Below are 288,358 nucleotides of genomic sequence, written 5' to 3' on the forward strand. Positions count from 1 at the left end.
AGAGTTCCAACCCCAAGCAGCTGACTGGGAACTGGAGCAAGGCGGCGAGGAAGATGAGTGTCCAGATGAGGCTGAGGAAGGCAGGATGGAGAGTGGAGAAACTGCAGGGGCTGAGCGAGAGGCGTCATTTGATGAAGTAGACGAGATGGATTTTGAGCAGCGGTCAACTCCCCATAAGAAGGTATCCCTTCCGACAAAGAAACCCACCCAAGTTACTCACATTTAACACGTTAGGCCAAGCATCAGTCCGAGTTACAGAGCCCGCATAAGTAGCGGAGTAGCACTTGAGATATCATCTGGCCCGTGAGGCTGGTTGCTGACACATGACATAAAGAGGGAGATGCATGTCATGTCAGAGACTGTACAGAGAGTATCTTGAAAGACTGACTCCTTTATAATCTACCACTATAACTCACCAGTTGAAGACATGAGTGTCCTGGGAGATCTATCATGTTGGGACGACATTCATTTTGAAGGGGAGAGTTTGGGACCTATAGTTATGTGAGGCATATTAATGGACAGTGGATACCCCCCTGATTTTCTTATATGATGGTTATATTCCTTTTATTGCTTTGGTTTGTTATTTTGTTTATTACAATTTGATTAATGTTCAGTTGCACTAACAATGGTAATATTTTAGTAGGTTAATTGAGGGTCACGAGGAGCAAAGCTTATACAGACACCTGGGGGCAGCTGAGGGGTCTTGGGGGATGGCAATGCGCATGTTTGGTAAACCGATGTGCTTGTGTTCCGGTATTTCCAGGAAGGTAAATAAAGATGTTATTTTAAACTTCTGCACGCCTGGAAGTCCCTTTTGTGTTCAAGTGTGCAACATTACAGCAGCAAAAACTCTTGGAAATTTCTGTAGATGTACAATGGAGTGCAGTCTGACTGGTTACATCACTGCCTGGTATGGAGCCTCCAATGCAGTTTTCAATTGTAAGAGGCTGCAGAGGTTGTAGATTTGGTCAGCTCCATTAAAGGCACAACTCGCCGACCATCAAGGACATCTTCAAGAGATGGTGGCTCGAGAAGTTGACTTTCATTATTAAAGCCTTTTTACCATCATCAGGGACGATGCTGCAGGAGACTGACCTATACTCAAAGACTTAGGAAGAGCTACTTTCCGTCCATGACCAGACTTCTGAATGGTTCATGAACCCATGAACACTACCTCATTATTTTTAATTGTGTACTATATATTTATGTTGTAATTTATAGCAATTTCTTGTCTTTACCCTGTATGCAAAAGAAAACATTTCACATCATATAAGACAGTGATAATAAAGCTGATTCTAATTTTGATCCTGAACTGTTCTTAGCAGAATGTAATGTAGAAATGTATTCCTTTTCTCTCAAAAAGCGCCTGGAGTCCTGCTGAAGGGTCTTGGCCTGAAATGTTGACTCTACTCTTTCCCATAGATGCTGCCTGGCCTGCTGAGTTCCTCCAGCATTTTGTGTGAATTACACAGATTTCCAGCATCTGCAGATTTTCCCTTGTTTCAAGCACCTGGAGTTCTCTTTTTTTTCCACTGAATGATTTTTCAAAGATTGCTAATGTTGACTTTCTCAGAGCACCTGCACCAAATGGGATTGTGAAATACAAATACACAAAACTGATTGCTGTTTAAAAAAGCAGCTGTTGGAAACATTTGCCTGGATATAAATATGAGGAATAGGTGCCTCGTACAAGTGCCACCCTTTGAACAGAAACAATGAAGTCACTCGGTCTTTTTCTTCTTCTGATCATTGCTGGTGTCCATGGAGAGCATCCAGGTACAGCAAAAGCTTGGTTATCTCGCACCACACTAATCCAACACACTCAGTAGGGAGTAGTCACCAGCATCAAGGGGGAAGCTAAGACATCAGACTAATTGAACTTTAAATGAAAGGAAGATGTTTTACTACCCTATTGTTCTGGCCAACATTAGTTAATGTTGAATTACTGTTAGATCTATGATTTTTGATTGGCAGCAGGCTAGTTGTTCATTAGAACTAGATTGAGACTTCCCGAGTTAACTCGCATGGGATATTTAAAGACAATTCAGAAGACTATGACATTGATACGGGTCTTCCATTACTCCAGCTTCAACGGTTTGCATTTAATGTATTGTTTCATACGTAACACTTATAATCCAATCGTCCAATCTCACCAATGCTGTTTTTATGCATGAGTCAATGAACTTTAATACAGAGAGAAAATAATTATGCTGTTCCATAATTTAGAATTGAATACTTGTTTTATCTTTGGAGGACAAAAATCTGTAAGTTAATTGGTCATGCAGCTAAGTCTTGCATTGTACTTAAAGCAAAGTCATTTTTAGGCATAGAAGCTGAACCTTTTAAGATTCAGAATTTTCACAAGTTTTCCAAGTTGCAGTTGACTCCATCTCCCATATCAAATGATGTTAAAATAAAACTAAACTAAAACTAAAAAACTAAAATCAGTAACGTTTTCTTTTTCAGCAGAAACATCTGATGATTTTAAGTTTCCTGGTAAGTCACTAGAAATCTTCTGTATGACATCAAGTAAAATATGAATCTTGCACCTGAGTAAACAAACAAGGCAATGCACCATTATTGAATATCAAAGAAACTTCAGGGAATTTGGAAATAAAAGCAGAAAATACTAGAAACACTTAGCAACCCAGCTCTCTGATGAAGTGTCTTTAACCAGAATCAATAACTCTATTTCTCTGCCTGATCTGCTGAATGTTTTCAGGATTTTCTCTTTTTAATACCCCATTATTAACCAGGTGTTACATTGTGCTATTATTTTTCATGAACTGATAAAGATTTTCAATCAGTACATTTAATGTCAGAGAAATGTATAATGAATCCCAAGAAAATCCAGACTTGTCATCTCCCAATATTTCCATGTGCACATTCCAGGAGCCAGTGACAGTGATCTGGAATCATGATGTTGAATTCAGTTTTTTCTCCCTAAACCATAGATGCTGTGCTCATTGGTAGTTTCCTCATGTTTCAGTATTGTTTCACACAGATGCTTTAATTCTCAGAACACTGGACATTCCAGAGTTGTTTTTAGGAGTTATAAACTATATGAATGTAGAGATTGTTGCATATACTTTAATATGTGTAATGGTTATACACTCAGGAAAGTTAGTTTTGTCTTGTATGAATTGGGAACATGGAAAATCTTTGAGTCAGTCGAGTTAGTATCAGTACACCAAGGGTAATGTAAACACCAGGTACACTGCAGATGCTGCGGTCAAATCAACACGGGCAAACAAGCTGGAGGAACTCAGCAGGTCGGGCAGCATCCGTGGAAACGAGCAGTCAATGTTTCGGGCCGAGACTTGACAAAGGGTCTCGGCCCGAAATGTTGACTGCTTGTTTCCACGAGTGCTGCCCGACCTGCTGAGTTCCTCCAGCTTGTTTGTAAGGGTAATGTAACTAAGTTTGTTGAAAATTGAAAGATTCAAGATCATTTAATGTATTTTTCCAGTATATAAAAGTAAAGGGGAACAAACTAATTATAACTCTGGATCCTATTCAGCACAAAAAAATACAATAATAAAAAACACAATAAATATAAATACATATGGTAGTTCATATAAGATTATTTGCATGTCCATAAAGTAGGGCTAAGCACAGGAGTGTCTGGACATAAGGTGACTCTGATAGGAAATAATAAATTAGTGGTGATGAGGGTCACTGTTTCCTCTAACTACACAGTCCTGTGGCTGCACAGTAACTGAAACGCTCTCGTGCATACAGCCTTTGGTGCCACACAGATGGAATTTTCTTTTATATTATGTTAATATATTTTTGAATTGTTAATATAATTGTGAAATACTCTATAATTATGTGTTAATGAATATAATCCATCAATTTTCTAAATAACAAACATACCACAACCTTTACTTTGAAATATTTCAGAGCTTCAGCATATTTACATTGTTGGTGTTTCAAGTTACAACACTGTTACAAATTGTAACAATAAACACAGATCGGAAGTCAGTAGCTCTTTGTTAATAAACCACTGGCCGCAGAAAGCCGACACAGTCTAGTCAAAGCATTTTACTTCTGCCATTGTGCCTGTCTGTTTTGCCTTTCTGATGTAATTTACTTCTGTTGTGAATTGTGGTTTGTGTTTGTTTGATGTTTATATTTAAAAAAAACTTGTAAAATGCCATGGTTTTCAGGCCCTGTAAAAGTTTTTGGTTCTGAGCAATGGTTGCTCCATGCAGCTTTAAAAAGATTAGCGGGAACGTTGGTGGAAGAGAGTGTGGGGTGGGTTAGTGGGTGGGGGGTTTGATCAGCCTTACTGCTTGAGAAAGTAACTTTCTGAGTCTGGTGGACTTGGCATGGATGTTATGTAGCCTCCTCCCTGACGGGAATAGGGCAATCAGTCCATAAGCAAGGAGGGTAAAATGTTTCATGATATTGCTGGTCTTTTTCCAACACTTTTCTGTAAACACAGTACTTTGCAAAAGTCTTAGGCACATATATATAGCTAGGGTGCCTATGACTTTTGCACAGTACTGTAATAATTTTATGTATTGCACTGTAATGTTGCTGCTGCAAAAAAAAACAAGTTTCATGACATACATGAGTGACAATAGACCTGATTGTGGACTGAGAGTTGGAAGGGGGAAGGGGGCAGGGAGAGGGGAATCATGGTTGGGAAAAGGGGAAGAGTGGGAAGCACCAAGAGACACTCTGTAACGATCAATAAACCAATTGTTTGGAATCAAACGTCCGTCTCTCATGTCTTAGCGCTGTGTGCGTCTGCCCTCACCCATGGCATTCCTTCTCTGCCCCCGTCCCATGTCCCTCCTGTGGCACTCCACTCTCGCTATTCTCAACGTCCTTTGCTCATCAGATTTACACTCGCTCTCCACTCCACATTGATAAATACAGTACTGTGCAAAAGTCTTAAGCACCCTAGCTGTATATATATGTGCCCGAGACTTCTGCACAGCTCTGTATGTCCTTGATGGCAGGTAGGTTGGTGCCAATGATGCTTTGGGCAGTTTTGACTACCCATTGTAGAGCCCTCCAGTCTGCTGCAGTGCAGATTCTGTACCATGCAGTGATTCAGTGTGTTAGAATGCTCTCTACTGCACATACGTAGAAAGTCGTGAGTACTGACATGCATAGTCCAGCCCTCTCTAATCTCCTCAGAAAGTAGAGGTGTGTAGGATATGTTCTGGGACCAAGAAAGATGGTGCAAGATGTGCACCTCCAGGTGCTTGAAAGTGTTTGCAGCTTCCACTGCTGTGCCGCCAAGGTGAAGAGCACGGCAAGTGGTCAAAGTTCTCCTTACCATCTCCTTCGTCTTGTACTTGCCTGGCACCAGGCCTTGAGCTCTTCCATCTCCTATCTGTAGGTCACCTCATTGTTATTTGTGATGAGCCCCACCATGGTTGTGTCATCAGCAAACTAGACAGTCTGTTTAAGCTCGAGCTCTTCCACTTCCAAGACGGGAGCAAGATGAAAACACAAGTTGTGCAGAGAATGCAAAGCAAAAGGGTTTGCAAAATTTGTCAAAAGGAGTATAAGTTGTGGTTATCCACTTTGGTTGGATGCATAGCAAAAATGTAATATTGCTGAGATGGAAAAGGATGTTGCAGAGATCCGGATGTATTCATACATAAAATTAGAAAGCCAGCACACCAGAGCAGCAAAGCATCTCAAAGTAAGTGAAAGGTTTGCAAGGAAGATTGAATACAGACCTTTCATGAGACCATACGTGGATATTGTGTGCATTTTTGTTTTCATATTTAAGTGGGGATATAGTTATATTGGGGACAGTTAAGAGGAAGTTCCTTTGGTTGATTTCTGAGAACAAGAGGCTGTCTTTGGAGGTTATGAACACATGTTTCTTACATCCTATTTCCACTTCTCTGAGTTCTGGGCTACCCATCCACTACGTCCTGCCACTCTCTGTCCTTAACTTCAAATTGCAATATAAAATTAGGTTCACTTCTGCAGGTGTGAGGAGAGCTCAGCCTGATGGAAAATACCCTTTTCCCTATCCCCTTTCATTCCTCTTTCCCTTTCTCTCCTCACATTCTCCTGTTCATACCTTCCCCTGCCGCTGTAGAGGATTCAGATCATTTAATGAATATCTCTTAAAGTAAATCACACTACAAAAACACAGCTGTTAAGAATTCAGTTCCTTTCAGTAAACTATAAAGGGTGGCATTTATACAGGAGTTAAATAAATCAATCGCTTGAATGAGAACCCCTTTGGTGATTCCATTTTCAGATAATGACGCAGATTTTAAACCACATTAGGTAGTGTTTGATATCATAGTTCAGTTGGTTCCAAACAGATATTTTGCATTGAAACTTGGCAGATTAAATATTTCCTCCTTTACAAGTTTCTGAACCTGTCACTAATTGTAAATTTCTTTAAAAAAACAGCTTCAACTGTACTTGTATCACGTTTTATGTCTGGTGAGTTAGAAATGACTGTGCTCCATTTCAGAAAATCGCTGGGTGAATGACTACGATGACAAACTGCTTTTTACTTGCCCCACATCTGAAACAATTGATACAATTGTCAGGTAAGTGATTAAAAGTTTCTGCATGGTAATTTGGTGGCAGACTTAAATTCTATAATGGTGGGATTGGTTTTAGTACAAACACTCAGAGGCCACTTTATTAGGTACACCTGCTCATTAATGCAAATATTTAATCAGCCAATTATGTGGCGGCAACTCAATGCACAAAAGCCTGCAGACTTGGTCAAGAGATTCAGCTGTTGTTCAGCACAAACATCAGAATAGGGAAGAGATGTGATCTAAGTGACCTTGACAGGGAAATGATTGTTAGTGACTTGAGTATCTCAGAATCTGCTGATCTCCTGGAATTTTGACACACAAGAATCTTTGGAGTTTACAGAGAATGATGTAAAAAAACAAAAAATAAATCCAGTGAGTGGCTCTTCTGTGGGCAAAGCAGCAGAAGATCACACCGGGTTACCGGGTTCCACTCCTGTACCTATTACAGAGGCTACTGAGTGCATAAGATCTGAATTTCTTTTTTCAGCCACCTTGTTACAACACCTCCAGGCCAGGGGAATATTCACATCACCCTCACTAATTTCGTTACCAGTCTTGTTTTGGTGTATGAGTGACATCCTTTGGGCTGTGGAATAATGAACATTGGTTCCATGCTCTCTCCACACATTTCAGATGATTATTTTCAGAGTAAAGGAAGAGACTTCCTTCAGCCGGTTTAACAGAATACACATTCTTACGGATTTCCAGACCTAGGTATTCTAAAAACTGCAATTTTCCTGAAAATGCCCCGTACTTTCTGTTCTAGTCAGCATGACAATCACCATGAGGATCGTCTATGGGATTTCCAATGTCGGAAGTCATTCAGCCAGCAGCCTTCTTGTGCGTGGAGCCGCTACGTGAATAACTTTGATGAAGAACTCATCTTCACCTGCCCATTTAACTCCATTATTAGTGGTGTAGAAGCCTACCACCAGAACCATGAAGAGGATAGGAGGTACTTTGTAAACTATTTGCTTCATTCTCAATAGCCTTTGGATTCTGTCTATTTTAAGACAATTGAGTGTAATTTCTTCCATTTGCAAAATCAACAAAAAATGATAGTGTTAACTGATTTGGCATTGTCTCCATTTTTAACTTCATGTCTGACAGACCTTCTCTACCAACAATGAGTGGCTTGGCTTTCCGTGTGTGTGTGTGTGTGTGTGTGTGTGTGTGTGTGTGTGTGTGTGTGTGTGTGTGTGTGTGTGTGTGTGTGTGTGTGTGTGTGTGTGTGTGTGTGTGTGTGTGTTTCTTCTTTACCCTCTCTCTTTCTGTTTCTCTCCCTAAACTCCCTTTTACTGAAACAATATCCTTCTCAATTTGGCTCCTCCTCAACAAAACATTCTTCTTTGAAGGCAGTTAGCTCACAACAGTGACTGGAACAATAATGAATCTAAAATCATACCACATAATATGCACAGTTCCTAAAGGAACTCTCACATTAAACACTCAAAGTACAAACAGATCCAATGTCTGTGGAAGAGGCATTTCAGGCTCTTAATGGAAGAGGGTGGGGAAATAACAAAGGTTCTGATCTCTCTGACTATAGGCACAGACTAGGTAATTGCTAACTTGGTACCACAGTTTAAAAAGGGAGAAAGAGACAAGCCAATTACAAGACAATTAGACTAGCTCCTGCACTGGGCAAATTGTTACAAAAATGTTGAGGGACTATGTAAATCAACCTTATCAAATATTCAATTCAGCTGGGGGTAGACTACTTCTGACCTTTTCCTATTCTTTCAATTACAGATTGGTCATTGCCACAAAATGTTGAGGAGTTAACAGGGGAGGGAGATGCCACTCGATGTAATCACATTGATTTTGGCAAATGTTTGACCCTTATAGTAGACTAATCAGAATACTGAGAGTTCACAGGATTAGAGAGGAGCTGAGAAGGGAAATATTTTTTCATTTTAGGGAGTTCAACTCGCAGGCAAATGTGAAAAGACATAGCACACTGGATGGTAATTTTCAGTGCCAAAACCTAAAAAAACTATTACCCCATCATTTTCCTTTTTAAAGCAAAAGTTGTCTATAATGTGAAAAGAGTGTGACAGTCACATATTTGATCACCTCTATGATGATGTGCTGGTGTGTACAAAGGAGAACTTTGAGTAAACCAAGCACACTGTTAAGAGTTCTCTGACATTCCTCTCTAATTTTCTATGCACTCTCTACATGTTACTCTGTTGTGAACCTCTAGTGAGGAAGGATCAGAAAAGAAGTGAAACTGGCTGACATGACGAAGTTGACCAAAGCATTAAGTGTCATTAAATTTCCTGTTGTACAGTAAATCATGGTGACTTAAGAGAAGACTAGAAGCAAAGGGGCTCAAATTTAGATCTGAACACAAGAAAACTATAAATTACTATTTGGGGTTGTTGGCCTTCATCTTGCAACTGCTAAAGTGGAAAAGTCACAAAATAGCAGCATAGATAATCCAATTATATCAGAAACTCTGACTCCTATGGGTAAGATCAGAAGTTCTTAAGTGGAAAGAAACAGGATGTCTTTTGGGATAAACAATATGGTTGGAATTGAGTGTAAGGGCAATGGCGCCTTGCTCAAAGTGAAGCCACTAAGTTAGGTTTGGATTGGTCTGGATTCATAAGTCAACAGCACATAATACATTTGCATTCAATGCAAAAAAAAAGATAAGCTGATTATAGAGATATTTTGCAAACCACTTTAATTAAATACCTTTGAGAATCTTAGAAATTTATAGGATCCATATGATGAATTGGGATGCACCAGATCTGTGCAAATGTGCAGTGCAACACATGACAAAAAAGGCCAATAATGCTGAAGAAAAATCTTTGTAATTCTCTTTATTACACATTACTGCACTAGCAACCCTCCAAAGGGATAGACCTTCATTTCCAGCTTAGTGCTACTGAGATAGTGGTTCAGAGACAAGGCAATCCAAGCTCCCTGTGACCACACCACTATTTTCGTTACTCCCCCCTCCCCCCTTTGGTATGTACCGTACATGCAATTCCAAATGTCCTTAAATGGTCCTATTTTATCCATATTCTCTTTTATTAGCAGCTTAAAGGCTCTTTTATGTTCCAAGTTCGAAGTACATTTATTACTGAAGTATGCATACAAAATGCAACTCTGAGTTCCGTCCTCCCGCAGGTAGCCACGAAACAAAGAAACACTGTGGAACCCCTTCAAAAAAAATCATACACTCAATGTGCAAAAAAAAACACTAATTGTTCAAATGGCAGATAAGGAGTGAACATCAAATTTCAAACATCAAACCAGTAGTATGAACTCAGCGCCGTCCCGCTAGCCAATGCAGACCACAGGGCCATTCTTCACTGAACCGCACCAGTCCACGTACATGGCCCTGATCGAACCCTTTATTGTGTTTAAAAATTGTCTTAGTGATCGGGTTATTGCTTTATCTATGTCAGATGGAAATTTTACTGCTGCCGTGTTGAAAATTTCTGCAACAAAAACTGTGTCTGGACAGACTACCAGAATCTTTTCGACGAGTACTTCAGCTGGCAAGTTCCAGAATCCAGCTACCTTGTGAGCGTTTCCAGCTACCACAATAACCATCACGAGTGAGTAAATCGCTGCTTGTTATCTTCCACTTTGGTTCTCTTTTTGGGTAATATGTTGTATTCAGATATTGTCAAGACACCTCTGAGACTGGATTTATTGCGTAGGTTATAAAGGCACTTTCAGAAATGGTATAGTGGCAGCAACAGAGGTAATTTAGTATGTTTGTAAATGGGAAATCCATAGTGAAGTAATTATGTTTATTGTAGACTATTGATTTCCATGTGAATTTGAAATTGTTTCTATTAGTAAAATCAAGTTTCTCCTCTATACATTTTCAACCAAGTTATTTTATATTAATCTGCTGTCCTCATTTTCTTATTGACAGGGACCGTCGATGGAAGTACCAATACTGTGAGCGAGAGGCATGCTAATTTAATGAGAGCTGATTGGCAAAATGTTCACCAATGTTTAGATGATTTTCTCAGAGATATTCAATGGACTTTGAAAGTGTAAAAAATAAAGTTTTAGCTGCAGAAATATTAGATTTCTCAAATTAATACCATTTCAAAGCAGTATGTTGGTCAAATATGATGGATTGGAAGTAGGAAATGGAACATATTTCCATGTTTTATGGATAGTATTGGAACCGTCAGCTTGGCGAACCATAAGAGCAAAAGATCCCACAATGGACCTCTGAAAGGGTGATTGTGTCTGAAGTGCAGCAAAAAAAAATTCTGTTTGGTCTGTGTGGGTTGTTACGTATCCCGTAACTGGATAACTTACCAGCAAAGATAGAGAGGTCTGTTGAAGTCTGATGTCACTATTTTCAAACGTTTTTATTTATAAAGGGACACAAAATAAGGTTAATACAAACATTCAGATAAGGCACATCGTCAACACTCAATCTAAAGCGCGGGTATAGTAATAATCATCATTAAGAAGTGAGCTCTACTGTTGTCTAGGGGTTAATAGATTGTCCGATGGAAATATAAAAGTCACTCAGAAGTCTGCAGACTTTAGCCTTTTGGGGAATCGCTGGGTTTCATGTGTTTTAGAGGGATCGGTGAAAAACGGAAAAAAAACTTGCCCGGGTCTTTGTGAAGCCACTCCGTAAAATTAGGGGAATGTTGTTTCCCCGTTGTTAGTTCGAAGTCCTTCTCGGTATTATCAGCCACCCGCTCCCCAGGCAAAGGAGTTAGGAGCGCACATGGCGTTGAGTGGCTTCCAGCCACGGGAGCATTGAGCGAGGGTCTCCTTCTGGTGCGTCGCTGGGGTACTGCCTCCTGCAGTCCCCTTTTATCTTGACTTGCAGAGTTGTAGATGTCCATCAAAGTAGGGTGATGCAATTCCCACCCCCATATTGCCCGAGGGTGTCCAAATGCATGGTAGCTGTCACGTAGCAGGGACATGCACGTCACACAGGTGCCTCTAAGAACAATGGCCAAAACCATTGCATTGTCTCTCACTTCCTGGATCCGAGACCCGAATTAATAGCCATCTTGTGATTCTCCGGAAGGAGGGGGCTGCTCCCGCCCCTTCGGCCCCTCAGAGCTGTGGTACATTCATAACAGTGTTATTTCAGTTTTCCATGCTAATCAATCTTCTCCTTTCTCTGAAATGGGAATGACAACTTAGCTTCGGTGGGATACAGGTCAAACACGGTCAAATGTGACTAGTTTTGGTGGGCAACCAGAGCAGTACAGATAACTTGGACTTAGTAGTTCTTCAAAGCCATAACCCTATCTGTTAGGGGTTGCTTTATGGTATCCAATTATACAAGGAGTGATCTGCGTCAGCCCAAGAGAATAGTGTGAGGTTGTAAATATTTATAGCAATTCATTTCACACCTTATCTTGGTTTTGTGAATTTAAAATTGCAACAATTGTTTGGGCTTGAGGATGTCTTAAAACTGGCTATCTAGCATTTTTGGCCACATTATAAATCATTCAAATCATTATACATCGTTTCTTACCTTTGAAAGTCACTCCGTCTTTCTTATTCAGAATTGCCTTTCTTAAACAGGGAAACATAAACTTTGTGAAATTCAAGACAAAATAACCCATCACCAAGCACAGTGCAATTCTGTTTTCATCTCAAATCAGAGTTTAGTTTACATTATGTAGTATAATCTATATACTTCTGTAATTCACAGTTTTTTCCTCTCTATTATTACGTATTGCATTGTACCGGTGCCTCAAAGTTAACAAAATCCACAATATATGCTGATGATATTAAACTTGATTCTGATTCACTGTAACAGAATTGAATGAACTAAACTGCTCAGAAAAGCTTATGTAGCACAAGAGAACTGTGCACTGTAGCCAAATCAGTGTTGATTTTAGAGTGCAGACAACATGACAAGATCTAAGTACATCACCCAGACACAATACTGAGGTGGTTGGTAAAATGGGACTTGTGTGACAAACAACTAGTCAGTTTTATTTGCATGTCTCGTTAGATTATGCTGATGGTCATCAGCTGGTGTGAGGATGGGTTGTGGAAATGTGGCATGATGGCAGCGGGTCATTTCAGTTCCAGTTTGTGGTTCCTTTACAGAAAGTGAAGGAGTCTTGTCACAGGGAGGTAATGGAACAGGAGAGGCAAAGATAATTATGAAGTCTCTACTGCTTCGAAACTTCCATTTTCCACTCCTGTTATGAAGTTTTATTCATTCTTCCGCTCACCTATTTGACATCCATTGCAATATTGCAACTCAACAAACTGCAGTAGAAAACTGCAGAATATAACACTTAACTTCAATTGTTATCTCCTTGTAAACACTGTAAAATTTGACCTACTGTTCCTCAGTGTATCCAAAAGAGTATAGTGTAACTGTCATTAATTGGCATATATTTATGAAGGAGAAAACACTTACAGAACATTAATAACACAAAGTTCAGATGAACAGCTTTAAGAACTACAATGCATCAATGAATGAAGAGGGTTAAAATTACTTGTACAAGGACATTGGAACTTGTGCATCCAGCACATGTTGGGTCATTCAATGCTCTATAACACCATCTAGGTCAAAAATAGGGAGAATCAAGGTCAGAAATTGTATCCCTGACCTCATTACCATTGTGGCTCTAGGCTTGCAGATGTTTCAGATACAGACCAAATATAACTTTGATATTTGATAGATGGACAGTTGAAAACAGATCTTTTGTTTATGACTACCGGGTGTAGGAAGATCCAGTGAATAAGCAGGTACTCATGTAATCATTTTGGGCTCGTGGAGGAGAAGACCCAAACCGATGCCTTGAGTATTTAAATGGTGGAAAAGGGGAGAACGTAAACATGAGAAAATCTGCAGATGCTGGAAATCCAAGCAACACACACAAGACTTCTCATCTTTCCTTCCAGTCCCAATGAAGGGTCTTGGCCTGAAACATAGACTGTTCACTCTTTTCCATCAATGCTGCCTGGCCTGCTGAGTTCCTTTGGCATTTTCTGTGTGTTGAAAAGGTGATAAGCTGCTTCACATTTTACAAGTACATTATGTGGGCATTTAATATTTTCATAGCCCAATATACACACTCTCACTGGCTGAGGTATCTCAAGTGTGTGCATGCAGATTGGCCCTTGAGTCACAGTCGATCGTTTTGTGCAGTGCCAATGCAGACAGAAAGCTGCATTTGGGTGAAGTGATCCTCAGTGAGGTTGACTCTGGGAAATGTGGCACTAGGAATGCCAATGCCAGAGATACATATTAGTTTTACAAGAAGTCTCTGTCTGCTGTATACTGTACCATAAATAGTCATCATATCAACAAGTAAGCCTTTACCACCACCTAACACAACTAGTGCAGAGGAGATGGTATACAGTGCCCTGGTACTTGTGTTCCTAAATGCTGTTTCTCTATCTATAACATATTGCTGCCATTTAACCCTTTCTTCACTTTTTAAGGGGTTACAAAGTGGCGACAGCGTCATAAGAACTTATGATAAAACTTTCATTTCACTTGAATAATGAATGGCAACATCAAACTGGAATGCCAGCCTATTCTTGGACTTAATGACTTGTCATCCTTTCAGAAAATGCCAATCAAACTACATTTCAACCTTGTGTACTCAGTACTCTGAGAGTACCTTTACCAGAGCAATGTAGCTGTGTAAAAACTCAGCTCATTACAATCAAACTGACCTTGTTAATGATCTCCCAAACTAACAAATATCCCAGAACTTCAGGAACTTTCTTGTATTGCCCTTGTCATGGTGGATGGGCTCCTGTCAGAGGTTGTGACTGCACCAGCACTCAAAGTGTGGTTCTGCACAGCAGTGTGTTCCTGTTCTTGGAGCTCGCCGATTGTTTTCGCTACCTCCAGGTGCAGCCTGAAGTTAGGCACTTTTGGCTGTGGCTTTGTACGGCCCTGTGGACAGGAATTCTTGCCGGGTGTCATGAACTGAAGTGTTATGGAGAGCTGGAACATCAGGACAGCGAGAGCGGCTGTCAAAACGTAGACGTCTCTGCACTCGGGCGTTTGCTCTCCCTCTCTCTCGATGGTGGATGAGAGTTTGCTGCTGATTTTCGAAATACAAAGTGACACTGCAGACTGTGAATGTGACACTGGAACAGTGGCTGATTGTCCCCCCTGTCTCTCTCTTGTTAATGAGAGAGTGGCTCTGTGGGATTTGAAATGTTGGAGTGAACAGTTAGTTTCTGATGTACTGTAGACCATGGTCTCCCTTTGGGGGGCTTTACTGCTCCTTGCATGGTGGGTGGTGGGAATGTTGATGCTTTACGCTAGAATCAGTGGAGGGAGGGGTAGAGTTGATGCTGCTTGTGCATGGGAGGGGGCACAAGGCTTTGGGCTTCTTTTATTTCTCTATCATTCATTGGCGTTTTTCATCTGTTTCAAGGATGTCTGTGGAGAGTAAGAATTTCAGGCTGTATATTGTACACATTCTCTGATATTTAATGGAACCATTGAACCATTGTTTGCATATTGCCTTCTGGTAGTCTTTGTAAATTGTGGCAGGGAACATAATCAGAGACAAGAAAGAATTCTAATCCAGTGTAAGATCAAAGAAAGTCCACACCTTTCTTCATCTCTTCTCTCCTTGTATTCCCTAAATACCCAAATGTTGTCATTGTGTCCTAAGATCTATGTTGTAACCTTCACAAAGCCAGGTGATCTGACCTCAAAAGATTATGAAGGAGGATAATGAGTTCAATTCACCAATTCTGCTCATCTTCATCAGCTGCAGACATACAACAGTGATTTTAAAATGGACCAGGGATACCATTTCCTGCAGTTTGCAGTTTAAAGAAGATGAATTATCAACAATTGCCTGCACTGTCTAAAATAATTTACAATTAGTACAGAGGCTTAGGCCAATTAACCCGACCAAGAATTGTGAAATACAAAGTACAAACATTTGCCTCAGGTGTAGATTATTATTCTGGTAGGCTCACACATTCTAACAAATAAGACTATCATAACATTGGGATTTTCTTTAGAAAATTGTTTACTGTGTGAGCACTATTTATTGATTATATGCACAGTCTTGCTTCCATCTCAGTCATTTTTAAAGATATGTTTATGTGAACTATCAACATATCCTTTGTGTCAAAATGGTCAAAACAAGTGACAACATGAATAACATATTTGCATGAATAATACATCTGTATTTTCAGAGTCAATTGTAATATAATATAAATTTACAAAAGTGCACGTGCTGCAACATTTGCATTGTTTTGATGCTACAGGAACATCCCTGTAGACACCTTTCATATACTTAGACATTTCATGTCTCCGATTTTTCACTGCTCCGATGAAGACGGTACTTTCATTTGTGGTTATAAATTGTCTCGGAATGAAGATCAATTTCATCTAGTGTGCTTGTTCAATTCTAAAAGTTAGTGATAATAAGCTCAAACCTGATTCATCAAGACCTTGGCTTGCATCCAACAACATCAGTTTATTGTACTTCTGCGGTAATTGTATGCTTGCCATTCCATTCATGCTAGAACATCAGAAGAAATAAAAGACAACTTTAAAGAGAGAGTAGGAGCCAAGTGTTCAAATACATTATTCACTAAATTACTCAGCTGACAATAGGACCTTTAACAGTTAATGTAAATTGAAATGAATAGACAGGAACCACTACAAGCATTTTGCCTTCCATTTTCCACCTCCTTCACTAAGGTTTATTTGGCTGTCAAGGAAGCATCTAATTTATTCTTCAAAGGGTTACATCCTCCTGCTCCTAACTTGGTTGTAGCCTGCTGCTTTTGCTGGTTAGTATTTTGTTGAATTTCTGCAAGTTGCATACATTTTCAGATAAACCTGATATAGTCTTCTGCATATTCCTCATTATATATCTGACATATATAGACTAGGCTACGTGGTTCTGGAATGCAGTCCTACATTTGCAGGTGTGCGAACATGGCTCACCAATTCTCAGTTTTAAGTATTAGCCACCAGGGAGTTAACTCCTATTTTTATGGGCATACTTACTTGAGACAAGGACAATGAAGAGCATAAAGTTAAGGGAGTGGTGGAACAACAGCAAAACCAATATCATTATAAATAAGGCAAATACTATGTTAAGGAGAACTTCAAAGTATATTTGCAGTAATTTAAGAGAAAGATTTCTAGGTGAGGGTTTGGATGGCAGGGGGATGTAGTCGCTGAGGTACATGGAGATGATTGAAGACTCCCCTGAAGATTTATGGGTAGTGATAAATCTGATTTCTCAAAACAAGTTTGTATCTATACTGAAACATTCCACTGGGTGGCAGCACAGACTAAAACTAATCAGATAGATACTTTATTGATCCCAAAGGAGAGTGCAGTATCACAGTAGCATTACAAATGCACAGATATACAAATGTTAGAAGAGAAATAAGAAAGAACAAAAAATAAATTATTTCAAAGGATCTAACAGAAGGGGGCCATTGATTCCCCTGGCTATAGGTTGTCTCATTATGGCCAAGGGTAAGAATGACCTACTCTTTGGAGCAGTGCAGGTGTCTTAGTCTATTACTAAAAGCACTCCTCTGTTTGGCCAAGGTGGCATACAGAGGGTGAGAAACATTGTCCAGAATTGCCAGGATTTTCCATAGGGTCCTTTATTCTATCATAGCCAAGTTTCTTCACTTCTCTTGCAGGTGACCTCAGGATATGAAGTTAGCAACCAAAATCTCAGACCTCTTTGTCTTTAATAATGTAAAGGATGATTAAAAAAATAAGCTTTAAAGACTTAAGTCAAGGGTAGTAATATCTGGATTGCTGTCTTTGCCACGGACTAGTGAGGGTAAGAATATGGCAGATGAACATGTGGCTGAAGAACAGGTTTCAGATTTTTTGGATCACTGGGATCATTTCTGGAGAAGGTTTGACCTGTGCATAAGTGACGGGTTATGCCTGAGGGGGACCAAAGTCCTTGCAGGCATGTTTACTAGAGCTGCTGGGAAGGCTGGCAAGGGGGTGGGGACCAGAGGGAGAGATCAAAGGGTGGAGCAGTTGGTGTAAGGTAGATGCAACGTGTAGAAAACTGTGAGAAATGATAGGCAGTGGATAGGGCAGACATTGCAGTCAGCCTGATTGGTTGATATGTGTCTAATTTAATGTGAGAAGTATCTGGAACCAGGGTGATAAACTTAGAAGATGGATAGATCAGTACATGGAATTACGACATCGTAGCCTTTACAGAGACTTGGCTGTCACAAGAACAAGAATAGCTGCTGGATGTTTCTGAGTTTAGAGATGTCTCAAGGGAAAGGAGGGAGGTAAGAGAGGCAGGGAGTGACATTGCTAACCAGGGATATTATCACAGCTGCAGTAGGGAGGGATGTACTGGAGCTGGTGGTGGTATGGCAGACACTTTAGGGACATTTAAGAGGTTCTTAGACACATGAATTATAGAAAGATAGAGGGCAATATGGGAGGGAAGTGTTAGTTTGATCTTAGAGTAGCTTAACAGGTTGTCACAACATCAGAGAAGATTTACTAGAATGTTACCTGGGTTTCAGCACCTAAGTTACAGGGAAAGGCTGGACAAGTTAGGTCTTTATTCTTTGGACCGTAGAAGGTTGAGGGGGGACTTGATAGAGGTATTTAAAATAATGAGGGGGATAGATCGAGTTGACGTGGATCAGTTTTTTCCATTGAGAGTAGGGGAGATTCAAACAAGAGGACATGAGTTGAGAGTTAGGGGGCAAAAGTTTAAGGGTAATACGAGGGGGAATTTCTTTACTCAGAGAGTGGTAGCTGTGTGGAATGAGCTTCCAGCAGAAGTGGTAGAGGCAGGTTCGGTATTGTCATTTAAAGTAAAATTGGATAGGTATATGGACAGGAAAGGAGGGTTATAGGCTGAGTGCGGGCCAGTGGGATTAGGTGAGAGTTCAGCATGGACTAGAAGGGCCGAGATGGCCTGTTTCCGTGCTGTAATTGGTTATATATGAGGCCAAATGGCAATACTGTTCTGTGTGACTTTCCAACATTTCACACTTTGAATTCTAATTCAAACATTTACAAACCTCTAAATTATAGTTATATTTTCAATCCAGCAATAATTTGCTTTCTTTTCACCCTAATGGAGAAGGCGCAAAGCGGTAACACAGAAAGGGTAACCATCCAGGAAGAGATTCTACTTACACTAAATGAACAAAACATGCTCCCAAGTAACATCCTGAATATTACATAGCTCTAGCCTTTTAGCAAGTCTCTTGGACTTTGCTTTCAAACATAGTTAACAAAATCAATCAAGGTAGACCAACTGTAATTCTGCCCAAACGATAAGCTGCCATGCAGAGATGTACTGGATGTCTCTATTCATATCACTTAATTGTGAGAATGGCCAAAATAAGAAAAACTGAAACTTTCGACTAAAGAATTAAAGCTTAAAAATGCACAAAATCGTGGGGCAATTTAATAACCTTTGTGTGATTTACCGAAATACTGGTCATCATTTCACTTGGTCCGAGCATATACTCAGTAGCCTATTGGTCTCATCCGAACTTGCACCCCGTATCAAATACTTAAGATCTGGCAGATGGGCTTGCAGCTGCATGGCTAAGTACCAGCAGTAAACAAATAGTTAAATATCAGACATGCCCGCTCTTTCCAAAACAGCATTGCATTGCAGGAGGAATCCCGTCAACATCTTAAAGCTATTTAGAACAGCATCAGAGACACATGCATTGACTTCCAAACACAATGCAGTCATCAAGCCGCACATATATTTAGGATGGAATGGAAATTTTTTTTTTACTACCAGCAGGGGAAGTTTGACAGGACACTTTAATGGCAGAGAGATTACAACTGGATTTTCTCTTGGAGGCCAAATCATTGGTTATACTTAAAGGTGAGGTTGAAAGGTTCTTAATTAGTAAGGGTGGCAAAGGTTACAGGGAGAAGGCAGGAGACTGGAGTTAAGAGGGGTAATAAATCAGCCACGATGGAAGGCAGAGCAGACTTCATGCACCAAATGGCCTAATTCCACTCCTATGTCTTTTCATCCTATATATAAAAAATAATCTGTGGTTTTACAGTGACACGACCCACTACCATAAGTAATGTATATATTTGAAAAAGTTTCAGAATGAAATATTTTATTCGACTCGGGTAATATGTATATATGCCTACATACAATTGTAGTTTAAAATTTATTAGGGAAATGCATACTTTTGTGAATTCTAGCATGCTTTCCTTTTACTCAAGTCTTGCCTGTGGACCATGTAACATTATAATGCTGGAGTTGCATTCATAGTCATGTTTGTTGATTGCAGCAATGACAGTGTCAAGTATAAAATACTGCTATGTGACAACATTCTTTAGATGCTACCCATGTTTATTTTCACTAGTTTTATTTGCAATGAGCACACATTGCTTTTTAGAATGTGGTGCCTGGCCCACCATTTCGGTAAGGCCATAAGAGATTCCTCACTGAAACATTGCTGTACTGGTGTAACACAATGCATTGCTCTCTGAGTACGGGCAACCAGAAACACAAGGGCAGAAATTCAAGCTTATAATGCAGTGGCAAGGCCCTTTGTGCAGAGTGAGACATTAGTTGTAAGATGCTATGCTGTAGTTTGGATCTATGAATGCTACTGAAAGTGGAAAGTGTGTGCTCTGAGCTCTGCACAAACTCTTGCACACAATTGAAAATCGACTCCTCCATTTTCTTCAACACTGGATGTAAGCTTTCTGTTGCACCTCTGTGCATATCCACCTGACTTCTCATGCAGTTCCCTAATTAACTACAGATACTGTGGTATACACAGGTCGGATGATCTTTTACATGAAAGCACAGAAGTTTAACAAGCAGATGCTGTAAAGCAAGTGACTAGGAAGTCAGATGGCATATTAGACTTTATTGTAAGAAAGATGGAATACAGAAATAAGGAAGACTTGTTCGAGAAAAATCATATCTAGAATATTGTGAACAATTTATTTGCATTATTTATGAACATCAAGCGTGCTTAGAACAATACAGCACAGCACAGGTCCTTTGCAGATGACGTTGTACTTACCTTTTAACCTAGTCAAGTCAAGTCATGTCAAGTCAAGTCAACTTTTATTGTCACTTCGACCATAACTGCTGGTACAGCGCATAGTAAAAATGAGACAACGTTTTTCAGGACCATGGTTTACATGACACAGTACAAAAACTAGATTGAACTACATAATAAAAAAACAACACAGAGAAAGCTACACTAGACTACAGACCTACACTGGACTGCATAAAGTGCACAAAAACATTTCAGGCATTACAATAAATAATAAACAGGACAGTAGGGCAAGGTGTCAGTCCAGGATCTGGGTATTGAGGAGTCTGATAGCTTGGGGGAAGAAACTGTTATATAGTTATATAGTCTGGTCGTAAGAGCCCGAATGCTTCGGAGCCTTTTCCCAGATGGCAGGAGGGAGAAGAGATTGTATGAGGGGTGCATGGGGTCCTTCATAACGCTGTTTCCTTTGTGGATCCAGCATGTAGTGTAAATGTCCGTGATGGCGGGAAGAGAGACCCCGATGATCTTCTCAGCTGACCTCACTATCCGCTGCAGGGTCTTGCGATCCCAGATGGTCCAATTTCCGAACCAGGCAGTGATGCAGTTGCTCAGGACGCTCTCAATACTCACTTAGAAGTCATTAAGTTACAGCTAATTAAATAAAGTATGATGCAGGATCAGGTGATGTGCTGTAGCTCCATGATGTGGGAGCTGGTGGGCTCCATTGTAGTTCCTGGTGACCACGTCTGCAGCAGGTGTCGGCTGCTCGAGGAACTCGGGCTCAAAGTTGCCTACCTGGAATCTGAGCTTCAAACACTGCGGCACATGGTGGGGGGACGGGGGAGAGTTACCTGGATTCTCTGCTTCAGGAGGTAGTTACACCCATTAGATTAGCTGCCTCAAATTCGGTCTGTGGTCAGAGTCAAGAGGGTGTGACTGCGACTGAGGTGGGTAGTGGGATCCAAGGGACAGTGCTGGAGGAGCCCCAGCCCTTAAGCTTGTCCAACAGGTCTGAGATTCTTGCTCCCTGTGTGGATGAAAGTGGGGGCTGTAGGAAGGATGAGCAACCTAACTGTGGCACTGTAGTTCAGGGAGCCATTCAAGAGGGGGGAGAAGGAGAGAAATGTAGTGGTAATTGGGGACAGTAGAGTCGGGGAATAGACAGAGTCTCTGTCGCAAGGATAGAGCATCCCGAAGGCTGTGTTGCCTGCCTGATGCTTAGGTTTGGGACATCTTATCTGATCTGCAGAGGAATTTGCAGTGGGAGGGGAAAGATCCAGTTGTTGCAGTCCACGTGGGTACCAATGACATAGGTAGAATGAGGAAAGAGGTTCTGCTGAGGGAACTTGAGCAGCTAGGGACTGAATTAAAAAGCAGACTCAAAAAGGTAATAATCTCTGGATTACTACCTGAGCCATGTGCAAATTGGCATAGGGTCAAGAAGGTTAGAGAATTAACTGCGTGGCTCAAGGATTGGTGTGGGAGAAGTGGGTATGAATCCATGGGAAATTGGCACCAGTATCGGGGAAGGAGGGAGCGGTATCAATGGGATGGGCTCCACCTGAACCGTGATGGGACCTGGGCCCTAGCCAATTGCATAACCAAGGCTGTTGATAGGCCTTTAAACTAAATAGTAGGGGGGTGGATTCAACAGATTGGAGAAGTATGGATAAAGCAAAAAAAAAAGAAAAGCGTGGATAAAGATAAAGATAAAGAAAGTATGAGTGGAGTGAAGAAAAGTCAAGTGCAAAAGAGTAAAAGATTAAACATTTTATAAGCACAATGAATGCTTATATGCACTTATAATGAATGCTTATAAGCACAATGAATAAGCACAATAAGCCCATAGTTTTCGAAACAAAGTCAGTGAATTTGTGGCACTAATCAGTACAAAGGGGATGATTTAGTGGCCATTGCAGAGACGTGGTCGCAGGGTGGAGAGGACTGGGAATTAAATATCCAAGGATATCAGGTAATATGGAAGGATAGGTAGGACAGTATGGGAAGTGGGTAGTGCTCTTAATTAAAGATGAGATCAGGGTGATAGTAAGAGACAATACAAGATCTAAGGAGCAGAATGTTGATTCCATCTGGGTAGAGATTAGGGTAGTGTAGGGAAAAAAAATCACAGGTGGGAGTTGTCTATTGGCTACCAAATAATAACTTTACAGTGGCACAGGCAATAAACAGAGAAATATCTGAGGCATGTAAGAATGGAACAGCTGTTACCATGAGGGACTTTAACTTGCACATGGATTGGGTGAATAAGTTTGGTTGAGGCAGTCTTGAGAAGGACTTCAAAGGATGCATCCGTGATGGCTTTCTTGAACAGCATGTTAGTGAACCTACAAGGGAACGTGTTATCTTAGATCTGGTCTTGTGCAATGAGACAGGTAAAATTAGTGATCATGCAGTTAGGGATCCTCTTGGAAAGAGTGATTACAGTAAGACTGAGTTTCTCATAGAAATGGAGGGTGCAATAGGTCAATCTAAAACCAGTGTATTATGCCTAAACAATGGAGGCTACAATGGGATGAGGGAGGATTTGGTTTGTGTAGACTGGGAACACGGGCTATATCATGAGATGGTTGAGGAACAGTGGAAGACTTTCAAAAAGACTTTGCATGATTCTCAACAAAAGTATACTCCAGTTAAAAGCAAGGACAGGAAGGGTGGGGAGAGCCAGCCTTGGATAACTAAAGAAATAAAAGAAGGCATCAAACTAAAAGCTCGTGCAAACAAAGTCGGCAAGAGTAGTGGGAAACAGGAAGATTGGGAAAACTTTAAAAAGTAACAAAGTACCACTAAGCGAGCAATGAAGGAAGGGAAGCTAGATTATGAAAATAAACTAGCACAAAATATAAAAATGGATAGTAAAAGTTTTTATAATTATGTAAAGCGGAAAAGGGTGGCTAAAATGAATGTAGGTCCCTTGAAGGATGAGAAGTGGGAGTTGATATTGGGTAACGAGGAAATGGCAAAGGCTTTGAATGACTATTTTGTGTTGGTCTTCATGGTGGAGGACATGTCTAACGTGCCAAAGAGAGATGTTATGGATGTGATGCGAAGCAAGGACCTCAATATAATAGCTCTCACTGAAGAGGTAGTGCTGAGCAAACTTGTAGGCCTGAAGATAGAAAAGTTTGCTGGTCCTGATGGAATTTAATGGAATGCAATTCCCAGGGTACTGAAGGAAATGGCAGAAGTTATAATAGAGGTTTTGGTGATAATTTACCAAAATTCTCTGGTCTCTGGGCAGATCCCAGCGGATTGGAAGATGACAAATATCACGCCACTGTTCAAAAACTGATGTAGGCAAAAGGCAGGTAACTACAGACCAGTTAGTTTAACATCTGTAGGTCGGGAAAATGCTTGAAGCTATTGTTGTAAAAGAAATAGTGAGGCATTTGGAAAGGAATGGATCCATCAGGTAGATGCAACATGGATTCAGCAAAGGCAGGTCCTGTTTGACAACTTACTGGAGTTCTTTGAGAATATAACGAGCATAGTGGATAGAGGGGGACAGATAGACATTACTTATTTGGATTTCCAGAAGGCATTTGATAAGGTGCCACATAAAAGACTTATCTTACGATAAGCATAGAGTTGGGGGTGATGTATTAACATGGATAGAGGATTAGTTAGCTAATAGAAAGCAGAGAGTTGGGATACATGGGTGTTACTCTGGTTGGCAATCAATTGTAAGCGGTGAGGCATAGGGATTGGTGGGTCCACAGCTGTTCATGATATACATTAACAATCTGGAAGAGGGGACCAAGTGTAGTGTATCTAAGTTTGCTGATGACACTAAATTGAGTGGAAAAGCAAATTGTACAGAAGATACAGAGAGTCTGCAGAGAGATATAGATAAGTTAAGTGAGTGGGCAAGTGTCTGGGAGATGGAGTCCAATGTTGGTAAATGCGAGGTCATCCACTTAGGAGTGAAAACTAGAAGAGCAGATTATTATTTAAATGGTTAAATATTACAGCATGCTACTGTGCAGAGGGACTTGGCAGTGCTTGTGCATGAATCACAAAAGGTTGGTTTGCAGGTGCAGCGGGCTATCAAGAAGGCAAATGGAATGTTGGCCTTCATTGCCAGAGGGATCGAATTTAAGAGCAGGGAGATTATACTGGAGCTGTACTGGGTACTGGTGAGGCTGTACCTGGAGTACTGTGTGCAGTTCTGGTCTCCTTACTTAGGAAAGAATATACTGGCTTTGGAGGCTGTACAGAGGATGTTCACCAGGTTGATCCTAGAGATGAGGTGTTCAGACTATAAGAAGAGATTGAGTTGCCTGGGACTGTACTCGCTGGAATTCAGAAGAATGAGTAGAGATCTTATAGAAACATATAAAATTATGAAAGGAATAGACAAGACAGAGGCAAGAAAGTTGTTTCCAGTGGTAGGTGAGACTAGAACTAGGGGACATCGCCTCAAGTTTGGGGGACATAGATTTAGGACGGAGATGAGGAGGATCTGCTTTTCCCAGAGACTGGTGAATCTGTGGAATTCTCTGCCCAATGAAGCAGTGGAGGATACCTCAGTAAATATATTTAAGACAAGGATGAATAGATTTTTGCATAGTAGGGGAATTAAGGGTTATGGGGAAAAAGCAGGTAGGTGGAGATGAGTCCGTGGCCAGATCAACCATGATCTTATTGAATGGCAGAGCAGGGTCAACAGGCCAGATTGCCGACTCCAGCTCCTATTTCTTAGACTCTTATGTGCTCCAAGATCAATCTAATGCTTCCATCCTATATAGCCCTTCATTTTTCTACCATAGATGTGACTAATAGTGTCTTAAATGCCCCTAATGTACAGTATATGGCTCTACCACCATGCCTGACAGCATGTTTCAAGCACCCACTGTTCTCTGTGTAAAAGACTTACAAGTACAATTTTATTAACATTCGATCATATACAGGTATACTGCACAACACAGTACATATAATTCACACACAACACATAAAGTAATATTTCAGAATGGTTGGCTAGATATCTTCAGGAAGTGGAGATACAGCTGTGTTTTCTTGATTAAAGAGGTGGTGTTGAAAGGTGGCTACATCTGACATCCCCTTATACATTCTTCCAATCATTTTAAAATTATGCCCCCTTGTATACACCATTTCTGCCCTGGGAAAAAGTCTGGCTATCCACTTGATCTATGCCTGTCATCTTATAGACCTCTATCAAATCACCTCTTTTTCTCCTTCTCTCCAAAGAGAAAAGTCTTAGCTTGCTCAGCTTATGTTCATAAGTCATGCTCTCCAATCCAGGCAGCATTCTGGTAAATCTCCTCTGCACATCCATCCAGAGGTGACCAGAACTGACACAACATTCCAAGTGTGGTCTAACCAGAGGTTTTATAGAGCTGTAATATTACCTTGTGGCTACAAGCCTATCAACTTGCGCAGCAATTTTGAGGGATCCTTCGACGTGGATTGCAAGAATCTTCTGTACCTCCATGTTGCTAGCAATCCTGCCATTAACCTTGAATTCTGTCTTCAAATTCAACCTTCTAAAGTCAATCACTTCACACTTTTCCAGTTGAACTCTATCTCAGCCTAGCTCTGCATCTTATCAGTGACCCTTTGTAAACCTAAACAATCTTCTACCCTTTTCACAACACCACCAGTCTTTGTGTCATCTGGAAACTTACTAACCCACCCTTCGACTTCCTCATCCAAGGGAATTAATAAACTCACAGGGAGCTGTTCATCAGATCCCCGACGAACAGCAGTTATCACTAATCTCTTGGCAGAAAATACTACCTCTTTCCTCTATGGACCAGCCACATGGCCAAGTTTCCCAAGATCCCATGCCTCCTGACTTTCTGGGATATCCTACTATCTTATCAAACTCCTCATTAAAATCCATATGCACCACATCCACCGTTCCATCTTCATCAATGTGTTTTGTCATATCCTCAAAGAATTCAATCAGAATTGTGATCATGACCTTCCCCTCACAGAACCAGGCTGACTACCCTTAATCAGACTATGCATCTCTAAATGCTCATAAATTCTGTCTGTAAGAATTTTCTCCAATAATTCTCAAAGAATTGTTGGAGAAGATTCTTAGAGACAGGGTTTATGAGCATCTGGAGAAGCATACTGTAGTCTGATTAGACTCATTGGTCTATAATCCCCAGGGTTATCCCTACTCTCTTTCTTGAACACAATGAATAACATTTGCCACCCTCCAATTATTTGGTTCTACTCCTGTTGCTAGTAATGATGCAAAACTCATCACCAAAGGTGTAACAATCTCTTCCCTCCCTTAACAGGGCATCCTGATGTATATCCCGTCCGGCCCCAGGGACTTAACTGTTTTTTCCAAAAGTTCCATCACATCCTCTTTCTTCAAGACAAAATGTTCCAGCACATCAGCTTGTTTTATGCTATCCTCACAAGCATCAAGGTCCCTCTCGCTGCCGAATACTAAAGGAAAGTATTCATGAATGACTTCCAGATACATGTTTCCTCTACTGACTCTGATTGGTCTGACCCTCACTCCAGTCATCCTCTCGGTCAAAGTTCAAAGTAAATTTATTATCGAAGTACGCATATGTCAGAATATACTGCCTTGAGATTCATTTTTCTTGCAGGCATTTACAGGAAATAAAGAAAAACAATTGAATTTTTGAAAAACTACTCTCAACAAACTGCACGAACATCTAATCTGCGAAAGAGGAAAAACTGTGCAAATAATAAATTAAAAATGTAAATAAATAATACTGAGCTGTAGAGTCCTTGAAAGTAAGTCTAAAGGTTGTGGAGTCAGTACAGCATCTTATGTGCAGAATGCATTGGGGTTTTACCAACGTTACAGGCTGAACTTTGTAATATATTGTCCCAGGCCTCAGCTTGGGGTATGATTCCTATTGACTGTGTAAGCCACTCTTCCCCTTGACTGTCCCAGGCTTCCACCTGATGGTGGCTGACCATGTCACTTTTCCAAACTGCTGTACCCTCGGTGGCTGAGAGGTTTTCACGGAAAGATGTGAAATTGCAACTCTCCCTTTAAGAGTGAATGTTGCACAACCCATTCCCATCTAGACTTAGCAAAAAGGCTCTTTCCCCTCACCTGTCTGCATATTACATCAGCAATTTGATAATATTTTAAATGTTATTAAGTCATAATTTCTGAATTGCATTCCCGAGGTCAAAAGTAATTTCAAGTTACACCGGGTTATACTTCGCATAAATAACATAAATGAGAAAACATAGTTAAAAGTTTAAGATATTCTCAGAGGTACTTACCACAGGGTAGTTATCCGTATTAACTGTAGATATTTCAGAGGCACAAATATAAATATTGGGATTACTTTCATTAGTTCCAATCAAAATCCTTCTGCATTGTTTCATTCAAAATACACATCAGTAACTAGAATATATTATGTTGCTACCAGCTAGATGTTTAAAGATGAATAATGTCACTTTCAGAATTTACTGAAGCGATTGGCCATTCTTCCTAGGTGATTGATGCTTGTTTGTGTTTCACACAAGTATCCTCCCATTTTACTTCATTTAACCCTATCTGCTGTATTATCTAGCTTTCTGTTTTGTGTGTTTACCCACAATCAGACCTCTAAAAGCAAGTTACACAATTGCATTGAGAAACTCAAGTCCCATCACTTGGAGTACAAATACGATCAGTAGAAATGTTAGAAGTGCAACTTCTACCAAACCTCACACTTCTCCAGAATATCAAGCATTTCCTGTTCTGTCTGTGTTGAGCTTGATCAACCAGATGAGAACCCACAGAAATGCATGTGAAGCAAGTCATCTTCCTGAGGTATTGTCTATGAAGAAAGAAGAAGAAAAAAGAAACACAACAAGTGATCTTTTTTTAAAAAAACATGTAACTGCAATAAATGTAACCGGTCATTTTAAAGTAACTAAATGAAATGTAGGATACTGATAATTGTACGGATAGTATGATTCTTTGCTGTTTTTCTTTTAAAGATATCTTTGACATTCAAAATTATGTTTTTTATTAGAATTGAATATTCTCAATTTTCCCACAGTTTCAGATGAAGCTTCACTAATTGTACGTCAGTAAGATTAACCACATACATCTCTCACCTAATACAACACATCAGCTATGAGATCTGGTGAAAAGAATGATGCCTATTGCTAGGATAGTATATAAACCACAATTCAAGCAAAATCTCTTTGGATAATTTTTAGCTATAGATTGACTAATTTGCTTTCATACAATTTTCAAATATGTTTTCCAATATTTAATTTTGATTCAGCACAGCAGACACATATTGCATTAGTAGGTCTCGGCCCAAAACGTTGACTGCTTGTTTCCACTGATGCTGCCCGACCTGCTGAGTTCCTCCAGCGTGTTGTACGTGTTGCTTTGACCCCAGCATCTGCAGTGCACTTTGTGTTTGCATTAGAAGTTTTTTTTCACCTCTTAGAAGTTCTATTTGTATTTTCTACAACAACAACCTTTGAAGTAAAAAAAATGTCCCGAAGCATAATAACAAAGGACATTTCTTACTGAGGACTTTGGGTCAGGTGAAGTAGGTTTCGAGGGACATTTTAAGTGAGGAAAAAGGTTTGTGAGATTTCAGAATGGAGATGTAAAGTTTAGAGCACCTATCACCTGAAGGTAAGGCTATCTCTGGCAGAGTAGAGAACATCAAGTATGTGCATATGGCAAGAAATGGAACAGGGAGGTCAAAGAGAGGTGAAGGGCTGAATTTCAGAACTGAGAATAAAGAAGCAGTGTCAATATTGTGTATCTGAAGTTAGGAAAGTGAATTTTAAAGCCCAATCATTGACAGACAAGGGCATAAGGTCAGTCTAAACTAGTTTATATATTCCAGGTTCTTGTTGGGTTTCCTAGTTTACATAACAAATACATTAGAAAGAGTTTGGAGTGATCAGATTGCAGTACAATGGAAAAGAACAAGTAGTTTTGCTCCGAATAGCAGATTTGTTTCTGAAATAACAACATCAAATGCACATATTCCATGGAGGAAAATGACACAAAAATGTCAATTCCATTAATTTATATAAAGAAAGCTTTCATGAAATAGGAATGAAGAGCTCAAAACCAGAAACAAATTCAGGTTTATTATCACTAACTTAAGTCGTGAAATTTGTTTTGTGTCAGCATTACATTGCAAGACGTGTACGTTAGAATGGCCGAGAGGCCTGTGCCTGTGATGAAATTGGATGAGTCTATGACCCTCTGCAGCTCTTACAATCCTGAATATTGCAGCCTCTATACCAGGTGGTGATGTGACCCGTCATACAAACCAGTATCGTCACTGCTTCTTTATTCTGAGTTTTGAAATTCAGCCCTTCAACTCTCTTTGATCTCCCTGTTCCACTTCTCCTCCTCATGTAAAAATTTGCTAGTTTCTTTGGTGATGTACCAATTCTCTCTAAACTCCTAAATGTATAGCCACTGGCATACTTTTTTTTTGCGATTGCATCAATGAATTGAGCCCAAGATCGATCCCCTGAGATACTGATGCCCAGCCAACCTTTTTCCACTGTGACCCTCAATGAGGATTGGTGTGTGTTCGCCTGACTTTCCTTTCCCAAAATCCACAATCAGTTCCTTAGTTTCACTCTGTCTTGCTCCTGTATGCTTCCTCATCACTATCTGAGATCCTGTCATCGGTGATCTTAGAGGTAGCATTTGAGCTGTGCTGAGCCATACAGTCATAAGTGTAGAGAGAGTACAGCAATGGGCTAATCATTATGAACAAGTTGTACTTATGTAGCACTGTTAACAGAACATGTTGATGCTTCATAGCAGTGATTATCAAATAAAATAGCCACATATCAAGATATTCAGACAATTGACCCTAAACACATTTACACAACGCTTGTGGATCAGTTTGGTTCATTGAAGAACACAGGTATTTGAAGAGAAAGTCCACAGTCACATGCTGGAACTGTAAGATGCGCAACAGAACAGCCGCTAGAAATCTGCACTGAAACAACTACACAGAAAGTCAGGCAGCATCCATGGAAATGAAGTTAATGTTACAGGAGCGTGGCTTTATATCGGAACCAGCCCGCTGTAGCACAAACTCATGACCTGAAATTGTTGAATTCGATAATGAGTCCTAAGGGGTGTAGTGTGCTGAGGTGGAAAAAAGATGCTGTTTCTCAAAACTTCATTCAGTTTTATTGGAACAGCGTCGGAGTCCAAAGAACGAGAAGTCAGAATGTGACAAGGTTGAGTTCTTAAAATGACAGGTAGATTGGAAGCCCAGGATTATTCTTGCAGGTTGATTGGAGGTCATCCAAATTGTTTGGCTTCTCAAGCAGAAGCGCCACATCTTGTGCACCAAATGCAGTACACTAGATTGGAAGAAGGACACGTGAATTACTGCTCTACCGGGAAGGGCTATTTGGGACCCGACCTGGGGAAAAAAGACAGTTTACATCACTTTTAGTTGCAAGGAAAGTTTCAGGAGAGGCTAAGGCAGAATCCATAAGGGTTTTTTTTTGTTTTCAGGTGGTTCAAGGAGATATGATCTTCCCTTGATCATGCAACTTTCCTCCAGGTGCCTCCAGACTCCCACCACATGCTTCAGTAACAGTCATTGCAACGTCTCTACTTTTTGCGAAGGCTGAGGAAAGTCCATCTCCCACCCCCCATCCCATTCTACAGGGGTTGTATTGAGAGCATCCTGAGCAGCTGCATCACTGCCTGGTTTGGAAATTGCACCATCTCGGATCGCAAGACCCTGCAGCGGATAGTGAGGTCAGCTGAGAAGATAATCGGGGTCTTTCTTCCCACCATCACGGACATTTACACTACACGCTGCATCCACAAAGCAAACAGCATTATGAAGGACCCCGTGCACCCCTCATACAATCTCTTCTCCCTCCTGCTGTCTGGGAAAAGACTCCGAAGCATTCGGGCTCTCACGACCAGACTATGTAACAGTTTCTTCCCCCAAGCTATCAGACTCCTCAATACCCAGATCCTGGACTGACACCTTGCCCTACTATCCTGTTTATTATTTATTGTAATGCCTGCACTGTTTTTGTGCACTTTACGCAGTCCTGTGTAGGTCAGTAGTCTAGTGTAGCTTTCTCTGTTTTTATTACGTAGTTCAGTCTAGTTTTTGTACTGTGTCATGTAACACCATGGTCCTGAAAGACATTGTCTCATTTTTACTATGCACTGTACCAGCAGTTATGGTCGAAATGACAATAAAAGTTGACTTGACTTGACTTGACTTGACCTGACTCTTGAACCAAAGGGGATAACTCGACTCAACTTCACTTGTCCCATCATTGAAATGTTCTTACAACCTATCGATTCACTTTCAAGGATTCTTCATCTCATGAACTCGATAATTATTACTCATTTATTTATCATTATTATTTCTTTCTTTTTGTATTGCACAATTTTGTATTTACAGTATGTGCTTATATACCATATGCATATATATATAGTTAAATGACAATAAACTTGACTTGAGTTTGTTGTCTTTTGCACAACAGTTGAACATCCAAATTGGTGCGGTCTTTCATTGATGAGCCAACCTAGAGCCGGGGAAGTGATGACCCCCTCCTGTTAAGACTGTTTCTGGTAACTTATTTTTATTCTTTCTTACTGCTCTTCTACTTTTTATATATCTGTGCACTTACAATGCTACTGTGATACTGTAATTTCCTTTCCAATCAATAAAGCATCTATCTATCTATTACTGCCCAAGTGTAAAAGGTTACTTGAGAGCCCTCGTTTCACACCTTGCATCGGCACAGTGTGTATTTCTGGTTTTTAAGCACTGGAGTGAAGACAAATCCCAAGGATCAGAATACACAGTCAAAATGTGGCCTTTATTGTCTATGGAACTCATAAAACGATACTCAGGTGCATTAAAGATATTCAAAAGATTAACTTAGAATATTGCAGGAGCAGGAATAGGGGAGAAAGATTCAAATGAATAAAAAGACATTTTCAGATTAGGAAGAAGCTATTTTTCAGACACGGGGAAGAGAGATGAATAAAATTTAATTGATAGTGGTGAAACAGAAGGCCACAGAAAATTGGAAAGACTCTAGCTCAGACCTGTTGAGAGGGAAGATAGGTTTTGGAAAGAGTGGGAAGTGAAGATAAATAATCAGTGGAGGACAATTACAACAGCCTGGGAGAGAACAGACAGTTTAAAACTCACTTCTGAACACCAACTTGTTTCAACCTTTCACCATTGAAAAAAAAAGCTTTTCTATTTTTGTGCAATGGAAGTGCACAACTTCACACTGTATTCCAGTGATCAGAACGCACCCACTCTGCATGTTGGCATGGTAAGTAGTAAAAGCCTCGTCTGTAGCCCCGACACAAAAATGTCAGATGTGGAGGCACTGGAGCATCACATCAGCAAGAACATTAAACAAGCCAAAGAGGGGGCTATTTACCAAATTATCAAAATGGCATGATGGATAAAGCTGACCTGTGCTCTCTGAATAAGTTTAAAACAAACTAAAATTATTAACACGAGAAAGTCTGCAGATGCTGGAAATCGAAAGCGAGACACACCCAAAGCTGGAGGAACTCAGCAGGTCAGGCAGTATCTACGGAAATGAATAAACAGTCGACGTTTCGGGCCGCGTTTCTTCAGGAGTAACATTATTATTCATGCTGAACGTCAAAAGCATTAACAATAATTGTACTTAAAATAATTTTGGCCCATTGCAGCTGAAAAGTTATGTCAACATTCTGAATAATTTAACAAGGATAATAGAAATAGATTATCATAAATTAATAATTATCCATCCAGAAGTTTACAGTAACTTAATGCACTGTAACTGCTGAGTTAGAAAGACTGCTAAATCGACAAAATGAAACTTGGATACCATGATGTTAAAGACAACTTTAAGCAACAGAGTGAGCATCAGAAATAATTGTTTCAGCCCTGATTGAATGCGTTACCCTGCGGAAAGGTTAAGGGGAAAGGTGACACTTTATTTTTTTTCCCTCTCTTTCCCCACCTTCTGGTGGCACTGAGTATGTAGAGCTTTGCGAACGCCGTATCGTTAGATCCTTCCCGTATCCCCCCTGAGTGAATGGGCAGCGAAACCGGCATGTAGAGATTGGTACGTCGGATGGGTGTGTTCCCTCCGCCCGCCCACCCAGTTGAGGACGGTCACTTTTTTAAATGAGTTAGTAGCCGCGCTGGAGCTCGCGTTGAACGTCGCCGGCGGGGACACGAGAGCGTGGATTGTTTTCCACGCATTTTGTACACATGAGGATAATGCTCCTCTTCCCCCTTAAAAAGATTCGGAAACACTTTAAGGTGCTGGTGTTCGTGGTGATTCTCGGGCTGGGAGTTTGGACTGCTTACCTGGAGTTCGTAGCTTCGAGCGAGTGGAGCAGGAGCGGCGCCTTCAATCCTTATCGCGGTAAGGAAGCAAAATAAACCGAGCATCGGCCTTAACTATGGCCCAGAAATGCGTGGTGTAAAGAAACAGTTGTGTGTGGCTGGGGAAAAAAAATATCTTTACCATCGACAATTCGGTGTGGAAAATGGCGTTTGCATGTAGTCTCTCACTTGTAATCACTGTATTTGCAAGTGTCTGGTTGTACTCTGGTAAAATGGGCTCCACTCGCTTAGGATCGGAGTCGGTTGTAAATCAGAGTTTGAGGGTCCATGCTTGTGCCGGACCCACACAATGGGACAATGCTGGCGCGGCGTTTCCCCGGTGCGTGCGGAGTTGAACGCGGCTCCGCGCGAAGACTGCGCTCCATTCTTAATCGGCTCGCCTAGTCTTACTGAACATTTCCAGGCAGATTTATCTCGTCACAGAACGATCCCTGCAGAAACAAAACGCGTCTGGCAGGCAAGAGTGTGTGATTTGTGGAGGCTCACTAACTCGTTTGCATTGGAGGAGAAAACATTTCAATTAATTCAACTTAGTTTCTCGAGTAAAAACGCGTTCTCTTGGAAATACAGCTTTTCCTTTGTAAAACAGAAATTTCGATGATGGATTACCCGTTATCTTTCGCGGAAAGTTGATCCACACAGTAAAATCTTCTGGCAGCCTTTATTTGGAGTCGTTAAAAAGTTGCCATGCAAATAGTTTAGAGTTGCGTTGCACTGGGCACTTTTAACGGCAAATGTCCAGTGCCCGCAGATTCAGCCGAAACTGTGCAACTTGATTAATCTTTTCTTATTTTTGAGCTACCAGCCAGTAGTTGTAGTTTAAATAACTACGAGAAAACGCAGCTGCCGTCTATGATCTGAATTCTGATCCAGTGTCCCTGACAACTGTCATACAGAACAGAGTAGTTTACCAACTCATTGTCATATTTGACAACAGAGATGATCTTTGGGCAATATATTCCCATCTGACTCTACCTTAGCTCAACATCATTTGAAGAAGCCCTCGTGCGTTTGTAACCTTGCAACATATTTATTTGGGAGTGTCTCATTGAACCCTATTGAATAGAGGAAGGCAGAAATGGAGTGGAAGTGGAGAGGCTTTTACCTATAGTGGGAGAGTCTAAGACCAAAGAGCCTCAGACTAGAAGGACATCCTTATAGAACAGAGCTAAGGAGAAATTTATTTAACCATATAACAATGACAGCACGGAAACAGGCCACCTGGGCCCTCCTAGTCCGTGCTGAACACTTACTCTCACCTAGTCCCACCTCCCTGCACTTTGCCCATAACTCTCCATTCCTTTCCTGTCCATATACTTATGCAATTTTTTAAAAATGACAAAATCGAACCTGCCTGTACCACTTCTACTGGAAGCTCGTTCCACACAGCTACCACTCTCTGAGTAAGGAAGTTCCCCCTCATGTTACACCTAAACTTTTGCCCCTTAACTCTCAACTCATGTCCTCTTGTTTGAATCTCCCCTACTCTCAATGGAAAAAGCCTATCCATGTCAACTCTATCTATCCCCCTCATAACTTTAAATACCTCTATCAAGTCCCCCCTCAACCTTCTACGCTCCAAAGAATAAAGACCTAACTTGTTCAACCTTTCTCTGTAACTTAGGTGCTGGAACCCAGGTAACATTCTAGTAAATCTCCTCTGTACTCTCTCATTTAGCCATGGGGGAAATTAGTCTGTTGAATTCTTTGTCACAGATGGTTGTAGAGGCCAAGTCATTGAGTATATTTAAAGCGGAGGTTGATGGGTTCTTGATTAGTAATGGTATTAAAGGTTATGGGGAGAATGTAGAATAGGTTGTGAGGGGTAGTAATTCAGCCATGATGGACGGGTGAAGCAGACTTGGGGCTAAATTGCCTAATTCTGCTCCACTGTCTTATGGTCTTATAAACACACTTCTTCCTCATTGCCTCTCGAATGTCCTTGGTGTCCTACAGAATTCTCTTGGTGTCTCTTCACTTATATTCTGTTCACCCATTAATGCTGTGATTTTTTTTTGGCTTTTTATTGGCTCCTTATTAGGCAGTGTGTTGGTTTTTAAATTTTCAGTCCTTTCATGTGCTTGATCTAACCTGACTCTTAATTTCTTATAACTCCGAAATAACTAGAGCTCTTCATTTTTATCTCTAGCTTATCCCTATTTAATCACTCCATGTTTGTTCTTTGACTTTTCAGTTGGCAAAGTCCAAAGCTTTAGTGACACAATAGATTACAGATGCTGGAATCTGGAGCAAACCATAGGCTGCTGAAGGAACTCAGTGGCTCATGCAGCATTTATAGAGGAAAAAGGGCCGACAACATTTTTGGTTGAGATCTTTTCTCTGGAATCCATTGGGCTCTTTCTCTCCAGTCTGGATGAAGGGTCTCAACCCAAATTGCCAACTGTTCATCTTCCTCCTGCTTAGATGATTCCTAACCTGCTGAGATCCTCCAACATCTCTTGTATTGCTCTAATGTTGTTCAATCCCAAAGCCACTGCTCTTTCTCTCCTTTGTGTCAGTCTTTACATGTTCCTTTCAACAAATATTTTGGAATTCTGCTCCTATATCTTCTTGAGCGGCTGAAGTCAAATATTGATTACTCATTTACTAAAAATATACTCATTTTAGAATATTTTACTATTTAACAAATGCACAATGAATACTTGTGTTGGTCACAAGGAAATCAATCTATCCTTTTCTATCACATTCATACTCTTAACACACTGAATTGTGTTAATTTGGTCAGATTTTTATTGTATTTAGGCAATTGTTTCCTGTTCAAGGATATCTTGAAGTTGTTGCAGCTTTATAAAATTCTAGTTAGACCTCGTCTGGAGTATTACATTCAGCTCTAGTCATCCTACTGGACTCATTAGGATGTTGAGGCTTTGGAGAGAGGGCAGAAGAGGTTTACCACGATGCTGTGTGGATTAGAGGGGATGTCCTATAAGGAGAAGTTGGATAAATTTGTGTTACTTTCTCTGGAGCTATAGAGGTTGAGGGGAGATGTGATAAAAGTTTATAAAATTATGCAAGGTATTGATACAATATACGGCCCTTAACTTTTCCCCAAAGTTGAGATGTCTAATACTAGATGGAATGCATTTAAGGTGATTGGGGGTAAGTTCAAAAGAGATGCATAGGGTGATTTTTTTTTGCACAGAAAGTAGAACATGCCTGGAATGTACTGCCAGGGGTGGTGGTGGAGGAGGCAAAAGTGGTGGAGGTGTTTAAATGGCTCTTACATGTATGTGCCAATAATTTTGGGATATGGATATTGTACAGGCAGGAGGGAATGGTTGAGTTAGGTATTCACTTAATTTGGCACAACATTGTAGGTTGAAGGGCTTCTTCCTGTGCGGTACAATTCAACATTCTAATCATTGAATAATGAGTGTAGATGATAAACAACTTTTGGGCACATGAAATAGTAGACCAGTTTTAGAGCAGTGATTTATAGTTATCTTCAGTTAGATGGTAAACTCTGGATCACCAATGAATTGTGAACTGCCCATTCAAATTGGCTAGCATTGAGTTGATTGTTAACTCAGGTCTGACAGTTGCTGTAATGAACTCTGTGAACTGTGGCTAATGCTCTGAGTACAACATCCAATTAGATAACACAACGATTTCTATGTTGTGGTAGCTCCAAGAGCCAAAAGGCTCTGCACTGCCTCCAGTCCTGGTTCCGGACCTTGATCTAACAGCAGATATTGTCACCACCAGTCTGAGAGTTCTTGTGGTGCCACTGGGTCCTAATGCTCCAAAACTCCCTACCTACTCACATTTCTTGCACGTCCCCCTAACCCTTGTAACCCCTTCAGTCCTCCGAGCCACCCTCTTCCTGTGATCTCATTTTGCCTGACCTCTTTAACCTTCCACCCTCCTCTGATTGCTCCAACCTGCTACACAGCCCTGACCCCAGCTTCAACCTTTGCAATGTCTCCAACTTTCTGTGCCCTCCAACCTGCCCCTTTCTGAGGCAGAATGTTCTACTTCAGCAGGGTACTCGCCTTTGAGCCGTACACCAACATCTCAAGAAGTTCTGTGCCTACCAGGACACTCAGCTGTTCTTCCATTGCCTCTATCTCTGGGCCTATTTCTTTGGTAAGATTTCCTCATTCCCCCACCAATAACTCCTCCTGCCTTAAAAGCGCCGACTCTTGGACATCTTGTTCTGGTCTTTGCCCGCTTTGAATCTTTTCATCTCTAATTACTGATGGGACATTAACTGTCTTGACTTTACTAGTTCCCTCACCTATTCCAACCTCAACTCTTCTGAATGCACTTTCCCTCCACTCTCTCCATACTCATCCAAGCTTCAGCATCAAACCTGCAGACAAAGGATGTTCTGCTGAGTTCTGATGGACATTGTCTCCCACACTATTACTGACTTCATTCCCTCCAGATATTTCCCCTCCACGTCCTCCAGCCTAACTGCCCTGGTAAGCTCGCTCATGCCCTACAGAACTTGTACTCTTATCTCAAATCCATTTTGTCCCCTTTGGTTTATACCTGCCCGACCTACAGCCGTTACACTTAACATGCTGTCCACCAGGTCAGCAACTTTTCATTTCCTTGGCCCTAACTACCTCGTTTTCATTATTGACATCCATCCCCCATCAGGAAGGTCTCGAGGCTCTCTACTTCTTTCTTGACAACAAACCAAACAGTTCTGGTCCTCCATCTGGCAGTACTGGAATTCATCCTTCACATCTTTCTGCTTTTCTCTCGTCAGATCACAGGGTACTTGCATGGTCGTCAGCCAGACTGCCTTTTCATTGGCCAAGTGGAACAGTCCACTTTCCAATCCTACACTGGAAGCACTCCTTGACTCTTTCTCTTCTACAATGACGACTGCATTGATTCTGCTTCCTGCACCCATGCAGAGCTCATCATTTTCATCATCTTTAGCACCAACATCCGCCGTGTCTGCAAATTCACTTAGTCTGTCTCTGATAACTCTCTCCCCTCTCTCAGTCTCTCTGACTCCATCTCTGAAGACAGGTTTATCTTCTGACATCTTTTGCAAACCCGCTGTCTTCCATATTGACCTTGACAACCTGCTACTTGCAAGGAAGCTAATCCCTTCTTAGTTGTTCAGTCACTGCTGCATCCATTCTTTGGACGAGGCTTTCTATTCCACAACATATAAAATATCTGCTTTTCTTTTCTAGCAGACAAAGCTTCCCCTCCACTTCTAACAGTGCAGCTCTCGCCCCAACACCTTCCCTCCCCAAGATAACAAGGATAGACTTCCACTTGTCCTCCCCTACACCCCAGGAGCCTCCACATCTAACATATCATTCTCCCCAACCTTTGCCACCTCCAATAGGATCCCACCACCAGGCACATATTCCCTTTAGCTCTCCTGTGTGCTTTGCAGGGACTACTTTTTCTCTGTCTCCCTTTTCCACTTGTCTTCCCCCACCAATTCCCCTCCATGTACTTCCCATTGCAACCATCTCAAATGCTACACCTGGCCATCCACTTCCTCCCTCACCACCATTCAGGCCCGTCAACAGTCCTTTGAGTTGTGGTAGCACTTCACATGTGAATCTGTCAGTGGTACTTATTGCATCTGGTGCTCCTGGTATGGCAGCTTCTCATCGGTGAGACACAATGCAGATTGGGAACCATTTCATCAAGCAACACAACATCGACTTCTCTAACTTTTGGTAACTATTTCCCTCTGTACATTGCTCCTCCTTGTGCCCTTTGTTTTTCTTATCCCGCTGGCTGCCTTTCCCTTTTTACTTCTCCTTGTCCCCACTCATGACCTGCCCATCACCCACATGTTCCTTCTCTAGATTCCACCTCCTTCCCTTTATTCCATGGCCCATTGACTAATCAGATTCCATCTTCTTCAGCCCTTTGCCTCTACCACCTATTACCTCCCAGCTTCTCACATCATTTACCTATCTTTCCCCTTGCACCTGAATTCACCTGTCACCTGCTAGTTCGTGCTCCTCCCTCTCCCCCCACCCTTTCATTCTATCTCTCTTTCTTTCCTGATGCAATGTCTTGCCTCAATTCCTTCTGTAGGTGTTGCCAGATTTGCTGAATTCCTCCAGCATTTTCTGCATTGTTCCAGATTTCCAGCATCTGCAGTCATCCTTGTACCTCTAAAGATTATTTATTGCCATCTTTTAATGTTGCTCATCATACCCATGAGAAATTATGTAAGTTTAGTATGCATAGAACTTTGGTTCAATATTCAGCAAATGAACAACGATTGCTTCTTCTAAGTACATTTAAAAGAGGTGAAATTTTATTGCTGCACTCCTTCCTCCTCAGGAGCCAAATGCACTAAAATACAGTAAATACATACTCAAATCAATTTCTAGTTCAGCAACAAAGGGTAAATGACAAACACGAGAAAGCAACACACACAAAATGCTGGAAGAACACAGCAGGCCAGGCAGCATCTATGGAAAAGAGTAAACAGTCAATGTTTGGGCTGAGACCCTTATTCGGAACATAATAGGATAAGTAAAATTCAGGACGTCAAGGGTAAATGATCAACACGGCAACACGCTGGAGGAACTCAGCAGGTGGGGCAGCATCCGTGGAAGTGAGCAGTCAACATTTCGGGCCGAGACCCTTTGCTGAGTTCCTCCAGCATGTTGTCTGTGTTGATTTGACCACAGCATCTGCAGTGTACTTTGTGTTTACTAAGGGTAAATGATCACCTTTTGTGTAGTTGGGGACAGGGATCAATTCCACAACCAGAACTTTTATGAAATTGTGCTGATTTATGCTGATTAATCAACCTTTTATTCTAGGATGAAACTATTTTGTACATTTGCTCAATTTGTATACCTGGGGAATTAATGAGCATTTGACATGCAAATTCAGAGTCAATGTACTGTGTGGTCTTTATATTTGAATAGTTCAGTAGCCTTTTACAATTCATGAACTTGAACTTTGCAAAATTAATTTGCATCTAACCTTAAACTGCAGAGCTTGAGTTAACTGTCATAATTTTTGGAGCGACGTTTAGCTTTTCAGTTGGTTTATTTATTTCAAGATACTGCATGGGTAACAGGCCCTTCTGGCTCAGTGAGCCCATGCTACCCAATTAACCTACCAGCTTGTACGTCTTTGGAACTTGAGGAAGCCCATTGTGTCACAGGAAGAATGTACAATCTCCTTACAGACTGTGGCAGAATTGAACCTAGGTCGCAGACGTTATAATAAGATTACGTAATCTGCTATGTTATTGTGCCACCCCTATTTACCAAAGTCCTGATTTTTAAAATACTATTTTTCTTTCTAATCCCTGATTGGTCTCTTTTCTACAGTTCCACAGCCCTTCAACAGCTCAGTGTTCCATCAAGCTTGACTTCTTATGCGATCCCAGTACTTGCAATGCCATTCGCCAAGGTGCTTTCAGTTGTGCTGACACTGAGCTCCGGAGTTCCTTTTAACTGCTCTCCCACTCTTTTGGAGACCTTTCCTATAACCATTTGAGCAAAATATTATCTTCAAAGGCATTATATAAGTTGTTAACTTTGTAGTTCATCCCAGTGCTAGATTCCACATGGAGTTCAGCAGTGGAGCCCAGTTTTGGTAATGTTTCCTGGCAATACACTGGAGAATTTTCTATCAGATCCTGCACCAAATTAGACTTGTTACAGTGTCTAAAACTTGTTGATTTTTCTTGGGGTCTGTAGAGATTTGGATAAGGAGGCAAAGGAAAAACTGGATTACTTAGAAATTGCGATGAGGTGCTGGGGTGTGGGGGTGGTGTTTGGAGAAACAGTAGCAGAAAGATTTGGCTCATTGCAACGTTCCAAGTTCCACCTTCAATTTTAGAATGTCTTTCTCTTGTGTTTGTGGTTTGATTTTGGCATTATTTTGCAATTTCCCTTCCTTACCTCCATCCCTAACCATTAGTGGAACATTTTATTTTCTATGCTTGGAATTTGTACATTTTCTTTGTACTTGTTTCTTTATTCTAAAGTCTCCTCTTTTTTTCCCAACATGCATGGAGATCCATCTTGAGTTGGCTCCTGTTAGTTTTGAAGGAAACAAAATAACTTAAAACAAATGTAACTGCAGAAGCATGAAACAGACTCTTGTACACTGACCAATTCCAGACAGACAGACATACTTTATTGATCCCGAGGGAAATTGGGTTTTGTTACAGTCGCACCAACCAAGAATAGTGTAGAAATACAGCAATATAAAACCATAAATAATTAAATAATAATAGGTAAATTATTCCAAGTGGAAATAAGTTCAGGACCAGCCTATTGGCTCAGGGTGTTTGACACTCAGAGGGAGGAGTTGTAAAGTTTGATGGCCACAGGCAGGAATGACTTCCTATGATGTTCAGTGGAATGAGTCTCTGGCTGAACGTACTCCTGTGCCTAACCAGTACATTATGGAGTGGATGGGAGACATTGTTCAAGATGGCGTGCAACTTGGACAGCATCCTCTTTTCAGACACCACCGTCAGAGAGTCCAGTTCCACCCCCACAACATCACTGGCCTTGTGAATGACTTTGTTAATTCTGTTGGTGTCTGCTACCCTAGCCTGCTGCTCCAGCACACAACCGCAAACATGATAGCACTGGCCACCACAGACTCGTAGAACATCGTCAGCATCATCTGGTAGATGTTAAAGGACCTCAATCTCCTCAGGAAATAGAGACAGCTCTGAACCTTCTTGTAGACAGCCTCAGTGTTCTTTGACCGGTCCAGTTTATTATCAATTCTTATCCCCAGGTATATGTAATCCTCCACCATGTCCACACTGAACCCTTGGATGGAAACAGGGGTCACCGGTGCCTTAGCCCTCCTCAGGTCCACCACCAGCTCCTTAGTTTTTTTTCACATTAAGCTGCAGATGATTCTGCTCACACCATGTGACAAAGTTTCCCACCGTAGCCCTGTACTCCGCCTCATCTCCCTTGCTGATGCATCCAACTATGGCAGAGTCATCAGAGAACTTCTGAAGATGGCAAGACTCTGTGCAGTAGTTGAAGTCCCTATCATTCTTATTTGCTCTGTCACAACCTGAGCAATCCCTCAAATCTGATCCACCTACTAATTATCTATTCTGTCCAAAATACTGTTTTTGTTTCAAATACATGGTCCTTTGAATATTTCATCCTCTACTTCATTCTCTCTCTTTCTTATTTCAGCTCCCAATTTATCTGTTTGAAATATCAGGCTTTGTTAGCATGCTCTGTTGCATTTAATGTATTTGTTCTGCTAGTTAACTGTGTGCTTCCAACGTAACATGAAATTAATGCTCTGAACTTAAGTTTTAAATTTAATTCTGTTTCAGCATATTCTTTGCAATTGGCAATGCTTTTTGATTTTCTTCTATTTGCTTCTTGACGTTATGCCATGTTAATATGTGTCGTGTTGACTTTTCCAGTATTTACAACACTTTTTCATTATAGCAATGACATTATAACACTGACAAACATTTCAGAAAACATTTTTGCATTTTACTTAATGTTACTTTCTTTAATGAAATACAAAAAAATCTCTAATATTAGTTTTTGGAAAATGATTGGAAATCTGAAATTGTTCTTTTCTACTGACACACTATTGAAGACAAAATATAATCATCTAAAGCAGAATTTATATGTAAAATCTAGGATGCCTAAGACTTTTGTGAAGTATTTTATATGCATCTTTAAATCTCTCTTTGTAGCTATAAAGAATATTATTGCCTAGTTTGGATTTTCAGCAGGAAAATACACTTCATTTTATGTGCCAGGTGTCCACAGAATTTGAATGAATGCAAAATGGTGTCCAAAGATCATTTAAATGCTACAGGGAGTAAGAAATTATATGCAGATTTAATCCTAAAATGATTAGCTAATAGATTAAAAACTAAAAGGATATTTAGTTATCATTTTTAATTTCTGACTATTCTGTCTGAATTGGTTAGCTATGTTTTGCATTTCCTGGTGCACTTGAAATCGCTCTGTGTCCTGAGATAAAGTAGATCGATTTCACTCCATATCCTGATCCCAGATAACTTTTCCCTTAGCATCTAGCATCCACAGCCAATATGAATGTGTTGCTAGTGCTGAATTGTGCACCTGATGTTTTTAATCCTGCACTTTTTTGTAAACAGTTGTGGTTGAGGTGTGACTGCATGAAAGTAGATGTGTTCCTGCCATTGGACCCTGTGCCTGTGGGTCAAGATCAGAAGCATTAATAGGTATTCTACAGGGGGATTGAGGGTGCTGGTATAGCACAACAGTGACCACTCCTGTGCTTGCCAGCAGTTTTTTAAAGGCCTCTTCTAAATCTAAGGGGATTCCAGTGTGAAGGAACAAACTCTTGTAGAGATGAAATATTTATTTTTGCCACTATCAGTGAGAAATCTGGTTCAAAGTAAGATACAAGTTCAAGAGACTTTTTTTTTGTTTGAAAAATACAATGAGTGGCTCAACTTCGGCTATGTAGTGAATCACTTGGCCATCCAGGGAGAGTTAATTTATAAGCAGAAAACTTTCTGGATTGTTTAGTGTCTTGCCCTCATGAATTCATATGAAAAAGAACGCTGTATTGAATTTATTGGCGTTATTTATCTTTGTTAGCATTTGTATAAAGGCAGTTTATTTGTGTGCTGATTTCAGTCTGAAGCATTCCGATCGGGTAGATAAGTTACCATGACTATCATAAAACTAATGATGCAGCCTCTTCTGGACTTTGATTGAGGCTGGCAAATTTTCTGCATGAGTGGATATTATTTCTACTAATACACTGATGCACTTTTATGTTTTTAAAAATATTACGTGATAAAGTGTTAAATTTTCCAGTGAGTTTGAAGTTTCCTTGAAATTAACTAAGAGATACAGTCCCTTTCAGCCCAACGAGCCCATGCTGCATAATTACAGCTATGTGGCTAATTAACCTACTAACCTGTAGGTTAGTAGGAATGTGGGAGGAAACTGGAGCCCCCAGAGGACACCTACATGGTCATGGGGAGAATGTACAAACTCTGTACAGACAATCGATTTTGGGTCACTGGCAGCTGCAAGGAGTTTGTATGTTCTCTGTGTGACCATGGTCCAGACTTGGCAGGCTGAATCTGCTCCTACGTCTTATGGTTGTTGTCCATCTGTAGCGGTGTGCTACACGCAGCGCTAAAATTACGACACGGAGTCGGTAACTGCAGTCGAAGGAAAAACTTTATTCGAAATCCTCAGCCTCACTTTTAAGCCTCTCTCGACCTGCCCCCGTGGCGCAGAGGCTCCAAAGCTCTGTGCTCACAAACCCCTGTAGGCTATCTAATTGTGAGCCGGTTCGGATGTGCCAGGAAATGGGTCGCCACATAACCCCCCCCCCCCCCCCCCCCAGAACCGGCGATACACCCCCCAATGTCCACAGTCTGGGCTAGAACCTGCTTGGGAGGTCGGCCTCTGTGCCGAGGTGCCGGAAACTCGGCCGGTTGCACCAGGTCCACATGGGCCGGTTTGAGGCGGTCCACCGTGAAAACCTCCTCTTTCCCCCCAATGTCCAGCACGAACATGGACCCGTTGTTCCGGAGCACCATAAACGGCCCCTCGTATGGCCGCTGCAGCGGTGGCCGATGCCCGCCCCTTCGTACAAACAAAAACTTACAGTTCTGTAGGTCTTTGGGTACGCAGGTCGGGTGCCGCCCGTGCTGTGAAGTGGGTATGGGGGCCAGGTTACCGAGCTTCTCGCGTAGTTTGCCCAGGACTGCTGTGGGATCTTCCTCTTGCCCCCGTGGGGCTGGTAGGAACTCCCCGGGGACGACCAGGGGCGCGCCGTATACAACTCGGCCGACGAGGCGTGGAGGTCGTCCTTGGGCGCAGTGCAGATGCCGAGTAGGACCCAGGGAAGCTCGTCCGCCCAGTTGGCTCCTCGCAGGCGGGCCATGAGGGCCGACTTCAGGTGACGGTGGAAACGCTCCACTAGCCCGTTCGACTGTGGGTGGTAGGCAGTGGTGTGGTGCAGCTGAGTCCCCAAAAGGCTGGCCATAGCTGACCACAGGCTGGAGGTGAACTGGGCGCCTCTGTCGGAAGTAATGTGGGCTGGTACACCAAAGCGAGATATCCAGGTGGCGATCAGGGCTCGGGCGCAAGATGCGGAGGTGGTGTCGGTGAGCGGGACCGCCTCTGACCATCTCGTGAACCGGTCCACGATAGTCAGGAGGTGCTGCGCTCCGCGCGACACTGGCAGGGGGCCCACGATATCCACATGAATGTGGTTGAAACACCGGTGGGCGGGATGGAATTGCTGCGGTGGGGCTTTGGTGTGCCGCTGCACCTTGGCCGTCAGGCAGTGCATGCACGTTTTGGCCCATTCACTGACCTGTTTGCGGAATCCGTGCCAAACGAACCTGCTGGAAACCATCCGGACAGTTGTCCGGAAGGAGGGATGCGCCAAGTTATGAATGGAGTCGAAAACACGGCGCCGCCAGGCTGTCGGGACGATGGGACGGGGCTGGCCGGTGGCGACGTCACAGAGTAGGGTCCTCTCACCCGGGCCCACGGGGAGGTCCTGGAGCTGCAAACCGGAGAATGCGGTTCGGTAACTCGGAATCTCCTCATCCGCCTGCTGCGCCTCTGCCAGTGCCTCAAAGTCTACCCCTTGGGAAAGGGCATGAACGGTAGGGCGAGAGAGCGCATCCGCCACGACATTGTCCTTACCCGAGACGTGCCGGACATCCGTCGTGTATTCAGAGATGTAGGACAGGTGGCGTTGCTGGCGGGATGACCAGGGGTCGGATGCTTTCGTAAACGCAAAGGTAAGCGGTTTGTGGTCCGTGAACGCGGTGAAGGGCCGACCTTCTAGGAAGTACCTGAAATGCCGGATTGCCAGGTAGAGCGCCAACAGTTCCCGGTCGAAAGCACTGTACTTGAGCTCAGGTGGCCGCAGGTGTTTGCTGAAAAACGCCAGGGGTTGCCAGCGACCTGCGATGAGTTGCTCCAGCACCCCACCGACTGCCGTGTTAGATGCGTCCACTGTGAGGGCGGTAGGGACGTCCATTCTGGGATGTACTAGCATCGCGGCGTTCGCCAAAGCTTCCTTCATTTGAACGAAAGCGCCGGCGGACTCCTCGTCCCAGGTAATGTCCTTGCTCGGACCCGACATCAGGGCGAACAGGGGGCGCATGATCCGGGCAGCGGAAGGGAGGAAGCGGCGGTAGAAATTGACCATACCTACGAATTCCTGAAGACCTTTGATCGTGGTGGGTCGAGGAAAGTGGCGGACCGCATCTACCTTAGCGGGCAGAGGGGTTGCCCCGTCTTTAGTAATCCTGTGGCCCAGGAAGTCAATGGTATCGAGTCCGAACTGGCATTTGGCGGGGTTGATTGTAAGACCGTACTCACTCAGTCAGGCGCAGAGTTGACGGAGGTGGGACAGATGCTCCTGACGACTGCTGCTGGCTATGAGGATGTCATCCAAATAGATGAATGCGAAGTCCAGGTCCCGTCCCACCGCGTCCATTAACCGCAGGAACGTCTGTGCGGCATTCTTCAGGCCGAACGGCATGCGGAGGAACTCGAAAAGGCCAAACGGGGTGATGAGAGCCGTTTTGGGGACGTCGTCAGGATGCATTGGGATTTGATGGTACGCTCGGACGAGGTCTACCTTGGAGAAGATCCGTGCGCCGTGCAGGTTTGCTGCAAAGTCCTGAATGTGCGGCACAGGGTAGCGGTCCGGTGTGGTAGCCTCGTTCAGCCTGCGGTAGTCGCCGCACGGTCTCCAGCCACCTTGTGCAGGGGGGAAGCCCATGTGCTGTCGGACCGCCGGATGATCCCCAATTCCTCCATCCTCTGGAACTACTCCTTCGCCAGTCGGAGCTTGTCCGGGGGAAGCCGCCGAGCGCGGGCGTGGAGGGGTGGTCCCTGGGTCGGGATGTGGTGCTGTACGCCGTGCCTGGGCATGGCCGCTGTGAACTGCGGTGCCAGAATCGATGGGAAATCCGCCAGGACCCTGGTGAAGTCATTGTCGGGCAGCGTGATGGAGCCGAGGTGAGGGGCTGGCAACTGGGCTGCACCCAGGGAGAATGTCTGAAAGGTCTCGGCGTGTACCAGTCTCTTCCTGGGCAGGTCGACCAGTAGGCTGTGAGCTCGCAAAGAATCCGCTCCCAGGAGCGGTTGGGCTACGGCGGCCAGTGTGAAGTTCCACGTGAACTGGCTGGAGCTGAACTGTAGCTGCACCTGACGGGTGCCATAGGTCCTTACTGTGCTGCCATTCACGGCCCTCAGGGGGGGACCCGGTGCCCTGCTGCGGGTGTCGTAACTCGTCGGAGGTAAAACGCTGATCTCAGCCCCAGTATCGACCAAAAACCGGCGTCCCGACCTTCTATCCCACACATACAGGAGGCTATCCCGATGGCCAGCCACCGTAGCCATCAGCGGCAGCTGGCCCTGACGTTTCCCGGGAACTTGCAGGGCGGGCGACAACGGCGGACTTCCGCGCCCCACCGCTGGTGGTAGAAGCACCAGTGTTCATTGGGCCGGGGGTTGGCGGGCTCTGCGGCCGGGCCTGGACTGGTTTGCTGCTGGGGGCGTGGCTGGGAGATCTGTGCGATGGACGCCCCGCTCACCTTTTTGGCGTTCCACAGCAAGGCTGCCACCTTCCGGGGGTCACTGAAATCCGCGTCGGACAGCAGCAGGCGTATGTCCTCGGGCAGCTGCTCTAGGAATGCCTGCTCAAACATGAGGCAGGATGTGTGTCCGTCGGCGAGAGACAACATCTCATTCATTAAAGCTGATGGAGGTCTGTCGCCCAAGCCTTCCAGGTGCAGTAAACGGGCAGCCCGCTTGCGCCGTGAGAGTCCGAAAGTCCTGAGGAGCAGAGCTTTGAATTCCGTGTACTTGCTGTCTGCCGGGTGCGACTGTACAAACTCCGCGACCTGGGCCGCTGTGTCCTGGTCGAGGGAGCTCACCACGTAGTAGTAGCGGGTGTCTTCTGAGGTGATCTGGCGTACGTGGAATTGGGCTTCGGCTTGCTGGAACCATAGGTTCGGGCGCTGTGTCCAGAAACCCGGCAGTTTCAACGAAACCGCATGAACAGAGGTGGCGTCGGTCATTTCTGGTCCAAAAATCGTTTGGACCATCGGGGTCACCAATTGTAGCGGTGTGCTACACGCAGCGCTAAAATTACGACACGGAGTCGGTAACTGCAGTCGAAGGAAAAACTTTATTCGAAATCCTCAGCCTCACTTTTAAGCCTCTCTCGACCTGCCCCCCGTGGCGCAGAGGCTCCAAAGTGTGCTCGCAAACCCCCGTAGGCTATCTAATTGTGAGCCGGTTCGGATGTGCCAGGAAATGGGTCGCCACACATCCCTGTTTATCTGAGAGGGAGTGGTAGTCATAGAGCACAGCAGTGTGGAAATGGGTCCTTCATACTGACCTGATTATTTTTTTTTTGCTTAGTCCCACCTAAGCGCACACCCAAAGGCCAAAGCCTTCTGTACCCCGCTCATCCATCTTCCAATTGAACCTGTATCCAACGCTTCTGTTGTAAGCTCGATCCACATTCACATCACCCTCTGGGTGAAAAGAATTTCCCTCTCAAATTCTCCTTAAATGTTAAACCTTTTGACCAAAAGTTCTAATCTCACACAATTTCAGGAGAGAAGCCTGAATGTATTGCCCTACCTGTACCCCTCATAAATTTTGTATACCTCTTTACTCATTCTCTCACAAACTTTTAATGTATTCAACCTGTTGGAAAAAAGAAAGAGAGAGATACCGCTTCTACCTCCTCCAACTATTCTGAGTCAGGCACAGAGAGATCTGTATTTACTGACAATTACCTTTATTGTTCAAACTTACAAGTATGTGAATTCATACACTAAATGCCTTGTGCACACACCTGCTAAGTATCCCTGACTCTCCTGGATAGTCAAAGAATAGCAAAGGTATTACCCGGGCGGAGGAATTTATGCTGGTCAGGCGCTCCTTGTTCCTTGTGGTCCCGATTCACTCTCCACGTGCTTCACGCAGGGTTCTTCTCACTTGTATCTGCGGTGGTTATTCTTTGAAGATACCGCCACCAGCACCCACAAAGCAGCCACTTTTATATCCATTTCTTATCAATTCAAATGTCGCATTCCCGTGTCATTGGCCGCAGGTCATGTGTCTGGCCTTTAACACCTGATCATTGGCTCTGGTCCAAGCCAGCATCCATCTATTGTCCTCTTCCCATCAAGGGACAGTTGCTGACTCATGGCTCTTTGTTCTCAGTCAGTAATGAGCTCGAATGGCCTCAGGCATTCACAATCCTGCATGTTGTAGCCAACCAAAGAACACCTCACAAATAACTCCTTATTTGGAAATGACCTCCATTCCAGCAGATTACCTGAAGGGTATTTGTGCCTTCTTTCTTTTAAAACACTAATCAAACACAGCATGTCAAGCTCACAAAATGGAGAATCGAGTGTCTTCCCAAAATGGCAGCCTCCATCCCCCAAGCACACGGCAAGAACAAAGACCGCTTCCACTGACCTAGATTCATTTGAATTCACTGATTTGAAGATTGTCATTCTTTCTGGCCAACAAACCTTTCCCTTGTCTCAGATCCCCAAGTCCTGGCAACATTCTTGTAAATATTCTGAGAACTCTATCAAGTTTATTGATATCAATCCTGTAAAAAAAAGTGATCAGAACTGCCTACAATACTCCAAGTTCAGCTTCATGAACCTCTTGTGCAACCTGAACATAACATCCCAACTCTTGTACTCCATTCTCTAATTCATGCAGGTTAATGTGCCAAAAGCTCTCTTTGTGATCCTGTCTACCTGTGATGCCACTTTCAAGGAATTATGACTCTTTATTCCCAGATACAGTTCACTTTATTGCCCTATCATTTGCTTTGTAAATACTATGCTGTCAAGTGCAACACCTTATTTTGTCTGCATTAAGTTCTATCTGCTGTTTCTATCTGCTGTTTCTCAGCCCTTGTTTTCCCAGCTGTTGCAAATTCTTCTGCAAGGTTTGATATCCCTTCTCGCCGAGCACTATGCCCCCAATTTTGGTGTGTTACGAAATTCCCGTAACTGGATCACTTACCAGCAAAGGTAGAGAGCTCCGTTGAAGTCTGATGGTACTATTTTTAAAAGTCTTTATTTATAAAGGGGCACAAAAATAAGATTGATACAGACATTCAGATAATATATGTCATCAATACTCAATCTAAAAATGCGGGTATAATAATAATCATCAATTAATCAATAGCTCTATCGTTTGTCTAGGGGATATTGTATTGTCCGATGGAAAGATAAAAGTCACTGTCCTTTCAAGCTGCAGCTCTTTGGGTTTAAGAGAGACGGTTTTAAACTTGCCCGGGTCTTTTATGAGGCCAATCCGTTGCCTCGGGGGAGTTGGTTCCCCGTTGTTAGTTCCAAGTCGTTTTCCGTGGAAACAGCCACCAGCCCCCAGGCAAGGGAACCGAACGCACGTGGCTTCCTTCAAATGGCTTCCCGCTATTACGGGATCGCTGGCGTTTCTTCTGGTGTGTCTGAGGGGCTGTCCCTACAGAACCCCCCTTTTATCTTAACTCGCTGGGTAGTAGATGTCAATCAGGTTGGGGTGATGCAATCTCTCTCTCAACCAGCCCACTTTGCCCGAGGGCTTGCACGTAGCATAGTCCCCAATCCACAAACGTTGTCTCCAGGAGACAATGGCCATGTCTCTCTCTCATTTCCTGGGTCCTCTGACCCAACCCAATAATGCTCTTGCGATTCTCACAAAGGAGGGGGCTACCCCGCACCCTTCAGCCCCTCAGAGCTGTGGTACATTCATAACAGGTGTTATCCACAAATTTGCTGATCTGATTTACCACATTATCATCTAAATCTTTAGTATAGATGATAAACAACAACAAGCCCAGCACCGGTCCCTGCAGTACACTACAAATCTCAGATCTCCAGTCAGAGAGACACCAATCTACTATCATTGTCCATCTTCTCCCGCTAAGCTAATGTTGAATCCATTTTACTACTTCACTCTGAATATGAAGTGATTAAGCCTTCTGGACCAAACTCCCATGCAGGGCTTTGTCGAAGGCCTTGCAAAGGTCCCATGTAGACAATGTTCACCTCCTTCCTTCACCAACTTTCTTGGTAACGTCCTCGCAAATCTCCACAAAAATTGGTTAGGTATGACCTGCCTTGTACAAAGCCCCATTAACTATCCCTAATCGAACCCTGTCTATCCAAATATTTATATATCTTGTCCCTTATAAAGCCCTCATATCTTGTAATAACTTTGTGACTTTTGCATTTTGGTAAGAAAAATGAGAAGAGGCAATATAAATTAGAAGGGAAAATTTGAAAAAAGAGTATAAGAATAGTCCTGATGAAGGGTCTCGACCCAAAATGTTGACTGTTAACTCTTTTCCATTGATGCTGCCTGGCCTGCTGAGTTCCTCCAGCATTTTGTGTGAGTTGCTATAAGAATAGAGATTTGGCAGTTAGTTCATTGGAAATAGTATCACAGTTTTGCAAAGTTTTGCAGGTACTTGGCTTTTTAAAGATGTGTAGAATCAAATACAATGACATTGTGATGAGTTGTAGTTACAACTGTGTTTTTGCGGTTTTGCAGAGGGTTAAAAAAAGATTTGCCAAAAGAGTAGATTGGTTGTCCAATCTGATGGAACTGTGTTCTGCTGTATTTAGTCACCAGCAATTGAATTTATTTGAATTTAGCAGGCCTCCTTTACACACCGGCTGTTGTAATTGTCCTCAGTGGAGGGAAGTTCACCTCCACAAATGCACTGGGCTGTCCGTACCACTCTCTGCAGTGCCCAGTGATCGAGGTTGGTGTAGTTCCTGTACTAGACCGTAATACAGCCAGTTAGGATACTCTCATTGGTGCCCCTGTGGAAGGTCTTGAGGATTTGGGGGCTCATGCCCAACTTCTTCAGTTGCTTGAGGTGAAAGAGACGCTGTTGTGCTTTTTTTTTGGCCGCGCAGCCAGTGTGTCCAGTTCAGGTGAGATCACCGGTGATGTGCATTCCGAGGAACTTGAAACTACTCACCCTCTCAACTGTAGTCCCATTGATGTTGATCAGGGAGAGCGTGTCTCTGTTCCTCCTGTAACCCACAATCAGCTCTTTTGTTTTTTGGACACTGAAGGGGAAGCTGTTATCTTGGCTCCACTGCATCAGGGTGTTAACCTCTCCTCTGTAGGCTGTCTTGTCGCTGCTAGAAATAAGGCCAATCAGAGTTGTGTCATCTGCAGATTTGCTCAGCAGATTGGAGCTGTGTGTGACAGCACAGTTGTGGGTGTAAAGAGAGTAGAGAAGGGGACTCAGAACACAACCCTGGGGGGTACCTGTGTAAAGGGGCAGAGGAAAGGGAGCCCATCCTTACCATCTGTTGGCGATCCAATAGGAAGTCTAGCATCCAGCTGCACAAGGTGGGGTGCGGGCTGAGGTCTATGAGCTTCCTGTCAAGGTCTGGAGGAAATTACGGTATTGAATGCTGAATCCAGAAACAGCATTCCAATGTATACATCCCTCTTCTCCAAGTGATTGAGGATGTTGTGTAGTACTGTGGCGATGGCCACAGGTACCATCGGTAGACCAGTTCCGTCGGCAGGCAAATTGTAGGAGGGTCCAGTGTGTGAGGTGGCATGCTGTGGACCTAGTCTTTAACTAGCCTCTCAAAGCATTTGTTTATAATTGAGGTGAGTACTTCAGGATGCCAAACTTTCAGGCACACTACCTTGTTTTTCTTAGGTACAGGCTGGCAGAGGGAGAGCTTAAAAATGTCCGTAAACTTAGCAGCCAGCTGTTCAACACACACTTTGAGGACCCGCCCGCGATGCAGTCTGGTCCCGCTGCCTTGCTGTTGTTGACACATTGTCATGACTTGTAAGCAATAGATGTGACAAAACCAGAATTTACTCTTGATGAAGGGTCTGGACCTGAAATGTCAAATTTTTTTTCTTCTTTTCCATAGATGTTACCTGACATGCTGAGTTCCTCCAATGTTTTTTTGTATACATGTTATTCTGCTCTGACCTTGTGTAATCCCTGGATTAAATCCCTTCAGGAGAAAATGTCAGATTTGAAGGAAACAAACCTCTGAACAGATGAGATTGACAAAGAAGAAGGAAGAAAAGCTAATTTCCCCCCTAATTTTCCCAAAAATGAAACAACAGCTGTTCACTATTCTGCCCAGAATGAGGCGATTAGTTCTCCTGGCTCCTGCAGTTGTGTCTGCTGAACCCGGCTGTGGTCAGTATTTCCACTAAACAGTGTATTAAGGTGACATGTCTAGTTTGATGATGTTTTATTATTTTTAAAAAGATATTTTAAAATATTGTGGAGGGAAATGTTTAATATTCTAAGTGCTGAATTTCCATTGGAGTTAAGCACACTAATCTATCGCTTTAGTGGGATGGCAGCAACTCGTGTTCAAATCCTCTCCGTTGTCTGTAACGTGTTTGTACATTCTCCCAATGATCATGTGGGTTTCCTCTAGGTGCTGTGGTTTCTTTCTACATTAAATCGTTAAGTTAATAGGTAAATCGGTCGCACTAGTATAATTGTGTAGCACAAGGTTGTAGGGCCAGAGGGCTTGTTACAGTGCTGTTCCCTGAACGAGTAAACAATCTGTTCTCTCCACTACCCAGCTGAGTATTTGCCATTATTTTCCCCCTTTGTATTTCTGCTCTAAAAATATCAACATGGTACATGGAGCTTAGAAAAATTAGAAAAATAAAGGGCTATAGGTAATCTTAGGTAATTTCTAAAGTAAGTACATGTTCAGCACAGCTCTGCCGAAGGGCCTGTATTGTGCTGTAGGTTTTCTATGTTTCTATCTAGCTTCAGCTGTACTGTGAGTTTGGATTAAATCATAAAAGTCGCAGTACTGTAGTCTCCAATGTATTAACTAGAAAATCATGGAAATTAGAAGATGCTTCATAAATTAAAAGTGTTGGAGTTCATTGTGAGTTGAGAGTTGTGTACATGTCGCATATCCTTCCCGGCCAACAGTGTGATTCTTTCTGGCCACAAGTTCTTCTGTAACTGACTTGCATTTCTTATTGTCACTGTGGTTGATGAGCTGTTGAATGTGTGAGGGAAGTTGAAGACATTTTGCATTGCATCCATTTGCAAATGATTTAAAATATGATCATTCAGTAGCCTTGGGATAATAAGAGATTTGTGTTTTTCAATGAGCCGCAAGTATCTTGAATGAAGATTTAAATATCAGGGGATGCAGTAAACTTGAACAGCATGCAGTATTCCTCCCCCCCCCCCCAGAAAAATAGCTTTAAATTCTCTAAATTCTCCTATGCAGTTCATTTTTGCCCCTTGAAGGTAGAACATCAAGCAGAGATATGATTCAGTGACTATTTGCAGATTTATTTTCAATTATTTGTTTTCAGAATTGGGTTTAAAATCACTGGCATATGTCATGAAGTTTGTTGTTTCTTTCTGTAGCAAGATCAGCATTCATTGTCCATTCCTAATTGCCCTTGAGGGTGCTGGTGAGCTGGTGCCATGGAGGACTACATCAGGCAAAGTTGCTGTTACATAAGGAGCTCCAGGATTTCCACCCTGCAACGACTGATAGATTCATCCATCTGTAAATGCGATACGTCTGGTATTAGGCAGGTCAGGTCAGGTCAGGTCACTTTTTATTGTTATTTCGACCACAAACTGCTGGCACAGTACACAGTAAAAACGAAACAACATTCCTCCAGGAAATCTATATAGATAAATATGGAAGGAAAACAAGCATCAATTTTGATTTCTAGATCAAATAACAGCTAGGTATCTTGCTTCCAGTTAGAAAACGTGTTTCCTAATTTTTTGGGTAGGACATTGATTCTTTCTTAGTTATTAATATTTGCTCACGACATCAAAAATAGTACAAAGTGGAAGCATCATTTGCAGTAAAAACACCAAAAAAACCCCACGATTTTCCCTCACAGTTCATCAGATTTTACTCAAACAACAATCTCGGGGGGGGGGTGGGGGAATTATTTTACTTTCCTTTCAGACAACAGGAATAGACAGAAGTTGGCACAACATCGTACAGACATACACAGTCTGTTCCTTGGCAATTCTTGCCTCGAGTGCCTGGCTGCTGCCCAGGAAGATCACAAAACACATGCCTTCAATTTAATCCAGACCCTAGAAGCACTCTCCTGCACACATTCCATTACTGCCTCAATAGCAACAGTACCCAGTGAGAAGAATATTTTATACTATCTGTGATACAGCCCTTTAACTGGTATTGTCATTTAAAGTAAAATTAGATAGGTATATGGATAGGAAAGGAATGGAGGGTTATGGGCTGAGTGCGGGCCAGTGGGACTAGGTGAGTGTAAGTGTTGGCACGGACTAGAAGGGCGAAGATGGCCTGTTTCCGTGCTGTAATTGTTATATGGTTATATATCTAATATGCAAATTACTAATTGGATGAAGCTTCTGTTTGGAAAACCACTTGATGGGTGAGTCACGCTTTACACTGGTAGTACCAGTTAGTTTGATATTATTTTTATGTTCCTAACCTACTCTTGCAATCCTCTTTTGCATCATGAGCCGCAGGTTGAGAAGAATATTGCTCAAAGGCATTTTGAATCATTTCCCATATTGATGCTTTCTATTAGCAGCCACGGCAACCTTTGCTTATGGACCAGTTGCAAATGTTGTCGTGGCTTTTACAAGTCGGTATGTTACTCTTCACAGCAGTCTGTGGAGGCTTTTCTTAGTCATCAGTGGCTTAGAAAGTTTGCCATGATTTGTCTTGTTACTGGGAGATTTCTTCCCTGAAACCATGTGGAAAACAGATTGTCTGTGGCTGATTCATGTACTTTTGTCACCTCATACTCTGCTGGGTGCCATTGATTTTTCAATCTTAAAGGATAGTGGCAACTACTTTTTTATGGAGGTTTGTTAACAGAGATGTGAAGCTGGTAACAATGGTGCCTTTCAAATGGGGCTGTTATCATTGCAGTCCTCTTTAATCAAAAGTTATATCCCATTATTAGTACACTCAAATAAAATATAACATTCAAGAAAATCTCAAGTTACCTGGGAATATTAAAAAAACTATTGGTTATGTCTTTCCAGCCATTATTATTTAATTTGTCTGGCTGTATTGTAACCCTGTTATCCACTTTGTAATGCAGTTGCCACGTTCATAATTATTCCAAGCTGAGATTATAGAAACATACAAAAACTACAGCACAATACAGGCTCTTCGGCCCCCATTACTGTGCCGAAAATATGCTTTAGAAATTACCTAGAGTTACCCATAGCCTCTTTTTTTTTTAAGCTCTGTGTACCTATCTCTTAAAAGACCCTATCGTATCTGCCTCCTGCACTGTCGCTGGCGGCCCATTCCACGCACTCACCGCTCTCTGCATAAAAAAAAAGCTTACCCTTGACATCTCTGTACCTACTTACAAGCACCTTAAAACTTCGCCCTCTCGTGTTAGCCATTTCAGCCATATTTATTATTTTGCCAAATATGTTTATATATCATGAGAATCTTATTTCATATTTGCTGTGATTATTCAATAAGTTAGCTGTTAAGATGACATTGGAGTCAAATAATTTTCTCCAAAAAGAACATGTATGAAGGAAGGTTATAAGACATTGAGCTGCAGCTTGGTTGCCAGAATTAATTGTGGTTGTCATCCGAGCCAGCAGTCTAATCAATCACTAGTTGGTAAATCGGACATCCGCAAAATTGTGAGATAGCAAAATTAAATTTGCCTCAAAGTAGATGGAGCCATTTGATGGTGACCCACATGCTTTCAATGGTGATCCCTGCTGCCCACTGTTGGGTAAGGAACAGGGGATGACAAACTTTGCTTGAAGCCTGTTTGAGTATTTTCATTTCTTCTAGAGATAGTGAACTTTTTTGTGCTCTTTCCTGTCTAACAGGTTCTAATTTCCAACACTGGAATATTTAACATTGTGAACAACCCGGGACATTGCTGGACACTGATGGTTAGAAGATCTATTTTGTTGAATTGGAAAGAAATTAATCCCCCTACCATATTTCATTGGTTTTCTCAAACTATGTTATGTCTAAATTTGGAAAAAATTAGAAGTGTCATATATGACCCTTCTATTAAATTTGAAAAGACTAACTATATTGTACTTATTGCTTGTGTATCCTTTTATGTTCATTTTAATTTTGTAAATTTTATTAATAAAAAGATTGAAAAAGAAAGAATGAAATGGCAAATAAGATGCACCTTCGAAGTAAAACTGGGGAGAAAGATAGCGAAGCCTCAAGCAAGGAAGCTGATGTTACAGTTATGGCGCCGTTGCACGATGCTGGACCTGTGCTACTGAATGACCTGGAGAGGCTTCGTTTAGTACTTCTTACTGACAGGGTGCAAGTGGTGCATTCTGCCCTAAAAAGAGAACTTGAAGATGCTTTGACACTAGTGAATGCTACCATGGAACAAATTACAGTCGGCCCTCTTTATCTGTGAGGGATTGGTTCCAGGTCCCCTCACGGATACCAAAATTCGCGGATGCTCAAGTCCCTTGTTCAACCTGTTTCAATGTGGTGGACCTTAGGACCCAGCAGAACCCCAGAACTTATTTAACCTGTCTTAGTGCGGTGGACATTAGGACCCAGCGGTAGAGCTCTGAATCCTCAGTGTTTCTGTTCACGAAAATAATCATGATCATGATTGAAAATAAAGTGGGAATAATAAAGCGATCAGAAAGAGGTGAAATGTCATTGGTCATTGGAAAAGTGTTAGGCTATGTCGGTCAACGATCAGAGCAATTTTAAAGGATAAAGTGAGAAAGGCCCTGCCCCGATGGAAGCTACAATTATTACTAAGCTACACAGTGTTTTAATTATTGGGTTTTGGGGTTTTGGGTTTTTGATCCTCCACATCAACCCGGCACGGTGGAGAGCACACTCGGGAGTCGTCTGTCCCGAGCCTGTCGCTGAAACATACGTTCTTAAGTGTTTTATATGTACAGAAAGGTAAAATATATACTATATACTAAGACAAAGGTTTGACTAACTGATGCTAAATAATACCAGATGTACCTGTTCTGACTTAGTAAGAGAACTTCCTATTTTTTCCGATTCCGATCCACAATAACCTGCGCACATCCTCCTGTATACTTTAAATCATCTCTAGATTACTTATAATAGCTAATACAATGTAAATGCTATATAAAATACAATTTAAATGCTCTGGTCACTGAATTATAGGAAAGATGTCAACAAAATAGGGAGAGTACAGAGGAGATTTACTAGAATGTTACCTGTGTTTCAGCACCTAGGTTACACAGAAAGGTTGAACAAGTTAGGTCTTTATTCTTTGGAGCGCAGAAGATTGAGGGGGGACTTGATAGAGGTATTTAAAATTTTGAGGGGGATAGATAGAGTTGATGTGGATAGGCTTTTTCCATTGAGAATAGGGGAGATTCAAACAGGACATGAGTTGAGAGTTAAGGGGTAAAAGTTTAGGTGTAACACGAGGGGGAACTTCTTTACTCAGAGAGTGGTGGCTGTGTGGAACGAGCTTCCAGTAGAAGTGATCGAGGCAGGTTCGATTTTGTCATTTAAAAAAAAAAATTGGATAGGTATATGGACAGGAAAGGAATGGAGGGTTATGGGCTGAGTGCAGGTACGTAGGACTAGGTGAGAGTAAGCGTTCGGCACGGACTAGAAGGGCTGAGGTGGCCTTTTTCCGTGCTGTAATTGTTATATGTTATAAAATAGTTGTTATACTGCATTGTTTAGGGAATAATGACGGAAGAAAGTCTGTACATGCTTGAACAACAAGTGCTGGAAGAGCACTTCTGGGTTTTCGTGATTCATGGTTAGTTGAATTCGCGCATGCGGAATTTGCAGATAAGGAGGGCTGACTGTGTCTTATTACGAGTCGTACGATGAACGCATTCGTGAGGTTGAAGATGGCCTGAATGATTATAGTAACTGACTGGCGAGCACCGACGCCGCCATTGCAGAGCGAAAATGCATTTCTGAAGGGGAAATCTAGATGACCTTGAAAATCGATTGCGGAGATCCAATTTGAGAGTGGTCGGCATTCCTGAAAATTTGGAAGGTTGGGACCCTGTTAAGTTTATGACTGAGTTTTTTGACGAAGTGCTGGAGACAAATTTCTTCCCAAGGCCACTCGTGCTTTTGCATGCTCACCGAGTCAGGCCTAAACTATCTGGCCTCCCTGAGGCCAAGCAAATGAGACCAAGGACATTCCTGGTTCTCTTTCACTTCTTTCAAGATGAGCAACACATCATCAGTAGATGGAAACAGGACCTGTATTTTTGTGGACATCGCGTGTTTCTTCGTGAAGATTTTAGTGCAGAGCTGGGGAAAAAACGAGCAGCTTTCAAGGAGGTGAAATCCCTGTTTTATGGGAAAGGGGTCAGTTTCGGCCTCTTGTATCCTGCCTGGCTCCAGGTCATGCATGAAGGTAAAAAGTATAATTTCGATACACCAGAGGTGGTCAAAGAGTTTTACCGTTCGCGCTGGGGAGAGAAAGAACGAGAAGAACAATGTAACACACACACAATGCTGGTGGAACGCAGCAGGTCAGGCAGCATCTATAGGGAGAAGCGCTGTCGACGTTTTGAGCCGAGACCCTTTGTCAGGACACTGACAATGAGAAGAACAATGTCTTCTTTTTTAGGTTATTCATGCAGCATTGAAGGGGCCTCCCGCCAAGGTAAACTTAATTTTCGCGATTCACTTCTTTGTTCATTTTTTTCCAGTTTAATTTGTGAAACGCGATCGAGTCGAACTGCTATGCTGCGGAATCGGATTAATAAAATCTTTCAACCGGCAAAATGTAAATATTTGGGACTTGCATCTCTGGCGTTTAGTTTCCTGGTTTTTTTTTGTTTTTAATGCTTTGCTTGACCTGTGTTATCTTTAGCCTATATATTAAAGGTAGAATAAGTGATGGTATAAATTTTAAGGAGGGGAGCCACTGTAGATTAGATTGAAGGTTTGGTTGTATGGGGAATGCTTTGGAAGTTTTTTGTTTGGTAATGCCTGTGACCATCCTCAGTTGGGGAGGTAGATCTGGGTTTTGGGGGTTAATTTTTTTTTTGTTTGTGGAAGGGGGTTGGGGGAGTGTCTTGGGGATCACTATGGCAGCTTATTCTTTTGTGTGTTACGGATTGGTCAGACTTTCTTTTCGTTGTGCTTTATTGTGTGCAGCTTGTGCCCTCGCGCTGTTTTGGATTGTGGGCCCTGTGTGTCTTGATTTGGTTAACATGAGTGCTGCTGATGGAGGCCACCCTGTGAGATTTATTTCTTGGAGTGTAAAGGGGCTCAATGGTCCTGTTAAAAGAGCTAAAGTTTTCTCTCGTCTTAAACAATTAAAAGCAGATATACTATTTCTACAAGAGACACATTTAAGAGTGGAAGACTATAATAAACACCGTAAAGCATGGATTAGGCAGGTTTTTCATTCCAGATGGTCCAGGGGGTGGCAATATTAATCACCAAAAGAATGCAGTTCACACTATTTGATGTAATCAGTGACCCTAATGGTCACCTTATTATAGTCACTAGGTCTCTTTTTCAGATACCTGTCAATTTGGTAAATGTTTATGTCCCTAATTGGAATGACGTCCACTTTGCAAATAAGGTTTTGTCATTAATACCTAACCTGAATACACACCAGCTAATCTCTTCAGGAGATTTGAACTGTGCTATTGACCCACTGCTTGATAGATCTAGCTCTAGGGGAACATCTTCTGGTATGGCAAAGGCCTTCTCGATGTTTATGCAACAAAATGGCTATATGGATCCTTGGAGAGTTTTGAATCCATCAGTTAAGCAATTCTCTTTCTTTTCTCTTGTTCACCACTCCTATTCCAGGCTAGACTATTTCTTTATAGATAGCTCCTTTATACCAATGATTAGACTAGTAGAGTACACTGCTATAGTTATATCTGAACACTCACCTGTGAAACTGGACCTATGTTTTCCTTTAAGCATTAGAGAACGGCCTCTGTGGAGACTTAACCCCCTTTTGTTTTCCAGTGAGAAATTTTGTAGTTGTATATCGGCTAACATTGACACATTCCTTGAGACTAACAAAACTGAGTCGGTATCGTACTCTTTACTTTGGGAATCTTTAAAAGCTTACTTGAGGGGTCAAATAATATCTTCACATGCCAATAAAGAGCATAGGAAGGAAATGCAAGTGTTATTGCAATCTATTTTCTAGCTGGACAGGCAATATTCTGAGGCACCCACTGCGGAATTATATAAAAGCCGGGCTGATTTGCAAGCGAAGTTTAATCTTCTATCTACAAGCCTATCAGAACAATTAATTCTTAAGACACGTGGCCTCTATTATGAATATGGTGACAAGGCAAGCCGGCTTATGGCTCATCAGTTGAAGCGTCAAGCTGCACCACGACTTATTCCCCAGATAAGAGACACGCACCGAAACTTAACAAGCAATCCAAAAGACATTAATAACATCTTTGCAACTTTTTATTGTATACCTCAGAGTTTCCCCCAGATATAACAAATATGGAATGTTTTTTAGATAATTTGGAAATACTAACTCTTGAACCAGAGGAGGTGAAGAATTTAGATTGGACTTTGAGCAGGAAAAGATTAATAATGCCATTGCAGCTATGCAGAGTGGTAAGTCCCCAGGTCCTGATGGTTATCCGATAGAAATTTAAGGTTAAGCTCATACCGGTCCTTCTAGAAGTGTTTCGGGAATCTTTGGAGAATGGTTCCTTACCCCCCCCACTCTTTCACAGACATCTAGTTCACTTCTTCTGAAAAAGGACAAGGACCCGACTCAATGTGGATCATATCGCCCCATCTCACTTTTGAATGTGGATGTGAAAATTTTGGCTAAAGTGCTTGCGTGCCATTTAGAACGCCCCCTTCCCAAGATAATCTCAGATGATCAAACAGGTTTTATTAAAAATCGCCATTTTTTTAAATATCCATCGACTGTCTGATGCGGTTTATTCAACCAGTGATTCTCCGAGTCCGGAGGTTGTTACCTCCTTGGATGCGGAGAAGGCGTTTGATAGAGTGGAGTGGGTATACTTGTTTAGTGTTTTGGAGAGATTTTGATTTGGAAGAATATTTGTAGCCTGGATTAAGCTATTATATCACTCGCCTTTAGCGTGTATACAGACAAATTATTTTCGACCTGACTATTTCCCATTAAAACGTGGCACTCGCCAAGGCTGCCCATTGTCCCCTCTTCTTTTTGCAATTGAGCCTCTTTCTATTGCACTTAAGTCAACTGCATTATTTCAGGGCTTTAGGAGAGGGGACATGGAACACAGTGTATCCCTATATGCTGACGACCTCTTATTTATGTTAGCAACCCTATAGGTACCAGTCCTGCTATTGTGTCATTATTAGGTCAATTTGGAGCCTTCTCTGGCTACAAACTGAACCTTCAAAAAAGCAAATGCTTTCCCATTAATAACTTGGCCTTACGGATCTGACAGGAATCTTTGCCTTTTCCTTTATCTCAAGATGGTTTTGTATATCTAGGAATCCATGTTACTCTCTCTTTTAATCTCTGTTTGAAGCTAACTGCAGGCCTCGGGTTAGCCAAATGAATGCTAATTTTGAGCGATGGTGCAGTTTACCCCTTAAGCTGGTGCCTGCTTGAGACACAGTCATGCCATTCCTTGTCTCTCCAAGCTTTAGTGTATTCTTCCTTGCCATTGAAATCCTCTCGGTTCACATCTAACCCGGTCGTGTTCTCCACCCTCAAAATTTTTAATCAATTTTGCTGCAACTATAAGTTCACGTCAGCTTCAGCTTTTAGGCAATGGAGTTTGAACGGTCTTGGTTGCATTATGGATTTGTACACTGATAATATATTTGATAATCTGTGCAGTAAATATGGCCTTCTGCATAATCATTTTTTAAAATACTTGCAGATTCGCCACTTTGTCAAGGAAAAATTTCCCTCTTTTCCTGATCTACCACCTGCTGTGTTGTGGGAAAAATTCACTCTTAGCTTTAATAATAAAGGGCTGATCTCTGTTCTATACTCCCAGCTGATGTATTTGGGAGTTCAAGATCTAAACAAAACTAAGACTAGGTGGGAGGATGACCTTGGTATGGATCTGGCTGGAATATTGGGCAAAAGCATTGAATACGGTTCATTCCTCGTCATCATGTGCTTTAATACAGGGTACATTTAAGTAAAGCCAGGTTTGCTACATATATCCCGAGACAGATGTTGGCTGTGACAGGTGTTCCTTCTCTCCAGCTGGTTTAGTGCATGTAATTTGGTTTTGCCCTTGGCTTTATGGCTATTGGGCACTGGTTTTTAAAATTATCAGTGAGGTTTTGGGGGTGACACTGAGACCTTGCCTGCTTATAGCTGTATTTGTTGTGGCAGATGATGTTTTGGGTTTAAATGCAAACCAGTCAGATATCATTGCATTTACATTGCTTTTGACCTGTAGGAGGATCTTGCTGGTCTGGAAATCTGCCACTCCCCCATCTGCTTGCTGCTTGGTTAGAGGACGTAATGTTTTATTTGAACTTAGAAAAGATTAAATTCACTTTGAGGGGGTCTGTGAAAAAGTTCTATTCGAAATGGGGACCTTTCTTGTCATATTTTGGGAGCCTTAAGGAATTACCTACTAGCTGTGGGCATTTGATTGTACTTGGGAAGTTGCCTCCCTTTTAGCATGCATATTGTTTACCTCACAGGGTGGTCGATGAATTGTAACGTGAGTGTATTTTGGATCATGAGACATGTAGATAGGTGTGGGCTTTCGTCTTGAAGTAATGTGGAGGTATGGCTGTGAAATGTCAGTACTTGTATTTACATCACAACATTTCACAAATGCATCAGCTGCCATGGTATGTTCAGGGAGGGTGGGTGAGGGGAGTAAGATATAAAAGCAAAATGGAGGAAAATGTAATCCATTCTGTATTGTGTCAATTCTGTATTCCTTCAATAAAAATAAATATTAAAAAAGATGATCAGGTTTTCCATGGGTGTTAAATTTTTAATTTTTAATTTGGAAGTGCAGACTGCTTTGTTTGAAGGTCTTGGGATATGTCAGATTGATGAATAGATACATATAAAATTAGGAACGAAAGGGCTTAGAAAAAGATGGACAATTTACCTTTAAACTTGAGTAAAGAGAGCATTGGAGAAAGGAGTGGATAGAGACTGAAAAGGAATCGGGAAAAGTAAACCACTTACTTTTCACACTTTTATACTAAAGAAATGAGACTTGTTCAGAAAATGAACTAGGGGGTAAAATTGGCAGTAATTAAAAACAAACCTTTTTATTAATGAGTTTAAGGACAATGTGTACATTCATATCAACACACGAAATGCTGGGGAAACTCAGCAGGTCGGGCAGCATCTATAGAAAAGAGTACAGTTGATGTTTCGTACAGGACTGCAAAAGGGTCTCTGCCCGAAACAACGACTACTGTTTTCCACATTTGCTGCCTGGCCTGCTGAGTTCCTCCAGCATTTTGTGCGTGTTGCGTGAGATTTAAGGTGATTGGAGGAAAGTAAAGGGGGATGTCAGAGGTAAGTATTTTACACGGAGTGGCAGGTGGGTGGCCAGGGATGGTAGTTTTGGCAGATACATTTGGGGAATTTAAGAAACTCTTAGACAAGTGCATGGATGATAGAAAAATGGATGTACAAGGAAAATATTATTGATTTTACAGTAGCTTAAAAGGGCCTGTACTATACTGTTCTATGACTATTCACTAGTGTCTGTTCCAAAAGTACAAGCTTTTGGAGCTTGTACTTATTATCCCTCTTTCCATCGATAAAACTCTGCAGACCAAACTCACGAAGTCTTTTTTACCCATTGTGTCTGTTCATGTTGACTGGCCTTTGCACCCAGTCAAGCAGCATTTCACTTTAAAATTTACTTTTAGCTCTCACTATTATCTCGCCCCGCTAGTGTCTGCTGTTTCCTCTGGTTGTGTTTCTGTGCTCTTTGAATTGCCTCACCATTGTTGTGTGTTCTGTTCCTAAACTGTAATGCTTCACAAAGCCTCTCCTCTACCTCCTTTCCTTAATTTAAGATGTTTCTTTAGAAACATTTGTTGCTTAACCAATTCTTATTATTTGTCTGCTCTGCGGATCAGTTCCATTTTTTTTTCTCTTGGAACTCTCCTGCAGATCTATCTTTAACGTTCTTGCCATGTTGTGTTGGTGTTATTATTTAGAGATACAGCACAGAACAGGCACTTCCTGCCTTTCGAGCTGTAGCACCCCACAGCCCCTAATTTCACCCTAACCTAATTTACATTGAACTGATTTGACTCTTTATTTGTGAATAATAAAGAGGCGGCCTACAGGGAAGAAGTCATCACCCTGACACAGTGGTGTCAAGAAAACAACCTCTCCCTCAATGTCACAAAAACAAGGCAGCTGGTTGTGGACTACAGGAGGAATGGAGGCAGGCTAACTAACCCCTATAGACGTCAGTGGATCTGGGGTTGAGATGGTGAACCGCTTCAAGTTCTTCAGCATAAGTGTCACCAAGGCGCTCATGTGGTCTGTACATACCGGCTGTGTGGTGGGAAAAAAAGCTCAACAGCGCCTCTTTCACCTCAGATGATTGAGTAAGTTCAGCATGAGTTCCCCTTATTCTAAGGACTTTCTACAGGGGCACAACTGAGAGCATCCTGACTGTCTGGTGTGGGAGCTGTACCTCCCTCAATCGCAGGACTCTGCGGAGAGAGGTGTGGACAGCCCAGCCCAGTGAACTTCCCACTATTCAGGACATTTACAAAGACAGGTGTGTAAAAAGGGCCTGAGGGATCATTGGAGACCTGAGTCACCCCAACCACAAACTGTTCCACCTGCTACCATCTGGGAAATGGCACTGCAGCATAAAAGCCAGGACCAACAGGCTTTGGGATAGTTTCTTCCACCAGGCCATCAGACTGATTAACTCACGCTGACCCAATTGTATTTCTGTGCTATATTGACTGTCCTGTTGTACTTACTATTACAAATTACTTTAAATTGTAGGTTGCACATTCAGACGGAGACCTAACATAAAGATTTTACTCATGTATGTGAAGGATGTATAAGAAATAAAGTCAATTCAATTCAATGACCCATTAACCTACCTGGTAGGTGTTCAGAGTGTGGGAGGAAACCGGAGCAGCTGGAGAAAACCTACGCATTCCATGGGGAGGATGTACGGACTCCTTAAAGAGGATGCTGGAATTGAATTCTGAACTCTAAAGTCCCAACCTGTAATAGGGACGTACTAACTGTTATGTGACAGAGGCAGCACCTCTTTTCTAAGTTGAATATGATTGAAGACATCAATTTTCTTCTTTGAACTTCCTAGCTTCCACATCCTTCATGGTAAATACAGATGAGGAATATTAATTGAAGATTTCTGTGACTCCAGATATAATTGACCACATTATTCCTTAAGGCACCTATTATCTCATTGGTTACTCTTTTATCTAATCTGCCAAAGCTTACTTTCTGTCTTCTGTTTACCCTTTTGATTTCCTCATTAAGTGTATTCAAACAGGGGATTTGCTTGTGTCCAGCTGATTTATGCCTCCTTTATCCTGACCAGAGCCTCCATATCCTTCATCAATCCTTCCAGCTTTGTCTTTCTGACAGGAAGGCACTGGCACTGAACTCACTATCTCACTTTTAAAACCTTTCTGGTTCTTCCACTTGCCAGGCATCTTTTAACTCACAATCAACCTTTCCAAGTTCCAATCCTAAATCCTCAAACTTAACTCTTGAAGTCTTAATTTGGGGATTAACTCTTATCTTTTTCCAATTAAAACCAATACAGTTAATGTTCACTCCCCCGAGTGTTAACCGGTCTGCTGTCAGCTTGTTTTCTGTGGGATTTACTCAAGCTGGGACTGACTGATCAAACTGGGACTGGCTGATCAAACTGGAATTGGCTCCCTTGAAGTTGTTGCCAGCGGATCCGCTTAAAGGAAATTAAACTGATTTTGTTGGCTTAGTGGGCGCATGAGCTGCAGTTCACTTCGTAGGAATCCTGGGCTATAATTAACAATGTCAGATACATCAGAGCATTTATAACTTGATGTTTTTCTGAATGTAAAAGCACTGCATCCTTGGTTTTTAGTGTTTTAAAACTTTTTAAAGAAGTGGCCTTCTTGTAGTGTTGTTTGTAAGGGTCAAATAAAGGAGAGCCATAATGACAAGGTAATTGGAACATCCTTATATAACACAATACCGAAACTGGGATTATAACATTCTGTCATGTCTTCCCTCAGCTGTCATCGTATAACTCACTGGGTATATTCTTTCAAAGTGCAGTTAAAGGGCTGTATCACAGATAGTATAAAATATTCTTCTCACTGGGTACTGTTGCTATTGAAGCAGTAATGGAATGTGTGCAGGAGAGTGCTTCTAGGGTCTGGATTAAATTGAAGGCATGTGTTTTGCGATCTTCCTGGGCAGCAGCCAGGCACTCGAGGCAAGAATTGCCAAGGAGCAGACTGTATATGTCTGTACGATGTTGTGCCAACTTCTGTCTATTCCTGTCGTCTGAAAGGAAAGTAAAATAATTCCCCCCCCCCCCCGAGATTGTTGTTTGAGTAAGATCTGATGAACTGTGAGGGAAAATCGTTTTTTTTTGTTGTTTTTGCTGCAAATGATGCTTACACTTTGTACTATTTTTTGATGTCGTGGGCAAATATTAATAACTAAGAAAGAATCAATGTCCTACCCAAAAAATTAGGAAACACGTTTTCTAACTGACAGCAAGATGCCTAGGTGTTATTTGATCTAGAAATCAAAATTGATGCTTGTTTTCCTTCCCTATTTATCTATATAGATTTCCTGGAGGAATGTTGTTTCGTTTTTACTGTGTACTGTGCCAGCAGTTTGTGGTCGAAATAACAATAAAAAGCGACCTGACCTGACCTGACCTGTCTAATACCAGATGTATCGCATTTACAGATGGATGAATCTATCAGTTTATTGTCACATGCACTGAAATATAGTGAAAAGCTTTTGTTTGCGTGCGTAGTTCCCCTGAAAAAAGGGATATGACATGGAACAAGTATGGCTTGTATTATCCCTCCCCAGTCATATTGGCAGGCTTGAGCAATCAATTGCGTGCTGGAGATTGAATGTCAGCCCTTACAAGTCAATGGCAGATTCAGTGTTCGATACTATAAAAGAATACTTTGCATACAGATTCTCCGAATTTTCAGCTAAACACATTTGCAAGTAATATCCCTTTCCTTTTCTCAACATGAAGTGATGTTCACATGAAATAAACTATCTTATCTCTTTATTAAAAATCATTTATAACTAAATTGAACAGATTTCAACCTTTTGAGATTGGGAGATCCAGCATTTTATCTTTTAGTGTCCTTGAACCTGATGGTACATGCTTTCTTTTGCTCAGTGGGAGAGGGGCAAAGAGAGAATCCTTGATTCCGTTGCTGCTTTCCCGAGTTTGCAGAAGTGTAGACGGGGTCCACGGTGGGCAGCTTGGCGATCTGATGAACTGAGCTGCAGTCATCTCTTTGCTGTTTCTTGTAGCTTTGGGAAGAGCAGTTCCAATTCAGATCTGTGATGTATCTGGATAGGATGCTATCCATGGTGCATCAGTAAAAATGTTTTGAGAGTTTTTTGTGGACATGTCAAATTTCCTCCTCTTTCTGAGGAAGTAAAGAGGTTCAGAGTAATGTTAGTTACAATGTAGAAATTCGACATTGAAAAAGCAGTACTGTCATTTACCCTTTCCCTGATGGTCGGAACATCATGACTACTTACTTTACTGCCAGCCAGTGCCTTCTTGCCATCGGGAAAGGACAAAAATCCCTTCACAGTTACTTTTTATTAACTCTTACTGGCAATGATAACATTTTAACTAGATGATGTCTTGTTTTCAGGATAAAGAATAAATAACTGAAGAAGGTTTTCTTTATAATTGATTTTAAAATTTGTATGTTGATTATATGGTTTTATTGTGACTAATCACTTGCAGCGCAGTACTGCATAAAGCAGACAATACTCATGCCTTCACATGATGCCATTCTAAACACGCTGTGTTCAGTAATCAGTAAAATCTCCTTTAAAAGTCACTTGTATCGGGCATCCATTTAGACAGTGATTTTCCAGATCACTGCTGGTTTGTTTTATAAACATGTTTTTCTGGTTGCTTTTACCAGTTGCCTGTAAAGGATGTAAATATGGAACTTGTCTCCCATCTTTTTAAAAAGTACCAATATTCATTTCTTATAATATGTAAGGTATAGTTGTTTATGTAGTGTATTTCCATGTTGTAAGAATTTGCAAAAACAGGACAATAGGAAGGTTTTATGTGCAGATTGTTCATGCAGTAGTTAAAAATTTTGAACAGCGAATCCTTCACTGTATTGGGAATGGGTAATTGAAACCAGTTCAAGTTTTTCAGATCAAGCAGGATTTATAAGGGATATAGTGGAAGACTATGGAAGGAGGAAGAGGAGAGAAGGCAGGTATAAGGATCATTAGTGAAGGGTCATCATATAGTTTAAATCCCAATATTTAACTTTGCATTAAATGGACAATTTGATTAGCTTGTGGGCAAATAAAAGTATTGAATCTTGCAAATACCATGTATTCTGGTTAATTGGCCCAATTAAGTGGCTGCCCCAATTAGCTGAAGTAGTAATAAAGGTATAAAAACGACACACTACTGTTTAACTGAGTAGCAAATTATGTATTTAAGTGAAACACAGAACAAATGAAAACACTACCAGCACTACTATAAATCTGTTCCTCATAATTATCGATGGAAGAATTCAATCAGTGTATTGCTGCTGTGCTCTTCTGAGAGTCTGAAAGTTAACAAAAGCAGCACAGACATCAAGTGTAGATCATAGACTTCTTTCGTACGATGATTTTATTGATTGCATCTGCCAAATCTTAATTTTCATTGTAACAGTCAAGATGATTGTGTCGATACTTTCAAATGCTTTATAGTTTCTAACTTGTTGAAGAGGTGAAATTGTTTAATTTTCACTCCTGACCATTTCTGGCATCTCCAAGCCTGAATTCTTGAAACCACATTGAGCAAAACAGTTCTGAGTTGTTTCACTACAGATTTCTCAACAACTATCTGTGACAAATATCACTGATTTTCGAACACAAATGCACGCAACTGACACTATTTTAAAAACTGTTGGCAAATATGTAGGTTTCCGGTGGGGGGGGGGGGATAGTGGTGAATGTAGTGGTGAAGGATATTGTTGAACGGTAGTCTTTTCTGTTATTAGAAGTCCAATAGACACACTTGGTTATTACATTGATATTTATTTTTATTTTTGCCATGTCTCGTCTTAGCCACAGAAGCGTACGTGACTGACGCTAGTTAGAAACTGTTCAGCAACACTAACCTGTCCCAATTAAGTGGCTTAGTGTCCCAAATAAACTAGGGGAATCCTGGCGGTTTTCTCGATTAGTTTTTGTCTTTAAATGTTGTCCCAAATAGATGGCTGACGGATTAACTGGAATCCACGGTATTGGTCTGACTGCATGCTGTGTTGTTGAAACAGATAACAGGAGGGGAGAAAGGGAGAGATGAGTGAAGTTGTCCCCTCTGGTTGAGGGGTAATAACTGTTCCTGAAACTGGTGATGTGAGTCCTGAGGCTCCTGTACCACCTTCCCGATGGCAGCAGCGAGACGAGAGCATGACCTGGGTGGTGGGGGTCCTTGATGATGGACGTTGCTTTCCAGCGACAATGCTCTGTGGAGGTTGTACGTGATGGGGAGGGCTTTACCTGTGATGGACTGGGACATATCCACTGCTTATTGTAGGCTTTTCCATTTTCACGATTCCTTACCAGGCCATGATGCAATCAACTATTATACATCTTTTCTACTCAGTACTTGAGGAGTGGTCTAACTGGTTTTGGAAAGACCGTAAGATTTAGGAGCAGAATTAAGCCATTCAGTCGTGGCTGATTTATTATCACTCAGTGCCATTCTCTTCGCCTTCTCTTGTAGCCTTTGGTGCTCTTACTAATCAAGCACCTAACAATCTTTGCTTTAAATATATCCTGTGACTTGGCCTCCATAGCTGCCTGTGGCAGCATGTTCCATAGATTCACCACCAAGTTCTGCTGCTATGTCGTATGGTCTTAAGGAGGTTCATGAAAATGGTTCCAGGATTGAATGGCTTGTCATATGAGGAGTGTTTGATGACTCTGGGGCTGTACTAACTTGAATTCAGAAGAATGAGGGGTGACCACGTGGAAACCTATAGAATAGTGAAGGGCCTTGATAGGGTGGACGTGGAGAGGATGTTTCCTACGGTGGGAGAGTCTAAGACCAGAGGGTTTAAGCCTCAGAATATAGGGATGTCCTTTTAGAATGGAAATGTGGAGGAATTTCTTTAGCCAGATGGTGGTGAATCTATAAAATTCTTTCGCACAGGCTGCTGTGGAGGCCAAGCCTTTATGTATATGTATGGCAGAGGTTGATAGATTCTTGATCATTCAGGGCATGAAGGGATGTGAGAAGGCAGGAGATTGGAACTGGGAGGAAAATTGGATCAGCCATGATGAAATAGAGGAACAGAATCAATAGGCCAAATGGCCTAATTCTGCTCCTATATCTTTTGGTCTTGTATCTATTTTCTAAAGAGGGAGAAAAGTAAAACAATCCGACATGCAGAGACTTGAGTCCTTGTGCAGGATTACCTAAAAGTTACCTTGCAGCTTTAGTCAGTGGCCAGGAAGGCAAATGTAGTGTTAACATTCATTTCAAGAGAACTAGAATATAAGAACAAGGGTGTAATGTTGAGGCTTTATTAGGCATTGATGAAGCCTCAGTCAGAGTATTGTGAGGCCATAATTGTCTACTGTAAATTATTCTGGGTGTAATTAAGTGAAGGAAAGAATTAAAACCCCTTATCCAAGAACAGATGTGTCGGCCTTGCAGATGGCCCATGGAGATTCATGAGAACGGTTCCAGGAATTAAATGGTTAATGTATGAGGAGCATTTGATGGCTCTGGGGCTATACTCATTGGAATTTAGAAGAATGATGGGGATCTGATTGAACCCTGTCCAGTGTTCAAAGGTCTTGATAGAGTGGATGTGGAGAGGATGTTTTCTATGGAGGGGCAGTCTGGGACCAGAGGACACAACCTCAGAATAGAGGGATGTCCATTTAGATTGTAGATCAGGAGAAGTTCAGCCAGAGGGTAGTGGATCTATGGAATTCATTTTCCCAAGTGGCAGTGGAGGCCAGGACACTGAGTGTATTTAAGTTGGAGACTCCTGATCAGTCAGGGGAGAAGGCAGGAGAATGTGGTTGGGGGTGGATGGATTGGCCATGGTGAGGTGGCAGAGTGGACTCGATGAGCAGAATGGCCTAATTCTGCTCCTATGACTTGTGCCCCCCCCCCCTTTCGTTTTGGGTTTACACATTGTCTTTTGCTCATTGATTGGAGGTGGTTAATCTGTGATTCTGCTGCCTCTCTCAAATTTACTGTGAATGCCCACAAGAAAATGAATCTCAGGGTTGTAAAAGGTGATGTATATGTATCTTGATAATACATTTACTTTGAACATGGAAGAGAGGAAGGGATGCTGCATTTAAGAAGTATTTTATAGCTGGATAATCTTTAAAGCATATAATAACATTGAATTAACGGGAATAGATTATATAAAATTTCTGTACTATTTAAATGTTTTATCTAATAATGCTTATCGTTTCTGTATTTAGTCATTACAATTCCATAAATCCTTAGATTAGAATGAACTGGTACAAGGATGCAAAACCTGTGGTTTGAGCTATGTGGTAAGCAGTATATTATAATTTTATGACTCACCGGTCCTTGTAGAGGGGTTAGAAGTGGAAAGGGTGAGCAGTTTTAAGTTCCTGAGTGTCAACATCTGAGCATCTAACTTGGTCCCAGCATAATGATGTAGTGACAAAGAAGGCATGGCAGCAGCTATATTTCATGAGTAGTTTGAGGAGATTTGGTATGTCACCAAAGACTGTCACAAATTACTACAGATGTACCGTGGAGAGCATTCTGACTGGCTGCACCACCGTCTGGTTTGGGGGTGAGGGTCGAAATAAGCTGCAGAAAATTGTGAAGTCAGCTCCATCATGGGCACTTCTCAGCATGCAGGATGTCTTCAAGGAATGATTACTAAAGAAGGCAGTATCCATCATTAAGGACCCCCCCCGCCACCCAGGACGTGCCCTCTCCTCATTGCTACCATCAGCGAGGAGGTGCAGGAGCCTTATTACTTATTTGCTTATTGAGATAAAATGTGGAACAAACCCTTCAGGTCCTTTGAGCCACGCCACCCAGCAGTTCCCCCAATTTAATCTGAGCCTCATCATGGGGACAATTTTACAATGACCAGTTAACTTGCCAACCAGTACATCTTTGGACTGTGGGAGGAAGCCGGAGCACCAGAGGTAACCCACCCGGTCACAGGGAGAAAGTACAAACTCCTGACAAGCAGTGGTGGGAATTGAACCTGGGTCACCTGTGCTGTAAAGCATTGTGTTAATCACCGCACTACCGTGCTGCCTGAAGGCACATACTTAATGATTCAGATTTCCAAATGGACATTGAACCCATAAACATTACCTCACTACATTTTTGTACGCAAATTGAAAAAAGTCACGATGGCCAATGTTGCATTTCAATTGGACAGGAATATGGAGATGGCTGATTTGACTTTGACAAGATTCACATCATTTCCTTGCAATTGAAGATGTATTTCATTAATCTTTGCAAATAATTCTGACAAATGAGCAATGCCATTCATAATATTATTGAGTTGGCTACTGAATGAAGCACATGAATCTTCACAGTTTCAAAAAGCGCATGAAAGGATTTCAGAGTTTCCTTTTGAGAGACAGCTGACCTCTGTGTGCAACAGCAAGTGTTTAGACTGTTCTTCATTCTCAATACAAACCTCTTGGAGTAGTTGAGAATTGGGATCATGGGATGATTTTATTTACCGCTGTGGTAACAGTATTTAATAATTGTGCAGCTAGTTTTTTTGCAACAAAATGTGTCTGAATTACAGAGTGAGGGGTAAGTATGTAAGGTACAGCTTTTACAAGAAAGTAATAATCTCATGGTGGTGTCTTGTAATTGATGGTGCCCATTCTGTTGCCCAAGCAAGAATGTTGGTGAGCAGAATGTCCCTCACTTTGAAAAATTGCTCAACAGCCCAAAATATTGACTTCCCCTTTGTCCCTTTGCTAATAAAAACTCTTGAACCATGCTTTCATCTTCTAAGAAGTGAACATAACCAGTAAGAAAAGGTTTGTTGCCTGGCAAAGTTAACTCATCCGACTGCAGAACAGATTCTGTTGTCCTTAGTATGTTGCACAATTGCGCCTTCTACATTCTCAAACATTTTGACGACTTGTCTTTGAACAGAGTTTGTCGCTGAGTGGAATCACTTTAATTATTTGGTCTGGTGACTCATACAAAATCATATTTAGAATCTTTCTTACTGCTGGCAGAATTCGTTCCCTTCCTATGTTATGTGAAACTCGCAAATCATTGTTTTTTTGTCAAATGCTGGCAAACATGTTTTGAAGTTTTCAAGGAGCTGGGGTGATTTATTTGCCACATTTGAATTAACTTTTTCATACAAAAGACACATTTGTTGTTTGCACAGTGCTGGTATAAATACATATTTCAGATATTCAGAATCAGGTTTATTATCACCGCCATGTGATGTGAAATTTGTTAACTTAGCAGCAGCAGTTCAATGCAATATATAATCTAGCAGAGAGAAAAAAATAAATATAAAAAAACAAGTAAATGAATTAACATATATTGAATAGATTTTAAAAACTTGCAAAAACAGAAATACTATATTTAAAAAAAAAGAGTGAGTTAGTGTCCAAAGATTCAATGTCCATTTAGGAATTGGATGGCAGAGGGGAAGAAGCTGTTCCTGAATTGCTGAGTGTGTGCTTTCAGGCTTTTGCACCTCTTACCTGATAGTAACAGTGAGAAAAGGGCATTCCCTGGGTGCTGGAGGTCTTTAATAATGGACGCTGCCTTTCTGAGACACCACTCCCTAAAGATGTCCTGGGTACTTTGTAGGCTAGAACCCAAGATGGAGCTGACTAGATTTACAACCTTCTGCAGCTTCTTTCGGTCCTGTGCAGTAGCCCCTCCATACCAGGCAGTGATGCAGCCTGTCAGAATGCTCTCCATGGTACAACTATAGAAGTTTTTGATTGTATTTGTTGACATGCCAAATAGCTTCAAACTCCTAATACAGTATAGCTGTTGTCTTGCCTTCTTTATGACTACATTGATATGTAGATAGGTTAGATTCTCAGAGATCTTGACATCTAGGAACTTGAAGCTGCTTATTCTCTCCACTTCTGATCCCTCTGTGAGGATTGGTATGTGTTCCTTTGTCTTATACTTCCTGAAGTTCACAATCAGCTCTTTCGTTTTACTGACGTTGAGTGCCAGGTTGTTGCTACGGCACCACTCCACTAGTTGGCATATCTCACTCCTGTATGCCATCTATACTGCACACTATACTGTCTAAATGTCTTTGTTTGATGTACTTCAGCCATTTTCATTATGGATTAATGATCATGGTCAATCGCCTACAAGTCCAACCTTAAGTGTTGAGATCAATAACCTGACTCTCTGCCTGAAGGTACATAAAGTGGGGCAACAATATCTTGGTTGGGCCGTGGGCTTGAAAAATATGGTCAAGACCATTCAAAAGGATAGATTCTGACCCTTAATCATGCAGGCACGCAAGTCCTTTGAGGTAGAGTAGGCCAGTCAATGGTTTAGAAGTCTTGGAATTGTACTAGTTAAAATTGTACTACAGCAGTGAATAGCAATAATGTGCTTACATGGCACTCTCTTAACAAGTCTTTATTGACTACTCCTGATAATCTGTACCTTTCTTAATGGAAGTTTGTACTGCCCCTCGAATGGATTCCAAGAAAAACCTACTGGCTTTTCATTTCTTGATTTACCTCTTCATACATTTTAAACAACAATACAACATTGGCAACCTCTAGTTTTATAAATCCTGTTGTCAGAGGAATCATTGATTGTAACCAGTGGAGCCACAACAGACTCAATCTCAGTGCAGCCTGGTGCCTAGCAAGGCTGTGCCATGGCCTGTCCTTGATCTCGTCCCAGTTCTGAACCTATCCTCCAACCAGCTTCCTGCTGCAGACAATTTGATTTATAAAAAAAACAAAACATTGCAGCTGCTGGAAAAATGAAATAAAAACCGGGAATGCTGGAAGTACTCAGCAGATCAGGCAACATCTACAGAAGTAGATCCAAAGTTGATGCTTAATGTGGGGAGGGATGGGTGGAACAAAGGATGTATCTCTGATAGGGTGATACCAAGTGGTCTGAGCTGGCCGTTAAAACCCAATGACTGTGTCTGAATTATGGGTGATCCTAGCAATGCTGTGAGACGTGTGTAGAAAATCAGGTTGTACTAAAGGGGAGAAAAAATGGAGCCAAAATTACAGATTAATGACTGGTTCTGATGAAGGTGGGCATAAAGATTGAGTTACCTAAAGCTGGAGAACTGCAACATAACCAGATGAAGGACGGACTACTTTTCAGTGGACATTATTCTAACAGTGCATGGATCAGGTAGGGAGTGGGATGGTGAATTATACTGGCAAGCATTAGGGAATTGAGGTTCGCCCTCAGTGTGGACTGAGCATAAAATCAGTAATTTATTTTGGTTTCTCCTATGTAGTGGGGACCACATTTAAACACCAAATTCATTAAATGAGATTGAGAGAGGTGCAAATGAGACGCTGCTTCACTGGGAAAGACTGGGTAGCAGGATGTGTAGAGGGAAGAGGTGGGTGTAGATGCATGGGAGTGCGACAGTCACAAAGGAAGTAATCCCTACAAATGCTGAAAGGGAAGAGGAGGGAAAATGTACCTGGTGGCCGAATGTTAGAACTGGTGAAAATTGCAAAGGAGCAATTAAAAACAAATTGCTGTCCCTTGCCATTGCATCATCATTTAGAAAAATACATCTACTTCGCCACCATCTGACTTGACCCTTCTGCTCATTTTGACTTGTTGAGCTGCTCTATCAAAATTTCCTCCTGCCCATCAGGCAGCCACCTTGCCATTTCTTTAGCGTTTCTCTGTTTTACGAGGCCGAATTGCTAGCTTGCCGCTCAACACAGCATGGATGGAAAGCGTGCAAGGAGCTGGCCGGATTCGAACCTGGGGCCTCTCACCTCGAAGTTCGGCGTAGATACCAGTACACACCCAGCTGACTAATAGTAGTTCTGCTGCTCTCAAAACCATTGTCTTTGGTCTGTATCCCAAATTCTTTTACCTAGCTGATGACCCATTGCTCTTCCAACCTATTATGTAAATAGGATCTAGCAGACTGTTTAAAAGCTTAATGTCATATTTGGCCTGAGATTAAGACCGTGCATCAATGTCATCTGTCAGATCTCATAATTACATATCTGTAAAGTCACTTTGATTGCCCCACCTTGGTCAGCTGCTGCAAAAATGCTCATTGATCATTGTGTCATTGTTCTCCTCTTGATAAGGCTGATGCATTCATGTGCATCTGCAGAGGAGAAACACCATTGAAATAAATGACTATAAGATCGCAGTCCTGAGGATAAATATGTGCCAAGAGAGCAGAACATGTCCCAAGTTCCTCTTGGTAGAGTGCCATGAGGTATTCTACGTTCATCCAAAAGACCATTCCCATTTTGATTTGATATCACTTTGGAAAGATGACACTTCCAACAGTGTAACAACCTACTCTCAGCATAGCAATGATTTGGCAGCCATATCTGCTTAAATCTCTTGAGAATACCAGTAAGCCAAGACTAGCAACTCTAGCAGAGAAAAGTTTCAGTCAAACAAATTCAAAACCAATGTTTTTGAGCTTGTCTTAAGTAACTAGTTAATACTTTAATCCAAACTGCAAGATCAGAAATATGAATAGATAAATCTAGCCCCTAGGACTGTTATGAAGTTTGAACAAAAACTAAGATAAGAGTAGCTATAAATGAAGTATCATTCATCAACGCCAGATAACTATTTGCAGATTTAAATTTGGCTTTTTTTTCCACTCAGTGTTGAGTAGCTGTGAGATTTTTGTTCTCCCTGTCCTCTACAAAAAGCCGGCATAAAACTGCCCTGACACAGCATGAAGTATCACAGGTCACAGAATAGTGCAAAAGTCTTATTGATACATCATTTGTGAGCAACTGCGGAGGGATGAATTAAAAAAAAAATTGTTTTTGTATGTAATAGAAGATTCTTGTTCTGTTCATGCCAAATCAAAACAAGAACTTTGCAACAACTGAGAAAGGAAGTACTAGATTGTAACCAGATGCAATTTGAACTTCAAGAATTTTTGAGCGAGTAATGGAGAAGATAATCCTCAGGAGGGAACTCCAAATACTCTAGCCCAATAACCAACTTCAGTTATGGCCAAAATCTGCACACAAGAGTCGAAAGATGGTGACATCATCAAATTTTCTTCTCTGGTTATTAAGAATCATCAGTTCTTCAGTACTAAACTATTTATCCAGCTATCTACTCTTTACAAAAAAAATAAGACAGATCTTGTCCACTTATTCTGCACTCGTTAACGTGGTGGAAGTTGTGATGACTACTATCATCAAATGGCAGTGCATTGATGCCTTGTTTGGCCTTCACCAAGATATCTCAGCTCTCAATCTCTTCACAGGTCCAAATAGAAGAGGGAAAAATAGGTTTTCTACATTTTGGATGTCAGCCTTTTTTCCATCTTAATTTTTTTGTGTATTCTGTGTTCTTTAACCCTATCCTTCCCATTTTTATTGTGCAGGGGAGGGGGATTTAGGATGTTGATGGGCCTGTCCATTTTTGTTCGTTCAATATTGCGGGGGGGAGAGATTTGGGAGTTTGATGATCATGTTACCATTCTTTTCTTTCTTGGCTTTGTGGCTATCTGGAGAAGAAGAATTGTATACTTTGGTAATAAATGAACCTTTGAACCTTAATGTTAGCTCGGCAGTTGTATCTAAGAGCTCCACTTGAGTGGACGGCAAGGGAGAACAGCTGGAGCCATGCTTATGCACAGGTCAACAATGATCCATGCCTTTCTGTAGGCATCAGAAATGAGGACAACACTCTGTAGGATCTTCAGAGTGCTGGAGAAGTGGCACTAGTATGGCCTCTGCAAAATCCTCCGTATCCACTATTGGATGGGTAATGTCAGTGTCTCTTTTCCATGAGAACGTCCTCTGATCATGTTCACCTAACTTCAGAGTATATGATGGCAGATTCCCAATGCAATCATCTTACTCTGAGCTGTATCATGGCGAGCTTGGTTCCATGTGGACAATGAAAATGTTTCACCTTCAAAAAATGTTGCATGGGGAATCGCAGATTCACAACTGTTTATAAAGTTATGGGGAAGCATGTCAGAAGGCATTGGGCATTTTGAATCTCTCAGAAGTACACGAAGGTCAAAGCTAACATCAAGAAATTTAGAAGAATCCACTCAATCCCTGTCAGCTGCACATCCTTCCTGAGACAGGAGACTCCGGCTGGGACTTACTGCTGTCCTCAGATCTCAGAGAAATGTAATGGAAACAAAACCTCTTGACTCTGAGGTATTAGCAAAGAAGAGAAACTAAACACAGATTTGCTGCTGGATTTCTTGCATTGCAGTGATACCCAAGTGTAATTGCAGCCTAGTTTACTGGCAGTCAAGATTAGCAACCTGAAACGGGTGGAAGTGGAACTGGCAGATGATTGCATTCCCTGTGTTCCCTGATCCTTGACCCCTGTGTTTCTTTGTTATTACTGCTGTTGCATTGGTCGCACACAAGCTGAACTTTCTGTGTTGGCATAGGGTGTTTGATAGTGACCTAACCCATGGAACATTCCACTCTGCATAGAAAGTCTCACTGCTTTCTGGTGTGGCTCCAGAGCTGTGCATCCTGAATTTCTGAAATTCTGTATGGAACTATCACCTGCCAGGACACATTATGTTAAGCAAACTTTGACCGCTCCAACATATAGCACCAGTGATGTTGACTTCAAATTAGTAATTAAATAGGATAATTCTGCTGTACTATAATTTGATCTAACAAATCACAAATGTTTGGCACTTTTGGATGTCTCTTATGCCTACACATAAATGGAAGAATCCATCCACCCTGCTTCCTATAAGGATTCCATTTCATTCTCACATTTCTGCTTCTGTGGCAGTAACTCTGAAACTTTCCATACAGGTGTTTCTGAGATGTCATCCTTTTCCCTGAACTGTAGCTATAACAGATCCCTTTACCATATCCATCACAAGATACACCTTCCTCTCATGGACCATTTTTTATGACTCCCTTTCCACCTCCACTAACTTCTGGTAATTTGCCATTTAAGTGCAGGAGATGCAGCGTGTGTTCTGCTTTGCCCATTCCTCTCTTCATCCGGCGGTCAAAATGGCCATTCACGTGTAACAGATCTAAATGCACTCCTTACCAAGTTAGTTATTGTATTTAGTGTCTATAACATTGTCTGCCTGATACTGGAGAATTGAAATGCTGTCATTTATTAGAAAGGGTGACCCTGACTGTGTTGTTTTAATTCTTTATTACTCTTCCACTCTGCACTGGTGTAAGTATATTTGATGTGCAGCATTTCATCTTCAGTCTGGGAAACCACAGTCTTCAGAACTTGTATTATCTTTTGAGATAACTAACCTCAACCTGCTGTAATTATATCTGTCTCAAGTATCTCTTTCTACACTCTCCCCACCTCCTTTGCCCTCTCCCTCCCTCTCCCGCTCCCCCGTCCTCTCCCGCTCCCCTGCTCTCTCTCCCTCACCCTCTCTCTTCCCAATCATACTTCTTCCAAGCTCTCTGGAATTTAAGACTAATATGTTTTTTTAACCACTCTTGTCTGGTATTTGATGTCTTTTTGATCTTCCTCTGATCTGAAATATAGTAACTAACTATTACAGTATTATAGTATATAACTATAAAATAGTAACAAACATTGCAAACTCCCGTGTAGCCTAACATTTCCTTTTGTCTGGATACTGCTTAAGCAGGATTTTCTGTCTTAATATTTTTTCTCTTCTCCTACTTCAGATACAACACTGAGTCACGTCATCTGAGGAAATTCTTGGATGACCCAGCATTAGTTGGGTCTATAAAGGGAGGTCGGGAGGATGAATACAGGGTCCTGGTAGAGGATATTGTCAAATGGTGTAAGTTGAATCATCCACGGTTCAACATCAGTAAGACAAAGGAGATGGTGATGAACTTTAGGAAGACTAAACCAGCACTGCTCCCTGTTACTATTGATGGTGAGGATGTGGATGTGGTGAGGACCTACAAATACCTGGGGGTGCTCGTGGATGACGGACTTGAGTGGAACAGCAACACAGAGGCAGTGTACAAGAAGGGCCAGAGTTGCCTGAACTTTCTGAGGAGACTGATGTCCTTTGGATTATGCAGGCCTCTCCTTCTCATGACCTACCAGTACAATTTTCTATGTGGTAGTGTGCTGGGGCAATGTCATCAACACAGGTGATGCCAACAAGCTCAGTAAACTGGTTAGGAAGGCTGGCTCAGTTATAGGAGTAAAACTGGAGGCTGTGTTAGAACAAAGGACCCTATGGAAAATCCTGGCAATTCTGAACAATGTTTCTCACTCTCTGCATGCTGCCTTGGTTGAGCAGAGGAGCACTTTCAGTAATAGACTAAGACAACTGTGCTGCTCCAAAGAGTGCTGTATGAGGTCATTCTTAGCCTCGGCCATTAGTCTCTATAATGAGTCAACCTCTAGCCAAGGAAGTGATGACCCCCTCCTGTTAGACTGTTTGAGGCAACTTATTTTTTATTCTTTCTTTCTTCTCTTCTAATAATTTGTATGTCTGCACACTTGTAATGCTGCTCTGACTCAATTTCCTTTGAGATCAATATCAATCACATCTATCATCATTATCATCTGCCCTCTCTTTATAAACCTCTTTCAGGAGATTGAGAGGCTGAGATAGAGAGAGATGATATGTGAAGGTCATACCATGTGATAGGAAAGACAGATTATCTAACAGATCTATTATGGTATATTTTGAGGGGTGCTGGAAGAAATGTAGATGTTCTAAAACAGGTTGAAAATTAAATTAGAAAATCCAGTAGCATGGAAGAAAGTGCACGAGGCTAAACATCCTGTTAGTAATGTGAGAAATCAAAAAATGGATAGAATTGATAAGTACCAAGGCATTTATTTTTCAGAAATATTATTCTCTTTATTAATATCTTGCAGTTTTAGTGCATGATTATTATCACAGGATCATTGGGACTAGTACACTATGGGGATATTTATCTGATGATTTGTGTTGAGGGTCTGTAAGAGTGCTTGTTTTAGTATGGTTGAATTCAAGGGCATTATACTTTATGAAAGCAATTCTTAAAATAACATCTGGAAAGACTTTTGAAGTCCCCAGTCTCTTAAAATAGTAAGTAGCTGTGGACAAGTTGCTGAAGTATAAATATAGGAAAGCATTTCAGCAATACCAACCTGTGGAATGTGTTGAGAGGATTGTTAAAGCAGCCATGCTTAATTTCAATCTCAAGTATAATTAGCTGTAAGCAGCCAAAGTTGTTGAAGGCAAGTGACAGTGCAGTACAGGATTTAGAAAACTATTCAATTAGTTGATTGATTAACTCTGCATGATGAACGTTGTGCATATATGGAATAAATGGAATTAGCAGAGGAAATTGATGGTGTGCACGTCAGTTGCAATGTACAAGTTCTGGTGAAGCAATAAAAGAAAGGCTGTAATAAAACAACATAAATAAGCCAGGCAGCCCTTATTTACTCCACCATACAATTGAACGATGGCTGATTAGTCAAGGGCATCCACTTGAAGGAGAACTTAAAATACCCCCTTAACAATTCTCTCCTCAAACCGAAGCATCATACAGCAGCCCATTCAGTTGAGCCTCATCACCAATTCTGACTGACAAGAAGATAAAAAGAGAACATGCCCGATAAAACAAAAGGCCCTGGGAACAAATGGGATTCCTGGTTAAGTTATAAAACTTGATGGTGGTGAAAAATCCACAACCACATTGATATCTGGTCAGAGGAAGATCTTAAGACCATAAGAGAAGAATTAGGCCACTCAGCCCCTCGAGTCTGAATCATGGATGATTTATTGTCCCTCTTATCTTCATTTTCCTGCCTTCCCCCTGTAATCTTTGGCACGCTGACTACCAAAGAATCTATCAACCTCTGTTTTAAATATGCTCAGTGACTTGGTCTCCATAGCTGTCGGTGGCACTGAACTCCACAGATTCACCACCCTCTGCCTAAATAAATTCCTTCTCATCTTTGTTCTAGATGAATGTTCCTCTATTCTGAGGCTGTGTACTCTGATCCCAAACTCGCCCACTATCGGACACATCCTCTCTGCATCCACTCTATCCAGGACTTCAAATATTTGATGGGTTTCAATGAGATCCTCCTGATACTTCTAAGCTCTGAGTACAGGCTCAGAGCTGTCAAACGCTTCTCAACCTGCAAGTTAGCCTTTGGGAAATCCAGCACAATGACACCAAGTCCCTTTGCACCTCTGATTTTTGAATTTTCTCCCCATTTAGGAAATAGTTTTTGCCTTTATTCCTTCTATCAAAGTGCAGGACCGTACACTTCCCTACACAATATTCCATCTGCCACTTCTTTGCCCATTCTCCTAATCTGTCCAAGTCCTTCTGCAGACACCCTGCTTCCTCAACACCACTTGACTCTCCACCTATCTTTGTATCATCTGTAAACTTGGTCAGAAAACCATCAATTCCGTTATCCAAATCATTGACAAATAACCACAAGAAAATGGAGTCCCAGTACTGACATCTGCACACATCATTTGTCACTGGCAGCCAACCAGAATAAGTCTCCTTAATTCCAACTCTTTGCCTCCTGCCAATTAGCTAATCTTCTATCCATGCTGGTATTTTTCCTGTAATACCATGGGCTCTTATCTGGGTAAGCAGCCTCATGTGTGGCACCTTGTCAAAGGCCTTACTTAAATCCAAGTAAACAACATCCACTGATTCTCCTTTGTCTGTTCTGCTTGTTATTCCCTCAAAGAATACCAACAGGATTGTCAGGTAAGATTCCCCCCCAGTGAAACCTTGCTAACTCTGACCTATAGTCTTTTGTGCTTCCAAGTACCCCAAAACCTCATCCTCAACAATTGACTCCAACATCTTTCCAACTACTGAAATCAGGATAACTGGCCTATAATTTCCTTTCTTCTGCCTTCTTCCCTTCTTAGAGTGGAGTGACATTTGCAATATTCCAGTCCTCTGGAACCATTCCACAATATGGATACTTGCTTTCACAGTGAAGACTGATGCAAACTACATACTAAGTTTGTCTGCCATTTCTTTACCCCCCATTACTTCTGCTCCATTGTCACTTTCCAGCGATCCAATATCCACACTTGCCTAGCTGGTACTGATAAATCTTGATATCTGATAAATCTGGTGTCGTCTTTGGTATCTTAATGTATCATCTTTATTCTCCTTAAGGTTTTTTTTAGTTGTCACTTATTCGTTTTTAAAAGCTTCCCAATTCTCCAGCTTCCCACTCGTTTTTACTATATTATATGCCTTCTCTTTTGATTTTATGCTGCCTTTGACTTCCCTTGTCACCCACAGTTGCTTCATTCTCCCTTTAGAATACTTTTTATCTTTAGGGTGTATCTTTCCTGCGGGTATTTCCCCTAGAAACACCAGCCATTGCTGTTCTGCCATTATCCCTGCAAGTGTCCTCTTCTAATCAACTTTGGCCAGCTCCTCTTCCATAACCTCTGAAATTTCCTTCTCTCTCTGTAGTACTGATACTGTACATCAGATTTTAGCTTCACATTCGCAAAATTGCTCGGTGAATTCTAAAATATGATCACTGGCTCCTGAGGGTTCCTTTACCTTAAACTCATCTTAAACTACCTTGAATCTGGACCTTTACAAAACACCAAGTTCAAACTTGCCGTTCCTCTAGCAGAAAAACTGCTCCTAAAAGCCATCTGGTAGGTATTCTACAGATTCTCACTTTTAGGATCCAGCGCCAACCTGATTTTCGCAATCTACTTGCATATTGAAATCTCCTATGACTATCACAATGTTGCCATTTTTATATGCTGTTTCTATCTCCCATTCTAACTTGTAGCCCACGTGAAGTTGGAGTATGTAAGTGAACTGAAATTGAAATGAATTTTCACCCGATATATCTTTAGTGAATGATTTCGACTCTGCACTACAGTTTTCTTAGCCTAATATATTTTCAGAGTCTAATATTTTCCCAATCTACCTGAATATTGAAATCCCCCGTGACTATCATAACATTGCCCTTATCAAATGCCTTTTCCTTCTCCTGTTGAAGTTTGTATCTAGTGTTAGGGGTCTGTATATAACTTAATGAGAAATTGAGCAATATAATTATGATCATCTTCAAAAACAGAAATGTGATTCTGGTAACTAAAGAGAGGTTTTTTCTGCTGCCTGCCGCAGAAAATATAATCACCAGCATCATCCTCTACAATGGTGAATCACAACACGGGCAGTACTGCTCCCCAAGGAGGTGGTTACATGTCCTGGAGTCAGCTGGAGACGCTCATGGAGTGAGTACCGTTTTGGATTCGCTCCGTAACTTTTACTTTTTTTAACCTTTGATCACCCTTATTCAGCGTATTTTTACCTATACCGAAAGTTTCTTTATTCTTTTTTTTGGATTTACTGCTAAGCGTTTGTTGTGAACTTTTGAAGATATGCAAACAGAAATGTCTCTCAGGTCTAAGGGACGGGATCCCGGACGTAATCCGAACGGTAACGGAAAAAAGCAGGCTCCGACACAACAAACACCATTAACTTTTGAATTGTTTATGGAGGTTTTGAATCAAAAATTTGCTGAACTACAACAATTTTTTAAAGAAGATATAAAGGCTTTTCAAGAGTACATGGTTAAGACGGACTTAGTAATTAAACAGCAACAAACTCTTATTGCGTCTCTGCAAGAAGAAGCTCGGAAGCGAGATTTGACTATTGGAAAACTGCAACAGGATTTAATTTCGACCATTAAGCTGATGGAAGCCCTTAAAGCCAAGAGTGACGATTTTGAGAATCGCTCCAGAAGACAGAACGTACGTATACTTGGTCTTCCAGACGGCATAGAAAAAGATGACCCTTCGAAATATTTTGCTCAACTTTTAAAAGAAGCGTTTCCGACAATTTTCCCGAATAACCCTCCTTTATTGGATCGGGCACATAGAATTCGGCGTCGATCACCGAGTGCTACAGATAAACCTTCGGTGATAATTGTCCGGTTCCATTATGTACATGACAAAGAACAAGTTATAAGAGTAGCTCGTCGACTAGGAATGATTAAAATCAAAGATTTTTCCTTCCGTCTGATCGAAGATTTTAGTTCAGATCTTTTAAAAAGAAGGCTTCTTTTTAAACCGTTGATGGCTGAATGTTATGAGAAAAATCTGAAACCTGCGCTTCTATACCCTGCGAAGCTTCGAATTTCTCCGTCGAATGCTTCACGACAAATTTTCCTTTCAACTTCAGAAGCGAGAAAATATCTGGAGGAGAACTTCCCTACTGTTACAGACACCAGTCTTTAATAAATGAATGATTCTGATCATATAAGATGGTTCTCGATCTCTTAAACCAGAATTATAATCTGGTTACTGGTGTAGGTTCATCCTACACTTTATGCTCAAGTTAAAGTGTGTTTGCGTCATGTTAATTGTTTTTGCCTTATACACTTTAATCATTTAACTACATACTTGTCCATTAACTTTGTTCCTTCGAAGGTATATTTTTAATTCTTTGAAGGTAAATTTTTCCTTGATTAAGATGGTGGTTTTTTGGAAAAGATTTTTGGTTTTGCTTAAGATGGCATTATGTTTATATTTTTCGTGTTTTTTCTAGACAAGGCATCGCTTATCTTAGCTTAAATATTTTTTGTTTTGTCTGGGCCAGAGCCCGAGTTATAATTGTTTTTAGTGATTATATTTTTATTCTTTTTACAACTAACTATACTTAGAAATATGGTTTTTATTATAGCGATTTTATTTTTAAATTCGGGGTGATTCTTTTATATATATCCTTTTTATATGGAGTGTTCTTCAGCTGACATGGGGGTAGGATTAGTCTTACTTTTTCTCTTTTTAAGTCATATTTTGGCTTTTTCTCTTTTTCTTGGGGGGTGGGGGGATGGTCTGTTTTCTAATTCTATTTTTTTTACACCAGTTTGTGTTAGTTTTTTTATTTGGGCTGTTTTTGAACTTCAAATATGTCTGTGTTGTCGTCACTTCCGGGTCTTCTCACTACTTTTGTTCCTCTTCCGGGTGCATGAGTTTATAAGTTGGTTAACCCTTTCTATACCAAAGGGTTGATTATAGAATTATGGCTCAGACCATTAATTTTGTGTCTTGGAATACTAATGGTTTAAATCATCCAATTAAACGAAAGAAGATTTTCAAAGTATTCCAAAGACTTAATGCTCATATCATTTTTGTACAAGAAACTCATGTGAGGAGGGAGGACAAATTTCGTTTTTTTAGATTTTGGCGGGGTCAACAGTATCATGCAAATTCGAATGCTAAAGTAAAAGGAGTTTCAATTTTTATTGACTCCTCTATTTCATTTGTTCAACATGATATTTTTTCGGATCCGAATGGCAGATTTTTGTTAATTACGGGTTTACTTTGTAATAAAAAGGTTGCTTTGGTTAATGTTTATGCTCCAAATGTGGATTGTCCTGACTTTTTTAAGTCTTTATTTACTTCTTTACCCAATCTAAACGAATATAAGTTAATAATGGGTGGTGACTTTAATTGTTGTTTAAATCCTCTGATGGATAAATATTTATCTATTCAGACTTTACCTAATAAGTCGGCCACTTGTATTAACTCCTTTTTGACTGACAATGGAGTTTTTGATGTTTGGAGATTTCGGCATTCTAATGACAAAGAGTTTTCTTTTTTCTCACATGTTCATCACTCTTATTCAAGAATTGATTATTTTTTTGTAGACTCTTGTTTTATTCCAATGGTAATCGGTTGTAACTATGATATTATAGCTATCTCTGATCACGCTCCGTTATTACTTTCTATGAAATTTACGGATACAGTTTTTAATGCTAGACAATGGCGATTTGACTCTACCCTTTTGCAAGACTCTGACTTTATTAAATTTATGGAGGAGCAGATCGACTTCTTCTTTTCAACTAATTCTACGGATGATATTTCCTATGGAACACTTTGGGACACTTTTAAAGCTTATATACGTGGACAGATTATTTCTTATTCTGTTGGTTTGAGGAAACGTATCAAGATGGAAACTCTTTTATTGGTTGATAAAATTAAAGAGATTGATAAGAAATATTCGATTGCTCCTAGTAAGGAGCTTTACAAACAAAGGGTTGAACTTCAAATGGAACATAGTTTATTACTTACATCCTCGATTGAAAATCAATTAATGAAAACTAAATCTGATTTTTATATACATAGTGATAAATCTGGTAAACTGTTAGCTAGTCAATTGAAGAATGCTCTGGTTAAACGTCAAATCACTAAGATTGGTCAGCAGAATGGGAATCTGACAGTTAATCATGATGAGATAAATAAGGCATTTCAAGATTTCTATACCTCCCTGTATCAATCTGAATTTCCTCAAGATTATAATACCATGTCTGATTTTCTGGGGAAATTAAATTTTCCAAGGTTATCATCTGATGATCTTTTGATATTGGATACTCCTATTACGGATGTAGAAATTAAAGGGGCTATTTCCTCAATGAATTCTGGGAAAGTACCGGGTCCAGATGGTTATACAGTTGAATTTTTTAAATTTTTTTCCGCTACTCTTTCCCCTTGGTTAGGTAAGGTTTTTGAGGAGGCCATTAGATTAGGGAATTTGCCACAATCTTTTTATAGAGCTTCCATTTCTCTAATATTGAAGAAAGATAAAGACCCTACTAATTGTGCTTCTTATAGACCTATATCTTTATTGAATGTAGACTCCAAGATTTTTTCTAAGTTACTGGCATCTAGATTGGAGAAGGTATTACCCAAAATTATTTCAGATGATCAAACTGGCTTTATTAAAAATCGTTATTCTTTTTTTAACATTAGGAGATTGTTGAATATTGTTTATACTCCCTCACATGATACTTCAGAATGCGTGATTTCATTAGATGCGGAGAAAGCATTTGACAGAGTTGAATGGCCTTACTTATTTAATGTGTTGGAGAAGTTTAATTTTAGTCCGATATTTATATCATGGATTAAATTGATTTATCATACTCCAGTAGCCTCAGTGGTTACCAATAATCAAAGATCTCCCTTTTTTCGCCTATTTCGGGGCACTAGACAGGGATGTCCTCTTAGTCCATTACTATTTAACATTGCCTTAGAACCTTTGGCAATTGCCATCAGACAATCACAGGATATTTTGGGTATTAATCGTGGGACAGATATTCATAAGTTATCTTTGTATGCAGATGATTTATTACTATTCATTTCTAACCCGGAGAAATCCATCCCAGCAGTTTTATCATTATTGGCTCAATTTAGTGAGTTTTCTGGGTATAAGTTAAATCTTAATAAAAGTGAATTGTTTCCATTAAATAAACGGGTCCCAATTTATGGAAATTTACCTTTTAAATTAGTTAATGACTCTTTTACTTATTTAGGGATCAAAATCACAAAGAACCATAAAGATTTGTTTGGATTTAATTTTTTACCCTTAATTGATCAGATTAAAGGTTTGTTTACTAGGTGGTCACCTTTGTCTCTATCTCTAATAGGCAGGATTAATGCTATTAAGATGGTTATTTTACCTAAGTTTTTATATATTTTTCAAGCGATACCAATTTTTATCCCGAAATCTTTTTTTACTAATGTTGACTCTAAAATTTCTTCATATATATGGCAGTATAAAAATCCCAGGTTAGGTAAAAAATATTTACAGAAGACTAAAAAGGAAGGCGGGTTAGCATTACCTAATTTCAGATTTTACTATTGGGCAGCTAATATTAGATATTTGTTATGTTGGTTGAAAGATGGGGGTGGATCTTTTGGCCCTTGTTGGGTGAGTTTAGAAACTAAATCGGTATCAGCTTATGCTTTGGGTTCTATTTTAGGGACTTCTCTCCCTTTTGCTCTTTCTAAATTGCCGAAACGAATCGACAACCCGATAGTTAAACATACATTGCGTATATGGTTTCAATTTCGGAGATTTTTTGGGTTGACTCAATTCGTTTTAAATAGTCCTATTGTATCTAATTGTTTTTTTCACCCTTCCATTATAGATCAAGCTTATTCAGCTTGGAAAACTAAGGGATTACTAAGATTTTCTGATTTATTTTTAGATAATTGTTTCATGTCTTTTGAACAATTATCCAACAGATATAACTTGCCGAGATTTCATTTTTTTAGATATTTACAGATTAGACATTTTTTAAGTTCTGTACTCTCTACGTTTCCAAATTTTGTGCCTTCAGATACTTTGGAGAGTTTATTTGAATTAGACCCTTTTCAAAAAGGGCTTATTTCAAAACTTTATAATATAATTATGAAGATACGTTCAGAGCCCCTTTATAAGACTAAACAGGATTGGGAAAGAGAGCTTAGTTTTAGTATTTCTAGTGAGAATTGGGATAGAATTCTTCAATTAGTTAATACATCATCGTTATGTGCCAAACATTCACTAATACAATTTAAGGTTGTACATAGGGCCCATATGTCCAAGGATAAATTAGCTCATTTTTACTCTCATATAAGTCCTATTTGTGATAGATGTCATTCTGAAATTGCGTCTTTAACTCACATGTTTTGGTCGTGTTCATTTTTGGAGAAATATTGGAAAGATATTTTTGATATTATATCTGCGGTTTTGAATATTGATTTACAACCTCATCCTATTACCGCAATTTTTGGTTTACCAATGTTAGATTCACAGCATTTATCTTCTTCAGCCCGTCGAATGATTGCATTTCTAACTTTGATGGCTAGAAGATCTATATTGTTGAATTGGAAAGAAATTGATCCTCCCACTGTATTTAATTGGTTCTCTCAAACTATGTTATGTTTAAATTTAGAAAAAATTAGAAGTGGTACTTTTGAGACTTCTATTAAATTTGAAAAGTTATGGAGACCATTTATTCAACATTTTCATATGATGTAATATGACCCTTTACCAAGTACATTTGATTTCCCAGCTTTTAGCTTATGGATTTTGAGAGGACCGGAAGTGACGGCATTGATGAATACTTATTTTTGTGAGATATTATAAACAGCCCACTTTTTTTTTTCCTTCTCTTTTGTTTGTTTTTTTTTTCTTTTATATTACTTATTAGCTATAGTTATTAGATTAGATTAGTTAGTTCTGCATTATATAAATATTTTTTTGTTTTTTTTTCTTTCTTTTTTCTGTTTTTTTTATATTATACACTATGAAATATTTAGATTTACTATGTCCATACATATATCTTATGGCTTATGTCTTGGTAAACTCATTTATATTGTAACTATTATGTATGTTTTTTTTATATGTAATGGAATGTGTATGTTGGTAATTTCTTTATCAATATATCATCTGTATTCTGTCCATATTATTAATATTAATAAAAAGATTTAGAAAGACATGTCCTAAGTGGGCATTAGGGGAAATAAAAGTTGCTGGGGGTGTTCAAGATTCTTGGGGCGGGGGTGGTAAGCTTGAGGCCTAACTTGAGGCACGAGACCATTGGTAGAGCAGGCACTTCCAAAAAAAAAGGATGTGGCACTGGAACTCGGGAAGAGCCTTGGTCCTGCAGGCGGTGAGCACCTGATCACCACAACGCATCTGAAACTCGACAACCTCGTCTGACCTTACCAACCAAACAGACATTATTCTCTAAATTAGCAACCAGGGCACCCAGCAGTTCCCCCTTGACTTCCAGCACAGAACAAGTTCAAGCAATTTAACAGCTGGTAAGTCTAGTACACCCTCTCAACTGCCTCCACAGATCTACAGAAAACAGGTCACCCAATGTTACAACGCTGGCCGGAACCAAACAGTGAGATAGAGCCAATCAGTGAACCGGCTGACCACGACGATTCCTTTCGAGGTGTTCAAAGCGAACTCTGCTTCATATGCTGAATAAATGTGTATGGCACGATCTCTATGAGACTGAAGGTGGAGAAGCTTTGAATTCTAATCATGCTAAGAAACAGAAACTACAGAAAGTGTTTCAATGCAGTGTTACATACCTGGAGCATGGTTTTATTCTGTTCCAGTCAGATCTTATTTGTAATACTATACTGTCTAATGAAGCCGTGAAACCATTAAGCTTGCAGGAACTCTTTCGTAAAAGACACCCTGAAAAGGCGATTTATGGTATTTTTTTTTAATTAGTTTTTTTATACATTTTCTACATAACTACAGATTAAAAAAAAAACCCCAGATCAAAGTGAAGGACATTGATACAGTGCAAAAATAAGCATACAATAACAATCTGATACAGAGAAAGATAATTGAAAAAGCACCCAAATTGAAGACAAGTAACATTAGTGTCCTCCCCAAGCCCCACAACACAAAACAAAAAAAGGAAACTCCAGACCACCCACAACATAATATAGAGAATATGAATCAGAACAATCAAACCCCCAAACTGTGAATACACTTAGCAACAGAAGATATTAATGCCTACTACCAAAAGAAAAAGGAGCTGAAAGCGAGGGACCGAAAAAAAACCTTAGTTAGGAGGAAGGTTATGAAAGTACTCAATAAAAGGTCCCCAGACCTTATGGAACTTTAAGTTCGAATTAAGAATTGAATAATGAATTTTTTCAAGGTCCAAGCAGGCCATAATATCATTAAGCCATTGAGCATGTGTGGGCGGGGCAACATCTCTCCATCTAAGAAGGATTAAATGTCTAGCCAGGAGAGAGGCAAATGATAATACTCGACACTTAGACGAACTCAGATGTAAATCTGTCTCACCCCAGAAACCGAACAGAGCAGCGACTTATGGTATTACTCAGTTCCAGAAGATGAAAGAAGTATTTGAAGAGCATTGCACACTCGTCATTAGCCAAGAAAGCTAAAAATGATCTTGCTAGTAGTCATACTGCTTATAACATTTCCAAAATGATAGCAAATCTCATATAATTAGAGATTAATAATGCCTGCTGTATCAGAAGTGCTCACCACTGTTCTCAAAATGGATACCGGTATTTCAAAATCAATTCCTCTGAGTAAAAACTGTAGCGCATCATGCTGACTCAATGAAGATGCTGAGTATCAACTGTTCTAAGAATTACCCCTTGTAGTAACGAAAGAACACATGAACTTTCACAACCAATGCCTGTGTGCGCACCTACTAAGTTTTCTTGACCTACAATGAACAGTCAAAGAACAGAAAAGATATCACCATTTAAAAAGTAGTGTCTGTGGCTGGCCACATGTTCCTCGTCCAGTTTCGAATCCCCACATATCTGTGGGGCACCTCCCATCCACGATAGTTCTACAGCGTTACCATTACCAGCACACTTGAATTGTCTGCTTTTATATTCATCCTTTACCAATTCAAATATTTAATTCTAGTGTCATTGGCTGTAGGTCATGTGAGTGATCTTTAACACCTTTTTATTGGTGCTGCTCCAGGCCAGCATCCAGTTATTGCCCTCTTCCCAGCAAGTGACAATCTGTAATTTACGGCTCTTTGTTTTCAATCAGCCACCAGCTTGAATCATGCAGAACAGATAGAAACCCCAGCAGTCACAAACCTGCAGGTTATACCCAATCAAGGAACACCTCACAAATAACTTATAATTTGGAAATGATCCCTAGTTCAGCAGATTACCTGTGACATCATTTTGTCCACTTTTAAACACTGATCAAACCAAGTGACTACCACACAAATGGAGGACACAATCTCTTCATAAAATGGCAGGCTCCATCTCCTCTTTTATGGCAAGAACAAAGGCAATTGGACCGTCTGCTTCCGCTGGTTTTGATTCACTTGAGTTCACTGATTTGCAATCTGTAGTTCAACACAACCACAGAGCTGCAAAAGAACGGTATTTGGGATGCAACTGGATGAGTCAAATGAGGCATTGCTAGTGGCATATGTGTGTATGGTTTAACAAAAATGGAAAAGCTTATGAAGGGATTCTATCTATAAAAAGTTTAAAACAAATATTAGCAGAGAGTCAATCTACAAGGAGCTCAAAATGTATATTGAAGATAAAAGTATTCCAATTAGGAGCATAATTTACTGTGCAACAAGTGGAGCACCATTTTTAACAGGTCACTATACTGGTTTAGTGGCATTTATGAAAAAGAAATTGCAATCCATTGTGTTATTCATCATCAACATCTCACAGCCAAAAACGTGGCATGTGAGATGTGGCATGCCTAGCTGATCTATATGACAAAATGAACATTCTAAATGTGAAACTTTAGAATTTCAATTTAATCCAGGCAGTAAGTGCAGTGTCCACTTTTATCAGAAAATTGGCAATATATAAACAAAACATTGGGAGAAAAATGTTCTCACAGTTTCCCTGCATGGAAAGTATTACACTCTCTTTCATAGAGGGTGATTTGTAAGAGTACTGCTTACACCTGCAGTCACTGAGAAAGGATTTTCAGAATCGATTCAAAGATTTGAACATCTGGAAATTCGGGATTGGGTAATTAATCCATTTCTTTGCAAAAGGGACAAACAGGAAGAGAGCTTGCAAGAATAAATTATCAAAATTCATAATGATGAAGAAGCAAAAATGCTTTTCAAAAACATCTGCTTTTGTGGTGTGTGGCTTACACTGTCATATAAAGTTTTCTGCTTTTTGGAGAAGAGCCAAACTGCTTTTCATTGCATCTGTATCCTCTTACCTTGTTAAAAGAGGCTTCAGTGCAGTGAACCATGTACTCACAAAAAAACAGAAACAGCTTGGACTTTTGCTGTTACAACTTGAATCAGATATTTTAACTCTTGCTAAAAACTATTGAGCTCAAGGATCACATTGATAGTGAATTGCTGTACAATGCACAGGTTCTGTGTAACCTAGGTGTAAAGACAAATAAAACTCCAAAACAGAATCATTTTTCTCATGATAGCATATGGTAGATATGTTTTTACGCTATGGGGGCACCGGAAAATATATTGTGCCTAAGAGGAGCATTGGCAAGTATGAAGGTGCTTTGGGGGGTGGGTGTTGGGCTAAAAAAGGTTGGGAAACACCGTCTCCTCCCAGCAGAAGACATGCTCCTGACTGAAGTAATGATCCTGAGGCAACCAAGATGTACAGTTGAAATTACCTTTAGCATTTAATACATTCAAGAGTGACCTCCTTAGACCCCAGTGAGATAGGGACACGCTCATCCAAGTCTGGAAGTCTGCTTTGATAGACTGGGTGGATGAGATCCACAGTGAGATCCAATGACCAGGAACGCAGTTCTGCAATGCTTTGTGAAGAACAAAGTGCATGACAGGGTGCTAAAGAGGTTATGGTCTTCTTCTGTAACCAAGTAAGACCCTAGTTTGTGATGCTTGTTTGTACCCCTGGCCCCGGAATTCTGAGGTTGAGAGAGTGGAACTGCCCCAGTGCAAAGCTTTTCCAATTTATAAAAAGCTCTCATGCACATGTCTGCAGTTGTTGGATATGACAGACAACCACCAGACTCCAAGAGAAGAGCAAGGTACATTGCCTTTCTCTTTGTCATTGAAGCATTTAGCAACTAATAAGTGGAATCATGGAGTGTATTCCTTGGATTTGATCTGCATTTTGTCTTCCCTTTATGATGGCATGCAAGCTGTGAGCCTAACCATTGAATGAAAAACTGACATGAAATGAGATTGCATCTTTACCCCAGCACTTTCCTTAATCCTCTTCATTGCAAGTCTGCACCTCACCATTGGAGCGAGACTAATGTACAAAACTGAGGGACAATCAACAATCCCTGAGCCCCAATTATTAACTGCAATGTGGAGACAGCATTTGCATGCATTCGGTGCCTGAATTCTAACTTGTTATCAAGTGGATGACTGCTCTCCCACCCCAAAGGTATGGCAGTTATCTCCAACTCTGACCCCACAAAAACCTCTAGTAAAAATAACTGAGCCTCTGTCATTGTGCTCTCTGAACCCTGCATCTGCAGCATTTGAAGCCAAATAAGGCCCAGTTACTTCATGTGTACACTGTAGGCCCCTGAACCAGACAGACTGTCCTGAGCTCTTTCATGGAAAAAGATTACTTGGTGATGAGAGGAAATGATTCAAGGATGTCTTAAAACCTGCTTAAAATGAACCACAGCCCTCACTGACTCCTAGGTATCCCTGCCTTATGACCAAATTGTAGAAAAAACATTTAGGTCAGTTTTGGGAGACTTCATTTCATGTGTCAGGAAGCTCATTCTGTCCAATGGAAGGATTACATTGCCCAACGTTTCCAGCACTTCTTGCACCATCTATGGTCCGATCTGTGTGTACCATAATGGTCTTGGCGCCCATAGAACTATAGTGAAATTTGCTCTCATTCTGATGACGTGCTTACGAAGAAGACAACAATTTCCTACACATAAATTACTACAGTTGATTGTGGTAACGTAATCAATTAAAAAAAGGATAATTAAGAGGTTATAATTAATATGTTGTATATAAATATTGAATTTAGGTTTTTACATGACAGAAGTAGATTTCTGTTAGAGAAAGATGTTCTTTCTTCAGTGATCAATGTTTAAAATATCAAGCATGCTAATTAGATGGAAGAACATTGTGATATTCATATTTATAAAGTGATAATATGATGGGATGTTTAATGGGGGCAAATACAATTTTCCTGACTTGATTCTTTAAATATTTATTGGTGAACAACAGTTTCACATTCTGTCCCTGAAGAAGGAACATTATTAATTTCTTGATACTTGCCACTTTTGCCAATTTGTAATGCATATTGATTTGCATTTGTCTTCTTAGAATTCAGTAACTGGAGGGAACAGTCTTATAGACAAAGGAACAAAGTGCCTGGTGTTAATCGAGACTTGGAGTACTATAACCAAAGAAAGGGCGATGAAGTAAATGAGGTAATCCTGTGGTAATTAATTATTTTTGTTGTTGAGTTTATTTAATTTTTTTTACAGCTGCTGTGCCCTCTACAGAAACTAATGAGAAATATTGAATATAGCCAGATAAGAGTCTGTCTCCAAGGTGCTTGTGTTTTTGCTTGCTGTGAGATTACACTGAAAACTCATTCATTAGGCTGTTGATATCTCTGGAGGATGCAGCACTGATTTGTTTGTCTTTCAGCTTTGTATGTTAAAGTCAGCAGATGAAACATTTATTTGTTGTTTTTTCTGGTTAGAAAATTCATTAGAAGTTTCTGCTTGGTGTTTTGAATTTTATCTGTTTATGGCTTTGAATGAGAATATTTCTTTGGGTTTCCATTATGAGCTGATGGGTGATTAACTAGAAAGGGCCTTCTATTTTGTTTTTTTTTTGCTGGCTGAAGAGCTGCAGTAGCCCTCTTGTATCACATCCAAAGTGCTGAGCTCGAGTATTATTGTAGATATTGTGTGGATCACACAGCCTGCATCCTCATCAATATCTGCATATACGCTTTACAGGGGCAGGAGCCAGCTGCTTGTTATCTCAGCTTCCCTTCCTTTACCTTGGGGGATTTGTCTCTTCTCAATGGCATTGCAACTTTGATGATGTAATTCTGCATAGATTGACTCTAAGCTGCATAATCCATTGAAAAACATGAAATGGAAAGTCAGTGCTAACATCAATAGGAATTAATTCAAAGGTTAATTTTTCCCCTGTAATGAATTTCCTTTTTAGATTGGTAAAACAGCAGGTTCAAACAATAAGAAATGGTAATATTACCAAATTTATAATTGAAATTGGAGTCTTTAAATGATTTCTTACTTGGGTACCGTAAGGGTCCATGGAATACAACATGAATTTCCAGCTTTAAAATTTCTTACGTTGATGAACTACAGTGCTCAGTTGTGCAACTTTCCGAAGTGGAATTAGAAAGAGAAAATAAAACTGCCCCCTTTATTGTTTTGAATATATTCTGTTTATGCATTTTGCTATGGGGGAGGGATCAGTTGTACATGCTGACATATCTGACATTGTCAGGGTGTTCAACTGTCAGTGCATCTTGTTCCATTTATTTTTCCTGGACTCCCCCTCCCCCTCAGTGGACCCTGGTGTCCCTCTTTTCCCCCCACTGTACACCAGCCTCCCTCATCACTACCTTCTCCTAACTTCTCTATCAATCTCCCATCACCAAGCCAACTGGCTTCCACAGCCCATTCTTGCTCACCACCTCTCTCCAGCCCATGTTACCTGCCTCTCTGAGCCCATCCTCACCCCTTGAGTTGTTTTGCCCCTCCCCCACTGTTCACCTCTCCTGATCCACCCACATCTCTCAAGTTCCCTCCCTGTCAATTATTGGAAAAGAGCTGTAAAAGTAATTAATTAAAATAGCAGCATGAAAGGTCTTAACTCAAAATGTTGACTCTTTGTTCCTTTTCATAGATGCTGCCTGACCTGCTGAGTTCCACCAGCGTCTTTTTTTTTGTGTGTGTTTTACTCTGGATTTCCAGCATCTGCAGATTCTCTTGTGTTTAGAATTAGAATGACACTAGGGATAAGAGAGTCAGCTGTGTGGTGAAAGGGGAAATCTGTGATGGTCCTAAAGCAGAGAAAATCGCATAGAAGTCTTCAAAATGATGAACAGTTTTAATGATTAAATTGAGAATGTTTGTTTTTCAGTTACAGTGTAGTCAGAAGTACATATTTGAGGTGATTAGCAAAAGCCAGAGGTAAAATGAGCAAATTTATTTTATACAGTGGGCTGCGTTCCACTGCCCGAAATGGAAGTGGTTTCAGCAGTTTTTGTATGGGGGAATTACGTACAGTTTTGAAGGATGTAGGTCTCTGGGGAAAGGGCAGAAGGGGATACATTGGAAATCACTAAAGACTAGGCACAGGCATGGTTGGCAAAATGGCCTTTAGTACTGAATAATTTTGCTTAAATCTCCAAGTAATTCCACAGTAAATTAGAAGCAAACTGAACATCTTGGCTGAAAATAAGTTGCAACATTTTCTTCTGCCTCAGCAGAGAACCTTGTATTTTTTTTCTATTTTTAGTTCTATTGACTTGAATTTTCCACATTTGTGGTTCCTGGCATGTGCTTTGCTGGGAAGAAATTCCACACGCCACATGGATCTCCTGTGACTTTGCCCAATGTGGTCGGTGTCATTAAATTTTTTGAAATAAATTCCCTGAACATAGCCACCTTTGGTGTGTGAAATAAGAATGTAAATTCATATTTATTTTTTCTAAAAAGTCCAACAGCCAGTCTTTAGAGACTTGGCTCCATATTTCTAAAGTGCAAACACAGAGGAAATATTTTTTCCTATCAAAATATTAGAATATATTTGGCCAGATATATATATTTGCCCAATGAAACATCATATTCATTAAAGAGATGATTGGTGTAATAGGATTATTGGTTAGATATTGTACTGGCATAAATCCAGTATGAAATCACAAGGTCAACCCATAGAACTTTAAATACAAAAGGAGGTCATTCAGCCCATCATATCTGCCAAGTTATGCAAAAGATGAATCAATTTGGTCCCATCCTATGAATTTTATTCAATAGCCTGGAGAATATTCCTTCTTGTTGAACTATCCTTCTCCCTCTCTTTTCCTTTTATGGTATCTTTGACTTCCTTCATCAGCCACGGTTGCGTTAGTCTCCCTTTAGAGTGCTTATTCATCTTTGGGAATTATCCTTCCTGCGCCTTCCGAATTGCTTCCATATACTCCACACCTTGCTGTTCTGCCATCGTTCCTGTTAGTGAGCCCTTCCAATCAACTTTGTTCAACTCTTCTCTCATGCCTCTGTAATTCCCTTTACTGTAATACTGATGCATCAGATTTTAACTTTTTTTTTCTCGAGCTGCAGTGTGAATATTATGATCACTGCCTTCTAAGTGTTGCTTTATCATTAGCTCCTTGTGTGAGCTCCCACTCTATTAACCCTAACTTCTTTTTACTGTCCTATGCCAAGTGCCTAATTATGCACAATTCAAAGTCTCCTTGGAAACTTTACTGTGCAGGTGCTTCAGCGATGCTGTGTAGACCTGTTTCAGTGGCAGGTGAATTGCAGTGAGTTGTGGTTGCCTGGAAAGCTAGGATCAGTACGTGCTATGACCAGCTTCTTGAAGCACCTCGTGATGGAGGATGCCAGACCCACTGGACCGTGATCATTAATGTACACAATCATGTTTATTTTTGATGATAGTGGTCACTTAAGGCAGCTGGGAATCACAGATTAAAGCAGGGAGAGATTAAGAATGTCTGCCTGATCTGCACAGGATCTGAGCTGCCAAGAGCATCATCTGGGCTTGATGTTTTTCTGTGGGTTCAGTCACTGGAAGACCTACCTTAATTCCGCATCAGTGACTGTGGGTTCAGGTGTGTGGAAGGCTCTTGGGATGGGCGGTGTCATTCCAATCCCTTTCTTTTCAAAACATGCACAAAATGTGTTAAGCTTAATGAGAAGAGACCCTCAGTTGTCAGTGATGCCGCCTGACTTTTTTTCATAGCCCGTTATAGCACAATGGGAGGCTGGTCTGGGACGTGAAATTGGACTGGTACTGGGGGTGGTGGAATGGAGATGGTCTCTAACAAAGGAGGTGTAAAGCGCTCTTTTCCTCTGCTATCCTGCAGATCACGCTTGGGCAAAGTGTAGCATCTGCTTAGCCCCCTGGTCAAGGTCACATGAAGCCATGGAGCAGGTGGTGGATGGTCATATGAACTGTGGGTGCACACCATGAGCCCTGGTTATGCATCCACTGACACCAGGCAGACTATCTCTGATGAGTATTGATAATGGCTGGGGTCACCCGTCTTGTAAAGACCCTGCCCAGAAGGCAAACTACTTCTGTGGAAACATTTGCCAAGGACAATTGTGGTCATGGAAAGTCTATGATCACCTACATCATACGACGTGGCACATGGTGAGCAAGTGAGCTGCCTCTTAGCCTCTCTGATAGCTTAATGGCTAAATATATTTCCCAAGCTCTTTCTATGAATACTGGAAGAACACACCTGAACGTGGTTTCCGATGTGCTTTGTGTGTGAAACAATTGATATGTAGTTTAATGATATTTTGATCTAAACATTCAACGTCAAAGCAGCAATTGCAGCATTTCAAACCTGCTTCAGTGATCAATGGATTGGTATCATTGTCAGCAGTAATTTGGAAGTTAAACATGGAATTATAACAGCAATTGTTTACCTCATCCAAATCATAAGTTTATATCCAAAATTATCTCTGTAGTCCAAGTACATAGGAAGCTAAGTCTGGGTGTGTTCTCTCAAGTATTCACAAAATATACTTGAGAAAATATACAGGATTTCTTCACCAAAGTTGAACTGAAATCAACTCTCACCCCTCCCTCCATAATTTCCTTTTAACTCCCTTACACTAAGTTAACTGTCTAGACGTATGTCTGGGCATGCAAAGTCCAGACTTAGTGACTCTTCGCTACTCAGATGTAGGAAGGTTTTGTTCACTGAAAGTTTTGTCTTTGCATTTGGAATGAATCTGGCAGTTTCATTTTCGAATAGACTGTGGTATTTTTTTATGAATGCGAGGAAGATAAATCTAGAATTAACTTTCTCTTAATGACTGTGTATAGAAACGTTTAATGTCGGCCAGATGTGATGACTTCCCTTGGTTTATGCATTGCTTCGTCGGCCCAGGTATTATCCTGTTTTTCATTACACTACGCACTTTTTCAAGAATATGTTACAAGGCACCATTTTGTGAAGCTCCAAATCTGGATTAAGAAGTAGAGATTAATTGTAAATCAGAATCTTGAATAAATATATTGTCAAAAATGTCAATTTCTATGAAGGACTATCACATCATTCAACTTTTATTGCCAGAATCGGGCTTATTATCACTGTTTTATATAATGTGACATTTATCGTTTTGCAGCAGTGGGACAGTGCAAGCTATCAAAATTACAAAATCATTAAATATTGTATATAAAGAATGCTGTGGGGTTACTCTTTATTCCTAATTGACAAGATTTTTTTATGGCTCCTCCGAGCTTTCCTAATTCCCTTCTTGAGTTCTATTCTGACTTCTCTAGAATACTCCGGAGCTTCATTTGATTTTAGCTTCCCAAATCTTAGATATTTCCCTTCTTGACTAAATTCATCGCCTCTCTTGGCATCCAAGGTTCTTTCATTTTGTCAGACTTTTCCTTCTTTCTTTCTGGAGCATGCCTGCCCTTTACTCTGCAGTTGGTCTTCAAACACCCTCCACAAGTCCGATGTGGACTTGCCCAAAAACAACTGTTCCCAATTCTCTCTGCCGTAGTTCCTCCCTAATAATCTCATAATTTTCCCTGTTGCAATTTAATACATTCTTGCAAGCTCCATACTTGTCCTTAACTGTGGATGCCTTGAAACATAAGAAGCTATGAGCACTGTTCCTATTTGTTCTGCCACTGAAAGATTAGTCTCCTAGCCAGGCTCATTACTCAGCAAAAGTAAGATCCCTTTTCTTGTTAGACTGTCTACATTGATTAACGAAACTCTCCTGAATGCACTTAAAACATGTTTTCCCATCTAAACCTTTTGAACTAAGGAGTTCAAAGACTATTGCCAGGGGTGGGAGATCTTTAGTATAATCCTGTCAGAGTGATTGCCCCTTTTGTATTTTTACGTTCTGTGTATGTAGCCTCAGTGAATAAGTTCTCCATATATGTCTCCTCTGAGCGCAGCTTTTGTATTGTCCCTTATTAATTGTGGAACTCCCCCTGCACCCCTCTTTCTCCAGTTTTTCTAGAACATTGAACCCCTGGAACATTAAGCACCTACTTCTGTCCCTCTCTCAACCCAGTACAGTTTCTGTTATGGCCACAACATCACAGTTCCATGTGCTGATCCACGCTGTACATTTTTCACCCTTTCCCATAATGCTCCTATTGCTAAAATATACCCACTTCAACCTGTCTTTCCCACTGTGTCTGTTACCTTGCTCCTGCCTGTTCTGACTGGTCATGGCATCTGCTTTCTTCTCTTTCTGACCTGGTGCTCTGGTTCTCTGTTTCTATTTAATGCTCTGAGGTAGCACGAGTGAACCTCTCGGCCAGGATATTGCTTCTCCTCTGGTTAAGATGCAGCTTGTTCCTCTTGTACAGGTCGTACCTGCTCCTTGCACCAGTTCCTCAGCCAAACATTCATCTATTTTATCTTTGTTTTCCTGGCATGGCACTGGGAGTAATCCAGAGATTGCTTCCTGGTTGTTCTACTGTGCTTTCCTTTGCAAACAAAAATGTTGGATGCAAATCAGGATGAGGGAAAGCATTCTCAGGAGGACCATCCCATCTTGAGTGAGGAAGCTCCGTAGGTTACGGGAAAGACTGCAGTAAATAAGGGAAGTGGAGGCAAACACTAACTTCATGTTGGTGTGATGAGACAATGGAAAACAGTATTTAAGTTGGCAATTTATTTGAGATATTATACCAGGGAGACGGTGGGTTAACTGTGCTTGGAGAAACAGTAAAAGCAGCCAGATGTTGGCTTCTCCATGCCCCCCCATCTCACCTGCAATATTGTTAGTTAGGGGAGTTCACTAGGGGGAGGAAAAAGTAGTCTGTGAATTGCAAATAGTTTCGCTGAATTCAAATGAACATGAGTTACAAATGGAAGGAGAATGAGTTTTCTCTTTGCAGAGGGTAGAAAAATGTCTAGCTTAAAGTGAAGACAGTGGGGCCTAAAAAGTATACGAAATGCTGGAAAATTCAGCAAGTCAGGTAGCATCTGTGGAAAGAGATTTCAGGTTAAAGGCCTTTTGTCAGGATCCTGAACTGAGGCCCACTCATGACTAGCTGACGATTTCCAGCTATTACTCTTTTCACTTACCCTTGACTTTGCTTCACAGCTTTATTCTGACGTTGAAGTAGCAACACACACAATGCCCCCCTGACCATGATGGTCCATTCTGATGTGTGAAAACACTGATAATACTAGGTTCTGTTGTGCATGGCTTTTTTTCAGTGAGTGTGTGTAAAAGTGCTTAAGACTTCTGTGGCTGTGCAATCAGCCCTGCCCTCCAAGAGGACTGCGGCCTTGCTGTGGCCCTGAAAGCTGCCACAGATGGAGGACCTTCATTGCTGCTCTGAATACCGGTGGCATGACAGGCATAAAGAAGAACCAGCCCTGCAGGCTACACAGATCTTAACCAGACACACAAGTACGCAATTTGTAGCTGCTGGTGAGAGGTATTGCGAACTGTAACATTTTAGAAACGAACCAGCAGCAATAGACTACACATGGAGTCTGGTTCTGATGTTAAAACCACTATCTTTATTAGTAACTATTTATAATATAATAACTTAAACCAAGATAAACAAAAGTTAACAGTGTTATGTGGATATATGTGTGTAAATATAACTCCCAAACTATATTGAGCTTGGAGTGGGGAACAAGGCTTAGAGCCTCGAGATGGTAAAGTAGGGAAAGTTCAGTTCTTCCACGGAATAAATGATAGGAGAGAGATATTTGTAATCCAGGGTAAATGTAGAGAGAAGGCAACTACGTTGAATTCCACAGGTTCCACGATGGTAAAACGAGAAAACAGTTGCCATGGATTTTATTTGTTGTATCATTCCAAATCCACATAGGAATTATCACTGAAAGTGACTTGTCACTGGGATATCGTATTCAAGTGATTACCACACCACATACACAGGCAAGGGTTAACACATCAGTGGTCTCCACAGGATATGTGGAGTCTCCAGTCTCCCACTCCCCCTCCCCCTTCCCCCTATGCTGGTTCAGGAGCCTAATGGTTGTAGGGTAGTAACTGTTCCTGAACATGGTGGTCTGGGATCTGAGGCTCCTGTACCTTCTGGCCGATTGTAGAAGTGAGAAGAGAGCATAACCTGGATAATGGGAGTCCCTTATGATGGGTGCTGCTTTCCTGTGGCAACGTGCTCAATAATGGTGAAGGTTTTTCCTGTGATGAACTGGACTGTATCCACGTTTCGTCCTGCTGAAGGGTCTCGGCCCAAAACATCAATGGTACTCTGTTCCATAGATCTGCCTGGCCTGCTGAGTTCCTCCAGCTCTGTGTGTGTGTGTTGCAGTATCCACAACCTTTTGTCGACTTTTCTGCTGCTGGTATCGATGTTTCTATACCAGGCAGTGATGCAACCAGTCAAGATACTCACTATTCTGCATCTATAGAAGTTTGTCAAAGTTTTAGATGACATGCCAAATCTATGCAAACTTCTAAGAAAGTAAAGGAGCTGCTGTACTGCCTTTGTGATGGCACTTACGTGTTGGTCTCAGGACAGATCTTCTGATGCGGTAACACTGAGGGATTTAAAGTTACTGACCCTCTCCACCTCTGATTCCCTAATTAAGAGTAGCTCCTGTTTCTCTGGCTTCTTCCCTTTGTAGTCAATAACCAGCTGTTTGGTTTTGCCAGTGTTGAGTGAGAGGTTATTGTTGTGGCACCACTCAACCGGATTTTGAATTCTCCTCTTCAATAAATTGCGACCTTTGATTCAATCAGCAAAAGTGGTGCCATCAGCAAACTTAACTATGGCATTGCTTTTGCATTTAGACACACAGTCACGGGTATAAAGCACAGAGACGTGTGGAGATAATGTTATTGCTTATCCATACTGTCTGGGGTCTGCAAGTAAGGAAATCAAGGATTCATTTGCATTGGAAGATATCAAGGCCCAGGTCTTGGAGCTTAGTGCTTCGTTTCGACAGTTTGATAGCGTTGAATGGTGAACTTAGTTAAAGAAGAGCATCCTGATGTACACATCTTCATTGTCCAGATGTTCCAAAGCTGAGTGAAGAGCCAATGATTGAAGTTTCAATATAATTATGGAGAAGGATAGGTCTGGACCCCGGGTTGAGACTTTTGATTGGAGAAAGGCTAACTTTGAGAAGATGTGAAAGGATTTAGAAGGAGTGGACTGGGACAATTTGTTTTATGGTAAGGTTGTAATAGAGAAATAGATGTCATTTAAAGGTGAAATTTTGAGGGTACAGAATCTTTGTTCCTGTTAGGTTGAAAGGAAAGGTTAAAAGTTTGAGAGAGCCATGGTTTTCAAGGGATATTGGAAAACTTGGTTCGGAAAAAGAGAGAGATGCACAATAAATATAGGCAGCATGGAGTAAATGAAGTGCTCGAGGAATATAAAGAATGTAAAAAGAATCTTAAGAAAGAAATTGGAAAAGCTAAAAGAAGATAATGAGATTGCTTTGGCAAGTAAGGTGAAAATAAATCCAAAAAGTTTCTACAAATATATTAATAGCAAAAGGATAGTGAGGGATAAAATTAGTCCCTTGGCGAATCAGAGTGGACAGCTATGCATGGAGCTAAGAGAGATGGGGGAGATTTTGAACAATATCTTTTCTTTGGTATTCAATAAGGAGAAGGATATTGAATTGTATAAGGTAAGGGAAACAAGTAGGGTAGTTAAGGAAACTTTGCTGATTAAAGAAGAGGAAGTACTGGCACTTTTCAAGAATATAAAAGTGGATGAGTCTCTGGGTCCTGACAGGATATTCCCTAGGACCTTGATGGAAGTTAGCGTAGAAATAGCAGGGGCTCTGACAGAAATATTTCAAATATCTTTAGAAACGGGGATGGTGCTGGAGTATTGGCGTATTGCTCATGTGGTTCCATTGTTTAAAAAGGGTTCTAAGAGTAAACCTAGCAATTATAGGCCTGTCAGTTTGACGTCAGTGGTGGGTAAACTAATGGAAAGTATTCTTAGAGATGGTATATATAATTATCTGGATAGACAGGGACTGATTAGGAACAGTCAACATGGATTTGTGCGTGGAAGGTCATGTTTGACAAATCTTATTGAATTTTTTGAAGAAGTTACGAGGAAAGTCGATGAGGGTAAAGCAGTGGATGTTGTCTATATGGACTTCAGTAAGGCCTTTAACAAGGTTCCACATGGAAGTTTAGTTAGGAAGGTTCAATTGTTAGGTATTAATATTGAAGTAGTAAAATGGATTCAACAGTGGCTGGATGGGAGATGCCAGAGAGTAGTGGTGGATAACTGTTGGTCAGGTTGGAGACCGGTGACTCGTGGTGTGCTTCTGGGATCTGTACTGGGTCCAGGGTTGTTTCTCATATACATTAATGATCTGGATGATGGGGTTGTAAATTGGATTAGTAAGTATGCAGATAATACTAAGATCGGTGGCTTGTGGGTAATGAAGTAGATTTTCAAAGCTTGCAGAGAGATTTAGGCCAGTTAGAAGAGTGGGCTGAACGATGGCAGATGGAGTTTAATGCTGATAAGTGTGAGCTGCTACATTTTGGTAGGACTAATCAAAATAGGACATACATGGTAAATGGTAGGGCATTGAGGAATGCAGTAGAACAGAGTGATCTAGGAATAATGGTACATAGTTCCCTGAAGATGGAATCTCATGTGGATAGGGTGGTGAAGAAAGCTTTTGGTATGCTGGCCTTTATAAATCAGAGCATTGAGTATAGGAGTTGGGATGTAATATTGAAATTGTACAAGGCATTGGTGAGGCCAAATTTGTACAGTTCTGGTCACTGAATTATAGGAAAGATGTCAACAAAATAGAGAAAGTACAGAGGAAATTTTGTAGAGTGTTATCTGGGTTTCAGCACCTAGGTTACAGCGAAAGGTTGAACAAGTTAGGTCTTTATTCTTTGGAGCGTAGAAGGTTGAGGAGGGACTTGATAGAGGTATTTAAAATTATGAGGGGGATTGATAGAGTTGACGTGGATAGGCTTTTTCCTTTGAGAGTAGGGAAGATTCAAACAAGAGGACTTGAGTTGAGATTTAAGTGGCAAAAGTTTAGGGGTAACACGAGGGGGAATTTCTTTACTCAGAGAGTGGTAGCTGTGTGGAACGAGCTTCCAGTAGACGTGGTAGAGGCAGGTTCGGTATTGTCATTTAAAGTAAAACTGGATAGGTATATGGACAGGAAAGGAATGGAGGGTTATGGGCTGAGTGCAGATCAGTGGGACTAGGTGAGAGTAAGCGTTCGGCATGGACTAGAAGGGCCGAGATGGCCTGTTTCCATGCTGTAATTGTTATATTGTTAAATGGTTACATGGAAATGGCTCCTGTTGTGATAGTAAGCAAATTGGAGTGGATCCAAGTCATTCCTCAGGCAAGGGTTAATATATTTTATAACTAACCTCTCAAAGCACTTAATCACTGTGCACGTCAGTGATATTTGATAGTCATTGAGCCAGGTTACCATGTTCTTCTTGGGCACTTGTGGAGAGGTTGGGTTTTTTTTGGTGATAGTGAGCTACCTTGGGAAGACAAGTTGATGTTCTGGAGAAGAAAATGCTAGACCCCATAGGTGCTGGATCAGGAACATCTCAAGTAGCAGGGAAATTGTGGGTGAGATTTGCTGAATGTGCATTTGTTACACAGCACAGTCTCACTCATCAGAAGCTCATTCACAAGCACTGACAATCAACAGAGTCTTTGTGTCATCACAATGAAATAAGATCTGTATGTTATCCAGGTGAAAACAATGGTCCATTATTTGCACATCACCTGAGTTGTGCCTGAGAAGGCAAAGATCCAAACAGACAAATTATTGTGTGCTAAAGCATCTTAAAGTCCTTTATATGACTAACTGCAGCTTTCAGTCCACCACAGTAAAAACAAACCCTTAATGGCCTTGTCTATTTCCTGCACTTCTGCTCTCTCCCCTCCCTCTGATCAGAGGAAGGATAGTTCTTTGGTCCTCTCCATCAAACGCCGAGGACTGGAGAATGTGCAGAAATGGGTGGATCATACTGGGCTTATACTGTCTTTTCAGGATCAAAAATAACATGTTTAATGATGCTGGTTCAGCTCCATGTGCTGAAGGTCTGTGCTAATGACCTTGCTGTGAAAGCAACTCATGCTCTCAGGGTTAATCTTATTTGCACAGACTTTCTTTTGCACATTGACGTTTGTCCGCCTTTGTCCATTTGTGAAATTTTTTTTGTAAAGTTTGTTTTTTCCTACAAATGCCTGCAAGAAAATGAATTTCAAGGCTGTGTATGGTAACATGTACATACTTTGATAATAAATTTACTTCAAACTTTGATTTTTCTTTGATTTCTGCACATCTTCTTAATTGATCTGGTTAGTGCCTTACTGACTCCCTCTAGATAGTGCTGGTCCTCCCACTTTCTGTCTCCACAGCCAATGGCAGCCTAATTGATGGCAGTGCAGACCAGGCCAGTGCAAAGAATGACAGCCCAGCTGCTGCTGCTGAATATGCTGAATGTCAGCCCAGCAGCGGTGCAGACTCGAGGGGCCGAATGGTCTACTTCTGCACCTATTGTCTATTGAATAATCTTAAGGTACCACCAGAATAGTGCAAGTAGTCACAAGTCATTTTCAGCAGTTCTATCTCCATTTAGTTGCTGGTAGTGGCCTGCAGTCTATGTGCCTTTACTCAACTAGTGAGTTTGAAGCTGCGTGGGTAGCAGCTGCAGCCTGGATCCTCAAACTAGGAATTCGAGAGCGATGGTAGTGTTGATTGTTAATACTGTTCAGCAACCTGAGTGAACTGGTATTTCGGATTTTGAGATCACATGTTTCATTCAGGTAACCCTTTGTGGAAGCATGGTCTGGTAGGGATTTTGTTCATTTGTGAACTTGAAATAAGATGGTAAATTCCTCTGTGGTTGAGTACTTTGAACATATGTCTTTTCTGGCCACATGGTCCCACAGATTGTCTGCAATGATGCAGCATATCCAGGTCCTCGTGAGGTGATTTGGTTGGTTTAAAAGTCAGTTTTCCTCAGAACAAAGGCGCAAGCAAAGGCTTGGCCTTCAATAAACTATTGAGCGGCAGAGTGTTTGTTACTGTTAGCGTTTGAATAAATAACAGCTGCCATTTCTCAGATCTCGCTGCTGTCTTAGATTTGCTTGAATGCATTGCTAACTCGGGTACTTAATTTAAATGATCAATGCAACAATATGCATTGACACTCATTTCTTGTATACTTCAAGTGACTGAAAAGTAGATTGAGTTTGTCGCTGTATTCCCCAATAGTTCAGAAAGATGCATATTTGTACTACTGATTTTTAGTCTGCAGGGTTTTGTTCTTCTCCTCACTGGATACTGACTGCAGAGGATGTACTTGCTTGGTAGGCAATTATCACAGTGCATAATCTTAACTCGGCAAGATTATTAGAGAGATAATTGTGGTAACAATGGGTCGCACCCATGATTTTATGAATGTTGCCAGAATGAATGCATTGATGCAATTGTGATGTGCATTGAAGTTCCTATCAGAAACCGACATGGAATTAAGTTATTTGCATGTACAGTACTACGTATTGTCCCAAGTTCTCTTAAGCAGTAACAAATTGTACTGTTCACTAGAAAGTGAACCTTATACCTCAGTAAACTGACCCTTGGAATGATCCTCTTGGAGAACGAATCACAGCATAGGTCGTATAGATGAATTCAGAAATGGAATGGAGTTTATCTCTAGTAACAGATGGGTATCCAGTTTGTAGTTCAAGCTCTGACCAATTGAATGTCTTCTAATTTAAAAAATATTTTTAATTAGCATGAATACCACCAGGAGAGGAATTCAGGTGTTGCCGATAGAGCTGTCAAAGCATTTCCATCTCAATTTCAATACAAATGTCACTTAAAATATGAGGATTTTTGATATAATTTTTAGAATCTGTATGTTAGCAAGACTAACTTTCCTGAATATTTCACACCACTTTTCTGCTAGTCAGAATGAAAGTTCACTCATTATGTTACCATACTAGATAGCATGCTTACCAAGTTAAGAGCCCATGGTATTACAGGAAAGTTACTAATATGGTTAGAACATTGGCTGATTGGTAGGAGGCAGCAAGTGGGGATAAAAGGATCCTTGTTGGCTGCTAGTGACTAGTGTTTTTTCGCAGGGGTCCGTGTTGGGACCACTTCTTCTTAAGCTGTATGTAAATGATTTAGATGATGGAATAGATGGCTTTGTTGCCAAGTTTGCAGATGATGTGGAGGAGCAGATATTGTTGAGGAAACAGGTAGGCTGCAGAAGGATTTAGACAGATTAGGAGAATGGGCAAGAAAGTGGGAGATTAAATACAATGTTAGAAAATGCATGGTGATGCATTTTGGTAGCAGAAATAAATGTGTGGACTATTTTCTAAATGGGGAGAAAATCCAGAAATCTGAGTGGCAGAAAGACTTGAGAGTCCTTGTGTAGAACACCCGTGAGTTGGTGGTAAGGAAGGCAAAGCCATATTAGTATTCATTTCAAGAGGTTGAGAATACAAGCAAAAGGATGTGAAGCTGAGGCTTTATAAGGCACAGGTGAGGCCTCACCTTGAGGATTGCGAACAGTTTTGGGCCCCTCACCTTAGAAAAGATGTGCTGGCATTGGAGAGGGTCAGGAGGAGGCTCACAAGGATGATTCCAGAAATGAAAGGCTTATCATATAGGGAATGTTTGATGGCTCTGGGTTTGTACTCGTTAGAATTCAGAAGGATGAAAGATCTCATTGAAACCTTTCGAATGTTGAAAGTCCTAGACAGAGTAGATGTGAAAAGGATGTTTCCCATGGTGGGAGAGTCTAGGACAAGAGGGCACAGCCCCAGGATAGAGGGCTGTCCTTTCAAAACAGAGAGCGGAGAAATTTCTTTAGCCAAAGGGTGGTGAATTTGTTGCCACATGCAGCTGTGGAGGCTGGTCGTTGGGTATATTGAAGTCAGAGATTGATAGGTTCCTGATTGGACATGGCATCAGAGGTTATGGGGAGAAAGCTGGGAACTGGGGTTGAGGAGGAGATTAAAAAAAAAAGGGATCAGTCATGATTGAATGGCAGAGCAGACTCTATGGGCCTCATGGCCTAATTCTGCTCCTATGGCTTATGGTCTAGATGAATTAATTTGAGGATATTGCTTGCAGTCCAAATAAATAAATATCACAAACTATGTAATAAACTTCTTTTAAAAAGAAAAGACTTTTCCTAAAATTCTTAATTCAGTTTAGTTTTACTCTGTCTTTAAACTACTGTCCTCTGTGTAATATTTCCTGTTCTTTGATTGCAGTTGGAGTTGAATTTGAATGAATATTCAAGGCATGCCATGTGAATGGTACTCTTAGATGAGATTCTAAATTTCTAACTTGTTATTAGACCCAAGAGTGTGCTTGAATCTTTTGTATATTCTGTGAACTCCTATCACGCTAGGTGGCCGTTGACCTATGATGTCATCAGGAAGGAGCAGTGATAATTTTTTTTACGCAAAACATTTGTCAATGGTCTATTTACCTATCACTCTGTTCCCTAAAGTTCAGTAAGATACTGAGGACCCAAGAAAATAGCAACAGGATTAGGCTACCTGGCCCCTCAAGCCTATCTTTGCCATTTAGTATGATCATGGTTGATCTCCTTCTGGCCTTGACAGTTCCTCCAGTCCTGCTGAAGGGTTTTGTCTGAAACATCAACTGTACTCTTCTCCATAAGTGCTGCCTGACTTGCTGAGTTCATCCAGCATTTTGTGTGTGTCTCGTTTGCGAAAGTCCTATCGCTCTCAATTGCCCAATCTTATCTACTTTTACTCAAAAGCTACTGATAAGCTAGCCTCCACAGCAGTCTGGGATAGAGAATTCTGGAGATTCGCTTCATTTTTCAAGAAGTCTACACACTTCAATTTTAAGTGACTAGACTCTTATTTTGAAACCATCTCCACTTGTTTGAGTCTTTACCACTTGGGGAAACATCTCAAACATCTACCCTTTCATGCCTTCTTCAGAGCTTATCTTTTATTAAGATCATCCTTCTGTCTTCTAAGCTCAAACACAGACCCAGCGTATTTTGTCTTCTTGGTAGGACAGTCCTCTTATCTTGTGTTTTAGCTTAGTGAATCGGTTTTGGACAGTCTCCAATGCTGCTGTATACCTTCTTGGGTGGCCTCAGCAGCACCTTAAACATTGAAAGAATATGTACCTGTTTCTAAACTACAATCATTTTGTAATAAAGGTCAATATACCATTTTCCCTCTTGCTGCACTTGCCTGCTAACGTTTTCAGATTCGTGCACAATATCTGGATCTTGATCTTCACTCATTTGTAGTCTCTTCTATTTAGATAATTAACTTTCTTTAGATTTCCCCTACCTAAGTATATAACCTCACTATTTGACACAGTAAACTCTCTTACGAGTCCTCAACATGACTTGCCATGTTGCTGAATATTTAATTGTGAAGGGCTTTGTTGCTGTTTAACTTTTAACATCAGTTAATGAAAAACAACAGATACAGCAATTCATGTGACATCACCATCAATTTGCTAGCACGGTAGCATAGTTGGGCCAGGAGGGCCTTTTAATGTGCTACATTTCTTAAAAAAAAGCAAACATATAACATTTAAAGAGACAAATATAGGTTGGCATCAGTTTTCTGACTGATTGGAGGAATATCGCCCTGGCATGCTGCCAGTACTGAAGTAAGTTTATGTAACATAGTACACTCTTCTGCAGTTTCTTACTCCTTGACTGGCATTGTTCTTATTGTCCAAACACAGGCATTTCTGAATTCATTCCAAAATGGTTAAATGAATTAATTTAAGAGGGCTTTACCTTATGTAGGAACAAAAGACCTTATTTAAATCATTGCTTAGACACTAATTACATTGGGCAGTGGGTGAGGGAAGGAGTTAGACTGACAGATGAAGTTCAACATTTTTTGAAATGCTTGTTTAGTTTCCTTGAGTTATTGGATAAAGTCTATCATCATTCCTAATACATTACAGGAAAAGTAGAACAACTCCATCTGTTCCATCCCCCACCCTTTTTTCCCCCTGCACCCCTGAGCTTATTATCTCTGATATACAATATCCATCAGTCCTTTGATTCTTTTGCCACATGTCTATGCTAAAGGGTAATTTACAGCAGTGATGTAGCCTACCAACGTGTCTTTGGAATGTGGGAGGAAGCCCAGAGCAACTGGGGTCAGAATCAAATCCAGGTCCCCAGATCTTTAAGAAGGAGCACACTGCCATGCATCTCAGTCTGCACTTCACTGCAAGGTTAATTTCAGTAGAGCCCAGAATATTCATTCATGATTAGTTGTTATAAAGGAATTTTTCTTTGTTTTGTTAAAAGAATATTGTGAATATCCTTCAGTGTTCTTTACTTGGACTCACAACAAACTTTATTATGAATTTAGTGTATAGAGAATTGCTGGGAAGTTACTTTTCTGGCATTATCTAGAATGACTTTGCTTTGGACTTAGATAAGCATCAACAGTGCTCACTCAACTGAATTTTTTCCTTCCCTCATTCACTTTTTCAAAATTATGTACTTATCATGCTCCATATGTCAAATATTTACAAAGTTTGAATGAACTCCTTCAGGGCAAGGTCCCACATCTTTCCAGAAATGATGAATGCCCCAGAATTACTGGTTAATGAGGTTTCCAAATTCCCTCATACAGCAGCTGTTCCACTCTCCCAAAAGGGCAGAATTGCTCAGTTTTGCTACTACACCAATATTACACTGCACTAAAGTACTTTTTAAAAATTGTTCTGTATATTTCTGTTCTCTAAAATCTTCTTCTCATATTGTCAGTTTTTCAAACGGACAAAGTACCTGGGATTGAGAGTATTATGGAAGCTTTAGAATTTTATTTTTGCCAAAAGCAGTTCCTTTGTTGCTCTGCACTACATTGATGATTGTGTTGGGCTGCTTCATGCACACATGCTGAGCTCATCAATTTCATCTACCTTCCCTCCAACTTCCACCCTGCCCTTAAGTTCACTTGGTCCATATCTGACATCTCTCTCCCCTTTCTCGATCTCTCTCTGTCCCCTTGTCTGGAGGCAAGCTAACTACCGGCATCTTTTATAAAGCTGATTACCATGGCTACCTTGACTGTATCTCTTCCTACCTTGTTTCCTATAAAAATGTTATTCCGTTTTCTCAGTTCCTTTGTCTCCACCACATCTATTCCCAGGATGTAGCTTGCCTTTCCAGGACATCAGAGGTGTTCTTCTTTAAAGGGCAGGTGTCCCTTCCTCCACTATTAATGCTCACCCATATCTCCTCCATTTCAGCGCTCACCCCATCTTCCTGCTACCTTAGCAGGGATAGAGTTCCTCTTGTCCTAAACTACTACCCATTCAACCACATCACTCTCTGCAACTTCTGCCGGGATCTACTACCAAACACATCTTTAACTCCCCTCCCCCCTGCCAACTCTCCACTTTTTGCAGAGATTAATTCCTCCCTGATTCTCTTGTCCATTTGTCCCTCTTCACTAACCTCCCTCCTGGCATGTATCTTTGCAAATGATGGAAATGCTACGTCTGCCCATTCTCCTCCCTTACTTCTATTCAGGGCCACGAGCAGTCTTTCCAGTTGAGGCAACGCTTCATCTGCAAATCTCTTCAGGTCATCTACTGTATACCGTACTCCTGATGTGGCCTCTACATTGGTGAGACCCTACGTAAATCGGGGAACCACTTTATTAAGCATTTCATCTGTATCCGCCAAAAAAAAATTCCTGGTGGCTGGCCATTTTAAATCCTATCCCCATTCCTGTTCCAACATGTCGGTCCGTAGCCTCCTCTTCTGGCACAATGAGATCACTCTCAGGTTGGAGGAGCAACTTCTCATATTCCATCTAGATAGCCTCCAAATTGATGGTGTAAACATCTATTTCTTCTTCCAGTAATTTCCCCCCTCCTTCCTCTATTCATCTGTTCCTCATTCTGGCCTCTTACCTCTTCTCTTCACCTGCCTATCATCAACTCCTGGTGCCCCTCCTCCCTCTCTCTCCTCTCCTACCATATTCCTTCTTCTCCAGCCCTATACCTTTCCAACCCACCTGACTTCACCAATCACATTCTAGCTAGTACTCCTTTACCTCCCCACCCTTCTTATTTTGGCATCTTTCCCATTCCTTTCCAGTCTTGAAGAAGGCTCTTGTCCCAAAATGTTGACTGTTTATTCTTTTCCATAGATGCTGTCTGACCTGCTAAGTTCCTCCAGCATTTTATGTGTGTTGCTTTGGATTTCCAGCATCTGCAGAATCACTTGTATTTATGTTGTTATCAAATAAAATCTAGTATTGTAGTAAAAAAAATTAATGGTAATCTTTCTATTGACTTGACGGGGAGAAAATTTTTATAAGACTTGGATGATGAACAGAGGCAGGTGCAGGGGGTTTCAAATTACAAGCTGCACCTAGTTTGAGTCATAATTGGCAATACCAAGTGGGACTGTTGTTAATGCATACTATTTACAGAATCTGTGATCCTCTAGGTAAAACAGAATGATGTGCACTGAAGCTTTGAAAATCAGATGCTGTCTTCTGAGAATATTTGGCCACGATGTTGGCTGGCATTCTTTGTTCTGTTTACTTCTATTGAAATTGAAGGGAAAGGAAAACCTATTAGTCATTGTAGAGAATTGGAAGTATCCCCTCACTCCCCTCATTATATGCTTTTGTGGTTTATTTATAGCTAGAGTTTTCAGTTGCACTTCGGAAAGTTTCTTGCATTCATCGTAAAAGGGCCCCTGAGTGACACTTCCGGAGGCTAGGAGATTCCAATAAGGACAGATCATAGCTGAATTTCGCAGTAGCCCATCAGTGTAGGATTTCTACGATCATGGTCAGTGTAATGACTAATAATGTACGTGGCAAAAATATCACAAAAATAAAGAAGCAATTCATGAAGTGCCCTGGCAATTGAGCCAATGTAATAAAATATATATGTAAATGGAAACCATGAGGCCTGCTCAGATTTCCATTCCCAAATTTTTCAGGAAAATTATGCTGGCCGACTTCTGACTGCCGAAGCAGGATAATATACATCACTTTGAGTTATTTTAATTGAACAATTACATTTTGATGCTGGTGTGTCATTGTTTAAATATTCAGTATTCAAAATATTATATTTTTTTCTTCGGCTGTAGCTATTTAAACTTCCCTCTGTTTGTTCAATATGAGCCTTGTTGTATGAAGTGAGTGATCATGGTCTTTCCATGACCATGATTGTTCTTGGCAAATTTTTCTCCGGAAGTGGTTTGCCATTGCCCCCCTCTGGGCATTGTCTTTTCAAAACTGGTGACCCCAGCCGTTATCAATGCTCTTAAGAGTTTGTCTATCTGGCGTCAGTAGTCACATAACTAGTTCTTATGATGTGCACCAGCTGCTCATATGACCATCCACCATCTGCTCCCATGGCTTCACATGACCCTGATCGGGGACTAAGCAGGCGCTACACCTTGCCCAAGGGTGATCTGCGGGCGAGCGGAGGGAGTGAGTACCTTACACCTCCATTGGCAGAGGCATATCTCCACCCCACTATCTATTCTTTGTACCTCTCCAAACAATCCTTTTCTCCAGAGAGGCAAAGGCATGGGCACTGGTTGGTGAGCTTGTGCAGCATCAGCACCTATCTCCGATAATAAAAGTTTTGGATTACTGTTGTTGGACTTTTCACTCAGTAAACGAATATTACATAACTGAGAAGGAAAATTGCTCAATCTCAATATTTTTAGGCCACTTCTTTGTAGTTCCTTTATTAAGTTTATTTTTCGTGTCAAGGATAGCAACCTTATAGACCCAGTGTTGGTACATAACATGTGCTCCTGTAACTGTAAAATTGGTGTTGTGGAAATGCTCATAGCTTGTTTACAATGGAGATTGTTTCCAATTTATGAAGTTTTACAACACAGAGATAGACCTTTAGCTAATCATGTCCATTCCAACCTCCTTGTTCATCTACGCAAATCCACTACTAGGAATAAATCCTTCTTTTCGTTGCCCATTTAAGCATCGGTCTAAATACCTCTTAAACATAGTAATTGTATTTGATTCCACTACCTACACGGGCAGCGCTTTCCAGATATCAAATAATCTGTGTAGAAAAAAAATCATGATGAATGTCTTTCACATCACCAATGAAACTCCTCCTCTCAACTTCACATACCCTTACTGTGGGGGAGAAAGGTATTGACCACCTACACTATCAGTGCCTCTCTTAATCTTGTATACTATCAGACCATCGCTTAAAACCCTTTGCTTCTTAGAAAACAACCCAGTCTACCTGGTTTCTCCCATAACTAAAGTCTTTCATTTAGAGTTCAAAGTAAATGTATTATCAGAGTAGCTACATATCACTATATATAACCCTGAGATTCATTTTCTTGTGGGTATTCACAGTAAATATCAAGCAAAACAGTCAAATCAAAGAAAAAACTGCACACAAGACGAACAACTAGTGTGCAAAAGATAATGAGCTGTGAAAATACATAAAGAAAAAAAACCTAAATAAATCAGCAATAAATATCAAGAACATGTCATGAAGTTTCCCTGAGAGTATGTCCATGAGTTGTGGGAACATTTCTGAGTTCAGGTGAGTGAAGTTATCCCCTCTGGTTCAAAAACCTGATGGTTGAGAGGTAATAACTGTGCCTGAACCTGGTGGTGTGGGTCCTGAGGCTCCTGTGCGACCTTCCTGATGGTGGCATTGAGAAGAGACCATGGCCTGGATGGTGGGAGTCCTTGATGAAGGATGGTGCTGTCCTGCGACAGTGCTCCTTATAGATGTGCTCACTGGTGGAGAGAGCTTTCAACAACCTTGTGAATTTCCTCTTGACTCTCTACATTTGCTGTGTGTGTAATGACTTCACAGAATGATTCATCTGTCACTTGTTAAGAATCAAATTCCATCTGCTAATCACTGCCGAATCTCCAACTGGGCTAGATCCTGCTGTAGCCTTAGACAACCTTTCTCACTATCCAGTACATCAATATCTGCAAACGAACAAATCATACTTCTTATATCCAAGTCTTCAATATATGTCAACAAAGAGGCACAGCACTAATCCCTGTGGTACACTGCTAGTCACAAACTTCTAATAGGAAAAAACATTCTTCCATCACTGAGATAATTTTGGATTCAACTAATCTGTTGAACTTGGATTCCGTGCACCTTAACATTCTGACCAGCCTTACCACCTGGGATCTTGTCAAATGACTTACTGATGTTCATATAGACAACATCTACCACTCTGCCTTCATCGGTCTCTATTGTTACCTGCTCAAAAACTCAGTATGTTTGGTGAGGCAGTACTTGCCTTCTGACAAGCTAAACTGACCAGCCCTAATTAGTTCCTGCCTTCCCAAATACATATAAAGCTCATAGGTTCTTGCTTATCTTTGCTAAGGAATGACATTATCTATTTTCCTGTTTTCTGGTACTTTTCTTGTCCTAAGTGAAAATGCAAAGATTTCCATTAGGGCCCTATCAATCTCCTCCCTTTTCCCCTGTGTTTTCATCCAGCCTAGGGGAGTTATCCACTATTATGCATTTGAAAACATCAGTTGCTTCTATCTTCTTAATGAAGGTGTTCCAGCCAATCCGTACGTTTCTCTCACAATCCAGTATCCCCCACGTACTTCTACTTGGTGAATACATGTGGCAACTATCGACTTAAAACTTTGTCCACAACCCTGACTCCACAGATAGGTTTACCCTATGGTCCCAAACTGTGGCTCTGGTGGAGCCTGACCTAAACAGCTACTTGCAAAGACCCTTTTAAAGCACTTCAGAGTTTAACTGGAAGGCAGGAGATTAATCATAATTTGTGGAACAACTGTACGTATTATACAGCAGGGTTTGCATGCCAAGTCATTTCACAGATAATGTGGTGGTGTTGAAATATGATCATCCTTGCAATTTAAAAGTGATTAAGTGGTTGCCATAAATAACATCATGATTATACCCTCATAAATTGTTCATAGTGAGCTTGGTTAAGATAACTATTGCCGGGAAAATTGGGGATACTTCCTTTGCTTAATAAAATAGTGCCATGGGGGTCATTTCTGTCAATGGACTAAGCTCTTCTTTAAAAAGAATACAGTTTTCAAAGTAACCATCCTTCATACAGTGTAATTGTAGACATTATGTATTCAGGTCACTGGGCTGGGATATCGAACAGTGTATTTGCTTGCAGCATAGTAGCTCTTCATTGTGTAGACAGAATTCATAATCCAGTTGAATTTAACATAATCCCCACTGCAGAAATATAAATAGATTCCAGATAGAGGCAAGGAGTTCTCTTGAAGGGTTGGGTGGGTAAAGATCAGTTGAAGAGGGATGAAGTGAATACCAGAACTTACTGCACCGTGGGTTCAAATAGTTCAAAACATTTTTGCAGATTGACACTTTGTGCTGGATAAACTGAAAATGAAGCATATTAGGACAAGGTCTATGTTGAACAAGAGAGGGAAAAAAAACATTAAAAAGAGAAATAGAGGGAAATAACTTGTCCCAGCGTTGAAAACTGATGAGGCACATTTAAGTTGTTTATAATATGTTAACACATGCAGCCTTGATTTGAAACTTTGTACCAGTTTGGTGAAGGCATTACTCATAGGCAAGTCAACCAAAGAAGGCAATCTCTTAAATTTTTTTTAAAGAGATTTGGTTTTGGAGGAGGTTAATAATGTTTATTTTAAAATGTCAATTTCAATTTTATTTTCAAACTACAATTTTTGACAGGTGTAATCTGCTCACACAATCTCGGTGTAGGTCCAATTATATTCTGAAGGATAATTCTAAGATAATTTGATTGTACCACACCTTTAGTTAGTGTGTTAATGCGGCATCTTTCAGTACACAAATTGTATTCCTCTTACCTGCAGTTCATTTTGTAAGTATTTTAAGTGCAAAGCTTCTCACTGTTCCATTCTCTCTGGAGTAATTTTTTTCTTGGCTGCTTACTGATATCCCTTCCTCCATTCCTTAGTAATGAATATCACCATTGGGTTTTCTTTCAGCCTTGTGAACCTTTCCTTGAATCCTCCAACCTCAATGCCACATCCCCCACCCACACACACTTCTCCACCCAATCCCACATACCAACCTGCTGAAGCCTTTACTTTCTTTTATGGATTGGCATCTTTCCTGAAATCTGATGCCCAGCATTACACACCCTACATTGGCTAAGGCTTAACCAGGTATTCAGAAAACTTCAGTATGACACTTATCACTTTCTACTAAGTGTGCTCTTTATAATAACCAATATCCTCTCATCTGGGACTGTACTTCCAAAGAATTGTTTATTTAACCCTCCCAAATTCCTCTAATGATGCAAAATTATGAATTATTATACATCAAGAGACAAATACTCTCTGTGAAACCACTGTTAATGAATGATAGTAAATTTATAACTTTGCCAAGAAGAGTGGGAGGTCTAAGGATTTTAAGAGTCTCAGGACACTAGAACAAATAATCAAAAATCTGATAAAGAGAGCAATCGGAAAGTGGGAATAAATTGACAAGAAATATAAATAAGATGAAGAGCTTTTATAGCTTTGTAAAATGAAGAGAAAAATAAATTGGATCTCAGGAGATGGTGACAGCAGAAATTGTAATGGGAAATAAAGAAGGCCCTGTCCCATTAAATAAAATTGTCTTTGTTTTTACTGCAGAAGGTGCAATATATCTAGCAGAGTAGATGAGAACTCAGGGTCAAAATGACATTAAGTAATTCAGATCAATAAAGAGAAAAGATCAAAAAGTACCCAGAAACATTGACCTGACAGACTACTAACCAGGATTTGAAAAAGCTACCAGTGCATCAGTGATGATCTCATATGGCCAGTTTGACTGGCATCCCCCTGAAGCAGGTTATCAACCATTTTAGCAGTCTGTAGGATGTTAAATTGTTGGAGTGCTGTTATATTGTGGAAGCTCCTGCCAAATTAGGAATCCAGAGCAAAGTCGGCAGACGTCAGCATTTCCAGTGCAACATGCGTGTTGGGTGACTTCTAGCTGCGCTGCAATGGAAGTTACGCCAGTTTCTTCTCTGTATTAATGTGGAAAGGTCCCCTCCTTGTGTGCGATGGATATGGTTCATGCCAAAAATGAAAGGTTAGAACTACGCTTCCCTTTCTCACCAATATTTTATGCAGACTTTTGGATAATGGAAATCGTGTCTCACTTTGAGCAGTTTAATGAATCTCCCAGGTAGCTGCAACTGTCAGATGCAGTGACTTTCTCCTTTAATGGCTGAGAAGCTCCGCTGCCACTCCATAGCAAGTGGTAATTGTGTATCTGATGTGTATCTTATGGTACCTTCTTGCTAGAGGGGTGGTTAGCTAAGGCAATTATGTTGTGAGGAATATATTTAGACAATCTTCCTATTACGATAGAAAGGATTATGAAATAACACACAAAATGCTGGAGGAAAGCAAGCCAGCTATAATCAATGGAAATTAATAAACATTTGATGTTTTGGGCCGAAACCCTTCATCAGGATTGGAACGCAAGGGAGGGGAGAAGACGCCAGACTGAAAAGGTAGGCCGAAGTGAAATAGGATAGCAGGAAGATGATAGGTGAACCCAGGTTGGTGGGAAAGGTAATGGGCTGGAAAGGAAGAGTGGATAGTGGACCATTAGAGAAAGAGGAGGAGGAGGGGACCCAGGTGAAGGTGATGGGCAGGGGAGAAGTGGTAAGGGTTCAGAGTGGGGAATAGCAGAAGAGGGAAGGAAAAATTGGTAGTCATGCCATTTGGTTGGAGGTTACCCAGATGGAATATAAGGTGTTGCTCTTCCACCCTGAGGGTGGCCTCATGTTTGGTCATAGGTTCCCTTTTGAACATGGCGAAAATTATGGCGAATGATATGTCAGATGTGTAGGCTCTTGGGGTACTAGGTTAGGACAAGAGAAACTACCACTGTTAAGGCAGTGGAAAGATGGGGTGAGTGCAGATGTTCAGGAAATGGAGAAGATGCAGGTGAGAGCAGTATGGATGGTGAAGGAAGGGAAACACTGTCCTTTGAATCAGGAGGACATCTCTGGTGTCCTGGAAAGGAAAACCTCATCCTGGCAACAGATGCAGCAGAGACGAAGGCTCTGAGAAAAGGAATAACATTTTTACAGGCGACAAGATGGGAAGAGATATAGTCAAGATAACCATGGGATTGGTAGACTTACAGATGATGTCAGTGGACAGTTTGTTTCCAGAGATGGAACTGAGATTGAGCAACAGGAGGGAGGTGACAGAAACGTACCAAGTGAATTTAGCGGAAGGGTGGAAGTTGAAGGGAAAGTTGGTGAAATTGATAAGTAACAAATTATGTATTTAAATGAAATATAGAAATAATTAGGACACTACCAATATCACTACACTGTTATAAAACCATGTACTCATTCATAATAGTTATTGGCAGAAGAACTCATCCGTTGTATGCTGCTCTGTTCATTTGACTGTAAGTGAATAAAAGTGCAGACACAGTGGGTAATTTTTTTCAACTAGTCTGAAATCTTTTTCTTGCCTTTGTCTCCCGGTTGAGTATGTTTTCAAGACATAATTGGTAGAGTAGGGTATCTAATCCCTTTCCTGCATGGCCTTTTGTCATAGCGATTCCCAAGCTACAAAGTACCCTCCAACCATGGATGAACACAGTATTTGGTTCCTCTTTTGGAGTGCAGACCTGATGTAAATTGACACAGAAACTCAACAAGTCAGGCAGCATCTATAATAAGCACGCATTTCAGGCTGAGACTCTTCATCAGGACTGGAAAGAAATGGTAGTGAGAGAAGAGTGATGTTAAAATTGTACAAGGCATTGGTAAGGCCAAATTTAGAATATTGTGTGCAGTTCTGGTCACCGAATTATAGGAAAGATATCAATAAATTAAAGAGAGTGCAGAGACGATTTACTAGGATGTTACCTGGGTTTCAGCACTTGTTATAGGGAAAGGTTGAACAAGTTAGGTCTCTATTCATTGGAGCGTAGAAGGTTGAGGGGGGATTTGATCGAGGTATTTAAAATTTTGAGAGGGATAGATAGAGTTGACGCGAACAGGCTGTTTCCATTGAGGGTAGGGGAGATTCAAACGAGAGGACATGATTTGAGAGTAAGGGGGCAGAAGTTTAAGGGAAACACGAGGGGGGTATTTCTTTACTCAAAGAGTGATAGCTGTGTGGAATGAGCTTCCTGTAGAAGTAGTAGAGGCCAGTTCAGTTGTGTCATTTAAGGTAAAATTGGATAGGTATATGGACAGGAAAGGAGTGGAGGGTTATGGGCTGAGTGCGGGTAGGTGGGACTAGGTGAGATTAAGAGTTCGGCACGGACTAGGAGGGCCAAGATGGCCTGTTTCCGTGCTGTGATTGTTATATGGTTTATATGGTTTATAAGAGCTATAGAGGCAGGTGTAGCACTTGTCACACTTGCAGAGTTAAGTACCCGGAGGGAGATCATTGAGAAGGTCAAGGGAATCATGGAGGGAGCGATCCTTATGGGAAGGGAAAGGTACTTCGTGGTAGGATCAATCACTGAGTTGACACTTCACATGCTAGTTTGTCGGGGTCAACTATGGTATCCGGTGGCCCCTACATCAGTGAGACCTGGTGGCTTCTCATTTCAATTTGAATTCCTGTTCTCATTGTGACATCACAAACACAAGGAAATCTGCAGATGCTGGAATTTCAAGCAACACACACAAAATGCTGGTGGAACACAGCAGGCCAGGCAGCATCTATAGGAAGAAGCACTGTTGACGTCGTGCTGAGACCCTTTGGCAGGACTAAAAGAAAAAAGAGATAGTAAGAGATTTGAAAGTGGGAGGGTGAGGGGAGATCTGAAATGATAGGAGAAGACGGGAGGGGGAGGGATGAAGCTAAGAGCTGGAAAGTTGATTGGCAAAAGGGATACACAGCTGGAGAAGAGAAAGGATCATGGGATGGGAGGCCGAGGGAGAAAGAAAGGGGGAGGGGAGCACCGGAGGGAGATGGAGAGCAGGCAAGGAGTGATTGTGAGAGGGACAGGGAGAGAAAAATGAGAGACAGAAAAGAAGAAAAAAAGGGAAAAAAGGGATCTCCCCCTCTCTCCCCCTTGCAAATCTCTTAATATCTCTTTTTTCCATTAGTCCTGATGAAGGGTCTCACCCCTAAACGTCGACTGTGCTTCTTCCTATAGATGCTGCCTGGCCTGCTGCGTTCCACTGGCATTTTGTATGTGTTGCTCATTGTGACATGTCTGCCCATAGCCTCCTCAGTGAGGTTGGGTCTGAGGAGCAACACCTCATATTCTGTCTGGTTAGCTCCAACCTGATGGCACAACCATTTTTCTAAAGCTTGGAATTACTCTACCCTCCACTTTTCTCTATTTTCCATTCTCCATTCTGGCTACCCTTACACCCCTTTTCCTCACCTCCCTTCTTCCTTTTACTCCCAATGTCCACTGTCCTTTCCAATCAGATTTTTTCTTCTTTAGCCCTTTACCTCTTCCACCTATCATTTCCCAGTTTCTTTCTTCATCCCCTCTCCCCCTTTCTCATCTCTCCTTCCCCTGCCCCCACCTTATTCTGGCTTCTGCCCCATTCCTGTCCATTCCTGATTAAGACGTTCAGCCTAAAATATCGACAGTTTACTCCTCTCCATTTAGATATTGTCCGATTTGCAGAGTTCCTCCAACAATTTTAGTGTTGCTCAGGATATCCAGCATCTGCAGAATCTCCTGAGTTTGTAAACTTACACAGGTTTTTTCAGTATTTTATTGAACCCCAGCATTGTGTCTTACTACATGCAGTAATGGCGAAAGTTTATCAGTTAGTGCCTTCAAAAGTCTGAATATTGTTCGAAAAAATTATACCGAGACAGCTTGGCAAAAGTTTTCTCCACAATACCATTTGGCTACATTTCACTTGCAAATAAATGTTAAGGTCAGTCAACTTTAACACTACAGAATTGTAGTGAAGTGCCAGCCTAGAATTCCAACGAAGGGACGGAATACCAAAAATATAACTGACTACTTATCATGAAAGATCAGTGGCCTGCAAAGTTAGTTGTTTCTACCTTCATGGAAGCTTCTTCCTGCTGAGATTTTCTAACATATTTTAAAAAATAATTTCAGATTTCTAGGATCTCCAGCATTTTGGTTTCAGTAGAAAGATTTTTGAATGGAAATGTTGGCTCTGTATTTCTTTCCATGGGCATTGCTTGGCTCACTGAGTGTTTTAATCATTTTTGCTATCAACCCTTTATAATTACATTTTCAGTTAGAATGTAAAAATGGAAATACTGCTGTGAACTAATGAAAATGTTTAATGCTTCCTTTGTATAGTTAGTGGGTCAAGCAAATTTGCACGTGTTTGAAGATTGGTGTGGCAGCTCTGTTGATCAGCTCAGGAAAAATGTTCACTTTCCCCTCTTCCCACATGTAAGTATCGAATACATTTATGTTTGTTTAGTGAAATTGGGACCAATCTTTACAGTTGTTATTATTGTTATATATAGTTTATATTTTGGGATCTCCAATGATCCTAGTGGCTGAAGGAGTTAAGAGTGCTGAAACTAGGATGAACTATCAGTTTTCTGCTGAAAATAATGCAGAGCAGAGCTATTTACTTTTATAACAGTGGTGATTATGTTGTATTATTTTGAAGACTTATGAAAAGGAACTTAAATGTTAAATATTTCAAGCGACATGTGTGAAGTTTTTTTGAATAGCCTCTAACAGGAAGTCACATATTTGGAATGATTTTAAAGTATTGCTGAAGCTGCTAAGCCCTCAATAGGAGTTATTTTGGAATATTTTAATTAGGTTGTTAAGACAAATGAGGCTTGCTTCAACCGCAGTGAGTCAGAGAGAATCATTGACAGCCTTGTTTTCCAAAGAATTCCATTAGTTGCAAGGCATTAAGACAAGAGTATAATGTCATTCTTCTCCTCTTAACTGGATGATCCATTCCCAGCAAAGCAGCTTGCTGCTTAAATAGAACAACAAGCAGTCTGCTGGAGGAGCTGAGTGGATTGAGCAGCGTTCTGTGTGGCAGGAAAGGAGCTGTTGACGGTGCAACTCTGCATGAGGACTGGATTGTGTAGACTCCATAACTTTTCTCCAGCAGATGCTGCTTCCCTGCTGAGCACCTTCAGCAGACTGATTATTCCAAATTCCAGCACCTGTAGTCTGGTGTCTCCGGCTGGATTTAACAAAAGTATACACGCAGTCCACAAAATGCACTCTAGCACAAAAGACACAAATTCCTCTACCTAGAAAGGTAAATGAAGTATCACCAGCTCAAAGTTCCCTGCTAAGTTTTTACTGTGGAAAAACCCTATCTAACATTACAGTGGTAGAACAAGGCAGAAGGTCCTCATCACCTATTTCACCAGTAACGATCATAAGACCATATAGGAGCAGAAGTCGGCCATTCAGCCCAACAAGCCTGCTCTATGATGTTTCTGAAAGAAAGTAAGCCAAGCATGAGAAAAATTCTTTCACTTCATCAGTGCTAAGTGCTCATGTTGATTCCAGCTATTACCCAAACAGTTCTAAAATGTACAGCGTAGATTTTTTTACTCAAGTGTATGTATGCTTTAATTCATCGGAGATTGAAATTGCACTTTTTTGAGTAAAGTGTGGTCACTCCATTTTGGTAACGGTGGATCTCTTCTTGAAAATAAAATGCCCCCTTCATTGTGAAAATGGAAGAATGTCCTGTAAAAGTCAACTGAACACATTTTTTTTTAAAAAAAAGCTTGTATTTTGTGTTAGTTTTTAGTAATCTGTCACATTGGTTTATTTTCATTCCATTCAATTTCACTGCTATTTTTTATGTGCTATATTTGAGGCCACCACCATCAGTCTTTTGTAAAGCAAGAGCAAATGAAATTTGTGAGCTATTGATAGCTTTATCTGCACTTGTTTGGCAAAGCAAGCATGGGTGAAGAGTACAAATGCTGAGTTTGGAAAGATCCACACCATCACTTTGTTGTTTATATGGGGATGATAAAGGAATTGAAAACCCCTTGAGAAGAAATAAGAAGTGTGTTTCCTGCTCCAAGTTTATTAACTTGCATTCATATAATAAAGACAAGATGAAGAAAACACATCAGAATTAGAATTGTAAAGTCAAGCTGACTTTTAACTAATTGAGAACATGGAAGTCCCCATGTGCGAGAGATTTGAAAAATGTTCGTGCAACTAATCTGAGTAACACAAATCACTTTATTTGATTGATCTTCCTGTTTTGTGAATCTCATTACATTTGCAGACCCGGACTGTGGTCAAGAGGTTGGCAGTGGCACCAAGATGGACCAACTACGGGCTCAGGATATTTGGCTATATCCATCCCTATGCAGAAAGTAAGTTAGTTTCTCTTTTGGTTCTTAACTCTGCCACCATGGGAAAGATCTTACTTCCTGAAGCCAGCATTGCTTTTCAAGTGAGCAGTGCACAACACCTATTTACTCTCTATAAAATGCAGAGAATAAATGGTTCTTAAGCAAGTGTGCACAGCAAACTGTTTGGTATCTGCTAACCTTTGAGTTCTTTAATCAACAAATTAGTAATGTAGCAAGAATATATTGCTGTAAGTTTTGAGTTTCCATTTAAAGTACTGGAGTGCAAAGTTTTGCTTTTTTCATTAAAATAAAATTTAAATCTTATCTCTGGAAACTTTGGGAGAATACTATTTAATATGCCATGTTATAATTGAGCTATACATTATGTTTCTATTATTTTTATGAAAATGTAAATAGTCAAACTATTCTCTCTCTTTCGATTGATCCAGATCTGTTAAAGCGCATTGTGAAAGGCTGATTGTTGTATTCATTTCATGGGTAAAACATTAGTTAAATAAAAGATAACAGTAAGATAATAAAATTATTATAATAAACATTTTTGCTTGTATATGATTACTTCCTAACATTTTCCTGGGAGAATTATGTGAATTAAGTCTTACAAGTTTAAAAAATTAATTTAGTATACTACGAATGAATGAGAGGATGAGGAAGTAGTGTAGGGGGAGGGTTTCTGATTTCTGGATCATTGGGTTACCCCTGAACCCGAGGGGAACAATATCATTGCGAGCAGGTTTGCTCGAGCTGTTGGGGACAGTTAAAATATGTTGGCGGGGGATGGGAACTGGAGTGATAGGGCTGAGGAAGGTGCAGTTGGTATACAAGTATATGTAGTGTGGAGTGAGACTGTGAGGATGAACAGGAAGATGAAAGGGCAAGATTGTGGTCAGTGGGATGAAGTGAAGTGTAATGGGGGCAAAATCGAAAAGAGTGATGAACACGGGACTGCTGGTATGATATCTTAATGTATGTAGAATACAGCATAAGGTAGGTGAAACGTACCATAGTTAGAGATTGGCAGGTATGATGTTGTGGGCATCATTGCATGCCTGAAAGATCATAGTTGGGAGCTTGGCATCCAAGGATACACCATGTATTGAAAGGACAGGCAGTTAGGGAGAAAGGGTTGGAATATTACAGTGGAGTAAAAGCAACTGCAGAGGCACGAGAGAGGAGATGGCCAAAGTTGATTTGAAGGGGACACTAGCAGGGATAACATCAGAACAGCAGTGGCTGGATTTTCTGGGACAATTTGGAAAGAGCAGGATAGATCCATCCCAAAGATGAAGTGGTATACTAAAGGGAGGACGAGGCAACTGAGAGAGACAAGGAAAATCAAAGACAGGGGAGAGCATATGATATAGCAAAAAATTAGAGGAAGGTTACAGGGTTTCAACAAGGATGTAATGTTAAGTCTTTATAAACCACTGGTGAGGCTTCATTGGAGTATTGTGAGCAGGCTTGTGCATCTTATCTTATGGAGGATGTGTTGAAACTGGAGAGGGTTCAAAGGAGTATTGTGAGCAGGCTTGTGCATCTTATCTTATGGAGGATGTGTTGAAACTGGAGAGGGTTCAAAGGAGTATTGTGAGCAGGCTTGTGCATCTTATCTTATGGAGGATGTGTTGAAACTGGAGAGGGTTCAAAGGAGTATTGTGAGCAGGCTTGTGCACCTTATCTTATGGAGGATGTGTTGAAACTGGAGAGGGTTCAAAGGAGGTTCGCAAAAATGATTCCAGGATTGAATAGCTTGTCATATGAAGAGCATCTGATGGCTCTGGGCCTTTATTTCAAAGAATTTAGAAGAATGAGGGGTGACCTTATTCATAGGTTATCAAATGGTTAAAGGCATTGATATAGTGGATGTGGAGAGGATGTTTCCTATGCTGAGAGAATCTCAGACCAGAGGTCACAGCCTCAGAATAGAGAGATGTCCTTTTAGAACGAGGATGAGAAGGAATTTCCAGAGAGTGGTGAATCTGTGGAATTCTTTGCTGTGGGCAGTTGTAGAGACCAATTCTTTATGTATATTTAAGGGGGAGGTTGATAAATTCTTGATTGATCAGGTCATGAAGAGATATTGGGAGAAGCAGGAGATTGGGAATGAGAGGAAAATTAGATCAAACATGATGAAATGGTGGAGCAGACTCGATGGGCCAAATGCCCTAATTCTGCTCCTATATCTTAGAGTCTTATGATGGGAAACTTTTAAAAACCAACAGAAAGCAACTTTAAAAAAAAACACATAGAGCCAATAATATCAAAGAAGATACCAAATGTTTTTTCAGATACTATATATAAAGAGTAAAAGAGGATATTGGACAGTGGAAATTGACACTGGAGAGGTAGTCATCGTCTTCATCATCATCGTGTACTGTAATGTTTGACACGGTCTTATCCCTGACCATGATTGTTCTCGGCAAATTTTTCTGCAGAAGTGGTTTGTCATTGTCATTTTCTGGGCAGTGTCTTTACAGGATGGGTGACCTCAGTCATTATCAATGCTCTTAAAGAGATTATCTACCTGGTGTCATTGGTGGCATAACCAGGACTTGCGATATGCACCAACTGCTCATACAGCCAAGCAGCGCCTGCTCCCATTGCTTCACGTGACCCTGATCAAGGTGGCTAAGCAGGTGCTACACCCTGCCCAATGGTGACCTGCAGGCTAGTGGGGGAAAGGAGCTCCTTACACCTCCTTTAGTAGAGAAGTACAAATGGGAGACAAAGGAATGGCAAATGAACGTAATAAACATTTGGCATCAATCTTCATTCTGGATGACACTAGCAGTATGCCAGAAATTCAAAAGTGTCAGGGAGCACAAGTGAGTATAGTTGCTACTACTCAGGAGAAGGTACTTAGGAAGCTTAAAGGTCTGAAGGTAACCAAATTATCTGGACCAGATGGACTGCACCTGAGGTACCTGAAGAAACTGGAGGCAATAATAATGATCTTTCAAGAATCACTAGATTCTAGATTGGTTTCGAAGGACTGGAAAATTGGAAATGTCACTCTTCTTTTTAAGAAGGGAGGGACGTAGAAGAAAGAAAATTATAGGCCAGTGCCTGATTTCAGTTATTGGGAAGATGTCAGAGCCCATTATTAAGCATGATATTTTGTGGTACTTGGAGGCGCATGATAAAACAGGGTTTCATTAAGGGGAAATCTTCCCTTACCAATCTGTTGGAATTGTTTGAAAAAATAACAAGCAGAATAGACAAAGAGTCAGTGTATGTTGTTTACTTGGATTTTCAGAAGGCCTTTGACAAGGTACTGCACATGAGGCTGTTTAACGAGGTAAGAGCCCAAGGTGACACGGGAAAGATACACACATGGATCGACGATTGGCTGATTGACAGGAAGCAGAGTCAGGAAAAAGGTGGCTTATTCTGGTTGGCTGCAGTGACAACTGGTGTTCTGTAAGGGCCGATATTGAGACCTCTTCATGTTATATGTCCGTGATTTGGATGAGGGAATTGGTGATTTTCTGGCCAAGTTTGCACATGATACAAAGATGAGTGGAGGGGCAGGTAGTGCTGAGGAAGCAGGGATTCTTTCAAAGGACTTGGGCAGATTAGAAGAATGGGCAAAGAAGTGGCAGATGGAATACAGTGTTGGGAAGTGTGTGGTTTGTACTTTGATAGAAGGAACAAAGGCATAGACTATTTTCTAATCGGAGAAAATTCAAAATCGGGTGCAAAGGGACTTGGGAGTCCTTGTGCGAGAGTCGCTAAAGGTTAACTTACAGGTTGAGTCGGTGGTAAGGAGAGCAAATGCAATGTTAGCGTTCATTTTGAGAGGACTAGAATATAAGAGCAAGGATGTGATGCGGAGGCTTTATAAAGTATTGGTCAGACTGCACTGGGAGTATTGTGAGCAGTAATGGGTCCTTTATCTAAGGGAAGATGTGCAGGCATTGGAGAGGGTCCAGAGGTGGCCAAGTCATTGAGTATATTGAAACCAGAGATAAATAGGTTCTTGCTTAGTCAGGGTGTTAAAGATTACAGGGAGCAGGAGAATGGCGTTGAGTAGGATGATGGATCAACTACGATGGAATAGCAACCAAGTGGCCTAATTCTGCTCCTATGTCTTATGGTTTTATAAGTAGTCTTGGGCCATTTGTTGGTGATGGAATGCACTGTATAAACATGTAAAGAAAGATTCACAGTATATAGCAGCTTTCATGATTGTCAAGTTCTATCATTAGGCAGGAGACTACAATGCATAAAAATAAGAAACTGTTTCTTCCCCCAGGCCATTAGGCTTCTGAATTCTCAGCCACATCGTACTTGAAATGTCTGCATTGGTTAATCTGTTCCGCACCTTACAATATTTGCACTATAGTTTGTTATTTATTTGTGATTCATCTGTAGATTTTATCCTTTCATAAGTGATCATGTGTTATGTTCTTTACATCCTGGTTCGAAGAAATGTTACCTGGCTTCTATACATATTATGTACGTTATACGCATGCATGTAGTTAGATGACGGTAAACTTCACTTGACTTGATATAGTCCTAACCGAGTCAATCTTTCCTTGTAACTGAAGTTCTCCAGATATGGCAACATTCTCTTTCAACCGTGTTTACATCTTTCCTGTAGGTAGGTGACCAAATCTGTAAATGATACTCCAAATTTGGCCTCACCAATGTCTTATACAACTTCAGCATAACACCCCATTTCCTGTACTCAGTACTTAGGTTCATAAAGGCCAATGTGCCAAAAGCTTTCTTTACAACCTTATCTACCTGTGACACCACTTTCAATGAATTGTGGACTTGTATCCTCAGATCCCTTTGTTCTCCTCGGTGCCCTGCTGTTCACTGTGCAAGACCTGGCCTGATTGGTCCTACTGAAGTGCAAAACCTCGCACTTGTCTACATTAAATTCCATCTGTCATTTTCAGCCCATTTTCCCAGCTAATGCAAATCCCCTTATAAGCTATGGTAGTCTTCTTCACTGTCCACTACACTGTCATCCACAAATTTGCTGATCTAGTTAACCTCATTATCATCCAGATCATTGATACAGATAACAAATAACAAAGGACCCAGCACCAATCCCTGCGGCACACCATTTGTCATGGGCCTCCAGTCAGAGAGGCAACCCTCTACTACCACTCTCTTCTCCCACAAAGCCAATTAACTACCGCTTCCTGAATGTCGAGCAACTGAACCTTCTTGATCAGCCTCCCATGTGGGCCCTTGTCAAATGCCTTACCAAAGTCTATGCAGACAATGTCCATTGCCTTGCCATCATCCACTTTCCTGGTAACTTACTCAAAAAATTCTATAAGATTGGTTAGATATGACCTACCGAGCACAAAGCCATGCTGACTATCCCTAATCAGTCCATGCCTATCCAAATACTTACAGTATATATCCAGTCCCTTAGAATACCTTCCAAAAACTTTCCCACAACTGATGTCAGACTCACCGGCCTATAATTTCCTGGATTCTGTTTAGAGCCTGTTTTAAACGGTGGAACACCATTGGCTATCCTCCAATCCTCTGGTACCTCTCTTGTCTCTCAGGATGTTTTAAATATCTCTGCTAGGACCCTGACAATTTCTGCACCTGCCTCTATGGGGTCCAAGGGAATGCTTTGTCAGGCCCTGGGGATTTACCACCCCGATCTGCCACAGGATAGTAAAAGCCACCTCCTCTGTAATCTGTACAAGGTCCATGTAATTGATGCCACTTTGCTTTACTTCTATAACCTCTGTATCTATTTCCAGAGTAAATGCAGATAAAATGAATGTACTTAAGGTCCCCTCTCAACTGTTTTGGCTCCACATGTGGATTACCATTGTGGTCTTCCAAAGGATCAGTTTTGTCCCAAGAAATGCTTTTGCTTTTACCCTGTAGAATGACTTGGGATTCTCCTTGACCTTGTCTGGTAGAGCAACTTCATGCCTTCCTTAAGCCTTCCTGATTTCTTTCATAAGTATTCTCTTGCATTTTTATACTCCATAAGCACCTCATTTGTTCCTACTTCCCCTTATCTGCTGTGCACCTCCTTTTTTCTCTTAGCCAGGACCTCAATATCTCTTGAAAACCAAGGTCCCCTACACCTGTTATCTTTACTTTTTATTCTGATAGGCACATACGAGCTTTGTACTATTAAAATTTTGTTTTTGAAGGCCTCCCATTTTCCAAGTACACCTTTGCTAGAATACAGTCTGTTCCAATCCACACCTGCCAGATTTTTTCTGATACCATCCAAATTGGCCTTTCTCCAATTTAGAATCTCAACCCATGGACCAGGCCTATCCCTTTGCATATTTACTCTGAAACTAAATGGCATTGTGGTCACTGGATGTAAAGTGTTCCCCTACACATATTTCTGTCACCTGCCCTGTCTTATTCCCTAATAGTAGATCCAGTACCACATGTTCACTTGTTGGAATTTCTACGTACTGATGAAGGAAACGTCCCTGAGCACATCTGACAAACTCTATCCCATCTAGTCCTTTTACAGCATGAGATTCCAAATCAATATGTGGAAAGTTAAAACCATCTGCAATAACAACCTTATGTTTCTTGCAACAGCCTGTGATTTCTTTACAAATTTGTTCCTCCAAATCCCAAGGCCTGTTGGATGGTCTGTGATATAGTCCCACTAATGTGGTCATATAATGCTTCGCTAGTTGAATTCTCTACTCTGTTCTGATAGAATGCCGCCGTGACATTTTCCCTGACTAGTATCGCCACCCCTTCTTTAATTTCTCCCCCTCTTATCATGTCTAAAATAATGGAACCCCAAAATTTTGAGCTGCCAGTCCTGCCCCTCTTGTAACCAAATCTCACTAATAGCTACAGCGGTTCATCCATGCCCTGAGCTCATCTGCCTTTCCTACGATACTACTTGCACTGAAATGTACACCGCTCAGGACATGAGTTGCATCATGCTCAGCCTTTTGATCCCTGAGTTTTCTGAGGTCTTAACAACCATTGGTCTCCACAAGGTCTCCACTAACTGTTCTGGCACTCTGATTCCCATCCCACTGCAACTCTGGTTGAAGCCCCACTAAGCGGCATTAACAGGTTCTTTGCTTTTATTGAAACCATTTTTCACGCTGGAAGGTTTGTCACCTTCCTATCAACTTGATCATCCTGGCCATTTTCCTCTGACCTTTCTCATTATCAAAGCGTTTTCACCCACAAAACTGCCTCTCACTCGACGTTGTTTTCGCTTTTCACACCATTCTCTGTAAACGCCGGAGACTGTTGTGTGTGAGAATCCCAGGAAATCATCATTGCCTGAGGTACTGAAACCACCAACAAACATTCGACGGTCAAAAGATTACATTTCTTCCCCATGGACTTCTTTATTGGGATGGCAAGACCCTGTTGGACATCAGTAACGTAGTGTACTGCAAGTTCAGTTCATTAGTGAGACCAACGGCTGGGGTGCTGCATTGACTTGGTTGTGGCAAGGGCTAGTCTGTTTCAGCCACCCAGGGGAGGAGACACAGAGAATACCCACCTCTCTGTGGGGCATGCTGGAACCTGTACTAGGTTTGGAACTAGCCTCTCGTGTCTCTGTAGTTCTCCAGTGTCGCTCGGTGGAACAACAAGCTGGACCAGGACTGTAGACATGCCAGCCGGGCTTGGGCTATATACATTTTTCTTTGTGACCCATTGCAGTTTGCCTATCGTCACAATAGGTCAACGGCAGACACTATCTCAGTGATTCTCCACGCGGCTTTAGACCACCTGGACAACACAAGCACCTATGTCAGGATGCTGTTCATCGTCTATAGCTTAGCATTTAACACCATCATTCCCACAATCCTCATTGAGAAGTTGCAGAACCTGGGCCTCTGTACCTCCCTTTGCAATTGGATCCTCAACTTCCTAACCGGAAGACCACAACCTATGCGGATTGGTGATAACATATTCTTCTCACTGATGATCAGCACTGGTGCGCCTCATGGGTGTGTGCTTAGCCCACTGCTCTACTCTCTATATACCCATGACTGTGTGGTTAGGCATAGCTCAAATACCAAATATAAATTTGCTGATGATGCAACTATTGTTGGTAGAATCTCAGGTGGTGGGGAGAGGGCGTACAGGAGTGAGATATGCCAACTATAGTGGAGTGGTGCTGCAGCAACAACCTGACACTCAACATCAGTAAGACGAAAGAGCTGATTGGGGCTTCAGGAAGGGTAAGACGAAGGAACACATACCAATCCATATAGAGGGATCAGAAATGGAGAGAGTGAGCAGCTTCAAGTTCCTGGGTGGCAAGATCTCTGAGGATTTAACCTCGATGTAGTTAAAAAGGCAAGACAATGGCTATACTTTATTAGGAGTTTGAAGAAACTTGGCATGACAAGAAGTACACTCAAAACCTATAGTTGTACTGTGGAGAGCATTCTGATAGGCTGCATCGCTGTCTGGTATGGAGGGGCTACTGCACAGGACTGAAAGAAGCTGCAGAAGACTGTAAATCTAGTCAGCTTCATCTTTGGCACTTGCCTACAAAGTACCCAGGACATCTTTATGGAGTGGTGTCTCAGAAAGGCAGCATCCATTATTAAAGACCTCCAGCACCCAGGGCATGCCCTTTTCTCACTGTTACCATCAGGTAGGAGGTACTGAAGCCTGAAGGCACATACTCAGTGATTCAGGAACAGCTTCTTCCCCTCTGCCATCCAATTCCTAAATGGACATTGAATCTTTGGACAATACCTCACTTTTTTAAAAATATGTACAATATTTCTGTTTTTGCACATTTTCAATCTATTCAATTTATGCAATTGATTTACTTGTTTATTACTATTTTCTTCTCTCTGCTAGATTATGTATTGCATTGAACTGCTGCTGCTAAGTTAACAGATTTCATATTACATGCCAGTGATAATAAACCTGATTCAGATTCTGATGTTTTCTGAAATTGTAGTCGTTTGTGCTCCGTGATGTTGGTAATGCGTGTTGCACCTTAGCCATGTAGGAATGCTGATTTGTTTGGCTATATTCACATTTGGTTGAGTGATAGTTAGATTTGAACTTGAACACGATTCTGATATTTGATCTGAACAACAACTGAACCTCTTGACCATGTCTTCATGCTTTTTTGCATTGAGCTGCCGCTACGCAATTGGCTAATTAGATATTTGCATCAACAAGTAAACGTAGAGATGTACCTAAGAAAGTGGCCATTATTAATATTGATGCATGTGTTGACATTTTGAGGAGATCCTTACTATTATAGGTGTGAAGGAAGAGTAATAGATTACTTTTGATATTGAGTAATTATTATTATACAGGCAATTACAGTCCATTTGTGCTAGGAGATTAACACAAAGAACAAACGATGTAACATTTCGTTGGTCTGTTCTTGTTCTAATATCTTGCCCAGCAAATGCTACTTCTGACAATACAACGCTCCCTTGTTGCTGCACTAATTTAAAAAAAAGACTAAACATATTTTTTCTGCTTAAAAGCAAAGTTGCACCTGACTGGGCTAAACTATTCCTCCTGTAATAAGCCAAATGATATATACAGTGGAATTCAAAAGTTTGGGCACCCTTGGTCAAAATTTCTGTTACTGTGAATAGTTAAATGAGTAGAAGATGAACTGATCTCCAAAAATCATAAAGTTAAAGATGAAACATTCTTTTCAACATTTTAAGCAAGATTAGTGTATTATTTTTGTTTTGTACAATTGCGGAGTGGAAAAAAAAGGAAAGGAGCACCATGCAAAAGTTTGGGTATCCCAAGAGATTTGAGCTCTCAGATAACTTTTACCAAGGGCTCAGACCTTAATTAGCTTGTTAGGGCTATGGCTTGTTCACAGTCATCATTAGGAAAGGCCAAGTGTTGTTGCGAATTTCAAAGCTTTATAAATACCCTGACTCCTCAAATCTTGTCTCAACAATCAGCAGCCATGGGCTCCTCTTAATCAGCTGCCTAGCTCTCTGAAAATTAAAATAAATGATGCCCACGAAGCAGGAGAAGGCTATAAGAAGATAACAAAGCATTTTCAGGTAGCCGTTTCCTCAGTTGGTAATGTAATTAAGAAATGGCAGTTAACAGGAACGGTGGAGATCAAGTTGATGTCTGGAAGACAAAGAAAACTTTCTGAGAGAACTGCTTGTAGGATTGCTAGAAAGGCAAATCAAAACCCCCGTTTGACTGCAAAAGACCTTCAGGAAGATTTGGCAGACTCTGGAGTGGTGGTGCATTGTTCTACTGTGCAGCGACACCTGCACAAATATGACCTTCATGGAAGCATCATCAGAAGAAAATCTTCCCTGCGTTCTCACCACAAAATTCAGCATCAGAAGTTTGCAAAGGAACTTCTGAACAAGCCTAATACATTTTGGAAACAAGTCCTGTGGACTGATGAAGTTAAAATATAACTTTATGGCCGCAATGAGCAAAGGTATGTTTGGAGAAAAAAGGGTGCAGAATTTCATGAAAAGAACACCTCTTCAACTGTTAAGCACAGGGGTGGATCGATCATGCTTTGGGCTTGTGTTGCAGCCAGTGGCCCGGGGAACATTTCACTGGTAGAGAGAAGAATTAATTCAATTAAATACCACCAAATTCTGGAAGCAAACATCACACCATCTGTAAAAAAAAAGCTGAAGATGAAAAGAGGATGGCTTCTACAACAGGATAATGATCCTAAACACACCTCAAAATCCAGTGGACTACCTCAAGAGGCACAAGCTGAAGGTTTTACCACGACCCTCTCTATAGGTAAGTGTATGGATATGAAAATTGGCACAGCAGGGAAATGGTTAACAATTAGGAACTTGTGGGCCTGTTATGTTTTTGAGTGGATTGATCCTTGATAATAGATAAGGGAGAACAATATATGACTCTGGTCTACCAGATAAAACAACTTGCTGATTTGTGTAAAAGTGAATTAATCATGTTGTCTCTAAAGAATGTTTTCTTTACATTGTTTGGTTGTAAGATTAATAGGATGCATTGACACTGAGGGGCAAAGGTCAGTTGTTACAGATTACCTGATACGAGGCACTTGCAGGTATGGAGGATGTATGTTGGCTTTATATGTGGCCAGAACTTGGCCCAAGTTAGGGTCGTATAAGAGTTGGATTGGATGCCTAGCCCCTTCCAGCTAGACTGGGAGGTAGCGATAATGCTATAAGGGTGGGAAAGTTCTTTCCTGGGCAGACCACTCGCCTGGGTACAACCTTCGGGCCGAGCAGCTGAACCAGCGCCAAGGACCTCCACCCTAGCAAGTCCACGGTTGATCACCTGCCTCAAGGACCACGCAGACATTGCTGAGTATATTCGGCGGTGTAGACTACTCGGGGTTGCTCATGTTAGCGCTACCTATTAATGGTGTAGATAGTGTACAATATAAAGCATTTTTTGCAACTCTCTATTTCTCTTCTCTGTATTAACAATAAAGTGAGTCCCGGAGGAACTACCGAGTCTGGGTCCATTTGTTTAAGCGAAACCAATTAGTTGCAGCATGCACCTGTAACGGTTATTCTTTTTGGTATCAGTTTTGTGGAGCACCCTCACAGTCCCTCAACCTAAACATCATCAAAAATCTGTAGACCTCAAAAGGCCAGTGCGTGCAAAATGGCCCAAGAATCTCACAGAACTAGAAGCCTTTTGCAAGGAAGAATGGGTGAAATTTCCCCAAACAAGAATTGAAAGACTCTTAGCTGGCTACAGAAAGCGTTTACAAGCTGTGATACTTGCCAAAAGGGGGTGTTACTAAGTACTGACCATGCAGGGTGCCCAAACATTTGCTTCAGGTCCTTTTCCTTTTTTGTTATTTTGAAGCTGTAAAAGATGGAAATAAAAAAAGGAATCTTGCTTAAAATATTAAAGATATGTGTCATCTTTAAATTTATGCCTTTTGGAAATCAGGTCATCTTTTACTCACTTAGCTATTCACAGTAACAGAAATTTTGACCGGGGTGCCCAAACATTTGCATGCCACTATACAGGTCAGTTTTTGCAAAAGACAATTAAGTATGCCAATAATCCTTGAGTGTTGTGTGGTACATTATGGCAGGATGTAAGACTGAATATTTTTTACTACACAGTTAATTCTAGCCTCAGCTCTGTGGCCAAAGATCCAAGGATGAAGGGTAGGTGTTCTCTGCAGGAAGGGAAATGGGACAATTGATATGCCAAGGTACTTCTTGTGTACATCCTTATAATCAGTAGACAAGTGAAATTGTCAAAGTCTAAGGAATACACTATGCCTAATATGATTCATGAGTGCATGCACTTTCTGCTGTGCTTTTAGGCCTCATGACCATCCTGGTCACAAGTTTGTTATGTTTGGTGTTCCATTCTTCATGAAGGCAATAGTTTCCTCGCTTTCCATAAGAGCATAAGATATAGTGGCGGAATTAGGAAATTCAGCCCATCAAGTCATTTTCTATATTGTTTCTAGAGGCAAACAATGTTAACATACACTTAATTATTTATATTCTTAATTAATATGTCAAAGAACTGGATCGTCAGAGGGTCATTTGTGTGCTTGAGGTAATCCCTAGCACAAAGGTAAATCTAAGTTCTTTAATGTTCTGTTTTTCAGGTGAGTTTCAGTTTGCTGTGGCTTCTGATGATAACTCGGAGTTTTGGCTAAGTACAGATGACAGCCCATCAAATGTCACACTAATGGCTGGAGTTGGAAAGGTATGATTTTAGCTTGTGCTCCTGGGCCTGGATTAAGTGCTTGATTAACTGAAGGCACAGTGATGTTGAGGTGCCTCCTGTTGTTTCTCGTATTTCGTCAGCACACATCGGGGAGCCATAATCGTGCTCAGTTCATTGGTAGGGGAGAAGTAAGCTCAATTGCTGAGAAGTGAGATTGTTAAGGAAACCTGAGTAGAAGTGGGGCCTGTGCCCATTAGAGTCAATGGAAGTCATTGAGTAACATTTGCTTAGAATTTGGTCATTAGAATGACCAGCTGAAGAGAACCCTCTTGCTGCTGGTTTCAATGCTGATAGGTGCTCCTCATTTCCTGTCATAATTGGCAGCAAGTAGAAGCATTCACTTAAGAATGAAACCTCAGAAGGAAGTGTGTATGACTCATAACTAGCATTGAGCTTCTCGATTAGCAAATGCATCTCTGGAGGTACCAGTGGGCAACCTGAAAAGGAGAAAAGATATTCTGTACTCTCAACGGTAGATAGGAAGCTTTCCGACGATGTGGTTGAGTGCCTTTAGCTTCAATATACAACTGATACTTAGCACTGGGGATATGGTTATGGGTCCTGAGTTCACAATTCTGCTACTCTCTCTCTCGCAGGACTTGTACCTCTGCCAATCCATTTTTGCTATTGTTAGTCAAACTTGCTGCCATTTATGGCAAGAAGGTGGAATCCAAATTCTCATCCCAGAGCAGGTCAGAGTCCTGCATTACGTCCATCTGTAACCATGGGAATTCAACCACCACTTAGAGCTGCTGATAGAGCACTCTGCAGGAGCAGTGAAATAATGCAAAAATGCACAAAAAAAATTAATGGACAGCTTGAGCATGATTAGCTTAAGTTGGTGTGATCAGTGTCTTTGCAGGTTCTTTAAATGGGTAGAAGACTAAAAGTGAGGAAGTTGGTGGTTGAGGGTGATATTCTGTGATTAGAATTTAGGAAAAGTGACGATGAGTTGCACAAAGAGGGTAAAATGGACCTGAAGTGGAATTGTACCATTCGGAGAGAATGTTCATTGAAATCACAGCCAGATTAGCTGGTTATACAGAAGATCTCTGTAAAGGACTTGTCAATTAGTAGCCGAGATTTGCACCTTGCTACACTTCAAAAGTCTCCAACAAACCTTTCTGCACAGAGAGTGGTGGGTGCTTGGAATGCCCTGTGAACGACGGTGGTGGGGGCAGATACAATAGGGTCTTTTAAGGTGCTCTTAGATGGGAACTTGGAGCTTAGAAAAATAGAGGGCTATGCAGTAGGGAAATTCTTGACAGCTTCTAGAGTAGGTTACATGGTCAGCACAACATTGTGGGCTGAAGGGCCTGTAATGTGCTGTAGATTTTTATGTTCTATTTTGTTCTATGTTCTAAATCTGTGTGTAATTATGATTGACTTTGAAGCAGGTTTCCTGTCTGTGGTTAACACGCTTTGGATGGATGTAGCAGAATAGATATCAGAGCAGTGCGGCACAGACACTTGCATCACCCACACTTCCACCACACACAATCCTGCACTGACTGACTTAATGGACACTTAAACTTTGTGCGCTCAGGATTTTCAAATGTTTTGCTGTCCAGATCAGTGATAGGAAGGGCTATTTCTTCACCTTCAGCTCTTCCTGTAAATGCCTCCTGTATAGTTTTCTGTACAAAACTGCACAATGAAAAATATTAAGAGGAACCTGCATTCTCAACAATATACAGCAAAGTAAGCATAGCTGTCCAGCAGGCGGACAAAATTACATAGCAGTTACAACATTTAATTGCTTTTTGGAGTATGGCAGTACAAGCTGAAAAGTACAATGCAAACTGCATTTCTGGTCAAAAATAGCAAGTAGCAACATGAGTGAAATATGAAGTACTTTGAAGTTAATGAGATTTTTTAATTACTGGCAACACACACAAAACGTGCAGGTCAGTCAGCATCTATGGAAATGAATAAAGAGGCAACGTTTTGGGTCTAGACTCTCCTTCAGGACTGAGAAGGAAGAGGGAAGGTGCCAGAATAAAACGGTGGGAGGTGAAAGAGGATAGCTGGAAGGTGATAGGTGAAGCCAGGTGGGTGGGAAAGGTCAGGGGCTGGAGAGGAAGAATCTGGTTGGAGAGGAGAGTGACCAGTAAGGGAAAGGGAAGGGGGAGGGGACCTGGAGGAAGCAATAGGCAGGTGAGAAGAATTGTGAAAGGTCAGAGTGGGGTTTAGAGGGGATGGGGGGGGGGTGAATTTGTTCACCGGAAGAAAATTGATATTGATGCCATCAGGTTGGAGGTACCTAGATGGAATATAAAGTGTTGCTCCTCCACCCTGAGGGAGGCCTCATCTTGGCATTAGAGGCGGCCGCAGACCGACGTGTCAGAACGGGAATGGGAATTGGAGTTAAAATGTTGGGCCACTGGAAAGTACCACTGTTTTGGTCCCCCAGTTTACAAATGGGCCAATAAAGAGGAGGCTGCATCAAAAGCATTGGACGTAATAGTCAACCCCAGCAGATTCACCGGTGAAGAGTTGCCTCGTCTGGAAGGACTGTTTGGAGGCCTGAATGGAGGTGAGGGAGGAGGTAAATGGGTAGGTGTAGCAGTTAGGCTGCTGTAGGTAAAAGTGCCGGGAAGGAGATTAGTAGGGAGAGACAAATGGAGAAGGGAGTTGCAGAGGGAATGATTCCTGTGGAAAGTTGGATGGGGGAAGGTAAAGGTATATTTAGGTAAAAGTATATTTGGAGATGACAGAAGTTGCGGAGGACATTGCGTCGGATGTAGAGGCCGATGGGATGGTAGGTAAGAGCAAGAGAGGCTCCGTCAGGAAGATGGGCTATGGGAAATGGAGAAGATGCAGGTGAGGGCTAATTAATAGTAGAAGGAGGGAAACTCCATTTTTTAAAGAAAGAAGTCATCTCTGATGTCCTGCAATAGAAAGCCGTATCCTGGAACATGTGCGGTGGAGGTGAAGACACTGAGAAAAGGGAATAGCATTTTTACAGGAGATAGGCTGGGAAGAAGTATAGTCAAGGTAAGATTTTAATTAATGTTGGAGCAGAAGAATTGGTGCTGGGGTTGTACAGAAAAGGAGGCAAGGGATACATAGTTGTAGATTGTGCAGTCTTATAACCTGCCTTATTGTTCAGGGCAACAGGAGCACCATCCAATCAGGAAGCTTTATGTAGAATTAGATTCAGTGGAAAAGCATGATCAATCAAACATAAACAGCAAAAATCTTAAGTATTTTCCACATTGTGATGTTGGGAGTTTTGTTTTGGACCTTCTAAGTTTGTTAGTTTGCCAACTTCATTACAGTTCACTATTGGAAAGTAGAGTTTTTTTTAAAACCCCACACATATGTGGATGAATTTTATCTGAGGCAAGAATTTCATGTAACATTAAAATAATGTTAACATGCTTCTGATTTCCAACTTAGACTGGTAAAGAGTGGACGGCCCCAGGAGAATTTGGAAAATTTCGAAGTCAAATTTCCAAGCCTGTACTGTAGGTATTATTTTTCAAATTTTTTTATGTTATTTCTGTTTAATATTATCTAATTCCCAGAGACAATACTACTGCAGTTTTATTTGAAATATTGTCCTTTCACAGACTGAATTTTTAAAATATTACTTAAGTTTTTCATCATTGAAATAGTGAAAGAAATTATTAGTTATTGCCTGCACAAGTTAACTTACAGTAATAGAACAAGTAAAAGAAAGTTGTAATGTGGTCAGACTTTATTAAATAAAACAAGTTATGATTGATGTTTATGATTATTAATTCCAAATAATATTGTTAATCATTTAAAATATTCCAATAGAGAATTGTTTGTTATCTGCATATGAGTATGGAATTTGTAAGATGAGCTTTTCATAAGGGAGGCTCTGACCATTGTTCATTGTATTATCTGTTTTTAAAATATATGCATTATTGAATTTGCACCCTGGAGGGTGGTTATTGTAGAATTCAGTGTGAACAATGAGCATTCCTCAACTGTGGCAAGAACTAAACAAAGTTGCCATCTATAATGCAAAATATGTTTTTAATCTGACCCACCTGAAGTAAAGAAATTGAGAAATACATTCAAACATTGGTGAAATGTTGGTACATTAAGTTGGTAGCTAATATAGACACTGGATTTGTCAGGAAGTTGTAAATGCTGGGAATGTACTGGAGAAAAAGAAAAGCTTTGGAAGTATTCAATAATCTAAATTTTAGATAACATTAATAAGTAGAAAAGTCACAAATTTTATCAAAGAACAGAGCATGACATTTAAGCTGGTCATATTCAGTAATTTAGAAACTTACAGGATCTTCAGTAACTTGTAGCTTGGCTGAGCTATATACACATTTGTTTCTTTTAATGTTTAAGTATATTTTGGCATCAGGGTTTCCTGTTTAATTTTAGTTTTTTTGGTTGTTATATTCTCAACTATTTTTGAACTAAAAGAGAAATGGAAAAACTTTAGAGAAAATGTGAAGCAACAATAAAGGTTGGGAAATAAATAATCAATGGTCTAGAACAGAGTGGAATGAGTGAAATCAAGGATGTTGTAATGGGGTGTTTGTATACATGTCAGCTGTGTGCTCATGAGGTGATAAGCTTTCTGGTGTATAGAAAAAGTAAGGAAGTTTTGAAGTTACAAATGATTGTTGGTGTGGAGTATATCAGGGAGCTCACCCTGAATTGACTCATAATTTATAATCTGACCCACCTGAAGTATAGAAATTGGAAAAATACATTCAAACACTGATGAAGTGTTGGTACATTAAGTTGGTAGCTAATACAGACACTGGGTTTGTCAGAGGAAGTTGTAATTGACTCATAGGTTGCAATAGAGTTGAAACAAACACCATGTTATGCCTTACTAAAAATATCAGCAGTTGATTATAAGTAATTAACATATACTGTACTGCTCAGAATGGGTATATCCTTGAAGGCATCTTTGTGTTGGTTTTCCAGTTTGAATGTAAATGTTTTTTTAATTTTCTTCAGGTTGTCATCCTCCAGGAAATATTACTTTGAGATACTCCATAAGCAAAACAGCCAAGGAACAGATCACGTAGAAGTTTCTGTAAGTTTTTGTCTTGACAAAAATCAGGTGTAATTGTTTTTGTATTATGTGCAAAACTAATGCAGTACAATTTGTAAAAGTAATGTGAATTTGAAATTTTGATATTGTTAGATTGTACAGTAATGAAAGTTCATGTGCCCATTCCTGGTCGAATCTTTCTTTTAACCCCTGTATACTTTAGAGTTTGACCCCCAATTTATTGGATTCAGTAATTCACTTCACATACGAAATGTCAATATCTGGGCATTTATTGTGCTCTGTCTGCTGTATATATGCAGGTGCTGATTGTGCTGTTTGGAAGTGTGCATTGAGCTGATTATAGTTGGAATAAATTGTTGTTCTCATCTGTCTTTCTTGTATTTATGCCTTTGTCATATCCTGTTTATAGAATTGTTGAGGGTAGAGAGCGCTTTATAGAAAGGTTTATTTAATTGGCATCCCACTTTCCAGGTGAATTAATGGCCTTTTCCCTTCTATCTTTAATCCCTTTCCTCGTTTTTAATCTCACTTAATCTCATTGCCACTTATATTTATCATCTGGGCTTTTAATTGCTTGGGTTGTATGTTTGGCATTCTCACCTTAAACCTCTCCAGTACCATTGATCACTGTGAACGTGTGAAGTTCAAGCAGAAACCAGAATAGGCCACTGAGTGATGAAGAAGGGCTCTGACATTTAATAAAACTATTGCTTTATGATGCTCTTTACTGGCCCACAATTTGGTCTCTTAACCTAATATCTTGATATTTTAGTTGGCTTGGTATCAAAGTTTGTTTAAATATTAATTACAAAGCATCTCGGAGCCCTTCTGCTATATTAAGGATGGATTTAAAACATGAGCGCTTTGAGTTTGGAAGTTTAAGATTATTGATTTGCAGGATATGTCGACACTGATTTATATCCTGGTTTCAGAAAGTACTTGACAATATCGGAAACTTGAGCTATGATAGGGCTTTGATGGTGATCATTTCAAAGGTTTGCATCTGTTGGCTCTGGAGGCATATTTCCTCCTCCACCTTTGAGCAGAGACAGTATTATTTCTTGCGTGGCACACGACCACTCGTGTTACAAGAGTGTTAGAACCATATAAATGTTTGTCTCTTTTGGCCTGTTAATAAAATGTGCTATGTGAGTTTCACCATTATTTGAGACTGGGATATTTTTAGAAGCAGGAGGAGATTATTGGTCTCTATGGGTCCCTACAGCATGCTCTACTATTCAGTTAAAGCCAGGGGAAATGTCAGTTCCATGTCTCCCTCTTAAACTCCTTAAGAGTCTTGTAGTTTTAAGTGAGTTCATATCCTTAACAAAGAGATTGCAGGTTTAGTCTGCCTAACTTCGCCTCATATGACAAATCCACCATTTTCCTGAACTTACAGTAATTGCTGTCTCCCCCCCCCCCCCCCACCGTTCCCCATTCCAATTTACCCCTCTCACCTCATCTCCTTACCTGCATATCACTTCACTCTGGTGCTCCTCCCCTTTTGCTTTCCCTTCCATCCTATCAGAATCCCCCTTCTCCAACTCTTCAGCTCTTTCACCAATCAACTTCTCAGCTCCTTACTTCTCTCCCCCCCCACCCCCAACAGGGTGCAGCAGGGAATTCAATAGCTTGTCACCTCATTGTCTTCCGTATTTGCGTAGAGAAAATCTGCAAGGAGAGTTGGGACGCGATGCCTTGATTCAGAACATTTGTCTGACTTTGTGGAGCATCTTGGGACTTGTGCTTGTTCTGCCTAGACAGGCTCTGAAGTGGGAGCCTATCATTCTGTCTGAGGAAAACCATCACAAACAGTAATCACTATGTTCTGATTTCGGGTCGATCTCAAACGGTGAAAGATCATCTAAGTATCAGTACAGCAGCCACTCACGCACAAGGCTCACTTGAATATCGATTCCCCATGTATTCAGAACAAGGTTAATGTTTCTCAAAGACAAGAGAGACTGCAGATGTTGGAATGTGGAGCAACAAACAATGTGCTGGAGTAAGTTGGTGGATCGTGCAGCATCTGTGGGACAAAAGAAATTGTGGTCCTACAGCACGACCTACCGAGTTCCTCTAATGGAGGGGTTCCTAACCATTTTTATGCTCTGGACCATTACCATGAAACAAGGGGTCCATGGACCCCAAGTTGGCAGCCCCTGATTTAATGCATCTTTGAGTTCACAGCAAAGACACACCCATGGAAATTGACAGAGAAATAAAATTTGCACGTTACTGATGTTATAATAAGGTTCTTTTCTCTCTCCTTTCAGTGGCGACTCCACAATACTGGCCTTAAATTCAACATTATTGATTCTCAGTATATTTCACTTTATATCAGTAAGTAAGGCACTTTACTTATGTTTGTTGTATTTTAGTACTAGTAACCTGTGTTAGGAATGATGCGAGTAATGGCAAATGATGCATAAATGATAGTAACCAGAATGTATTATGGGTATAGAAACAATTTGTAATTGTTTTTGCACACCTCAACAAAGCATTAAAGAGCCTCAAAAAGACAACACCCATCATTAAGGAACCCCCTTCACCCAGGCCGTGCCTCCTTCTTAGACCAAGGAGTTAACTATAGACTTCAGCAGAGAGAAACCGGAGGTCCATGAGCCAGTCCTTATCGGAGGTGGTCAGTAAATTTAAATTCCTGGGTGTCGCTATCTTAGATGACCTGTCCTGGACCCATCACATAAATATAATTGCAAAGAAAGCTCGACAGCGCCTCTACTTCCTTAGAAGGAAGCGGAGATTCAGCATGTCATCAAACACCATCCACATGACATGTTGCCACAGAAAAGAGGCATCCATTATCAAAGATCCTCACCCCACCCAGGCCATGCTCTTTTCTCGCTGCTGCCATCAGGTAGAATGTACAGATGCCTCAGGACTTGCACCACCAGGTGCAAGAATTGTTACTACACCTCAACCATCAGGCTCCTGAACAAAAAAGAATAGCTACACTCATCTATTGAGTTGTTTCCACAACGAATGATCTCACTTTAAGGATTCTTTGTTTTGTTATTTCCTGTTCTATTATTGCTATTACTTATTAACATTTCAACAGCCTGTCATCATCTATGCTCCTGCTCTTTCATTGATCCTGTTTACAATTACTATATAGATTTGATGAGTATGCCTCCAGGAAAAAGAATCTCAGGGTTGTATGTAACGACATGTATGTGGTCTGATTATAAATTTTACTTTGAACTTTTAAACATTTCTCATTGCCACTATCAAGGAGGAAGTACGGGAACCTGAAAACACAAACTGTAGTCAACATTTCAGGAACAGCTTCCTCCGCTCCACGGTCAGATTACTGAATGCACAATGAGCCTGTGTACACCGCCTTCGTATTGTTTTCTTTGCTCTCTCTTTTGCTCTACTTATTTAATTTAGTTTTTCTAATATATATTTCTTACTGTAATTTATAATTTTTATTATTATGTATTGCAATGTACTGCTTAAACAAAACAACAAATTTCACAACATACGTCAGTAAGTGATGCTGACTTTGATTCCTGAAATACAGCTCCATTGAAATCGCCCAAAAAACAAAGATGAATTTCTACCATGCGATAGTCTTTTAGTTTGACGCAAAATCAAAAAAAGACAGGATAAGATGTTAATATCCCTTGTGCCAGTGGTTCGTGAGCACTTGCTCGAGACTGCTTTGATGTTGGGAGTGGTGCAGGCTTGATAGGCAAAGATTTTCAAGTGGGCACCCTCCTTCCTTAATATTTCATTGATTAGCCTCTCCGGAAGGCTCGGCAATGACTTCTGGCATCCCAGAGTCACCCCCTGGTGTGTCCTCCCACTCTGTTTAAGCTATCTTGGAGTCTTTTAGCTTGAGCCAAAGCCACTGACTGCTCCTTTCTGCTGCCTCTGATGTGGTGCTGATGGTTTGCAATAGAGTCTGACCGTGGATCCCGAGCTCCTTCAGTAATTTGATGGTGGATGTGGCTATAAATCCCACTTCCACGGGACAAACTTCAGCTTTCCAGCCCCATCGCTGAGCTTCAGCTGCTGATCTGCGTAGCACAGCCTCTTGTATTTATATCCTTCAGCCACTGAATCCTCCCACGGGACTGAGAGTTCCATGATGTAGATGATCTGCAGTGAACCAGAGCAGAGAATCAAGTCTGGCCTGAGAGGATTGGTGGTTGCAATTTCCAGTGGAAAGACCAGCTGCTTATTGACATCCACCAGCATTTTTCGGTCATGAGCCATGTTCATCTGTCCTGTTTCTTGCTTAGGACGGAGACTAACTGGTCTTTTCCCTCCCTCTTGGACAAATGCTGCTGGTGTCAGAGCATTAGTCGTTCTAGGGGGCAAGGAGTTGGCTGCTATCCTCTTGGTCTCAATTGCTGCTGTCAGACTCTTTAAGACCTGGTTGTGACATCACGTGTATCTGCCTTGTGTGAGGATGGTTTTGTAGCTTGCCAGGACATGCTTGAGGATTTAGAATCGGGCACAGGGAACGTGCTGGCTTCTCACCAAACCACTGCTGGAGGCTTTTTTTGGTGAGGGAAGCACATATGTAACTCTGAGAAGAAAGCCAAGTCTGTTTGCTTCCATCTCCCATATGTCCTTCCAGTTGATTTTCCTCCTCTCAGTGCTTTCCCACTGCATCCATTAGCCAGGGAAAAAGCTTTTGCACTTCTGTCTGACTCTTCTTGATCGTCGCTCTTCCTCGACAACCATCTTTCTTCGCTCTGGAATTGTGGCCTTATGCCATGAGGGTCCACTTGCTGCCAGACCAAATGTAACTGTTTAAAATATGAATTAAATTATATGATTGCATTGTAGCTTTCTGATTTGCTTTTAGAGTGCAGGGGTTTGCGTTTCCTTATTTTAATGTCCTTTCAGGACATTTACTGTCTCTCTCTTGCCTTCACAGTATACAGAAATATTAATTACAACAAATATTTGCAACCTTAGGTTACTGCTTCAGTATGCTACTTAGCCCATTTCTGTTAAAAAGGAATTTAATAAACTCTTGTTGAGCTTCCAGCTGGGTACAGACATTGATTATAATCGATGTTTCGATGATAAACTCTGTTATCTTCTTCAGGGGTGATGCCTGAAGATGGTAGAGTTCGTCATCAAAACATTGGTTATAAAGCACTAGATCTTTTTTTTAAAAATCTGTTTACCGTATCTCATCCATTTCTAATATGGAAACAACAAAACTATTTAAATAGGAGTTTTTCTGCACAGTTAAAAAAATAAATTTCTCTCTTTCCGTTTCAGATGAGTCGTTAATAAAACTAAATGAGGTACGGCACATTCCACAGTCTGCGGCAAGTTCTAAAAGGACCTACCGTTACTTACATTCACAAGATGAGCATCCGGCAGAAATGCTGAAGCACGACCCTCGTGACAGTTTTTTTCATTGTAAGGTTTCTTGACAAATATTCCAGTGTGTGTATTAATAAACAATGTATTTGCTGCTCCAGTGAAAACAATTGTGTCTGGTTGGAACCATCGAAATGATTTTCATTAGTAGACTTTCAAAATGGTGGCTATGTTTAGGCATGTGTTATAAAGGAGGCTTAACCATTTATAATCTTTGCGATCACCAGGCCATCAAGGGGCTTCATTATTTTATACAAAAGTAAGGGTTCGTTATTATTTCAGTTGTTTTATTCTAACTGGCGTCCAGTACGTTAGTGCCAATCAAAATGATGATATTTCTTATAAAGACATAGTGATTTTATCTGTAGCAATATATCTTGAAATTTGCTTATGGCCACTTCCCATCAGTTAACCATAATGTGTCAGTTTTTACTAAGGCTTTAGTTGTGTCAGGTGCAGCAGATCAGATCTGACTAGACCTTCCTTTAGTCAGGCACCTTGCACTTTGAATAACTGTGATCAGTGTGGGTAAAGGCTTTCATAGGCTACAGCACTAAAATGTACTGCCATTATGAAAGTGTTTAACAAGCCTTTGCAGTTGCCACAGAAATGGAGATGTGCCATTTTTCATGTTGAAATAGGACAGAACATTGAATTACAGCACTGAAGAGGCAATTCAGACCTTGATTTTGTGTCAGTCTTGATGCCAGTTTATACAAAATCACCTCCTCCTGTTGTACACATTAGTACTGCATATTCCTCCATTCCCTTCATATCCATGTGCCTATGTATAAGCATCTTAAACTCCACCAAACTGCCCACTTCCACTAATACCCTGGTAACTCATTCCAGGCATTTGCCACTCAGCGTAAGAAGAACATAAAAATAAAACTTGCCCTTTATGTGACTTTTAAACTTCCCACCCTCCCCCACCCCCACAAAACCCTCTGGTATTGACATTTCAGTACTATCTATACTTCTCAAAATGTTAAAGTCCTCTAACAGGTCTCCCATCAGCCTCTGACACTCCTGGGGAGAACAACCCAAGTTTGTCCAACCCGTTGTTACAGTTCATACCTTCTAATCCAAGCCGCATCCTAGTAAAATTCTTCTGTACCCTCTTCAAAGTCTCTACTTCCTTCCTGTAGTGGAGTGGCTACTGCACACAATACTCCCAGGTGCAGTCTGGATAGGTTTCTATTGTTGCAGCATGACTTCCTCACTCTTCTACTCAACATCCCCACTAGTGAGGAAGGCAACCCCATACGCCGCCTTTACCACATTCACTTTCATTGAACTGTGGTACATCCCTGTGTACCTGAATCATAATAAGGGCTCCTTTCCCTTTTCACTTTGCCTCCAAAGTGCAACACCTCACACGCTCGGGGGCTCTAAACTCCATCTGCCACTTCTCTACCCATGTCTGTAACTGATGCATATCCCATTGTATTCTTTGGTCCACAACCCCACCGTCTGCAAACTTGCGAATCCACCCATCTACATTTTCACCCAAATCAATGAAATATATCACAAGCAACAGAGTCCCTTCACCCATTCCTGCAGAACATTATGGTTCACCAAACTTCAGCCAGAAGAACGGCACACCGCCTCACTCTCTGGCTTCTGTGGGCAAACAAGTTCTGAATCCAGAGCTTACAATTCACCTTGGTCTCATGCACCTTTATATTCTGAATCAACCTAGCATGAGGGCCGTTACTAAAGTCCATGTCAATAACATCCACCTCATCAAGCTCCTCTGTCCTTTGTCAAAAATTGCAGCCAAATTTTTCAGGCATGACCTGCCCTGCGCAAAGCCATGCTGACTGTTCCTAAGCAGGCCATGGCTTTCTAAATGCTTATAAATTCAGTCCCTTACTATGCAGTCTAGTAGTCTTCCTACCACTGACGTGAGGCTCACTGGCCTGTATTTACCTAGATTATCCCTGTTTCCTTTCTTGAATAAAGGCACAACGTTTGCTACTTTCTGTTCCTTTGAGATCTCACCTGTTGCTAGTGAAGACACAAAGATTCTTGTCAAAGCCCCAGCAATCCCTTCACTTGCCACTTTAAATATTCTGGGATATACTGTATGCCACCAGGCCCTAATGCTTTTCAGAACTGCCTCCTCCTCAATCTCAGAATGTCCCAGCACGATAGTATATCCCATTCTGCTTTGATTGCCCTCTAAGTCATTCTCCTTGGTAAATAATAATACAATTGCTCGGGCTACAAGCACAGTTTCTATTCTTGATTAGACTTACCCTCCTCTGTTTCTTAATAGAAATATAAACTACCTTGGGAATCTCCTTGATCCTGATTGCCAAGGGCATTTTATGACCCCTGTTGACCTTCCTAATTGCTTGCTTAAGCACTTCATGCTGTCTTTATATTCCCAAGGGTGCAGAATGTTTTTAGCTTCCTAAACCTTCTTCTTGAATGAATTTAGGACCTTTCAGGTTATTTAAGGTTTTTTTTTGCCTTACCAAATTCCTTATTCTTTAGCAGAACGTGCTGTTCCTGAACTGTGATCAGCTGATCCGTAAATGGCTTCCACATATCAGACATCTATTTGTACGAGAATAGTTGCTCCCAGTTAATGCTGGTTAGCTCATATCTTATCCCGTCATAATTTGCCCTTCCCCAATTTTCTAACTTTCTACAAGGTCCAATTTCAACCTAACTCAAAACTATCGTAGAACAAAAATAACTCAATTAGTGCAATTCTGGATCAGTTGCACATTTGCACCTGGATGGTGACATCTTTACTAATGATTTTTTTTTTGTTTCTCCAAAGCTTAGATGTTCTACTTTTATTTTTCTACATCTATTTCCAAAGAATGCATTTCCATGGACATTTGCTGTCCCAAGTTATCTTGATCATGTTATTCCTCCCGGAGTCTGGTCATTAAGTCGAGAAGATTGTTCGTTAATAAGCTACATCACACTTGTCTTTGTTACGTGCTCACAGCTGTGGTTTCCAGCAAGTATCATTAAACTGTGATGTGGAGTGGAAAAGATTCATTTCTCCACTTTCTAATGACTTATCTACCAAACCTGAAGGTGGCATCACCACCAATGTTTTGCTTCATGTCATTCATCTTGCTAAATACAAGTATACCAGGCTCTGGTGAAAACAGCTGTTCATTCCAGTCCCCAGTCTTTTATAGTCTAACCGAGTCATCAGCAGCTTCAGATGTACATCAGACATTTTGAATGAGCAAAGACAAGCCTCTACATAAATACATGAAAGAATCTGCTTTGGTCAAATTGTTGGTATTTATGCTCCCTAAATTGCTCCTGGATGTGGACGTATGTCTTTACCTGTACATGTTAAATTCAAATTAACTTGCCTTACTGGTTTCTCATTTTCCTGACAGTATTTAAGATGGTGTTTTATAGACATACCAATTAATAGATGGAGCATGTTTTCTATAATCATTATTTATAACTTAAACTGGTTAAGGCAAACCACCTTTTCAAAGTTATGTAGCCCTTTCCACCAGGTCCATGCTGAGATTTTTGCCCATCTACACAAATCCTATTGGTCAGATTTTGTCTGTATTCTTTTATGCCTTACCTATTGAAGTGCCTGTTTAAGTGCTTAACTGTAGCTGGCCGGTGTTGTAGTGGCATCTACACCAGGCTTCGAGGCGAGTGGTCCTAGGTTCCAGTCCGACTGACTCCTTGTACACCACCCATCCATGCTGAGTTGAGTGTCCAGCTAGCAACTCAGCCTCGTAACAAAACAGACTTAAATGCTAAAGAAACAGCAAAGTGCAGAAACAGAAAACTGCATGATACACGGGAACAACCAGTCCTTGACTGGTTTTCATAGTTCCACCAAAAATAAAGTCACTTCGTTAAAAGTTGCTCTTTTTTTTAAATGATAATTGTGTTTGAGTGAGATGCCATTACCAAATTACTGCTAATGAATCATCCAGTTTCTTAATTTATTCCATATGTGTTATACACATATAAATGAAGTCCAGTGGCAAGGAATTTAAAGTGTAGTAAAACTGTATGTCATTAACCTGTTTCTAAATAGTTTAAGTTTTTAATCCTGGCCAAAGATTTTATGTGATTCAATGCAGTTTGTGGATTTTTACTGTTAAAAGAAGAAATGAGCTTTTAGTTGCATTCAGCTAAGGTTTTGTCAAGATTTGCACATGAGTAAGATCATAATTCTTATTTCAGCCGGGAATAACACAACCGTGTTTTATAGCAACCTGTCTCACCAGTTTTTATTTATTCCTTTTCTCAGTACCTCTAATTGCTGAATCCCACGTGCAACGATTGCTGCCTGATTGTGCCTACAAACCCAGCTATGTAATTAAAGGGTTCCCTCTGCACCGTTACCAAGGATTACAGTTTGTAAGCATCTTTTTCTGTTTACGTGGGCAGGGTTATAATGCCACTGATGCTAACAATTTGATTTATGTATTTCTCCTATGGTGTGTGATCAGCTTCACATTATATTAATTCAAATTTAATTTGTCATTAACTGTTGTGCTGTTTATAATGCAGTTCAATGCTAAACTAATTTTGCTAATCATGCTATTACCAAAAAGGACCCTAATGGATGTGTGGAGATCACTGAAGACAAAGCAGTATATTCAGATTAGATTTATTATCTGGTTCCATATCCAATTATTCATGACCTAATTTCAACATAGAACAGCTTGCCAATTGAAATCAAAGGGCACTGCGATTTAAGTTTCAAAAATGATTCTTTTTAGACTCTATTCTCACATAAAGGGGAGCAGGCATCCTAATGTCAATCTTATTTCAGTCATTTATTTGTACTAATATCTGCATAACCCTCAAACATAAGAACAAAGGCACTAATGAGGATTAGATGGAGGCTGTGTGGCCCTTTATACCTGCTCCACCTTTCACTGATGTCATGGCAGATCTGCTCCAGCAGCATTGTTTTCTTGCACCATCTCCATATCCCTTGGTTCTCATTATGTTTGAAATCTCAGTCTGTTTGAATTAATTCCAATTGAACTTCTACTGCCTTCCAGGATAGAAAGTTCCAAAAATTCACCATCTTCTGAATGGAGAAGGTTCTGCTCTTCTCAAGTCTTTGGATCTTTACACATGATTATTTGATGCCTTTTTTTGACATTTTAGTTTATGGGATTCAATGGTAAAGTCACCGTTTATGGTCCATCTCTAATTTTCCTGCTGAAGTTTGTTGGGAACTACTACAAACCAGGTAGTGAAGTTAATCGCATGTTGCACTTAATGTTTTGAGGGTGGTTATGAAGATTTGATCATGTATTTTGATGAAGATTGGGGCTGAGAGGAAAATTGGATCAGGCAGGATGAAATGGCAGTGTAGACTGGATGGGCCAGATGGCCTAATTCTGCTCCTATAGCTTATGGTCTATTTTTATGTCAGGAATGTGTGTCAGTTACAGGAGTTCTCCAATGCGGTATAGTTACCATTTACTAATCCGTTGTGTAATGTATGGTTTTGAGCGAGACTGTTAAGAAGCTATGATGATTTGAATGGAATGCCTATGTGTTGCCAGTTGTCTATTTGTTATTTGTTGCCATTATTTGTAATGTCCACCGACAACCAATCTGTAGTTTGGCTGAAAATGTCATGAGAAACTCAACAGCAACAGTCAAAACAAGCAAACTTCTTAAAGAAGAGAAGAATTGTGACTAAAGCTGCTTCCAGCAAGTGTCCTGTAGCAAAGCTGAGCTAGGAAACCATGAAGAAGGGCATCATACCACAGAAAGAGGCTTCCATGAATTTAAGGTGCAAACACTAAAAGTCTTGGTAGAAAGTTTAAATGTTAGATAACCTTTGTGTGTCTACTAGAAGCCTTCTTGATGCACACATGATAGGTCATCAGAGTAGATAGCTCCAGAGAACATTGTGGGAATGTAGCCCCAAGAATGTTTGCCCACTCACCTAACCTATCCAAGTCACCCTGCATCCTCATAGCATCCTCCTCACAGCTAACACTGCCACCCAGCTTCGTGTCATCCACAAACTTGGAGATGCTGCATTTAATTTCCTCGTCTAAATCATTCATATATATTGTAAACAACTGGGGTCCCAGCACTGAGCCTTGCGGTACCCCACTAGTCACTGCCCGCCATTCTGAAAAGGTCCTGTTTATTCCCACTGTTTGTTTCCTGTCTGCCAACCAATTCTCTATCCACATCAATACCATACCCCAATACCATGTGTTTTAAGTTTGCACACTAATCTCCTGTGTGGGACCTTGTCAAAAGCCTTTTGAAAATCCAAATATACCATATTCACTGGTTCTCCCCTATTCACTCTACTAGTTACATCCTCAAAAAATTCTGTAAGATTCGTCAGACATGATTTTAGTTTCACAAATCCATACTGACTTTGTCCAATGTGTTATCACATCTTTGATAACTGACCCTAGCATTTTCCCCACCACCGACGTCAGACCAGGGGTCAGCAACCTTTACCACTGAAAGAGCCACTTGGACCCGTTTCCCACAGAAAAGAAAACACTGGGAGCCGCAAAACCTGTTTGACATCTAAAATGAAATAACACTGCATACAACGTTTTGTTTTGCCTTTATGCTATGTATAAACAAACTATAATGTGTTGCATTTATGAAATTGATGAACTCCTGCAGAGAAAACGAAATTACATTTCTGCATGCAACAAAAACATTTTGAACTCCGAAAAAAAGACGTTGGGTTGAAGGTTACTTTTAAGTAAAATACTCAACGTTTATTTGAGTCCTTCTTGTATTTATGAAAAACGCCAAACTTAAATTTGCCGCCAGCAGCAAACCAAAAATAACGTCAGCCAGCTGTCAACCTGAAAAATAAAAGGACTATTTCACTGAACAATGAAAACATATGAATATATGTAAAATAATAGGCAATTAAAATATTTATCATACTTGTTCAGGTTGACTCACACCTGACAATGCAGTTGTATTCAGTAGGGATGGATCGATGCTTAGGGGAGTGACCGGGAAGGATAATGTGTTTTTTTTCCTCTCTGAACTCACAGAAGCGTTTCCCAAACGATGTTTGCATTGCAATGATTGCAGATGTAAATACTCCGAATTTATCATGTCGTGACCTTGTTTGAACTCTCTCAAATTGGGGAAGTGAGACAAAGTGCCTTTCTGTAAATCTCTGGCAAGCAACGTCAACTTGTGCTCGAATGCCAAAACATCCTCCAACATGTGCAGGGCTGTACGTCCTTACCCCGTTGAAGAGCTGTGTTCAGCGTGTTCAGGTGCGCTGTCATGTCTACCATGAAGTGTAGCTTTTCCAGCCACTCTGGCTGTTCCAGCTCAGGAAAGGTGAGCCCTTTGCTGCCCAGGAAAGTTTTCACTTCTTCCAGACACGCGACAAAGCGTTTCAGCACCTCCCCTCTGGACAGCCAGCGATAAAAACACGTTGTAGCGGTGTGCTACACACAGTCAGTAAACTGCAGTCAAAGATAGCTTTATTCGAACTAAACAGCCTTGCTTTTAAGCCTCCCTCAACCCGCCCCCCATGGGCACGGATGCTCCAAAAGACACGTACTCACAAACCCCCGTAGGCTATCTCCCTTCGCCTGAAAGCTGGCTAATTGTGAGCCGGTTCGGATGTGTCAGGAAATGGGTCGCCACAACGTCTTATTTAGATTGTACAAGATCACCATAATCTTCAAATTTAGATTTACATTTCAAAAACTAACAAACTAACATAAAATACATTTTAATTAAATACTGACCATGTAGCGGTGTGCTACACGCAGCGCTAAAATTACGACACGGAGTCGGTAACTGCAGTCGAAGGAAAAAACTTTATTCAAAATCTTCAGCCTCACTTTTAAGCCTCCCTCAACCTGCCCCCCATGGCGCAGAGGCTCCAAAGCTCTGTGCTCGCAAACCCCCGTAGGCTATCTAATTGTGAGTCGGTTCGGATGTGCCAGGAAAAGGGTCGCCACAACCAATTATTTCCCAAAGCAACAGGGAGCCGCAGCACAGACGTAAAAGAGCCACATGTGGCTCCGGAGCCGCGGGTTGCCGACCCCCGGACTAACCGGTCTATAATTCCCCGGCTTCTCTCTCCCTCCTTTTTTAAAAAGTGGGGTTACATTAGCCACCCTTCAATCCTCATGAACTAATCCAGAATCTGAAGAGTTTTGAAAAATTATCACTAATTCATCCACTATTTCTTTGGGCTAATTCCTTAAGCTCTCTGGGATGCAGATCATCTGGCCCTGGGGATTTATCTGCCTTTAATCCCTTCAATTTACCTAACACCACTTCCCTACTAACATGTATTTCCCTCAGTTCCTCCATCTGACTAGACCAGGGGTCAGCAACCTTTACCACTGAAAGAGCCACTTGGACCCGTTTCCCACAGAAAAGAAAACACTGGGAGCCGCAAAACCCGTTTGACATTTAAAATGAAATAACACTGCATACAACGTTTTTTTTGCCTTTATGCTATGTATAAACAAACTATAATGTGTTGCATTTATGAAATTGATGAACTCCTGCAGAGAAAACGAAATTACATTTCTGCATGCAACAAAAACATTTTGAACTCCGAAAAAAAGACGTTGGGTTGAAAGTTACTTTTAAGTAAAATACTCAATGTCTATTTGAGTCCTTCTTGTATTTATGAAAAACGCCGAACTTAAATTTTCCGCCAGCAGCAAACCAAAAATAACGTCAGCCAGCTGTCAGCCTGAAAAATGAAAGGACTATTTCACTGAACAATGAAAAAATATGAATATAAGTAAAATAATAGGCAATTAAAATATTTATCATACTTGGTTAATGGGATTTCTGCTCCTGGACCTCAGCGCACAGCGTCTGCACATCAGGGCTGTATGATGTCACCTTCATCTTTACACAGGATCGCAAGCTGTCATCTGTGAGGTTTTCAATATCACTCCATTTGTGTTTCTGAGCAAGAACGGCCTTCTGACGGGCAACATCTTCAAGGTCTGCTGTCAAGCGTCTAAACTTGGACACCCATATGTCTTTGTCGTCTATGTCGGCCAGTTCCATCTCAAGATCAGGTTGACTCACACCTGCCAATGCAGTCGTATTCAGTAGGGAAGGATCGATGCTTAAGGGAGTGACCGGGAAGGATAATGTGTTTTTTTCCTCTCTGAACTCACAGAAGCGTTTCCCAAACGATATTTGCATTGCGATGATTGCAGAATGTAAATACTCCGAAATTATCATGTCGTGACCTTGTTTGAACTCTCTCAAATTGGGGAAGTGAGACAAAGTGCCTTTCTGTAAATCTCTGGCAAGCACTGTCAACTTGCGCTCGAATGCCAAAACATCCTCCAACATGTGCAGGGCTGTACGTCCTTTCCCCTGAAGAGCTGTGTTCAGCGTGTTCAGGTGCGCTGTCATGTCTACCATGAAGTGTAGCTTTTCCAGCCACTCTGGCTGTTCCAGCTCAGGAAAGGTGAGCCCTTTGCTGCCCAGGAAAGTTTTCACTTCTTCCAGACACGCGACAAAGCGTTTCAGCACCTTCCGTCTGGACAGCCAGCGATAAAAACACGTTGTAGCGGTGTCAGTAAACTGCAGTCAAAGATAGCTTTATTCGAACTAAACAGCCTTGCTTTTCAGCTTCCCTCAACCCAGCCCCCATGGACGCAGATGCTGCAAAAGACGCGTACTCACAAACCCCCGTAGGCTATCTCCCTTAGCCGGAATGCTGGCTAATTGTGAGCCGTTTCGGATGTGGCAGGAAATGTGTCGCTACACTTAGGTTGTACAAGATCACCATAATTACATTTCAAAAGCTAACAAACTAACATAAAATACATTTTAATTAAATACTGACCAATTATTTCCCAAAGCCACAGGGAGCCGCAGCACAGAGGTGAAAGAGCCACAAATGGCTCGGGAGCCGCAGGTTGCCGACCCCCGGACTAGACCCTCGGTCCCCTACTATTTCCGGAAGATTATTTATGTCCTCCTTAGTGAAGACAGAACCAAAGTAGTTATTCAATTGGTCTGCCATGTCCTTGTTCCCCATGATCAATTCACCTGTTTCTGACTGTAAGGGACCTACATTTGTCTTCACCAATCATTTTCTTTTCACATATCTATAAAAGCTTTTACAGTCAGTTTTTATGTTCTCTGCCAGCTTTCTCTCATAATCTTTTTTCCCTTTCCTAATTAAGCCCTTTGTCCTCCTCTGCTGGCCTCTGAATTTCTCCCAGTCCTCAGGTGCGCCACTTTTTCTGACTAATTTGTATGTTTCTTCTTTGGACTTGATACTATCCTTAATTTCCCTTGTCAGCCACGTGTGCACTACCTTCCCTGGTTTATTCTTTTGCCAAACTGGGATGAACAAGGCATTATAATGCCTTTCCTTTAACAGGGCAAAAACTGAACTCAATACTCCCAAGTGAAGCCTCATTGACAATTTGTGTAACTGCAACGTAATGTCCCTACTCCTAAACTTGATGCCATGACTGATAAAGGCCAACATGCGAAATGCCTTCTTCACCATCCTGTTGACTTCCCAATCTGATTTCAGTTAATTGTGCACTGCGCACTGTACACCACTTTCACAGAGCTAGAGGAACTCCAAATTGGGCCATTCAAATATTCCTGTTTGGTCAAGGTTGTGAAGTTGGAACCTCTGGGATTGGGCAGGTTGCTGGCCAGCTGTGGAGCTTCAGATGGTCTTTGTCTTCAAATCTGATGGTCTGAATAACAGAGGAATCAAAGGAGAGAACAAGAGAATGATACGGAGGTAGAAGATTAGCCATAATTTTTTATTGTTTGGCAACGTAGGCACAGGGATTTAGTCAGGATGCATTTATATAAAATTTGTTCCGAAGTGCCTTTTGAAGTGTATGCATTCACCAGGACACCAGGTCCAAGCTGAAATATTAGCTTGGGATTTTTTATAAGCATCTCAAAGAGCCATTGCCATTTTAGCTCATCATCTCACCTCTAGTAACACAGCCCTTCCTCACCACTACACTAAGTTACCAGCCTTCTGTCTTGGGAGATGAATGTTCTTCCTGTACTTGGTACTTGGTGGAATTTTTTTGTCCATCTTCACAAGCTGAAAAGAGTTGGATAGCAGTCCTAAAAGACCACCCCCCTTTTTTTTAAATCAATTACTTGAGAATAAATCGGAATCCCAGTGGAGAAAGGAAAGTAAGGCAGACGAGTTTGTGCATGGTGAGTTAAGGTAAAGATTTGGAGTACAGGTTTCCCTCGCTATCTGAAGGTAGGGCGTTCCTATGAAACCTTTTGTAAGCCGAAATGTCATAAAGCAAAGAAGCAACTACCATTAATCAATATGGGAAAAATTTTTGAGCATTCCCAGACCCACAAAATAACCTACCAAATCATACCAAATAACACCTAAAACCTAAAATAACACGAACATATAGTAAAATCAGGAATGATATGAAAATATACAGTCTATATAAAGTAGAAATATTGTATATACGGTGTAGTTTCACTTATCAGAATGGGGAAGACAGCGAGCCAAAATCGATTTGGAGGGAAAAATCGGTAAGTACTTGCATACGCACACAACTGCCCACACAAGGCTTCATGGTCATGATAGTCTTTCTCGGGGTAAACACACATATCAAGCGGGCATCTTTTTTTTTGTAAAAGCGAAAATCCTCTTTGGTTAGCGAAAACAGGTACTAATGTAGGTCTTTTCGTAACGGCGAGCTGTCGTAAAGTGAATGTTCGTAAAACGAGGGCCACCTGTACTCATGTGCTACCTGCTGTGTAAATTCTGTAATAGCAGTAACATTGAACTCCAAGTAGCTGTCATGGCAGGCTGTTGACCAGACCAGTTTGGACATGGAATGCATGACTCCTCTGGTCAAATGTTTTTGTGAGTGATGTGGTTATGTAGCCACGAGCCGCAACAACTAGTGTTATGAACTCGGTTAATCCAGACTGTATCTTTGCCAAGAAGAGGAAAATCCTCTTGACATCTTTTAAAAGACTCATCCCACATATATTAAGTAGTCAAGAATCTTGGCAGAGATGAAGTATGGTCATCTAAAAGAGCAGATAATTAAATGTTATTCTCTAGCATTTGAGAGGCACTTCTTCGGGGTCTGTTAAGGCAGGCATATCTTTTTCCAAAGATGAACTAAACTGTTGTATCTCTTTTTGAGAAAGGGCATCATGCTGAAGATAAATAGTTTGTATTTCAACTACAAACAAAACCAACAAGAGAATTTCATAGAAAAATTTGTCATCACAAGCTACTGTTCAGAGTGTCTAAATTCTAGCAAACTTTGCCGAAATGGAATCTGAATTGAAATTCCATTGTCGGCCTACCCATCTGCTCCTAACCCTGACATAACATGGACAATTTCTAAATTTGGGGAAGTAACTGACATTACTGGTGAAGTGTCTTGTTTTCTTTGAAATGGGATCCATGATGCCAGCTGCTTTTCTGACTCCATTTTATCAGTGAAAAGCATAAATATCAAAGTTATGTTAAAATTATGTAATAACTGCTTCCTCTGCCATCTTTAGAGAAAGAAAATTGTTGGGGCATCTTCAGCGAAAATGACTTGTAGCTTGATGCTTTTCCTTATGTGGTGCAGAAATGAAATGATTCCCGGGTGTAAGGGTGAAGTAGATGAAGAATATTATCAGGACCTGCAAATTTAAAAAAAAATGTCATTGTAAACATACCCTTATTCTCACAATATAACAAGATTCTCTCATGGAAATGCTTTTGTTCCAAGTCTTAATATTTTTAGTGTGTGGGTTTATAATAAATCGCTTGTTGGTTTAGATGATTGCACTGTTTCTTGCGATTATATATATTTTTTTAAATTTCCCTCCTGAAAGGCGCGATGTTTAAAGGCAATGGCTATCATTTGATATGCTTGGAAAATGAAGCACTTAATACAAATTTTTTTGGTGCATTATGCAATTCATTTTAAGTGGATGGGTCAACCCAAGGATCTAATAAGAGGCAGTGTGTGGGATCTCTATGCTTCAGACACTTCCCAGTAGGGACAGCGCCTCTTCTCCCAAGCTTGCATGCTTTTTCTGATTGTCAACCTTCCCCAAAACAACTCATCTCCCAGTGATATTGTGCAATCGACTCTTGCCCTACTTCCTTGTTAACCTGCCATTCAGCCACCCTCAGGAAATCTCATTTCTCAATCCTTGACTGTGCTTCTGCCTGGTGTCCCAAAAGGCAGCAGCCATGTATATTGTAGTCATTTATGTATTCTTGCAATATAGAAAGGAACCAGTCTACCCATCATATCTATGCTGGCTCTCAGAACATTTCCATCAGCCCCATCACCCCACTTGTATCTCTATAATTTGTTTTCTCCCACTTGCCTGTCAATTCCAGTGTCCAATGGTCATTTAAATAAAAATCACAGCTTGGGTTGGTGGAGGAATCCCACCTGGTCACATGGAATTCATGCAAACCCCAGGTAGACAGCACCTAAAATCACAACAAGCCCAAGCCATTGAAGCCATGTAACAACAGTACTATTGCTGCGATAAATCTAAAATGTTATTTCAAACCATAAATCCGCCAAACCCACGTTCAGAATCTGGATTTGAGAGATTAAATTGGAGTGTTGGTGCAAGTCTTTGCACTTCACATTTGTCGTGGTCAAACTTGTGGATTTTTGTTTTCTTCTTCATTACAGTCAACTGAAGCTGCAACTTGTTGCTCACTCCCACCTCGTACCCACTTTGTGTAGTATTCTGACGAGATCGGGTGTTTTCAGGCTAGTATGGCCGTAGGCTTGAATAGTATTCTGCATTTAATTAAACGGAAAATGCTAGAAGCTCTCAATGTGTCGGGCAGCATCTGTGAGAAGAAAAATGACCTGAAGATTCCAACCCAACTTTGTACATTTGCTGCCTGATCTGCTGAGTGTTTAGTTTAATTTCAGATTTCCTGCATCTACCTCTTATGACATAATTCTGAAACAAAACTAAAGGACGTTATTTGATCCATAATTGATCTATCCAGGACTTTGTTATTCTGTGCCTGTTTCAGCAAGTAATTTCATCATCATTCCCAGATGAGATCAAATTTCCTTCAGTTTGCCTTGAGAAGAATTGATGCTATTTTCATCAGGACCCAACATAAATTCCATTCCGTCATTCCATTCGGCACACTCTTTGGTCATCTCACTCAAAGTACTTTATTTTGTCCTTCTTCTCAACCTTTCTTTCTTCAATTTTTCTGCAGCTTACTACTCATTTTAGGTTGTGCTGAATCCCTGGGTTACAAAAAAGGTTCTAGTTTTACAAGCATCCATAAATCAATTCTATCCATGTCATAAAATACATGAAAGTATTCATTATATTAACTATACCCCCACAGTACGGATATGTATATTTATTTATGTTCTTCACCTGCAGAGCTGCAAAGGTACAAGATCAGGATTTCTGACATTCAGTGACTGGTTTCAGTGTGAAGTATCAGGGGATGTAACATTGGTTAATAGAGTATCATGGCACAAGTATGAATAGAAGTAATTGCTTGTCAATTTTCAAAGCAAATGTCTTAAGTAGCTTCCCTTGTTAACACTGGCAGCATTTGCTCTTAAGAGATTGGCATCCAATTACTCTGGTGAGGTTACATGTAAGTATTCTTTTCCCAAGACTGGTTGCACTTAATAATATTTATGGAGCTGGTTTACATGTACAGGTGTATATAAGTCAAGATGGTGAGGGTTTATATACTTGTAGTGTTATGAGAAATCCTGTAAAGACTCATCCATTTTTTCCCTCCCTGCTGCTGGGAGACCTTGATCCTCATGGTATATACTGTCCGGCAGTCCTCTCTTCGCATTTTAGGAGAGAAGTCCAGCAGTTCGTGTGTGTTGCTTTGGATTTCCAGCATCTGCAGATTTTCTGACGTCTGGAAACGAAAGATTGTTATAGGAGTAGTTATCGCCTTCAGTATGTTATAGGAGTAGTTATCGCCTTCAGTAGTTAAATGACCACACACGTTGAAAGAACAATGATACAAAAGAGAGAACTTAATATGGTTATTATTCTTGTAGATTGAATTTACCTGCCTTGTAGAAATCCTTTGATTTTTGATTTTGGGTGATCCTTTCCATCAGATTGCCAGCTTGTTGTTAAGATTGCACTTACCTTTAATTTCCCTTTTAATTGGTCATTTAATAATGAATGTAGCTTGTATTGCCTTAAGCAGGAATCATTGCTGTATAATTCCTGTTTTAGAGATTGGTATTAAGTGGAATGATTCATTAGTACAGTTTGATATTGAAAACAATAATTGTCAATAATTACTTCAGAGAATTTGGGATCAGTTTCATAACATAGAAAATGGTAAGACTGCATAATTTCATATCATGGAGTTATTGTAGATATATTTAAGGGAATGCTAGACAAATATTTGTAGAAGCGGAATAGGGTTTGCTCAAGCAGGTTGGGAGAGAATTCACATGGAACGTTGATAAAGTCAAATTGGGTCACCCTGCTTTGTTTATCTGCTAGACATTATATGTTATAATATTTTCAAATTTTTAAATTGTAGGTTCATCTGACTTATGTCTACCCCAATGATTACACGAGGCTAACACACATGGAATCAGAAAACAAATGCTTTTATTTTGAAAATATCTATTACTTGGAAAGGTGAGACCATGAAACATGAAATGTTAGGAAGGTAATGCCAGAAATTAAAAACTAAATGTAATGAAACTAAAAATGAGAATTATTTTGATGAAAATTAATTTAGGAATTTGGCTTTCATGTGCATATTCTGAATGCTTGTTTTTTTTTCCTGACCAGAAGTTGGATTCAGAGTTCAGAATTAATGTATGATTCCTTTAGCATTTTACCTTAAGGTGTTGGGAGAAATATATTCCAAGTCCTCCTCAGAAATTACCTGCAAATCCTATTGGAATTTGATCTTTGAAATTTGAATCAGATGACAGGAATGATCACACATATACAGAGAAAAGTGCAAAATAAATGAGGAAATTCCATTAGAAGTAATTGGAGTTATGAATGAAATACCAAACTACATTAGTAGTTTTAGTAATTATTTAGTAATTTAATAATTGGAAAATATGCCCAATTTCTTACATATTTGCTATTATAAAGAACTTACTAAGATGTCACTAACCTTACTTAAACCATGTTGTATCTATCCCACAGATTTGGATTCTACAGATACATGAAAATGGATATGCCACCACAAAAACCAAATATGGAAAAGCTCAGAAATTCTCTTTGGATGGGAGCCGGTGATGGTAACCAATACATCTTAGATTCATGACTCTGTACAATAAATTGTTATTGAAATTTTGTTTAACATTATCACTGGGTAGTGTTTTTTTTTGGCGGGGGGGGAATCAGTAAGAAAAAAATTACATAAAAGTATTGCAGCAGTAAAATACTTTTAAAATAATATTTTAAAATTGGATAGCAAAACAAAAAAATACTATGCGATTGCATGAGTTTGTTTCGTAAGTATTTTAGGTTTTGAAACCTTGGTTAGAAATCGTGCACTCTTTACTGTAGCAGCCGGATACTTGTGAGAAACAATTACTAAATTGGAATACAACATCAAAAACAATTTTATATAGGGATTTCTAGCAGTGATGCAGACGAAAATTAACACAGATCCAGGGAGGGTGACTTAAAACTTGGAATCAAGTATGCTTCAAACCTTCCAAGCAACCATCAGAATAATCAAATTTGGAGGTAATATACTGTAGATTGATGTGGCATTTAGCAAGACAGGGAAAGGATGGAATTTGGTGTTGGTAAGGAAATAAAATCTGTCATTCAATTTGATAGAGGTGGTCCAGGGCCAGAAGTCTACAGTGGCATGCAAAGGTTTGGGCACCTCTGGTCAAAATTTCTGTTACTGTGAATAGCTAAGCGAATAAAAGATGACCTGATTTCCAAAAGCCATAAAGTTAAAATGACACATTTCTTTTAATATCTGAAGCAAGATTTCTTTTTTCATTTTTTACAGTTTAAAAATAATAAAAAAGGAAAAGGGTCCGAATCAAAGGATTGGGCACCCTGCATGGTCAGTACTTAGTAACACCTCCTTTGGCAAGTATCACAGCTTGTAAATGTTTTCTGTAGCCAGCTAAGTGTCTTTCAATTCTTGTTTGGGGGATTTTCACCCATTCTTCTTTGCAAAAGGCTTCTAGTTCTGTGAGATTCTTGGGCTGTCTTGTGTGCACTGCTCTTTTGAGGTCTATCCACAGATTTTCAGTGATGTTTAGGTCGGGGGACTGTGAGGGCCATGGCAAAACCTTTAGCTTGTGCCTCTTGAGGTAGTCCATTGTGGATTTTGAGGTGTGTTTAGGATCATTATCCTGTTGTAGAAGTCATCCTCTTTTCATCTTTTTTTTACAGACAGTGTGATGTTTGCTTCCAGGATTTGCTGGTATTTAATTGAATTCATTCTTCCCTCTACCAGTGAAATGTTCCCCATGCCACTGGCTGCAACACAAGCCCAAAGCATGATCAATCAACCCCTGTGCTTAACAGTTGGAGAGGTGTTCTTTTCATGAAATTCTGCACCCTTTTTTCTCCAAACATACCTTTGCTCATTGCGGCCAAAAAGTTCTACTTTAACTTCATCAGTCCACAGGACTTGTTTTCAAAATGCATCAGGCTTGTTTAGAAGTTCCTTTGCAAACTTCTGATGCTGAATTTTGTGGTGAGGATGCAGGAAAGGTTTTCTTCTGATGACTCTTCCATGAAGGTTGCACCACCACTCCAGAGTCTGCTAAATCTTCCTGAAGGTCTTTTGCAGTCAAATAGGGGTTTTGATTTGCCTTTTGTAGCAATCCTACAAGCAGTTCTTTCAGAAAGTTTTCTTGGTCTTCCAGACCTCAACTTGATCTCCACTGTTCCTGTTAACTGCCATTTCTTAGTTACATTACGAACTGAGAAAATGGCTACCTGAAAACGCTTTGCTATCTTCTTATAGCCTTCTCCTGCTTTGTGGGCATCATTTATTTTAATTTTCAGAGTGCTAGGCAGCTGCTTGGAGGAGCCCATGGCTGCTGATTGTTACAAGATTTGAGGAGTCAGTATTTATAAAGCTTTGAAATTTGCATCACCTGGCCTTTCCTAATGATGACTGTGAACAAGCCATTAGCCCTAACAAGCTAATTAAAGTCTGAGACCTTGGTAAGAGTTATCTGAGAGCTCAAATCTCTTGGGATACCCAAACTTTTGCATGGTACTCCTTTCCTTTTTTTCACTCTAAAGTTGTACAAAACAAAAATAATACACCAATCTTGATTTAAAACGTTGAAAAGAATGTTTCATCTTTAACTTTATGACTTTCAGTTCATCTTCTACTCACTTAACTATTCACAGTAACAGAAATTTTGACCAGGGGTGCCCAAACTTTTGCATGCCACTGGTGAGCCCAGAGTTTTTAGTAAGGACACAAAACTATACTTTTGGTCTTAGCATTGTTCTCTTGAAAGAAATTGCAGCTCCTCCAAGAGACAACAGTGACAATGGAGGTGAGGTGAAACTGAATATATGAAGTATTCATACAGAATGGATAGGCAGAAAGGTTTCTGTGACAAGGAAGAATTGTTTCTTGTTGATACCATTTCTGCCAAGGTGATAATGTCTATGGAGCCATCCTTTCAAATAATTAGTCACTGGTGAAATGCAGAATGAACTGGCAGCTGATTATGTGAACCAATTGAAAGAAGATATTTATTTTCCATGTTAAGTTCCAGCAACTTTATTGGACAAATATTTCATAATCTTTCATAATATCTCCATTAACAAGACATTGGAGTTATCTGATTCTTTGCACTTTACCAGACTGAAATAATTACAGGATAATAAAATGGTTAAAAGGGTAAAAACAGTTAAATGGTACTATAATGGATATTAATGGCAAGAAGATAGATTTATTAATGTTCTACAAATCTACACTATCCCTCTTAACTATCACAGGTATATTTCAGTATCCTGATTGAAATGCTGATGGGTGCTACTGTGATTCATTTTAATAGGCAAAGTTCAGTGATTATTTCAAATCTTCTTTGTATGTGGGTAATTAAATATCTGAAATTTGTCATGTTACCCTAAATTCATCCTTTGGAATAAATATAAATAAAAATGATTGTTCTTGTCATAGTTAATAACTTGCAAACATTAAAAAGTCAAAAATGAGTAAAAATGTTCTTGTCGTATGAAAGATTTTCTTGTGCAGTTGTATGGTATTGATTTTTTTTATATATGTAGGAAACCCAAAAGAGCAGAAGAGGCAGGAAAAGGAAGTACTGGAGCACAATTTTGAAGAAGAGGAGGAAGAATACTATGAAGATGATGGTCAGTTCCTACATCCAATGAATCCAAAAGCTGCACTTCAGGAGCAAAATCAGAAGAATATTGAAGAAGTTGGCAGTCAAAAAGAACAGGCAGATAGAGTCCAAGAGGCCAAACACATCCCTAACAGAGTGAATGCTGCTGATGTAAATGATTATGGAGATGACTACGATGATTATACTTTTAAGAGGAAAAGGAAGCTGTTCTTTGTCATAGAAAATAAATCAACTAACGGTACCTTTGAAGATAATCCAGGTGTTGACCATAGAACAGTTGAGGGTGTTCAGGCACCGCAAGGAGTGAAGCGCAAGAGAAATTATATTTCTTCAGTTAAAGAAAACATACAGAGCATCCACTCTCCAAATCAAAAAACAAACAGGACTTTCCAAAGTTTTTCAAAACAGAAATATGCTTCATTGAAGGATAAACTAGTAGAGCCTACTGTAAAATCCTCTGAAAAACAGAAGCCTGAAGGCAACAGCCTTTCTGCCCCGCAGATTTCTCAGGGAGAGAAGCTAGGTGTTAACCAGAATATTGATGAACTTGAGTTTCAGGAGAGACAAGCTCATGGGTTAATGGAGAAGCAAAAAGAAACGGTCATTCAAAAAGCAAAGAAAACTATTTATGACCAACAGCCACCTACATTGTCAACACAAAAAGTGAACAAAAATGTTGCTGCATTTATCAGTAAAAAGAGAATTGATTATTTAAAGCAGAGAGAACTTCAGTTACCATCCAAGCTGAAAGAGGAAGCATTTGATGCTGGCAAACAAATCTCTATTACAGATAAATCTGTCTTTGGTCAAAATAGCAAAGTGAATTATCGTGCTCAGAATCCAGGACCTTCAATCAGTATGGATATTCAATCCAGAAAAGACATAAAGTCAATCAAACTTAAACGCCAGTATGAAAAAGTTACATCACTTAACCCTAATGCTGATAAGAAATGGACAGAGGAAGAATACGATTATGGAGAAAAGGGAAATGATGCAGTAATCCAAAACTCACAAGTTAAAGTCAAAGATAGTTTTAAAGACATTATAAACAGAAATAGAAAATGGAGTCACCAGGATATATCAATACAAGGAGAGGAGGAGGAGGAGGGTGGTGATGAAGATTTCCCAGATGATGTGAGCTTTTATAAGCAAGTGTTTGACAAAGCTGTCAGTTGGGATCAGACCTTCTCTGTCAACAATATGGACTTCCATTCCTTAAGGTCTGACTGGATTGATCTCCGGTGTAATGTGTCAGGAAATTTGCTGATGAAAGAGCAAGAGGCTGTAGATGTAGTGAAAATGTATATGAGGAAGCTAAATGAAAAACATAAAGGGTGAGTTACAACTTTTCACTTCTAGACATGATGATGATTTACCTTGTGGATTTCTATGAGTTGTTTTTCCCTCACTTTCAGCATAGAATATCACAATCAGGCCAGTTTCTTGGCCCTTTTCTCTAGCATGGGCCAAAACCATCTCAACCCTACGCACTGTCTGATGTTAGCGTCTGACGAAAGGCACCTAAGATCACCAAGGAACAGAAATGGAAGCTACCAAAAACTGGGCACTGCACCGAAAACTCAGGCTATTTCCATACAAATTCATTTTGCTGCCACACTGGTTCAGACTGCTGTCATTATGTCTGTAAGTGCCCGTGTCAAAGAGGTTTGTGGGAATTTACAGCAATTCAGCAATATCTCCTTCAACTGTGGGTGGTCCATCTTGAGAGAATGATGCTCTGAGAATAACAACTCTGTAGAGTCCTGATGAAGGGTCTCAGCCTAAAACGTCAACTGTTTACTCTTTTCCATAGAGGCTGCCTGGACTGCTGAGTTCCTCCAGCATTTTGTGTGTGTTACTCTGGATTTCCAGCATCTGCAGTCTTTCTCCTCTATGGAGCATGAAATTGCTGTCCTTAGAATCGTGCATTTATCCACTTTCTACTATCGCCTTGTCAGTGGTCTTCCTTGTGTTTACTGAACAGCCACCCATCCAAGATGGTTGCTGTCCCTACCATACCTGTGTAGTCTGTATCCAGGTCTCTTTGCCTCTTAGCTGCTTGAGATGTTCCTCTATTTCTAGTGAATGCAAAGGGGGATGAGGACATCAATCACTGATGGGTCAAACATAGGTTGCACTGTAGCCTGTCAGATATTAGGTGTTTAACTGTATGATTGGCTGGGTATGACTGTAGACAGGATGAACACTTAGGAAATGGAAATACCTTTGCCATACAGTTATATGTAGTCCCCAAAAGTGTCATTCAAGTTGCTCTGGCTATCTGCCCTATGGAGATTTTCTTTTTAATTTATTGATGCAGCGTGGAATGGGCTCTTTGAGCCTTGCCCTCAGCAACCCCGACCCCCCCCCCCACCCACGATTCAATCCTAGCCTAATCATGGGACAATTTACAATGACCAATCAGCTAACCGATCAGTACATCTTTGGACTGTGGAAGAAAGCCCACGCAGTCACAGGGAGAACGTACAAACTTCTTACTGGTATTGAACCCAGGTCGCCCCTATTGTAAAGTGTTGTGCTAAGCACCACACCACCGTACTGCCCGATCTAATAATGTCACTCACTGCACCATGCTAATTTTGGCCCTTACCAACAAAAACAGTAGCTTTTGGATGCTGACAGTCATTGTGTGGTCTTATGCACACTGTTGTAGAATATCATTAAATTCCAGGGTGGAACAGTTAACCCTCAAGCGTGCGCTGCACCCACAGGTCTCAGTGTGGACTGTTCTAGTTGCCCTCAGTAATAATTCCATCAGATATCTTAATGAGGACTCAAACTGTCAGGGTAAAAGGCTACAAACCCAAGTGTGTATGAATCAGAATCAAGTTTAGCATCACCGGCATATTTTGTGAAATTTGTTAACTTTATAGCAGCAGTACAATGCAATACATGATGAATAAATATAGAGGGAAAAACAATCTGAATTATATTAAGTGTATGTGTATGTATAAATATAAATTAGTTAAATTAAAATAAGTAGTGCAAATAAAAAATAAAAATATGGTGAGGTAGTGTTCATGGGTTCAAAATCCATTTAGAAATCAGATGGCAGAGGGAAAGAAGCTGTTTCTGAATTGCTGAGTGTGTGTCTTCAGGCTTCTATACCTCCTTCTCAATGGGAACAGCTTGACGAGGACATGTCCTGGGGTGATGGGGGTCCTTAATGAGGGACAAAACCTTCCCAGGGCACCGCTCCTTGATTCTTGGATACTATGGCTAGTATTCATGATGGAGCTGACTAATTTTACAAGGTTCTGCAACTTACTTTGATCTTGTGCAGATGGTGAGCAGCCAGTCAGAAGGCTCTCTGCAATACATTTGTAGAAGTTTCCAAGTGTTTTAGTTGACAAACCAAATCTCCTCAAGCGCCTATTGAAATATAGTCATTGGAACACTAATTGGGATGAGTGTTGATGGACTGAACATTGACCAAGAGCAGTGACAGGGCAAGGTTGTCCTACTGTGTTTGGGAAGGATTATTGGATAATACTTCAGTTCTGACCAGTTGCAAAATGTACTTGAGTTGGACATAGAGCAGAGCCTTCATTTTGATCTAAGTATTTGTTCCATCTAGTGAAGTTTGTGATTGACTAATTCAGTCTCTACGGACTATAGACTGGATCATGTGATGTAGATCTGAGTACTTTTGTGAAGCAGTAAACCTAGAATCACTGCAGGTGTGTTGCTATGAGTCAAAGTAAACTCGGAAAAGAGATCCACTATTGTATAATAATAAAGATAATCAGTGATTAATCTGAATGTGAGGTTTCCAGTTACTCATTAAGGAGATCATCAGATGGGCTGCCCAGACCACCTATAAAAACGTTCCATGCAATATGCTGGTCTCTTGTGTTGAATATTTGCAAGCAGCACGATGGAAAAAAGTACAAGTCTCATTTTAACCTCCAGTGTTTGTTTTGCCTGCCCAGTAAGATGTAAAGTAGCCTTCAGTTTAAATATTTAATAGTGTTTTAGGGTATACAGTCGAATAGAACAAATAGAGCATGTTTACAGTGTTTGTTCTAATAACAATTTATTTATTTGGGAACAGAATATATTCACTTCATAAAATAGTCAACATTGAGAAGCGCCTCGACAGTCTGCGTGGAAGTCGATACCTTCTAGAGCTTGAGTTGTTACTGAATCAAAAAACAGTTGTGCGACTATCAGAGTACATTTATAACCTCAACGGGAACAGCTACCACATGAACAGTGATGATGAACGCAGGATGAAAAATGTATACCGGCAGGGAGGCCGAAATTTCAGAGAAAATCAAGAGAAGATTTTTTTATGTACCCCAATTGGATTCAGCTGGCAGCGCAATGCTATGGTACACTTCATAGTTCCAGGTAAAAGTTGCATCCTTACCTGGACGTTTAGTGGAACAGCTATTTATTATAATACGTACAATTTGTTATAAATTACTATCAATTGCGCAGTTATACAGAGACATTACGTAAAGATTTTTACTCCTCATGCATATGAAGGATGTAAGTAATAAAGTCAGTTCATTTCAGCTGTTTTAAGAAGCAATTGGCAAGTTCTAGAAGTCATATTTGAGGGGATAAGCTTTTATCAGCTAAATAAGAATTAACTGAGCTAACTCTAAGTAGCATGGAATTAAGTCTTTCAGCCCAGCTGGTGCATGCCCGATCAAGGTGCCCCGTCCGAGCTAGTCCCATTGCCAGTGTTTGCTGCGTAACCTTTTAAACCTTTCCAATCTATGTACCTGTCCAACTGTCTTTTAGAAGTTGTTACTGTCTGTCTCAACCTCTTTGTCTGGCAGCTAATTCCACATAGATACCCTTTTTGTAAAAAGTTGCCCCTCAACTTTTTCAGCCTTTCCCCTCTAACCTTAAATCTATACCCTCCTAGTTCTTGATTCTCAGACTCTGGGGGGAGCATTCGCTCTGTCTGTGCCTCTCAGGATTTTATGCACCTCCATACCGTTACCTGTCAGTTTCTTATGCTCTAAAAGAAGAAAGTTGTAGCCTTTCCAACCACTCGCTGTAACCGTAAGACCAAAAGATATAAAGCAGGATTATGCCATTCAGCCCATCAAGTCTGCTCTGACATTCCTTCATGGCTGATTTATTATCCCACTCAACCCCATTCTCCTGCTTTTTCCTCTGTAACCTTTGACATCCTGACTTAGTTTTACTTAGTATCTCCAGTCCTGGCAGCATCCTTGTAAATCTTTTCTGCACTCTGCAGTTTAACAATATTGTTTCTAAGGCAGAGTGACCAAAGCTGAACACAGTCCTCCAAGTGCAGCCTTGCCAGCATCCTTTACAACTGCACCATGACCTCCCAACTTTTGTACTCAATGCCCTGATTAAATAAATAATTCAGTTAAACACTGAATACTGGAACACTAAGCCATTGTGCATGGCTATAACTCCGCATTCTTCATAATTTCGTGTTTCATAGTTTGTTGAGATTTGTCCTATTATTTATTTCACGTCCAGAATAAATGCCAACATTTTTGGTGAGGTTAATATTGCATATGCATACTCCTTATGTGCTGTTGTTTTAGCTTGTTAATTTTGTATTAATCAATTGCAATATACTGTACTTAGCTGGATACCCAATCAGTCCCATAAATTATTTACACATCCAAACAAGATTCGTTGACAGTTTGGATATGTCTTTTAACTTAATAGGTAGAAATGTAATACAAGAACTGTATAATGACACTACACTTATTATTCAGTGTCTGGTTTCCCCAGCTCATAATCCATTGTAATAATGGAAGTAAATTTTCGAGAGCTCTGTCGTGCAGTGTTGTCCAAAATCAGAATCAGCCATTCAAAAAAGATCTGTGGTACAAGGTTGTTTATGGAACAATATCAATCCTAATATTTCTAATAGATATTGCCCTTGAGGAAAAATATGTGTGATCTTTCAGTGATCCTTTGTTGATATGTACACAACAGCTTATATGGTTAGTGAATAAGAAGGGGATTGGAGAAGTGAATGTGCCTGTCTACAGAAGTATGTACATTGCTGGTCATTTCAATATTCTTCCTACAGTCAAAAACCAAGCTCGATGGGTACAGCAATTTATCTTTGATATGGAGGAGTTGTATGCAGTCACTGGAGATGAATATTTCGATGTCATCATCACTGATTACAGCAGCACAGACATGGACGTTGAAAGAGCTTTGAAAAACAGCATGTTGACCAGGTTTCTCGTTCTTCATTAACATTACAACTTATTGTGTTGAAGGCTGGATCTCGCTGACAGTCAATAACAACTTAAGCAGCTGCCACAGCGCAAGGAGTTTGATAGCAACATCCAATCTTGTTGAGATTCCACAGCAGTGTATTGGGGACTTGTCCCTTCTATTCTGTTCCAAGTTGCACTAGACTCAAACCAAAACTCCTTTGATTTCAATAAATCAGGAGTTAAAATTACTTGACCCTCTAACAGATATTTATTCATAGATTTTATTTTTTTGCTAACTGAAGCAGAATTGGCAAGAAGGATCTAACTTGATGTACAAAATGATCCTTCAGTTTATGGATATGCTTTTTGAATTTAAGTTTTTATGACTAATATAACAAAATTAGTTTTTGACCTCTGTCAACACAGAAGAGAAACTGAATTACCACTATTGACACCAGCATTCCTTATAATGAGGTTCATTCTCAATGTCATTGTGCGATTTAAAATTAATTTCGACCACAGGTATTTATGTTCCATTGGCTATTGCATTAACCATTTTGAGGCCTCCACCTTTTATTGTAACTACTCATTCATCTGTGGCTTTAATTCCAAGCATTCTCATCCGTCATGAAGTGAGAGTATTTTTCAACATTATCAGTTTGTCTTTGGAGCACGTAGCCACTCCTTGTGTGATGGAAGTTCTTTATAGTAACAGGCCCGACACGAACTAAATTCAAATTGAGTCGCTTCTTGCTCTAGGTCCATGGTGATGTTTTTGAAAAGTTGGTCTCATTTCCTGAACCATTGGCAGTGTCACAGAGCTGCAAGGGGAAGCTGCAGGGACTCTCCACAGAGATAGGGTTTAAATGATTTCATTAGAACTTAATTTTGCATTTAACTTTTGATCTTGAGGCATACTTGATTTTAATTTTGACTCTACACATCTGGTTCGAAGGGAAATGCACTCTTCATTAATCGGAAATAGCAGCAAAACCACCCTCACCACAATGCTCCCTGAGGTCGGTACATTTTGAATCAGTGTGTTTTTAAGGGGGAATATGTCCTAACATAAGTTTAACGCTTTCTGTACAGGTATCGGTATGTGAGACTTGAAGGAAATTTTGAGCGTTCAGCTGGCCTGCAGTCGGGAGTAGATTTAATACGGGTAAGAAAGGATAACCTTGCCAAAAATTATTAAGGTATTGAATATGATGTTATTATAGCCTACTCAATTGTGAATAGACAAATGCCTTACCTGATCTCTGTAGAAATTCCTCATGTAAGGATCCTGTGAATGAGAAGTAAATGACGAGGTGAGCTAGTAGATCACCACTTCTCTCCCAAAAGTGGAACATACAATGTCTTGGACAATTTTCATCTGTTATCAAATTAGACCTGTTGCAGCAAGGCTCAGTAGTAATTCAGTTTTAGATTGAGTATAAAAACGTTTTCTGTTCCATATTAAGCATTGTTTTCTGTTTGTGGGCTATCCTATTATCCTTGCACTTTTCTCCAGTGTTAACTGAGTACTCTTAGCAATGAACTGAGAAATCAATAATTAAATACAGCACTAAGTGTGCTATTATCAACCACTTTTGGAATTCTGATGCCATCAAAACATATCCTTTCAAATTAAGTTCATCACTTGTAAAGTAGTTATCGCTATTTCAAACTAAATTTCCTTAATGGAATTGTTTTGATGATTGGATTGGCATTTTGCATTGATTAAATTTTGACTTTTTTGAATGGAGATATTGTTGATGATTCTTCTACAAATGACTGCAATTGGAGCCAATTATGAGACCAACTCCAGCTGATGTTTTCTCCCACACAAGAGAGAATTCAGAGAGGTGGGAAGGAAGCTGAAAAGCAGAACGTCCAGGGTAGTAATCTCAGGATTGCTGCCTGTGCCGTGTGCTAATGAACGCAAGATTAACATGATCAGGCATATTAATGCGTGGCTGAGAGACTGGTGTAGGGGGCAGGGCTTCGGGTTCCTGGATCACTGGGGCCTCTTCTGGGGGAGGTATGACCTGCACAAAAAGGACAGGAAAATTGCAAATGTTACTCCGCTATTTAAGAAGGGTGGGAGGCAGCAGAAAGGAAACTATAGACACGTTAGCCTGGCATCAGTGGTTGGGAAGTTGTTGGAATTGGTTGCGAGGGATGAGATTATAGAGTACCTGGAGGCACGTGACAAGGTAGGCTAAAGCCAGCATGGTTTCCTGAAAGGAAAATCCTGCCTGACTAACCTACTGCAATTCTTTGAGGAAATTACAAACAGGGTAGACAAAGGAGATGCAATAGACGTGGTGTACTCAGATTTTCAGAAGGCCTTTGACAAGGTACCGCACATGAGGCTGCTTAGCAAGATAAGAGCCCATGGAATTACAGAGATGTTACTAGTGTGGGTGGAGCATAGGCTGATCGGCAGAAAACAGAGAGTGGGAATAAAGGGATCCTATTCTGGCTGGCTGCAGGTTACCAGTAAAGTTCCACAGGGGTCGGTGTTGGGACCACTGCTTTTTATGATGTATGTCAATGGTTTGAACTATAGGGTTAATGGATTTGTGACTAAATTTGCCGATGATACAAAGATAGGTGGAGGAGTGGGTAGTGTTGAGGAAACAGAGAGCCTGCAGAGAGACTTAGATAGTTTAGGGGAATAGGCAAAGAAGTGGAATGAAATACAATGTTGGAAAGTGTATGGTCATGCACTTTGGTGGAAGAAATAAACTGGCAGACTATTATTTAGATGAGGAGAGGATTCAAAATGCAGAGATGGAAAGGGACTTGGGAGTGCTTGTGCAGGATACCCTAAAGGTTAATCTCCAGGTTGAGTCGGTGGAGAAGAAGGCAATTGCAATGTTGGCATTCATTTCTAGAAGTATAGAATGTAAGAGCAGGGATGTGATGTTGAGGCTCTGTAAGGCACTCGTGAGATCACACTTGGAGTATTGTGTGCAGTTTTGGGCTCCTTATTTTTGAAAGGATATTCTGACATTGGAGAGGGTTCAGAGAAGATTCATGAGAATGATTCCAGGAATGAAAGGGTTACTGTATGAGGAACGCCTGACAGCTCTTGGGTTGTATTCTCTGGAGTTCAGGAGAATGAGGGGGGATCTCATAGAAACATTCCGAATGTTAAAAGGCCTGAACAGATTAGATATGGCAGTTATTTCCCATGGTAGGGGAGTCTAGGACAAGAGCGCACAACTTCAGGATTGAAGGATTTGCTTTTAGAGCAGAGATGTGGAGAAATTACTTCAGTCAGAGGGTGGTAAATCTGTGGAATGTGTTGCCATGAGTGGCTGTGGAGGCCAAGTCATTGGGTGCATTTAAGGCAGAAGTAGATAGGTTCTTGCTTAGCCAGGGCAATAAAGAGTATGGGGAGAAGGCAGAGGAGTGGGGATGACTGGAAGAATTGGATCGGCCCATGATTGGATGGTGGAGCAGACTTGATGGGCTGAATGGCCTACTTCTGCTCCTACATCTTACAGTCTTATGATGAGAAACTTTTGAAAACCAACAGAAAACAACCTTAAAAGAACACAAGGTGAGAAAAGATGAAATATGAAACTGAGCTAGCCAAAGAGGAAAACAAATGTTTTTTTCAGATACTATATATAAAGGGTAAAAGAGAAGTGAGAATGGATATTGGACTACTGGAGAGGTAGTCATCGTCTTCATCATCATCATGTGCTGTAATGTTTGACGTGGTCTTATCCCTGACCATGATTGTTCTTGGCAAATTTTTCTGCAGAAGTGGTTTGTCATTGTCGTCTTCTGGGCAGTATCTTTACAGGATGGGTGACCTCAGTCATTATCAGTGCTCTTAAAGAGATTATCTACCTGGTGTCCGTGGTGGCATAACCAGGGCTTGTGATATGCAGGTGGTTAAGCAGGTGCTACACCCTGCCCAATGGTGACCTGCAGGCTAGTGGAGGGAAGGAGCTCCTTACACCTCCTCTAGTAAAGAGGTACTAATAGGAGACAAAGGAATGGCAAATGAATGTTGTAAACATTTGGCATCAATCTTCATTCTGGATGACACTAGCAGTATGCCAGAAATTCAAAAGTGTCGGAGCACAAGTGAGTATAGTTGCTACTACTCAGGAGAAGGTCCTTAGGAAGCTTAAAGGTCTGAAGATAGCCAAATTATCTGGACCAGATGGACTGCACCCTAGGATTCTGAAGGAGGTACCTGAAGAGACTGTGGAGGCATTAGTAATGATCTTTCAAGAATCACTAGATCCTGGAATGGTTTCGAAGGACGGGAAAATTGGAAATGTCACTCTGCTCCTTTTAAGAAGGGAGGGAGGCAGAAGAAAGAAAATCATAGGCCAGTGCCTGATATCAGTTATTGGGAAAATGTAGCAGCCCATGTTTATAGATAATGTTTTGGGGTACCTGGATAAAGCAGGCCAAAGTCAGCATGGTTTCCTTAAGGGGAAATCTTACCTGACTAATCTGTTGGAATTGTTTGAGGAAATAACAGGCAGATGGACAAAGGGGAGTCGGTGGATTTTCAGACTTGGGATTAACAGAGTTACAATCCTCAATGAGTTTGACATAAATTACTCCTTAATACTGCTGCTGCCAGCTTTCTGGGAAAAAGTTACAGGAGCTGTAAGCCACAGCTGTGTCGGGAATGCTAAACCATGAGTTTTGGAGTGAATCAGAGAGCATTTCATTTGCATGGGACTGCCCAAGCACTTGGACTGCTATGAGAACCTGTCTGAGAGCTTATTTACTTGTGTTGCTGGAACTTTACCATGAGGAGACAAATAACTTAATAATGGATCCATTTTGTTGTAACTGGTATGTTTCTTCACCATCTGCTAGTCCAGTGTGTTGCTTTGCTGGACCTGGATGATTTACTTTAGATGTTATGCCACACTTACGCAAAGGAACACTAAAGTACTCTAACTCAGGAGCCCAGACTTGCTCCTCCAAATTATTTTGTAGACTCCCACCAATACAGTTGAAGGAGCATTGCTGAAACTGCTGTTCTCTTTCAGGAAACTGCGTGATGAATCAGGGCAGACTGTGTTCTGTTCTGGATAAAACATTGTTTACAGTTGCAAAGCAGGCTAGTGCCGTAGACACTGGGCAACAGCCAGTCTTGTATTGAAAACTTGCTGCCTAAATTAAATAGACTGACTCCCATACTGTGTTGGTGCTTCATGCTTAATTTTTATTGCTTGTTAACGATGAAGTGATTAAGACAAATATGGCCCTTTGTTGAGTAATCTATTGATTGTTTTAGCAATAAAAAATATTAACCTATGAATCAAGGTGCAAGGTATAAATTTGACAGGAGTCCAGAAATAAGATCTTATCTGGTGCGAGTGCATGTGCAAGCTATGTAAGTATCAACTGCAGGCATGCAATTGACATCCCAGAGGACAAATACCATCATAACTTCTGACAAATTCCATTTAACAGATGCCAGCACTGTATAAACCTGATGTTGTAGTATTGCCACATTAATGTCATCGTTTGTTAGTTGCCTCTTAACTTGGCAGACTGAATATTGCAACAGTCTATTTCTAATTGCAGCCTTAGGTAGTGAAGGTGAAATTATATTTCCAAATGATGTCAATGCACATCTTGGAATTCACTTCGCAGAAGTTAGCTCATCCAAGTAACAAGTGCCTTTGTCTTTTGAAACTGTAGTCAAGGCTTTTTTTTAAATTGTTTTCAGTGACCCTCATCAGTGAAGACTGCAGCGAAAGCTCAGCTTGTTTAGTGGGAGTGAGGGTCCAGCAGGTTCTATTACTCTGAATGAGGTGGAGCTGTACTTGCAGAGCCCAGTGACGAGGAACTATCCTTCAGCGTCTGTGGAGCTGTAGAATTTGCATCCTGCCTTGTAGTTGGAAGAATTGACTCTCTCTCTGCAGTCAAAGAGCCAAAGTTGTTTCTGAACATTAGTAATTCCTAGGATTTTGCTGTGGGGATAATTGACATTGGTACTGCTATTAAAGATATCAAAGTTCATTATTATCGAAGTATGTATACTTTATACATAAGGGAAGTAGTAGGACTTCCATGCTACTTGGATTATTACCAGGTCTTGGGGTGGCTGATGGCTTCACCACCTGTTTCTCCCATGTCATAATGCTGCTGTATTATTAACACTGCTTGATTATTATTATACTGTTGTGTTTGTGCCCTGAGCCAATGCAATGGGATTCTCCTTTAAGTATCAGAACTTTAATGCATTCCCTAAAAGCTTATCTATTCAAGGCATCCATTCATTGGACACTGTTGTCCTCCTCCTGTTCTTCAGAAAGGACAGCATGGGGCTACACCTGTGGACTATGCCTCTCAGGCACACTCCACCAAACACCTTAATGGCCTTGTGGAAATAGTTTTACTTGCAGATTCCAGAATGGCAAGAACCTAGATTGAAGTGAGGAAAGAATTGGCCTTGGTCCAAGGGTGGCTGTCAGTTACAGTTGAAATATGCAGGGTGTGGCAGGGGACTTGGAGTGCAAGGCAGATGGCTTGCTGTCTTTAACAGTGCAGTATGTTTGGCCATTTGGCTCATTCTGAATATTCAGAACAGAATAGTCTTTTGTTTTGCTGAAGTGTTCTGAGTTCACAAGACATTAGTGTGCAGCACATGGGTGGAAGCTTTCATTCTCTGAACCTTCAGGAGGACAAACTGAATGCAACTGCTCTGTATCGGAGATATAGGAAATGAAATCCGATTTCCTTGAGTAAGGTCTGTAATGAACTGTGCTATGTAGTGTGCTGCAAATTTGGGAACTGAATTTATCAATTAGGCTATGGCTGGACTCACCCTGGAGAAGGTGACAAATCACAGTACCTTTTCCTGGAAGTTTTTTGCTCCTCGAGCATTGCTCCCAGAAATCTCCTGGGAATACATATCTCATTTGGCCTCCTCTTTGAGAGAATTCTTGATTTTGCTATCCCTTTAACTTCCAAGTGGGCTGGAGGCTCAATGTGATCAGTACTAAGCTCTCAAGCAACAGTTACCAAAAGGCTCTCATCAAAGATACTGAGCAATGGTCTTCAGGGCTGTTCAACATTTTGAGTCCACTTTTAGCTGAGTTCTGCAGCCTGCTAGTAATTGAAAGCCCCTTTAAAATAGTACAACTATAGTAGTTTCATGTTAGCTTCTTTTCATATTTTCCACAATTCCACAGTATTTCAGTTGCAGAAAGTCGCACTTAGAGAAATCATATATCACTATCCAGAAATTTGAGACACAGAAAGAAAGGACCTCATGGAATTTATATGTGTGGCGGGTGGGAAATAAAAAAAAACATTTTCTCAACTTGCTTTTCTTGACACATGCTCAATTGATGCAACTTCATGTTATGTAAAAGCACGACTGACACAGACTGTTTTCTAGGAACACAAGCCCCCTGCGATCCCTTCCCCCTCCCCTTCCTGGTACTGCATGAATAATAAGATCCGGCCTCACTTTGTGTAGACTTTGAATGAATTTAAATATGCCACTGAATGTCGCATTTTGGTTAGCATCAAATCTCATGATTAAGGAGCACAAATGGGGTTGGGAAAAGAAATGACAATTTCAGTCCATGATTTCTGTTAAGTGTTTATTAGCAGAAGGATTATTATTAGCAGGGAGGATTATTATTAAATGTTGCAATAAATAAAGGTAAGTTAGGTTTTTGTGAGCAGTGCATGTGCTGTAATATTTTATTAATTATTGAAGGAAAATATTTAATGATTCATTGTGACATTTGTCTTTGATTTAAATCAAATATTGGAATATTAGATTAACAGCAAATTGAACTCCAGTGCCTGGAAATAAGGTTGTTAGAATGAAGTCTGGTGATTCCCATTCCCCACACGGTAAATGATGGCCATGAGTCATTGGTATGAGTAGATAATGAGGAATTACTAGGCTTCTGTAAAAAGGGTTTAAAAAGAAATAGAAAGAGGCAAGGTCAGGTTTGATCCTAAGGATGAGGTTATCTAAAAGACGAATACCTAATGACACCAATGTCCGTTTCTGATGCCAAACAATCAGAAGAAAATATCGAATACAAGCGGGTAGGTTATACCTTCATCATTCAATAGGAACATAGCTAAAGATCAAAGAAAAATTTGCAGCTGCTGGGAATCTAATATTAATAACAGCAAATGCTGAAATATTCAGCAGGTGGGAAGATAAACGGGGCTAACATTTCAGGTCAAAGAGCCTTCGTGAGTACTGGAAATGAGAAAAAATAAGCTCATTAGGATGCTGGTTGAATGGGAGAAGGAGAATGTTTCTGTTTGAGTAAAAATCATTGTTAAGGTTAAGCTGAAAATAGGGCCATTTAGTCAGTAGGTGAAAAGAAGCCATTGCAGACTGAGAGCATAGACAAAACATGTAAGGGTTTTGAAATGCAGAGCAAAAAGTCATACCCAACAAATCTGGCTGGGTGCATCCTCAAATTCCTCAAAGCTGAGCTAATACCATAATTTTATGATTAATAGTATTGACAGGAGTTACGCAACCTGAAGTTGTAGAATTCATTAATGAACGCAGAAGGCTGCCATGTGCCCAGATAGATGTTGTGGTATTCTTCCAGCTTGCACTGGGCCTCGTAATGCTGGAGGAGTTGAGAGACCTGTAGGTCAGAATGGAGAGGGAATTAAAGTGGCCGACAATGGGAAGCTCGGGATCACCTCTGTGGAGTGAATGTAAGTGCTCTTCAAAGCAGTCATCCAATCTGTATTCGATTTTCCAGTGCAGTGGAGACCTCATAGTGAACAACCATTGCACTAAAGACTGGGACAAGTGCAGGTGAATTCTTCATCAGGGAAGTCTTTTTGGATTTCTGATCAGTGGGTGGGGAAGAGTTGAAAGGACATTGCCTGTGGTTGCAAAGTACAATTAGAAGGCAAGTGGCTGATAGGAATGGAAGAATGGATTAGGGAGCTGGGTCCTGAGAAGTACAGTTTGGGGAGGAAAGGGAAAAGACGTGTCTATAATGTTAAGTGCCCCATAGTTTAGTTTACTAAGTGTGACATATCTATAGTTTTGTTTTACTGGGAGTTCTTAGTTTCGTTTACTATGGGCCTCACGTGTCCCCATTTCATTTTACTGGGAGTCTGCAGTTTCATTTCTGTGAGCGTTACTTTATGACGTATGCCTATGGTATAAACGAAATGCGGACAAAATGTTGAAGAGAGAGTCGAAGGAAAAAGAGAGAGAGTGAAGACTGCAGACTTCGAGGTATTAGGGAACAGCTCACAATTGAGAAGGGTTCAGTCTAATGCTTACCCATTAACCCAAAGGATCGGGTTAATCAGTGGCACACTGCATTGTGGAGACGTGTCTGTCCTTTGTATGATCCATGGGTGTGGATTTTGTGACAGTCACTTTGTGGAATCTCTCTTTGTGAACTTCGGAACAGTATCCCTCGGCTGGGATCCTCGGTAACCGTTTCTTCATTCGTTAGCCATGGAACCTTTGGAATTCGTTGTGATCGCCTTGTTGCTGCACTGTGAATCCACAAGTCTCTTCTCTCGCCTATTTCGTGAATTACTGAGACTTTCTGAACTGCCACTTTAAGACTGTGGTTGAGTAAGATTTGTTAAGAACGGGTTCTATGTTTGACTGTTTAGGAACCATAGACACATAACACTGTTGACTTCTGTTTAAGAAAGTAGTTTATTTAATTTTCTATATTATTGAGTAGATGTTAATAAATGTAGTGGTTTTAATATTAAAACCTGACTCAATTTGTCATCTCTTGCTGCTGGTACATTATGAATTCGTAACAAAATAAGGACTGGACCCTGAGAAGTAGAGTTTGGAGAGGAAAGGAAAAGACATGTCTATAAAAGGAGTGGACCCTGGAGATACCGTTTGGGGATGAAGCTCAAGTTTAATTTTATTGCCATTTAATCATATACATGTATACTACCAAATGAAACAATATTTCCCTGGACCAAAGTGTACAACACAGTACGTATAACTCGCACGCAACACATAAAGTCATATTTTCACAAATAAATTAACGAATAATAAAGTATATTTGAGAAATATATGTCTGGAAAATACGCTATATCAGGGCAAGGTATGTCAAGTGGGAGGTCTTTTACCTCAGCACTTAACCCCATTTCTCTTGATTCGTTTAATATCTAAAAACCATTCAGTCTGCCCAGAATGTAGTCAGTGATTGAACCAACACAGCTCTCATGGAATGAGAATTCCAAGCCCTCACTACTTTCTAAATTAAGACTTGTTTTCTAACCTCCATTATGCAAGCCCGCTTATACTTTGTGATTCTGACTCCTGGTTCTAAACACTGCAGCCAAGAAGAATATCATCCCAGCATCTACCTTGTCAACACCCCCAATAATTTTGTATGTTTCAGTGACGTGACCCTAATCTCTAGAGAGTTTCAGCCCAGTGTTTTTAATTTCTTCGCCTATAATGAACCTTGTGTCTGAAGTATCAGTCTGGTGAAATTTTGCTTGACTTCCCTAATCACAAGTATACACTCCCTTAGGAAGGGATATAGAACTAGAAGAGGTAAGAACTGAGGAGCACACACAGAGTGGTGGAAGAGGACTCCAAGCTTATGGGGTTTCCCTTCCACCAACATCACTGTTGCCTTCCCCTGCATCTCCTCCATTTATCAAACATCTGCCCTCTCCCCATCTCCCACTGTCATAACAGGGATGGGGGTCCCCTTGTCCTTACTTACTACCCTTACTGCCTCCATATCCATATAGCTCCTTCATCTGTAGATCATGCACATCATCCACCCCCCCCCCCCCCCAACTATCTGTGTCTGTGTGACTCCCTTGTTCACTTGTCCCTCCTCACCTTTCTCACTTCTGGTACTTGTTCCTGCTAACGTGACAAGTGCTGCACCTGCCCCCTACTCTTCCATTATCAGCACCCCATACAGTCCTTCCATGATGGTCTGTCAGGGTCATCTGTTATGTCCAATGAGGCTTTCTCTATATCAGTGAGTCCTAATGCAGATCAAAAGACCTTCTCTCTGTCCACTGTAAAAGGCAGAATCTCCCAGTGGCTACTCATTGCATTTCAACATCCCATTCCTGTTTTGACATGTTTCATGGCCTCCTCTACTACCACAATGAGGCCAAACCTGGGGTGGAGGAGAAACGCCAGGTTATTCCATCTGGGTAGCCTCCATCCTAATGGCATGAGCATTGATTTCTCTAACTGACGGTAATTACTACCTTGCTCCCCCATCTCTCTTTTTTTCCATTCCCATTCTAGCTACCCTCTCACCCCTTCTGCCAATAACCTTCCCTCTGGTGTTCCTGCTTCCTTTCTTCTAATCTCCTCTCCTGTCAAATTCATTCTTTTTCAGCCCTTTAACTTCTCCACCTATCACCTCCCAGGTTCTTATTTCATCCCCCCACGCCCAACCATCATCCAATCCTGATGAAGGGTCTCGGCCTGAAACATTGACTGTTTATTCCTCTCCATAGATGCTACCTGACCTGCTGAGTTCCTCCAGCATTTTGTGTGTATCACTCAAGGTTTCCAGCATTTGCAGAATTAGAACTAAACACTTTGGAAATGCTGCCTAACCCCTGTATTTTCAAAGTTCAAGGTAAATTTATTATCAAAGTACATAAATGTCACCTTCAGATTCACTGTCTTGTGGGCATTCACAGTAATTACACAAAACGCAATATAAACAGTGAAAGACCTCACCCAACAGGATGGGCAATATGCAAAAGACAACAAACTGTGCAAATACATAAAGGAAAAAATAACAATAAATATTGAGAAAATAAGATGAAGTGTCCTTGAAAGTGAGTTTTTAGGTTGTGCGAATATTTCAATGATGGGGCTATTGAAGTTGAGTGAAGTTATCCCCCTTGGTTCAAGGGCCCAATGGTTGAGGGGTAATAGCAGTTCCTGAACCTGGTGATGTGAATCCTGAAGTTTTTGTACCACTTTCCTGATGGCAGCAGTGAGAAGAGAGTGTGGCCTTGGATGGTGGGGTTTGCTGATGATGGATGCTGCTTTCCTGCGACCCTGCTCCGCACAGATGTGCTCAGTGGTGGGGAGGGTTCTACCATGATTTACAGATTACTCCAGTTCTAAGATTAAACACTTTCTTTCTTATCTGTGTTCATTTAGTTAAACTGTTCGGTCTGACAAACAAGAAATGGGTCAACAGTAGAATCAATTTATGTAGTACTTTATTCAGTGGTTTAAAGAAATTCCACATCCATCCTTGGCCCTGACAAAGATTTCGGCAAGGAAGGGAGAAAAATAATTAACAATGATTCAGAGATTTTTTAAATGTTTGTTAAATAATTAAGACACAGTCTGACACCTCTGTAACATGACAAAAACAGCAATAAGAGTCATCTGTGTGTTAGGCCCATTTCTATATTACACAGTTCAAAAGCTCGTATGGTTGTCCCTCATCCACCCTCCTTCTTCCTGTGTATCTCCTGCTCAGCTGGGAATCTGCTTTCGTTAGCCTGCTGCATGTATTCACATACTGGAGTGACTGTATTCTATTCAGTTTCCAAAATGCATTTCTATTGTAATCACATTCCACATGCTGCCATTACTGTATATATTCAACACAAGTTGCTCTGATGCTTTTCTGTCCCTTAATTTGAATTCACACTCTTCTTCTATCCTTCATTTATTATTGCAGTCTTGCTGCAAACAGAGATTAACAACAGCTTGCAGTATTTGCATTTGGAAAACATTGATGCTGTTCGTTGTAAATTGTAAGATAATTTTTGCAAGTTATCACCTGCAGTTCAGTACTTCTTGCAAAGCTCAACGTGAACTTATTACGACAGAGGCTGTGTACAAGAAAGGCCAAAGTCGCCTCTACTTCCTGAGCAGACTGAGGTCCTTTAGAGTATGCAGGCCTCTCCTTCACATGTTCTACCAGTCTGTTGTTGCCAGTACAACCTTCTGTGCTGTGGTGTGCTGGAGCAATGGCATCGACATGGATGATGCCAACAGGCTCAATGAACTGATCAGAAAGGCTGGCTCAGTTATAAGTGTCAAACTGGACACACTGAAGGCTGTGGTAGAACAAAGGGAACTGACAGAAAATCCTAGCAATTCTGGACACTGTTTCTCACCCTCTGCATGCCACCTTGGCTGAACAGCCAAGGTCTTTCAGTAATAGACTAGGACAGCTACACTGCTCCAAAGAGCACTATATGAGGTCATTCTTACCCTCAGCTAATACGCTCTATTTTGAGTCAACCTAGAGCCAGAGAAGTGATGACCCCCCCCCCTCCTGTTAGACTGTTTGGGGTAACTTATTTTTATTCTTTCTTCTTTCTCGTTATACTTGTATACCTGTGCTCTTGTAATGCTACTGTGACACTAATTTCCTGAGGGATCAATAGAGTATCTATCTATCGAAGTGCATCTATGTTGCCATATACAATCCTGAGATTGATTTTCTTGAAGGTATCCACAGTAGATAAAATAAACACAATAGAATCAATGAAAGACCACACCCCACAGGACAGACCAACAACCAATGTGCAAAAAGCGACAAATTACAAATACAAAAGGAGAAAAATAATTAAAAATCAATTAAATATAAATGGATAGATAGATAAATAAGCAATAAGTATTGAAAACATGAGATGAAGAGTCCTTGAAGTGAGTCCATAGGTTGCAGGAACAGTTCAGTGGTGGGGTGAGTGAAGTATCCGCTTTGGTTCGAAAGACAATAAATTGACAACCTGAGTAAAGGCTTGTTTTTTTTTGGAAGATTATTAACGTGTGAATTTTTTTCTGTAACATGCTCACTTTAATAAAATTGCTCCTGATGTTCTCTATTAGGAGTACTTATTTAGAAATGTGCATTTGTGTATAGAGTACAGAAACAGTTGATTCTAATGACAGTGCTGTGACCAACTCTGCAGACTTAGTTTCAGTGAAGCTGAACTGTTCAGTGCTTCTTCATGTCTTCCCTATTTTTGTTTTCAGGATGACCACAGCATTGTTTTCCTTTGTGATCTGCATATATACTTTCCCCCAAACATAATAGACAGCATCAGAAAACATTGTGTGGAGGGAAGGATGGCTTTTGCCCCTATTGTAGTAAGACTGAACTGTGGCTCTTCCCCACAAGAACCCGATGGTAAGTGGCAAAAACAGTAACTTAATCTTTTAAATTAATCATGCCAAATGAATCGTTTTGTTGCTTTGAGGTCTTCTCTTGTACTGTATGTTAATTTTAAGTGTAAGGATAGCTATAATCAGTTTTTTAAGAGGTTATTAAATTGGCAGTCTAGATAACTCAGCATTTGTAACTGATAGGTGGTATCTGGGATAAATCAGCTGATTTGTGTTAACAAATCAAGTAAAATGTGGATCTAGAGTGCTTGAGATTTTAGCTACTGGGACTAGAAATTCTATCACATGGCAAATGATTTATGTACTGTATACATTGAGACAAAATTTCTTTGGAAAGAAGGTTGTTCTTAAAGAAAATAGTGTGCTTGCTGCTTGGCTTACAGATGTAACCCTCAACTGACAAAAGAGCTGTGCTTCCCTCCCTACTACAACCCTGCCAGTCTCATTCCCCCACAACCTCTTGCTGACACCCTCCAGGCTCCTATCCATTCAGCTTTCTTTTCATGCAGGCAGTAATGCAAAGCTTGTCCTTCATTATTTTAATTGGTGAAGAGCCAGTGCAGCACATGTTGCAATTGTGCCTTGTACTCCTTTGGATTTACCAATGGCAAGTGCTTGAAAACATTAATTAGTGTAGGTTAATCCTCCTGTCTATGAATTTCTGCTTTTTTTACTTATATAAAATACAAAAATAAACTTAGTTTAGTGGCAATGTTGCAGAGACAAATAAATTTTGATTCATTGGAAACCTCCAGGATACTGGGAAGTGAATGGCTTTGGCTTGCTTGGAATCTACAAATCAGATCTTGACAAGATTGGAGGGATGAATACAAAGGAATTTCGAGACCGCTGGGGAGGAGAAGACTGGGAACTACTGGACAGGTAATAGATTGAATAAAACTTGCTAAGTGCTCATAAAGGTGGACATCATTAAAGCAATTTAAAATTTATCTTTCCATCCCTTTTGCCATTTTACATAATCGTGGCTTTCTTCCCTGCAAATTAAAAGATTTTAGGTGTGATTTGTTTTCATTTCCTCAAAATATTAAAGAAAATAAATTAGAAGGTAGTTCAGCTGGAAGAAACATATTTCAGCATCGTCATAGCGGCCATCATTGGAGTGGACTGAGGCAGTGGGTCGGCTTTGGATCAATCAGGCTTCAGCGAGAACAGGCAGAGGCGAGGTTTGAATGGGGCACAACTGCGCAAGTGCGTGAAAGTTGGCCCGTGAGACAACGGGAGAATTTAAATAGCAAGCAGAGGCTGAGTACGAGCTTCACTCCAGGTGAGGTAAGGCCAGGTAATCTGCTTTAATTAATCTAATTAGCTTAGGAGTAGGTAATGGAGGCAGCAGTTAGGGCAGTTGAGTGTTCTGTCTGCAGTATTTGGGAACTCAGGTCGAGGATTGTTGTCCCTGATGACTACACCTGCAAAAGGTGCATCCAGCTGCAGCTCCTGACAAACCGTGTTAGGGAACTGGAGCTGGAGCTGGATGAGCTTCGGATCATTCAGGAGGCAGAGGCAGAAATAGACAGGAGTTTCAGGGAGATAGTCACCCCTAGGAGTCAGGAGACAGGTAGGTGGGTGACTGTCAGGAGAGGGAAGGGGAATAGACAGGAAGAGCAGAGCACCCCTGTGGCCATTCCCATCAATATTAAGTATACCGTTTTGGATACTGTTGGTGGGGACGACCTACCAGGGACAAGTTGCAGTGGTTGCGTCTCTAGCACCGAGACTGGACCCTCAGCTCAGAAGGGAAGGAGGGAAAAGAGGAGAGCAGTAGTGATAGGGGATTCGATAGTTAGGGGGACAGATTGGACGTTCTGTGGAAGAGATCGAGAATCCCGGATGGTCTGTTGCCTCCCTGGTGCCAGGGTCTGCGATATCTTGGATCGAGTTCTCAGTATTCTCATGAGGGAGAGTGAGCAGCCAGATGTCGTGGTCCATGTAGGGACCAATGACGTGGGTAGGAAGAGTGAGGAGGTCCTGAAAGGTGAGTTTAGGGAACTAGGTGCCAAGTTAAAGGACAGGACCTCCAGGATAGCAATCTCAGGATTGCTAACAGTGCCACGTGCTGGTGGGTTTAGAAATAGTAAGTTAGTGCAGATCAACACGTGACTGAGGACATGGTGCAGGAGGGAGGTCTTCAGATTTATAGATAATTGGGCAGTTTTCCAGGGAAGGTGGGACCTGTTCCAGCGGGACAGTTTACATCTGAACTGGAGGGGGACAAATATTCTTGCAGGTTGGTTTGCTAGAGAGGCTCCAGTGGATTTAAACTAGATACGAGGGGGGAGGGGAACCAGGATGTAGGAACAGATGTATGGGAGAAGGAAGAAAAAGAAGACAGTAAAGTTCTTTGTACTGTTAGAGATAAACAGAGAGGAAGAGGTGGAGAATTTCTTAAATGCATTTATCTTAATGCTAGGAGCATTGTAAGAAAGGTGGATGAGCTTAGAGTATAGATTGATACATGGAAATATGATGTTGTAGCTATTAGTGAAACATGGTTGCAGGAGGGGTGTGATTGGCAACTAAATATTCCCGGATTTTGTTGCTTCAGTTGTGATAGAATCAGAGGGACAAGAGGGGGAGGTGTTGCGTTGCTTGTCACAGAAAATATTACAGCGGTGCTCTGGCAGGATAGATTAGAGGGCTTGTCTAGGGAGCCTATTTGGTGGAATTGAGGAATGGAAAAGGTGTAGTAACACTTATAGGGGTGTATTATAGACCACCTAATGTGGAGCAAGAATTGGAGGAGCAAATTTGCAAGGAGATAGCAGATATTTGTAGTGAGCACAGGGTTGTGATTGTGGGAGATTTTAATTTTCCACACATAGACTTGGAAGCCCATACTGTAAAAGGGATGGAGTTTGTAAAACGTGTGCAGGATAGTTTTTGCAGCAATATGTAGAGGTACCGACTGGAGAAGGGGCAGTGTTGGATCTTCTGTTAGGGAATGAAATAAGTCAGGTGATGGAGGTATGTGTTGGGGAGCACTGCGGGTCCAGTGATCACAATGCCATTAGTTTCAATATAATTATGGAGAAGGATAGGACTGAACCCAAGGTTGAGATTTTTGATTGGAGAAAGGCTAACTTTGAGGCGATGAGAAAGGATTTAGAAGGAGTGGATTGGGACAATTTATTTTATGGGAAGGATGTAATAGAGAAATGGTGGACATTTAAAGGTGAAATTCTGAGGGTACAGAATCTTTATGTTCCTGTTAGGTTGAAAGGAAAGGTTAAAAGTTTGAGAGAGCCATGGTTTTCAAGGGATATTGGAAATTTGGTTAGGAAAAAGAGAGATATCTACAATAAATATAGGCAGCATGGAGTAAATGAGCTGCTCGAGGAATATAAAGAATGTATGAAGAATCTTAAGAAAGAAATTAGAAAAGCTAAAAGAAGATACGAGGTTGCTTTGGCAAGTAAGGTGAAAATAAATCCAAAGGGTTTCTACAGTTATATTAATAGCAAAAGGATAGTGAGGGATAAAATTGGTCCCTTAGAGAATCAGAGTGGACAGCTATGTTTGGAGGCGAAAGAGATGGGGGAGATTTTGAACAATTTCTTTGGTATTCACTAAGGAGAAGGATATTGAATTGTGTAAGGTAAGGGAAACAAGTCGGGAAGTTATGGAAACTATGATGATTAAAGAGGAGGAAGTACTGGCGCTTTTAAGGAATATAAAAGTGGATAAATCTCCGGGTCCTGACTGGATATTCCCTTGGGCCTTGAGGGAGGTTAGTGTAGAAATAGCAGGGGCTCTGACAGAAATATTTCAAGTGTCATTAGAAACCAGGATGGTGCCGGAGGATTGGCGTATTGCTCATGTGGATCCATTGTTTAAAAAGGGTTCTAAGAGTAAGCCTAGCAATTATAGGCCTGTCAGTTTGACGTCAGTGGTGGGTAAATTAATGGAAAGTATTCTAAGAGATGGTATATCTCTAAGACTGTGGATAGACGGGGTCTGATTAGGAACAGTCAACATGGACTTGTGCGTGGAAGGTCATGTTTGACAAATCTTATTGAATTTTTTGAAGAGGTTACGAGGAAAGTTGACGAGGGTAAAGCAGTGGATGTTGTCTATTTGGACTTCAGTAAGGCCTTTGACAAGGTTCTGCATGGAAGGTTGGTTAGGAAGGTTCAATCGTTAGGTATTAATATTGAAGTAGTAAAATGGATTCTACAGTGGCTGGATGGGAGATGCCAGAGAGTAGTGGTGGATAGCTGTTTGTCAGGTTGGAGGCCGGTGACTAGTGGTGTGCCTCAGGGATCTGTACTGGGTCCAATGTTGTTTGTCATATACATTAATGATCTGGATGATGGGGTGGTAAATTGGATTAGTAAGTATGCAGATGACACTAAGGTAGGTGGTGTTCTGGATAATGAAGTAGGTTTTCAAAGTTTGCAGAGAGATTTGGGCCGGTTAGAAGAATGGGATGAGTGATGGCAGATGGAGTTTAATGCTGATAAGTGTGAGGTGCTACATTTTGGTAGGAATAATCCAGATAGGACATACATGGTAAATGGTAGGGCATTGAAGAATGCAGTAGAACAGAGTGATCTAGGAATAATGGTGCATAGTTCCCTGAAGGTGGAATCTCATGTGGATAGGGTGGTGAAGAAAGCTTTTGGTATGCTGGCCTTTATAAATCAGAGCATTGAGTATAGGAGTTGGGGTGTAATGTTAAAATTGTACAAGGCATTGGTAAGGCCAAATTTGGAGTATTGTGTACAGTTCTGGTTACTGAATTATAGGAAAGATGTCAACAAAATAGAGAGAGTACTGAGATTTACTAGAATGTTACCTGGGTTTCAACACCTAAGTTACAGGGAAAGATTGAACAAGTTAGGTCTTTATTCTTTGGAGCTTAGAAGGTTGTGGGGGGACTTGATAGAGGTATTTAAAATTATGAGGGGGGTAGATAGAGTTGACATGGATTTTTCCATTGAGAGTAGGGGAGATTCAAACGAGGACATGAGTTGAGACTTTGGAGCAAAAGTTTAGGGGTAATATGAGGGGGAATTTCTTTACTCAGAGAATGTTAGCTGTGTGGAATGAGCGTCCAGTAGAAGTGGTAGAGGTAGGTTCGGTATTGTCATTTAAAGCAAAATTTAATAGGTATATGGACAGGAAAGGAATGGAGGGTTATGGGCTGAATGCAGGTCAGTGGGACTAGGTGAGAGTAAGCATTCGGCATGGACTAGAAGGGCCGAGATGGCCTGTTTCCATGCTGTAATTGTTATACGGTTATTTGGTTAGGATGTTAAAAGAAATAAACATTAATACACAAATTTACAGGCAAAATAAACAATGAAACTTTTTCACAAATAGTACTAAAAGCTGGGCTAGTTCATTTTAATTGAGTAATTGTTAAGATTTACATTAGCAAAAGATACTTTGGGGCTAAAACTAGAAAATATAGTTGAGTAGCATCTCTGCCATGATCTTGTTTAATGATGGAATAGGCGGGAAAAATAAAAGTACAAAGCAGAGCAAAGATAGCCTCGTTGCTTGGGAGAGTTGCCTTGGCTAATCTGCTCACCACTTCACTGTCGGCACATGAACATTTTTAGCAACACTTATCGATTAATGATATAAGTTAATTGCATTATACCATCTGGATATAGGGTGCAGATAACAAATAGTCTCCAACTATTTTAACTGACCCCGTAAAGGGTCAGTTAAAAGTTAAATCTGTTGAGACTGCATACTTGATTTTTTTCATTAAACCGTTGAAAAAAGCAATAAATATTTCCATTCCATCAAGTGGAAATGTGCTATATTAAAAAATTCCTTCTTTCCATAATTATTATTTGACATCAGAGGGGGAAACATGAGCTGATTTTTTTTTGTCCTTTGAACCCCAACTTGTTTCACAACTTTATTTTTTTATATTAGGTTCTAGTTTATTAGTTTATTGCTATGTTTTATTATCAGGGCTGTGTCCATTTTAGAAAAGGATATGATCTGAATGTGTTCAGATTATAAATATATAAAAACCATTTTGTCGTTGGTAAACTAAACCTTGAGTGAAATTTTGTCGTGCTGCCCAATTACTTGCTCCCGTCAGTATGTCTATTATTTTTCTATCAGTATTTGACACTTTTATTCATCAATAATATTTCCACAAATAAAAAGGTAGGAATTGTTTTGTTTTTCAGATTTTACATGATATTCTTCACTTTCTGTTATTTGTAGGATTTTCCAAGCTGGGTTGGAAGTGGAAAGATTGTATATGAGAAACTTCTTCCATTATTACCACTCCAAACGTGGCATGTGGAATAGGAAACAAATGAAGGTGACGTAAAATAGTGACTGTCAGAAGTCTGGCTCATGTGCACTTTACCCAATCAGAGGACTGAACTATCCTATCCAAAAACAAGTGAAGTATAGCCTCTTGTGCTATCTGATGTAAAATGTATCTGAAGACCTTGCATTTGCTGCTGTTATCACTCAGGCTACTAAACACAGTTTTCTGATCCTCGGCATAGGAAAATTTTGCAAAGGACCTCTCTTAATACACTCATTTGTAAGTGTGGTGAAAGATTCCAAAAATGTGATTTCTATTTTGTTTTATTCAAAGCAATGCAATGTTGCTGTGAGGGTCGCAGAATGGAGTCATGCTCTGGTAAAATAAAGCAAATTGGTTGATTTTCCATGAAGACGATGCATGAAACCACGTTAGACTCAAATAAAGGTAACACGTGGAAACTTTCTGTGTTCAGATATTAGCCACTGTGTGACATCATCACATTCATGGCTGCACAGTTTCCCTTTGGCCAATGTGAAATACTTGGGTGCTTATGAGACCCCATAGATTTAATAATTTGCTAATACTTTAGATCTTTCACCTTTATGTGGAATCATAAGGGATCAAAGCTCAAGAGAAAGCTAAATCTTTCCTGTGTGTAGCCACCAAATTTTGGGAAGGAATTATTATATTTTCTGAAGTTTGTGGATATAGTTCTTTAAATTAACCTAGGGAAGATGTGTTCATTTGAAAGAATTTATTTTAGCAATCCAGTTGGTAAGATTGAATGTGTGCCTAGAAATTGAATTGCTTAACCTTTTCCCTTCAGCGCTATGCAGTCCAAACTTGATGAGACCTGGAATAAATCCTTGAGGTGACGTTACATCAGTTGTAAGATTGTACTAGGCTATTCTGGGCTGTAATATAATTTGGTGCTCTCTGTATTTACTAGGTGAAAGATGTACATGTAGGGACATCAACAGTGCATGCAACACATTCAAATGCTTTTTTGTTTCTGACATAAAATGAAGCTCCCAGATCCAGAAAACAATTATTTAGCATTTTTCTCAAAAACAAGGAGAACAACTAAGTGTGTTCTTCATTTGGATGTCATTTAAAGAGCTACAGTGTTAACACCAGCAGACTCCACTAGGCAACTCCAAATGTCACTGGAAACTGTTTGCGCACCTCCCAAAGTACAGGCTTTGCTTGGGAGCTTAGAGACGGGTGTTGCTAGTGACCAAAGCAAGGTTATGAGCCCTGTAAAATGCAAGCTGCCATCAACTGGACATTCTTGGAACTGCTCCTCTCAAAACCCAGAACCCTTAATGAAGAGAAATGTCATCTGCTCCCTCATCATCAAGTAGTTGTTGCCGATGACAAGGATTTTCTCCTGGTCAGTGCCATGCTTCCTTTGTCCTTAGAGTCCATTTTTGCCAGTTAACTTTAGTTGATAACACTGCCTTCAGATCTATCACTACTTTGGTGACGATACTCTGACCATCACAGCCGAGCATTGCCATGTCAAGACCCAAAGTACTACCAGCACATCAGTGGGGAGTACCATTGGCCTTCTCAGGAAGAGATCCCACTGTCTAAGTCAGTGTCGCTACTCACTCCCTTATTATACACCTCACAGATACGCAGACTACTGCATGCGACGTAACCTGGCCAGCTGAAGACCATGTTTCATGCATGAGGAAGGTCTGCCAGGAGCCTAAGCATCAGAAGTATAAACATGCTGGATAAAATTTTGTTGACAAGGGGATGAAGATGCTCAGAGTCATTATGTGGGATGAGGTGCCTCATGAGGAGAATCATGTCACTCAGCAAAGGAATGAAGCAATTTCTGGCTACACCTTTACCAGTACCTCATACAGACAAGATTCTTGTAAAGACTGGCCAAGTTAGTTCATCCTTCTGCCTTAAACATCTGCATATTCTATGTTTGGAGGGCATAAAATCCTGAGTGATCTTGATTGGTCTTCATTTGTTAACACAAGCAACTTTCCAGGTTGACGTACAGTGAGAAACTATTCCCTGATCCTGATACTCAGAGGGCTTACAAGAATTTTCTGATGTAAGATGTAATCATTTTGAAGCATTGCTGAGTTCTGCATACAATGATGCTTCCTTAGTGTTACCATGGATCAAAAGCCTTGGTGCTATTGGGCTGTCAGTGGTCGAAGTTTTGTCACTGTATGTGAGAATAATACTCATTACAGCTTGTTCTGCAGAATGCAGAGGCACTTTGAAAATGTAACATAACCTCTGAAGTACATTCTCAATCAATAGTGAAAGCTCTCTTGTTGAACTTGTCCTGAGTTACACGGTTCAGTTGAAACTGTTTAATCAGTTCAATGGAATTGATGAAAGCTCCAGAGAAACGTAATCATGTTGTACTCTGCTCACCAGTTATGTGATTACTTTCTCCTTGCTGTCCTAGGCAAGGAATTGATTTTGACTTGTGACATCTAGTCTGCACATGGAGCATCAAAGAAAATCCTGGGCATCATTGTGCTTTCATTTTCCTATCTTTTAATGTATGAGTTACGAATTCTTCCTCCAGAGACTGACATATGAAATCTTTAATGCCGGTGGGGAAGAGCTGAGAGTTGACATGGATTCGGAGGTCAGCCCTGTGCATGGTTATGGGTATAGAAACAGTTTTCGTTATATTTGTATGCAACAGAGCATTGGAACTCTAGAGAATTTTTGCAGCACCCTTCAGTAAGAGCTGAGCTTGCTCAAACAGTATTTGACCTTTCGGGAGATAATGAGGTGTTGGCTGCACCATCTTTTTCAGCTTGCAGCAGCTGGAAGTCTGACTCTCTGCAAAAGCATGGAGGTGTACTCCTGTATACTCCTTGTCACCGCTGGCATTTGTTCCAGGTGACTATATTCATGCCAAGCGCCTTGTGCATATGTCCCTGCCGTCTCACATAAAACTCCCATATCATAATCCTAATCTGAATACCCTAGTGTGGTACAGATACATTTCTGCTCTGCTAACCCTGCACACTGATTCACTAGGACGACTCCTCCTCCTGAGTTGTGGCCCATTAGTGCTGCTCCTGATGTAAGGAACTGGGTATCATCGAGGTGCTGCAGGATGAGGTGCATCCTCCTCCTCCTCCTCTTTCACCACTTCCTTTGCTGCCGCTGCGCCTCACATTACTGGCTCACACTGTGCGAAGCAAAACCGAGGCACTCCTCGTTATCAATAAAATTGGAGAATCAGGCAGCATTCGAGGAAAGAGAAGGGTCGGTCCCCTTTGAGAACCCTTAGCACATCCTGCAGATAAACCGACGCACACGTGTCCGGAAACAAGCTGCTGGAGGAACTCAGTGAGTTGAACAATATATCCCAGCACAAGCAGTCTGTTGTGTCTCCTGATGGACGTGCAAGCTGTGACCAAACCAGCTGTATTGAAAGGGAGCAGTAGCCATAAAGGAGCATACATTTTACCAGCATAATGGCTAGAGAGCATACTGGACGGATTTCTTACATTGTTTGCTCTGGTGGGTTTCTGGGCCTTTTGCACACAAGGAAGGGACCCCTGTGCCTCCTTCCTGGTTGGGCATTATGCTTGAGAGTGAGCCCTTCCCATTCATGTGGCTCCATCCTATCTTTAGCAGGCTTTGCCTAGGTAGAGCAGCTAAAAGCAATGTTGTTATTCTACATTTATAACCTTGATATTTATGCTGGAGTTAGTGGGGGGGGGGGTGCATTTAGGAAGCAGGTGAGTGGCATGGGTTTGGGTAGGTCTTGCATGTTTCAGTATGAGAGTTAGTATTTATAATCCAGAGGCATTCTCCTTGATGTACGTTGTGAGTCCATGATTCTTGTTGCAGCTCTGCCCCGTTGTGCTGGGGGAGGGGGTGTATTTTCACTCCTGGCAAGTGTGATTTCCTCTGCCTCCTGCCAGGCTCCTCTTCTGTTGACTGTAGTAGGTTTGCCAGCATCTAGGTCTTGGTAATGGTTCACAGGCTCACTCTATGAATCGGAGAGCTCTTCCCTGCATCTTCCTCTTTCATAGAGCCTATTGTGTGGGTGGGGTGCAGTGGGGATATTGTCTTTTAGGGGCTATTGCCTTGCAGTTTTAACCCACCACTGAAAAGATGTGATATGCAATTCCTTGCCAGTTATTTTTCCTAGCTTTCATGCTTGGTCCCAACAGAAATATTATTTACTACAGTTTCCACCTTTTAAATCTGCATACATGTTTAATGAAGGCGGTATAGTTTATGATTGCATAAGGCTGACAGTAGGACTACACTAATGCCTTAGTTTCTTGGAATTGTTGTGCTTTACAACCAAGTGATATGTTCGTATTTAAGCCTCATTTTTAAAAGGGTAATTTTAAGTAAATACATATAATTGCAATGAAGGGATTTATTTCAAACAGTGGAATCATACACTACAACCTTGGGATATTTTCTGATTTCTTTGTGAAGGATAATGCAAAATATATTTCTGACAGAAAAGCTGCTGGGTTGATTCAGTGATACGGAGACAGAAGTGACTCCATTTTGCAGGAATCAGTAGCATACAGAAAACTGCTGAAAAAAATCAGCTGTTAAATGAATCTGTGGAGAAAGTGAGATGATCAACGCTTCAGACTGAGACCCAGCACTTGGTGCTTCCGTTGCCTCCACAGATACTGTACAGTACTCCTACTTGACCCACTGAGTTCTTCCAGCAGCTTATTTTTACAATTTGAGGCAGACTCTTTTACTGCACAAGATATCTCATGTCTTCTCTTTTTTCTTTAAAGAAGTGACTTAAAACTTTTGATACAAATTACTTGCACGGCTATATTTATACTTGATTGAACCTGCAGGATCTGCACTGTGTTAGTAACCAAGTACCTCAATTACGAGTTTTGTATAAAGCTCACAAATCTCAGCAGAATTTATTTTTCTATGTATATAGGTTATGAGGAAGTTTGGTACTTTTCAAATACATTTTGGGTACTTAAATTATCTGGGAATTCTTCTGTTCAAAGCCCTTTCCAGGGGAAGCCCTTTTAAACGTAGAATATGTTTTTAAACTGTATCTGTAAAATGTAGAATGATCTTTAACAATGCTGGAATGAAGGGATGATGATTTCTATGAAATTGTAGAAATTGTAATTATGAATTCTGAAATAAAAGGCTTTTAAAAAAATTAATGTTATTGTCTGATTTGTCACTTGCTCTTCAGTAATGAGAAGATTCAGTGAATCTTGATTAAGGGAAGAATTATTAGATCCACTGTATAGTACAGTAGGCTCTCCTTATCCGCGGGTTCCGCATGCGCGGATTCAACCAACCGCGAATCAGGAAAACCCGGAAGTTCTCTCTCCAGCACTCGTTGCTTGTGCATGTACAGACTATTTTTTTCTTGTCATTTTTCCCTAAACAATACAGTATAACAACTATTTACATGGCATTTACATTGTATTAGGTATTATAAGTAGTCTAGAGATGATTTAAAAGCACAGGCAGTCCCTGGGTTATGAACGAGTTCCGTTCCTGAGTCTGTCTTTAAGTTGGATTTGAAGTCGGAACGGGTACATCCGGTGTATTGTAGCCTCAGTTAGTAATACGTTTGTCTTGGTATGTAGTATGTATTTTACCTTTCTATGCATATAAAACACTTAAGAAACACACATATTTAAATAATTAAACCACCGCGTTGCTTAGTAATAATTGTAGCTTTCATTGGGCAGGGCCATTCAGATGCTCCATTAAAATTGTTCCGATCGTTGACTGACTGTAGTCTTCTAACGCTTTTCCAATGACCAATGGCATTTCACCTCTTTCCGATCGCTTTATTACTTCCAATTTATTTTCAATCGTGATCGTGATTATTTTCGTGAACAGAAACACTGCAGATTCAGAGCTGCGCCTGGTCCCAAAGTCCACCGCACTGAGACATGTTAAATAAGGGACTTGAGCATCCGCATTTTTTGGTATCCGCGGGGGGGGGGGGGGGGTCCGATCCCCCGCAGATAAGGAGGGCCGACGGTACATATTGTTAATCCCAATGATTAAAATCTGGCCTCTGTAATTTATCTTCTATGTTTACATTTTATGTTGGTGAGAATGCAAACCGGTATTACAAGGGTATTTGATTGTGTGCGTGTGCCGTTAACTGATGGAGTCATCGTTGGGGTGCCTCATCATACGGTGTGTCTTGGGCATCTGAAACCTAGCAGAGCCCATCCCTCTCCAGGTTTTTTTTTTACGAGGTCAAGTTGCTAGTTCAACACTCAACCCAGGCACGGATGGAGATCATGCAAGGCAGCCAGCTGGATTTGAACTCTGGAAGTCCTGCACTGTAGCCACTGTGTCACCAGCTGGCCTAATGGTGGAAGATAAATAAGGATAGAGGCTTTGAGGGCAAAAATCTGGTGATGTTTAATTTTAGTCTAAGCTGTCTTATTTACATGGGTATAGTGAGTAGCAGGGATCAGAAACTGCAGGTTTCTGCTAAGTTTATTCAAGGGAATTCTGACCCTCATGTTGGCATTGGCCTCCCAGAATGTTCATGAAAGAATGAGTTGGCAGAGCAGAAAGGTAGTAATACTGTATTCAAAAATGTAATGATATTTTCTATGCCAAAAGAGGCTTATCAGTCCATCTGGTTAATGCCAATCCCCAAAAGGGCGATTGTATCCAAACCATTCTCCCTCATATTTCCTGCATCCCTGCATCTCGTGTGCCCACTAACTCCTTGTTTTGAGCTTGTATTACAAGGGAGCATAATGATTTACAGTAACCAATTAGTTCATAAGTGGGTCTTTGTAATGTGGAGGGACACTGACACAGTCTTGGAGTGTGTGTAAAGTTCACACAGGTCAGGTTTGGACTGGGCCACTGCAGTTATGAAGCAGAAACAGAAACTCAAAGTAAAATTTATTATCAGAGTACGTACATGTCACCATGTCCAACCCTGAGATTCTTTTTCCTGTGGCTGTAAATGAGCAAATCTATAGATAAAGTAACCAAACGGGGTCAATGAACAACAAACGGTACAACTCCAAATAGAAATAAATAGCAATAAATAACGACTATGAAAGAGCATGAAAAAACAAGATAATGATTCCTTAAAGTGAAACCATCCGTTGTGGGAACACAAGAAATAGAGTGAGTGTACTTATCCCCTTTTGTTCAAGAGCCTGGTGGTTGAGGGGTAGTAATTATTCTCAAGTCTGGTGGTGCGAGTCCTGAGGCATTTGTATCTTCTACCTGATGGCAGCAGCGAGAAGAGAGCATGGCCTGGGTGGTGGGGATCTTTGATGGGTGATGCTTTTCCACAGCAACTTTTCATGTAGATGTGCTCAATGATTGGGAGGGCTGTACCCCGTGATGTAGGATTTTGTAGGGTTTTTTTTTGCTCAAAAGCATTAGAGTTCCCATGCCAGGCCATAATGCAGCCAGTCAGCACATTTTCCACCGCACATCTATAGAAGTTTGCCAGGGCTTTTGATGACATGCTGAATCTCAGCAGACTCCTGAGGAAATAGAGGCACTGTTGTGCTTTCTTTGCAATTATATTTATGTGTTGTGTCCAGGACAGGTCCTCTGAGATAGTGACATCCAGGAAATTAAATTTACTGACCTTCTCCATCTCCGAACCTCCGATGATTACTGGCTCATGGACCCCTGGCTTCCTTCTCCTGAAGTCTATAATTGGTTCCTTGGTCCTACTGATATTGAGTGAGAGGTTGTTATTACACCACTCAGCCAAGTTTTCAATCTCTCTCTGCAGAGCACAATGGTATCACCAAATCTATGACCATGTTACTTTTTTTCCTGTTCTCTTTATCTGATTCTTGTATACTTAATTCTCCATTTTAATTCTGCCTAGGATTCTGCAGTCGGAATAAGTTTCAAAGTTCAAACTTCTTATCAAAGTAAGCATACTTGTATACAACTTTGAGGTTCATCTTCTTGCAGGCAGCTGCAAGACTAAGAAACACAATAGATCTAGGACGGAGGGGAGGAGGAACATATTTTCCTGAAGAGTGGTGAAGCTGTGGAATTCTGTGCCCAATGAAGCAGTGGAGGCTACCTCAGTAAGTATATTTAAGACAAGGTTGGATAGAGTTCGGAGGGGAATTGAAGGTTATGGGGAAAAGGCAGGTAGGTGGAGATGAGTCCATGGCCAGATTAAGCCATGATCTTATAGAATGGTGGGGCAGGCTCGACGGGCCAGATGGCCTACTCCTGCTCTTATTTCTTAAGTTCTGAAGCATACTGCAGGTGATAAAAGATGACATCCAAGTCACTACTTTCAATGGTTCAATTTAATTTCAGAGAATGTATTCAGAATACCACCCGAAATCTTTTACACATTGTAGACATCCTTGAAACAGAAGGAAACCCCGAAGAATGAAGACAATGCCCTACCCCCACCCCACTTCAAAAAAAATTACTGTTCATCACAACACAACAACATCCCACGGGGGGGGGGGGGGGAGGGAGAGAGAGAGAGAAGTATTGTTCTTGCCAATCGAGAGGGAGACTAACAGCTTGCTGCTTTGATGTTACTATCTGGCTTACTTCGGCAGTGGTGAGTTGGGTCATGACTATATAACTCAGGAATGCTGCCATACAACTAACTCTGCCTATGTGCCTCAACACCCATCAGAAAATCAAGCAGTACCGAGCTGCAACCCAACCTGTAACATCTCAGCAGGAAGTACAAGCACAAATGTATGACCATATCATTTTTATATATCATGAAATAGATACTAAGTACTGAAAAGTTCTGCCATGTTTTACACATATAAATTCTGCATCAACTTGTGTCTGATTTGTTGATAACTGGGATGTGATTGGCATTTAATTGGTAAAGTGGCCTGATTTTCTTTAAGCTTTTGCAATATTTGCAGCTGTAAAGTGCCTTGTCCTTTTAACTAAATAACTTTATTTTTCAAAATATGAGTAGGAGGCCAGTCAATAGAAGCTCTTTTCAAAGCTCACCCTGCATTATACTTACTCCCTGCATACCAAAACTTAACTGACAGAGAGCAGTTCAAATGTCAGGGCCTGTGCTGATGGAGGTATTTCAGTGGAAGCACTGATAAAATCAGTTGTTGAATTATCAACTGTTCTCTGCATTCTGATGAACATTACTCATGGTCAGATCTGCTAGAAAGAAAAGGCATCTATTGTGATAGAATTTTTGACTAGTTGTTCCATAGCATTTTTTTAGCTATTTAATATGTTAATAATGCAGCCACCTTTGCAGTAAAAATGACAGTGAATTTTCATGCAGCAAGGGCAGCCGTGCAGTTATGATGAGTCAATTGGTCTCAGCAATGTTAATTGACAAAATCGGAAAGTTTTGGATAACGGATAAACGTGATGCTCTTGTTTTATGACTGATGAATAGGTGTGCTCTGAGCACATGTCCATTTCTAATCTGAGAGTTACAGCTACAATACCCACTCCTTGGCAAAACCACAACAACCATACTCAGCACCCAATCTGTATCTCAACATTCACCAATCCTGTGCCATGCTGGCCTTGTTGACTTATGACACTAACTGTAAAGGCACACTGGTCCCTTTTCCAAAGGACAATAGATCTTTCAGGTAAAGACCTGTGCTGGTCCATGTTTTCTGCACTCTATATGAACTTTATCATTCTCTCACTGAAGGCGTTCATACTTCTCCAATATGCTGGTATTTCATTTCTGTGCTCTGATTGGTTCAGATCTCTGCACAGATGTACACAAAGTGGGTTAGAGTTGGCACAATATTGATATATTACAGGTATGTGCTCTCGGTGGCCACTTTATTAGATACCTCCTGTTACCTTCCTATCAGCTTGAACCAGTCTAACCATTCTCCTGACCTCTCCCATTAACAAGGAATTTTTGTGCACAGAACTGCTGCTCACTAGATTTTTGTTTTTGTTTTTATTTGCACCATTCTCTGTAAACTCTAGAGACTGTAGTGCATAAAATTCCCAGGAGATCAGTTGTTTCTGAGATACTCAAACCACCCCATCTGGTACCAACACTCACTTCCATCAATGTCACTTAGATCACATTTCTTCCACATTCTGATGTTTGGTCTTAACAACTGAACCTCTTGTTCATGTTGGCATGCTTTTATGTATGGAGTTGCTGCCACATGATTGGCAGATTAGATATTTGTATTAACAAGTAGGTATACTGAAGTACTCAAGTGGTCACTGAGTGTATATGTTCCATATCTGGGAACAGAGCGAACAGTATCACTAATTAATGCACCACCAAAACAATGCCAAGACTGTGAAAGACTGTGGGCAAGAGTTCAATGTAGAAACACATTTTTGGAATTATGAGAAGTGATTGAGAAATGACTTTTAAAAATTACATTTTAAGTACATACAAAGTGAAAGACGGTAAATGTATTTGCTGCTAAAAGTTGCTCTTGATAAGAAACTGCAAAATAGCAAGAAGCATAAAATATAAAACTCTGGAGAAATTATTGTGTAGTTATAATGAAGACTATAAAGATAATAGAAACAGTGCTATTTTCAGAAAAATACAGATTACAATTATAAATGGAAATTGAAGGACCCAGCTTTTCTTTGAAACTGAGGTTTGTTAATTTGACCATTGTGATACTGAAGAATTACAGATTGTTTCCACAGTGAATGTTTCGGGGTGGAGGTCACTTACCTGCCAAACTCACATGGTTCTGCCCCAATTGTATCCAAGGATGAGTCTGTGTTCATCAAAGCCATGTAGGAGGAGCACTTCAAAATACTCCTGATCAGTGAATTAACTGTGACAGATGCTACCATCAAACCCATTCCTTACCGTTCTAATAGAGAATCTCTAGCAACCTTCCCTATCTGCTCACTTATGAGCCATCATTCACATCAAGAAAAACAAAGCCAAAGGTCCAGGCAACGTATCAGCTTGGTCTATAAGGGACCTGGTCACGTATCAGTTAAGTCTAAAAGGGACCTAGCAACATATCAATTAAGTCTATGAGGGACCTGGCAATGTTATTAGTTAAGTCTACAAGGGACCTGGTCACGTATCAGTTAAGTCTAAAAGGGACCTGGCAATGTATTGATTAAGTCTACAAGGAACCTGGTCACCTGTTAGCTAAGTCCAAAAGGGGCCTAGCAACATATCAATTAAGTCTATGAGGGACCTGGCAATGTTATCAGTTAAGTCTACAAGGGACCTGGAATTGTATCAGCTAAGTCTATACGGGACCAAGCAATATATCAGTTAAGTCTATGAGGGCAGAGATAAAGAAATGATACAGAAGTTCCATAAATCTGGTAAAATGGGAAAATTCAACAGTCTTGGCAAATAGCAACACTGTAACAATCTTTAAGAATGGAGTTAGGTAGAAATGTGGAAATTATAGAGGCATTGACCTACTTGCTACAGTGGTAAATTATTGGACCATATGCTCTTAAACTTCCCTTTTCCAAGAAAATCCTGAACTTAATGGTAGTTTCAGACCACCCAACAAGAGGTTCATTGATAGGCAGGTCCAGGACATGTATCAGGAACAAAATTGTGACATGTCTTTAGCCTTCACTAACTTGGTAAAGGCTTTTGACTCACAAAGTCTTGTAGAGGTCACAGGCTGCTGCCTGATACTGCTTCCCAATCAGGCAATAGCAATTGTTTTTTCATAATGCCTGATGTTAGATCTATTTATTACCCCAAGTGAATTTAGCAGTCGTTCTTTCCCTCTTTCAAAACCGCCTTCTCACTAGAATTTATATCCAATATGGAATGTATGTGTACTTTCTCAATGTGTGATATCTCCATTTGAAGTCTAGAGACTTCAAGGCACCTTTAGTATGCAAAAGGTGATCAACACTACACATGCTGAGAATGGCCATCAATCCAGAATGGACCTTCCTGTACAAACCTCACCAAAGCCCAGGATGCTCGCATAACATCAAACTGACAAGTGTGTTGCACCAGCCAATCTCAGATTTTGAAGACCTCAGTAAACAAGATTGATTCAGAACAGATTCACTTTTTGCTAGTCCTACCTCTGGGAAATTGCCCCGACTTGAATAATGCAGTCATTATTCACACTGTGGATGCACAGTCTGCTGAAAACACCTCAACGTTGCAGAGGTGTAGCAATGGCACTTGCAGGTAATCTCATGAATTAAGTAGATAGGTTGTTGCAGAAATCCCAGCACTGACATAACGTTCCTCATGAAACATCTTCCCTGGACTGGACCGTGTCAATTTCAGGTTTCCAGTCCCTAATCAAGCTCTCTATTTGGAAATGGCCTATCATCAGGATGGGTTGGTAGTCAGAGAAAAGCTAGATGAACACACTGCAAATATATCTCAAGAAAGCAGGTAAACTAGGAGGAATGGGCCATCAATTGATCTCAATGTCAACATTTTCACCATTGTACACAATGTTCCAGATGTGGCCTCACCAGCACCCTATACACCAACATCTGCCTGTTCTTAAACTCCAACCTCTTCACAATAACGTACTATTAGGCTCCTTAACTACTTGTTGGGCCCACCTGCTAACTTCTTGTGATTCATACACAAGAACCTCTAGATCCCTTTGAAGTTCAATCATATGCAGTCACTAATTAGATAAACCTGACATAGGCACTTGCATTGTCCAGGTGATCCAAGGCCATGTGGAGATCACGTCTGCTGTCGACCTATTGTGGCAACAGTCAGATCGCAGTAGGTCTGGGTCCTTCCTCAGACAGGTGTTGATTCTAGCCGTGACCAACCGCTGAAACAGCTTCATCACCGTAGATGTGAGTGCTACTGGATGATAGTCGTTGAGGCATCTCACGCTGCTCTTCTTGGGCATTGGTATAGTTGTTGCCCTTTTGATTGAAAACATCTCTGAATACCCCTGCCAGTTGGTTGGCACAGGTTTTCAGAGCCTTATCAGGTACCGTTGGGCCCTGCTGGTTTGTGAGAGTTCGCCGTCTTGAAAGACAGTCTGACACCGGCCACTGAGACAGAGATGACAGGGTCACCGGATCTTGCACGGTTCCTCATCGATTTCGTTTTATTCTCCCTTTCAAAGCCAGTATAAAAGGTGTTGAGCTTGTCTGGTAGTGAAACATCCCTGCCTTTCATGATGTTGGGTTTCACTTGTAGGAAGTAATGGCCTGTAAACCCTGCCCAATGTCACCTCCAACCTTGCTCAGAATTGTTTCTTTGCTCTTGAAATAGCCCTCTGCAAGTCGGACCTGGTTTTCTTGTACAGGCTTTAAATGCCACAGATACAGCCCTCAGCAGGCTGCAGACTTCCTGGTTCATCTATGGCTTCTGATTTGGGAATGCACAGTAAGTTTTCTTAGGCACACACTATTCCACGCAGGTTTTAATGAAATCGGTGTCAATTATGGCATATTCGTCCAGACTCGCAGATGACTCCCTGAATACAGTCCAGTCCACCAATTCAGTGCAGTCCTGTAAGCTGTCCTGTGCTTCCCTTGTCCAACCTCCTTTGTCCCCACGACTGGTGCTGCCTATACTCAGAGAGTCAAAATACAGCCAGCTGATAGAACTTACCAAATAGTGGGAGTGGAATAGCACAGTAGGCATTCTTGATTATTAAGGGGTTGGACACGCTGGAGGCAGAAAACATGTTCCCGATGTCGGGGGGAGTCCAGAACCAGAGCCCACAGTTTAAGAATAAGGGATAGGCCATTTAGAATGGAGTTCAGGGAAAAATTTTTCACCCAGAGAGTTGTGGATCTATGGAATGCTCTGCCTCAGAAGGCAGTAGAGGCCAATTCTCTGGATGTTTTCAAGAAAGAATTAGATAGCGCTCTTAAAGATAACGGAGTCAAGGGATACGGGGAGAAGGTAGGAGCGGGGTACTGATTGTGGGTGATCAGCCATGATCACTTTGAATGGCGGAGCTGGCTTGAAGGGCCGAATGGCCTACTCCTGCACCTATTGTCTATTGGTCTTAGTGTAACAGTGGTCCAGTGTGTTATTTCCGCCACTTCTATAGGTGATGTGTTGATTTAGTGACTTTATCAAGCTGGTCTGGTTTAAAAAAACACCGAAATCATACAGAAGGCATCAGGAGGCGCTGTTTCACGCCTGTTGATTGCATCGCTCAGTCAGTGTATCTGTATCCAGTTACAGAAACACTTAAGTTCTCATCATAACATCTTCTGCCACCTACTTCTGTTATACTACCCCAGCTATTGGCAAACTTAGAAACCTTACCTTTCTGACACACTGAACTGAACATTCCCAGACAGTTTCAGAGACACTGTGGTTTGGTATTTTATATTCTGTGTTCTTTCTCATTAATTTTTTTGCATGTTGGGCATTTGATGTTTTCTTTGAAGAGTTTCTTTGTTTTGTGGCTGTCTGCAGGCAAGACAAATATCTCGCATCCATACTTTGATAATAAATGTATTTTGACTTCTGTGTTCTTTTTCAAGGTGATTAATGTAAATAGTAAATAACTGTGGGCTATGAACCAATTCTGGGGCACTCCACTGTTACACCCCTACAATCTAACAAAGGACCCAATTATGCCAACTCTGTTTTCAATTTGAATGCCAGCGTTCAGTCCATCTGACCCACTTCCTCCAAAATACTTGGCATAAAAATTTACGCACTGATCTTTTATGTGGCATCTGGTCAAATGAATTTTGGCAATTTTAATGTGCTTAGTATTTTAGAACACCTACAGCTTTTACTCCAATAAATCTTCCTGTCCCACCTTCAAAGAATTCATTATGACAAATGTGATTAACCACTCCTAACGCCATGCTAAACAGGTTTATTTATATTCAGCTTTCTTAAATGGTTAGTCATTTTATTATGATTATTGACTCCAGCACCTTGCCGACAATACTTGTTAGTCTGGCTCATAGTTCCCTCCCCTTGGTCTTCACTTTCAAACACGAAGTGACTCTTGTACCAAATGAAGTGCAACATTAACAGTGACAGACAAGCAGAAATTTGGCAGGTATCACTCATCAGTTCCAGATTCTAAACAGGTTATAAGGAAGCAGTAAATGGATTTCTTCTTTCCACTGCCAGGAAATAGAATGTGACAGAAAAGGTTGTAAATGACAGATCTGTAGCGATATGCCAGACACTGACTCTAAGGAGGGATACTAAAGTCCAACTTACTCTGTGTTTTATTGTTGGATCCACAATGTGCTCACTCAGTCTGTTTTGCTTTATCACCGTCTGCCATTATGAACATTCAATTACTGTGTTGCGTTTCATCCTGTGGAGGCTTGTATCGCCACAGAGCTGCTAATATTTAGCCCCTCTATTTGCTAAGGTGTTGAATTATGTATAGGGATTGCATCATTTCTCTAGCTTGGATTTATGTGAAATCTTCAGTTATTCCTGACCATTGATACGAGACCATTAAATGTAGAGAGAATTCCAGTGACTGGAATCCACCTCTCGCTCTCTGCATGAACCACCTTTGTGGATGGAGGGGGAATGAAGCTCAAAACCATTTCCTACATATCTCAGTCACTAGTCATTACTATACTCTTGTGAAAATGGTATCTGTGATGTTTCAGGCATTCACATGCCAGTTGCAGGATTAAGAGAGACAGAGGATGCTGCAAATACCCAGTTGTTCAGTTAGCATCTGCACAGAAAGAAAGAGAGTTAGTATTTTGGGTCATTGACCTTTGATTTGGTTCCCACTGTGTGTACCTCTTCCAGGTAGGCCTTTCATCCTGCAACACTACAGCTTTCGTTACTTAATGTTTCCAAGTACAGGCCTTCTCTTTTTTTTACCTCCCTTCCCCTGCCTCGGCAACTTAATTTCAAAAACCCATTTTTCTTAGATAGGCACATGGATAAAAGAGAAATGGGGGGGGGGGGGCTACGTTGGAGGGAAGTATTGGATTGATCTTGGAGTAGGTGAAAAGGTTGGCACAATATTGTGGGCCAAAGGGTCTGAAATGTACCATGTTCCTAGTTCTTATGAAAGGTAATTGTTTCTCTCTCCACAGAAACTGTTCAATCCTGCATTTTCTGTCTTAATTACAGATTTCCAGCGGGGCAAGCTGACGTGAGAAAACATTATGGATGTTTTCCTTTCTTTAGCAAAGAAAGAGAATGTAACAGGGAGGTTCAGTATATAACTTTATTTATGTAAACGGCAAATTAGAACTCAGCTTGAACACTGTATAGTTCTAATCCACACATTACAGGACAGATGTAATTGTAATGGTGAAGATGCAGCGGCAATTTATCAGGATATTTCAAGGAGCAGATTATTTCACTATTGGGCTAATATTGGACAACTGTTTTTTTCCCTTTTAAGCTGCGACGGGGAAGTGTGCAGGATTGGGTTCTGACTGCAGAAGTAAAAGGCAAAACTTTCCCTGGATGGAAAGGTCAAAATCCAAGGAGCAGGGATAAACCATGACTGGTCGTGGTTCAGCGAGAGGAGGCAAATAATTTTAAATAGACAATGATAGGGTGTAGAGGATTAAAGTGGTGGATTGGAATCTGAACACATTTTTAAAATGTACTTGAAGAATTGTGATTTGCAGAGCTGTAGAGCTTATGCTGGAAGGCGAGATGAGACTGGTTAACACTTCTTTTTGATCAGCACTCTCTTGGTTAAATAGCCTCCTTTCATGTTGTAATTGTTCTACCATGTCTTCAAATCCTACCATTGCCTTCTCAGATGATGGTATGCAGTTGGTTTAAGGATATTCCTCCTAACATAGTTCACAGGGGCATCAAGGCTGAATCACTGCTGCTCAGGTTGTGATGAGCAGGGAAACAGACATCTGCTGTCCTCTCTGTGTGAAAGTCCTGCTGCTCTCACCATCGCCATTTTATTAATACTCAGTCAACACACTGGCTAACCCTCCTGCTACTTAATACCCAGGTAGTGCAGCCTGAATCTGGGGCACTTAGGACTCTTTGTGGGTACTTACACAGTCCTCCACCATGAGGGAATAATCACCAAGCAGTCTGGCTGCAGCCATCTGAGGAGAACTATGTAGAAGCAGTTAGGCAGATAAAGCTTCTTGGACAACCTCACCAAGTGAGATTACAATTAAATGCTGATATATCAAGCTGATGTAGAAATATTATTGTTGATATTGAATTGATTTTTTCTGGCTTCCATGATTAGTACAAAAGAAAATGCTGAGATGGATATTAACAGAAGGATCTCAATATATAAATTTTAATTATTAGCATTTCAATAAAACACCCAACACAAATGAGAGGTTAGTAGGAATTATAAGCATGAATATTAAAAACTCTCCACACATGAAAAGCAGGAGTACAAAGTTCTTCCTTCCATTTACAAAAGCTGAATTCAACAGTGCAGAGTAATGAACAACCTAATCTTCCTTCCCCTTGTTGTCTCTCCAGATGCGGTAGTTAAGTGCAGCAGCCAAGGTCAACCAGGCCAAGTACGGAGCCATCAGGCAGGCAGCGGCTTTGTTGATGGGATACCAAGCCACAGCTGTAGCTGCTGCTGTCCCGTAAACACAAAGCAAGTCAACAAAAGCCTGCAACGAGATAGTAGATTGGTCAGTACAAATGAGTGCTCCTGAAAATCACAAGAAATGGCTCAGAAGTCAGTGAAACACTCAGTTCCTCCAAGTCATAGATCATAAATACCATCAACAAACAAAAATTGAATATTCCCACAAAATGTCATTAAATCACTTACTTTGGTATCACTGCATTTGGAACATTTTGTTTTCTCTCCTGTTTTTTTTAATGATGGTATTAACTTCACTGCGATACATTAAGCAAAGTTATCCCACCCCTTCCTAGCAGCAACTAAAGACCTCAAGGCTGTCAGAGAATTTTCAGATGTCCGTCATACAGACAATGAGTGATGGTTTCTTTCAGCAAGACTGGCTATTGTGCATTATATTTTTTCCTGTTTTTCAAACTGACTTTTTTTTAAAAAAAAACAGCATATGAGAAGATCATCATCCTATGGGATGGATAGCCAGAGCGAGAGGGATGAGAAGATTTTACATTTATCAGAAGCTATCATTCTTAGCTTGTGGGAAACAGATTTCAAGGTCCGATGAAAATCTGTAAATAATTTTCTGACATTAAACCGACCCGGTAGCCAAGGAACAATTCTCAGTAAGCTACAAAGCTTAAACTAGTCACTTGGGAATCAAGCACCCTAGCCATATAGCGTGTGGCTGGAAAGCTGAAGTCTAATTTTGGGGTTGCCAGATGCTAAAATAGGCTACCCATCATGGACCAGCTGCATGCTGTAGATTTCTGTCTAATAGGTAAATTCTGGTTGTAGAACGATGAAGACAATGAGGGCAATGATAGTTTTGTAAACAAAATAGCACACCACAGGAAAAGGCCCTTTGGCTCACAATGTTTGCTGAACCAATCAAATGGCCAACTAATGCCTGCATACACAATATCTATACCCTTTCAATTTCCTCACATTTGTGTGCCTATCTCATTGTCTCTTAAAAGCCCCTGATATATCTGCCTCTACCACCATCCTGGGCAGTGATTCCAGGCACCCACCAATCTGGGTGTAAAAACTTTGCCCCTCCTATCTCCTTTGAAATTAACCTCCCTCCCTTCCACTTTAAGCACATGCCCTCAGGTATCAGACATTTCAACCCAGGGAAATAGATTATGTCTGATTGTCTGTCACTCATAACTTTATAAACCCCTATCAGATCTCCCCTCAGCCTCTGCCACTCTAGAGAAAACAACCCTATTTTCTCCAATCTCTCTCGTTATAGCACATGCCCTCTAATCCAGGCAGCATCCTGGTAAACCTCTTTTGCCCCGCCTCCGAAGCCTCGAAACCCTTCCTGTGATGGGGTGACCAGAACTGCACACAATACTCCAGATGGAGCCTTTCAAGAGTTTTATAAATCTGCAACGTAACTTCCTGACCTTTGAACTCAGTGCCTCAACTAATAATGGCAAGTGTGCCAAATGCCTTCTTAACCGCCCGATCAACCTGTGTAGCCACTTTCCGAGAGCCCTGGACTTGGACCTCAAGATCCCTCTGCTCTTCAACACTGCACAGGGCCTTCCTCTAACAGGTACTGCCTCTTTGCATTTGACCTATCAAGATGCAACATTTCACATTCGGCTGGGTTAAACTCCATCTGCCATTTATCTGCCCATTTCTGCAACTGATCTATATCCCACTGTATTCTTTGCCAGTCTTCTATACTAACCACAACACCACTAATCTTAATAACATCTACAAACTTACTAACTGATCCAGCTAGGTTTTCATCCAGGTCATTTATATACAGTACAGATCCCTGTGGAACACCACCAATCACAGACCTCCAGCTAGAATAAGTCCTTCAACCACTATCCCCCACCTTCTATGGGTAAGGCAGTTCAGAATCCAAATGGCCAATTCACCATTGATCCTATGCATCTTAATCTTCTAGATGAACCTCCCATGAGGGACCTTGTTGAATGCTTTACTAAAATCAAAGTAGACACCATCCACAGCTCTACCTTTATCAATTACCCTAGTCAAAAACTCAGTCAAGTTAAGACATGACTTGCCCCACAAAAAAACCATGCTGATTCTTTCTAATTAGGCCATGGTTTTCCAGATGCCATAATCCTACCCCTAAAAATTCTCTCCAGTAACTTCCCTAACACTGATTTGAGACTCGCTGGTGTATAGTTCCCGAGATTTTTCGCTTCTTGAATAATTAAACATTAGCTACTTCTCAATCTTCCAAGACCTTGTCAGTTGCTAGGGAGGATACTAAAATATCGGTTAAGGCCCCAGGAACCTCTTTAGTTGCTTCTCTCAATAACTTGGGGTATATCCCATCAGTACCAGGGGACTTACCCACCTCAACGATCTTTAAGAGACCCAACACTACCTCTTCCTTTACTTCGAAATGCCCTAGCATATTAATACTCTTGCCACTGATCTCTCTATCCTCCACATCGTCTTTGGTAAGAGCTGATATAAAGTACTCATTATGGACCACAACCACATTCTCTGCATCCAAGCAAATGTTGCACTCTGTATCTTTGAGCAGACTGGCCTTAACTGATTATCCTCTTGTTCTTGTTGTATGTATAGAATGCATTGGGATTCACTTGCTAAGGGCTTTTCATAGCCAACCCTGGCTTTCCTAATTGCCTTCAAGTGTTTTTTTTTGATTTCTTTATAATCGTCAAGAGCTCAGTTTGATTATGGCTTCCTAATCTTTGAATGCTTTTCCTTTTCCTTCTTGACTAAATTAATCACCTCTCTCAACATCCAAGGCTCTCTTACTTTGCCATCCTTGTCCTTCTTTCTGATTGAAACACATCTGTCCCGTACTGTGTCTTCAAACACCTTCCACATGTTGGATGTGGACTTGCCCAAAAAAACAGCTGTTCCCAATTAGCTCTCCTGCATTCCTGATCAACGCACTCATAATTTGACCTGCTCCAGTTTAATACCCTCCTGCAAGGTCCACTTGTATCTTTATCTTTAGCCATCTGAAAACTTAAGGATTTGTGGACACTGTTCCCACAGGAAGGTCAGTCACCTGGCCAGGCTCATAATCTGACCCCAGGTCCACTTCAGCCCCTCCTCGTGTTTGACCATCTAATGTGACGCCAGGCCATTTGTGCATGATTCAAGAGATACAAGCTGAAAAATGTGTTTATTTATTTAGTGTTTTTTTCATATAAATTCAGAGAATGTATTTTATTCTGTAGCTCATTTTAGGGTAGCTATTTCTGAGTTCTGCGAGTGTGAGCTTTTATAAACTAAGTAGCCGTAATGCTCGGGTCACCGTTATTCAATATTCAAAATTGTCACAGTGTTCATTTTTTTTTTTACAAACTGTATCTTCTCTTAATAGTATTTGTATACATACCAATCCTATTTTGTGTTTCTTAAAGAAAATTGGACTCCATGCCCAGTTGAAAGCAAGTTGGGTTCCATATAAACCAAGTGGAATCAATGCCTCTTCAGTGAATCCACCCAGTTCTTTCCACACTAGATAAGAGCCATAACTGAGTACAGAATAGAGCAGAGTTAGTCCAAAGTTGCTATTGACTGTATGTTACCATCATATGCAGGGATACTTTTTAAGAAGACCTGCACTCTGTGAATATGGAAAGCACAAGTAAACGAGAGAGAGCGGATAGTACTATTAAACTTCATTAAAAATGCTACATTCACACAATACATCAAATTAGTGTGAACATGAAATAAAATATATTCTAGAATTTAACAAACAAGTACTAAGATAAATACTTAAGCAGTATAGCCTTAGTCACTGAAATTTATGAGTTTCACTACTATAATTTCAAGAGAATTATGTAGAAATCTTATAGTTAACACAATACACTGAATTACTCTTTAGAATTTTCAGGGTGTTGTCTAGCATTAAAATCCAAACAGAAAGTATGTTTTTAAGTATATTGTATGATTTTTATGGATTTTTTTCTTTCAAGAAATAGAACAGGCTTCCCCTTTCTAATTAATATCTCCTTTGTCTGATTTGGCTGCAGCACTTTACATAATGTAAACAACAATATGTGAAGCAAATTGGCTTAGACATTTTAACATCTCCTCCCTTCTCGGCATCAGGAATCACATTTCCCAAAAACTCTATCACTCTGGCTGAGATGCGATAAGTGATGTCCTGACCAGAAAGCAATCCAAGATCACAAATTGTCACAAACAGTAAAGTGATTATGATTCATCAAATTATAGGAACTTGCATGAAATAATGGTATTTTATTTCCTCAGAACATCCCAACATGTTTCAGAACCAATGAGGTACTTCATGTACAGCTGCTTTAGTTTTCCTGGAAGATTTTAATATTCTTAACATTTTAAACTGCATCTTTTTTTTTCCTAGCCTTATCCAGCATAAGAAAAATTCTGGTGTTAGTTGAGCTATCGTTGTCTTTCATTTCCTGAACTGAAAGTGGAAAATTCTGGAAATATTCAGTAGGTCATTTGGATCTCTCAATGGTAGGAAGTGATGTAGTGATATAGGATTAGGCACTGTATCTTCTGTAGTTGTGTGAGAGAAGAAGGAAGAAGAAGGGACAGTGGATGAGGGAGATGTGAAAGGATTGCTACGAGGGGAGGGGAATGAGTGTCTCAAAGTAAAATCTCATTGACAAAAGAAACCCCATGGGATGACTCACTGAATGCTGGGGGCAGTGGGGTGGAAAGTGAGGACCAGTGTAACTTTATTTGATGTTTGGTAGGAGAGGGAGTGAGAGTAGAAGTGTGGAAAATAGATCAGATTTTGTCAAGCGTTCTGGCAACAATGGTAAAGGTGAAGCCTTATTTTGGGAGAGAAAACACCTCAAATGTACCAGAGTGGGAAGCTTCATCATCCAAACAGATGTGATGGAAAGGCGGGGCGGAAAGGGAAAATGGAAAAAAAGTCCTTGGGAGGGACAAGGGATGAGGAAGTCTAGTTAAAATAGCTGTAGAAATCTGAGTGTTTATAATGGATGGTTCTTGCTAACCCATCTCGAGATCCATTTCTAACATTTTCAAATTTGTATCTGATTTTTACTACCTGCAGTTTTGATTCACAATCTCTTGAATTTTGACTACTACTTTGTAAATGGCCTATCCTACAAACAACTATTTGTTGAAAAGTATTCACTGAGGATGAATTAAGAACATAAGACTGAAGACCAATGAAACTCTGCATACAAAAAGAAAATAACTTTGATGGTCTAAATTGCCCTTGGTCCTGCACTGAACCATTACTTCAACGATCTCACTTTCTGACTTGAGTTCAGTCTAAGGCTGATGGCAAAAGGTTATTCAACAAATCAACTCTTCAGTAATTAGTATGGTGAAGAATAATTGAAAATAACATTTATAACATGGTTGACTGAGGCCATAGCAAATCAAATAGACAATCTGGTATGTTTGAGTTTGGGCTGCTATTTAAAGTTGGTGCATCTGATGATTTCCTCCAGGGGCACAATTCATAAAATTGCTCCCACATTTATACTGGATAGTAAGATCAAGTTGTAGATGTCAGCCTATTGGAAATCATCTCTGCTTAGGACAGGGGAAAATCAGCACAATTAATGAAAGCACAAAACTACACTGGAAAGTGTTGCAGGAAGGTCAGTTATTGAATTCCTCAAGAATCTGGGAAGAAATGCTGTATTGCTGCAGCAAAGAGGAACATGCAGTCCAAAGTATTTCTTCTTTAACTACTAGTATTTAAGTTCCAGCTACTTGATTTTCATTCACAATCATCAAACACTGCATGGTTATAAATGCATAACTAGGAAAACACAATTTAATATGTAATGGATTATAAAAATATATTAAAAGAAACAAAATAAGGTGCATAATTTGACCATTACATACCCCATGCCTGTGTATAATGTTACCCACATAGGACCAAACACCCAGTTGGGTGGACACCAAGATGGCTTTTTGAGGCCTGCATACCAGCCAGTAATTTCTTCCTGATATGATCGGTCAATAATTGCAGCTGTATGAGGTAATACAGTGAAACCAAAAGCATGTACCCAAGTTGATGGCATCCTGGTGATCTGAAAGAGACAGAATTATTCAACCATTGGTCTTTGTGAATGCTTCAATTAATATTTATTTAAAGGTAATATCCTTGGCAGGCAAACATATCAAAAGAACATGAGTAAATACAGGTTTAACCAGACTTAATGTTTTAGTTAATTCTCCTTACACCCTAAATTACTTCTTTCCTTTTCACTCCCCCCCCCATTAATCGGAATTCAGATTTTTAATGAATATTCATCCAAAAGCTTCCTGCAAGGGATTCTGTGCGTCCTGAATACATCTTGAAACAATATTATTTTCTAATATTGATAAGAATAAGGCAATCTCTACTTGGATCAAAAAGTGGCTGAAAATTTATGTGTACAGAAAATCAAGAAATAGCACTTTCCTCAATGCTAAAATATTGATGAATTGGCCTTAGTAATGGCATCAGTTCAATAAATCTATCACAGATATAATTCTGGTATGTCCCAACAATGACTATTCTTGAAAAATAAAATATTTCTCCGGTTGGAAACTGCTTTGAGGAATCTGGAATATCGAACATTTCTGCACAGGAACAGGCTCTTCAAAGTTCAAGGTGTTGTGCCAAACTTATCTAACGATATCTAGTCCCTTCTGCTGCACATGGTCCATTTTGCTCCACTCTGCCCATTCATGTGCCTATCAAGGAGCTTCTTAAATGTCTCTATAGTATCTGCCTCCATCTCCACATCTGGCATACATTCCATGCACCGACACTTTCTGTGTAAAAACAAAAGTTCTCTCTCCCCTCAAATGCCTGCCTCTGGGAAATGGGCACCAGCTGTCTATCAGATTTCCTCTTAGCCTCTTCTGCCTGTGTTCGTACTGAAGCTGTAATGATATTACATGAAGTAAATTAAAATGGTTTCTGGGTTGCGACAAATCGTAGGGCGTGCTCAAGATTTCATCTCCGTATACCCATGACTCTGTCGCCACCCACAGCTCCAATCTGCTAATTAAATTTGCCAACGGTACTACATTGATTGGCCTAATCTCAAATAATAACGAGATGGCCTTCAGAGAAGTCATCGACTTGATACAGTGGTGTCAAGAAAGCAACTTCTCCCCCAGTGTCACAAAAACAAAGAAGCTGGTTGTGGACTACAGGAGGGATGGAGACAGACTAACCCCTGTTGACATCAATGGAGGGTGAACAGCTTTAAGTTCCTCGGCATAAACATCACTAAGGGTCTCACATGGTCTGTACATACCAGCTGTGTGCTGAAAAAAGCACAAGAGCGCCTCTTTCACCTCAGACGGTTGAGGAAGTTTGGTATGGGCCCGTAAATCCTAAGAACTTTCTATAGGGGCACGATTTAGAGCATCCTGACTGGCTGCATCACTGCCCGGTATGGGAACTGTACTTCCCTCAATCGCAGGACTCTGTCGATGTGAACTTCCCACTATTCAGGACATTTGCACTGACCGGCGTGTAAAAAGGGCCCAAAAGATCACTGGCGACCTAAGTCAACCCAAACACAAACTGTTCCAGCTGCTACCATCCAGGAAACGGTCCCGCAGCATAAAAGCCAGGACCAACAGGTTCCGGGACAGCTTCTTCCACCAGGCCGTCAGACTGACGAATTCACGCTGTATTCCTATGCTATATTGACTCTCCTGGTGTACATAATATTTATTATAAATAACAATAAATTGCACATTTAGACAGAGACGTAACGTAAAGATTTTTACTCTTCATGTATGTGAAGGATGTAAGTAATAAAGTCAATCCAATTCAAAGCTTTCAGGGCCCTTATCTTCTGATACTAATGAGCCACTGAATTATTGCAGCTTTTTTGTCCCATTTGGCCCATTGAGCCTGTGCGCCTGGTTTGCAGAGCAATCCCATTGCACTTCCTGTTTCTTGCCCGAATTTGACGCTATTTATTTCGTATTCACTTGCTTTGCCACTTTTCTTTGGAAGACAATTGAACCTACATCATCTACTATTTAGACATTTCAGAGCATGACCAATGCATACTTAACAGATATTGACAATTAATGCTTGAAAACTCCCAGCAGATCAGACATTATCTGCACAAGGAGAAACAGAGTCGGCTCCAGCACATTAACTCGTTTCTCTTTGACTTGAAGGTTATTTCCAGCATTTCGGGGCGTTTCTTTGTGTTCCACACCTTATCTATTTATTGGACATAAATGATTACGGTTGTTCAACTTACTCGAACACTTTTCCCCATTCACAAAGTCCTATATTTTGTTCATTTACCCTCCGCCGGCCTGCAGGTCCCCTGGGGCCAGGTGTACCACCTGCTTAGCCCCACCCCCGATCAGGGTCACGTGGAAGCAGGTAATGAATGGTCGTTTCGTAAGTCCTGGTTATACAACCACTGACGCCAGGCCGACAGTCTGAAGAGTGTCAATAATGGCTGGATTCACCCATCTTGTAAAGACTCTGCCCAAAAGAAGGCAGCGGCAAACCGCTTCTGTGGGAAAGTTTGCCAAGAACAATCATGGTAAGACCATGATCGCCCACGTCAAACGACACGGCCCATAACGAACGAACCCGTATTTTCATTGTACATATTAATTTTGCCAACCACATAAGCCACTAAGTTTCGTCGCCACTAAAATTATTGCACTCTCTTTGTCGTTGTATTCCTCACTTCCCTGAAGAGTTATGTAACTTTTCCAACCCTCCATTCGGTACACAGAAACGAAGCCAAGTTTCACCCTTAACAACGGGACCCCGTTTGTTGGAACTGCGTACACCAAGAGCACAAAAACTGTCGGAAGTTCTCCATTTATGTTTTAACAGAAATCAGAATTCCTACCTAGCGGTTCCCCGCAGAAAGTTTCCAGCTCCCGGTCTTCACAGCAACTCGCGAGCTGTCACTCACCCCGAGTCCGTCCCGGCCTTGCTGTCACTCACCGCAAGGGCACCGCCCATTCTCTCCGCCCCTCGGCCGGGTAGCCCCCGCAGTTCACACCTGCCTGTCCTGGTGGATGAGTCCCTCCCTCCTCTGCTAGCACCCAGAATCAGCCCGTCAGTTGAATTCTTAGTCCCTCAGAGTTAAAACAAAAAGTGCTGGAATTGCGTGAGGTTGGGCCACATCGATGCAGACAGAAACGAGTTAATATTTGACAAAGAGTTTGTTAAGAATTAACAAATTTCACGACATATGCCGGCGATATTAACTCTGATTCTGATTTCATTTTCGTGACCTCTTATCGTGGTAATTCACAGTCTCTCCTTGCTGTCATTCATCAGTAGAATCATCGGCGGATCAGAGGTGGGGAGGGTCAGTAACTTAAAATTCCTGGGTGTCACTATCTCAGAGGACCTGCCCTGGACCCATCATATATGTACTATTGCGAAGAAAGCAGGACAGCGCCTCTACTTCCTCAGGAGTCCGTGGAGATTCAGCATGTTATCAAAACCCTTGGCAGACCCCTCTGGATATGTGGTGGGAGGTGTGCTGACTGGATATATTACAGCCTGGTATGGGAACACCAATGCCATGAGCGGAAAATCCTACAAATGGTAGTGGATTCGGCCTAGTACATCACGGGTAAAGCCATCCCAACCACTGAGCACATCTACATGAAAGGTGGTTGGAGGGAAGCAGCACCCATCATCAAAGATCCTCACCACCCAGGCCAGGCTCTTTTCTCACTGCTGCCATCAGTAGAAGGTACAAGTACCTCAGGACTCGCACCACCAGGTTCAAGAACAGTTACCACCCCTCAGTCATCAGGCTCTTGAACAAAAAGAGAGAGCTATGCTCATTTAAGGACTCTGTTATATTGTTATTTCATTCTCGTTATTTATTACTATTTATTTATATCTGCATTTGCACAGGTTGTTTTCAGTTACCGTTCTATAGATTCGCTGAGTATGCCCGCAAGAAAAGAATCTCAGGGTTGTATGTGGTGACATGTATGTACTCTGGTAATAAATTGTACTTTGAACTTTGAACTGTACAGTTCATCCGCAGATCCGAATAGAGCGGTTTCTGGCTCCCAATTATCCTGGAAGTGACGACTCCAAGTGTAGCTGCTAATACTGTCCTCGGTAACTGGAGGAAAGGTGACCGCGGTTGTAGTCCTCGTGTTTCTCTTGTTGAGATTTTGCTGAAAATACAAAAAAAAGAATAACGCACAAAATGGGAACGAATAGCAAGTCGATCAACGTCCTAAAAGATAAAAAGCGCTTAGATAGTTTCTATTGTGTAAGGGAGAGCAAATCTGCAGATGCTGGAAATCAAAGTAACACAAAATGCTGGAGGAACTCAGCAAGCTAGACAGCGTCTACGGAAGAAAGCGCAGACGACGTTTCGGGCCGAGACCCTTCGGCATTGTATGTTTGTTTGTAAACAGCTAAAATAAAGCATTTAGTCCTGTAAAATCTTTACGCAAAGATAAACGTGATGCATTATTCATTTTTATTGTATGTTGGTTGTGGATAATAATTAACAGTTAATATTCATTCCCCAAAGCCGGTAGGGTCGAGGATCTTCACATTCAGCTTCGTCGCATGAAATTGAAAACCCCTTTCAGGCCGCGAAGATTATTCTTGGTAGTTAACAAACTACCAGCAAAGGATTTCAGAACTCAAACGGATTAATTTAATTTTCACCATATAGTTAAAATAAGTACATTTATTTTGCTCAATGTGTAACTGTATGATTATAATTTGTAACTGAAATCATCCCTACATTAATCCAGTACTAATTCTGTACCTAAAAGCAATTGTTTTACAAACTAATTGACGTTGAATTCTGAGCATTTATGATAGAAGTGAAAAGCTTTTTCGATCAATAATGTTATAATTGATATTAATGATTTAGACTGAGTAAAATAAATTAATTTAGTCAAATTCATAATTATTGTACAGCTGGGAAGTGCTGTTGGATTAACCTGATCTAACAAACACGTTTCACGAACTATATAACAGGAAGAGAAAATGTCAAAAGTTATTAACTAAGGACTAGTGTAAAATAAACTTTTCGCCGAGAAAAGCAGTATTACACGAACTATGTCAAAATAAGTTAACGTCAGAAGAGATCCAGTGGTTTAGCCAAGTTGCTTTTAGCAAGGATAATTAGTTGCGAAAGTACAATTACCAGTCCTATGCGTTTAAAACTGAATGTTGGAAACTCCCAGCAGACAACGTGGACTTAATTTCCATAAATTTAAGAGATTCCGCAGGTGCTGGAAATCTTGAGCAACACGCACAAAATTTTGGAGGAACTCACCAAGTCACGTATCGTCTATGAAACAGTCCACGTTTCGGGCCAAGACAGCTTCAGGTTTTGGTGTTTAAAAGACCGCTTCGTGGGTAGGAACTAAGTTGCTCCGACCTTGTTTAGTCAGAACTCATTAACGCGTTGCTCAGTGCGGAGGTCTGGTCTCGAGTTCCTCGGCTCTGCCTCTGCTGGGAGGGAGTATGAGGCTCGGCACATGGCGCGGCGCTGGAAGGCAGTGGTTGCTGTCCTGCGCCGGGACCGGACGCAGGCAGCTGTCGTCCTCCGATCTCCCTCCTCCCGACGTCGCTGAGCTGCTGGCGGCTGACGGTCAGAGCCGGCCAGACCGTGTTGAGAAACGCCGCCCTCGCCAGAGCTCGCTGCTACTCTTCCCCGGCCAAGGCAGCCAGTTCGCGGGGATGGGCGAAGGTCTGGAGAGGTATCAAAGCGTGAGGCAGATGTTTGAGGTCGCCCACAAGATCCTGGGCTATGACCTACTGTCATTGTGCGTGAACGGACCGCAGGAAGAGTTAAATAAAACTGTTTATTGTCAGCCCGCCGTGTTTGTTACATCCTTGGCGGCGGTGGAAAGACTCAATTATGAAAATCCTGAAGTAAGAACCGTCTGTGCTTTAAACTCTTGAGTTTTTCCTGCGAGCTACATATTTTGGATTGAATTTTAAGAACACAGCAATACAGTCATGACGACATCGTGGTTTTCCTAGTTTATAATTTAGTGACATATCTGTTGATTCTCTCACAATTCTAGGGATACTTGGACATCTGAATTTGGGGAGGATGCTGCCTTCAGGAATCTATGGACACATTCCAACGCCCTACAGTACTTTATGTATTTATCCTGCATTCCCTTATACCTTTGTCTTCCAAATTTATTAATTCACACCTCACAGGTTTAAATTCTACCCTGCCCCCTTTGAATTATGCCCAAAGTTTTACAGCTTCAGCTGAAATGCAGTTCTGTTCCTGAGACCAAGTTTTACTTTAGTAACCAAAGAAATCAGAGAAGGCCCCTGTTTCCTCAAGTCTACCCTGCTAATAAAAAACAATCGTGGTGTTTTACTTCTTTCCAGCATTAACCTCTTGATGCCCAGACATTCATCAGGCCTTGGTTTTAGCGGGGAAAGAAATTCAAGAGTCTCTACCCTCTGCCTGAAGAAATTTCTTCCTTATCTAATTTCAGACTGGCCAGTTGAGTCCTATAGAGCCTTCTAGGCGTCAATATGTCTAAACTCAAGATGGTATCGCCCTCTCTGCTGGGTTTTTTTTCATAGGATAAGTCCCTCACCCTCCACTCCTGTGAATCTAGTGAACCTTTGTTGACTCCTGGGGTAGGGAGTCAAAATCTGTAAACTATTCCTAATGCCAGTATAATTACTTTAAGACATATTTAAATTTGTCTAATACAAGCTAACATATATGTCTGTAGCTCCATATTAACTTTAAGTGATTCATAAACCAAATTGCCTGAACATTAGTAATTTTCGGTCACTATTTAATACACATTATGCCTTTCTATTTTCTTACCAAAATAAAGAATGCCTGCAATTCCATCTCCTTGCCCATTGACTTGGGTTGTTTTATGTCCCACTGAAACCATAGACACAGTTGCCTGATTGGGGGGGGGGGGGGGGAGGTTCAACCCAGAATGTTGACAGTTCCTCTCCTTTCACAGACGTTGCTTGAATTGTTGTGTTCTTCCAGCTGATTGTTTGCTGCTGGCCTTGAACCCAGTCTGCATCATCCTTGCAGGGCACACTGCCACTCAGATGGGTTCCATTAGATGTAGTCTTCTTAGAATGAATAGCTGGGGCCTCAGCATTAATCTCTGCACTAGCACACTCATTACAGCCTTCCAAGCTGAAAATAACCTGGTTATTCCTCTCTCTTTTCTGTTCTTCATGCCCAGGCCAAGATTTTATTGAGACTGTTTTTGAAAAGCATTGCAACCAACCCTGATCCTGCTCACTCATTGTTCTCAGCAAGGACTTGCACTGTTAGTCATTCAGGAATATGAAGTCTAGCGAACTATTTTCCCTTTTATAGCATGTGCTGTTAAGGCGATTGCTGCATCAGCTGAGGGAGCAATTGACTGAGAGTTACATATGGGTCTGTGGTGGTCTATCCAGCCAGAAGCAAATGAACAATGATAAGGGATTTATACACAAATTATATTGAAGATAGAGAGCTTTTATCTTGATTGGAAATGACGAGCTAGACTTGTATTTGCACCCAATATTATATAGCGCACCTACAAGCTGCATTGTGGAATATTGCTTCTGATGCAGCTGTCTTTCTTTTGGCATATGTAGGCAGTTGAGAAATGTGTTGGAGCTGCGGGCTTCAGTGTCGGAGAGTTTGCTGCTCTGGTTTTTGCAGGAGCACTGGACTTTGCTGAAGGTGAGGCTGAGAACAGATGACTCAAAACAGTATCTACTAATACTGATCTACCGATCTACTAGTTTCCCATTGTAGACTACTACTGTGGTAAGGTAATTAATACTGAGCAATCATTGAAGAGGTATTGGGAGGGTGACAGATTTGTACAGCAGGGAAGCATGCTGCTGAATTTTGCCTGGCCTCAGATTTGTGGGTGACATGAGGACATCTTTACATAGCATGTAAATGAACCATTGTGTCCCTATGATCACCTTTCTTCTGTCTGAGTAATTTCTTTACTGCAACAACTCAAATGCCTGCTCTCTTGTTTGTAGTGGCAACTCGATCAAAACAATGCCACTGCTGACGACCTCACAGGTAGTTCTCCTTGAATGACATGCCTTCTGACCAATCCAATTAATTATTTTCCACAAAGTCAAAGAAATATATTCGTTCCTTTATTAGCAAGTAGCAAAACATACAATGTTGAAGCTATGAAACTTATGAAAGTAAAACTAGCTATAGTAAATGTACTTAAGTAGTGTTAAGCGATTTCAAATGTAATTAAGCAGTCAACAAGAGATATGACATCTGTCAGGGCCCAACTCTAAAACTGCTCAGAATAAAGCACGTATCTGTAGCTTATTCCCTTTGCTTTTTCCACGCCTTCACCCGCCTGACTCACCACCACAATAAACACACAGCACAGAATACAATGCAGATAGAAATGAGAAAAGTGGCTCCTACACTGTTTTACACCCACTTCCAAGAATGTTACTGTCTCAATATTCACCACCTCTGGTGAATGAGTTAATACCTTGTGTCCTCAATCTTATGAAGGCTCTTCTCGTGTTGTGACTTTTAAAATTAATGTATTGATCAAGTATTTAATACCTTGTTTTGCATTCCCTTTAATGGTTTACATAGTACATTCATTCCTTGTCCTTAAGATGAAGATTGTAAGCATCAATCGTTTGTATTTCAGACGATATTTAGATCAGATCATTACCCCTCACTGTGTTAGAGGTTGATTAACCCATTGTATTGTTAAAGGCAGCCAATTGCTACCACGAAATGCAACAGATTGTTTAGAAATGGATACTGTGTTCATTAGTGTTGCTTTCCATCATAGCTCTTTACGCAGTGAAGGTACGGGCAGAGGCCATGCAGGAGGCATCGGACTCCATTCCCAGTGGCATGCTGTCTGTTGTGGGACGAGCCAGTGCTAGTTATAACAACGCCTGCTTGGAAGCTCGAGAACATTGTGAGTCTTTGGGATTGAAAAAGCCTGTGTGTGAAGTGGCTAGCTACCTCTTTCCCAATGGACGTGTGCTTGCTGGACATTTACAGGTGAGCACAGATACCTTTTGTAGAAGCTGCGGGAAGGTGTATCCAATATGTTAAAATAATTTAAACATGATCTAAATGGACTTCTATCACCAAATTTCAGAATAGAATTAAATTCAGACAGGAGATGCCAACATTATACCATGATTACGTTTGATCTAAGAAAGTAGCTCAACACATTATGTGACTGGAACATTAAAAAAATTATTTTAACATATGTGACTGGAACACTTCATGGAAATATATTTTGCATTTACAGTTCACTTCCTTTATAAAATAATAGGTGGTTCTTAATCTCAGGGGTTGCAGAGGAGCAATATTACTTAAAAGTAAAATATTAAAAGGAATAACAAGAAGACTGACTTCAAACTATGAGATACTAAAAAATGTTGTAAGGTTAAAACTTAATATTTGCATAAAATTACAAGTCTTCATGCAGAATCAGTAAGGCTTGATCAGTAATTTGACTTTGAAAATAATGCTTACAACACCTGTGCCCCAGCCTAGCTCTCCAAATGTTCACTATAATGATGTAGTGTCCCAGTAGCCAAGGTAGTTAAGTGCTTTGGTTATCTCTCACTGGTACTATCATTAAATATTTGTCAATTGTTGTCCTTTAATGGGTGCAGAAGCTGGCTAATCTGCCTGCCACGGACACTGATATTATTAAGTTGGCAGAGGGACGGTGGAAGAAGCTTGCTGCTTGATTTGATCAGGGAAGCAGAGTAATCTCATAGCTTCAAAGAAATATAAAATGGATCTAGGCATGAACCATTTATATTGCCTTGGAAATGGTTTCTACAGTGCGATATTGTTAAGGGATCGTAATGCAATTTCAATGAGAAATAATTTAGAAAGAAACAACAGAACGTTCAGTTGCACAAAATCTGCAATCTTTTTTGTCCCTTCTTGGATCCACCAGACCCCCACAGAGATGCAAGCAGAGCCTCGTCCGTCATGCACGGTGGCATCATTCTTTGATCCTTCCTGGGCATTTTTTTTCACGCATCCTTTGCCAGTGGACAGTTTGGTTCACATTTCCCTTCTCAGTTTTTGAAGAGACTTAATTAAAGAGGGATTGTTTAAGCAGGCCTCACTCTGCAGAGCTTGGTAGTAGGGTCTAGCCTGTGGAAAGTCTCTTTTATGTAAATTCTTCCTTGGTTGCTCATCAAGAGGTTGATCTTGTGACCTGCCAGCTCACAGTTATTGCCTGGCAATCCAATGTTCCCACAGCCATGAAGTGTTATTGTATTGTACTGGTGTTTCATTTGATCAGATTGTATGTCGGTCCACAATGCACCCACCTCTCTTTTTACTGTATTGCTTCATAAAACGAAATACCAAATCTCCATCCTAATAACAGATTGCCATCTAATGGACACAAATATACATTGCATCAAGGAAATAGAAAAACAAAATGGTTCGGGCGTGTCATTGGTGAGCAAGGGATGACTTGCTTCCACTCTAGTTCTGAGGAGTGGGTGATAACTGTGTGTGAACGAGATAAAAAGAGAGCTTCTGCATCCATCAGCAAGGATCCATCTGTGTGTGTACACCCCCCCCCCCGTTGCTATTACAGGTTAAGTTATGACAGTGCTCTGTAGTTTGACTTTTATACATTATTGAAGTAAGACTTTGCTTAATTTTCTCTTTTCAAATGTGTGTAATCTGCCCTCAATTTTGCCAAACTGGCACGTTTGACTCAGAGTTCCGTTTCCTTTACCTTTTCAGCTGCGGCTCATGGAATTGTTCTGATTTACTTCAATGTAATTTTAAACATTTACAGAAATACATTGGATGTGAAGGTTCAGCAGAGCCAGATGCCAGCTCACTTCTCTGACCTGCATTGAGTTAGCTGGTTGCATACGAGAAAGGTAGAGCACCTGTGGGGTCTGCTTCTGAAGGCAGTCCAGTGACTGCCAGTGGGTAAAATGCAAGTGAGCACTTGGAATAAAAAATACTAGATTCTGCTGGCTGCCAAGGTCCCTTTCAAGTTTCATGCAGTGTGTGTACTAGTTTGAGGGGAATAGATGATTGACAGTAGATTCTGCCTAGAGTGTCTTAATCCAAATGTTTATAATTTATAGTTCCCCTTCATTATTGAGACTCTTTTTTTTGTAATTTATTTTTTTATTGAAGTTCATCAAACATTTCCATAAGATGTATTTCAGACATTGTACATATATATCATATAATCATATATATCACAAATCTCCACTAAGTATTTATCTGAAGTATACACTTATAGAAAAGAGTGGAAAGAAAAAATAAGCAAAAGGAAAGAACTATGTATAAGTAGGGAGTGATCTTTTTTTTCAACAGATTCATTGATTTGTGAGAATAAAATCAGGCCTATGAGGCATTATGTAGTTAAACCATTTTTCCCAGTATGAATCAAATTGTTCCAGCTTATGATTAGCAGATGCTGTTATCTTCTCCATTTTGTAAATGTCCATTGTAATTTCCATCCATGCATTTAAAGTTGGGCTCTCCTGTGATAACCATTTCCTAGTAAGAGTCTTTTTACCAGCCACCAACAGTATATTCATTAAATATTTATCTCTTTTCAACCATTCTTGAGGTATCTATCCAAAATATATGGTCTTACTCTCCAAGGGTATTTCACATTTAAAGATGTCTTGTAGGGCATGGTGTATCCCCCTCCAATAGTTTTTGATAACAGGGCAGTCCCAAAAAATATGATAATGATTTGCATTTTGATTTCCACTATTTCTCCAGCAAACAGGGAGGTTACTATTATAATAGGATTTCTGAGAGGGTGTAATAAAATTTTATTATTGAGACTCTTAATTCTTTCAATAGGCTCTTGAATTTTTGAAGAAGAATTCCCGGAAGTTTCACTTCCTCCGCACCAAACTGCTGCCGGTCAGTGGCGCCTTTCACACAAGTCTCATGTCATCAGCACTTCAGCCACTGCAGGAGGTCCTGACGGGAATCCATTTGGAGAAACCTCTGATATCTGTCTATTCCAATGTGGATGGCAAAAAGTACATGCACAGTAAACACATCCAGCAGCAACTGGTGAAACAGCTGGTTTCACCTGTGAAATGGGAACAGACCATGCATGCCATGTATGAACGGAAACAGGGCACTGATTTTCCTGACACGTTTGAGGTAGGTCCAGGTAATCAGCTTGGTGCCGTGTTGAAAAGCTGCAATCTGAAGGCGTGGCATTTCTACAGACATATAGATGTGAAAATAAAGGATCTAGATGAAGAAGAATGATTTTTGTTGTTCCTGTGCAGAGGGACTGTTGAAACAACAATTATCGCCATTTTTGATAGGTCTGTTTTTAATGCTATTAGGAAAGAAGAAACTTACATGACTTGTGGAAATTCTTCTTTTATTAAAGTCAATATTCAGAATACCTATACTGATTTTTGAGTTGTAAATTGTTCTGAAGGTTGTGTACAGAAGTCGAACTTATAGGAGCAGAATTAGTCCATTCAGCCCATCGAGTCTGCTACAACATTCTATCATGGCTGATCTCAGATCCTACTCAACCCCATACACCATAAAAGGTGACTGATAGGATATAACATCTCCCAACAGTCCAAATAAAAACCAAGAAAATGCCAGACAGATACTCTAATTTTGGAAACTTTTTTTTTATATATGCAGATTACACAGTTATGTTTCTTTAATCATAAAAGTAATAATGTTTTGATGTTATGTGTGCGACTGTTTTTGTTGTTGGAAAGATACTACCGATATAGTCCTTTCCAGATATAAAAACTGATGATCTTTGCATATCTCTTTGACCTTTGATTTTGTTGTAGGATAATAGACTTTGATATTTGAAATGGCAGAGTTTGCACTTTTCCTGGTTTCAGGTTTACACCTCAAAAAAACTAGCATTTCTGTCATCACTCAAACCTGTACTGTTGATTGTGCTGCATCTGAGAATGTGTGATCAGTGTTATCGGTTGCATCTTCCAAGCAGTGCTGATTGGTGGTTTGCACATGCTGTGTGAGTCATCTTCCCCATCATGACCAGAGGAAGAGATTAGTAACCAACAAAACAAATGGAAGCAGCAAGTCCTTGTAGAACATAGAGTGTGCAGCACAAAGTCAGGCTATTCGGAGAACTAGTCCAGTACTCCATCCTCTTCATGTCCTAACACGTTCCTTATCCACTCCTTATCTAGTTTTCTCTTTAGCACATCAATGTTATTTTCCTTATTTTCTTTTGGCGACGAACTCCACGTTATTGCCAAAGGATATAAAGGGTTAAGATATCCTTTATTACTACATCTGCAGTTTAAATAATTAGAGTTTTTTTTAATAAACTTTCATGGTGTTAAGTTCTCAGGATATAATTTAAACCTTTGAAATTGCCTCCCAGCCAAAGCACAAGGACTCCAAAATCAGTTCTGTCAATCATCATTAATTACATCTTGTTGTGTTCATCCAGTTTCTCCCCATTGATACTTTGACAACAAAAGTACATGAAGATCATGTTCCTGAATGAATTTCTAGAAATTGCAACCCTTGCCTATCACTGAGAAAGTGAGGAATATTTTGCTACGAGATAAGGTATACTTGTCCTTTCATGCCACGAGTAGACTAGAAGGGGGATATTTCAAGTTGCCTGTGCATAGAATACTTATTAGCTGTTTTGAGTTTGCAAAACCTGTTCTGAAAGCAGCTGTATGGAGTGCCTCTATAGGACTGGTGAGCATTTCATTAAAGTGATAATGTGCCTCCATGGTGAACTTTTTCCAAGGTCTAAGAACTCCCTCATATGTTTTAACTTAATTTACAGGGATGGAATAATTTTAATTTGAGAGAACTCAAACCCACACTAACATGTTATTTTGGAGAGCCATAATCACATTATTCAGCAATTAGCTTGTGGAGATTGGGCAACAGGTGCAGTTAATATTGGCGTAAACATTTATCTGTTAAGTGTTGGTTTTCATGAATTGAGCTGGTTTGATCGCAATCATCCCTAAAAGTAGTGTACTAAAATAAAACTGAAAGACAAGGAAGTCTTTCAGCCCCTTGTGTGTGCCCTGACATTCTAAAATATCTTGCCTGCTGTGGCTGTGACTTCTCATCTGGGCACACCAGGCAGGGGAAACTTCATGTTAGCATGTGGTCACAGAAAATGTTGTAGTACAAAGGGATCTGTGGCCTCAATTCCTGAAGTGCAAAGAGCTAGCATGCAGGTACACGGAGTAATTGGGAAGGCGACAGGAATATTGACCTTTTGTGCAGCTTTGCAGATTGCAGGTGGGACTTCCTCTGCAATGCAGAAACCTGGTTTCCCCCTTCATACTTAAAAATTATATATTTAAACAGGAGGTTACTTGTTTCAGTCCATAGGGTAAAGAGGAAAGGTTATATTCCTTGGAGTTTAGAAGAATAAGAGGTGATCTTATTAAAACATAAGATTCCAGTAGTGTCATTGATAAGCTATTTCCTCTGGTGAGGATATCTGGAGTTATGTAATTTGGCCTCAGAATAAGAAATGGCCCTTCTATTTGGAGATGAGGGATTTCTTCTCTCAGAATGGCTGGAATTCTCTAACAGAGAAGTGTGGAGGTGATGGATGGAACCAGATGTGGAGGGGATCGTGAACAAATGGAACCAGATGGAGGGAGGGGAAAATTCAGTGGACAGGTGAGTGTGTGTAAGAGAAAAGCACCAGAGGTGTGGGTTACCTCAGACTGGAAACTTTAATATTCATACATCAGGTTATAAGCTACCCAAGCAGTACTATGTAAAAGTCTTCAGTCTGTATATTAGTTCTTTCCTGTTACCAAATAACACTTCATACTACTGAGATTATTTAAAGCAAGGCACTCTTATTTCTGTTTCACAACCATCTTTCTATATTAACCAATATACAGTACAGTGCAAAAGTCTTAAGCATCCTAGCTATATATGTGTGCCTAAGACTTTTGCACAGTACTGTTCTTTCAGTTTCCATATGGCCTCTCTGGCAATGGAGAAGGCCAAGGACAGACTGGTTGGTGTGGGAGTGGGAAGGAGAGTTAAAATTACACGCAACTGGAAGTTCAAAATGGCTGCTGCGAACAGAATGAGGTTGCCCAGTCTAGACTTAGTTTCTCAAGTGTAGAGAAGGCCACATGGTGAGCACCAAGTGTTGTTCAGCTGGTTTTATCTATTTATTGAGATATAGCGCAGAATAGGCCCTTCGAACTGCACCATTTGAACCCTAGCCTGATCACAGGACGATTTACAATGACGAATTAACCTATCAACCTGTGGGACTGTAGGAGGGACCCAGAGCACCCAGAGGAAACTCACGTCATCATGGGGAGAACGTACAAACACTTTACAGATAGACTGGGATGGAAGAGGTTCGGATGAATCTCTGTTGCACACCCAGACAGGCTGTTGAAACCCTTGGATGTTCGAGAGGAAGTGAAAGGTCTCCTATGGCTGCACGGGTAAGTGCCGGGGTATGGGGAAAGGTAGATGATTGGTAATCAGTGAGTAGACCAGGGAAACCTGACTAGAGTGGTCCATGGGGATGACGGAAATGGAGAGGGGGATGTGATTGCTGGTGGGATCTTGTTGGAACTGGTGGAAATGGCACATGATGATGTGTTGGATGTGCAGGTTAGAGAGGAATAAAGGAACTCTGCAACTGAGCTGCCTGAGGATGGGAGTTGGGGTCAGAACAGATGTGGAGGGCTTTATCAACCACGGCAGTGTGGAAGCCAGTCTCCTGAAAGAAAGAGGGCATTCAGAAGCCTATTTGAACAGGTGGGGCAGATGTAGAGAAATTGAGAAGAAGGAAGGTGGCACCCATACAGTGCATAGTGTGGGAGGAGGTGTTCGTGGTGAATCTGACCTCTGAGATAGACAGAGAGATCTTGAAAAGGAAGAGAGGTGTCAGAGGTGATCCAAGTGAATTTGAGGGCAGGGTGGAAGTTGATGGTGAAGGTGTTGTAATCGACAAATGCACCAAATACAGTCAGGAGAAGGAAATGTGAAGTGTGGGAGATGGGCAGCAACTGAATGCAGAATAGTCCTGGAACAGGAACTGTTACACATAACCAGCAAAAATACAGATGCAGCTGGGACTCCTAGAATACCTGAGGCAACCTGTTCTCTACTATTATTTTCGAGGTTCACGTACTGCCTAACGATAGATTCCAGCATTTTCATATTACTAATGTCAGCTAACTGGTCCTGTAATCCTTTGCTTTTTCTCCCTCCTTTTTTTAATACCTTTCCATCTCTTGGAACTTCTCTAGAAACTATGGAGTTTAGGAAGATGATAAATTCATCCTCTCCTTCCTTAACTTTCACTTTAAAAGTCCTCGGACAAGGGTCGCCACGTCCTGAGGATTTACCACCTCTCAGTTCCATTAGTTTCACCAATGCTGGTTTTATTGTAATGTTAATTTCCTTTTTGTTCTCCACCATCTCAGAGCTGGTGAAGCCTTTTATATAGAGGGACTAATATTTGGTTAGCAGGGTAAACAGGTCCTAAATACTTTAACGGAATTACTACGCAATTATTTTTATGTAAAATGTGTTCATCGATGGTATGCCAGCATTTATTGCCCACCCTCAATTTCCTATGACGAAGATTGTGAACTGTTACAGTAAAAGGCTTCGTTCTTGTATTGAAAATACTCTCACATCAGTGTAGCATTGGCAGTTCCAGGATTAGGACTAGAGCTAAAGGAACTTTGATATCTATGTAAATCAAAATAGTGTGACTTGAGAAACCTATCATTTTTGGCAGGATAGATTGCAAGTTTGGGAAGTAACATTGCAGGAGCTTCTAAGTATTGTTAAGAGTATATTTTGTAAATGGTACAGACTCCATTCATTGTATGTTGGTGAAGATGATTGTGTTTAAAGCAGTAATCAGATGCCAACTGAACAGGCTGCTTTTTATTGGATGATGTTGATCTTCTGGGGTTATTGGAGATGCGAATAGCTATCATTCCATGACCTCTTTTGTAGCTTATGGAAAGGTTCTGGGCAATCTTGGACTTGCTCATTAGCCAAAGTATCTTTGAGATATATATATATAAAGTTTATAAAGTTTGAGGTGTTGTTATCCATTGCCATTGTGCTCAAAGGCCTACATTCCTAGATGATTACATTTACAATCCCACACTTCTAGCCTATCTTTATATTCTTTCATGTACCCACTCATCCCTTTGTCTATCTGCGTCCCCAGATATACGTATTCCAGCACTTTGCTTGCCCTTAACTGACCTTAAGAACATCTGTTTGCCCACTTGAGCCAGAATGTAAATGGATCCACAAGAGGAGGCACAATCATTCTTCATTTCTCTTGGGCTATTTGCTCAATTTTGTTTAGATGGGCAAAAGTTGGCAGGCAATCGTGTTAGTGAGATTGAGGATGAAACTACAAAAATCCTGTCAGATTCACTGATGTCCTTCAGGAGAGGAAATTTGCCATTTGATTGGCCTATTTATGACTCTAGACCCACAGCTACATGGTTGACTTTGAAATGCCCCTATAGGCCATTCTGAGGTCACTTGATGAATGCTGAACATTCTCACATATTTCCCCCACCTCATAAATTTTCCAGTATTTCTCTTCTGATACTTGAGCTGTGCAGTGGGCTGTGTATGAATGGGACATTTGCAAGGATAATACGTTCTTTTCGTTCATAACTGAAAGAAGCTATGAATTGATGTTAGACATCTGTGCCTCTCTAGTGGATAATGTAGCAGTTAATCAATAGTTTAACAGGTTCATGTTTCAGGGAGCCTGCTTTGTATTCAAGACAGCAACCTTTGCACATTGTTTATTGTCACGATGCAGAATGCATGATTTTATTGCAGTGTCTAACCTACTTGTGATTACTGTTGTGGCTGAAACTCAGTCTTTCATTTGTATAAAATATAACTTTAGAAAATAACTAACTTTGTAAACACTTGATATTATTTGATGCGATAACATTCTATATGAGTATAGGTCATCTGTTGCCGAGGCACAGATGAATGATGGAAAGGATCAATCTTGACTACAGGTATCTTGCAACTGATTATTAACTGGCACTGATCTGGTTTGCAGAGTGAATGTAATGTGTCAGACACAGACATGATGAAGGTGCCCTCTGTGCTGGCCCATTTCCCTCTCAGCCTCATTCTCATGGAGTAATCCAGCAAAGAAAGATGCCCTTTGGCTATCTAGTCTGTGCCACGAACACCTCCTGCATATCACTGAGTCTCAGTGTGACCTCCTGTGTATCAGTGAGTCCTCATGTGGATGGGAGACTGCTTTGCCAAACAACTATGCTCTATCTGCCACAAAAAGCGGGATCTCCCTGTGGCCACCCATTTCATTTCTCATTCCCATTCCCATTCCGACCTGTCAGTTCATGGACTGCTCTACTGCCACGATGAGGCCACACCCAGGTTGGAGGAACAACGCCTTAGATTCCATCTAGGTAGCCTCCAACCTGATGGCATGACCATTGATTTCTCGAACTTTCAGTTATCCTGCCCCCCACCACCATTCTCCATTCCCATTTCCCTCTCTCCCCTTATCTCCCTATCTGCCTATCACCTCCCTCTCCCTTTCTTCCATGGACGTCTACCCTCTCCTATCAGACTCCCCTTTCTCCAGCCTTTATCTCTTTTACCAATTAACCCAACAGCCCTTTACTTCACCCCTGCCCCTCCCAGTTTCACCTATCACCTAACACCTCATACTTCTTCCTCCCCTCCCCCTCCACCTTCTTACCATGACTTCTTATCTTTCAAGTCCCGAAGAAGGGTCTCAGCCTGAACGTTGGTTGCTCACTCTTTTCCACATTTGCTGCCTGGCCTGCTGAGTTCCTCCAGCATTTTGTGAGTGTAGTCTTTGCCATCCTGGTCTTCTGGCTAGTCCCACCTATCATCTGAAGCGTAGCCCCCTCATCGTGTACCTGTTGAAACTCCTCTTAAATGTTACAGCTGAGCTGCATCTACCACATTAGGTTCTCTTAACGACTGAACACACAAATAAATCAAACAATAGAAACCAACATTTGTTTGACCCATGCAGGACATTATTTACTCAAATATGGGGTGCTACATCTACACCTTGAGATTTGTTTGCTTACAGGCAGCCCCCAATTTGGTTTGGGAATGGTTGAGGCTAATAATTAACTTTTTTTTTGCAAAAGGAAAATGGATAAATATGATGAGCAAACATGCAGAACAGCTCTTAACAGAACAGACGGAGGCCTGGGAGACAGATAGGAATTTAGAAGCACTAAACTAGAAGCATATAAAGTGCTTAACAAAGCTGAAATGGGCACAGCATGATCAGTTGCATGTTTTTAATTTAAAGAGGAGGTTCAACTGTTTATCTTTGTTTCAAATACAGAGAAAATATCTCAGCAATAATTTGGTATAGAAAGATAATTTTTAAATTTAAAAAAAAAGGCAAGAAAAATAGCCTATGAAATGGATTAGAGATCCACCAATATTTTTAACATTCTGCGATAGGTGAAACAATGCCGTAACAATAGAAAACAAAATCAGCAACAACAAAACATTAAAAAAGGTAATTGTTTCTCCGTTTGTTGAGACACACACATCAGTTGTATCAAAGTGATGAATGGATATGTTTGTTTTGTAGACTCCATTAGATTTGATGGTGTTGGGGCATCTGAAAGATGTTTGTGATTTGTAGACTGAATAGCTTCATCTTCCATGGTTTGTAATTGCTTCCTGCTGTGTTTGTGATTCTGGAAAATGTACCAGAATTAGTCTGCACATAATGATTGAACAGTACAGTATTTGCTGCCTTTATTATTATTATTATTATTATTATTATTATTATTGTTATTATATTATTGTGTTATTAATACAATTTAATAATCCATTATTTGCCTTTTTGCACTGATTTCTGTATTCCTCCTCAGAGGAACGGATAATTGTGCACTTTCCCCATTCTGAGAGAGGATGAGGGCACTGTTAAAGTATTGGGAATGAACAATTTGACCATTATTTCACCAAGGGGTTGAAAAGTGTTACACCTGCATTTTTGGATGGGGTGAAAGGCTTGGGTAGACTTTTGCTGAATGAATTGGAAAATACAGTATTTAAATTGGGGATCCTGGTATTTTTGATGTTCAATAGTTCCATTTAATATCAGAGAAGGTATGAAATGTACATCCTGAAATTTTTTTCTTCGCGGGCATCCACAAAAACAGCAGTGCCCCAAAGAATGGGTGACAGTTAAAAAATTAGAACCCCGAAGCCCCCCCACTGCCCCCTCCCACGCACAAGCAGCAGCAACGACCACACCCCACCCCACCCACATCCGCAAAAAGAGCATCAGCGCCCTCCACCCACCAGGCAAGCAATAGCAAGGCCCCCAAGAAAGACCGTGATCTGCAGTACAACAAAAACTAATCATTCACCCGACAATTTGACCTGCCGCAGACCCTCTCTCCTTAATAAAAGGAAAAAGAGGTGACCCTTTTCTCAGCAGGAGGGAAGACATAACAAGCAACCTGCTGATTTACGGTGTTGAAACTCTGTCGTGCCGCCTTTTTTCTGAATGCTCTGCCCAGAGAATCGCTAACAATCTCTCATACACCAGTGAGGGAGAGAGAGAGAGCACAATTCACCGAGCACAGAGCCGCCGACAGCTGATCCACTGTTCCCAATATTCCGTTATCTCCTGCGACGCTTCAGTTGGTGGCAGTGGCTTAAAATCAGCTCATCCACAGGGCCACAAAGCCTCGGAATACTGAAGGTGCACTCATCTTCTAGGCTGCGTTCTTGGGATATCGAAAAGTGGCCATCCAGGAGCCCCTGTGAGCGGGTCCCACCACTGAAACAAACCGAAGTCCGGATGTAACTCCAGATCAGGGTCTTCAACAGAACCCCATCCACTCTGAACGGGAAAGGGAGAGACATCATGTGTCTGGCCTGTTTACTAATTGGCTTATGTATATTTTTAGTTGGATAACACATTTCCTGATATTTCTATTGTTTTGCTCAAGAAAGGAAACTTAGTGAACCATTCAAATTCCACAGTATACTGTGACAATGCATTAAAATTTAATTAGAGTTGTCAATTTAACTGGATTAATATCAACAGCTTTTGCAGAAGAATTTGATACTGGATACATAATGACAGACACAGGGATGTGCACGAAGCAATTTATGTTAACATTACAAACTCTCAGTTCATAAAGATTCCAGTGTGAGTTGGGTTTGACATAAGAAATAATGACTGTAAGAATGTCTCCTAAAATGCCAATTCTGCTTTAAAATAAAAACGGCTGAGAAAGACAGCATAAACAGAAGAAAATCTGTTACGAAAAAGAGGGAGACTGAGTAAATTCTAAAGCATGGCGAGCAGATGTTAGAATTAAATTACAAAGAGAAATGTGAATGAAAATAAATGATCACTGTCAATAGGCACCGTTTAAAATACCTTATGTATTTAAATGTTTTGTTTGATCCACTTGGATGGCTTCTGCATTATTACTGGATTACCCTTGTTACATCCACCTAAATTTTCCCAATATAAACCTACATTACGTCTACTGAGACAGCTTCCACCAATTTTTACATTGCCTTGGATTTCTTACCACTCCGTCACTTCAGAATCAGAATCAATCAGGTTTATTATCACTGGCTTGTGACGCGAAAGCAGTTCAAAGCAATACATAATCTAGCAGAGAAAATAATAATAATTAAAAAAAACCAAGTAAATAAATTACGTATATCGAATAGATATAAAACGTGTAAAAACAGAAATACTGTATATTAAAAAAAAGTGAGGTAGTGTCCAAAGATTCAATATCCATTTAGGAATTAGATGGTAGAGGGGAAGAAGCTGTTCCTGAATCGCTGAGTGTGTGCCTTCAGGCTTCTGTACCTCCTACCTGATAGTAACAGTGAGAAAAGGGCATGCCCTAGATGCTGGAGGTCCTTAATAATGGACGCTGTTTTTCTGAGACACCACACCCTGAAGATGTCCTGGGTATTTTGTAGGCTGGTACCCAAGATGGAACTGACTAGATTTACAACCTTCTGCAGCTTCTTTCGGTCCTGTGCAGTAGCCCCTCCATACCAGACAGTGATACGGCCTATCAGAACACTCTCCACGGTATAACTATGGGTGTATTTGTTGACATGCCAAATCTCTTCAAACTCCTAATAAAGTATAGCCGTTGTCTTGCCTTCTTTGTAACTACATTGATATGTAACTACATCTGAGGTTAGGTCCTCAGAGATCTCGACACCCAGGAACTTGAAGCTGCTCATTCTCGTCACTTCTGATCCCTCTATGAGAATTGGTATGTGTTCCTTCATCTTACCCTTCCTGAAGTTCAATCAGCTCTTTCGTCTCACTGACGTTGAGCCAGGCTGTTGCTGTGGCACCATTCCACTAGTTGGCATATCTCACTCCTGTATGCACCTTCGTCACCACCTGAGATTCTACCAACAATGATTGTATCATCAGCAAAGTTATAGATGCCTAGCCACAGTCATGTATATATTGAGAGTAGAGCAGTGGGCTCAGCACACAACCCTGAGGTGCGCCAGTGTTGATTGTCAGCGAGGAGGATATGTTATCACCAATTCACACAGATTGTAATCTTCTGGTTAGGAAGTAGAGGATCCAATTGCAGAGGGAGATACAGAGGCCCAGGCTCTGCAACTTCTTAATCAGGAATCACTTATCAAAATAAGATCCCCTCTCTTTGCCACCTTTATCACAAGCTTTGTTATCAGGACTACCTCACTCCTATTTCCAATCTGTCTGTCCTTTGGTTCAGAGGACAGGTACAGATCCTTTGGTCAACATTGTCTGTACCAATAATGACACCAAGTTAAACAAACAAATCTGCCTTCATGTTATCCATACCTCCCACCATTCCCTCAGTTCTGTCTAAATGACTCCATCATGACAATTTCTACCATTTCCCCTATTAGTGTGTTCCAGACACCAACCACTCTCTATGTAAATAAAAACTTACTCTGCACATCTACTTTCCACCATTCTGAAACTTCCTAAGTATCCTAAAATAATTAATTCTCCATTTTAGACACTTTTTAACTACATGTCTGTATTGTCTACTAGATTGTTTTCGTTTGTTTCTATTTGTGCTATTAATTCACCTAGTTTACAATGAATGTGCATGCACTCAGGTAAAGCAGCTTCAGTTTTGTCTTTGTACCGTTTTTTCCCACACAAGTTGTAATTGGAGATATAGTTTCAGTGCAGTCTTTCTCTCTGGCAGACACTGGTTATCATTGCCTATTGTATTGCCCTGCACAATTTCCTTGTCATTTCTGTTCAACTGTCCAAACTTCCCCTCAGCAGAACCCACCACCTGCTGTTTAGCTAAATGCATGGTTTATATTAGTGGTTCCCAAACCTTTTAAGATTTCTGTCCCTTTGATCCCAAGCAGCATTCTCAGCACCCCCATCTCCCTTTCCAGCCATTACATAAAAACTGTAAAAGAATTTTGATTAACAATGCACAATGAAAGAAAATAGAAACTGCAAATTCAAAGCTGTGACAAATAATTACAAAACTTGTTCAAATCTAGTTAAAGTTACAAATAAAATTATTTAATTACAGTAAAGCTTTTTAGAGCATAGTCCAACTATTCACTATTTTATTGCTTGTATGCCTTTCAGTGAGATGGATGGGCTTGGTGCAGTGATATTAGTTTCTCAACATCAGGCTGAATGTCACTCAGAACGGGTCTCAGATCCCCATGTTCAGTAATTTGCAATCTGTTTCATTGCTTTGAAAGACTTTGAGCGAGTGGACTGAAACCGCACTCCACTAAATCCAATGTTGGAAAGGCAATGAAGAATATCTTAACCTTTTTCACAATACAGGGTAGTGTTCAGAGATCTCTTTCTACAACCAAAAGTCTTGATATAATTCTTTGAACCTCGTGCTTCAAATCAAAGTAATTTTCGAGCAAAGGTACATTAAGTGGGGCATCAATAGCTTGGTTGGGGTGTGAGTTAGAGAAATGTGGTCAAGACCATTCAAAAGGACAGATTCTGAAATTGACCTCATTGATGGCCATGCACTAATTGACAGGAATTGCATCACTCCGTATTCGACTATAGGAATCATGCTAGCTAATACTTTACTACAGTAGTGAGGAGCAATAATGTTTGGACTGGGCCAGGATATTACTCAATTCCTTCAGTCCAGATTTCTCATGATATGCAAGATAGAAAAGTGTCACATTGCTATAATGCACTTTGAGCAAAGTCTAAGAGAAAGGTGGGTTAGCAAGAGATGAGGTGATGACCATAAGACTTAGGAGCAGAATTAGGCCATTTGGCCCATCAATTCTACTCCACCATTCAATTATGGCTGATACTTTTTTTTCTTCTTTTCCTCAACCCCAGTTCCCGGCCTTCTCTCCGTAACCTTTGATGCTGTGTCCAATCAGGAACCTATCAATCTCTGCCTTAAATACACCTGATGACCTGGCCTCCACAGCTGCACGTGGCAACAAATTCACCTCATTTTGGCTAAAGAAATTTCTCCGCATCTCTGTTTTGAAAGGGTGCCCCTCTAACCTGAGGCTGTGCCCTCTTGCCTTAGAGTCGCTCACCATGGGAAACATCCTTTCCACATCTACTCTGTCCAGGCCTTTCAACATTCGAAAGGTTTCACTGAAATCCCCCTCATCCTTCTGAATTCCAGCATGTGCAGGCCCTGAGTTATCAAACACCCCTCATATGATAACCCTTTCATTCCTGGAATCATCCTTGTGAGCCTCCTCTGGACCCTCTCCAATGCCAGCACATCTTCTCTAAAATGAGGGGCCCAAAACTGTTCACAATACTCAAGATGAGGCCTCACCAGTGTCTTATAAAACCTCAGCATCACATCCTTGCTCTTGTATTCTAGACCTCTTGAAATAAATGCTAACATGACATTTGCCTTCCTCACCACCGACTCAACCTGCAAGTTAACCTTTAGGGTGTTCTGCACAAGGACTCCCAAGTCCCTTTGCATCTCAGATTTTTGGATTTTCTCCCCGTTTAGAAAATAGTCCGCACATTTATTTCTACTACCAAAGTGTATGACCATGCATTTTCTAACATTTTATTTCATTTGCCACTTTCTTGCCCATTCTCCTAATCTATCTGAGTCCTTCTGCATCCAATCTGTTTCCTCAACACTACCTGCCCCTCCACCAATCTTCATATCATCTGCAAACTTGACAACAAAGCCATGCACTCTGTCACCTAAAGCATTTATATACAGCATAAAAAGAATCAGTCCCAACATCGACCCTTGTGGAACACCATTACCTAATAGCAGTCAACCAGAAAAGGATCCTTTTATTTCCACTTGCTGCCTCCTGCCAGTCAGCCATGTTAGTAACTTTCCTGTAATACCATGGGCTCTTATCTTGGTAAGTAACCTACTTTGTGGCACCTTGTCAAAGTCTTATGAAAGATCAGATATACAACATTCACTGCATCCCCTTTATCTATCGTACTTGTAATCTCCTCAAAGAATTCCAACAGGTTTGTTAGGCAGGATTTTCCCGGAAGGAAATCATGCTGACTTTGTACTATCTTGTCCTGTGTTACTGTGCTCCATCACCTTATCCCTAACAATTGATTCTTAACATCTCCACTGAGGTCAGGCTAATTGGTCTGTACTGTAAATTCTTTTCTGTTGCCTTCCTCCTTTCTTAAAGAATGGACTGGCATTTGCAATTTTCCAGTCCTCTGGCACTACGTCAGAGTCCAATGATTTTTGAAAGATCATTTCTAATTAGATTTTAGATTAGATTAGATTTAACTTTATTGTAATTGTGCCGAGTACAGATACAAAGCCAAATGAAATGCAGTTAACATCTAACCAGAAATGCAAAGAGTAGTGTTATTTACAAAATAACTATGAATAAAAAGTAAGTGCTACAGCACACAAATATAAAAGTACCGAGACAGTCCAATATGGGTACAATACTGCTCAGCGCTGTGATGTGAGGTTCAGCAGGGTCACAGCCTCAGGGAAGAAGCTCTTCCTGTGTCTGCTAGTGCGGGAGCGGAGTCTCCTGTAGCACCTACCGGATGGGAGGAGAGTAAAAAGTCCATGGTTATCCTTGATAATGCTTTTCTCCCTGACCAGGCAGCGTTTATGATAGATGTTCTCAATGGTGGGCAACTGGGTGCCGATAACTCGCTGGGCAGTTTTTAACCACATGCTGGAGTGCTTTGCGGTCTGATACAGCACAATTGCCATACCACACTGAGAAGCAGTTGGTGAGTACAGCAGTAGAAGTCCGTCAGTATCCTAGGACAGAGGTGAGCTATCTAGATGCTCCGCAGGAAATAAAGGCACTGCGCCTTTTTATCAGGATGGAGGAGTTCAGGGACCAGGTGAGATCATCGGAAATGTGGACACCAAGGAATTTGAAGCTTGATACACGCTCCACTACGGCTCCATTGTTGTATATGGGGATGTGAGTGTGGCTCCTAGCACGCCTGAAGTCCACAATGATCTCCTTGGTCTGGGTGTTACGGGCCAGGTTGTTGTCGGCACACCACACGGCCAGGTGCTGGACCTCGTCCCTGTAGGCTGTCTCGTCAACCTCTCTGATCAGGCCAACCACCGTGATGTCGTCTGCGAACTTGATTATGGAGTTAGAACCATGTACAGGAATGCAATCATAGGTGAAAAGGGAGTACAGAAGAGGGCTCAGCACACAGCCTTGAGGCACACCGGTGTTCAGAGTGAGAGTGGAGGAGGAGAGGTTGACCTGTTGGTGCGATAGGCAAATTGATGGGGCTCCAGGGTAGTGGGCAGACAGGATTTCAGATGTGATGGAACCAGTCTCTCAAAGCACTTTGCAATGATGGGGGTGAGTGCAACTGGGCGGAAGTCACTCAGGCCCGTGGCAGTGGAATGCTTCAGCACTGGCACGATGGTGGCAATCTTGAAGCTTGTGCGGACAACTGCCTGGGCCAGGGACAGATTGAAAATGTCCGTGAAGACCCTGGCCAACTGCCCTGCGCAGACTCTGGTCAGGTATTCCATCTGGACTAGCTGCCTTCCGTATATTCACCCTGCTCAGGGTGGCGCAAACATCAGAGGTGGAAATTGAGAGAGGCAGTTCACCGGGTGGGAGATCCGCTTTGAGAGTGACTTCCTTGTTCCCTCGGTCAATGCGAGCGTAGAAGTAATTGAGCTTATCAGGGAGGGAAGCAGAGCTGGGAGGGGGCACAGAACTAGGTGGTTTGAAGTCTGTAATAATCTGTGTGCCATGCCACATGCGCCAGGAGTCCAAGGAGCTGAAATGCTCCTTGATTTTCTGTTTGTATGTGTGTTTAGCCTGAGAGATTTCCCTCCTCAGGTTGGCCCTGGCTGAGCTGTAAGCCTCCTGGTCTCCAGATCTGAAGGCTGAATCTCTGACTTTGAGCAGGAGGCGAACCACAATCTCTAACGCTACCTCTTTCAGAACCCTAGGGTGCAGTTCATCTGATCCGGGTGACTTTTATACCTTTAGGTCTTTCAGCTTTTTGAGCACCTTCTCCCTTGTAAGAGTAACTGCACTCTCTTCCTTCACACGCTGCAACATCAGGCATACTGCTGTGTCTTCCACAGTGAAGACTGATGCAAATGTAATCATTTATGAGGCACTGAGGATCAAATGCATGTAATAAGTAATTCATTTCTTAAATTAAGCCTGTAATTCCTCAGCTGCCCTGTTTGCTACTGAGTGGCCCCGCACCACCCCTTCATTTTTATCGCCCCCCTTAGAAACTCCCACTGCCCTCAGAGGATGGGGGCATATTGCCTACTTTGGGAACCACTGATTTACAGTTAATTAATTTGTTAGGACTCTTGTCCTTGGCAAATTCAGAATCAGGTTTTATATCACTGGGATATGTTGTGGAATTTGTTAACTTAGTGGTAGAAGAACAATGAAATGCATGGTAATATAGAACAAAAAAATTAAATCAATTACAGTAAGTATATATGCACATACTAAATAGTTGTACTAAAAATAATTAAAAACAATTAATATAAAAATTGAGGTAGTGTCATGGGTTCAATGTCCATTTAGAAATCGGATAGCAGAGGGGAAGAAGCTGTTCCTGAATCACTGAGTGTGTGCCTTCAGGCTTCTGTACCTCCTCCCTCATGGTAACAATGAGAAGAGGGCATGTCCTGGGTGACAGGAGTCCTTAATAATGGACACTGCCTTTCTGAGGCACCAGTCCTTGAAGATGTCTTGGATATGATGGAGGCTAGTACCCAAGATGGAACTGATTAAAATTTTCGAGTGACTTAAGTGACAAACCAAAATTCCTCAAGCTCCTAATGAAATATACTGTAGCTGCTGTCTTGCCTTCTTTATAGCTGCATCAATATGTTGGGACCAGGTTAGGTCCTCAGTGATTTTGAGACCCAGGAACTTGAAATTGCTCACTCTCTCCACTTCTGATCCCTCTATGACGCTTGATTCATGTTCTCATTCAAGCATGGCCTGTCCTCTGCTTCCCCCTTCTTTGCTAGTTACAATTTCATAAAAGCTCTATTAGTTCAGTCATACATGACTGTCTGCTTTCCGGAAACCCACAATGACCCCCTCCTTTCTCCACCACGGGTATACCACAGCGTGAGGTGAACCTATTTCTTTCACACCAATCTTCGAGCCAAACATTCAACTCTTGGACCTTTATCAGCTGTGCTATTTTATGTATGATTTGGTTAGTAACCCAGAGTTGATTAATTTTACAGCTCTGCTTTTTAATTTCAACTCAGGCTGCTTACACTACTTCAGCTGAACTCTCTGATCCTATTTCTGTTGATTGCCCCCATGTGAACCACCACAGAAAGTGGATCTCTTCCCTCCCACGTCAAGTTCCTTTGCAATCCTGTGGGTTTTATTCTTCAGGACTCGATGCTGAAAATAGCAATCAGTCCCCTAACTTTAGTCAGAACTACGTTGCTCTCTACTTCCCGTGAATGTGTATTAAACATAAAGGTATTCTAACACAGATTCTATTATGATTGGTTTATGAATTGAAAATACAGAAATAATGAATTTCCTGATACTTATGTTTGCAGTAGGGGCCAGCAGACTTTGGAATATCTAATGAAATATATGTCGAAAACTGCAGATAAATAGAAAGATTTGAAAGTTGAGTTCAAGTGCATTATCCCTGAAAATGCAATTTCAGGCAAATGGAATCACAGAAGGCTGATAGTTTGTTTTATCTAAACAAAGGCATAAAATACAGGAGTATTGAAGTCATAATGATTTACAGAGCTTCATAAAGGCAACGTTGGAGCACTGTGTGCAGTTGTGTCAGTTATATAAAAGACATTTTATCTCCATTTGTTGCAGAGTTTTGAGACATTGGGACTAATTCTACTAGAGCAGAAAAGGCTGGGGTGAAATTTCATTATCATAAATACAGTGAAAGCACCAGACTTCCCTTATTTTTGAAACTCAATGATAAGGGATCATCAATTTAATCTCTTGGACACTAATAGAGAGGCCAAGCTGCTTCCGAATGGTTGCCAAGAAGGTTTGCCCCTTGCTGCCTGCTGCACTCTTTTGATCTCTCTGCTCTTTTTTCTTTAATTACTTATTACCTAAAATGCCGTAATAATTTTCAATAGTTCTTTCCTGTAATGCACTTCACAATCTATAATCCTTTTCAAAAATAAAAGCTTCTAATTATCTGTATCACTAATACCAATCCTAAATTTAGTCAATCATTACAATATTTTACTAACTTTTGGAAACAGCATTCATGCAAATAATCCTTGCAAGCCTGTGAAAATTTTAACTTTTTATTCTGATTTTGGCCACTTGTCTCTTCCCAGGAATCATCTTCATGAACCTGCATTTCATTTTTTCTTGGTTATAATGCTTTTTGAAAGGGGATGACAAAATTGTGCCATCTATGATGATTGGACCACAGATTCATAGGAAGAAACAGGAAGCATAAAATTGGCCAATCAGATTTCCTTGCGTAAGTTGTTCAATCAACCTTGTCATCTAATTAGAATGAGAATCTGTGACAATAACTAAAAAATGGAAACCCATAACTCCAGTTTGGGATGGCAGGGAGAATTGCATCAATTTACAGCACGTGGCTTGGCTTGAAGCACATAATGTAAAGTTTATGTGAGATATTAAATGCCTGATTATAATGAAACACCAGGAGACATGGAGAACTGCTAAAACAAATGTTTCCTGTTCATTCAGCTTCCTCCACTCGACTGCATGTGCCATAAAACACAAATGCCACAGTGCTTTCCTGCTTTTGAAGAGAGGGTCACATATTCAGGTATAAAATACGTATGATATTTGGAGAATAATATATGCATTAGGTCTGCTGAGTCTCTTAGATCTTCCAGGTGATGACAAATCAGCATATGGGAGGGAGACTGAAAATCTGACTGAGTGGTGCCACAACAACAATCTCTCACTCAATGTCAGCAAGACCAAGGAGCTGATTATTGACTTCAGGAAGTAGAAACTGGAGGTTCATGAGCCAGTCTTTATCAGGGGATCAGAGGTGGAGAGGGTCAGCATCTTTAAGTTCCTCGATTTTATCATTTCAGAGGATCTGTCCTGAGCCCAACACATAAGTGCAATTAGGAAGAAAGCAGGGCAGCACCTCTACTTCCTTAGAAGTTTGCGAAGGTTCCACATATCATCTAAATCTTTATCAAACTAGTTATTGTAGATGTGTGTTGTGGAGAGTATAGTGACTGATTGCATCACAACCTGGTATGGAAACACCAATGGCCTTAAATGGTAAATCCTACAGAAAGTAGTGGATAGTTCCCAGTCCATCAGAAGTGAAGTCCTCCTCACCATTGGACACCTCTACATAGACTGCTTTTGCAAGAAAGTAGCCTCCATCATTAAGGACCCCTACCATCCAGGTCATGATCAGTTCTCACTGCTATCATCAGGAAGAAGGTACAGGAGCCTCAGGACCCACACCACCAGGTTCATAAACAATTATTACCTCTCAACCATCAGCCTCCTGAACCAGAGCAGATAACTTTACTCACCCCAACATTGAATGAATTCCACAACCTAGGGATTCACTTTCAAGGAGTTCACAACTCACGTTTTCAATATTTATTTATTTTTATATTTATATTACTATTTTGTTTTTCTTTATGGCTTTTGCACATTGGTTGTGTGTCTGTCTTTGTAGTTTTTCATTGATCCTATTGGATTTCTTTGTATTTACTGTGAATGCACACATGAAAATGAATTTCAGGGTTATATAAAGTGACATATACTGTATGTACTTTGATAATAAATTAACTCTGAATTTTGAACTTTAAAACTCTGGTTAGACCACACTTAGAGGAAAGTTCAGTGGCGATTTCAGAGAATGGTAAATTCAGATTCAGTTTATTGTCATTTAGAAACCACAAGTGCAATGCAGTTAAAAAATGAGACAACATTCCTTCAGAATGATATCACAAAAACACATGACAAAACAGACTACACCAGAAAATCCACATAACGTTTGGCAATCTCCAATCCAGAGTCCGGAGAGGCTGCTGCGTATTAATATCACGCTACTGTTTTAGCGCATTCCCTAGAAAGGAGCTCCAAATCCACCAAACAAGACCAAAAACTAAAGCTACAAGACCTGCACAAAACCACATATTTACAACATATAGTTACAACAGTGCAAACAATAGCATAATTGATTAAAAAACAGACCATAGGCACAGTAAAAATAGTCCAAAGATGTTAAAAGACTATAAGTTCAAAAGAAACCACCACACAGTTTCCACAAGTCCTCAGGGTCCCCGATTGACTCCCCATCCCACGCCGGCGCCAGAAGGGAATACCCCCGCTATGGACTTCCATGGTGTCGCCCGACTCAGCCTCGCAGACTCAGCACACACTAAAAGTGACCTGACTGCAGTGGACTCCAAGTCCGTCGAAATGCCTGGAATGCACTGCTGGAGTTGTTTTAATTGTCTAATATAGCTGACTTTCCTTTTGACATACAAGCTGATCATATACATATGGAAGATGTATTGAAGTTTGGTGTCAGATTTGTGAGGTAGGTAATAGTACAGATGTAATTAATTGCAAAGTTTAATGTGTTACGTATTCAGGCAACAATAAATATATGAGTTCGGCAAGGGTTTCTTATAATAAAACAACACGTTTATTAAACACAGAAAACAAACCCCCCAAAAGTAAACAAACACTACCGTAACCGGAAACAGCTGCTGAGCGGCTGTTCAAACAGTTCGTAAAGTGATATTCCAAAACAGTTCTTTGAAGTGATATTCCAAAACAGTTCTTAAAGTGATATTGCCAAAAGTTCGATATGCTCACAGTCCATTTAAAAGGAGAGACTTTACAGGACGATTTAAGTTCTCTTTCACGTCGCTTGCTTCGATCCCCGACGTCGAACTTCCCCCGAAGAATTTACGAAACAGAACGGCTTAAAGGCACTGACCTTTCCTTCTCCACTACCTTCAATCCTTTCTAGTAAACCCAGGGATTAACACGAAGATAGTAAACGAAATCCTTCCAAATAAGGATCAAACAAAGGTCGCCCCCATTTCACCGTAGAAAGCGATTCTCCTCGATCTTTAACTTCCAACCTTGAATCTTCACTCTCCTTTAATTCTCAAACTAACAGAATCATAAAGAACCTGTTGGCATTAACCTTTTAAACTTTAGGCATTAAATAAAAACTTCATCCTTCAGCTAAACTGCGTCATCACTTCAAACACGCAGTGGCATGAAGTCAACTTGGCAAATCCAGCCACGAACTGCCCCTCCTCACAGGGTGGGGTCTACCTTTTATAACCTGTAAAAAAAACCCGTCACATGATCTCTACTGGCGGGAAAATGACATCATTCCACCTTCACAAGACCATCACCTCAAGTCCAGTACAGCTTCAACCCCAGTCACATGACAAGGGCACCACTGTCATGTGTCACGAGTATGTAACAAATGTCATCATGCACATACCATATATTCAAACAATCTTAGAATTATTACAATTACTCTGGCCTGCTCTAGACTTCCATTTCATTCTAGTTTATTTAACTCTTGTTCCACCTAGTTCTTCAATGGATATGCATCAGAATGATGCTACCAGTAAACTGTTTTTATCTTGATGATATGAGTATAGGCAATAGAATCTAAAAGTTGTGTAGATATCCAGGAACTTCTCTACAAGCTCCAAATACATATGAGTTTAAAGCATTGGTACAAACATGTCTTTCCAGTCCTATTTGTTGACTGCTGAGATGTGCAAAAAAAATTGAATCAAGGTTAAAGTGTTCAACACTTCCCCTAAGTATGTTTTCAAGTTTAATGTCCTCTACTTCTAGTATTTGGTTGAACTTACCCATTATTGAGCAATTTGCTGCTGTGTTGATGCTCATCCCAGTGCATTTACATTATATTTTATTTGCTTTCTCTTGAAAGCTGACCCACTCTTGAAGTTATCCTACTTTTCATTGACACTGATGGTTCATAACATTACATGCATGGTCAATGCTCTATTATGCTCAATGGTTCCTGTACTGGGCAGAATTACTTCTCATGGAGCTTTCTACAATGAAAGGCTATCTTTTGTGAGGAAATCACGTCACTAGGTTTCAGAATGAGGAGATGTTGCCCAAATCTCACCCAGATGCATCATAATCTTCTGTAAAACTGTAACCTTCACTAGTGCTCTTTGATTGTAAACTACCATAATTGGACCTTGAGTCAATTAAATTCTTGAGCATTAGTTAAAGCTATTTCCACTTTGGACACAAGGTCAGATGTGATATCTATGTGTTTATTTACTTCAATTGAAATCACCAAGAGATCTGGTGAACTGCTAAAACATTTGTACCTTGTGTAAACCACTTTCCACAAAATGGTTGCGCCTATGTGAAATTAAGTTGTATATAGGTCATTTATTTATATACATTGCATGTACCACAACCTAAAGTATAACTCACTGGCCAGATCAATAACCCATTTTCTTGTGGTGTAAGAAATCAGGTTATGACTAATGTTGTCGTGTGAACAAAGTCACCAGAGAGGAGTACTGGTAGATATGAAGCAGTCTTTTTATTGGACAACATGAGACACAGCAAGCTTCATATAGAGACTCTTTCGAAGGGAGAAGGTCTGCTTGACCCAACGCTACATGACATTTTAAAGGACAATTCAGGATAATTCCATATTTGCAATGATTCCTTTGAACTACACACCACCACACATCTCCTTCGCACCCAACTTCAGACACCCAAATGACACATTTAAAGCAGCATTGTCTGGTCTTACGATTAACTGTGGTTCTCGGTTCTTAGAAACCCAGTGTTCAGAGCTGTATTTTAGACTTAATCTGCAGATTGCATTCGGATCTGGGTGAAGCCAATTGCTGAAGTTATTTGCTAGCCCCAAAAAAACATTCTTGCAACTAAATCCTGGAAATTCTTAATTTTAAAGAAAATAGAGTCGCCTGGTTGCATTTTGAATCAAAGGCAATGGGACTGCATTGCAAATGGCCCATTTGGCTCAATATTCCTGATGCTGAATACCATCCATTATTATTAATCATTTGGTCTGATCATAGTAAAGTAGGTGGTTGATGTACATTTCAGTGTATTAATGATTTGATCCTAGCCCTACAAAGTTGTAACCATCTCTCTTTGACAGGATCCAGAGAATTTGTCTAATTTTCATCCCTTGTGCTTTCTTATCAGTGAATTTACTAACTTAGCTACTTAGTGGTTTAAACCCTTGGTTCCTTTTAACTTTTGCAATGTTAATTGCAGCTTCTAGAGGTATGACAGATACAAATATTTGATGTCTCTGTTGTTTCTTTATTTCCCTTTGTTAATTGTGCTGTCTTTGTGCTTACAGAACCAAGGTTTGTTTCCCTTACCCTTTCTTTCTTTTTCCATTGTTTTAAAGGGTTTGCAACTTTAATTGCTCAATTTGCTCTCATTGTTGCTTTCTAATACCATTCCAATCCTCAAGTTTGCTATCCTTTTTGGCAACATCGTAAACTTCTTTTAATCTAAAATGATCTTTATTCTCTTTAATTACTTGCAAAGAAATAACTTTTCCCATGGAGTCCTAACTTCTCAGGGAGATGTACCATTATTAAGGATCATGAAATATGATTATGTTTATCTGGATAATATTTTAATCTTATTTACTAACCTCTAGTAGCCAGTTCGCTTCTTACACCTGTTATTGGATTCAGTTAAGCTCTCAATGTCATCAATTTGAACTTAACTAAACCCACCTTTCCTCCAAGGGGGCCACTACCTTGTCATGGTTTGGAGGCTTGTGTACCTCAATGACCCAGAGAACGATGCTGGCTGGCCTACGCACTCTATGCTTTGGCTCCTGGTAGGGTCACCCAAGCCGAACAGGTCAAAAAGGTAGTGACCAGGCTAAGAGCGGTCCACTAGGTTCAGCTCAGAACTAACAACCCTGACTGGTAAAACAAAATTGTTATGGAAACTGCAATGAAGAATCCTTCTACATCTGAGTTCAATGGTATTCCTGAGTCTCTGCCTGGGACTTGCATGCTTGACAGTTGTGAAAACTGAGAGGAAGCTACTGGCAAAATGACCACTGGAAATGAAAGACCTTCATTGCTGCCCTGTGCGAGCAGCACACTGGACAGTAAATAAAATAAAATAATGCATGGCAGAACTAATTGAGCTATCTATTTTGAGGTTTAAACCACCAAAGTTCAAAGTAAATTTATCATCCAAGCACAGATATATCACCATATACCACCATGAGATTCATTTTCTTGTAGACATACACAGTAGAACAACGAATCCATGAAAAACGACACACAAGGACTGACAAAAAAGCAATGAACAAAAGAAGACAAACTGAGCAAATACAATAATAATAATAATAAATAAATAAGTGAATAAAGAATACTGAGAACATCAGTCTTCGAGTGCTTGAAAATGAGTCCATAGGTTGTGGAATTGGTTCATTGTTAAGAAGAGTGAAGTTTCGTTTGGCTGTATGCATTGGTATTTAATAATGGTTGAATGACAATTAAGCTTGAACTTGAACTCAATTGCAAAGTCAGTCTCACTACAGGTGCTCTGACAAAGTTGTAGGAGTCAGTCGGCCTCCCCTTGACCACTGACTGGGTTGTCAGACACCTTCTTCTACCTTGTGAAGAGGAATACATCTGCAGAACCTGGAGAGTTCTCCTCCCAGAGTGCCACAACCCAAACGAGACCTGTGCCGGAGGAGAGACAATATGGACTACTTCGCGGCGGTCAGAGGGGAACGCGTGGGTTGCAGCTTGAAAGCAAGAGAATACTGCATAGGACACCCTCTATATGTCCCTGGGTTGCCATCAAATTTCTTGGGTGCTGGCACATTCAGGGTGCCACCATAGGAACTGTGGGGAACCACAACAGGACTAGCAGGTGTTACCTCTACGTTGGCTGGAAATTCAGGAGTTGGGGTAGCCCCAGGCGTTTGCTGGCTGAGCAGGATGATTTTGGTGAGCAGCTGCAGAGGAGTTGAGATCTGATAGCATATATACTCATGTGTAATCACCGTGACATCCTGGCTGGCCAGAACTGATCAGAGATGCTCAAACTCTCCTGGGTCCATCAATGGCCCAGTCTTGCTGTTACAAGGGGTGGTTGCCAGGCTGTATTTGAACTAGGGCTGTTACAGTGAAGTTCTGTATCTTTAACCAGTGCATTATCAGAGGAGACTTGGATCAGGTGGACCAAAATGCACGGGAGACCAAAGATGTGTGTGGAATTGAACAAAGGATCTTTACTTTGTAGATTGCTTAGTAAAGAGCATCGGCTAGGACTTACAAATCATTACTCACAGGGTAGGTAGATTCAAGGCTGAACAAAGATGAATAAAACAGAGGGAACTTCAATATTCAAACAAAATAAGGCACAGGTGAAAATAATCAACTAATAATCGGGGAGCAGAAGCTGTGTCAGAGACTGGCGCCTCCATGTGGTCGGCCCAAGGCATGAACGTTAGCAAAGATGAATATAGCATTGAAGCTGTATTTAGCCTCACAGTCATAAGTCAACAAATGAAAGAAAATTTAGTGGACGTGGGTTAATATCTGAGTGAGTGCCATTATCCCCATTGTTAACTGCTTTAACAGGATGATTCAGACATTCTTAGGACAACCTAGTGACTCAATCTTAAAAGGGTTGAAAATAGTCAAGTATGACAGATAAATGAGGTGCTCCTTGTTACTATGTAGTGTGTTACAATGCGTTAGCATTGCTGATAATGGAATTCTCCAATTTTGAATGTAGTGATCATAGTAGACTGTTCTTATGTCATAATGTGTTGGTTAATGTCCTAAATCAGGTTGCTGATTTGAATCTGCAAGGCCAGGAAGGGAGTGGGAAAATGGGAAATATTTTAACCTATACACAAGAATACAGGGTTAAATCATGCTGCATAATATATGAACAGTTTTCCAGATGTAGTTTCATCAGTTTCCAGATTTTCTGCCTGTTTTCTGCAATAATCTTGAAAGCAAACAAAAAGACAGTATCTTTCTTTGCAGTACAGTGTTGTTTTGAAGTGTAATATTGCTCCAAAGCATTGAACCATGAAAGCATAGGTGGCAATTTTCAGATTCACCCACAATGCCTATCGTTCCATTTGTACTGAAGGAGCTATCGCTCAATACTCTTTCAGCTGTAAGTTATCTGATTTTTTAGGAAGACATAAGGCATCACAGAAAGATTACATTCTGTTTGATTGTATAATGAATTATGGCATGTTTATTTTCTTGTGAAACCTCGGTTTCAAGCTGATACTGGTTTTAGTTTGTCAACCTGATCAGGCTCTGGTATTAAGAGTCACAGTAGTATCTGATGAGAACCAGTTGGGGGTTTTAACCATAAATATTTATATAAGGCATCAGGAGTCAAACAACATTGGACTCCTCTCTGGTTTGTGTGCAGGAATGTGAAGGTTTAGTGGACAGAGCATTGACCATATATAACACATCAAAGCAAGCTGTGATACAACAATGTATTGATATTGAACAGGTACAATAAATCTATTCACTTAAAAGTTGAATTAATTTACACTACCGAGTTGGGTGCATTGCAAATATCAAGTTATTTTATCTGGGTTGTTCAATCACACTGAATATTTTAATTTGAATTAGATAACTTGACCTGAATTCTGGTGCTTGTCAGAACTAAGAGAAATATTATAGATAGATAGATACTTTATTGGTCCCGAAAGAAATTACAGCATCACAGCAGCATTACAGGTGAACAGATATATAAATACCAGAAGAGAAGTAAGAAAGAATGAAAAAATAAGTTACCTTAAAAATAAGATGTACAAGATTTCCAAGTTCACACTGATAAGTTGGTAGTGCAAGGTAATGTAATGCAGTGTTGGATGCACATTCACACCAGTGGTTCTCAAACTTTTTCTACTCGTGGCCCACTCGTGACTTACGTTTACCTCTGTAGCCTCCACCCTCCATAGTCTGCCTTAGTTACAAAGTTTGTTTTGGTCAGCTCTACTAATTATTCCAATATACAGTCAATATTTATGTTTTTACAGGTTATAGATATTATATGTTAAATACAGTGTTACAAGTGTATATGAATAGGATTCATTATTTATAATATATATACAGTAATATTCTTACAACCAGTAATGAAAAAGTGCTTAATATTGTTACTTTGGGCACTCTGAGATCCTTGCTACTAGTGCAAACTAGCAAGTTTTTGAATATCTGGTTGCAAATCGGTTAAAGATAATCGAAGATAACCTCCTTTCACAACATCAAGATGGTTACGAGCTTTTGACAGCAGGTGAAGAGCTTGACTGAAACCACGTTCAATTAGATAAGATATGGAAAGTCCAATTTAAAAACAACTTTGCATCCTCCCAGAGCTGTGGAAATCTATTTTGAATATCACTAGCTATCCAGAACATTTGCTTGCTGCATTTGAATTTTGCTTAACATAAAAGCCTAATGTATGTCATCAGAAGGGCTTCATCATCACACAAAGTGCTTTCATCAATTTGCAAACTTGTTAACTTGCAGTTGTTAGACTAGTTGTTTTTCCACATCATCTGACATTTTATCAATACGCCTTGATATTGATGAGTTACTCAAGGGGGTGGTTTGAATAGTTTCATAAGTGCTCTGATTCCTAACAGTCGAAATTACAACAGAAACTGCAGGCAGAATCAATGATTCACCTATAGTATGTGGCTTGCCAGCTATTGCATTTCAGTTTTAAATCTCAGAGGATGCAAGTCAACCTTTGTCTATCTTAGCTGCTTTCTCACTAAACATTTGCTTTACTGTCAGCCTTGATTGAAAATGATCACATGGTTTTTTTGAAGTAATCCAGCTTCATGTCTTTCTTGTCCTTAGGCGCTATCTCCAAGTGTTTCCTCTGCTTACATGGGCGCATGCTTCCATTTGAAACTGTGGTCATACAAATTATTCACAGTGGCATCCTTTTGTCCTGTGGCAGTGAAATAAAACCATGGGCAAGATGCTCAATAGAATATTGCCAACATCTTTTCTTTGCCCCAGTAGTCATGAGTAATCTGATATAAAAAATACAGAAATATTTAAAGATTCAAAGTACATTTATTATCAAAGAATGTATAAATCATACAACCTTGTGATTTATTTGCTTACTGGAAGCCACAAAGCAAGAATCCAATTTAAACAAAATAAAGACCAACCATGCACAAAGAATATCATGCACAAAGAAAATTTTCACACTTCATATATAAATATGTATATATGTGTGTGTGTGTGTGTGTATACAGTTATAATAAGTATAATTACACATGAGAATATATTAATATTGAATATAAATGTAAAACTAAATCTAGTTTTTTAGGTAACACACACACAATGCTGGAGGGACTCAGCAGGACAAGCAGCATCTATGGAAAAAAGTACAGTCGACATTTCAGGCCAAGACCCTTCATCAGGATTGAAGAAAAAAAAGACGAGGAGTCAGAGTTAGAAGGTGGGGGAAGGGGAGGAAGAAACACAAGGCGGTAGGTGAAACCACAAAGGGGTGGGAGAGGGGTGAAGTAGAGCTGGGAAGTTGTTTGGTGTAAGAGATACAAGACTGGAGAAGGGAGAATCTAATAGGAGAGGACAGAGGCCTTGGAAGAAAGAAAAGGGGGGAAGGAGCACCAGAAGGAGGCAATGGACAGATAAGGTGAGAGGGAAATGGGAACGGTGAAGGGGGTGGGGGGGCATTACTGAAAGTTTGAGAAATCGATGTTCATGCCATCAGTTTGGAGGCTACCCAAACAGAATATAAGGTGTTACTACTCCAACTTGAATGTGGCCTCATCTCGGCAGTAGAGGACCCACGGATTGGCATGTCGGAATGGGAATGAGAAGTGGTGTTAAAATGGGTGGCCACTGGGAGGTCCCGCTTTATCTGGCAGAGGTGCTTGGCAAAGCGGTCTCCCAATCTATGTCGGGTCTCACAGATATACAGGAGGCTACACCAGGGCCACCAGATACAATAGATGAGCCCAACAGACTCACAGGTGAAGTGTTGCCTCACCTGGAAGGGTTCATAAGCAGTGAGTACGAGGTGATAATAATTGTAAAAGAAAAACTGAAATGACTGGCAACATCAGAAAGATTGACACGTTTGATTACACAAGAGGTAACTAGATATTGTATATGAAGCGAATTGAGCAGAATTGTTAAAGCAAATGGAATAGCCAAGGAGAAGCGAGTGCCAATTTTGCTGCATGCATTGGGTTTAAAGGCATACAGTTTGCATTGATGTTTGAGTGTTCCAACTAAACCAGCCAAGTTGAGTTTTGTTGATGCCATTAAATTAATGCAGGAGCTTTTAGAAATAAAACCATTGTAGATTGCAGAACGCTTTTGGTTTCCCAAGTGGAATCAAAAGGAAGGGGAGTCCATTTCTGTGTATGTAGCTGAACTGAAGAAGTTGTCAGAGCATTGTCAGTTCAATGAAGGGGTTAATGATGCCTTGAGAGATTGTTTAGTTTGTGGAATCTTACAAGAAAACATTTAAAAATGGCTTCTAACTGAAGGACAATTCACAGTTAAAAGAGGTGTTGGAATTGGTGTATCAATGGAGAAAGCTGGCAGAGACGCTGTCAGGGATGCAAGTGAGCGTGAACGAAATTGCAGCATCTAGCTGGAGGCCTGCTTGACTGAACAAATTGTGTTACTGTTGTGGCAGGGGCTCAGATACACCAGACCAGTGCAGGTTCAAACACAAAACTTGCAGAAAATGTAACAAAGTAGGGTACGTACAAAGATCCTGTTGGGGAGACAAAAATAAGTAGACTGCACAGGGAAAAGTAAAAGCTAAAATGTCAAGCTGCACTTTCAAAAAGAGCACTAATTTGCATGCTGTTGCTGAAATATTTGATATTGATGAAAGTGATTTGGGACTAGGTAGTCTTGAAATTTTCATTGTGAAAACTAGCAAGAGACACCCAATATGGCTTACAACAGAAGTGAATGGCAAATTAACTAAATGAAATTGGACACTGGCTCAGCTGTTTCAGACTTTCCACAAAGTGAGTTTGAATGGCATTTCGAAGATACTAAACTGAAGCGTGCAAACATCCAACTAAGAGCTTATACTGGAGAAAGGATAACCCCTGAGGGAATGACATTTGCAACAGTGAAGTATAGCAACTAACTGGCCGCATTGGGGCTTGTATGTGGTAAAAATAGAAGGGCCAGTTTTCTGGGGTCGTGAGTGGCTGCAACAACTACAACTTGATTGGAGATCCATCTACAATTTGCAAGCCACATCCCCGTAATAGAGTCAACTGAAATCAAATTAAGAAAGGGTAAAGACAATTCCACAGTTGTCTTCATGCTGTATACAATGAACTGTTGCCCTACAGAGGGCCAACAGTCGCTGGTGCCAATCTCGTTGGAAAGCATCTTGGACCAAGCTGCTCAGAGGAATTGTGAAAATGACCATAACAGTGGTCCGAATTCAACAGTTTTTGTAGTCAATATATCTTACCGAGCTTTTGGTATGTTAACCAGAGAGTTGCTTGTGAAGTGTGGCCTAGTTGTAAGCTGGAATAGAGTTCAGGGACCCTCAGGAAAGTTGCAAGCGTTTGGCTTTTATGAGGATAAAGAACCGGAATCTCCTCTGCGTGCATAAAGATCATTGCATGAACTTCAAGTGGGAAACAGAAAGTAGATGCAAAGACTAAAGCTCAGCTGGATGAATGGAAGGAGTCAATGGAGACACGAAAACAGAGGATTTATCGGAAGATGTTGTGGATGAAGAAACCAAGAGGAGAGATCAGATCGTAAAGGGAGCAATAGAAGGATTGATAAGAGAATACTCAAGTAACAGAAATGCACCTTACTTAGATCAAGATGCTGAAACTAGAATAAGAAAAAGTAAGGAAAGGGATCCAGTGCTGTCAGAACCATTTCCTACAGTCTCAAAATCATCTTCTACAACCACCACAGAGGAGGACCCTGATGCTGAGATTGTTCCACAGCTGCAAGTCTCACCTGACAAGCAGAGTGACCTCCCTTGTCAGGAAAGGTGTGATCTCACAAGAGTAGAAAAGCCTCCATATGACTAAATCTTAGGCCTGAATGAGACAATTTAAAGTTTACTATGCTATAGATGTCTGTATAGTAGAGGCATTTTTTTTTTGAGGAATACATCTCATGATGGTCTGTACATATCATCAGAGATGTAACCTGAAGTCATTTGGTGTTTCAGATCTTTCAACAATGGACATTCTCACCCAGGCACCTCAGCCGTGTTTGCCCAAGCCACAATTTGTGTTCAGATAGCATGTGCTGCAGGTCCCTGTGGATTTGTTCGCTTCATCCAGAGCCACGTTGAGGCTTTCTCTGCGGCCTCAGCAACGTTGCTGATGGCTCTCTGCCTCCTTGTGCCAGCGATGCCCAGTCGCAGAGGGCTCTGTGACAAGACTGCCCAGCGATGCTCCAACAGCCCACTTCAACGGGCATGCACTTTGCCTTCCGTCCCTGCCTCAACCAGTTTGCTGACGAGTTCCTCTTATCTGGAAAACTTCCTCTCATGGACCTCCTCCAGACGATCCTCCCACGGTACTGTCAGCTCCAGCAAGATGTTGTGTTTTGTTGTGTCTGAGACCAGGAGGATGTCTGGTCTCTAGGTGGTCTTGACGATGTGCTGTGGGAACTTTAGTTCTTTCTCCAGGCCAGTCATGAACTGCGGGTGTCAGAATCCCTGTGAGTGGCTTCACTCTTGCTTCTAGTTGGCTCTCCAGCTGTCACAAAGGTGATGGTTTGATTACAGGGTTGAGCTCATTTGCTGTACTGAGTACTATGACTGTCGTCATTGCCTGCAGTGTCTTTTAACATTTCCCTTTGTTACCGCACCCAGCACCTTGCTGAAACCCTCATCAAACTGCCCTCAGACAGTCATCTTGCAGGTCTGCGGCCATTTTATTCAAACCTTCTATCTATATGGGTTTGCTGCAATACATGGAGGCTCTGGGCACTGTGGCGAGACTTCGGGCCTGGCTTCTCTTGTGTCTCACCAGGCGCGCTCCCTGTGTGCTGTGTTGCTGCTTCACCCACCAGACATTTCATCCAGGACTGGTGAATCTTCGGGCCTCAGTTGTTCTTGCAATCTTCCCACAAATGCATTCCACACTCGTCGTCAGTTTACCGTTTCTGCGGTCCATCAACCTTGGGTCAGTCAGATTGGGGGGCTCATCCTCTCCCCTACCTCCCTCGGGCTCCCTTGGGGGTGTGTTTCTATTAAATGATCTGTAGCTTGGTTTGGGTTTCTTCCTCACAGAAGCTGCGGCTTGGGTTGCTAATCCTCCCTGCCCGAGTAGCTGTCTTTCCGAGCTGTCAGCTGTCTCTCTGGTCAACACCATACTGTTCATGGCTGTCCACCAGTGTATTCCTGATCGTCGCTGGTCACTCCAGCGATAAATCAGATCATGAAGGGAGCAGTGGGATGATTGAGAAGGGAATGCTCCAGTGAACTAAATGCACCTTCCCAAGATCAAAATGCAAAAACCAGAAGGAGAAAAAGGAAAAAGAAAGGGATCCAGGCCTGTCAGAACCACTTCCTGCAGTCTCAGAGACAACTTCTGCAAACATCATGGAGGAGGCCCCAGAGCCTGAGACTGTTTCACAGCCACATCTCACCCGCCAAGTAATGTGATCCTCCTTGTCAGGAAAGATGCTATCTCTCAAGAGTGAAAAAGCCTCCACAGCGATTAAATCTTAGGCCTGAATGGGATCATTTAAAATTTACTATACTGTAGATGTCTGTACATTAGTTGTATTATATAGCTTACTGTGTATATAGTAGAGATGCCTTCTGTATTGAGTTGGAGTTTATAGCTAAGAAAAGAAGTTTGTTGTGTATTTAATATTTCAGTAATATTTGAGTAATATTGTATTTTATTAAGCATTCTTTGTTGTTTGCACAGTGCATTGTGGGGGGTTATCTGTAAAAATAATAAATCGTTTAATGTAAAAGAAGTTAGACTTGCATTTCCGACTCTCTTCTTTTTCTTTTTATTTAGCTTTATGATTTGGAGTTATAAAACATAGCATGTGTTCTTGCAGGATATGTGACAGTACAGTCTGCATACTGTATATTCACTGGCAGGGGATTAAGCCTGGCTACTGCGAGATTCTGATTTTTGAAGTGGATGTCTGAACTTCCAGCTTCTTCTCCATTTACTTATGTGTCTTATGTTGTGTGTAGCATTTATAATTACTGCTGTCGATTGACACTAAAACACTATTTAAATTCCAGCAGATGTCCTGGTTCAGTAGCTGCCTGGTGTAGAATTCAGAAAGATTTGTGCACGTACACAGGACATAATAAGAGCTCAGCAGGATGCCTGTTCTTAATTGTATAAGTAACACTTGTCACTTTTGGCTTTATTGGGCATGTCAGACTGAGTGCGGTGGAATACTTCTTTATTAATCTGACAATAACCCAAGTGCTTCTCTGAATTTCTTTGACATTCAAGTAAAATAAGAAAAAAAATCTTAATTTACAGGAGAAATGTAATTAGAATCAGGTCTAATATCATTGTCATATGTTGTGAAATTTGTTGTTTTGTGGCAGCAGTATATCACAGTGCTTAATAATTTAAAAAGAATTATAAATTCCAATAAGTATATAAATATTTAAATTAAATAAGTAGTGCAAAATGAGAGGAAAAATAGTGAGACAGTGTTCATGGTTCAGTGTCCATATTGATGGCGGAGGGGAAATAGCTGTTGTTGAAACATTGAGTGTATGTCTTCAGACTCCTCTACTTCCTCCTTGATGGTGGCAATGAAAAGAGGGCACACCCTGGATGATGGGGTCCTTAATGATGCTTGCCACCGTTTTGTGGCACCTTCAAGGAGAAGGTAGAGGAGTCTGAAGACACACACTCAATGTTTCAAAAGGCTGGTGCCCATGATGAGTTTACAACTTTCTGGTCCCGTGTCACGGCTCCTCCGTGCCAGAGGGTGATGCAGCCGGTAAGAATGCTCTCCATTGTTGCTCTCCATCATGATCGAGCAGCAACAGACTGAAACGTACAGAAAGCTGAAAAGCTTTCCCCTAAGCATGCTCATCTGTTCCTGCAATAAAAGGTCCGATGCAGAAGGAATTAGAAATGTTTAGGGTTCAGAACCTTTAATTGGCAGCAGGATGCCAGTGAAAATGTTAGTGCAAACATCACAGGCGGACAGTTATCCATTTGATTGAGCAAATTCATTTAAGGACAACCTATCTAAGGTCATATCTGTGGTATGTTTATTCTGCAGAGAATACCTTCTCTTCCAAATGATTTTTATCTCTGGCCTCTGTTAATATTGCATATTTGTAACTAGTAATTGATTTATTGTTGTCCACCAAGATAAGGTGAAAAGCTTTTATTTGCATTACCATTTAGACAGACTATTTCATGCATACCTATGTGAAGGAAGTAAAAAGGAATGCATAATATAATGTTACAATTGTAGAGAAACTGCAGCGCAGGTTGTTAAGTGCAAGGCTCGTCAAGACTTCATCTTTCAGAGTATGAGAGGTTTGCTCAAAATTCTGATAACAGCAGGATAGAAACCGTCCTTGAGCATGGTGTGCACTCTCACGCTTCGTATTTTTGTCCCGACAGGAGAGGGGTGAAGAGCGAACGGATGGAGTGGGAGAGGCCTTTGGTTATGTTGGCTGTGTTCCTGAGGCAATTGAAGGGAGGCTGAGTTTTGTGAGAGACTGGGCTCTGTAATTTCTTGTGGTTTTTGTTAGTGGAGTCTGCCGTACTGAGCTGTGAAAATTGTGAGTCATCAGGGACCTATCAAATTTCCTTAGCCTTCTGAGCAAGTAGTCGCTGGGGTGCTTCCTTGGCCACGGTGCCAAGCAAACAGTCAGAGTGCAGAGGGGCAGTGTGTAAGGAAGCAACTGAGGTTTGGAGTTGAGGATAGATCAGAGATTGCGAAGTAAAGAGAAAATTGTTCTTTCTCTCTGCTTCCCCCTCCAGCCCAACACTCTATACTTAAACTCAAGAATATACGTTAAATAATTACCCCCTACCCTTCTTCCTCATGGGCGATGAACACTTCTCAGCTTGAGCACTAGTATATCAGGCTGTAAGCATATGAATCAGAGTGCCATAGAGCCCAGATTGTGTGGAGCTGTGGGTGATAAGGGGTAAACTCAGTTCTTGGCTCGTCCAACGATCATCTCCTCCCAGGCTCTCACTGTCAGTTGACTCTGCGTTGCTGATTTTCTTCCTTTGCAGACAGGCAGCTAAGTAGTGTAGGCCCAGGCACGTAAATGAGGCTTGCCCATGGAAACAGCGATTACTTCATAGTTTTGGCAGAAGTGGGTGGGATGAATTCTGCCCGCTGCCTTCCTGTTACCTGTGTATCAATAAAATGGACAAAACATATTCTGTGTACTTGGGAATGTACATACCAATAGTAAGTGTCACGGTCCGGTCCGGTACGTGGACTCCAGACTCCGGGTCTTCCGGCTGTCCCTTGTTTCCTTTGGGCTTAATCATAGGCACCTGATTCTCGTCTTGAGGGCTGGAATATAAGTGGCCCTGGGTTCGAGTGTGGTTGGTGGTTCATCTAGTCAGTTTCCTGTCCTCGCCTCTGTGAGGTAAGTCAGGTTGTTCTTGCCATTACCCTATGGTGGGATCTGTCCCTTCCTGTCCTTGCCTCTGTTGGGTAAGCCAGGCTGTCTCTGCTGTTACCCTGAGGCTGGACTGTTCCCTTCCTTCCCTCTGTAGCCCGGTCTGAAGCCCAGCCGGCTACCCACACTACATCCTCGCCTGTATCGCCGTCAAGTTCAGCCACTGGAGTGAGACCAGAGCCTTGCCATGCCAACAGAAGGAACTATCTATTGTTGAGCTTGGAACTGTTCCTTTGGTGTCTGTGTATGAGTCCTGGCCCTATGTCCTGTCCCCAAGGAGGGGTCCTGACTCTGTGTAAAGCCCCAGCCCTATGTCCTGTTCCCAAGGAGGGGTCTTGGCTCTGTGTTCTGTACTCTGTGTTCCTCTGCTCCAGTCCAAGGCTCCGAGAAGGTTCCATTCTGTGTCCGAGGAGGTTCCATTCTGTGTCCAAGGCTCTGAGGAGGTTCCAGTCCATGTCCAAGTCATAGCCTAGGCCCTGAGGCCTTTTCTCATCCAGAGCTAGTGTCTGAGTCCAGCTATGCCTCTCCCCGCTTCTGCTTTGCTCTCCCTCGACCTAGGCTCTGCGTTCCTGCTCTCCCTCAACCTCGGCTCTGGGTTCCTGCTCTCCCCCGATCAAGACCAAGTCTGAACTTCATGTCCTCATCCAGCCCTGGCGTCCTGCATCCTGCCCCCACATCCAGTCCTGTTGCCTTGCCACGTCCAGTCCTCGCCTGGATCTGGAGTCCGAGCCTAAGTCAAGACCCACTTTCCGGGTCCCTGTCCAGTCTCTGACTTGGAGTCCTTGTCCAGGTTCCTAGTTCCTTGTCCAGGTCCCACTTTCCCTAGTACTTTAGTGTCTTTGTCTTGCATTTGGGCCCGTTTCCAACGCTCATCTTATGACAGTCAGTTCACTGCATATAGAAGAATTTGATCTTATACATAACTGGATACTTTTTTGGAAAGAGAGGTCTTATATAATTATCATTCAGATGAAGCATTTTAACTGCTGACTTGGAAACTTGAGCAAAGACTCGTTTAAAACCAACATGTGCAGAAAATGAGAATAAGGGATTTATAAAGGAAAATAACTAACCAGGTTCTGATCCGATGGACAAGGGGATAATATATTGAAGATAAACTTGGTTCAAGTAGACCAAAAGAATTATAGGTATGCTCAGTACTGATGAGAGAAGTATTGGAATTAAATTATTGTTGGAATGAGAAACCAGTGACATCGCTGATCAGGTTAATGTCACAGAATGTGATGAGTTCAGTTATGAACCTACAGAACCCGATGGGTGGAGCGAAGGAGATAATAGCACCAAATAGCAACACCCTTGCTTGCATCTTTGGAAACAGCTCTATTTTTATCTTTAATATCTCTGTTTTTCCCTTTCAGGGTTCTTTAGAAGACCCTAACCTGGAGTTACATGCTGACTTCGGTTCTTTGCTGGAATGGGACCCGCTCTCGAGGTTTCATGACTGGTCATTATTTGATAAACCAAGGACGCGGCCTAGAAGGTTAGCTCGCCTTTGGAGTTCTGGGATTTCGTGGCTCTGGAGGTGGGTGGACTCGAGGTTGGCACCTCTTCGGGAAATTGGTGTGTTGAGGGAGGAAGATGGACGATCAGAAGTGGCAAGCTGGCTGCTGGCTGTCTGCCCAGAGACTCGAGCTCTTTGAGCACAGATCTCGGAAAAAGCGATCTAATGGACTTTTAACATCGTAAATCAGCGAGTTGTTTGTTGTGACTCCCTTCTCGCTGTGAAACAGAGACCCCTTTTTCCCTTACTAGGGAGAGAGAGCCTGTGGTATGTCGAATTACCGGGTGAATGAGTAGTCTTTGGGGTACTGCAAGTCTGTGTCTTTATTGATGCTTTGCTGCATGCTTGAGTGCTCGGCGGGGGGTGCTGATGCTTTTTTGCTGATGGGGGTAGGGGGGATTGTTGTTTTGCTGCTGCTTACATGTGGGGGGGTGAGCTGGGGGGAGCTTTTGGGTTCTAACATTTAACTGTCATTCATTCATTTCGGGGAACTCCTCTGTTTTTGTGGATGGTTGTGAAGAAAAAGCATTTCAGGATGTATATTGTACACATTTCTCTGACATTAAATGTATCTGTGAAACCTGCAGATCTTTCCTGCCAAAGTGTTTCGATCTGAAATGTCGACTGTACTTTTTTCCAAAGATGCTGCCTGGCCTGCTGAGTTCCTCCAGCATTTTGTGTGTGTTGCTCGAATTTCCAGCATCTGCAGATTTTCCCTTGTTTGTGATTTGACTACAGATTGATAGTCCTGTGAAAACAAATGGCAATCCCAGGCAACACACAAGATGCTGGAGGAACTCAGCAGGTCAGGCAGCATCTATGTGCAAGGAGTAAACAGTTGACGTTTTGAGCCGAGATACATCATGGGACTCTTTTGGTCACGTTCATGAAGCTGAAATCCAGAACTAGAACTGAGCTGCATTATATTGAATAGCATGATCCTTCCAGAGTAATAGGAATTATATTATTATGTGGAAAATTGCCAAGTACATAACCGAATGAAACCTAAAACTGCCGGTACAGACTGAGAGAATGCATGTGGCATATACACAAAATTCATCAGGTCTGGTATGTCTGGAGCTATGTAACTTCTGACTCTTATCCTGTATGAGTGTCAAACTGTTTGATGGTAATTCAGTGAGATTTGTCTTCAGCAGTGAGTCAGTCACACTCCATGTTGCTGAGGTTTTAATGCCTTTGAATAATTTAGTGTTAAAATTGTTGACTATACAGATCCATCATCATCGACACAGAGGCGTGGTGTTGTCATGGCAACAAAACTTGCAACATACATTAGCAGGCAGGCAAAATGGGGGATATGTATTGATGTTGTTTGGTAATGAATTGACGCAGTTGAGCAACCAGGTATTAAATATTAAATGCCTTTGATTCAATGAGTGTGACGTTTATGGTGAAGGTTTGTCACAATTTGCACGGTAGATGATAACATAAGCTTTTTGAAGAGATGCCTCTGAATTTCAAACAGGGGTGGTGTGAATTTGTGAGAGTAGAAAATGCATGGTAGTACCATGGTCCAGCACTAGGAAGAGTTGCCAATGTGAGTTTCACAAGTGGATGGCAAATTTGCTTTGGGATACATTGGTGAATGCAAGTTCTTCCAAGCTGGGTTCCACTTTTCTTGCAATACTGAAACTACCTTAGATAATATCATAACTGACTTTTTCTGTAATCATGAACATAATGAATTATTCTCTTCTTTAAGGGCTTGAAACAGTTGTCCATACTGTTTATCTCTAACTTCTCTCCTCTTGTATTCAGCAAAGTGAGACTGCAGTTACTTATCCAGTCCCTAAATGTTGACAATATAGTATCAGCCATGTGCTTTCTTACAATTCTAACATCAAAACAAAACCGAGAAGTGTTTAAATAAAAGCATATAAATGTAAAGGTTGGAGCAGATTAGGGACCAACATTGAGGTAGTCTTGGGGAGGTAGTGCAAACGTTTGAGTTAATAAATAAATATTTTGCACCTTTCCTTATGAAAGAAGTGGTTTCTGTCAATTTACAGAGAATGGTCCTCACACTAAACCTGGAAGGCTAACCTCCTTCACTAACCTATCCCCAAGGCACAACACTGCCCACCCAAATGCTAAGATTAATGATCGAGGACATAAGAACATAAGGACAGGGACAGGAACAGACCAAACAGCTCTACAGCCTGAACACCCCCCCCACCGACACCCCCCCCCCATTCAGTAAGATCTGATCTAATCTTGACAATGCCATGCTTTCCCCAGACACCTTGATTCTTTGTAGTTCAAATTCCAGTCTCGACCTAAAATACATGTATTTAATGTCTCCACATCAATAACTCTTTTCGATAGAGAATTTCAAAGACTCTTGACCCTCTGAAAGAAGAAAGTGTATGGAAAATGTTATGGTCATGCACTTTGGTGGAAGAAATAAAGGGGCAGACTATTTTTTTTTAGATGGGGAGAGAATTCAAAATGTAGAGATGCAAAGGGACTTGGGAGTCCTTGTGCAAGATACCCTAAAGGTTAACGTCCAGGTTAAGTCGGTGGTGAAGAGGGCGAATGCAATGTTGGCATTCATTTCTAGAGGTATAGAATATAAGAGCAGGGATGTGATGTTGAGGCTCTATAAGGCACTCGTGAGACCACACTTGGAGTATTGTGTGCAGTTTTGGGCTCCTTATTTTAGAAAGAATATATTGACATTGGAGAAGGTTCAGAGAAGATTCATGAGAGTGATTCCAGGAATGAAAGGGTTACTGTATGAGGAATGTCTGGCAGCTCTTGGGCTGTATTCCTTGGAGTTCAGGAGAATAAGAGGGGATCTCATATAAACATTCTGAATGTTAGAAGTCATGAACAGATTAGATTTGGCTAAGTTATTTCCCATGGTAGGGGATTCTAGGACAAGAGGGCATGACTTCAGGATTGAAGGACATCCAGTTAGAACAAAGATGCAGAGAAATTACTTTAGTCAGAGGGTGGTAAATCTGTGGAATTTGTTGCCATGAGCAGCTGTGGAGGCCAAGTCATTGGGTGTATTTATGGCAGAGATAGATATGTTCCTGATTAGCCAGGGCATCAAAGGGTATGGGGAGAAGACAGGGGAGTGGGGATGACTGCAAGAATTGGATCAGCCCATGATTGAATGGTGGAGCAGACTCGATGGGCTACTTTTGCTCCTATATCTTATGGTCTTAAGAAATACCTCTCATCTCAGGCTGAAGTGAGTAACCCTTTACTGTACAGTTATATGTCAGATCGAGACAAGTTTAATATTCAATCAACATATCAAGTTTGCACAGGCAGGCACCTCCCAGTCTTCACTCAGCTAATAAGAGTTACCTGCCACTTGTTTCTAAGTCATCACCTGCAGTGGCCATGCCCCGGTACACTGCTTTGAAAGGCAAGCTAAACCAGGTGAGGGTAGCCAGCGGCCTCATTCCCTGGTGAGAGAGGGATGTGCCTGTCCTAACTTGCAAAGTCAGCTCCGGTAGATTGGGCGGATGAGATCTACAGTGAGATCCAATGGCCAGGAAGGAGGTAGTGCAATGCTCCGTGGAGAGGGAAGGGCATGATAAGGTACAGAAGAGTTTATGATCATCCACTGCAATGAAGAATGACCCAGTCTGTGATGCTTGTTCGTACCACTGGACCTGGATTTCTGAGGTCGAGAGAGTGGAACTGCCTCAGCACATCAGCTTTTCCACATTAAAAACTCTCCCCCACATGTTTCCTCTCATCATTGAATATGATGGACAACCACCATTAAAAGTTATTGCTCACCACAAAATCAACTCTGCTGCTCTGTTTTTGGGTCAAGACTTCTCTACGTTTCCTGACACAACATTCATCCCAACAGTCCTTTCAGTATTATATTGCCTCTTATTCTTCTAAACACTAATGAAAACATGGATGGGTTAGTTGGTAAGTTCACAGACAATATAAAAATTGGTGGCATTGTGGATAGTGTAGAAAATGATCAAAGAATACACTAGAATATAGATCAATTAATGATATGGAGATTGACTCTTCATAGATGCTGTCTAACCTGTTGAGTTCCTACAACATTTTGTGTGTGTTGCTCTGGACTTCCAGCATCTACAGAACCTTCTGAGTTTTAGACCCTGAAGAGGAGAACTTGAAGGTCAAGGGAAAACAGTAGGTGACTGCAATAATCCAAGCAACTCACCTTCCTTCCCCTTTAAGCTCTGTCCGCCTCACCGTTTGGAGAGTCTGCAGATCCTATGTAGGTAGGAGCATGTCTCATCAGACCCACTGAAATAAAAAAAACAAGTCATCTTTGACTGCCTTAAGAAGGAAGTAGGAGGTGAATGAAAAATTAGAGAGGGGAAAAAACAGATGAAGATGAATTATTAAATAATTGGCTGCACTCAAAATAGGAATGTAGCTAATGAATGCATGCTACAACCTCAAAAGTAAAAAAAAATGAATAGCCATTCTGATTCTTTCAAAAGGTAGATCATAGTTAATATTGTTGATTGACTGTTTTGAAGCGTTGTGCATGGGAGGGGGAAAGGGCTTTGGGGTTCAAATGTTCTGTCCTTTCTTTGGGGTGTTCCTTCTGTTTCGTGGATGTCTGCAAAGAGTAAGAATTTCAGGTTGTATACAATATGAAGGGTTGTGGTGAGGATAGTGTAATTGATCTTGTGTTCCTGATTGAGTAAGACAAAATGAAGCCTAAAGGGCTGGTGGTAGTAACTGTCTGGACATAAAATTGTTTAGGATTTAAAAAGTGGACACAAGTTACAAACAGCTTTTTTCATATTGGAAGGAAGTATAGAATGGCATTCTCCAGAAGTTAACTTTGGGACAACAAGATGTTTTGCTGCTGCTTGTGCACGGGAGGGGGAAAGGGCTTTGGGGTTCTAACATTCTGTCCTTTCTTTGGGGTTTTCTTTCCGTTTTGTGAATGTCTGCAAAGAGTTAAAATTTCAGGTTGTATACAATATACATTCTCTGGTATTAAATGGAACCACTGAACCAATGAACAACTCCCTTTTTTCATTTCAACCTAATCCTGCTCTTAATTTTCCATTGTCTGTTTTCTTTGCCTACTCCAAAAGTATCTTGAGATACTCTTCCAAGTCACTATCCAATTTTGACTGAATTTGGCTGGGCTTTTACATGCTCAGCATACCATAAATCACTTTACCTTCAAGAAACTACTGTTCGGGAAAGGTCAATGTCATTACGCAAGCAAACACTGCAGTATGCACAAGAATTGCTCCTATGCACTGCAAGATGGACGACGAGTTAATCTGATGGGCAGGAGAAAGGGAGCTTCCCAGCTCTTCTTCAAATAGTGCTGGAAATCTTTTACATCCATGACGACAAATAGAGGGTACGTGGCCGGATGCCTCATCTAAAATACACGCCTACACATCATTTTCTGAATTGTCATGTGCTCAAGTCTATTTGATTCAGAAATAACACTGTTACTCACTAAGCTATGAATGTGAATAATATGAAACATTTCCAGTTTAAGCAATGACTTGTAGGTAGTTCTGGGGCCACAATAAAATGCTCAATGTTGCAACAGTAGAGGGTATTCATTAGATATTAATGTTTTTAAGAGTGTGAAAGTAGGATGTTCGGATACGTGAAATGGTCACAATAAAAATGAGTTTGTATTTGCAAAGAATCAAGTTCGAACATACATAAATACCCATGAATAAACCCAGCTGAAACAGTGTACCTCTGGAGCCAACGTGCAAAGCACAGTACCAAAAGTCCCACACAGCACAAGGTACATATAGCATATATCAAATAGCAGTAAACATACAGTCACACACAAAAAATAGTATAGCCCAAGTGACTGAGTCCGTGAATGTTGTCGGCAAGAGCAAATCACAGCAGTTTGCAGATGAACACAATCCAGCTTGTGCTCCATCGAATGAGCACCAGAGACAGCACCGACACAGGCATGGATGCTGTGACACACTGCCTCGGTGCACTGACTTCAACACCTCTCTCCTGGGCAGCTGCAAACAGGCGACCCAAGGCCTGGTCCATGCCACAACTGCAGCCGTGCAGCTTCTCTGCAGTCAGTCCCACCAATAAAACCAGTGAACCAGACTTGCAGCATTCCTCATTACCAACGTCCAACAGGGTCTTGCAATCAAAACATCCAAGACAATCACCTGCTGTTGGACTGCATACTCCCTTATGCACTGACTCCAAGCAGGAACAACTCTGTCCACACCAACTCCAGCTCCTCAGCTGATGAGCAGCTCACTGTTGGGACAGGCTTGCAGTACTTGAAGTTCTAAGTGTCTTGCAGAGTCTTGTGATTGTAAGAAAGATGTTTCAAAAAGACAATAACACCTCTGGTTGGACCCATTGAGACTGCCACACCCAAGTGTGCTGCCATCTTACCAGAATACATCAGAGCACTGTTCCTGCATCAAAGCAGGCCATTTGGCTTGTTGACCCCATGTTAGATCCCTTCAAGAGCAATCCAGTCAGTCTCTCCCATAATCCTGAGATGTCTTGTCTCTCGAGCATCTATGCAAGTTCCTTTTCAAGATGCCTGTTGACAAGGTTCGGGGTCTCAGCCATCAAGCTCTTGAACCAGTTGGATCGATTCTATTATAGTTCTTGGATTTACTGAGTATGCCTGAAATAAAACATATCTCAGGGTTGTTTATGGTGACATATATGTTCTTTGATAATAAATTTACTATAAACTTTTAAATGAACCTTTTGTATCTGCTGTCTTTTGTTCAGGCAGTGAAAGCCTCACCATGATGACTCGCTGCAAGAAAAATGAATCACATTGGGCCCAGTTTCTGTATAGCATAGAACCAAGCCCTTTGGTCCATCTAGTCCATCCCAAACTATTAATCTGCTCAGTCCCATTGTCCTGTACCCAGACTGTAGTCCTCCATACCTCTCCCATCCAAATTTCTCTTAAATATTGAAATCAAATCTGCATCCACCACTGCATTCACATTTGGGAAATGTATGATAATACATTTTGGCAAAAAGTATAGTAGTGCGGACTATTATCTAAATGGGGAGAAGGTTCAAACATCAGAGGTGCAGAGGGACTTTGGTGTTCTCATGCAAGACTCCAAGAGGGTTAATTTAAAGGTAGAGGCTGTGGTAAAGAAGGCAAGTATAATTGTGGCATTTATTTCAAGGGGCAACCCTTTAGAACAGAGTTAAGGAAGAATTTTTTTAGCCAGGGAGCAGTAAATCTGTGGAATGCTCTGCCACAGACTGCGGTGGAGGCCAAATCCATGCGTATATTTAAGGCGGAAATTGATTGTTTCTTGATCTGTCACAGCATCAAAGGACATGGTGAGAAGGCATAAGTATGGGGTTGAGTGGGATCCGAGATCAGCCATGATGGAATGGTGGAGCAGAGTTGATGGGCTGAATGGCCTAATTCTGCTCCTATGTTTTGTGGTCTTTTGGCCTTCTGCTGGCAGCTCGTTCCACATACTCACCACCCTCTGAGTAAAGAAGTCCCCCCCCATGTTTCCTTAAACATTTTATTTTTCACTCTTAACCCATGATCTCTAGTTCTAGTCTCTCCCAACCTCAGTGGAAAACAACCTGCTTGCATTCTTATTATTTTCAATCCAAGTCCTCTGATTCTAAACTATTGGCCAAAAGGAACAATGTATTTTCATTGTTTCTGCCTCAGCCTTTTGTTGATTTGCCAGGCAAGTTCAAAAGGTTTCAGAAAAACAAATGACATAATGGTTTTCATTGCAAGAGGGTTGGAATTAAGCAGTAGGAAGTATTTTTGCAATTGTATAAGAACATAGGAAAATAGGGACGTGCAGATTACCTGGCCTGTCAAACTTGCCCTGCCCTGGCCTCTACTCCTCCTCTGATCCAGTTCCTCATTGCCCTCAATATCCTGATCACAATACCCCAAAGCCAAATCTACTTTCTTTTAGAACCCCACCCCTCCCAATGAAACCATTGATACCAGTGAGGCAGTGCCTGAAGTACTGTGCAAATATTTTCAATGCCTTATGCCGAACATTATATTCTGGCATTGGAGGCTGTCTAAAAAAGATTCACTAGGTTAATTCCTGGGATGACTGGATTGCCCTATCACAAGAGGCTAAAAAGTTTTGGCCGTTGCAAGAATAAGGAGTGATCTTAATACTAGATTCTGAGAGGGCATGACAGGTTGGAATTCAAGGTGGCTCCATTAGTGGGAGAAAGTTGAACAAGTGGACATGGTTAGAAGGTTAGAAGAGAACGTATAAAACAGAGGTGCATAGGAATATCTACTCACAGAGGGCAGCAAATTTCCAGAGTACTGTGGAGTGTTTTCATTTCATTGGGTTAAGTAGATTTGGCTTTGAAAGATCAGGGTATTGAGGGCAATGGAGAACTGGACCACAGGAAGAGTTGAGACTATGGTAGTGCAAGTTTGACAGGCCAGGTAACCTATGTTCTTAACCTGTTCCTATGGCCTTGTGCATTTATTGTTGTTGAGTAGTTTGCAGAGCCAGGAATGGATAGCATCCATTGATAACTCTGAGCATTTGGTGATGCAAATACAATAAAGAGAAGGTAAAACATTCTAATGCGATTCTATAACATTAAGTGGGGAGAGGAAGAATTAAATTAGGGTAAATTTTCTGTGCCGTTGGGCTGAAACTAATACTTTTGACAAATTAGGCAAATTGTACTTTGGCCATGTGGCACAGCAGATCCTACAATTATAATTTTCTACAGAAAGATGGTACGTAGTGGAGAACTGGAGGTGAATGTTGGCTGGGCAAATGGAGAAAGTAAAATTCTAAATAAGGAGGTTAGCAATGATTTAAAAAGATCAGAGTTCCCTCTTACAGAAATCACTGCAGCCCTGAATGGTACTATATCTGCTTATATTCTGAGAAGAACTGAGTGCAGGTGCCAAGTTGCATTAGCTAGGCAGCAAAGGAGCAGATGATCTCTTTATGTTTCGTTTTCTATAGGTGCTGGTGAGATCTAAGCAAATGGCTCTGGTGTCTTTGTGAAAAATACATGTTTGTCTAGTACAGCTGATGGAACTACAGGGAAGGGTGTATAATTTAATCCAGCACATGCTGCAATTGGCCAACAGATTAAAAGGGAGGGGAGAGAAATGAAGTCACTGTTCAGGTTCCCAGTTCGCATTGGGGTTGGAGAAAGAGGAGGGGTGGGGAGGGGGAGCGGGCGTGTGAGTATGTTTGGTGGGGGGTGGGGGCGAGGTGGAGAGAGAGAGCAGTGAATAGGAGCTGGAAGAGAGGAGTGCACAGGAGAGAGTCCCATCGTACATTCTCTTTTGTAGACGGGCACGGGGGCACTACAATAGTGAACTGAAGGTGAGGCAACAGATAATATAAAGAAATCTGAAAGAGTCTTTCAGCATCATAGGTTATGAGCCGGGTATTTTATTTTAAATGGTATATCCGCTGCTTTACTGCAAACCAGCCTATTTGCCCTGGGATTTTGTAACCTTATTGGATGTTTCTTTAATTATTTTATTGCACTGAGTGTTTTCACTGAGATTGCTCGATGTAATGTTTATTTGTGGTTACTGTGCATTGAATGTGTGCTGAACAGTGGTCCTGCTTTCCACTGGAAACGCGAGGCTGTGTCGGGAAGCGGTGCAGTTTATGACTGGGTTTGGGGAGGGGGGATGCAGATTTTACTCGCGGATGCTTCCATCACCCCGCTTGCTGCTGTTCAGTGTGTTTAACGTCAAGCGAGGACGGCGAGCAGAAAGAGTGAGTGAGCGATGTATTTCTGTGTGTGTGGATTCCGTCGTCTGTCCCCCGGTCTTTAACAAGCGTCGTAATCCACCCGGGAGTGGATTTGGCACTTTAAAGGGGATTAATGAGATGCGGCAAGGAGCATCCCCTGGAAAGCGATTGACACGTGGAGTGGGACGAACAGCTCTCCTTGGTGGCTTGGACAATCTCGGAAGGACATTGTGTTTTCAGGTGTTAAGTCTTTACGGGGATCTCCCTTTCTCTCTCTCTCTCTCTCTCTCTCTCTCTCACACACACACACACACACACACACACACACACACACACACACACACACACACACACACACACACACACACACAATAAAGGGAACGATTTGAAGGGATTACCCATTTACACTTTGTGTTGGCTATGTACTTGCCTCGCCTCTTGTGTCTCCCCACCTGTTACAGCAGGTTTTGTGGATGAGGACGGCGGGAAATGGCCCCAGCCCGACGGTGCCTCTGATGTGGCAGTGCGCGCCCCGGGAGACGGTGAACCCGATAATTTATCGCTGAACAGATTTGTCTGACGTTCGTGGCAGTGTTGCAGTCCCTCAGACCCACTGCAAACCAAGGGGGCGATACCACCTGGGGATCTCCCCCCGCACTGCTGGTGCAGCGACCCCCCTGGCGTGTGAATATGGTGCCCACTCTGGGAACTGCATTGCCCAGTCAGTTTGTGTGCGAGCAGCCACTGGTCCACGGGCACAGGACAGTGGCTACCACACCCTGTGGGAATCTGTCGCCTCCACAGTGGAGATGGACCAGAGCTAACGAATAACGAGAAAGTCAAATGTCGCTAAATGATTGAAAAGAAACTAGCCTTCACGTCTTTGTTGACAGTCTCTTTTAGAAACTGACAACACGATAAAGTTAAGCTTCTGAATGATCCCAATTTTATTAAGTGGACAAATACTTTCTTTACCGCAGTACAGTTTGTATTTTCTCTATTGTGGAGTTACTTTTCGCTGTGCCCTGAATTTACTGAGAAAATGGAAATGTTTTTTTTCTGGGCAGATTATTGAGAAGGCACGACAAGAACCTGGTAAATGCCTCATATCTTTAACCTCCAGCCTTTCCCAGCAGAATACATCAGACCTTGTAACTACTCGCTGTGATCCCACAGCGGAATTACTCTCAGAGTGACATGGTTGTGAAGCCAGGGCTAACCCACACCCCCCCGTCTGTTGACCCCGCCACTGCACTGCACTGTCGACACTTTAAACCACTATTTATAATTGTGTTCACATTGTTTATTTCTGCTCATTTTATCCATATCCTTAATTTAACCTCTAATTTTATTAGCTTATTGATTTATTTATATATATGTCCCGCTGTGACCAACACACCACAGCTAATTCCTAATGAATAAAGTTGATTCTTGATTTTTGATCAAAACTCTACAATTCCAAATGGTGTAGCATCTAGATACTGCGGTAGTTATTTTCAGTGTTCCAGTTGACAATATAGAAACACTACCACCGTTTGTGATACCAAATAATATGGCTCCAGACTGCCTGGAAACACTTGGTGTTTGTAGCCCAGCACATTTCACAGAAAGGAAGCAATTCTCCCCATTCAGCAGCTGGTCACGTTGACTGTAGTGCAGGAGCTGGTGTCTCACAGCAAAACAGCTGTTGCTGCAGGTACCAGCTGCTCTTGGCTTCCGTCCTATAGAGGGAAAGGCTGATAGCTGCCCATCTCCCTATTCTTCTGCTAGACTCCATTTTTTATTAAACATTGAACATTTACAGCAAGTCTAAGGAGTCTGTATCACTCACTGTTGCCAAACATTGCTGCTTTGCTAAAGCTTTAGAACCAGGTTACTGTAGATAATCTCCTTTGTAAATAAAAGGTAACTCATATCATAAGGAGGTACTGTGATCTGCGAGCCCAGTTTCGAGTGTGGCCTGGTCAGGTTTGATTGGTGAGTCCCAGTACCATTACAGGAGATGAACGATATACCATGTCTATACCCTCTGTGTCAATGTTACTGTAGTGAACCTTTTAAATAATCTCAAGGTTTTCCATTTGTGTCGAGGTGGAGGTAGTCCCTGACATCTGCCCTCATTTTGCTGCATGCTCAGGATGGTAATGCTTGCCTGAGCTAAAATTGTTAAATGAAACAGTGAAACTCCTGGGAGAACAATGCCACTGAGGTATAAGTGTATTATGGTGTATTTTCCTTTACAAGAAAAACGTGATGATATTTCTGGCCTATATTTTCCACTAATGAAAATGACAGAGAATGCCAGCATTTAGGTAGCGTGGCGGTCAAGGTTTTGTGAGCTTGGTCAGTGCAATAAGGTCTGTCTTATTCTGGTATTGTTAAGTTTGGTTGCAGATGCATCAGACAGGCTTCAGCCTCCATTCTGCCGATGGCCTGTCAGCTCCTGTGTACTGTAACTGGGAACTCCCTGAAGGTATGCTGCTAACTTGAAAAAGGACAGTATTCCATTCAACTGTGGCACATGGGACTAGGGAAGTGGAGGTGCAGGTATTAGACTTCTGGGAAATGTAGGAAGGCACAGAATATATGCCAAGGGAGAGAGGCCAGAATGACTAATGCTTGGGGTGTTGGATTTGAACAGCAGGCTGGGGGGGGGGGGAAATGAATGACCACAAGATGCAAGAAATTGCAGAAAGTTGTGAACGCAGTCCAGTCTATCATGCAGACCAGCTCTCCCTCCATTGACTCTGTCTACATTTCCTGCGGTCTTGGGAAAGCACCAAACGTCAGCAAGGGCCCCTTCCACTCAATCATTCAGTTTTCTCCCCTCTCAGGTGGGAGATACAAAAGCTTGAGGGCAAATACCCCGCCGAATTCAAGGTCAGCCTCTATCCTGCAGTTGTCAGTCTCTTGAATGGAAACACTATTTTCTGCCTTGAGTTTCTCTTTTTATTCAATGTTCATATGTCTGGAATAATCCGTCAGGATGGCATGCAAACGAATACTTTTAACGGTATCTTGGTACATATGACAATAACAAAGACTGAGGAAAGTGAAGGATTAGCAGGAAGTTGAAATCTATTAATTTTAAGTAGACCTGTGATTAATGCCAACAACTGTATTACTTCTTCAGCATTTGCCTCCACCCCCCCCCCCCCCGGTGTATAATAAATTTTTCTTTGCTTTCTCCACTGTACTTGAAGGAAGGGGTATTTTGGAGCTGTCAGCTTTTCATGGGTTGAGCTAGCTGTTCTGAAACTCTTGGTCAGGTCAATTAATTTGCTTAGTTGGCATGTGCAAATTTACAGTCAGTAGTGAGTGCTGGAGGTCTTCGTCCTTTCAATCAACATAATTACAAATGTAGATTATGTATAAATTTATTCCAAATGCAAATACATCCTTTTTCTCAGAATCATTTTCAGTAACTTTCCCACAACTAATGTTAGGCTTACTGGCCTGTAGTTCCTGGCTTATCATTTGCTGTCCCATCTAAATAAAGGCACAACTTTAGCTATCTTCCAGTCTTCTGTTACCTCATCTGTAGCTAACAAGGATTCAAAAGTCTCTTTGAGCCCCAGAATCACCTCCCTTGCTTCCTATAACATCCAAAGTATATTTGGTCAGGCCCTGGAGATTTGTCTATCTTTATGTGTTTCAAGACTATGAGACCTCTTCCTCCAACATGTTGAAATGCTCCAGGGTATGAATGTTTCTGCCCAGAACTCACCAACTTCTGTGTCCTTCTTTGTGATGAGAAGTATTATTTTAAGAATTTACCCCTTTCCCATGGGTGCATGGGTAGATTACCACACATATTCTTAAGGGGTCATATTTATATTCTTAATATCCAATATCTTAGGATGTTTAAGCATCTGCCAGGGATATCTCATAACTCTTCACACTCTTGAAGAGATTTTCACTTAACCCTATCTGCCCAGATCTGATATTTGTCTCCCGTGTTGCAAAGCTCAGCTCCAATACTATATTCAATTTTTCTGATGACACCATTGTTGTGGGCCGAGTCAAAGGTGGTGATGAATCAGCACACAGGAGGGAGATTGAAAATCTGGCTGAGTGGTGTCATAACCACAACCTCTTACTCAATGTCAGAAAGACCAAGAAACTGATTGTAGACCAGGAGTGGGAAACCAGAGGTCCATGAGCCAGTCTTCTTTGAGGATTAGAGGCGGAGTGAGTCAGCAACTTTAAATTCCTGGGTGTTGCTGTTTCAGAGGATCTGGCCTGAACCCAGCACTTAAGCGCAATTGTGAAGAAAGCACAGTGATGCTTCTCTTTCCTTAGGAGTCTGTGGAGATTTGGCACGACATCTAAAATTTTGACAAACTTCTAAAGATGTGTTGTGGAGAGTGTATTGATCGGCTGCATCATGGCCTGGTATGGGAACACCAACGCCTTTGAATGGAAAATCCTACAAGTGGTAGTGCATTTGGCCCAGTACATCATGGATAAAGCCCTTCCCACTACTGAGCACAATAACATGAAATTTTGTCATAGAAAAGCAGCACCCATCATCAAAGATCCTCACCACCCAGGCCATGCTCTTTTCTCACTGCTGCCATTAGGTAGAAGGTACTTGAGCCTCAAGATTCAGACCACCAGGTTCAAGAATAGTTACAACCCCTCAATCATCAGGCTCTTAATCAAAAGGGAATAACTACACTCGTTCTATTTCTGGTGTTTCCACAACCAGTGATCTCAGTTTAAGGATTCTTTGTCTTGTTATTTTATGTTCTCATTTATTGCTATTTATTTATATTTGCATTTGTACAGTTTGTTGTCTTCTGCACTCTAGTTGATCTTTCATTGAACCTGTTATAGTTACTATTCTATAGATTTGCTGAGTATGCCCTAGGAAAATGAATCTCAGGGTTGTATATGTACTTCAATAATAAAATTTACTTTGAACTTTTTTCCTGACCAGACCCTCAATATCCCTCACCAGCCAAGGTTCTCTAATGTTGCTAGCCTTACCCTTCAATCTAATAGAAACATGCTAGTTCTAAACTCTTCTAATGTCACTTTTAAATATCGCCCCACTTAGCCAATATCCTTTTTTTCTGCAATATATAGCTATAGATATGATATAGGAATTGCACTGCAGGCCAGTCAGCATCTTTAGGAAGAAAATCATCTGTCATCACTCTCACTTTCTCCTTTATAAACAGCGAATGCTTTTATTTTGATCATAGGTTCTGGATGGTTTGAATGGGATCCTCAATATTCATGTGTAAAATAACATTCATAATTGGAATTTGTTTAATATATTTCCATATTTAATAAGTTGTCATGGTAACGAATGTTGTGGAAAGCTTAATCACAGAACAGCGTGATATATATGACCTACATGTGTCATTGTTTTATATCGCTGAATTCTCTTCAAAGAAGAGTAGGCATGAAATGTGTTGCTGTAAACTGTAAAAGAAGCAATTAAGACAATTTGCAGGGCCGTGAGTCTGACCTTTCCACTGATTTATGCACTGCAAATAAACAATTAACATCTGGTGGTGGTGTGGATAGTGAACAACGTTGTCAAATGATAAAGTAAGATATAGATCCATTGTGGATAAATGTAAAGGGAAAAGTGCACAGCAAATGGCAGGACCCTTGGGAGCATTTACAAAGGGATTTTGGAGTGCAAGTCAACTGCTTCTTTAAAGTGGTAACACAAGTAGATAAACTGATAAAGAAGGTAAATGCATGCTTACCTTCATTGGTTTTAGGGCAATGATTGAGTCAGGATTGAAGTTGTATAAAACCTTGTTTAGCCATGTTTGGAATATTTCGTGCCGTTCTGATTGTCAAATTGCATGAAGGACTTGGAGGCTTTGGAGTTGGTGCAGAAATGGTTCACCAGGACATTGCCTGGATTGGAGAGTGTTAGCTACAGGGAGAGAATGGACAAACTTGGATTGCTCTCGCAGCAGCATTGGGGGCTGAGCGAAGATTATACAATTGAGAGGCATAGATAGGGAAGACTGAGTTTTCTTTCCCAGAGTAGAAATGGCAGATCAGATACTAGAGGGCATAGTTTTAAGGTAAGAGGGGAACATTGAAAGGTGAAGTTTGAAGTTTAGAGGAAAGCTGTCAATGACTGGAACACACTGCTGTGGCTGGAGTGGGGATGGGGCTGTAGCAGTGGTAGAAGTAGATACTATAGTGATATTTGGACAGGTACATAATGAAGCAGAGAGTCAAGGGATCTGGATTGTGGGCAAGCAGATTGGATTAATTTAAATTGGCATTATGGTCATCTAGTCATCATGGGCAAAGGGCCTAACCCTGTGCTGTACTGTATTCTATCTACATAGGCAGTGGATACAGTTCAACATTACACCTGATCTGCTGAAAGCATCTGCATATCAATTTTGTAAGTTGTGATAAACATAATTTGGAAAGCTAATACAATTTTTATGAATGGATTATCTATCTTCAATGTTGGGATAAATCTGTCAAACTATTAGCAGTCTGAAGTTATCAGTAATTGCCTACTGAGGTGAATCTGTTATTGGCACAAATATCGAAGCTGCTTTTTTCCCCAAGCTTGCACAGTTCAAATTCAGAACATTATGTACTGTTCCATCCCTTCATAATAACTTGATATATTGGAGAAGATTCAGAGAGAAGCTACATGTGTGATTGAATTTGAGGCGAGACTATTAACCAGAAAAGATTGAAAGGATGCTGCAAACCCTTCCAGTGTTCTCATGGCTGTGAAGACGTTTACCCTATTTCATTAATATGCAAAAGTTCACTGGCATGAGTGAGAGAGAGACTCATTTGTCACTTCCTAAATTACACACTAGACTTGAATCTTCTGTCACACAGCTAACATTTCAAAGAGAGAGAGAGAGAGAGAGAGAGAGAGAGAGAGAGAGAGAGAGAGAGAGAGAGAGAGAGAGAGAGATTGCCCTTAACCAGTGATGAATCTGATGTAACTTATGACCGAACCTACATTGTTGCTGAGTCTCAATCATGGAATCAGTTCCCTACTCATCCATTCTGTTGGAATGCCTTCACCAGGATGACAGTTCAAGAAGATGATTCACCATTGCCACCTCAAGGGTATAATAGAATCAATGAAAGACTGCAAACATTTGGCATTCAACCAGTGTGCAAAATACAACAAACTGTGCAAATACAAAAAGGGAAATAATAATAAATATTGAGAACATGAAATGAAATGCCCTTGAAAGTCAATCCACAGGTTATGGGAACATGTCAGTGATGGGGCAAGTGAATTGAATTGAAGTTGTCCCCTTTGGTCCAAGAGCTGGATGATTGAGAGGTAATAGCTGTTCCTGTACCTGGGGTGAGTCCTGAGGCTCCTGCACCTTCTTCCTGATGACAGTGTGAGAAGAGAGCATGACCTGGGCGGTGCGAGTTCCTGATGATGGATGCTGCTTTCCTGCAACAACACTCCATGTAGATGAAGGCATTATCCATGATGGACTGGGCTGTATCCACTGTAGGATGTTCCATTCCAGGGCATTGGTATTTCCATACCAGGCTGTATTACAGCCAGTCAATATACTCTCAAAGACTCAAAAGTACATTTATTATCAAAGTATGTATGCAGTAGACAACCCTGAGATTCATCTTCCCACAGACAGCCACAAAACAAAGATCAAAGGAAACCGTGGAACCCAAAGAAAGCATCAAATCCCCTCCATGTGGGGGGGGGGGGGTGGGAAGCACAAATCACGCAAATGGCAACAAAAAATGAGCAAAGAACACAAAACGTAGAGAGTTCTACCTCAGTTCATTATCTGCAAGCTGCCCCAATCAAAACGGCCCAAAATACCGACGAAAGAAGGAGTGAGCAGAAAAGCATGACAATGTGAATGCCAGAGTCCAATCCACAAACCGCGTCAGTTAAACGTTGCCCAAGACTCAGAAAACCTGCATTATCTTCTGACAGCATCGAAGGATAATTCGAACGCAGCAGCGAGTGGGAGGCTGGTAGGGATGCCGAACACCCCCTCACTTTCCACACTTGCTTCAATGATTTCAATCTTCCTCGATGCTTTAATTAGTGAGAAGTGGAGTCTATCTTGGGCTCTTTCCCTGTCTCCAGGTTTCTTGGCCTCGAGGCTACATATTTCACTTGAAGCCTCTCGGAGACAGCAAGCGCCCAATCACTCAACTCGCCCAAAAGCACACCATCAAAATGTAGATCTCAGGCTGCAACAGTAGCACATCCACATTTGAAAGAAAAAGAAGACGTGAAAGAAGTTGTCTTGTGAACTGGAGGATGTCTCACTTGGTCGCTTTGCTGGTGTTATCCTCTGTGAAACCCACAGATCTACAATTGTTTGTCAAAGCTTTAGATAATAATAAGAGGATCAATAATAATGGTATCATCAAAGATGACAGTGAAGCAGTGCGTACAAACTCAAACTAGAAGTAAGAGTGGATATTTCAGAGGCTT

The 288,358-nt window shown here is 41.0% G+C and overlaps 3 protein-coding genes and 1 long non-coding RNA gene across 5 annotated transcripts; 2 read left to right on the top strand and 2 right to left on the bottom strand.

The window, feature by feature from the left end:
• Positions 1 to 10,897: 10,897 nt before the first annotated feature.
• On the bottom strand, positions 10,898 to 34,589 carry LOC132398540 (uncharacterized). Its single transcript, XR_009513683.1, has 3 exons — positions 33,854 to 34,589; positions 28,208 to 28,321; positions 10,898 to 16,018 (listed from the first exon to the last, which is right to left on the bottom strand). It is a non-coding gene; the product is annotated as an uncharacterized LOC132398540 (long non-coding RNA).
• Positions 33,377 to 215,022, top strand: b4galnt3b (beta-1,4-N-acetyl-galactosaminyl transferase 3b). The gene is made up of 22 exons (XM_059978156.1): positions 33,377 to 33,465; positions 33,788 to 33,911; positions 97,844 to 97,950; positions 127,056 to 127,151; positions 128,989 to 129,079; positions 141,624 to 141,724; positions 145,148 to 145,215; positions 146,708 to 146,786; positions 149,042 to 149,108; positions 152,031 to 152,174; positions 156,397 to 156,506; positions 167,662 to 167,762; positions 168,288 to 168,382; positions 171,372 to 172,785; positions 175,527 to 175,825; positions 177,510 to 177,663; positions 178,738 to 178,810; positions 191,609 to 191,762; positions 192,514 to 192,640; positions 197,966 to 198,065; positions 205,965 to 206,083; positions 214,024 to 215,022. The coding sequence occupies exons 1-21, from the start codon at positions 33,433 to 33,435 to the stop codon at positions 206,037 to 206,039; spliced, it is 3,612 nt and encodes a 1,203-aa protein (XP_059834139.1). The 5' UTR covers positions 33,377 to 33,432; the 3' UTR covers positions 206,040 to 206,083; positions 214,024 to 215,022.
• A 136-nt stretch (positions 215,023 to 215,158) lies between these two features.
• Positions 215,159 to 224,566, bottom strand: LOC132398539 (translocator protein-like). Of its 2 annotated transcripts, none has more exons than XM_059978159.1 (4): positions 224,329 to 224,566; positions 221,339 to 221,526; positions 218,853 to 218,991; positions 215,159 to 215,510 (listed from the first exon to the last, which is right to left on the bottom strand). In XM_059978159.1, exons 2-4 carry the CDS (start codon positions 221,515 to 221,517, stop codon positions 215,340 to 215,342), a joined length of 489 nt encoding a protein of 162 aa, XP_059834142.1. In that variant the 5' UTR covers positions 221,518 to 221,526; positions 224,329 to 224,566; the 3' UTR covers positions 215,159 to 215,339. The 2 variants fall into 2 exon arrangements, with proteins under 2 accessions (XP_059834142.1, XP_059834141.1); XM_059978158.1 differs by lacking the exon at positions 224,329 to 224,566 and adding an exon at positions 223,717 to 223,836.
• Positions 224,567 to 226,864: 2,298 nt separating this feature from the next.
• mcat (malonyl CoA:ACP acyltransferase (mitochondrial)) lies at positions 226,865 to 234,172 on the top strand. Its single transcript, XM_059978157.1, has 4 exons — positions 226,865 to 227,354; positions 229,071 to 229,158; positions 230,270 to 230,487; positions 233,308 to 234,172. The coding sequence occupies exons 1-4, from the start codon at positions 226,944 to 226,946 to the stop codon at positions 233,728 to 233,730; spliced, it is 1,140 nt and encodes a 379-aa protein (XP_059834140.1). The 5' UTR covers positions 226,865 to 226,943; the 3' UTR covers positions 233,731 to 234,172.
• The last annotated feature ends 54,186 nt before the right edge of the window (positions 234,173 to 288,358 follow it).

Source organism: Hypanus sabinus, chromosome 8 (genome assembly GCF_030144855.1).
Source record: "Hypanus sabinus isolate sHypSab1 chromosome 8, sHypSab1.hap1, whole genome shotgun sequence".
Classification (NCBI taxonomy): Eukaryota; Metazoa; Chordata; class Chondrichthyes; order Myliobatiformes; family Dasyatidae; genus Hypanus; species Hypanus sabinus.

Bases quoted from the DNA above. Each gene is read 5' to 3' on its own strand.
- LOC132398539 (XM_059978158.1), bottom strand. The intron at 218,992-221,338 runs GTATGTAATGGT...TTCTGTACTCAG, and splicing joins ACATTATACACAGGCATGGG to TTATGGCTCTTATCTAGTGT. The intron at 215,511-218,852 runs GTATGTATACAA...ATCTCGTTGCAG, and splicing joins AGAAACACAAAATAGGATTG to GCTTTTGTTGACTTGCTTTG.
- b4galnt3b (XM_059978156.1), top strand. From the start codon at position 33,433: ATGCGTTACCCTGCGGAAAGGTTAAGGGGAAAG. The intron at 97,951-127,055 runs GTAATCCTGTGG...TCCTTTGTATAG, and splicing joins AGGGCGATGAAGTAAATGAG to TTAGTGGGTCAAGCAAATTT. The intron at 156,507-167,661 runs GTAAGCATCTTT...TTTAAATTGTAG, and splicing joins GTTACCAAGGATTACAGTTT to GTTCATCTGACTTATGTCTA.
- mcat (XM_059978157.1), top strand. From the start codon at position 226,944: ATGAGGCTCGGCACATGGCGCGGCGCTGGAAGGCAGTGGTTGCTGTCC. The intron at 227,355-229,070 runs GTAAGAACCGTC...TGGCATATGTAG, and splicing joins TCAATTATGAAAATCCTGAA to GCAGTTGAGAAATGTGTTGG. The intron at 229,159-230,269 runs GTGAGGCTGAGA...TTTCCATCATAG, and splicing joins AGCACTGGACTTTGCTGAAG to CTCTTTACGCAGTGAAGGTA.